The 208,213-nt window shown below is 44.7% G+C and overlaps 3 protein-coding genes and 1 long non-coding RNA gene across 11 annotated transcripts; 1 reads left to right on the top strand and 3 right to left on the bottom strand.

Moving 5' to 3' along the window:
* Nucleotides 1–27,059: 27,059 nt before the first annotated feature.
* Nucleotides 27,060–33,747, bottom strand: TEX12 (testis expressed 12). 3 transcript variants are annotated; one of them, XM_079969659.1, is made up of 5 exons: nucleotides 33,610–33,747; nucleotides 28,650–28,715; nucleotides 28,330–28,441; nucleotides 28,185–28,236; nucleotides 27,060–27,658 (listed from the first exon to the last, which is right to left on the bottom strand). In XM_079969659.1, the coding sequence occupies exons 1-5, from the start codon at nucleotides 33,730–33,732 to the stop codon at nucleotides 27,493–27,495; spliced, it is 519 nt and encodes a 172-aa protein (XP_079825785.1). In that variant the 5' UTR covers nucleotides 33,733–33,747; the 3' UTR covers nucleotides 27,060–27,492. The 3 variants fall into 3 exon arrangements, with proteins under 3 accessions (XP_079825785.1, XP_079825787.1, XP_079825786.1); XM_079969661.1 differs by lacking the exon at nucleotides 33,610–33,747 and adding an exon at nucleotides 29,580–29,642; XM_079969660.1 differs by lacking the exon at nucleotides 33,610–33,747 and adding an exon at nucleotides 29,534–29,642.
* LOC307212437 lies at nucleotides 29,688–145,679 on the top strand. 2 transcript variants are annotated; one of them, XR_013836993.1, is made up of 3 exons: nucleotides 29,688–29,798; nucleotides 33,929–34,350; nucleotides 145,383–145,679. It is a non-coding gene; the product is annotated as an uncharacterized lncRNA (long non-coding RNA). The 2 variants fall into 2 exon arrangements; XR_013836994.1 differs by lacking the exon at nucleotides 145,383–145,679 and adding an exon at nucleotides 119,891–120,135.
* IHH (Indian hedgehog signaling molecule) lies at nucleotides 45,149–73,042 on the bottom strand. Of its 2 annotated transcripts, none has more exons than XM_079969130.1 (3): nucleotides 72,658–73,042; nucleotides 57,917–58,178; nucleotides 45,149–49,038 (listed from the first exon to the last, which is right to left on the bottom strand). In XM_079969130.1, exons 1-3 carry the CDS (start codon nucleotides 72,961–72,963, stop codon nucleotides 48,389–48,391), a joined length of 1,218 nt encoding a protein of 405 aa, XP_079825256.1. In that variant the 5' UTR covers nucleotides 72,964–73,042; the 3' UTR covers nucleotides 45,149–48,388. The 2 variants fall into 2 exon arrangements, with proteins under 2 accessions (XP_079825256.1, XP_079825257.1); XM_079969131.1 differs by lacking the exon at nucleotides 72,658–73,042 and adding an exon at nucleotides 59,461–59,806.
* Nucleotides 81,626–205,859, bottom strand: NHEJ1 (non-homologous end joining factor 1). Of its 4 annotated transcripts, none has more exons than XM_079969373.1 (9): nucleotides 205,412–205,852; nucleotides 203,199–203,297; nucleotides 202,532–202,721; nucleotides 200,175–200,384; nucleotides 196,940–197,078; nucleotides 194,156–194,214; nucleotides 89,690–89,807; nucleotides 86,516–86,640; nucleotides 81,626–84,583 (listed from the first exon to the last, which is right to left on the bottom strand). In XM_079969373.1, exons 3-9 carry the CDS (start codon nucleotides 202,718–202,720, stop codon nucleotides 84,503–84,505), a joined length of 921 nt encoding a protein of 306 aa, XP_079825499.1. In that variant the 5' UTR covers nucleotide 202,721; nucleotides 203,199–203,297; nucleotides 205,412–205,852; the 3' UTR covers nucleotides 81,626–84,502. The 4 variants fall into 4 exon arrangements, with proteins under 4 accessions (XP_079825499.1, XP_079825500.1, XP_079825501.1 ...); XM_079969374.1 differs by lacking the exon at nucleotides 205,412–205,852 and adding an exon at nucleotides 204,644–204,738; XM_079969375.1 differs by lacking the exon at nucleotides 203,199–203,297.
* Nucleotides 205,860–208,213: the final 2,354 nt, after the last annotated feature.

Here is a 208,213-nt window from a genome sequence, read left to right on the forward strand (position 1 = left end):
AAAAGGTTAACAACTTTGGTTGGTCCTTTGGTCGGCCCTCACGGTCCTTCACTTCATCAAATCTGGCCCTCTTTGAAAAAAGTTTGGACACCACTGTGCAAACTTACAGAAATAGCGGTGGCTGCTTTCAGAGGATACGGTCTTGAGAACCATCGCGGCCCCTTTCACAGGATAACATGGAGATCACCCTGGTTTTTCAGCTGTTCAGCTGGAAAATAGGGGCCAATCCTCCTCCACTGGTTGACAATACATGCTGAGGACTAGTAACTTGTGGTCTTATATTGCAAAGCTACAGTACCCCCCCCCCCGCCAGCTTTCTGCAAAGCCTTTTTAGGACACAGGCTAATTCTTTGACATGTGGCCACAGTATTATACTCAAGAACTGTTGTCCCGGTTGCTAGAACTAAACCGAGGGGCGCCCTTGTACCCCTGGGGAGGTCTGTAAATGTTCCTGTATAAGAGAAAGACACAATAATATCAGTCTCACGGGACCCTAATTCTGCGCATAAACCGGCCCTGTTCCTTCTGATGAAGAGCTCTGTTTGCCCCCCCCCAAAAAAAAAAACCCAACTACCAATTTAAACTGGTTTCACAACCACAGAGCAAAGCTTTTTACGTTTTTTGCTTAATTTGGTGGCAGATTAGAAACACGCAGATAACCAACTTGTGTTCTCCATTGCCTCTAGAAAACGCTCAGTGACACTCCCAAGATGAAGCAGCCGGTTCCCCAATGGTCTTGACTCTCTGCGGATGCGAACACCGGAGGAAGCAGGAAGGAGGCAGGTGTTGGGGGCAGGGCACAGCCCACTAGCCCAGTTCTGAAGTCCCAGCAGAAAAAAAGAAAGTGGATCCTTTTCCCCATTTCTGGGAGAAGAGATGTCAACTCAAATGCATTTCATACTATAAAACTAAAATGTGTCTTCTATTTGCCAAGATGATTGATTGATAGCTATTCCGCGCCCAGAGTCTTTCGGGTGCCTGATATTAAATAAAACTATTTATTTATGTACTGTATTACTCCGTTGGACTTGTACCCTTCCTAGAGCTCAGAACGGAAAGAAGCATTCTTCACAGCACATGCATTTTATATTGAAATGTTAAATTTACAACACATGACGCCCACAGAACCTCAATCACATAATAATGAATCAATATTAAGAAATAAATTTGTCCATGATGCCCAATGAGATTCCATTATCATTGGAATATTAATTATATAATCACCCCTAAATTCATATTGCCCCCCATATAGTTGCCACTGAAGCAGCAATGTCCTGTTCTCATTGGACACAATGGGACTTACTTCCGAGTAAGCAAGATCTTAATACAATAAATCGGTGGTGAATTCCAGTGCATTGCTTTATTTTATAACTATTACTATTGATTCAATCTGTTTGCAGTTTAACAAGGGCAGGGGTTACTTTCTTTCTAATTTTTCAGTTTCGCACAATCGCATTCTATCCTGTTTGCCGAAAGGACTTCTATTATTTGTCTTACATTTATAGAGAGCATCGAAGAGTGTATAAAATCAAGATTTTAATCGCGGTTGCCAGCTAAACACACCAACTAGCAATCGGTTAGCAATCATTAGTTCCTGGACTCTCCGCCCAGTTTGGGGTAATAATATAGTAAACACATTGAGATCATCGTTATATTAGGTCGTGAACAGTCATTTTTGCCTTCTTCAAAGCCTATACTTGCCTTTTCCCCACCTATCCCCCGTCTGAAATCCTGGAGCCGGTTGCGGGATGACCTATAGGTGTCCTCACCTGTTTTGTATATCAGACTTTGCAGGAAGCCCCGAACAATTCAGCTTTCTTTTGATATCCTTTCCCTTCCCTTTCTAAGTTTCTAGTCCTTATGTGAAGGATGCGTGGAATCTTTGGAAGAGCAATAAAGGACAGTTGAACACACTAAATTTCATGTAATATTCCTTTTAAGCTCCTATTTATTGGGAGTTAAAAATTAAATATGGTGCTGCTATTCAAAAGTGGAAGTTTAATTTTATATCAATGCGTTTCATGTTTCACTCATATTGCTTCTTATTTTAACCTTATTGGCATATTCATATCGGGTGACGGTAATGTCTGAACAGTTTAATACTTAGCATAATTTATTATCAATGTTCTATGTATTGGATGGTTTTAGATTTGTAGGATATTTTATTTATCCTTCCTCTTCTTACTTTTGTAAGAATGCAAATACCTATTTCAGCAGAGTAATTTCACTATCTGTGTGCAACTTATCTTTAGAAGCTTTTAGAGACAAAACGAGGGAGGGACTGAAATGAGATCAGTAACCCTCAGTGCATCAGTCTAGAACTTGAGGGAAAGTCAATGCAGGTTTGTTCCTAAAAAACATTTAGGAAACTTGGAAGTTCCTCTCACTATCTAATCTTTCCCACTGCAGACACATCAGCCTCCAGTGCAAAGCTGAATTCCATCCAAAAACTTCCAACATAAACTGTACACATGGCTGAAAAACCCAATTGCCACCTGCATATTAAAGTTTTATGGGTGCACCTAAATGCTTTGTGTATTCTCCCTAAAACCATAATGTGTGAAGTGACACTTAATGGATTGTCAGTCACTTTAGACCAACTGTATTTAGGCTTTAGATAAAGGTGGTGGATACACCTATGAATGAGTTCACAATTTCTTTAGAGATGGTGGTGGTCCATCCAATGAGCAAGGAAGTCTCACTGGTTCCATGCTGTCACTTCCCAGTCTGTCACTTTCTGTGAAGTGCAGAATGGAAACTAGCAGGAAAATGCTTGTTGAAAGGGAGCAGGGAGTCATTTGGTAGAATTCAACCTACATGGAGGTGCAAAATATTTTCTATGGCCCCTCACAGTGGGAAAAATCCAAGCTGGCTTTAAACCAACATTTCCCTCCCTGTCTCCTGCCACTGGCCAAGGCCATAAACATTTGGGGAAACAAGCTCTTCATAACAACAGGAATCAGACAAACAATTAATTTTGTCCTTATCTCTCCTGGGGGTAATTTAGCATTTCATATACACATTTTTTTCCTTCAAGGGAGAGAAGTGGTTGGATCAAAGGTTAATGATCCCCAGCGTCAATCTAAAGTCAACAGTTTGCTCTGCATGAAGGATCTCTTTAAACAGCAAAGGAAGGCCTTGCTGATTATGTCTCAGTGGGAAAACTGGAGAGAATGGAAAATAATGTGGAAAGCGATCAGCAGCGGAGGCTGGTCCGTTAGAGTGAATGGGGGAATACCCCACCAGCCTTCATCTGCCTTCAGCCAGCCCCTTCCTCAACAGATAAAGCCAGAGCTTTGAGTAAGGAGTTATGAGTTATGTGAGCCAGAAGTGGGAGGCAAAAGAAGCAAGAAGAAAAATAGCAGGCAGAGCATGATGGTTGATGTCTATTGAAATCCTGGGCTGTATTTATGGGAGAAGCAAGACCCTCTTGGGGTGATTATGCTGTGAAACCCCTCCATCGTAGGCTCAGGTTGTATATATGCACAAATAAACGATAAAGACAGTCTCTGCTGGGTCTCATTTCCAAAAGGAAACACAAACCCTGGGTAAGTGATCCTGGAAACCCTGTAATCTTGGAGCACTCTGAGATGGCAGTTTCATACAACCACAGTTTTTTCCAGCTGGAACTCAGTTCTGGCCCCTCTCAGGTGGGCGCTGTCGCCATTATAAGAGAAAAAGGGAGACATTCATGGTGAGTTCCAGCACCTCTTTTTCTAGAAATATAGCGCTGCATACAATAATATTAATTGGGAGGACAGTTTGGAAGCTGGAAGATCCCTAAGGGAATCATTCATAGAGCAACTCATTACAGTGGCCACCTGATTTCATAGCCAACATTTCTCTGCTTGACAATTAACTTTAACATGCTGTCTTTAAGAGTCCAGGGCAATGGGGAAGGGTGAGCGGCAGACACAGTCCTAAAAGGCAGAAGCTAAAGCTGTACAAGTTCATACTGTAAGGCTCCAAGCAACGATTAGGCAAACCTCCCAGAGAAAAAGAGTATGTCTACTCCTCCCATCATTCCTACTCTGCAATGCCAAACAGGGAACTCTGACAGGGTAGCCCACGTGGCGTGCTACACTTGTTATTGGACTCTGATTCCCAATAGCTACAGCCATCATGGCCACTGGTCAGGAATGATGAGAGATGTAGTCCAGCAATATTTGGATGGCACCACATTAGCTATCTCTGCAGGACATTCTTTGGTCACACACATGACTATAAATCCACTGGAGATTGGTTGATCTGCATTTGCTGAGGATTAAATCTACCGCCAATGTCTAATTGGCCAGGTGCTAGGATAAGCCATAGCACAGGTCTTCCTATTTAATGTTATCAGTAGATCTGAGTCCAGGAAACCCCAGCTGGGACCAGGTGCCCTGGAAATCCCACAATCTCCTCTTGCAGTGGAAGAGCTGGGCCTAAGACTAGGGCAAGGGGTCTAGGCAAGGCTCAAGACAGAATAGAAGAGCTGGCTGGAAGGGGCGGGCACCAGTCAGTGATAGATGCCAGCAGCACTGATGAGTTCAGAGTCTGCAGGGCATCAATCAGACCCAAATCAGATTAAGGTGTCCAGGCTCTGATTAGCTTCATTTCCCATTGAAGGAAGGTGCGAGTCCATTGCCATCCATCACAACTAGGCTGACAGCTCACTTGGCCAGCAGCAAGGATGCATGGGTGATTAAAGTCAGCAAAAGAGCAAGTGTGGTAGCATTTCCACCTGCACACCCAACTAAAAGGCAAGGAGAATTGGAAGAGGTTTCACCTGAATGTGAAGGCCCTGGTAATATGGAATAATTGGCAATTTGGGAAGGTTCAAAAAGAGAAGGGTGGGTGGGGAATGATCAAGGTAAAAGTGAGTTTCCAGCTAGATATCAAAGGTTAAATAGGACACCAAAATCAGATGGAGATAAGAGGTTCCTTCTTTTGTTCTCCCATTACTCAAGGCAATCAACAACAAAATATCCAGTAAATCTGTTAAAATAAAACTTTAAAGCCACTATAAGAGAAAACAGTTTGAGAGTAATCATATAAAAAACGTTTACTGCTTGGTCAAAGGGCACCAAATTTTATACACAAAAAGAAAGACTTTTTCCTAACCTCATCCACCTCATTGAATGGGAGAAAGAAATGCAAGAAACAACAAAATTTAAAAATGATGGGTGAAAAGGCATGTTGGATAGGAAATACCGTCCTGTCTCTTACCCACCCAGCACCTTTTAATATGCCACCTAGTATCTTGTAATGATCTCTCTCTTGAAGCTACGTACCTTTTAATGCCCTTGACCCCCGGGGCCATTAAAAAGGACTACCTTTTGCTATGCACTTGAGTAAGTTTTCTCAAAAGGAAAACTTTTTGAGCCAGGTCCTTGTGCTTGAATAGAAAACTGCATTTAGTGCAGAATACCTGCAGTACAATTGCTGACAGAAGTGAGACCTTGTCAGCATATAATACCTGTGCTCAGATGTCTGCACTGGTTACCAGTTCGCTACTACTGGGGCAGGTATATTAGTATATAAAGCCCGTAATAACTTGGGACCAAGTTTACCTGAGAGACCACCTTACCCATATGTGCCCACTCAACCATTTTAATCTGTAAAAATGGCACTGATACAGGTACCGCCTAATAGCTATTCTGCATACGTAAGAAAACAATCTTTTAATGTGGTAGCACCTATACTTTGGAACTCCCTGGTTATTGACATCAGGCAGGCACATTCACTGTTTTTGGTGTCTGCTGAAAACATTTTTGTTTAGACAAGACTACCTAGCTATGTAGAATGTTGATGTCTGTTTCCATCTGTTTTTAGTTTATCACTGATATTAATTTTTCTTGAAATGTTTTAAATTGTTGTTTAACTGATTTTACTGATGATTTTATTGTATTATTCTTTTTGTAAATCACTTTGAGGTTTTTTATTAAAAAAACCAGTGTATAAATATTACGAAATTTTTAAAAAATAAATGGGGGGGGGGGACTGATGCCATTTCCCCCTACTCTCTATCTTTGCTACGGACATGACCCCACACCCTTCTTCAGAGAAGCTTTTCATTAGCACACTTTTCCACTTGGCCTAGCAGTTCATTAAAGCTAGAGGGGTTTGTTTGAGGAGTAGCTTCATTAAATAAACAGTATCTTTGAAGAGTGGGCTGGTTGGGAGGAAACCTGCCTTGTTTACTTTCCCCATTAAGTCTGTGTGCTGGGAAGGGTAGTTCTTCTCCCTGCTTTGTCAAAATGGTTTGTGCTCCTCAACCACAGGCCTCCTTCCTCCTACTCCATCCTGTGCTTTAACTCCCCCATATCTTCACATCCAAGTGTCTCATACGGATTCCCTTCTATTCTTCCACTGCTTATTCCAGATAGAAGATCACAGTAGCAGAACTTAGGGTGGGGGCAGAACAGCCAAGTATGTAAACTCTTTTTCTTTTCTTTCAACACAGCATCTCTCATGGCCCTCCACAATGAGCTGTGGGCAGGAATCTGAGTCCATTGAAAACATTTTGCTTACCTGAGATAAGGTGCATAGTATCCATCAAGTTATTTTGGCATGTAAGGCAGAAAATCCCACAAATGCCTCTCCCCTTTCCTGGTAGCAAAAATACAATAATAATACATTAAATAACTAGCAACTTGCTGTCCTTTCATGGCACCCAAAATCAGCTGCCTGAGACAGCTGCCAGACTCTGCTATACTGTAAGGTCAGCCCTGCAAATAGGGAATAGGGAATTTCAGCATTTATGACTTATTCTTACATAGAAAGTTTCCTTTTCCTAAACTGTTCATGCAGCCCTGCTTCAAATAAAGACATGAGAAAAGGGGATATATGACGAACAGCCTGCACCCATATGGGCCTGCCTGAGCTTTAGGATCTGCATCAGAGGTCCTGTTCATTGATTTGCTATTAAGAGCTATTAGATGGATGCATACCAGGGACTGTAGGAAAATCTGCAGTCAAAGTGACAATCACGTTTGCTAAATAAGCATATGAAAGGGTTAAGGCTCACAGAGTTCCTGCATTCCTAGAGAAGACAGGTTGGTGTGACATCATATCTCTTACTTCCTGTGGCAGGAAATATGACAAAGGATCTTAATCTTTTCTCCTTGCCTCAGTCTCTCTCTTCTTTCATGCCAGCAATGTGAACACTCCATTTTGGAAACTAATTTTGTATTTTGTAACTAAGAAGCATTTTCACCTGCATACTGCTTTGATATATTTGCTGCCTGCATTGAAATGTAAGTAAACATTTTTTTGCTTTTATATCTGGTACATTCTAAAATGTCTTTTTTTTAAAAAAAGTTTTTATTGTTAAAATAATTCAGCATTAATACACACATATTGCGAATATACAAACATACAAACATACATTCCATACAATCCTTAAAAATGTTCAAACATACCTACACTCAATCCCACAGATTATTCCTTTTCCCATCACCATCCACCACCCCTCACCCCAGCTTTGTGTTAGACTTCCAATCTACTCAATTGCAATTTCTTTCCACTTCTATTACTTTCTTTCACACACTTTAACCTAATTTCATGCTTCTTTTTCTATTACACATTGTTATCCATCTTGTTTGGTATTCCAGTATTTAAAACGGAACTTGTTTATTCTAATAGGAGTTCTGATTTTTCAATATGGTTTTGCAAGTATCCTTTAAACACCTTCCAGTCCCTGACTATCTTCTCTTTTGAGGTCCTTCCAATTTCTCCCATTGTTTTGGATATATTGTAGCACTCCATTCTAAAATGTCTGGAACATTCTTAGCAACAGGGACAGAGAAGGGAAAGGTTAGCAGACCACAAGTAAACTGGAATAAGAAGTGTAATTGTCTAATCCATAGTTTCCAGCAAGTTGCAAAAGCACATGTGTTTTTATTCTGCTAAAAGGGTTTCATATTTCTCACACACACATGGGACAGGAGGTTTAAATTTAAATTTTCAGATTTAACCCTCAATTCATCCACATCAGGGACAAGGCTTTTTCAGTGGTGGTCCTGAACCTCTGAAATATATGTGATTTCATTGTTGTTGGTCTTCAAGCAGCCCTTTAAAACATTTCTTATCTCCCTCCTTTTAAAAACAAAAACTGATAACTTTTAGTAAGTTGTAATACAGTGGTACCTCGGGTTAAGAACTTAATTCGATCCGGAGGTCCATTCTTAACCTGAAACTGTTCTTAACCTGAGGTACCACTTTAGCTAATGGGGCCTCCTGAATCAAAGTTCTTAACCCGAGGTACTATTTCTGGGTTAGCGGAGTCTGTAACCTGAAGCGTCTGTAACCCAAGGTACCACGGTACAAGCTTTGCATGAATCTATAACATTCCATGTGAAATAAAGATGGAGGAGAAAAATATAGTAAATTCCATTTACAGAAGATGGAAGGAAGCAGAAGACAAGTAATAAGCATTTGTGATTCTTTGTGGTTGCACATTATTTTGCACTTGATTATTCCACTCCATTACAAACAATGACCATTTTTCAATAGAGTTTTTGCTTCCTTGCTGACATTCTTGATTTCTCTGTTTTTGATTATGTCTGTCAACTTTAGCATATCTCATGTCCTATTCAACCATTCTCTTAATGATGGGGAATCTTTCTCTTTCCACTTTTTGCAAATTGGCATTCTGGCAGCTGTAAGTAAATAAATAAGCATTTCTATTTTCTCCCCGTTTCCTTTATTTTTTCATGTTACCAAACAAAATGACTAATAGGTCCTGTGTTAAATTATAACCTGCCATTTCCCCAATATTCCCCAACAAAATTTCTTAATGAATGTACATTCTTATCCTCCTCACCCTATCGCCAACATTTGTCATCTGCTGCAGGACACATAAATACATATCAAAATAGATGGATATCAAGACAATTCAATTCCTTGATGCATTTGGTTAATTTTTTTTAAACAAGAAAATAACTTCAAAAAGTTTTTGAAAACTGAGTTTAACATACAAACATTAGATGACAATAATGTCTGTAACAGTACATTAATGAGAGAATTGAGAGGGTACTATGATGAGGCATCAAGGTTTCTGAGTAGAAACAAAAGTCCAGTCGAGGAAGGTCTTTCAAATGTTGTATTAACCAAGATCAGATCTCCATGGGTTCACGGTGGATTATGGTTACTTTCTGAAGTGGAAGCATATTCAATAAAGCAATACCACACCCCTGGAATGTGTGTGATTCTGCTCCTTTTCACCTGGCCACATCCTGATACCAAATTTCTATTACATTTGTGTGTGAAGTTTTCCATTTTTTAAAGCAACTGTTAATCCTGAAGTTATTGCTACTGTTGTTGTGTGTTTTAAATTACAGTGGTACTGTTATTCTAAAGCAGCAATGCTGCAGCAAGCAAAGGCTCCAGCAGCTCTGTCAGCTGCTTGTGGCTGCAAAGCCAGACAGGATGTTTGTGACTGTCACCTAGGAGATCTCGGCCACGAATTTCTGACATTGGCAGCAGAGCTGCTGGTTTCTACGATCCATGGAAGTCTGCAGAAATAGGAGCAGAGCTGCTATTTTCATCCCTCTCCATGGAAGCCTGAGATGGAGGCTGATTCTCTGCAGCTAGAAGCTGACCAGAAGAAGCTGAAAGCCAAGCTACGGAGCCCAGGTATGAGATTTTCGGGCTTAAGGGTGTGAATGCAGATGGATTAATTCTCTGCTTCATGGGAGCAACGTTTGGGAAAAACAGCTCCGAGAGAGAAGAGTCTGCATTCCAAACATTCCTGTGGTTTTTCCTGTCCAAGGAAAGGAATGTGGTTGCTTAGCAACGCAGGCCAGTTTCAAGATAAGGGCTGGAAGTCAGGCTATGCCCAGAGAGGCTAAAACAGCTCGTGTTTAGACTAGGCCCTTACAAAGGAACTGTTGGAAGGGGACTTTCCAAGCGGCCAGTGTTATTGCTGCCAGGTGCACAGAGTGTAAACAAGCCAGCTATTGGATTTTAGAGGCTTGTGTTTGAGAGTCAATGCAAGGACTCAAAATGGATGTCAAGAAGGGAAGTCTGCCTTCTCCACCCCTCTTGACCAGTGACAATTATGCATCTTGGTCTATTAAGATGAAGGCCTTGCTGCAGAATCAGAGACTGTTTGGGGTGATTGAGAACCCCATCCCTGCAGCACCAACGCGTCCTTGGGAGTCACAGGATGTGAAGGCCAGAACCGCTATAATTCTGTGCGTGTCAGACTCTCAGCTTATTCATATACAAGATTTAGAGCACGCGAAAGATGTTTGGGACACGCTGAGAAGGACACATCAGAGAGATGCAGGTTCTTCAGCGTTGCTGTATTTTGAAAAGCTGACTAACCTGAGGCTTGCGCCTGATGGAGATGTTCAAGCGCACCTGACGGAAATGAAATTTCTGCGTCAGCAGATGGTGGAACGCAATTTCCGTCTGGATGAGGAAGTGTTTTGCTTCATGGTGATCAACAGCCTGAATCGGACTTACAAAACCGTTGCCAGTCAGCTGGGGTCCCTCCCAGCGCAAGATCTAACGTCGGACAGGGTCTTTGCCGTGGTTCTGAACGAACATGACAGACTTGCCGCCCTGGAAGTCAAGGACAGGGGGAGGGAAGAACGGAGTTCAGACACCCCCACTGCTGTAGCTACTGGAGGAGACGCCGTAGCTTTGAACGTTGTCCGATGCCACAATTGTGGACAGACTGGGCATCTTCAGCGGAACTGCAGGAAGCCACGTCAGAACAAAGGAGCCAAGGGAAGCTCCACAAAGTCTGAGGCGTCAGGCAAAAGTCATGCCAAGTCACAGGCGAAGCCTGCAAAGGCTTTGATGTCCCTAAAAGCCACACCACAAGTGGGGAATTCCTTCGTTTTAGACACGGGAGCGACGGTTCACATGACCCATCGCAGGGATTTGTTTTCGTCGTTTAAGAAGCAAAGCTTCGTTGTACAACAAGCCAACGGTCAAGAGCTGGAAGCCACCGGAATTGGGACTGTGTATCTTAAAAGTCTGAACTTGACTATAAATGTTTATTTGGTTCCAGAGTTGAAGTACAATCTGCTCAGCGTTTCGCAGATTGCCAAGAAGGGACTAAAACTGTCCTATGATGATCAACACTGTGAGATCTACAAAGATGGAGAGTTGTATCTTTCTGCCAAAGAGAAAGATGGACTGTATTTGTTGACTTTTGATCAAAGTGATTACACGGAATGTAATTCTTGTGATTCTAACATGATTTCTTTTGCAGGTGTAGCCAAGAAGAACGCCAAGCAGGTCACCTCGAGGGTCGACAAGGCATTTCAGCGGGTGTATGCTGATGTGATTGGTCCTTTAGCACCATCTAGAGGCAATGCAAAGTATTACCTAATATGTGTTGATTCTGTTACAGGTTTTGTCTGGATTTATCTTTTGGAGAGACCGAAAGAAACCTTAGAAAGGTTTAAAGAGTTTTGTGACAAGGTTAAAAATATGCATGATGCTGACATAAATTGTCTTTGCACAGATGAGAAGCCAATTTTTCTCTTACAGGATTTCCAGAGGTTCCTGGAGAAGAAAGGGATAAGGCACAAAATTGCAGCTTCCGAAGAAGCTTGGAACAGATGTGTCTGTGTTAGAGTGAACAAAGAATTGCAAAAGGGAATGGAGGCGCAATTGCTTAGTTCACATCTGCCACATGAGTACTGGGCTGAGTCGCTAATGTCATTTTGTTACACGTGGTTGAGAAAGGTTTCAAAAGACTTGGGATGTTCTCCTTTTGAGAAACTGTTCCACAGAAAACCTTCTGTTGCCCATTTCAAGGTTTTTGGGTCTCATGTGAGGACAGAAGCTCCAGGTGGAGTAAAGAATGCCAGAGGCATTTTTGTGGGTTATGAAAAGGGTCTCTACAGAGTAATTTTGTCTGAATCTGGTCAGGTGATTCTCACAAAATTTCTAGAGAGTGCTCCTGAACAGGAGAGAGTGATTGTTCACACATTTCCCACAGGAGATGATGATGATTCTGATGATGATGATGATGAGTTTGATCTTATTGAGTTCAGTAGTACTGATGATGACAGCGATAGCTCAGACAGCTCAGTTGTCACAGTCATTGAGAGGAAATCTCACGTAATGACTAGACCCTCAGAAGAGGAGGATGAACCACTGATTAAGCTAAGTACTGGTTCTCCAGAGGGCTCAGAGGCTGAACCAGAAAGCAGAGAAGAGCAGCACCTCTTACGTAGGTCTGAGAGAGCAACGAAGGGTGTACCACCCAAGAGGTATTCAAAAGAGTTTGCCAACCAAGCTATTGCATATGTTGCTGTTGTAAACGACCAAGGTCAAATTGAAGCTGTGTCTGAGTCAGAGACAAAGGCACAACAGAGAGTTGCTAACCAAGGTAATGCAGAAGCACTCATTCCTTGGAAGTCACACAACCAGAGAGGTACATTGGTAAAACCAATGGCGTGTAGTTTTAAGGGTGGAACTGAAACAACAGGGGAGTGTTATAAGTATAACAACTGTTTGTTTTCTTCTCTGGATGACGCTTTGCTCGCGGCACGCATTTATGCTTTAGGGGGAGTATGTTATTCTAAAGCAGCAATGCTGCAGCAAGCAAAGGCTCCAGCAGCTCTGTCAGCTGCTTGTGGCTGCAAAGCCAGACAGGATGTTTGTGACTGTTGCCATGGAAACAAAGGGGCAGTCCATTCTGTACTGAGCACCGGATGTTAGCTCAGTGTGTGTGTCATATGACCTGTACAGGATGTACATGGGTGGAGTTTGGAGTTTCTCTCTGTTTGTTGAAGAGAGCGGACATCTTTTACTGTATGACTGCTGTAGACAGGAATAAAAGCAATGTAGATACATTTCTGTCTGAGTCTGATTCCCCTCCCTGGGGATATGCAGGGAGCAGGGAGGAGGAGGGAAGCAGTTGGTGTGTTTTTCTCACAGCCTGAGGAAAATCGCCGGAACGGACCTCGTGTGTTTTTCCTGCCGGGAGTCGCCGGAGGGAGGTCGAAAGAATTCAGCCGGTGCCTGGAGAGATAGGCACATACCTCTGACCGGCACTGAATTCCAACAGGTACCTCGGGTTAAGAACTTAATTCGTCCTGGAGGTGTGTTCTAAACCTGAAATTGTTCTTAATCTGAAGGACCACTTTAGCTAATGGGGCCTCCTGCTGCAGCCGTGCCGCCAGAGCACGATTTCTGTTCTTATCCTGAAGCAAAGTTCTTAACCCCAGGTAATATTTCTGGGTTAGCAGAATCTGTAACCTGAAGCGTATGTAACCTGAGGTACCACTGTATTGCAAACTATCTTGTGAGAGTAGTGTGCCCTGAAAGGGTTAGAAATCCTTTAAATATAGTAACTACCTACAGCCTCCTATGGAAATGGAGGTTATCATCATCACATTGCAGCACAGCCAAGAAAAGAGGGCAGAGGTGAAGCCCAGCAAGATGGATGGATGTATATAGAGACATAGTCAAGGCTTCTCCTACACAAAGCTTATTCCCACCACCACTCCAGCTGATAGCACACTCCCCTTCTTCATTCCATCTTAATGCTCTTTTCATTGAGTAGACCCTCCAGCATGGGCAGGAGGAGTTGAATAAATCAGCCCCCTTTCCCACGACCTTGAGCTCTAATTAATGTCAGCTCATTAAAAAGATAATGGGCATTTTTTACTGTTTCTCTGGCTTCTGATTAACCCACTTCTCCCTCCAACACTGCCAAAGGGAGGTGGGTAGCTGCTTCCTCTCAACCAGCTTAACCCTGAAGCAGGTGAGATTGACACCCATCAAGAAGCAGTGGGGAGTCTGGCAACGAAAAAGCAAGGGGGTGGAGGGAGCCCAGCTAGTGAAGTTGCCCCCCACCCTGTGCATGATAGGAATAAATTGCACCAAATCTCTTTTTGACAAAGGAATCTATTGTGAGCAAAACTTCACCTGCTCAATATTTGATTGTTTATTCCGTAGGTTGACAACATGGTGTCTGTGGGCACATCCACACCTACAGAGGCCTTCCCTGCCACCCCAGAATCCACCCTCTGCTGAAATTAGTCTTTAGATAGTCCTTCTATTGCACTCAACAAAAATTTCATTCCTAACAGGGGAAACCTACATGACCTGAAGGTGTTGCTGTGTAATGCCAGGTCAATGATGAATAAAACCACTGCCATCCACGACCTGATTGTGGATGGAGGATTTGACCTGGCATGTGTGACAGAGACCTGGTTGGAGGAAGCAGATGGGCCTGTCCTTGCCGCTGCTTGCCCACCAGGTTTCTCTTATGCACAGCAACCCAGGTCATGTGGGCGGGGAGGGGGGGTTGCAGTGATTTTTAGGAAGTCACTAGCTTGCACCAGGCGTCCTACTGGGAAGATCCAGTTTTCTGAGTGCATGTTCTGGAAGTTGGGCAATAGGGGCAGTACAGGATTCCTTTTGGTGTACCGACCTCCCCGCTGCACCAAGGATTCCCTGCCCGAGCTGCTTCAGGTCGTGGCGGATGTTCTCCTGGAGACACCTAGTTTGGTTGTCCTAGGGGATTTTAACATCCATGCCGACACGACCTTACAAGGGGCTGCTCGGGACTTCGTGGAAAGCATGGCCTCCATGGGGCTGTCCCTGAATAGGTTTGGCCCAACTCATAGTCATGGACATGCCTTAGACCTGGTGTTTACCTCTAGTGACATGGGTGATCTGACACTAAGTAAAAGTGAAACAAAAGAAGTGCTATGGTCAGATCACTTCCTGGTGCAACTGGACTTCTCTGCAACCCTTCCCCTCTGCAGGGAGGTGGGACCAATTCGGATGGTCTGCCCCCGCCACTTAATGTATCCAAATGGTTTCCAGAGAGTGGTAGGGGATGCTTTATCCCATGTTGATGGCCTTTCAGCTGATTCCCTGGTGGCCCGCTGGAATGCGGAATTAACCAGGGCTATCGACTGTCTGGCTCCAAAGCGCCCTCTCCGATTGCATGGAGCCCCGACAGCCCCGTGGTTTTCTTCGGAGCTGAGGGCGATGAAACAATCGCTGAGATGGCTAGAGCGTCGGTGGCAAAAAACTCACTCCGAATCTGACTGGACACAGGTTAGAGCTCAACGTCGAGCCTACCAAGTGGCAATAGCGACGGCGAAGAAGACTTTCTTCACCGCCTCTATTGCATCTGCAGAAAATAGTAGCAGGAGACTTTTTCAGGTGGTTCGCAATTTAACGGAACTACCTTTACCACCAGGGCCTTGTAAAGACCCCAAGATCTCCTGCAACAATTTTGCAAAGTTTTTTGCAGATAAAATCACTCATATTCGGAAGGAGCTAGACACCACTGTGGGAGCAGGGCTGGGGCGGGAGAGTGCTAGAGCTCTGTCTGGTCAAGTTGCATGGAATCAATTTCAATCCATTACCCCCGAGGATGTGGACAGGCTGCTTGGACGCGTGAAACCAACCACCTGTCTCCTTGATCCTTGCCCATCCTGGCTAATAAAAGCAAGCTGGGAAGGGCTGGGCGATGGGCTCTGCGGGGTGGTGAATGCTTCCCTCTGTGAGGGAACATTCCCAGATCCGCTGAAAGAGGCGGTCATTAAACCGCTTCTTTAAAAACCATCTTTAGACCCAGCCAGTATGGCCAACTATCGCCCAGTCTCAAATCTTCCATTCTTGGGCAAGGTGATTGAGCGCATGGTTGCTGAACAACTCCAGGCACGCCTGGAGGATGCGGACCATTTGGATCCCTTCCAATCGGGATTCAGGCCTCATCATGGGACTGAAGCTGCCTTGGTCGCGCTGGTTGATGATCTCCGGCGAGCTAGGGACAAAGGTGAGAGTTGTTTCCTAGTTCTGCTGGATTTCTCAGCGGCCTTTGATACAATAGACCATAACATCATTCTGGACCGTCTAGAGGGGCTGGGAGCTGGGGGCACTGTTATACACTGTCATACAGTGGTTCCGCTGCTTCCTCCTGGGCCATGTTCAGAAAGTGGTGGTGGGGTATGAGTGTTCAGACCCCTGGGCCCTCACTTGTGGGGTGCCTCAGGGTTCCGTCCTCTCCCCCATGCTTTTTAACATCTATATGAAGCCGCTGGGAGAGATCATCAGGGGGTTTGGACTGGGTGTCCATCAATATGCAGATGATACCCAGCTCTACCTCTCTTTCAAATCAGAACCAGTGAAGGCGGTGAAGGTCCTGTGTGAGTGTCTGGAGGCGGTTGAAGGATGGATGGAGGCTAATGGATTGAGGCTGAATCCTGACAAGACAGAAGTACTGTTTTTGGGGGACGGGGGCAGGCTGGTGTGGAGGACTCCCTGGTCCTGAATAGGGTAACTGTGCCCCTGAAGGACCAGGTGTGCAGCCTGGGAGTCATTTTGGACTCACAGCTGTCCATGGAGGTGCAAGGCAGCTGTCTACCAACTCCACCTGGTACACAGGCTGAGACCCTACCTGCCCGCGGACTGTCTCGCCAGAGTGGTGCATGCTCTAGTTATCTCCCGCTTGGACTACTGCAATGCGCTCCACGTGGGGCTACCTTTGAAGGTGACTCGGAAACTACAACTAATCCAGAATGCGGCAGCCAGACTGGTGACTGGGGGCGGCCGCCGAGACCACATAACACCGGTCTTGAAAGACCTACATTGGCTCCCAGTACGTTTCCGAGCACAATTCAAAGTGCTGGTGTCGACCTTTAAAGCCCTAAACGGCCTCGGCCCAGTATACCTGAAGGAGTGTCTCCACCCCCATCATTCTGCCCGGACGCTGAGGTCCAGCGCCGAGGGCCTTCTCGCGGTTCCCTCATTGCGAGAAGCAAAGCTACAGGGAACCAGGCAGAGGGCCTTCTCGGTAGTGGCGCCTGCCCTGTGGAACGCCCTCCCATCAGATGCCAAAGCGATAAATAACTACCTGACATTCAGAAGACATCTTAAGGCAGCCCTGTTCAGGGAAGTTTTTAATCTGTGATATTTTAGTGTATTTTTGGTTTCTATGGAAGCCGCCCAGAGTGGCTGGGGAAACCCAGCCAGATGGGCGGGGTACAAATAATAAATTATTATTATTATTATTATTATTATTATTATTATTATTATTATTAACTATCAGGCCCATGCAGAGCTTGTCTGAGGCCATCAGGAAGAGCTTGTCTGAAGCTTGTCAGGAGTCTAATTAGAATAAAATTATAAACTTAAACAACAAAGTAGCCAGTCCCTGGAGGGTGCCACCATCCAACTTAGCCCTCTGAGGCCAGGAGCAAGCATACCCAGCTCCCGCCACCCCTGCCACACAGGCCTGCTAATTGTGGTGGCATGTGTGTTAAACTTACTTCTGCATCTCTGTGCCCCCACAGAAAACACTCCTCACTACAATTAGAGCTGAGAGAAGCCTTATACTGGTGCCAACAGAAGGCTTTTTTTTTTACACAGCCCAATTGCAATGGAGGAGGGGTGGTTTTTGGAAATCAACTGGTGAAGGTAAGATTTAATCCCTTCCTTGCCCACAGTATTTATTATTATTTTTTCTATTTTTCAAGTCTAATTGTTGGAGGGAGGCATCTTCTTGGAGATTGCCGCTGGATAGGGAAATGTAACTCTTGCCTCCCCATACATATATTCTCTTCTTGCCCTCATTATGCTTGGAGAGGAAAACAAAAACATTTTTTCAAGCCTAATCGCTGTCACAGTTACCTGTTTGTGGTGTGTGCCTGGTGCAGTGTATATATGCTTGTGTGGTTGCAATATGTTTGTGGCGTGTGTACAGTTTGTGAGAATTTTTCACTTCAGCCACCAAATAATTTGATGCTCCTGGCATACTCTGCACTTTGCCATTTGCTGCTCTGCCTCAGGTAGCAAAATGGCTTGAGCTCTATAAAAGGTAAAGGTAAAGGGACCCCTGACCATTAGGTCCAGTCGCAGACGACTCGGGGGTTCCGGCACTCATCTCGCTTTATTGGCCGAGGGAGCCAGTGTACAGCTTCCAGGTCATGTGGCCAGCAGGACTAAACCACTTCTGGCAAACCAGAGCAGCACATGGAAATGCCGTTTACCTTCCCAGACAGAGGCAAATCAGGAGCCAAAAGCCCTGAGGCTGACACCATCTCTCTTTTTTTACGAGTTTATTTTCTGTAGCTTAACAACAGCTGGATGTGGCTGCTAGACATGATGGCTGCATTCTTCATCCACTGTTGGAAGACAGTGTGCTTCTGAATACCAGTTGCTGGCAAGTGCCAGGCTTCCCACAGGCACCTGGTGGACGGCTGTGAGAACAGGATGCGGGACTAGCTGGGCCTTTGACCCCATCCAGCAAGGCTCTTCCGATGTTCTTATCATGATAATCTCCATTAAATGAAAAGCTGAGGCTTTTGATTTCTGCATACCAAGTGGAAGGGAGCTTATTTGTGTTTCTGGCCAGTTGGCAACCCTCACTTGTGGTCCAGGCAAGAGCAAGGCGTCCCTTCTGTTCCTTACCCTGATGAAGCGAGACCCTCAAACGACCTTCCCTTCCAATCCAGGTGCCATCGTGTGGGTGTGAACGCCATAAATAAAGCGCCGGCTCGCTTCTCCCCCGGCAGCCTTTAAGGCTAATGAGCCCCATTATATCAATCACTCCGCTTAGCGCGGCTCTATTAGCCGGAGCGGTGGCGGATCAATCAGGCTGAGGACTTCACCTCGTCGCGCTGACACCTCAGAGGCGAGGGCCACGTCGGGCGCTGCTCGCTTATTGACTCCTTGCCTAGGGAATAGATTAAACAAATTAAATTTCTGGGGCGTTTCGGATCGCCGCCGGAGGGGGCTGCCTGCCTGCCTGCGGGGGAAAGGAGCGAGGCGCACGGCTGAGGCGCACCATTCTCGCCCCGTTTCGTTCTCTAGCACTTCTCCCGGCTGCGTGACAAGCAGAAATTCAACAGGTGAAGCCCCATATTGGCACGGAGGGGTGGGTGTTAACGATTGGCTTTCAGCACTGGAATCATCGTGTGTGCGCCTTGGTCATGTCAGGTCACCTAAATGAGACAGGGATAGGCTAATCTGAAAACTGGGAAACTCAGGATAGGGTTACATATTGATGGGTGCTTAGATGTGGAGGGGAAGCTGAAGTTCAGCCCCCCACATAAAACTTGGGAGTCGATATGACTGGAATGGCATCCCAACCCCTCGGAGTTAAGGCCTCTGTATACTATTAGGAAGCTGCATGATTGCTTCTGCCTTGTTCTGTTCATGGACCATCAGGCTCTATTTCCATTTCCTGAAGAAGCGTCAATGGGCAGAAGACAGAGCTGTACTTGAGAATGAAGGTGGCCTGGGTAAACATAGGTAAAGGTACCCCTGTCCTTACGGGCCAGTCGTGACCGACTCTAGGGTTGTGCGCTCATCTCGCTCAAGAGGCTGGGAGCCGGCGCCGTCCGAAGACATTTCCGGGTCACGTGGCCAGCATGACGAAGCTGCAACTGGCGAGCCAGCACCAGCGCCGCACACGGAAACGGCGTTTACCTTCCCGCTATAAAGCGGTACCTATTTATCTACTTGCACTTAGGGGTGCTTTCGAACTGCTAGGTGGGCAGGAGCTGGGACCAAATGACGGGAGCTCACCCCGCCGCGGGGATTCGAACCGCCGACCTTACGATCAGCAAGTCCTAGGCACTGAGGTTTTACCCACAGCGCCACCCGCGTCCCTAACTCTGGATTAAAATTGAGATGCGGAATTTCCTCTAATGATCCTTCAGTACTTTTCTGTGCCGGACAGTTCTTTGCTTCTTAAAAGGCAATGGAACCGGTTAATCTAGCCCAGAAGCCTGGAAAGAGGTGGAGTTCACCGTCAGCGCTCTAGATAATTTGTCTGTCTGTACAGTATAGAGAAGCCAGAGTGGACAATAAATGCAGCATGTACTCCACACAAGTTGAAGAAAAGACTTGGGGTTGGTCACTACCAACCTCAGTTGTTGTTTTTAAAGAACTCTATAAATGCCATTGGAATAACACTAATCTAATTTGCTAGGCTGCTGCAAAAATGAAAGGGAAGGGTTTTAAGGCACAGAGATGTGAGCTGCAATCCCACTCTGCAATGAGGGTTTTCTGGGTGGCCTTTGGCCAAGCCGCAACCTCTCTGTCAAATTGATGTGAGGAGTCAAGTGGGAGGGTCCTGCAAATGCCACTCTGTGTTCATTGGAAGGAGAGCAGTTCAGAAGTATTGTTTATTCATAACAATGGGTGCAACAAGGAAGTGAGAGCAGGAGGCCTCTGTACAAAGCAGTTCTGGATGTGGAATGTGAAGGAAGATCCTGCTAGTCTTTGGAAACCCAACAGAAAGTTGTGAGGTTAAAGATGAGGGACTATGAATCCCAGATACAGGGTGGAAGAGGTTGGTGTTTCAATGTAAATTGTTTTTAATATTGTATTTTTATATTGTGGTGGTGCTGTGGGTTAAACCACAGAGCCTAGGACTTGCCGATCAGAAGGTCGGCGGTTCGAATCCCCGCGACGGGGTGAGCTCCCATTACTCGGTCCCTGCTCCTGCCAACCTAGCAGTTTGAAAGCACGTCAAAGTGCAAGTAGATAAACAGGTACTGCTCCGGCGGGAAGGTAAACGGCGTTTCCATGCGCTGCTCTGGTTCGCCAGAAGCGGCTTAGTCATGCTGGCCACATGACCCGGAAGCTGTACGCCGGCTCCCTCGGCCAATAAAGTGAGATGAGCGCCGCAACCCCAGAGTTGGTCATGACTGGACCTAATGGTCAGGGGTCCCTTTACCTTTACCTTTTAACCAGCGCCAACACCTTATGGTAGAAAGTGGATAAGAAATAGATAGGTAGGTCATCTGGAGCAGCAAAATGCTTAAAACTGGCTCAAGGGAAGAATCTTTTGTGGTCTTCATAGTTTTCTGGCCACCTCTGTTATTCCTGTCCTTTTTCCTAACCCTTTCACCACCACTATGGCTTCCTAATCCATGCCTTCCCCTATTTCTTGTGTTCTTCTTCCCCAGTCTTTAACAACATATTCATAGCTGTTCAGTGTGTTTGTTAGGGTTTTATTCTTTTTTTGGGGGAGGGGTTAATTCAATACACCCAAATGTCTGTTTTTCTGCACCCACATATTTCTTTTATTTCACAGCTCAGAACAGATGTATTTAGTTCATTCACTTTCCCTGCCAATGCCCCCACTCTCTGCTAAGTCCTCATTCTTAGCATTTGCCAAAGGAAAACACAGGAGATTTTAATACACTCATGCATTGCCATTACCCCCTGTCTGCAAATGTCAACGCATTCCTGTTCAGTCCTTCAATTGCCTGTTTATTTAAAGGAATGGTCCCACCTTTTCCCAGTGGAATAGTGACTCCCGCGAGGTTAGTGAGGAATTAGAAATAATTTAATTTCCGTCTCTTGACAGGTGCTTTGAGCAGAAAAGCCTCTTGTCAGGAAGCAAATCCATCTTGCTGTGGACTTACATCAAATTTCATTCACTAATTAGAAAGTCTTGCTCCCCCTCACCTCCCCAAGCCCATACAACCCTGCCTGCCGCCTGCCCCTTTTCCTTGCTCACAGCAAACCCGGCACCATTATGAAAATAAATTGTTCCATTAGCCGCATTGTTGCTGCAGTTGGGTCCCTGATGCCGTGAGTTATTAGCTGGGGAGGGTGGGCATTTGATTAAGACAAATGATTTATTAAGGGAAAGGGCACTGATTAGATTTGACTGCCCCCCCCCCCCCGCTCCACTGTGTAGGCTGTCAGCCAATTCCAATTGTGTTTCTCTCTCTCTCTGTCACACACACACACACACTCCCCAAGGAGTCATCCACTCGAAGGTCACCAGGAGATGGCTGTTGTCGGCACCGCAAGCACATTCATTGCATATCATACATCGGAAGAAAGAACTACTTGTTGATTCAGCCAGGTAGGCTTCAAATCAGGAACCGTAGGCCTCTGAATGTATTTATTAAACATAGATTTTCTACTTCAGTAGGGATGGTGATTTTGGCCCACACAGGGCCAAAAGAACACCAGGCTACTGATTCCCTTGGTTTTGCTGCAACCAGAGGAAAATGCTATGCTTATCTCCAGCTCACAGGTGAGCAACTTGCAACCCTAGGGCTGCATGTAACTTTTAGACTAATTTCATGGACTGGCAAGAGGTTAACCAAAGAAGAGGGGGGGAGGGTGGCAGAGAGATAGGAGCAGCAAGCTAGTGGCAGAAAGAGAGAGTAAAGGGGGGCTTTGTCTCTAGCCCCACCTACTTTGGGATCCAGCCCTGCCCACTGCTAGTACGCAGCTCTGAGAACAAAAAAAATATTACTGTTGCACTGAGATCCTGCCTATAGTCCTCTCATAGGGATCTAGCTGGCCACTGGACTAGATGGACCATTGGCCTGATCCAGCAAGGATCTTCTTATGTTATTGAGGTTGCCTACCCAGTCCCCATCTTGCTCTAAATCAGGGATAGTCAACCTTTTTATACCTACCACCCACTAATGCTCCTTTCTTGATGGTAAAATTTCCTTCTCGATGGAAGGAGGATTCAACTTGTGCCATAGAACAATCTACCGCCCACATAGAATCCTGAAACACCCACTAGTGGGTGGTAGGGACCAGGTTGACAACCCCTGTAATAACAAGCTTACAACTAAGCAGTAGAAGATGTGATTATAGAGACAGAACTTTTCCCACAAGGGACTGTCATACTTACTCTAGGTGCCCCCACCTAGAGTAAAGGAGATTTGGGGTTAGAAGTAGTTTCCCCAAGAAATCATTATTTTCTGCCACTTGAGCCAAACTCAAAAGAGCTGGTCTCTGAAGGTCTGCAAGGCCCATACTGTAGGCCCTTAGAAAATAAAAACTTTGTGTTGTTCCGAGGAAATAGGGAGCTTATTTATTTGAGAGAGGTTTAATGTGGACAGTATCCTGTTTATAAGGGACTGTCCATGGTACTGAATATTTAAGAAAAAGAAAGGTCTCTGCTGTGACCAGACTTGGATAAGCAATAGATAAAGCTGAAAGTGGTAACTAGTTCTCAATTCCTATTTCAAAATAGAACTGTATTAACAGCCTGAATAAGGTACTGAACTTCATATGTGCCTGTCCCCCAAAATAAGCTTTGGGTCGCCTCATATCATACATCTCATTGATCAGAAGAATATCCCCTTCAGAACTCACAAGTAATAGCTCTGATCAAAAGTGCTATAACCAGCTAGGAAACAACTTTAGCCTTGTAATACATGGCTGGGGGAACTTCTGCAGATGTTGGTCTGTAGGTGTTGTTGGACTCCAGCTCCCACCCGCCCCAGCCAGCATAGCCAAAGGTCCAAGACAATAGTATTGTAGCCCAGCAACATCTACAGGCTACAGGTGACACATTCCTATTGTGAGGCATCAGAATTCAGAATCCAAAATACAGGGTTTCTTGGAAGGAGTGACATAGGAAGCCCATTATGTTTAGCAACAGACTCCAAGCCAAGTATTGATCCTTCTTTGTTTTGGCTTTAAGCTACTTGGATTTAGTGCTTTCTCTTCTATTTTTCATTTAACCTAATTGAAAGCTCAGAATTGTGGATGGCTCTACCAAAATGCCATCTTTGCTCAGGGTGGGGAACCTCTGGTTCTTCTGATGTTGCTGGACTCTCCTAATCTCTGACCATAAGCCATGCTGACTGGAGCTGATTGGATTGGAATCCTGCAGCATCCAGAGTGCCACAGGATCCTCACCCATGCACTATATTACACTGATCATGTACATTAATCCTTTACTTAAGTAATTTCAAAATGAAGCTGAACCCAGTCATGTTCCCTTCCTTTCTCAGCTCCTCTACTAAATCCAGTAGCACCCAATTTAGGGTGGTGTGGGTGGATCTCTTGTACAGGGTGCCAAGGGGCATAAATAATAATAATATCTATATTTTAATATGGGTGAGGGGGCACACCAATTTTTGTCCTTGCTCAGGGTGCCATATTACCAAAGCCCACCCCCGTACCCAGCAAAGCATTGCTTGCTTGTAGCTGATACAGAAGTCTCACTGTTCCTGCCCCCAGCTCTCTTTCCAAATCCTGGTAGACCCCACACAAACATCAATATCAATTAGACTGATTGAATCATTAGTGTGTGACAGGAAGCAATAGTGGCAACAGATCCCTCTCCCAGCAACCTCAAATCCATTTCATGGAGCTCAGAGTGAGCCAGTCTGAGTGGATTCAAAGCTGGCAAAACCCTTTTCTCTCTTCTGCCCTCCCTCAAGCACTGCATATTGCCACACTGAAACAGCCAAGTTCAGCCAGAATTTAGGAGAAGTGCTGTCCCTTGCCTATTCTTTCTCAGAGAATTGTGAGGAGATGGTGATATCATCAGAATAGGTTACATCATCACAGGGAGCAGATTGCTTTGTCAGGCACTCTGGACAGAACAATGGAAAAGGAGGCTAAAGGGGGCAGTCATTGATGTTCAAGTAATAGCTCTTATCGTTTTGGTCATAATGAAGAACCCCATGAGAGAAGTAGTAGTGGCTGGTGCCATTGGAAATGGTAGGGCAGAAGGTAAAGAGCCCAACAGTTGATGGATCCAGCACTAATGATTTGCAGAACCATCTAATTCTAGTTTTGTCCCCATTCTCTTTGCTGAGTTCTATAAGGGCAAGATTGGCATGAAGGAGGAGAGAGCTGGCAAGTAGTGCCATCCGGTGGTCTATAAGAAGGCCGGCTGGTGGGGGCTAGCTTCAGACAGTGGTCAGTGCCCCATTCTTCCTACTGGGCCTAATTGGTTGGCATTAACACAGGGACAAATTCAAATGACCCCCCCAAAAGAAGTTTAATGCATGATGACCATTAAGAACCAAGTCAACAGACTATAAAGATTTTTTTTTAAAATGTATAATAAAGAAACCATCTCAATCCAGTATGCAGGTCAAACTTCTGCAATGGCCACTTTATGTGTTTTAATTAGCTGATGAGGGCTGTAGCTTTAAACAATAAAATGCCAGGGGTGCTTAGACATGCCAGATCAAAAGACAAAAATGGAAAGACAAAAAAGGGGGGTAGGGTTGTGCATAAGTTGAATCATAGAGAAAATATTTCCAATAGATATGGGAAGGACTTGTTGAGACAGTGTTTGTGCACACATATACACAATATTGACTTCAGAAGTCTTCACAAGCATTTGCAGTCTCTGAAAGATTGCATATACACTCAAGTTTTTGGGCATCCTCATCCTCTTAATCAGGCGATCAGTGAACTGAGATGAGTCACAGACAAACGGTGGAGCTATCCAGCACCTATTGGGGGCCATGTCATATGACTGGTTGGACCATAAGCAACCTTCAGGGATGATGGGAACTGTGGTTTAGCAACTTCTGGAGGGCCACAAGTTCATCAACCACGGTCTAAAGAGTTGTGATGGGGCCACTCTCTTAAATGTCTAAAACTACCTAACTGCATCATGAAGGATCCAGAATAGAGTGTTTTCAATAGTCATAGCTTGGTTGTAGAAAGTCTGTCCCTAAAGAGACCCATCAAAGTTCAATGTTGTGGAACTTCTCAGGATCAGTGCAGACCCTTTTGATCAAGTATAAGCCAAATGTCTGTCCCACTGAATGAATATTTAATTGTTAGTACATTGTGAAGCTGAGGCTCCAGTACTTTGGCCACCTCATGAGAAGAGAAGACTCCCTGGAGAAGACCCTGATGTTGGGAAAGATGGAGGGCACAAGGAGAAGGGGGCGACAGAGGACGAGATGGTTGGATAGTGTTTTCGAGGTTACCAGCATGAGTCTGACCAAGCTGCGGGGGGCAGTGGAGGACAGGAGTGCCTGGCGTTCTCTGGTCCATGGGGTCACGAAGAGTCGGACACGACTAAACGACTAAACAACAACATGTTAGATGTGGACCTTTCCAGTTCATGTCCAAGATTTGTTGTTCTGTGGCCCTACTTGGAGGTGCACAAGTTCCTTGATTCAATACTGTCTTTGACCTGTCAATATCTCAGACAGGGGATATTCCCAGCCCAACCTGAAGATGCCTGGGATTGCACCTGGGACCCTTTTCAGGCACAGCAGATGCTCTAACCACTGAGCCACGACCCTTCCCCTAAATGAAAGATCAACAGGAAAATGTGTAAACACTGCACAAGGAAATCAGGATGAATGTTCATTGTCATATAACTGCCTGTCAATGAATTCAAATGAATGCTCAACAGATACCATAGGTCTAACCTCTGCATAAAGCTTGTGCAAGTAAATTGAGATGAGTGCTGAATAAACAAGTCTTATCTGGAGGAGCCCCCATCAGTTTGTGTTCCTGCTGCTACTGCTGCTGGGCCTGAGTTCCCAGCGCTGCCCCTCTCCACATCAACACCTCTCTCGAAAATAAGGAAAAAAGGAAATGGTTCTCTTGTTTCCTCTTGACTTTGCATGACTAACTCAGCATGCAGTGATGACTTTGGGGGTTACAATGAAGGGTTAAGCCATACTTGATCAAACAGCAGGGCTGACATGACAGCAGGACAGAAGGGAAGACACCTCCTTGTTAACAACCCAGAGCTAATGAACCTTTTCCTCATTGCCTAAATGGGCATAAATAAATATACATACTCTGGGGGGGGGGGGCAGGGGGAATACTGGTTTTGAAAAAAAGGAGTCCCAAAAGAGCACCATGACCCAATGAAGGGAGTGGTGACTATCCCAGATGGGACCAGAAGGTCCTGCCCCCACAGCTGCCCATTCTTACCCATGCCATTGACATGGAAATGAGGACAAATTGATGGGAGACATTTCCATTGTAATGGATCTGTGGCAGGCAGGCCCACCCAGCCAGCCACCCACTGCCAGAATTATCCATCCTCCTCCTGCTGCCTGGAGGAAATGCTTGCAATGGATCACAGCACCAGGCCCTGGCTAATAAGATTAAACGGGCCATAAATAGCCCTTAATAGAGTGGAACAGCTCCCACATTCCCCTCCTTGTCCTGAGGCTTGCTTTACCTTTTTCAGAAAAAAAACTTATGAAAGTGGCAGGATATCTGAACATAGCCTATAGTTCAGATATTATTAATTAATTAACCTGTCCTTCCCCATAAGACCCCAGGGTGGATTACAGCAAAAAAGTATAATACAACAAAACAAATGAAATAATCCCATGTTTTCAGTCTGACTGGATTTCTCCTGCAACTTGAGATTTGTTGTTCAGTGAATATCTATTTAATAAGCATGTGAGTTCACAAATGTTAAACATTAAAAAGCAGGGTTGCTCATATTAAGTCCTCAGAGGAAAATATCCACAGTGCCAATGCCACATACATTTGAATTTACAGAATTCATTGTGAGGAACAATGCAGTTGCAGAAAGATATGAGCAAGTGATGTGTAGTAAGGGCTGGAGGTCATGAATAGAGGTCACAAAGAACAGACAGGTAGACATGCATGGCAGAGATTCTATCCTCATGACAGAGATATTTTTTACAGGCAGTGAAATCATAACTTGCATGAAGACAGTATACAATACAAGTGTGTACATCAAGCATCCAGCCAGATAAAAGGGTATTTCAATTATACATTAGTGTTCAGCAGATATAGAACTCTAAACATGCAGCCAGTGCCTTTGAATAAAGATCATTTGCTAGATAATCCATTTTCACATTGTAGAGGGCCTGTCATTGCAGCAAACCTGTGCTTTAGATTCTCCCATTTCAATCTCAAGTGATATTCTATAGAACCAGCTTCTTTCAGAATTCCTCCAAGCTCCTCTACATATGAGGCATCCATTGCTGCTCTCTCACTTTATTTACAAAAAATAAAAATCTGTAGTTAATATAAAGCTACAAATTAACTTTAATGTTTACTGATGTCTGCTGGTACCTACTCATTCTGAAAACATTTCTGCAATAATAATGTAAACATGCAACTGGAGCTATATATATACCGGTATGTGTCTCATTTTTTAGGTATAATTTTGTATTTAAAATATTCCTAACTCACAGAATAAATAATTGTAGACCCTATATAAAAGACAGTTACTTGTAATGTCAATATGTAGGGAGATCAGAACAAAATAATTATTTTAATTTCAAAGTAATTATATTATGAAATGTCACTAACAGAGGATAGGTCTACGCATAAAGTGAAGAGCAAATGTCAAACACTGAAGTTGTTCCAGATAAGGAACAATAGTTTGTTGGTTTAATGTTTTAATTAATAAAAATTTCACAAATACCACTTTGAAATTATCAAAAATTTAGCTGAATATTTGTTACACTAGCTGGATAAATACTATGAAAAATAAATTAATAAAACAGTATACTTGCCTTAAAATATGAACATATTTTGATAATAGAATATTTATTTCTTTGCTTGTATCTGTTAATATAAATATTTGTTTTAGTAAAAAGTAGGTGTAAAAGTTAATTAAGTGATATTTATTACGAGTTGATATAATTTTATATACGTCACCATTCAAAACTTTTTCTAGGGCTTCAGTTTTGAGAATTGCCTGGGAGCTTTCAGAAAGAGACAAATCCATTTTCTCAAAAGAAGACATTTGTGGATTTTCTGAAGATTCATTCTGTCAACAGAAAACAAACAATGGAAAGCTGGAATAACCTTTCAGCCTTGCAGAACTGTGCACATACTTTTTTTCACACCACACTTATCACATAATATGTGACTGTATGTGTCATAGAAAGGCATTTTTGGAAAAGAAAAAGAACCAAAACAGAAACTGCAATCATTTTACATTTAAAAAATAAAAATAGCTATTTAAAACTGCTCACCTTTTCTTCCTTTTTACGTTTTTTTCTATTTTCATCAGACTTTACTGGGTTACTTGTCATTGTTACCTGATAAAAAATGTAATGTCATATTTGATAAACAATATTTTTTTCCTGTGAAGGTATTGCAAGATGTAACTGCAAAATAATATCACAGTGCTGTCCTTACTCTAACAAAACTAGACAGAAACTTTAAAAAACAGGGACAAAATAATTTGCATAGCGACCAGTCCCAAGGTCTGTATTCAGGCAACAATTTTTACTTTACATGAATGGCACTGTTAACAGTTGTACAATTGTTTCCTAGAACCTATCACCCATCACTCACTGGAAACATTACAGTTTGAAACATGGAATAGATCAAAAGCAAGGAAAAACAAGAACTGCTGTTTAGGAAAAGAGTGAAATGGTATTTATTTGGAAATGAGGTTGGGCAGCTCTACTTAAACATATTGGCCCATCAATACTGAGAGGTTGAGCAGATCTAATCGGTTTATTTCACTGTGATGACCACCGCATGTTTCATATTTTCATTTGAATGTGCAGTCAAAGGAGTATAGCAGAGCTTTCCAAACTGTGTTGCGACACGTGTGTCGAATGCAGCGTGTCATTTTGTCATGCGAAAGCTCCCCGTGCTCCTTCCAGGGCTTGAAAAGGGTTACTTTAAACTCTGGTTTGCTAGTAAAACTAATCATGAGGGGGAAATGAATCCCTCATCAACATGGACAAACGCGCGCTCTTCTCCTTATTAAATGTAAACATCCTTCAATGGACACCCTTCAACTTTTATCATCTTCATATGCGTGCGTGTATTTCCACACGCTCCCTCCGCCCCTCGTGTGAATGCACCCCATGGGAGTTTTCCCGCATTTTCGCCCCCTCATCACCTCACACCTCCCTTAAATGCGGTGGTGGCGAAAGAAGGAAGAAGACCTCTCCGCGGATCCCCGCTTCCGAGCATGCGCATTCCCTGCAGCGCGCGGAATAGGCGGAGCGAGGGGGGCACGCGCCGCAGGGCTCAGCTACCCCTCCCTCCTCAAAATTTTTCTAGTGACCGTTAACGATCGGCTCGTGCTCAGGGAGTTTTGGCGGGAAGCGCGTGTCGTGTTTGCTGTCCTCAGCTAGGGAGAGAGAAGTCGAAGCGGAATAACGGTACAAATTGTCTTTAAGAGAGTTTATTTTGTTTGCAGCAAGCACGTTTGAGGCAGGTTTCCTGTATAGGAACTATGAAAAAAAGTTGTGAACCCTCCCTCAGAGCCAACTCAGGTCTCCTTTTATCCTGGAAGTTTATATATAATGACCTTGTTTACAAAATCTTATTTAAAGCCTTACTCATACTCAAAGTCAGCCCGTTGAAGTGAATGGAGATGACTAACTTTTCCAATTCTGTGAAGAATTTAGTGGGATGCAACCCAAAAACAGGTAGCCATGTTGACTCATTTGAGAAAGGAGAAGGCACAACAATAAAGTAATAGTGAGGACCAACTTTTATCAGGACAGCTTATGGGTTATTTATCCTTCAGCGACTTTTGAAGGTGTATTTATCTAATATGAAACTCCCAGTTTGTTTGGCTGTCATTTAAAAGCACAGAAGCAACATGCTGTCCGTTCAATTTGTTGCACCACATCAAACACCTAAGGTAAAGGTAAAGGTACCCCTGCCCGTACGGGCCAGTCTTGACAGACTCTGGGGTTGTGCGCCCATCTCACTTAAGAGGCCAGGGGCCAGCGCTGTCCGGAGACACTTCCGGGTCACGTGGCCAGCGTGACATCGCTGCTCTGGCCAGAGCCAGAGCCAGAGCCGCACACGGAAACGCCGTTTACCTTCCCGCTGGTAAGCGGTCCCTATTTATCTACTTGCACCCGGAGGTGCTTTCGAACTGCTAGGTTGGCAGGCGCTGGGACCGAGCAGCGGGAGCACACCCCGCCGCAGGGATTCGAACCACCGACCTTTCGATCGGCAAGCCCTAGGCACTGAGGCTTTAACCCACAGCGCCACCTGCGTCCCGACACCTATTTTCTCATAATTGCCCCATACACAAAATTGCACATTGCTCCATATTCTTAATCGAGGATCACTCCTTGCAGATTATGTTTTCAGAATTACAAGAAGAACAAATTACTACTGTGTGGGCAAGAAACCCATAAAATTACTACTGTGGGCAAGAAACCCATAAAAGAAATGGAGTGGCCCTCATAGTCAACAAAAGAGTGGCGAAAGCTGTACTGGGATGCAATCTCAAAAATGATAGAATGATCTCGATACGAATCCAAGGCAGACTTTTTAACATCACAGTAATCCAAGTTTATGCACCAACTACTGGTGCTGAAGAAACTGAAATTGACCAATCTTATGAAGACTTACAAGACCTTATAGAAGTGACACCAAAGAAGGATGTTCTTCTCATTATAGGGGACTGGAATGCTAAAGTAGGGAATCAAGAGATAAAAGGAACAACTGGCAAGTTTGGCCTTGGAGATCAAAACGAAGCAGGGCAAAGGCTAATAGAGTTCTGTCAAGAGAACAAGCTGGTCATCACAAACACTCTTTTCCAACAACACAGGAGACGACTCTACACATGGACATCAGCAGATGGGCAGCATCGAAATCAGATTGATTATATTCTCTGCAGCCAAAGATGGAGAAGCTCTATACAGTCAGCAAAAACAAGACCTGGAGCTGACTGTGGCTCAGATCATCAGCTTCTTATAGCAAAATTCAAGCTTAAACTGAAGAAAGTAGGAAAAACCACTGGGCCGGTAAGATACAATCTAAACCAAATCCCTTATGAATACACAGTGGAAGTGAGGAACAGATTTAAGGATTTAGATTTGCTGGACAGAGTGCCTGAAGAACTATGGGTGGAGGCTCGCAACATTATATAGGAGGCAGCAACGAAAACCATCCCAATGAAAAGGAAATGCAAGAAAGCAAAGTGGCTGTCCAATGAGGCCTTACAAATAGCGGGGGAGAGAAGGCAAGCAAAATGCGAGGGAGATAGTGAAAGATACAGAAAATTGAATGCAGATTTCCAAAAAATAGCAAGGAGAGACAAGAAGGCCTTCTTAAACGAGCAATGCAAAGAAATAGAGGAAAACAACAGAATGGGAAGAACCAGAGATCTGTTCAAGAAAATTGGAGATATGAAAGGAACATTTCGTACAAAGATTGCCATAATAAAGGACAGAAGTGGTAAGGACCTAACAGAAGCAGAAGACATCAAGAAGAGGTGGCAAGAATACACAGAGGAATTATACCAGAAAGAAACGGATGTCTCATATACCCCAGGTAGTGTGGTTGCTGACCTTGAGCCAGACATCCTGGAGAGTGAAGTCAAATGGGCCTTAGAAAGCACTGCAAATAACAAGGCCAGTGGAAGTGATGGTATTCCAGCTGAACTATTTAAAATTTTAAAAGATGATGCTGTTAAGGTGCTACACTCAATATGCCAGCAAGTTTGGAAAACTCAGCAGTGGCCAGAAGATTGGAGAAGATCAGTCTACATCCCAATCCCAAAGAAGGGCAGTGCCAAAGAATGCTCCAACTATCGCACAATTGCACTAATTTCTCACGCTAGCAAGGTTATGCTTAAAATTCTACAAGGAAGGCTCAAGCAGTATGTGGACCGAGAACTCCCAGAAGTGCAAGCTGGATTTAGAAGAGGCAGAGGAACCAGAGACCAAATTGCAAACATGCGCTGGATTATGGAGAAAGCTAGAGAGTTCCAGAAAGACATTTACTTCTGCTTCATTGACTATGCAAAAGCCTTTGACTGTGTCGACCATGGCAAACTATGGCAAGTTCTTAAAGAAATGGGAGTGCCTGATCACCTCATCTGTCTCCTGAGAAATCTCTATGTGGGACAAGAAGCTACAGTTAGAACTGGATAAGGAACAACTGACTGGTTCAAAATTGGGAAAGGAGTACGACAAGGCTGCATTTTGTCTCCCTGCTTATTTAACTTATATGCAGAATTCATCATGCGAAAGGCTGGGCTGGATGAATCCCTAGCCGGAATTAAGATTGCCGGAAGAAATATCAACAACCTCAGATATGCAGATGACACAACCTTGATGGCAGAAAGTGAGGAGGAATTAAAGAACCTTTTATTGAGGGTGAAAGAGGAGAGCGCAAAATATGGTCTGAAGCTCAACATAAAAAAAACAAAGATCATGGCCACTGGTCCCATCACCTCCTGGCAAATAGAAGGCGAAGAAATGGAGGCAGTGAGAGATTTTACTTTCTTGGGCTCCATGATCACTGCAGATGGTGACAGCAGCCACGAAATTAAAAGACGCCTGCTCCTTGGGAGGAAGGCGATGGCAAACCTAGACAGCATCTTAAAAAGCAGGGACATCACCTTGCCAACAAAGGTCCGTATAGTAAAAGCTATGGTTTTCCCAGTAGTGATGTATGGAAGTGAAAGCTGGACCATAAAGAAGGCTGATCGTCGAAGAATTGATGCTTTTGAATTATGGTGCTGGAGGAGACTCTTGAGAGTCCCATGGACTGCAATAAGATCAAACCTATCCATTCCTAAGGAAATCAGCCCTGAGTGCTCACTGGAAGGACAGATCCTGAAGCTGAGGCTCCAATACTTTGGCCACCTCATGAGAAGAGAAGACTCCCTGGAAAAGACCCTGATGTTGGGAAAGATGGAGGGCACAAGGAGAAGGGGATGACAGAGGACGAGATGGTTGGACAGTGTTCTCGAAGCTACCAGCATGAGTTTGACCAAACTGCGGGAGGCAGTGGAAGACAGAAGTGCCTGGCGTTCTCTGGTCCATGGGGTCACGAAGAGTCGGACATGACTAAACGACTAAACAACAACAAAACTGAGATACAGTGACTGGCCCAAAATCACTCAGTGAGTATCATGACTGAGTGCAAATTTGAACCCTTGGCCTCCCAGGTCCTAGTCTAACAAACTGCTACACCCTGCAACAACCCATTTGTGCTTACAAGTTTATTGTCAGTGCTGTAACAAGAACATGTGTTGATGGTGTAGAATTCATCAAGTTTATGTATGCTTATTGTGTGGGGAATCTTATCTGTGTTATTAGATTTTGCAAGCTGGGAATTCATGTGCCTGTTATTCCAGATTAATCCACACACAGATTGAAAGTGTGTTTGTGGCATGTTCCTCAGCTTCTAAATCTTTTCAGAAACAAATGAATCAGAAGAAGAGGAAATTGCAGAAGACAGAAGTATTGTATAAGAGACTACTACAGAAGTATTTCTTAGTTTTAAATGTTGCATAATAATTACTTTTTCCTACCAGCAGGTGGCTTCTTCACTGAAAGTTCTGTGTACTGACACCTCAGTTGTTGAGGGATACCCTTGAGGTGACTGCAGCTCCATTTCCGGAAAATGAGTTAAGATAGATGCAAGACAGTTTTCAGAAACCTGTGAGTGGAGAAATAAATCATGCATTAAACAATCGGAAAAGGTTTCCGACACAGAGCTAGGACTGCCAGCTTCTGAAGTGAAACATTTGGAGTCAATGCTCAATCCCCGGCATTTCCATCCACAACCTCTTTTCAATGTCAGAATGCAGCTCATGGGCAAGTAAAAAGCATTATTGAGCAGGGTCAGAGTGCACAGACTTTCCTGATCAAGGAATGTGACTAGCAAGCAACCATCAGCTCCATCACCACCCTTGAGAAATAAGCTACTCGTGAAAAAATGAGACGTGGCTACTGAGTGAGTATTTTAAGGAATTTGGTTCTCAAGTTTAGGAACAATGAGAAAAGATTAAGGATGGAGGCATATGCTACAATCCTAAATCATGTTTATGTAGCCCTTCCATCTTGTGCAGTCATTAGATTATTAAATGTTTAAATTTATTTCCCCTCTTTCATTAAAGTTCAGCAAAATAGGAAGGAACATAAGGCACTGCATTACATGAGTCGTCATACCATTGAGCTATCTAGCTCAGGACTGTCTGTGGGTGGTGGACTTCATGCTAGCAGGATCACCTTCGTTTTTGGAGACGCACCAACTACATTTAGAATTATAGAATTTGGAGGCCAGGGATTTGATATGAGTGGCAGAAATGAACTGACATGACAGTCGTTCCATACACAAACCCACGTCTGGTTACCTCCTCCACTTTCAGTTTTCTTCTTTTCAGTAGCAATAATGTTTGTTGTCGTTGTTTTGGGGTTTTTTGGGGGGGAGGGGGTCATTTTGTTGTTACTGTTATTCAACAATTGGAAGTCAGAAATCCTTCCCTATCTATGATCTCTTTTGTCCATCCTGGTCTACTGCAATGCCTAACAGCAGCTCTCCAATGTTTCATTGGAGATACAATAATCTTTCCCAACCCTGCCTGGAAATGCCAGTGAGTGACATAGTATATCCCCAAGTGCCATTCTGCTCCAATACCATCGGGCTCCTGCAAATTCCTTCCCAGGTGCATTCTGTCAGTATTGGTCAGTGAGTGGTAAAGAATGAGCTTTTGGATCCAGGTACCAGAATTGTATCATAAGGCACTTGAAGGACAACCCTGACCTAAATGTTACATTCCATTTTCTATGTTGGATCAGGATTTTCTGGCAACAAACCACTACTGCTTCATTACAGAACATGTAAACAAAATCATTCTAGGTTGGGACATTCTTGTATTCTCTGGTACTCAGGACCAAGTATTTCACATTAGTTTCAAAACATTTTACTTCTGGGCAGATGGGACATGCTTCTGATGTGAGTTTACTGGTGTCTGCTGTGGCCAGCCATGTGAAGAGAGAACACATCTCTTCTTCAAACTCAGTAGCATTCTGCAGACCTGAGGGCAACGTTGGCTTGAAGGGACAAATACAATTTCCATGGAAGGATCTTCTGACATGCAGCACCCCCTGCTGACCCTTTGGGGAATGTTCAAGAGTAAAGAAATTAATTAAAGTACAGCCACTAAAAATGCAGAAGGTTGGAGGGGACACAATTCTTTCAGTCCCGTATATGGAATGTAGGGAAATTGCTCATTTACATATCCAGCCAGCACAATCATGGCATTCTTTTACCTCCTCTAAAGACACTGAATCTTTTCCTTCAGTGCTTTCCTATCAGAGTGTTCCCTTTCTGTCACTATTGCACAACCTTCACAGTTCTGCTTCCTGCTGTTACCTTTGTTTAATCATTTGTTCAATGTTTCTTCAAGACCTTTAGTGAGATATATTTGCAGTTTTAAAGCATTTGGATTTATACCCCATTCTGTCAACAATGATCCTGGGCAGTCGGCACTAGTCATGGTCTTGGGAAGCTAGCAATGAGTGTAGTGTAGTGTAGTGTAGTGTAGTGTAGTGTAGTGTAGTGTAGTGTACAGGTTAAGAAAATGAACCAAAATTTGGGAAAGTTGAAGTTCAAATTTTTATTCCGCCAGAGGCAAGCCATTATCTCTAAGCCCCTGCCCCCATATGTAGCATGGAGGGGGGAATAATATATACATAATTTATAGTACTGTTTTCATTATTACTAAGGTAGTAATAAATACTGAACATTGTTAGGATTATAGGATGCTATCTTATACCAAATAAGACCATTGGTCCATCTAGCTCAGTATTGTCTATATTGGCTGGCAGTCAGTCTCCAGAGTTTTAGACAGCAATCTTTTTCTAAGTCCTACCAGGAGTTGCTGGAGATTGAAGTCTCAGGTGATAAATTTATTAGTCTTTAAGAAACCAGGAGACTTTTACAGTAGTTGTTCTTACTGAATGTGTTAAATGTTTGATTAAACTACCACTGTTTAATAAGGACACAAAAATGTATTCTACGAGTGATTTAATCTCTAGTTTAAGCATTTCCTTTCATAACCACTAGGTGGCGTGCTTGTGCTTCCAACAGTTAATTACCTGGTTGTGGCAGTCCCCATACAACAGTCACTGAGAAAAGCAAAACTGCCTTGGATGCATGTCCATTAGTTAGTGGTGAACCTCAGGCAGGGCCATCTTGCACATGAGACAAGGTAAGGAAGTTGTCTCAGGCTGCAGATTTGGTCTCTGAGGAGTGTACCTCATCTTTGCCACCTCCCCCAGGCCCACCTATTGCCTCTTCTCCCGGGCTCTCCTGCAGCTGCCCTCGGCCTGCTCCAGGGAGCGCTGCAGAGGAGGAGGAGGCGGGGGGGGGGCAGTGGAAGGGGAAGCAGCAGCAGGTGTGGGGAGGCATTTTCTGTTTTGCCTGAAGTGAGAAACATCCTAGGCTGACCCTGGCCTTGGGACAAGTTTGTCTGAAAGACTGCTTTCAGTACAAACATGTTTGACCACTTAGGTCAGTAGTGGGGAACCTCAGACCCAGTGCTTCAATTTGACTCTAGGCCAGGGGTCAGCAAACTTTTTCAGCAGGGGGCTGGTCCACTGTCCCTCAGACCTTGTGGGGGGCCAGACTATTTGGGGGGGGGAATGAACAAATTCCTATGCCCCACAAATAACCCAGAGATGCATTTTAAATAAAAGGGCACATTCTACTCATGTAAAAACACGCTGATTCCCAGACTATCCACAGGCTGGATTGAGAAGGCAATTGGGCCGGATCCAGCCCCCAGGCCTTAGTTTGCCTACCCATGCTCTAGGCTCTATCTGGCCCACAGACATTTATATTAATTGTTTTGTCCATTTTTGCTTCTGATCATGCCTAGTTTGTCTGTCCATTGGCATGTGCACCCTCCCAAAAGATTGCCCAGAATAAAATACAGTTTTCTATCTGAAAATGTTCTTTTCTCCTGATTCAGTAAAGGTTCTTTACTCTTAATGGTGGCATCATGCTCTACAGATCACTGGAATGGGCGTTTTCCATGTTTGCCATCAGTTGTTTTACATTTGTCCAGGCATTTCCTGACCTCCAAGATCAAATTTTTCACTTCTGTATTTCTGCCACTACATTTTACTATGTTTTTATGATGTGTTTAACACTTTTGTACCTTGTTATGTTTTATTATGTATTGTGAACCCTTAGGTTTTAATACTAAAGGGTCGAGAAATTTTCTAAACAAATAAATAATATTCTAATCATGCTAAACTTAGGTTGACTCAATTGCTGAATTGGAGACTGTCTATTGCTGTATATATGAGTCAGTTAACGTGGTTGGATTTATTGTGGCATAAGCTTTTTCGGGGACAGAGCCCACCTCAGGATGCTCTCCTAGTTTGTAGGTATCAAACTATGAGGACATAGAGAAAAGTTTTGTTTCCTGTCTCCCAAATGAGAAAAAACTGCCAATGTATGTGTGGTGGGATAATGAGCTGCTTGTGCGTTGAAGCTGGATCCCTCAGAGCTCACTCAGTGTAGTGAAACCCTGCCTTGAGCGGAGCCCTTCAGCATGGCTCCGTCAGTCGCTGGTAGAATCTGACAGTGGGCGTTTGCGGAAACGTTTCCAACATAAAAGCTGTTTCACGGACATGCGCCTCCTGGATTCCCTGCGTGACAGTTTCCGGCGGGGGGTGGGGGTCCTTAAAGGCTGTTCTGATACCTCCTCACTGTTCTCACTGGAAGTATCCCAGAGCCTCCCCTCCGACTCCCTTTCCTTTGGAGCTCCCGCACTCCCCCTACTGGTTCCCTCTTCTGCTGAAGAAGTGTCTCTCCTATTCTCCTGAAGCCTTCTCACCACCTGTCCTTCCGATGGCAGTTCCCTGACATCCACCTCCCCCCCAGGGCCCCCTTCACCCCCTCCCGCCTCTTCTCTTACTGGCGGCGAGGACGGAAATCCCTGGAAGGAACTCCCCTCATCCTCCGAGGATTCAAACACTTCTAACCACGGCCTTCCGCCTCTTTCCCCCTCTTCCTCTCCTTCGTCGGAATCTGTTTCCACCTCCACTCCCGACTCTGGGAACCCTTCAAACTCCCCTTCCTCATCTGTAGTCCCGAAGTGTTCCCTCCTAAACCTTGCCACTGGTTGTGGTTTCCTTGGGAAACGCCGATGAAACGTTTCTATTAAAATCTCGTCTTTGACTTCCTCTGCCGGTACCCATGTGTTTTCTGACTCTTCCTCCCCCTCCCATTCTACCAAGTATTCCACCTGATTCCCCTTCCACCTGGAATCAATGATCCCTGCCACATCCATGTTGCGTTCTCTCTCTTCTATGACGGGTGTCCGGGTGACCTCCCTCTCATGTTCCCCCCACTCACATCCCTCTCTGTATGGCGACAGTAATGACCTGTGAAATACTGGGTGCAATTTCATGTGACTGGGCAATCGGAGTTTGAATGCTACTGGGTTGACCTGCTGTATGACCTCAAAGGGTCCCAACCGTTTGGGTCTCAATTTCTTACACCCTCCCTTGAACGGCAGTCCTTGGGTGGATAGCCACACCCGGTTACCCACCCTTATGGTTTCGCCTTCCCTCCTATTTCTGTCTGCTTGCTTCTTATATTCTTCTTTGGCTTTCTCTAAGTTGAGTTGGAGCTGACGGTGGATCGCTTCCATCTCTTCAACAAAATTTTCCGCTGCAGGTACACTCCACCTTCCCCCGCCCTCTCCTGGAAACGCCCGAGGATGACACCCATAATTGGCTAGAAAGGGACTCATCCCTGTGGACACGTTCTCCGCGTTGTTGTAGGCAAATTCTGCCAGAGGTAACCAGTCTACCCAATCAGTTTCTCTGTCCTTTACATAACACCTCAGATATTGTTGCAAAACCCCGTTTGCCCTTTCTGCTTGCCCATTTGTTTCTGGGTGCCTGGCGGTGGAAAAACTTACCTCCACATGCAACATGCTCATTAGTTTCCTCCAGAACCTAGAAGTAAATTGTTTTCCTCTGTCGCTCAAAACCCTCAAGGGGGCGCCATGCAACCTAAAAATGTGCTCCACAAACAACCTTGCGGTTTCTTCCGCTGTCACTGCATGTGAACAAGCTATAAAGTGGCACATCTTAGTTAGTAGATCTACCACCACCATGACCGCGGTTTTCCCTTTGGATCTCGGTAGATCGGTCATGAAGTCTATGGATACCATCTCCCATGGCCTTTCTGGGGTGGGTAAGGGTTCTAATAACCCTGCTGGCGCCAACCTCTCTCCCTTTGCTCTTTGGCACCTGTCGCATCCCCTGACATACTCCCGCACGTCTTCCCGCACCTTGGGCCACCAAAACTCCCTGGTAACCAACCACATGGTCTTGTGCTGCCCGAAGTGCCCCGCCGTGGGGCTGTCATGCAACTGTTTAAGCACCCGCCCTCTTAGTTCCCCACCTGGTATGTAGAGCGCCCCTTTGTAATATAGTTTTCCGTTCTTTTCCTCAAACCCCCCTGCGTTCTCACCTGTCTCCCTGAGTTCCCTAAGTTTCTCTTGGGCATATTCATCGTTTTCAATACCCTCTACCAGTTCTCTTTGCCCCACCAATGCCGCCCCACAAACCCAGTGGTCCTCTGAGATGATATGTCTTTCTTCCGCCCCTCCTTCCCCCTCCAAGTACTCAGGTTTTCTGGAGAGAGCGTCCGCCCTGACATTCTCAGCCCCTGGCACGTAGCGAATTTCAAAATTGAACTTGGAGAACTCTTGCGCTCATCTTACTTGTCTCTGGTTCAATACTCGGGCTGTTCTCCAGTATTCTAGATTTTTGTGGTCTGTCCGCACTTGAACCTTGTGTTGCGCCCCAATCAACAGGTGTCTCCATCTCTTGAACGCTTCGTGGACAGCGAGTAATTCTCTGTCGTACACTGTATAATTCCTCTCAGACTTGTTCAATTTCCTCGAGAAGAAGGCACACGGCCTCCATTCCGACGTATTCGCTCCTGGCTGCAGGAGCACGGCGCCCACCGCTCTGTCAGACGCGTCGGTTTCCACCCTCATCGGCTGCTGCAGATCCACGTGTAAGAGTTGTTCTTCCGAAGCAAACGCCCTCTTTAAACTTTCGAAAGCTCGCTGCGCTTCTTCCGTCCAGACAAATTTCTTCTTACTGCTGAGACAATCCGTGATGGGGGCTGTTAAATGGGCGAAGTTCTTGATGAACTTCCGATAGAAGTTTCCGAACCCCAAAAACCTCTGCACATCTTTCTTAGTTTTCGGTGGCCTCCATTCCAGCACCGCTTGCACCTTGCTAGGATCCATGGCCAGCCCCTTGTCCGACAACCGGTACCCAAGGAATTCCACCTCCCTGGTGTGAAACTGACACTTCTCCAGTTTCACCCACAGCTGGTTTTCTTGCAGTTTGCTCAGTACTTCTCGTACATCTCGCACATGCTGCTCTTCATCCTCTGAGTACACCAGTACATCGTCCAAGAACGCAGCGCAGTTCTTGTACAGCAATGGTCCTAGTACGTGATTCATGAATGATTGAAATACTGCTGAACCCGCCTGGAGGCCGAAAGGCATAACGCAGTACTCAAATGCCCCCAAGGGGGTGAACATAGTGGTTTTCCACTCATCTCCCTTTCTCATACGTATCAGGTTATACGCCCCCCTCAGGTCCAGCTTGGTAAAAATCTTCCCTTTTCTCACCCGGGTCAGAATGTCATCGATTCTGGGCATAGGGAAGGTCACGGGTTCGGACACTGCGTTTAGGGCCCTGAAATCCACAATTAATCTCGGTTTGTCCGAGTTTTTTTTGTCTACAAAGAACACTGGGCTACCCCCCACCGCTCGTGACTCCCTGATGAACCCACGCTTGAGGTTTTTGTCAATAAACTCCCTTAGCTCCTGCATCTCTCTGTCAGACATTGCATACACCTTGCCCACTGGCAATTGCGCTCCTGGAAGTAAGTTGATTTGGCAGTCAAAGGGTCTGTGCGGGGGTAGTTTATCTGCTTCCCTTTCGCTGAAGACGTCGGCAAAATCTGCATATTGTCGTGGTACCCTACCTTGATCCATTGCTTCTATCTTTGCTAACGTGGCCTGAGTGCCTACTTGGCCCCCTTTTTCTGTGCAGTGTCCCATACAATGTGCTGACCCAAAGGAAACCACTCTCTGATGCCATCCCACAAGCGGATCATGCAGCGCTAGCCAGCTCATCCCCAAAATGATGGGCGCTCCTCCCAACGTGGCTATATTAAACGCTATCCGTTCCGTGTGTCTTGCCACCCTCATTGTCATGGGGACAGTCTGCTGGTCTACTTCTCCCCCCAACAGTGCCCTCCCATCAATCGTGGTCACCTGCAGGGGATTTTTTAAAGGAATGGTCTGTATCTGATGGGCGGCTGCAAACTCCTTACTCATAAAGTTGCAGGAGCTGCCTGAGTCTAATAGCGCCTTCACTTTTAGTGGGTGTCCGTTTGCCAGCTCCAGCAATACCTCTATTACAAGAGCTGGTCTTGGGGGTTCTGGCGTGGGCACATTTACTGTTCCTTGGCCTGGCTGCTGTGCCCCGTCGGTGGCAGCCAGGCGTTGGCTTTTACTTGCTCCTTAGCTCCTTCTCCCTCCTCCCCAACAGCTCCCGCCATTCCTTGCCATTCCTTTCTTTGCGGACAAACTCTGGCAAAATGACCTGGCTGTTGGCAGAGAAAACATTTCTTGGCGCCTTTTCCCTCCTTCTTCCGCCCTTCACTGGGGTTTGAAATTGCGCGCGCGCGCGCTGTTCCGATTTCCATCGGCTCTGCTGGCAGAGAAGGCTGCTCTGGCATCTCTGGAATGCGGAAATCCCTCCAACGCTCCCCTTTCCCTTCCCGCTTCTCCAAGGCTCTGGCCTCCTGGCGTGATCCTATGGCCAGCGCTGATTTAGTCAGATGGTCCATAGACTCCGCCCTGGGCCCCCGGGAAAGTTCGTCTTTCACTGCCGAAGATAGTCCTTCTTCGAACAGCATTTGTATCGGTTCCGCTGACAAATCCCATCCTAATTTATGGATCAACATGGTGAACTCAGTCCAGTACTCACGGACAGATCGGTTCCCTTGTTTACACGCCATTAACTGCCTGCGCGCCACTCCCTGCTCAATCTCGCTGGAAAACATCAGATCCATGGCGCGAAAAAACTTCCTTGTGTCCCTTAGGGCTTCATTATTGGCTGCCATTAGTGGCCTCACCCAATCTTTGGCCCCGCCTTCGAGATGCCCAATCACATAAGCAACCCTCGAATCCTCATCAGGAAAATCATCAAACTGCAGATTGAGGGCATATTGCATCTCTGTCCTGAAGGCTTGATAATTCCTGGGATCACCCCCAAACTTCTGCACCAGTCCTGGCACTTTCCTCGAGAGCTGGGCGGCTTTCCCCTTTTCTGCATCATGAGCCCTCCTCTCCTCCAGCCTCGCCGTTTGCAGAGCTAACTGTACCTCCAACATCCTGTACCTTTCTTCCAGGCTAGGACCGGCTGCAGCTGCTCCCCCATCTCCGGCTCCGGCTGGGTTGCTCATGATGCCTCTCTTTGCACAAGCTGCTTTCAGGGACTGTCAGATTGCTGTGGTGGGATAATGAGCTGCTTGTGCGTTGAAGCTGGATCCCTCAGAGCTCACTCAGTGTAGTGAAACCCTGCCTTGAGCGGAGCCCTTCAGCATGGCTCCGTCAGTCGCTGGTAGAATCTGACAGTGGGCGTTTGCGGAAACGTTTCCAACATAAAAGCTGTTTCACGGACATGCGCCTCCTGGATTCTCTGCGTGACAGTTTCCGGCGGGGGGTGGGGGTCCTTAAAGGCTGTTCTGATACCTCCTCACTGTTCTCACTGGAAGTATCCCAGAGCCTCCCCTCCGACTCCCTTTCCTTTGGAGCTCCCGCACTCCCCCTACTGGTTCCCTCTTCTGCTGAAGAAGTGTCTCTCCTATTCTCCTGAAGCCTTCTCACCACCTGTCCTTCCGATGGCAGTTCCCTGACAGTATGATATATCAGTGGTATGTAGTGTACTAATGAAGATCAGATCTGACCATATTAGGTGTGATATACTTCATATAGGTGGCCCCTGATGATAAATTGGCATAGCAAGTTGAATAGTGTAAATTAAATGGTCCTAAAGAGGGACAATTGCTTTCTCAGGTAGGCAAGCTGCTCCCAGACTTGGTGTGAAATTTGCTGGCAAGTTATAATTCAGCAGCTGTAGGCTGGAGTCTCTCTTTGAAGGAGAACAAATAATTGTTGAAGAATGATACATAATGTCTCCCAATTTACATCACAATAATATTGTGATACTCCACACACCTTCTCAAATAAGATAAAGATTGCAGTCTAAAATAGTTTAAAATCATAAATGCATATTTTAAAAACTATCCAAAAGCCACAGCAGAGCAAGACCTTTATTAGTAGCAACTGAAATGTCATAAAGTATGGTTTGTATGGTTTTATATACTATTGTAAACCAATTTGATACTTTGCTATGAAATAGCAGTAGTATATAAATATTTTTTATAAGTAAATAAAATAAAAGTATGTAATCTTCTCCAGTGCTTTTCTTCAGGCTGGATGTCAAGTAAACCTACAAAAAGGTTAGGAAAGAGGTAGCTGGGCATGATGGAGAAGGCCCAAAGACTGCAGCCTGTAAACATCTTAAGATGGAGTACAGAACATGTCATGCAGACTTAATTTGCTTAGCTCACACCAATTTGCTTCAATGGCAACTGGGACAAAAAAAACCCACAACAGTGAATAACAAATAATGCATTATTATCATCAGGATAAACACTATTTTTAAATGTCTTGTCCTTTAAGGTTCTTCAAGCTTGTGTTTCTGCTGTAATAATAGATATAAAAACTCAGTCTAGAATCTGGCTGAATACGTTTTTTTTACTGTAGCACTTAACTGAAATTAGTTCAGGATGCTGCAGGGATTGTCCATCTTAGATGCTTGTTGGTTCAGTGAGAAAATTTTAGACACTATATTCAGTGCTCTTACAGCTACTTCCTTTTATATGGTGATACGTGTATCTTTACGTTCTTCAAAATATGGGTAAATGTGCTGCATTTGGGGCCCGTCTGGCTGATTCTGAGGCCCTCGACTTCTTTCCCAAGAACTTGTCTGATGGCAACAGTGCTTTTAAGCTCCTCCCCTCATAACTAAGCCATGGAAACCCTCTTTCATGCCTACATGGAATACTCCATTGGGGTCTGTTCAATCTTGATTAGCTCTGCTCCAGAAATGGCTGAATTTCACAGTCTATTTAGAATTTTTGTGTTTGCAAGTGCACATGCACAAAGTGCTGCACCAGTTCCATTTGAAGTGTGGGGCAGAGATCCCAGGCATCCTAGAAGCAATGGATGGGGTACAGCTGCTAGCATCCTAGTTATCTTAAGAGAGGTGTCACCAGTGTGGCATAAGTGCCCACATAGGCTTCTCTGGTTCCCACAGGTTCCCCTCCCTCTATTGAAATTAGGCTTGAAAGAAGCATTCTAGTGTCGCCTGTAGGGTGTTGCAGGGTGTGCTGGCTTGCAGAGGTGGTGACAGTTTCTCTGGTTTGCAAACATACTCACAAAAAGGTTGGCAACCTCTGTGTTAAGAAATAACATACTTTTTCTTCAGAACACTTGAACTCTCCTGATCAATTCCATAATGTCTGTTAAAGTAGAGATTGTATGCTGGGAGCCAGACCTCTGTGTGTGTGTGTGTGTGTGTGTGTTTGGTCTTTTGACTCAGAGAAAAAAGACACAGACACCAAGTGTGGGTCAAGAGATTTATTAGACTTCTTGCCTGTTTAGGAAATCTACATCCAGTGAAGAGACAAAAAGCTTTGCAATTCCCAATGGTCCCATTAAAGTATCACTTCTGAAATAATTCTTAAATACTTTTATCCTTAGAAAAAAAATGTCCCATCCCACCCCATTTGGTGTCATTCAGCAAAAGGGTTTCCTCACCAGGGAAATCTTTTGAGCACCCTGCAAATGCAAGCAAATAAATAAAAGTCATGGGGTAGGAGATGATGCCTTCCCAGATGCTACCACCCCAGTCACAATATTGGGACTGTGGGGGCCTTTTGAGCTACGCTGCTAGCAAGGGACATGCTTATTCCTTGTTGTCTTGATGACTTAACTGGTACCAGACAAGGAAGAAGTAAGAGCATGGGGAAGGGGCAGATTCTGGTTCTGACTAGTGCACAAAGTGCTATGGGATTTCTTTAAGGAGATGGATGAAATTAGGGCATCTGGAACCCAGCTAAGGGCTGCTTCACATGTGACTATTTTCAGAATGGATATTACTTGCTTGCAGGAAAAGACTGTATACAACAGCTTTACAACTAAATTTTCAAAGATTAATAGCCTGAGAAAAATATAACCAATTTGCCCACAAAAAAATCTATTAGTCATCTTTGGCACATGGATGGTCCCAGGGAGAAGGGGGCGGGGGAGAGAATAAATGAACTCTTTTCATTAGAAGACTTAACTGCCAAATCACCTGAAAGTTGTTATTACACACAATTGCACAAGCAGCTATTTGTAAGTCTTGTGTACACTGCCACCTGGGGTGAGCATGAGGGTCTACTGTTCTGCATGTACACACAGCACAAAGCCACATTTTCCAACACACATGTGCACATGCGGAAAACTAATGTGAGTGCTCATCAGACACTGTTGTGTGCATGATATGTATTTTTCCTACACAAAATTTATTTCCTTGGAACAAAATTTCTGACACATGAAGAGGCTCCAAGAATGGACCTGTGCATCTCCTTGGCAAATGCATCTTCCCAAACCCATGCTTACCAAGGGAATCTGATTGTTGTGTGCATGCATGTGTACAAGGATGAATCAGTAGATGGGAGTGTTTAACACTCCCCCTGCCTACTGCTTCTCCTTGGCAAGTGCTCTCCCAGATAATCTTTGTCGTCATCGTTCCCCCCCCCAAAAAAAATATGGGTTTCTTTCCTTTCTTGAAATGTGGCTGAGCTTTTTTTAAAAAGGCCAGGGAAGGGATTGCATCAGAGAATTGGTTGGTTGGGAAATTGTTACATAACGCCCCGCCAAAAAACAAACAATCAAACTGATTCTCTCCCACAAATGTTACCCCCACGATGCTGTATAAGTGTGGTCTTATAGGAACAAGTAGTTCCACCATCCTGAGATACCATGTTATTTCTGAGAATATCCAGGACAGAACAGCTAAAATTGAGCATGTAGTAGACAGTGCATTCCTTCCCTCACATAAGCACAGGCATCAGAACCTCTGCCGGGTTAATAGAATGGGGACTGTTAGAGTGCTGTGATAATGGAGGAAGATTATCTACTCAGTAATTACAACCCAATAATATATATCCTTCTCCAGTACTTTCAGGGAGCAAGGGATAGTTTTACAAAAGGAATCCGTCTCTCCTGTACCTCCATTTCTCCTCCCCATGTCCCAGTTTGCTCTAACAGAAACTAGGTATTCCAAGTCCTGCTCTCCCGCAGGACAGTCAATATGTCCTACTTTGCAGAGGACAACCTTCTGTTTGGAGGGGTGGCAAAGGACAGTTCTTTATTTCAAGAGCTGCCTACTGGGAATCTGGATTAAAAAGAAAGAATCCTAAGAAAGGAGAGCAGTAGGGGAGTGGGGAGGCTTGAAGTTGCCCATCTACAGTTATCACCTGGAAACAGCACACAACACTCACTAGGTCACTGTCTTCCCTGCTATGAAGAGATGTGTGTTTCTATTTAAATAACAAGTCATTATTTCTAAATTTGCAACTACATATAAATTAGTATATGTAAATCAATGGTTTTGATGTTGCATTTCCTGGGGGGTGGGGGGATTGTCTAAATGTCCATCCTACCCTTTAGGTGATTTCCTTTCAAGATTACTTAACATGGGTTAACATCCTTAGTTAAACTGTTTTAGCCTCCGTTTGATGAGCGTTCCATACTTAAAGCACATTGATAAGGCACATTTCTCTCCCCTATACAAACCCCTGTTCTTTCAGTGCATGGTTATTGGTAGTAGCAGATGGCATGGTGGGGTGGCGGTGTTCACCTGACCTCCCGTCAGTCGGATCTACTGGTTACTGTGAGGTAGAGGGGTGAAGTGACAACACTGATGCAAATGCACTGGGAGAAACACAAATTTGTCTGGCTCAACCTCACCACTGCCTTGCCCCTGAGCTGCCTCCTGGGAAGTAGCCGCAATGCAACCAACTGGAGGTCAGGTGCAAGCTGCCAGTGTCCACTACTGATTATAGGTGGAGTGATTCTTTACTGAATCTGAGAATGAAATGAGGCATTATAAGTATTCCAGGCTTAAATTCACCTGATCCAGAGAAGATGGTGTGATTTTATAAACAACCTTCACTTTCTACTGCCTCTTCCCTCATCATAACTGGTGCCCACCTCTCCACTTCAGGGTTGGTGCACTACCTCTTGTCCCACTCACTGCTCACAAGCCCAGTTGACTGGCAGCTGGAAAGAGCAACGGAAGAGTCCCATACATCTTCCTTACAGCTACTTTGCCTGCCACAGTGCTAGGAGGAGCACCACATGGATGTCTGCCAAGAGAAAGTGTCCTGCAGGCCCCCCATACTCAGCCCTCCCAGATACCTTCTTGTAGCAGCCCACCCCCTCCTACTTCCCCAGTCTGCAAATTGAGATGCAGGATTTCCTTCCCCTCATTCATTCACCCCAGGCTTCCAGGCCTCCACTCACTACCCGCATCCACCTGGTTAACTCCCCCTCTATCAGAGGCTCCTGAACCAAAATAGCAGCATACAACCCTGTCATTGGGCATTCCCTTCTGCAACCTGCCAAAAAGCGGGCAACTCAGAGATAGAGGTCAAAACCTCTCTTTGGCCCTTATGCCTGGGAAAGGGTATAGGGAGCCAGTGGCCTCACCTTTTCCCCACATTCAGGATTCTGGCTACCATGCAGTCCCTCCCTATAACCACAGGAGGTGACACCTGGTTTCTCCCTCTTTAAGGGGCACCTGATGACGTCGTCTCATCTCTCAAACTGTGCTGTGGCCAATGGGTGGAAGCTGTTCGAAGCCAGGAGCATTCGGCCTAGGCGATAGAGAAGTGCAGGGTACCAATGAACGCCTTCTGGTTGAGTCTGCTCACCCCCTGCCAGGCTGCGAAAGAGTCGAAGGGGCCAAAAGGCCAGCTGGGCCAGGTGCTGCTCCTGCACCAAAGCAAAACAAGATGCTACCACTCCGTCCACCACCACCGTCCCATGGCGAGTGAGGGGGGCATAGGCCCCAATATCCATCTGCACTGAGGCTGCTGCTACCCTGGCTGGTCTTAGCTCACTCCCATCTGTCACCAGCACATATTGGCCTGGGTGTACCAGGCTGGCAAAAATAGCCTTCATGGGTGCAGTGGCATTCTCCCCCACAAAAAGGAGGTGTGCTGCAGTGAGGGCAAGGCGGCGGGGTGGATCCCGCGTCTCAATGACGTGGAAAGCAGTCCGTGCCGATGATGCCTTGTCCAGAAATGCCAGGAATTCACTGTATATGGGACGGCCTTGCTCATCCATGGCTTGGACCCGCTGCCCAGGCCTCAGTGCCCACACTGGAATCTTGGTCCCGCTTTCTAGAGTTGCCAGTGCCTGGGCTGGGAAACAGCCTCCTGTCTTTGCCGCTGCTGAATGCTCTAGACAAAGAGAGGGAGAGGGAGAAACAAATAGAGAGACCAGCCCAGTTACTAGAGGGAGGGAGATTCGATTAAGGTGCAAAGAAGTAAACATAAATGAAATTTGGTAAGATTTAGATGGGCTATGGGTGGTTGTGATGAGGGTAAGTTTTGTTATGGAAGCCTTTCAACTGGAATCAAGTGGCCTCTGTTTTGTAGGTTGGTGGAGAGTACAGTTCATATAGACTACTGATTAATTCATCTAGCAGGGGAGTTGGGAAACTTTGCAGTCCAAGGACTACATTCCTTTCTAAGAAACCCTTTGGGGGGGCCACATGCCAGTGGTGAGTGGGGCCAAAGACAATGAATGTAAATTTCACCTTTGTACAGCAGGTTAGCTTCTACACATACCCCTTCCCACCCTCCATCCAGGGCAGAAGTTTAATTGGAGTTCAGTGACACATTTCAGCCATTCAGGAACACTCAAGGAGGAGTGCAAAGCAGGGGCAGTAGGGGCAGGATTAAGAAAGGGGTGTGCTGAGGAGAGTTTCTAGTACCAGATAGAGAGAATGGAGGGCCTGATATATGATGTCACATGCACAACAGCACATTAATCATTCATCTGAAATAGCCTTTCCCATCTGATTGCCCTCCAGAGGTTTTGGACTGCAACACCCATCAGCACCAGCCAGCATGGCCAATGGTCAGGGATGATAGAAGTTGTAGTCAATCAACATCTGGAGAGCTACAGGTTGGGAAAGGCTGATCTTGATTAACCAACACCTAGGATCCAATGGTCTTATTGAGTATATCCACACAACTAATTTACACCAGCTAAATAAAAAACATTGGTTAACGGTCATGTCTTCCTCAAATATGCTGGGAATTGTGTGGTAAGGGTGCTAGCAGGCAACCCCTATTTCTGTTTTCTCCTTCCAATTATAGTTTGAATGAATAAATAAATAATGCACACTCTCAAACATCAACAACAAATATTCTACCACTGATCTTTTACACAGTATAACAAAGATAGCAAAGACTATCTTTGTTATACTTGGGAGGAAGTGATCATGCTCTCCTGGGTTTCAGGATACAGAGGCAAGGGAAAACTGAGTTTAGTCAGACACACACTCTGGACTTTAAGAAGGCCAATTTTGAAAAGCTGAAGGAGCTACTGGGTGTGATTCCATGGTCAGAAATACTCAATGAGAAGGGAGTCCAATAAGGATGGGAGTTTCTCCTTTTAGAAAGCCCAAATGCAGACAATACCAACAAGAATGAAAAGTGGGAGGCATCTAAGGAAACCGGTGTGGCTGCATAAGGAGCTTACAGATGAACTGAGAGTTAAGAAGGGCATGTATAGGAAATGGAAGAAAGGGGAAATCACAAAGGAGGAGTATACATGAGTCGCCAACAGTTGCAGATGGAAAGTCAGGCTGGCTAAAGCTCAGAATGAGCTTAGGCTTGCAAGAGAGGTTAAAAATAAGGTAAAGGTAAAGGTACCCCTGCCCGTATGGGCCAGTCTTGACAGACTCTGGGGTTGTGCGCCCATCTCACTTAAGAAGCCAGGGGCCAGCGCTGTCCAGAGACACTTCCGGGTCACGTGGCCAGCGTGACATCGCTGCTCTGGCGAGCCAGAGCCGCACACGGAAACGCCGTTTACCTTCCCGCTGGTAAGCGGTCCCTATTTATCTACTTGCACCCGGAGGTGCTTTCGAACTGCTAGGTTGGCAGGCGCTGGGACCGAGCAGCGGGAGCGCACCCCGCCGCAGGGATTCGAACCGCCGACCTTTCGATCGGCAAGTCCTAGGCGCTGAGGCTTTAACCCACAGCGCCACCTGCGTCCCAAGGTTAAAAATACTAAAAGGTTTATTCGGCTATGTCCAAAGTAAGAGGAATAACAAGCAAGTGTTGGGTCCTCTGCATGGGAAACACAGAGAAATGCTATTGGGTGACAGAGAAAAGGTGGAACTACTCAACACCTACTTTGCCTCTGTCTTTACTCAAAAGGAAAGTGATGCCCAACCTGGTGATAACAGAATAAATGATGTAAGGAGGGAGCTGCAGTCCAAGATATGAAAAGAGGTAGTAAGGGAACACCTAGCTACTTTAAATGAATTAAAATTTCCAGGGCCTGATGAACTGCAACCAAGGGTACTAAAGGAGCTTGTGGATGTAATTTCAGAGCCTTTGTCTATTATCTTTGAGATTTCTTGGAGAACAGGTGAGGTCCCTACAGACTAGAGGTCGGCAAATATTATCCCCATCTTCAAAAAGTGGGGAAAGGAATAGCCAGGCAACTACCGACCAGTAAGCTTGACATCGATACCAGGAAAGGTCCTAGAACAGATAATTCAACAGTTGATCTGAGAGCATTTAGAAAAGGATGCTGTGGTGGATCAGGGAAATGCTATGGACATAGTGTATTTTGATTTCAGTAAGGCTTTTGACAATGTCCCCCAAGATATTCTTGTGAGGAAACTGGTAAAATGTGGGTTGAAAGAGGTAACTCTTAGATGGATTTGTAGCTGGTTGATGACCAAACTCAAAGAGTACTCATTAATAGTTCCTTGTCATCCTGGAAAAATGTGACAAGTGGGGTGCCGCAGGGTTCTGTCCCGGGCCCATTGTTGTTCAACATCTTTATAAATTACTTGATTGAATGAATTGAGGGGATGCTCATCAAATTTGCATATGACACCAAACTGAGAGGGGTAGCTAATGGCGCAGAAGACAGAATCAGAATTAAAAATGACCATAACAGATTGGAGAACTGGGCGCAAGCTAACAAAATGAATTTCAATGGGACAAATGTATGGTTCTGCACTTAGGCAGGAAGAACCAGATGCACAAATATAGGATGGGGGTCATCTGGCTTACTAGCAGTACATGTGAAAAGCATCTATGGGTCTTGGTGGACCACAAGCTTAACATGAGTCAACAGTATGATGCATCAGCAAAAAAGCTAATACTATTCTAGGCTGTATCAACAGAAGTATAGTGTCCAGATCAAGGGAAGTAATAGTACCACTCTATTCTGCCTTACATCCCTGCTCACTGTGTCTGAAGCAATAATTTGCTCTCCACTTGCAAATGCAGACACTCAAAACTGGCTTGCACTGACTGTAATTCCAAGTGCACACACTTGGAAACTGTGTCCAATTCTGGGCACCACAATTTAAGAAGGATGTTGACAAGCTGGAACATGTGCAGAGGAGGGCAACCAAGATGATCAAGGGTCTGGAAACTAAGCCTTATGAGGAGCGCTTGAAGGAGTTGGGTATGTTTAGCCTGGAAAAGAGGAGACTGGGAAATGAAGAACAAGATCAGCAGAAGACAAAGTAAAGTGCATGTATAAATATGAAGAAGACATGCAGAAGGGACTTGGAAAAGAGTTAAGAGCCTCGGACAGAAGATCACCAGGTTGATGGACTATATGGAATTGACGGAAATGACTGGCAGAATCCGAGACCAAGGAGAAGAGACGGTGGAAGAAGATTGGAAAAAGTTTAAAGTTTATTTATAGAAATATTGTAAAATTAATGAGTGTTAGAAAAATGTTGGAATGAAATTATATGGCTTTAGTAGAAATGTCATAAGGAGTTAAGCATAAATAAGTATTATAGTATTAATGGAAAATAAGGTTAAAATAAGTCAAGATAATTATAAGACAGAAAATAGAGAAAGATGGAAAGGAATTGCTGAAACAATTAATAGAATTGGAATACAAAAAGGGAGGTGAGAGGAGGTCGAGGAAACAAGGGAATGAAGGATAAGACATTGAAATGGTATGATGTATGTTTTTAAACTGTTTTTGTTCTGTTTTGTTTAGTTTAATGTGTTAATGTTGTGTTATGTATATTGTAATGTATTGTTTTTTCTTTCTTTTGCTTTTTCTTTTTTTCTTTTCTTTTTCTTCTTTCTTTTGTAAGGTTTAAAAGTAATAAATATTTTTTTAAAAAAGAAAAGAAAAGAAAAGAGGAGACTGAAAGGAGATATGATAGCCATCTTCAAATATCTTAAGGGCTGTCACATGGAAAAGAGAGAGTGCTTGTTTCTCCTGCTCTGGAGGGTAGGACTCAAACCAATAGCTTCAAGTTGCAAGAAAGGCGATTCTGACTAAACATTCGGAAAAACTTTCCGACAGTAAGAGCTGTTCAGCAGTGGAACAGACTCCCAAAAGAGGTGGTGGGACTCTCCTTCCATGGAGGTTTTTAAACAGAGGTTGGATGGCCATCTGCCATGGATGCTTTAGCTGCTGCATTGCAGGGGTTTGGACTTGATGACCCTTGGGGTCCCCTCCAGCTCTAAGATTCTGTGATTCTATGATTCTGCTTTATAGGTTTGGCAAATACAGTTTTACTGCCCTTCAGTAAATCTGCCTCAGTCTACTTGTAGTGCTTCTTTGGTTAAGATCTGTATTTACTATTTGGCTTCTGCTTGGAAGTAGAAAAGGTGGGAAATTAATGACATGTAAAGCAATAATCCATTCTTTAGCCATCAGCCTTCAGTGAAAGGGAAGGAAAAGCCACCCTCTAAAAATGGGTGGGCTCAACAGCCAATTAAGAGCATCAGAATAGATCTGCTCAGCAAGTAGCCTAAGAAACAAGGACCACAATAAGAAGAAATACTTACTTTTCAAGAAGGCAGCTATGGCTTCTGAAGCTTACATAACCCAGCAAACAATCAGAAAGCTGGTAAAGCACACATAGTTTCTAAATAGTACTGATTTAAATTTCTTTAAAACTTAACAGAAGCCCTGCTGGATGAGGCCAAGGGCCCATCTAATTCAGTATCCTGCTCTCACAGTATCCCATGGAAAACAAATAATAATAATAATAATAAATAATACAGCCTCGGTCCTGTATACCTGAAGGAGCGTCTCCACCCTCATAGTTCAGTCTGGACACTGAGATCCAGCGCTGAGGGCCTTCTGGCGGTTCCCTCATTGCGAGAAGTGAGGTTACAGGGAACCAGACAGAGGGCCTTCTCGGTAGTGGCGTCTGCCCTGTGGAACACCCTCCCTTCAGATGTGAAGGAAATAAGCCGCTATCTTATCTTTAAAAGACATCTGAAGGCAGCCCTATTTAGGGAAGTTTTTAATATTTAATGCTGTATTGTTTTTAACACTCGATTGGAAGCTGCCCAGAGTGGCTGGGGAAACTCAGCCAGATGGGCAGGGTATATTATTATTATTATTATTATTATTATTATTATTATTATTATTACCTGCTAGCAGGACCTCCATACAACAGTGCGATGATGGCAATATAAAGCATATTGTATCATGTGTGATTTATGCAGCATTGACTTCCCTCTAGATAGTTCTTCAGATCCCTAAGATAAAAGGAGAGGCTCCCCAAGGTAGCAGAGAATATGTCCCACTCTCTCTAGGCACTTTTCATGTCCAACTTCCTTGCACTTAACAAAAACAGTACTCTTTTCCTCCAATTCTCAGTTGGTTGTTTTTCAGTAATGATTCTAAACAGTTCTTTTTTCAGGGAGCACTCAAGGGTAAGCAGTATCAGTAGCCCCCATCCACCCCTGTTAAAAGTATAGCGCTTACTGTAACAACTTCAGGGTGAGCACTGGCATCTTTTTTCCCCTTAAAAAAAGCACTGATTCTAAAATGAACAAACAGCCATCCACAGCCTTGCAGAAGAGGGCCAAGAGGGCAGTGCCTTTCTTTCTCCTATTCACTTCACCATTTGCAAGAATGGGGCTCCCTGTCTACAGGGAGCAGCCAACACAGCCCCAAGCTCACCTTTGGATCTGGCATGCAACTGATTTGTGAGATAACCTCAGTCTTGTGCAACATCTGCTACTACTGTTGGTCAGATTTAGCCACATGCAAACAGATGTTGGCATGTAGAGAACAATGGAGCTGGTACAGCAGAGCAACTCAGAGAGTAAGCTGCTATAGGCACGTTCTTCCTTTCGTTCTTTCTCTCTCTTAGTCCCATGTGTGCAATAAGTAAATAATAAAAACGGTCTGCCGTACTCATATAATTCATTTGAAACCAATTGCAATGTCTATATGAAATGCTAAAAATTGTCACCATGTGGAAAGAAGACACTTAAAAACGGAGAATTTAGCAGATGCCATGCCATAGTCATGCATCTGCATATCTCCATTGTTCAGTCTTGCCTCACAGATGATATAGTCATGGCCAAGTGACCAAGGGTGCCCTTTTGAGCATACCATATGTCAATTGAAACGGTAAAAATCAATACGCAGTGTATCTTCATCGTTTGGGAAGGGTCACAGCGCAGTGAAAGAGCACATGCTTAGGTCCCAGGTTCAATCTCCAGCATTTCCAGGTAGAACTGGAAAATACTCCTGTCTGAAACCCTGAAGAGCTGCTGCCAGTTAGTTTAGATAATACTGAGTGGTCTGACATTGAAAAAGGCAGCTTCCTCTGTTATTATGACCTGCTTGCTACATGGATGATACAGTCAAGAAGGTGCTCCTGGTACCATGAGCAAGACTGTGCCATCTCTGTGCCAAGTCAAACAATGAAGATACATAGAGGTGCAATGAAAGAATCCGCTTCCAGAGTCTGATAAGTGCTTTACAGGAGACATTTTTTGTGAATGTTCAGTTAATTGACATTCATCCATGGAACAGAAATAAAACGAACATTTGAGCCTGTGTAGGACGTATGTTCATTAAAAAAAATATCATTTTAAGCCTTCTAGGTAAAAATACACCGAGCCTGTTCTAAAAGAGGGTTTTGTGGTTTTTTTGCTATGGGATCAGGTTCAGTGGCTATGGCCAAGCTAGTGTGCAACCTGGAGGGATTGTAGTGGTAGTTATTGTTAGTTTGGTTTCAGCCCAGCTTCTCCAGGAAAAGGGCAAGTTCAAATATAAAAAGTTAGTATAGCTCATTTTTTAAAAAGGAGATAAGACTTACAGAAGCCAAGTGGATGAAGAGATTGGGGGAGGGCAGAGGACAGACAGACCAGGCCACACAAATGGTACAAAAATAAAGGCCATTTATTAAGGTACTTATGGCAGGCCAGCTGCCCTGAATACACACCATTTCCAGACACTTAAAAGTCCTCCATTAAACCAGTGTTTGCTTCTCTCAGTGTTCACACTTCATCTTACACAGGCCAGGACATTCCTTCTGTACCGAGTATGTTCCACTGCATCAGGAGTAACAAACCCAAAGCCCTCCAGATGCAGCTGAACTACAACTCCCATCAATGTTCATTATTGATCTTGCTGGCTGGGGCTGATGAGTGCTGGAGTCCAAATACCTGGCAGGCCACAGGTTAGCCACCCTGGCACTATATATTTGCCCTACCCACCATCCATCAGCCTGAAATACTGAAGCAATGCCTCCCTTCCAGAATAGCCTGTACTCAAGTGCTTGTCTCCACCTGTAGTAAAACCTGCACCCAGGATAAACTCTTCAGTGTTGGTTCACACTCATCCTTTTTGCCCCACCCAGTCTCCATCAAAGCTGTTGCCAACCCTCCAGCATCCAGTGCTTTCCCTGCAAGATTGAGCTGCTCCTCTAGTCATTTACTACCAAGAGAGTTTCCCAGTCTTTGGCACTTTGTACGGTTGCAACATCCTTTTGGAAGCATGGGCACCTAGAAGCAGACACAGCATCCCAGGAATGTGGCAGCATCAAAGAGACAAATGAAAAGTGTTTTCCTACTCCTGCTAGTGGAGCTCAGAGGAAATGGACAGTCTGTAGAGCTCCACAGTCAAGGTACCCAGCTTGGAGGTGGCAGGCCACAGTACCCAGTGCAACCATTTGAAGATTTATGCATAATTTTTTATATCCACCGCACTTAGACCTAACTTGCAGCTTTGTAGATATCAAGGCTTTGGGGACCCAAAGTCCAAAGGGACAAAAAGTGCTTGTTTCTTAGCCACTTGGCTGGCACAGCTACTTCCTGGAGAGTATAAAGTGGCACAGTCCATATTGGTGCCAGAGGGGAGAAGGTTGTGCTCCACTCTGGCTGAGCCAGTCTCTTTCTCCAGCGCTGATCTCTCCTGGTGTGCTGCAGTCAGGTAGGTGGAGACTCGGCTGTTGGGTCTGGCAGTATAAGCTCAAGGCAGGGCAAAGGCACTTCCTTCCCATCAACCAGAGACCCTGTGGGTCTGGAAAGGGCCGGAACACCAGCAGCTCATGCTAATGGTCAAAGGATAGGAACAAGATGCCACAGTCAAAGTGTGGTACTCTGGCCAACAGGGGGAGAACCTCAGCACCTAATCCCAACAAACAACTCAGGCCCCTACTGTCCTTAATATACCTAGGGCTGGACCAAACCTTTTGCTGCCCGCTGCTTGCAGAAATCTACATTTTTTTTTCTGGATGAGAGGATGTGCAGCTCAGATGAAAAATATTAGCCAGGTGTTCAACTGGGAGAGTATTTGCAGGGAAATATTTCCTATGGCTTTAACAACCAGATCTTAGAACAGGTGTGCTTGGTCCTAGCCCAGTGAGGGAGACACTAGGGGGAACTAAGCCAAACCAAGATTAGCTAACACTAACATAAGGTATTTAACTGCATGCAGGGATGGAAGAATATCTGTGGTTCACCAGCTATTGCTGGACTACAACTCCCATTATCCCTGATCATTGGCCATGCTGGTTGTGGCTGGAGGGAGTTTGAGTTCAACAATACTGGTAGGTCCACAGGTTCCCCAGTTCTGATGAACAGTAAGAATGGAGTACAGCATTGCTACTGTTATCCCACGGTGACCCACACAAGCAAAAATGTGCTCTTCAACCTTATAACTTACCCACTCCACCTTCCATTACCCCAAACCTTTCTTCAATTGTGCCTATCTCCCTTATTCATGATTCACAGATACTCTCCCACTACCTCCCCCATTCCTGCCAATCTCCCTCAATCCCATCTCAAAACTGGTGCTTACCAGATTTGACAGAGCAGTGAATGTGAGCCTTAGATTCATAGTAGACCCAGTCGAAGCCAGCCTCAACAGCTAAACGTGCCAGCATCCCATACTTGTTGCGGTCACGGTCAGAGGTGGTGATGTCAACAGCACGGCCTTCATAGTGCAGCGATTCCTCTGAGTGGTGCCCATCTTCATCCCAGCCCTCTGTCACACGCAGCTTTACCCCTGGCCACTGGTTCATTACCGAGATGGCCAGAGAGTTTAGGCGATCCTTGCAGCGCTATGGGAAGTGGGTGAAAAGTGACAGAATAGAAATAGATTAGCATCATGCACCTACACATAGAGGAGAGCATTACCTGGAAGTACAAAACTTGGATTAGATTGGGGTGGCCATGTGTCGTTCTTGACAAAGGACAATCCTTTCCTTGAAAGGGTGGCAGAGAATAGTAATAGTAATACTGTAATAATAGTAATAGCAGTACTAGTAGTAAATAATAATAATAAATAATAATACTTTTATTATTATACGCCGCCCATCTGGCTGGGTTTCCCCAGCCACTCTGGGTGGCTTACAGAATATATAAAACATCAAACATTAAAAACTTCCCAATACAGGGCTGCCTTCAGATGTCTTCTAAAAGTTATGTAGTTCTTAATCTCCTGAACATCTGAAGAAAGGGCATTCCACAGGGAGGGCACCACAGTGAGGGAACCACCAGAAGACCCTTGGAGGAGGACCTTAGTGTCCGGGCTGGATGATGGGGGTGGAGACGCTCCTTCAGGTATACTGAAAATCTGTTTTTGTTTTGTTTTGCAATGTGTAAATGGGTAGCCTAGATTAAATTCCCCACCATATCAAGCATTGCTTAGCCACAGTCCAGAACATTTACCACCTGGGCAACAAAGAGCCACACCTGGGTCAACACACATGCAGCCAAATGATGTGATAACATCCTGACATGGTAGCAATTCAGTCCACTACTAGATGTTAAAGTCACTTTGCTTTTCAAAATGTATTCTACATTCTTGTTAAACCCCTCTCTAATTTTAATAATAATAATAATAATAATAATAATAATAATAATAATAATAATAATTTTATATACAACCCTTTATCAAAAGATCCTAGGGTGGTGTACAACATTAAGAACACATTTTATAGAGCATAACAATAAAAACCTAATAAAAAGCACAATAATAGACAGCATAATAATAAAATAATCATAATAACAGCCACTCCCCCAGCTTTAACAGACCACAGATTATTTAATGGACAAAGGCCATATAATGATGATGCCAGGCAAGCCTCTCTGGGGAGAGCATTCCACAGATTGGGGGCCACCACAGAAAAAAGACTCATTCTTGTGTTGCCACCCTCTGAACCTCTCAGGGAGTGAGGACATAGAGCCTTGGATGACAAGTGCAGGGTCCAGGTTGGTTTGTATGGGGAGAGGCTGTCCTTAGGTATTGAGGTCTTGAGCTGTGTAAGGCTTTATAGATCAAAACCAGCACTTTGATTGGGTTCAGAAGCTAATTGGGGATAATAATAAAAACCACCTTACATCAAGGGCACTGGCTCCTGGGGGCCAAGGCACTGTGGGCCCCACAATCTCTTTCTTAGGGGTCCAGACCCCTTCAATGTTCAGAGGGCCCCACGTGTGATGTCCTGACATAGCATGGGATTGTGTGTGTGTGTGTCATCAGGACATAAAGACATCATGTCATAAAGATGTGACATAAAGACGTTGTGTTGGGTCCCTTCAGTCCTCCAGAGAAGGTGGTACCTCTCCCTTACATAGAGACACAATGGTCCCTCTAGATTGTCAGGATTTTGCAGGAGGGATTCAAGCACATACTGGGACTTTAGGTGTGTGCAGTTAAGGTGGATTAAAAGTCTCCAGTGCACAACAAATCTGTCACGGCTAAAATGGCCGCTGTTTCTTTAATGCGAATAAAGCTGGGTCAGCATGACTCAGCAGCTTGCAGCAGGTTGTGTATACAGTGGTGCCCCGCAAGACGAACGCCTCGCAAGACGGAAAACCCGCTAGACGAAAGGGTTTTCCGTTTTGGAGGCGCTTCGCAAAACGAATTTCCCTATGGGCTTGCTTCGCAAGACGAAAATGTCTTGCAAGTTCCTGCGGGTTTTCCCCCCCTTCCCCCCCCTTTTCCTAAGCCGTTAAGCCACTTATCAGCTGATCCGCTGATAAGCCGCTTAACAGCTGATCGCTAAAAGCCGCTAAACCGCTAATAGCGCTAATCCGCTAAGCTGTCAATGGGCTTGCTTCGCAAGACGAAAAAACCGCTATACGAAGAGCCTCACGGAACGGATTAATTTCGTCTTGCAAGGCACCACTGTATATATAGTGAGAAATGTTAGTTTGGTGCTGAGGCTGGTGTTTGGGTTGGTTGGTTGGTTGGTGCTGGTGTGTATAGTTGTTCAGTCATGTTTTGCACAAAGACTTTTAAGAATAAAACTCTGCAAGGATATTCTCGTGGACTCTTTTATGCAGACAAGGGTCCGAGGACCAGGCTGAAGAGACAAAGGGAGGTCAGAACCCTTTCCTTTTTTTTTTTTTTTTTTTTTTGCTTTTTACAAACACTGACAAAATCCTCCTTAAAAAAAGACTTTCTGCAATTTGGAAAATGATTGGAGAATGCATTGAAAAGTGTGGGATAAACTAATGACTAACAAGATGTGTAAACACTCCAAAGTAGATCAGGATGGGTACAAGATGGGAGATGATTACCATATAACTGCCCTGTAAACAAATCAGAATGAAAGCTCATTAAAGACTAGTCATACTGTAGTCTAATCTCTGTGTAAAGCAAGTCAGGGTGAAAGTTCAAGAAACAGGTAATCTGGAGGGGCCCAGTTTCTCAGATCAGCTCTTGTTCCTGCACAAGTAACATGGGTTCACCCACACCACTTTTTAAAATGCATAAGAGAACTTTTGGCAAAGTTAGAGAGATGTTGTATGCGTGTGCACAGAGTTGCAGGATTTGTAGATAGACCTCAATTATTTTTGTAGCATCCCCACGCCATTAAGTTTTTTCTAGGTATCAGGAACTCATTATTAATATATAGATATACACACCATATGGGCATGTCATGCTCTATTGCTTCTGTCCATACTGAACAATATTAAATTCATTGCTTTACTGTCCTATTTTCCCTCCATGCCCTATTCCTGAACCTCACTGATTTGGCTTACAAGTAAATGAGTCACGAAATATGTCACTTGTGACTAAAGTCCTGCACAGACCTAAAAGCTTACATTAACCCTGGGATACCTGCACAGGCCATTCTGAGAGCAGCCAAACTGAGTTTCTTGCAGGATGCTGATTGATTGGTAATGACCCAGGTGATCACATGTACATTGTTGCTGTCAGGGCGGGACTTTGAGGCAGAGGTCCAGTGCCCCTTTCATCAGAACAAGCGGAAGTCCCCCCATCCTGAATACAGCAGTGCTGGTTTCCCACAACTGAAATAAAATGAAATATGACACATTTCTATCTAATGAGGGTGTGTGCGTGTGCTAAGTTCAGAGTCAGAAATGTCCTAAAACACCACTTCACTCATGCTGCAATATTCACACATACAGTGGTACCTCGAATTACATACGCTTCAGGTTACAGACTCCACTAACCCAGAAATATTACCTTGGGTTAAGAACTTTGCTTCAGGATGAGAACAGAAATCATGCAGCAGCAGTGCAGCAGCAGCAGGAGGAGGCCCCATTAGCTAAAGTGGTGCTTCAGCTTAAGAACAGTTTCAGGTTAAGAACAGACTTCCAGAACGAATTACCGTATTATTTTTCGCTCTATAAGACGCACCAGACCAGAAGACGCACCTAATTTTTGGAGGAGGAAAACAAGAAAAGAAATATTCTGAATCTCAGAAGCCAGAACAGCAAGAGGGATCGCTGCACAGTGAAAGCAGCAATCCCTCTTGCTGTTCTGGCTTCTGGGATAGCTGCGCAGCCTGCATTCACTCCACAAGACACACACACATTTCCCCTTACTTTTTAGGAGGGAAAAAGTGAGTCTTATAGAGCAAAAAATACGGTAAGTTCTTAACCTGGGGTACCACTGTATTTCATGAAATCCTGGGACATCACAACAGAGAAGCAGCCCCACATTGGAATGTGTGGTTTTGTGTGTGGAAAAAGAGGGGAGAATCATCCCAAACTGCAAAAAGACAGCAAAGCCCTTCCATGTGTGACCTTGGAATGTGGCCAACAATCTGCAAGGATGAAAGGCCTGACCCTCCCACTCCTTAGGTCACGTTTCACTCAGCCTTGAGAAGAGGGCAAAGAGCAATGCAGCAGCAGCACAAGGGTGAGGCAAAAAACCCGCCCCTGCATTCAGAGGAAAGGTCATATATGGCCAGGGCTGGCCTTTGTCCCTAGTAAAACAGGGCAGGCACAAAGGGCTATCCCAGTTTCTACAACCACACACACCACTGTTTGTTCTGGACCTCAAGAGATAAGGTGCTACAGGAGGCAACAAGCAGTGTTTTATATATGAGAGAGATTTATTTATTTCCTTAAAATACCATAGGAAAGGTGAGGGTTACATAGTTTGGGGTTACATAGTTGGGTTCCCATCCCCATCTCTGGCTCACTTTTCCTTGTAACAACAGTTAACAAACCACTCCAAATCATCTTAACTTTGCATACTGTAGAAACAAACAAGCTGATGAGTCCCTTGGGTAAATCTGGCTGCATCAGGTTTTGTGGGATTATTATTATTTATTTTATTTTATTCAATTTCTTACCCACCCTTCACCATATGGTTCCTGGGTGGAGTACAGCAATGCTTTTTTAAAAAAATAAAGTACAATATTAAAACCAGTTTAAAACAAATGTTAAACTGCAGACCAAGAATAAGGACTAGCTCTAGACAGAACACCATGTTAAAATGCTAACTCCTGAGTTAGTGAATCCAAATACATGGGCTGTTCCTCTCATCAAAATAACTCCTCTTAATACAGCCTTCAGACAAGACTTTGTTTGTTATTCCTCACAGTCAGCTGCACAGGGCATAGCCATTGTACCCATCACCTTCACCTCACATTCATACTCTTCCAGGCTATATCATTTACCCAGAGCAATGGGAGAGCTCATGGGAGAATTACATAGGGAATCACAGGGTACATATTCTTCTGCATTGGGAATAAATTCAGAACTGATTCACATATATGCTAATTCCAGCTGTAGCCAGAAGGTGTCAGCGTAGAGCTGCAACAGGAAAGCCGATTGGCACAAGGCACGTGCTTTAATTCATTGACCACAAGGCAAGTTCTAAAGAAACACCTCTGATGCCCAGATATAGGAACAGATACTCTCAGAAAGAATCCCCAACATTTGGTGCTGAGGCTGCTGTACCATGGTGCAATATGAGCTGCAATGAAGGGTTTGGAGAAAGCAGCAGAAGAGGAAAGGGTCAAACTATAGTACAGTAGCTATGTAAGCCTCAGTGCCCAATCAATTCTCCCAAGGCTAACAGCATAGGGGCTACATGTTGAGCAGTAAAAAAGTGGGATTTTGTTAACAAGGTGCTAGATATTTGGTGAAGCACATAACACGTCTGCCCTTCCCACCATCCAAGGGGATAATCATAAATTGTAAATATAAATACAGGGCACATTTTCAGACTGCTGCTATTTTCTGGTGGAATTCAACCACATATTGACAAATTCAGGCAGCACAATTATACCTGATTGGCAGCTCTTGTGTAACAAGCCCATTTTCTCCAAAGACTGCACTTTTTGCAATAAGGGAAGTTACACTGGAGGGTGTGAGATAACACTTGCTTTGATGCAACATCATTCAGCCTCATTAATGTTGTCTAATTTCTCTGCAAACAAATCAGGCTGAATGCTCAGAAAACAGCACATGGAGCGGTACATGCTCACATATGAAAGGGATAAGGTTCTCCTCATTTCTTGCCTCAGTTATTGAGTCCAATTCATCAGTAAAAGGACAAAATTCAGCAAGCCCTGCTTCCAGCACTATACCCACATATATTCAGCCACAAATATTCTCCAGGGTTCCCTCTCCACACCCTTAGAATGGAAGCCACATTCCAGCGCATGCAGTCAGTGATGCTATGAAGAAGTTGTCCATGGTGAAAGGTGGGGATAGGAACTATATTTACTAATCATTTGGCAATACCAGCACTGTCCATTTGCTCCTTGTCCAGAAAATGTAACCTACAGGAGTGGCTAACCTGAGGCCTTGCAAACATTGTTGGATTCTAACATCTATTAGCCCCAGCCAACAATCCCAATGGTCAGGGGTAATGGGGTTCACAGTCCAGCTGCTGCAGGTTAGCCTTCTCTGATTTATATTATAGTGGACAGATCTACAGTACACTTTAGAGAAGGGCTGGTAAGTGTTAGTGTGGTATAGAGCCTAGAAAACAAGGAATACCTGGGGTTCAAATTCCCATTCAGTAATGAAACTCACTGGATGACTAGTCATTATCTCTCAGTCTAACCTACTTCTCAGGGTTATTGTGAGGATAACAGGGATGAGGGAGAGAACTACATATACCACTTTGAGATCCTTGGAGGAAGAGTTGGGTTTTAAAAATTAGCAAATAAGCCTTAATGGCAAGGTAAAGAAATGGCAAGTGGCAAGCAAGGGCAGGAACTACATTGTTTCTGTTTTATACAGCACTGTACACATTGCTTGTGCTAAATAAAGGTTAAATACAACCCACAGTATTAAGTAGGCAGAGCTGGAAGTTTCTGCAGCTCAACTTCTTGGAGAGGACCAGGGCTCTGCTAACAGGCCTTGGATAGACAGGGGGAATTTACCCAGCCTGCATATTTCTGTGCTGCTCAGAAAAGTATCCACTGTTGTACAAATTGATACCAGCTCCCCTAAGTTGCTGGCAACTTTTGGTCTGGAAAGCAAAGAATGGCACTTATTCCTGCAGGAGCACTGAGCAGTGAATAGACATCATGGGGACCATGAAAGCCACCTCCAGGAGGGACAGTTGCTTGAGGTGCTTGGAAGATGAATTGTCTTGGTAGAGTCAGAGGACGATGGCTGGAGCTGAGCCCTAGACCCTAGAACTAGTACTCTTTCCCCTATCAGTTTGAGAGGGGGAAAGACCAGCAGCAGCTCACAAACGAATACCAGCAGCCTGTTCATAAGCATTCATGATGCTTTGTGCTAATGATGGTATTGGGGCTGTTGTCCCACTTTCAATAATGTATGCACTTGCAAAGGTTTTGGGGTGGACGTACTACTTTGTTTCCAGCCAATCTATATCCTGTAACCTTTTGATGGAATTCTATAACTTTCTATACCATTGGTGTTCTGGGTTTGGTGGCTTCTTCTTCTTTTTCTGCCTGCTTTTCTTGTGCTACTGTGCAACAGTACCCTGCCCAGATGGCAATAATGCAATCATGTTGAGGGAGCATCACAGAACATCTAATAAAGCAGAATGATGTGTGAACAGTTCAATATAAATCCACCACTAATGCAATATTATTGCATCAATCACATGTTGCAGAATACACCCACAAACCTCCCTACCTCCACCCATGCATACATGCATGCACGCTCCAATCTGGAGGAGCCCAGAGGATGTTGGCCTGGCCTAACTTAAGCTCCCTGCAGATCATGGAGAGGGAGCTTTGGTTCAGAGAGCAAGGAGAAGGAAGCTGGGGCTGGGGGGCGGTGATGGGTGGAGAAGAGGTGAGGCAACTATTCCTGGGCCTTATCTCCACCTCTGAGCTCAGGCACCAGAAGCAAACAGAGACTGACATTCTTGAGAAAGATGGAGTGATAAGGACATGTGGGCGGGATCCTGTTGCCCAGGGATATGCAGACCCTTGGACTTGATGAAACTCAAGTCAAGAGCAATAAGAAACCAGCAATGGGGGTGGGGGTGGAGAGGTAAGGAGGGGCTGAACAAGAGCACCCCTCATGCTCAGGTGATACATTTAGAACCTCGCATCATGCCTCAGAAGCTATGCCTTCAGCATGCCTGCCTGCTCTGGAGAGAAGGTGGGGATGCTGACAAAAGTCCAAGTATTATCAGGTTAGCTTGTTGCTGTAAACATACACAAACATCATTCGGTTTCAGGTTCCCTCATCCCTAACCACTGATCATGCTGCCTGGGACAGATGGGAGATGGAATCCATCTTCTGACGGGCCAAAGGTGGTTCTTCCCTGAACTATAACATGCTAAGTGATACTTCTAGCAGAGTCTCTTGAATGGGGAGCCCTTGTTGAAAGCCACATAGATCCCAAGCCCTGTTAATAGAGGCAATGCATGATTTTATGTTATGATTGTTCAGCCAGATAATCCATCCCTATGCCTAGTCAAGCTGCCATGTGCAACACCAGTGAACCTCTTCGGTTTTGCCTACTCTGTCACACTCTCTGTATTTTAACCAGTGACAGACCCCACCCCCATGCCCCTAGGGTGGGTGAGTGCACTGACCCAGCAGACCTCCAGCTGCATCCCAGAGGCTTTAGGAGACTCACCTGCACCATAACCCTGACTTGTGGCAGGCAGGGTGGCAGACCAGGAGGGGAAAATAGCTCTTTATCTGCATTCCTGGAGCCCACAGGCATTTCTCCGGTGATACCGAAAGAGTCCTACATAACTTCCGGCTCCACAGTACCCATCCCCCAACTATCACCATCCCAGGTTCCAGCTCCAACGGGCAAGACTTGTGGAATTTACAAGAGGGAATAGTCCCCTGTGTAAGCATCTCAGTCATGCTTGTGTCAACATCTTCACAATGCTCAGCACTCACCTTGCTCAAATATCCTTCCAGCAACCCTGGCCAGCAGGGGAAACTGAGGCATGGGGGAGGGGGAAAATAAGCCCCATTCAGCATCTTGGTGTCAGAACCGAAACCTGCAGGTTCTTGCAACTATGTCATTTAGGGAGGTGTTAGGAGCACCCCCTCCCTGTTTCCCCTGTCTTTCAGAACACAGGGCTCTGTACAGAGCAGTAGCCACATCTCATTGAGTCTATACTCCAAGAGGCAGTTCTAAAACATTCAGTGGGCCTAGATCTTTCTGACATCCCCTGTCACTCCAGAGGTCTAATCTACTACAACCAGTCTATTGTACTTCTTCCCCTACCCCACCACAAAAAAGAATAGCTGGCCAAAAGTAGCTGGACCCTAGCAATTCACCTCACAGGCCTCCCTCCCAGCCTTTCTTCCCACTATGCATTGGTTATCTCAGACTATTGTCAAAACTGAGGCTTTAATCAAGGGTTGAGGAACCTGTGGCCCTCCAAATGTTGCTGGTCTACAACAACATCTGCAGGGGGCATAGGTTCCCCATCCCTGCTTTAAACGTTAGGAGTTTGTTTGTTTTTCATTTACCACATCTGTAATGTAAAACTTCCACTTGGCTAAAATGGACATCCATACATGCACACAAACAAACAAACAAACAAACAAACAAACAAACAAACACTACAGGGCTTTTTTTAAGGGTCCAATATGAAAACGCTCCCAGACCTGGGGACAGAAGGCAGATTGTTTTCCCCAGTCCTTCCTATTCTAGATTTAGTATATAACCCTATTTGGGGCCACCATCTCCTCAAAACAGGCTAAATAGAGAATCCGGATGGTTTTTAAAACAAAGATTAGACTCTCAATAGTTTGCTTTTTAAGAATTAGCTTTGATGTTACAGTATGCTTAGAAGGTGGCCTAGTGAACTCTAGGCTGCCTATAGACAGTCAGATTCTTTGCTTCCAACTTAATAAGCAGGATCACTTTGCTATAACAACCCCCCAAGACAGATTCTATCCCAGTTATGTTAACTGGAAAGCTAGGGCATCCTTTTCAAAATGTCCCAGACATAAGGATCAGCCTACCAATTTCCCCCACAACTACTTCCCGCAGGTCAATTCCCCGCAGACGTTAGCCAGAGGTAAAGCAGTGGGTAGGCAATGAGGTAAAGCTAAACACCTCCCTCCTGCCTACTAATTCTCCCCTGCAAAACCTCCTTCCCCTTCACATGTGAAGCGGAGGCTCTTGGGAAGGGAAGGGTGTGATGTTTCTGAACAGGTATCACTTGCGTATTAATTCTACTGGCACTTTCAAGGAAGGAAATCCCACTGAAGTTACTGAAACTTATTTCCAAGTAAATACATTTCAAATTGGACTCCAAAGACTAAAATGGATCTCCATATTTTTTATTTTTAAATAATTTTAATTAATAAATTCTTAGTTTTCAAAAATACGTGCATTGTGTCTTTTTTCAAATTGTGTTTTCTACAAATCAGTTTAATTTGCTGCGAGACATTAGTGTTGCATGCAGTATTAGGTTGGGAAGAAAAGAGGTGGAAAGAGGGGAAGGGTGGGCATGGTGCATGGGGTGGGGTGGGGATGCTTCTATTCTTCCATGTAGTGTATGTGTGGGATTTTGTGTCAGCATCACTTGTGTGGGTTCTCTTTCTATTCACTTGTAATATTTCTTTGGTAGTGAGAGAGGTTGGGGGTAGCCTAGGGTGTGGTTAGTTGTCTTTGGTTGGCTGTAGTGAAATTTGTTTGTGTGTGTGAGGGGGTGGATTTTTGGGTCAGGTTAGCCATCTTGATTTGTATGCTGTCAGTGGATTCTTGTTGTTGTCTTGTTCGACTATGTATGTGGTAAAGGGGAACCATACTCTTCTATTCCATGCATCTTCTTCTATTTGTCCCCATGTCAGTAATGGATCCCCATATTTAGCTTGGAAAGGGATTTTCCCTTCCCATAGTCAGAGACTGGCTGGGGACTAAAAGAGTCCGGTTTCAGCTTTTGCTGTAGCTGCATGTGACATGCTGAGCCTGCTAGGCATGTTTTACAGGGCTCTAGCTCAGTGGTGGAGTATCTGCTTTGCATTCAGAAGGTCCCAGATTAAATCCCCAGCATCTCCAAGTAGGAGTGAGCCTCTCCCATTTGAAAATCTGGAGAGCCACTGCCAGCTGGTGTGAACAATACTGAGCTAGATGCACCAATGGTCTGATTTGATGTAAGGCAGCTTCCTATGTCCCATAGGCTTTTCTGGCATGGCATACTTGAATCCCTCCTGCTCTATGGCTATAACAGCATAGGAGCCAACTCCTAGGGGATGTAGGGGCTTCAGCTTTCACAATAAAATATTTGTGGGGGTTGGGGCCCCACAAAGTTTATAAGCATTCCCATTCAAATGGTGTGTGTGCAGTGTGTCATGTGACTGATTATGTGGGGCGGGCTTACCTGGGCCCCACTATATTTTATTCAAGTTGGCACCGCTGTATCACAGTAATTGCCAATGTGGTGCCCTGCAGATTTTTCAGACTACGACTCCCATCATGTTATGCTGGCTGGGTTTGAGGAGAGTTGCAGTCCAAAATATCTGGAGGGTAACAGGCTGACGAAGACTGCTCTGCCATGTCATCTGATATTGAACTGCATTTTTCTTATATTGTTGGGTTTAACTGAGTGTCAATAGCATCTGAAGAGCATAATAAATAACCCACTACCCTCTAGCCTGGCATTCTGTTTTCTGACATGACGAAACCAGCACAATATTCCTAGGTGGTTCACAAGCAGAGCATGTCCTCAGAGCTTTCACTATCCCTTGTTAATCTCTATCATTTGATATGCAAAGTGGGCAGCAGCCTCTGAAAATGAATGTTTAAACTTTTGACTGTTGGAGCTAACAGCTGTCAACCACCACCTTTGATGTTTTCATCTAAGCCAGGAGTGGACAGAAGGCTGATCATGATTAACCAGTGCAATGGCACAGGTAATTGGACTTAACAGCCTAACAGCCCATCCACTCATTAGATGGTAATGTGCATTGTTTCACTTGCTTCAGAATGTGATAAATCAACCCCAACATATTTGGAGCCATCCTGCTTATTCTCCCAAGTGGGGCCCCAGACTTCTGCCCCCAAGTCCTGCCCCTGTTAACAGAGCTGCACCAGTTTCTGGTGATCCACCCAGTACATGCTGGCTGCAAGGATTCTTACAAAGGATGTTGGACAAGATGGACTTTGGTCAAAGCCAGCAAGGCATTTTTTATGTTTGTTTGTTTGTTTGTTTACATATTTAAATATTTATATCCTGCCCATCACACCACAAGTTATGTGAAGGGAGCCTGAGTACAGTATGCAACTTAGATCACATTTGTAGAATACAAGAATTATGTTCTTTCTTTTTTAAGTAGACCACTCAAGACTGATCTATTTTTTTAAAAGTTTGGGACATGGTGGCGTCTGCCTGCTGCAGAGTAGATCGAATTAGATCACAATTAAAGATACATTGATTGTTCTTTTTATTTATTTAAATAATGCTATTAAAACCAAGTGGCAAAGGTCATCTTCTATATATGGCATTCCTGTCAGTTGAGACATCCAGAATATAGCCTCCCTATCCTAAAATCCAGTTTCTGGGGTCGATTGTACCCACAAAGCACTTACCCATGCCTAACCACTTGCCCAAGTGCCAATATTGGGTACTGCTTCCCTACCTATCACACTTTGGGTGTAATCCTATGCATACTTACATGGGAGCAAGCTGTACTGAACTTAGTGGGATGTAGTTATGGCAAGATGAGCGCTGCAACCCTAGAGTTGTCTGCAACTGGACCTAATGGACAGGGATCCCTTTACCTTTACCTTTCCACACTAAAGCTGCAGCCCTTAACACACTTTCTAGGATGTAAATCCCATTGAACACAGTGGAATTTACTTTTGGGCAAAGCAACATAGAATGGAACTGTGGGGCTACAATCATCAGTCTACTTGAATAGCTGCCAGGTCCCCTTTGTGGAGAATGAGCCAAAACAGATCTCTTGGTAAACCCAGTCTTAGGGGAGAAACCATAGTAAAGGGGCATTGGAGAGAAGCCAAAATACAGTAGTTTCCAATAGGGAATGTGCTGCTTGAATGAGATGCTAGGGAAATGCTTTCTGCAGTGATGGGGAGGACAAACAGCAGGTCAGGGGGCACATATGCCCACCCTTGCTGCCTTGTAAGGTCAAATATGTGCAACCACTGGAGGTAGGTATCAAAGTATTGCCCCCCCCCACAGGTTGTTTTTGCTAACAGGCAGGTGCCTTGCTATCACAGCCTACTCTCTATGCAAACAAGCTATAATTAGACAGTGGCTATAGAGCTGGACCTATATCAGAAATCGGGATCCAGTGGCTCTCCAGATGTTGTTGGACTCCTACATACAGCAGTCCCAGTCTGCATGACCAATGCCTAGGGATATTGGGAATTATGGTCCCCCAACCATACATGAACAGATCCCTGTATGAAATCCTCTGAGCCACAAAGCTCCACTGGGTAACCTTGCTTGCACTGTATTTTTCAGCCTAGACTATCTCACAGAATTGCTCAGTCTATAATAAGAAATATATTGCAAATCTGTGCTGTGGTGATCACCTCTATGGAAAAGGGTGTGGGGAAGAATAAAGTTCATAATAATAATGATTCTTAATGCACTTCAACTATCATTTTCCTCCACATTACAATATGTGTTTCCATATTTCAATTTATGCTGGTGCCTGATGAGACATCTCATTTCTTGAAAGAAATTGAGAGCAGGGATGAGAGAGGGAGGGAGAGAAATGAAAGGATTTAATGCTGTCTGTGAAACTAAGCAGGCAGGCAATCAATCAATCAATCAATCAATCAATCAATCAATCAATCCCCAAACACCTCAATTTCTCCCCATCACCTTCCTACCAACCCTTCAAAGTCCTGGGTGCCTCTGCCGAATTGGGACCATGCACACATAGAACTTCATTTGTGGCAATCCTTTGTGTATCCTCTCCAAGGGAAATGCAAAGGGTAATGACACAAGAACTGGCCTTCACAGTGGTGGCTCCTTGATTGTGGAATGTTTTTCCCAGGGAGCCTGAGGGAGGCAAACCTGACATCTTCACTAGCTGTTTTGGGCACCAGGTAAAAATCATGTTTATTCACCCAGGCCATGGGAGTTTAATTTCCTGAACATGTTTTTAAGTGGGGTGGGATGGAGTTGGATTTGCTCATCTATGCATGTTATTTTATGTTTTTATTCTTGTTTTATATTTATTTTGTTTTTTAAAGTTGCTTTGAGTTCATTTCCCCCCCGAAAAACGCAACCAATATATATAATCAATAATAACAAGAAGTTGTCGCGGAAGGCATCCGCCCTCACAACACCTAAAGAAGGGTGATTTTTCCCGTGCTACTGCTACCGATGCCAAGCGGATAAAAGGATCTGGCATTGATTATGCATCATCGCCCCTAAACTTTCATCAGGGTTTCCACCGGCAATGAGAGTCTAATAACTTTCCAGGTCTGGATTGGGGAGCAGGAAAGTGATCCGAACCCGGAGCTGACTTCCAAAAAGTCATTCCAAAGGTCCCGCTAATCTCTCCATGCTTCCACGGTCATGGTGCCCGTAGCTACGCTTTCCTTTCCTCGAAAGCCGGCGAAACCCACAGGACTGGATATGGAGGTGGCAGCAAACAGGTGGCCAGAGGCCACACGGAGTGAGCAGGTGCCCTGGAGAAGGGAAGAGGAGTCGCGAAGGATTCCTTCCCTTTTTCCGAAGGGCTCGCCGGCCACTTGGCACAGAGCAGCTCAGCGGAGCGCGGAGCGCGGCGCCGTGTTTAGCTTAGCCAGGCAGAGGGCACGTGGGTTCGGGTTCTAGCGGGCCGCTCAGGTAGACTCGAATGGAGAAGGCAAGGCAGCGAAAGCGAGCGAAGGCGAGAGAGGCGGCTGGAGCAGGGGCTGGGGTTGGTGCCTACCTGGGTCATGAGGCGATCGGCGCCCGTGTTCTCCTCGTCCTTGAAAATGATGTCCGGGTTGTAGTTGGGCGTGAGCTCCTTGAAGCGCTCGGAGTTGCGGGCGATCTTGCCTTCGTACCTGCCGCTGGCGCCCAGCGTCTTCTCGGGCACATTGGGGCTGAACTGCTTGTAGGCGAGCGGGATGAGCTTCCTGGGCGGGCGGCGGCGGCTGCCTACCACTCGGCCCGGCCCGCAGCCGCGCACCGGCGGCGCTAGCAAGAGCAGAGCGCAGCCGCTCAGCAGGAGCAGGAGCCGCGCCGCCTTCATGGCTCCGACGACGACCAGCGGGCGCTCAGCAGCAGGAGGAAGTGCAGCAGCAGCAGCGGCGGCGGCGGCGGCGGCGGCAGCAGCAGCCGGGCAGCCCCGGGCAGCGAGCAGCGGCCGCGTCCATGCGGCGAGCGGGGCAGGTGCGCTGATGGGCCGCTCTGAGCCGGCCCGCTCCGGCCGCCGCCAATAAATAGCGCGGGCCCCGTTTGTTTTGGCTGCCGCGGTTAAATCGCCGCCGCGCTCTAGCGGTCAGCGCCGCCGCCGGAGCTGCTGCTCTCGCTGCCGCTGCCTCTGCTCGCGGCGCACGAGTGAGCGACAGAGAGGGGAAATTGAAGAGATCCGGGATCGGGGACCGCCAGGACCGCACCCAACCCGTGGCCGGCCCTCTCTCTCCCTCTTTCCTTCGCCTCCTCCCCGCGGAACCTGCCTGCCTGCCACTACCAGGGCCCGACGACGGGGAGGGGGGGCAGGAGCCCGACCCACCCCCGCGCCTCGCTCACCTGCTGTCATCGGGGGAGGCATGCGCCACGGCAAAGAGGGCCGTCCCTTCTCCCCCTCCCGCCTGGCGCCCAGTCCCAACTCCACGTGCGCCACGAAGAGGGGCCAAAAGGCTGCCAGCCGAGGCACACGCTTACTTGGGAGTAAAGCCCACTTCTGCTAGTGTCAGTTCGGTCGCCGGAAACCCGTCCCCCCCCCCCACCAAGTGCAGGATCGGTCTGCAAATGCCATTCTCCACCCCACCACAGTCCCAGGCTGCCACAATTGGCGCCAGTTCTAGCTGGGGGAGTTAAAACGAGTGCCCAACCCGCTCTCATATCCCTGGCTGGGATTACAAAAAAATAAAGAGGACAGAGAGTTGGGTGCGGGTGCCCTCAGCTCCTCAAAGCTGCTTCCCCTGCTGATCTCTTAATGCCCCCCCCCCCGCCAATTTACCCCCATCTCCGCCGCCCCGTGTTGTGTTTGCCTTGGGATGTCCCCGCCTGGCTCGCGTGCCCGACTCCCTGGGTTCCAACGGGGAGGGGGGGAAGTTAAGCTGGTTGAAGTTTAACCACCACCTCCTGGGGCCCTATTGTTCGGCAGGAGGCCCGATATTTCCACAGCGACTCGTAGGATCTGATTAACCGGCTGAGACAACAATGCCGCCTGGGCCGGGCTTCCCCTTGCAGCTGCCAGCGGGCAAAGTCAACACAACGCCCGGGAGCGCAGCCTGGAGACATAGGAGCCAACTCCTAGGGGTCGACGGGCGGGGCTTACCTGCCCCCCATATTTAATTCACCTCTGTCTGGAGAAGAGCGAGGGCTTTCTTATTCAGTCCCGGGGCCGTGTGCCTAGCTTCAGAGCGCATGCAAAGTGATAGGGAGGAAGGGAGGAAGAGAGCGTGAACCCGAGCATGTGAAAAGTTCTTTTCGGATTCTCTCTCATAATCGAGAAGTCAGGGGCAGACTTGTGCTTCAGGGCTTGGGGAGAAGAGAGTTCTCAAAACATGCTGAAGAGCTTCGGCTTGATCTGTTTTCTTTTATATAATAAATGGACTTCCCGGAGGTCTGCCCTCCTCTGGACTCTGTTGCTCCTCTCCTTTAATTCATCCATCCAGCCATGGGCGTAGCCAGGGTTTTCTTTGGGGGGGGCAGGACTTTGTTAACGGGGGGAGCAGGACCGACGTGATTGGTCAGTTAATTAAGTATTTCTATTGTTTTACTTGATCTGGGGCTGCTGCTGCCCCCCTGCCCCCCCCCTGGCTATGCCCATGCATCCAGCTCTCTGCCACTTCTCTGCACTACCCAGTTTTCCCTTTCCTTACCAACCTGAGATTGCACTGGTCAGGGGTCATTCCAGTTGTAGTCCAACTGGATCTAGAGGGTGCCCGTCTTAACTACCAATGCAAAAGAGTGTATCTGAAGGACCCCTCAGACGTACCTTGATGGGACCCCGAATGGGCTACCCATAACCTCTAGTGACGCCCGCTCCCTCCTTTCACAATCAGAACATCTGCCGATTATCCATCTGCCACCTACTTACTGCTTTCTGTCCTACCTACCACTGATGCATTTAGGTCCATTTTAGTCTCTGGACCAATAGATTTCGCCTTTTCAACCCATAGTAAGACATCCCTTCCTGGTCCTTTTGCTGAGTGGGGTCCTGGATTTGCTCTGATGGCACCATCTCGACCTACACCCACCTGGGTTACATTCTATCACCAGGCTCCCTATATGAGAGAGAGAGAGAGAGAGAGAGAGAGAGAGAGAGAGAGAGAGAGAGAGAACCAGCTACAGCCATACTGAGCTGTACGGGAAGCTTTTCCTGGGGATGCCTTTTCCTGGGCTGGGCCTTCTTACCAGTGTTTGCAACCTATCCGGTGACCCTAAACCAAGATCTGATCCAATATTACCCTAGAAGGGTGCAGGAAGAGGTCGCTTTTTGAATATGGCAACCTATTACTGCAAATATAAGCATATCGTAGCTATTGGTGCCCGCACAGCCATTCTGCAGGCAATGTGGAATTTGCTCTAAAAAAAGAAAATTGCAGGGTGAGCTTATGACTCGCCTTAGGTCACTCACTGAATCAATGGCAGAAGCGGAGTGGTGGTGGAGAGATTTGAATCCAAATCCTCAGAGCCAGCTCCAACTATCTAGGCACCAGGAACACACTGGCTTCCTGGGTTTGGCTGAACACACGTGCACGTCCATGCTGGGGCTGTGAAATAATCATGTCTCCTGCAAGTTCAGTGGATACTGGATGGGATGCAGCATGGAGGGCACTACTGAGGCTGCAACTCTATCCACTCACTGGATACTCTCCATGAGGCATTTGTTGCGAAGAGGACATCAGCAGCCAGCTTGCCCCCGCCCCCCTTGTTGCGGCTGCTGTGGCAGACAGCTAAGGTAGGGTGGAAGCAAGAACAAGGCAAAAGGATGGAAAGGAAGGAGCCACAGAAAGGCATATGGGGCAGTCAGTGGTTCTGGCTATTAGGACGGGCAAGAGATCTGTGGACTTAGGGGGGGGGGGCTTCAAAACTGGCACGATTCATCTCTAGGGGAGGGCAGCTGCTTTGCATGCAGAAGGTTCCAGATTCCAGACATTAATACGTATCTTTAGGTAAGGTTGGCAATATCCCCTGTCTGAAATCACGGAGAGCTGCTGACAGTCAGTGGGGACAGTAAGGAGCTAAAGTGGACCAAGTGGATGGTCTGATTCTGTATAAACCAACTCCCTAACTTCCTGTCCCTTGAGCCGGCACCCAGAGGCCAGCAATCCAGTTAACCTGTCAGGGGAGGATCGGCAGAGGAAGCAGTAACAACCACTTGATTTTAGTATTGAGCACCTTCAAGCACGGGCTGGTACAAACTTTCAGGGCAACAGAGCGCCAACCATGAGGAAACAGGTCCTGGCTCTTCGTTCGCTGTTCCCATGAGATCAGGCATAATCCTTGCGATTTAGGGATTATTATCCCGTCTAGGTTGTAGTCCCCTCCCCGGACTGTATCAACTCTATCAAAGCGTGAGGTGGGTAGTGGGAGTGAAGAATAGCAGATAGGCTGAAAACCACCCTGCGTCCTAGCCAATTCTGCCAATCCAACTTTCCCTTTCTCTCCCCCCGCCTCGCAAGAGGGGGGTCAGTTTGTCTCCACACTGTAGGGGGAATCGACAAAGAGCCTACACAGCCAAGAGTTCCCGCCCTGAAACGCTTCCTCTTTACTCCCAAACGGCCCCTGATCAACTTCTTCGGGCTTAACACAGCACGGCCCACAGGGTTACCATGCCTGGGAACCAATGTCCCCACTGTGGAAGGACGTGTGGGTCCAGAACTGGCCTCCACAGTCACTTACGGACTCATTGTTAAAACCGTGTTTATGGAAGACAATCTTACTCGACTACGAGTGATCGCCAAAGAAAGAAGCTGTGCTTCCCAAGTAGTTTGAGAGTTGGGTTCTTCAGCCTCTGCCTTGGATGCAGGGGGCCTCTCTGGTTCTGACGTGAGGGAGTGGGTGGTGGCGTTGACTGACTCGAAAAGAGACGTGTAGCAGTACTGAATGGATCCCTCCCTCCTCAGGCTGGCACACGAAAAGGGCAGCCGGAAAAATCTCCATAATCACAACTGGCATTGCAGTCCAGGGGGCACTATTTCCTTATTTTTTAAAACCGAGGCGCACTTCTGTGACAGGAGAGGGGGAATTTTCCTTGCATTACTGACCATCCAGATTGAATTTTTGCAAAGCGAGGCTGCCTACTTGGACGCTGTCCGGGTCCCACGTGCGCGTTGGGTTCAGCACAAGTTCTCGGTATAGTCACTGCAAATCTAATGCGCGGGAGATTATCTGCTCCAGGTTTATGAGTTTCCATTGGCTTCCACTGAATAGCTCTGCCCACAGATAAAAGAAGCAGGTATCCAGAGGTAAACAGAATTGCTGCTATCTCGTGGTATCTCCAGGTAAAGATGGAGGGCGTGCTATTTTCTTTTTCTTTTTAATAGACGCTGAGTGCCAATACTTTTAAAGACCTGTTTACAGTGTGTAAAACTAATATTACTAAAAATGTGTCAGATAAAACTATCACTGTAAAATGAACCATTCTATGCAGATTTGCACCAATCAGCTCATACTAGATTATATGAGGGAGATATGCTATGCTGGGCAATTAAGATCCATACCAGAAAATTTAGCTCAGTGCACCCTTCCCTTTCTCCTGGGCTTCTGAGACATCATTACACACCATACATAGTCCCATTGTCAGTCTTAAGGGACAGAAATGCATTAGAAAAGAAAGTTTAGACTCCTGAAACTGCTGCAGATCACAAGTGGAGAGAGCTCTGTTGCACTCAAGTCCTGCTTGTGCACTTCCCATAGGCATCTGGCTGGTCATTATGAGAGCAGAATGTTGGACTAGATGGGCCTTTGGCCTGATTATGATGGGACTCTTATGTTCTTATGTGTGGTGTTCACTTTGAATACACACACCCCAAGTAAATAACAAGGTATATGCCCTGCACTAGGTGGAAGACTGGGGGCTAGAACTTAAGAGGAAGAAGTGGAGAGAGAAGAGTTAAGGCTGATGGGAGTTTGGGACATCAACCCAAGAAGGGGCGTGGATGGTACGAAGTGCATTAGAATACTCTTCTCTACCCTCTTCTCAGGGCCTTCACGCTCAGGTTACTGTCTCACTAGAAGACTGTAGCATTATAAAATTTTATAATACAAGCAGGAGCTAATGGAGATCACTCACAAAAATATATAGGCAGTTTTGCAGACTCCCTACAAGTTAGTTAAACACTAGAAGGCAATTCTTGCATCTGTAAACTAAGAGAACAAGTGTAGATTAGGAAAGCATGTGTATAACTTTGCTCTGCAGCTTAACTAATTTTACCCTCCCCAACTGTTTCCCTTATCTTTCATTAATGTTTTCCTTGGTTCACCGTAATAGTGTAAGTGGCCATGAAGAGCTGTATAGTTATTGGGTGGGACACTGAAGGAAGTTTTTCAATATGGGGTACTATTTCTATGGAGACAGAAATCTATTTTTGTATTCTTTAATGAATCTTTGTATTCAGGCACTGATGTGGACCAGAGGTAGGGATTTTTCTCAGCCTGAGGGCTGAATTTCCCTTCTGGGCATCTTTCTGGGGGCCATATGCTAGTGGTGGACAGAGATAGAAGCAAAAGTGGGCAGAGCAGTGAATGTAAACTTTGCCTTTGTACAGCAGGCTAGTTTCTGCATGCACTCACACACCCCTCTCTATCCTCCATCCAGGGAAATCAATGACACATTCCAGCCAGGCAGTAACATTCATGGGGTGAAGCAGGATGAGTGAGGGTCCTGGGTAGAGTTCAGTGGGCCATACTAAGAGGGCTGGAGGGTCTCTATTTGACACCCCATAAACCTGAGGTTCCCCACCCATGCTGTGGAGACTAGAAGGCAAGGGTGGTGACTGAATTTGGTTCCTGGGTTTGCAGTTCCTCATTCAAGATAGGTGCTTCTACTACCTGAAGAAATCGGGGCAGGGGAGATTTCTTCCATAAAGTAAGTTTTCCCCCTGCAAGGTGCCCTAGTATTGCATTAAACCAAAAGCTTCACCTTTCTGCAAATAATGTCCCTCCATGCAATTTGTCACTCATAAACATATGAATAAACTAAGAAACATAAGAAACAGCAGGATTTACATTTGGGAATAAACCCTGGACCATCCCAAGCTATGCCAACTGTTTCTGATTTGAGTGTGGACTTATTTTAGGGGACAAATATTGCAGTAGGGAGTCCTATAGTTCCTTCACTTGCGGGTACATTTCCACCAGCTGGTTCAAAACACATTGACTATACTATGGCCAGCACATAATTCAGGTGTTTAAACACTTGCACTGGCTGCCCATACACTACACTATCAGGCCAGGTTCTTGTATTAATTTACAAGGCCCTTAACAACTTAGGTCCAGGATACCTCAAGGACTACTGAATCCCTTATATCCCTGCCCAGTCACAGAGGTATTTGGGGGAATCACTGTTAATGGTCTCCATGGTTCAGCTGCACGACTCCTACCCACCAGAAGCAGTGCATTCAGTGTTGTGCGCCCAATTTTATGGAACTCCCAGTTGAGATCAGGTAGGCCCCCACTCTGCTGAACTCCAAGCACCTCTTTTATCCCAGCAGGAATTTTAATAGAAATTTGAATTTATCATGTTGACAATTTTTAAATATTTTCTGTACTGTATTTATTGTACATGGGACACGGGTGGTGTTGTGGTCTAAACCACAGAGGGCTTGCCGATCAGAAGATCGGCAGTTCAAATCCCCGCAACAAGGTGAGCTCCCATTGTTTGGTCCCTGCTCCTGACAACCTAGCAGTTCGAAAGCACATTCAAGTGCAAGTACATAAATAAATAGGTACTGCTCTAGCGGGAAGGTAAACGGCATTTCCGTGCACTGCTCTGGTTCACCAGAAGTGGCTTAGTCATGCTGGCCACATGACCCGGAAGCTGTCTGTGGACAAACGCCGGCTCCCTCGGCCAGTAAAGTGAGATAAGCGCCACAACCCCAGAGTTGTCTGTGACTGGACCTAACGGTTAGGAGTCCTTTACCTTTACCTTTTTATTTATTGTACACCACTTAGAGACAATTGTAGTTAAGTTGTAAAATAATTGTTTCAAGAAGTAAAAATAAATAAGTGGCAATAAATATATATATAAAAGATACACACTAGAAAACACCTTGTACAAACATGCAATTTTGGCAGAAGACAGTGGACCCTAAGGCTACTATCCTATATACAAATTCTACAGGGCTTTCATTTGAGTAGTAAAAACAACTATTTAAAAATAATTAAAATCAATGATAAGCTGAAAAACTGAATAAAACATTTGTCTACATATCTGGATAGGCTTGCCTAAACAAAAATATTTTTAGCAGGCACCAAAGAGAGTACAGTGAAGGCACCTGCCTGATGCCAACAGGCTGGGAGTGTGGGTGCTGCCACAGTAAAATATCTATTTCTTACACTGTGAGATGAGTATCATGCGACACCTGTAACAGTGCCAGTTCTGCAGATTGGTCAAGTGCCATATATGGATAAGGTGATGTTTTACCATAAAGTGGCTTCCACTGCTAATAGTAAAACCAGCTAATATAATATTTTAACATGAAACTAGAGTGACTGGCACAGACACAGTAGTTGAGTATTACTTTGTGTCATGGTAGTAGCTGTCATTAAACTCGTCAAACAAATTAATAATGTCATAGTCTTGTCAGCATACTCTGTGTCATTTCTCTCTGCTACTTAGCCTGATGAGCAAGAACACTCCTTCTTAACGATACACCAAGTCCTAATTGCAATGGCTGCTTTTGGACCCTTCCCAGTGTCACTTGCCGCCTGATTTCCTAGCAGGAAATGTCTAATGCAAAGGAGAAAGTAGCTCAGCCAGGAGTAGTCTCTGAACAGGAACACCACTACTTACATTTTTTATTTTATTTTTACAAAAAAACTCTTTCACTTCTCCTTATGCTGATGATGTCTCTTTAATGACAAATGCAGATGCTTGTCTGGGCTGCACCACTTGGGCAGGGCCGCGTGGTGGTCAGGGACTGTGTTCTGCAGACAGAGCTCACACCCATTCTGCTTGTTGCCTGTAGCGTGTTTGCTTGGAATGACAGCCTCTAGGACATCCTCAGACAGGAGCCAGATGATTGTTTTAAAGAGAGTTGAAAGTGGCTTGAAAGAGGCTTTGCTTCTTGTGGTGTACAAACATGTCCCTTTTGTCACTTTGTTGCTTATGTTCAAACAGGTTGTGCAGGTTTTTTTCAAAAATGAAAAGCCTGCCAAACTTATTGGATCAAAGATAAGAGTGGAATGAGTATACACACCCAAGCAGTGTTCACTCTTTCAATCTGCCCCCAACTTCTTGGGAAGGGGGAGAAAGTTGTTTGTTTGCCTCCTCAGTTTGTATCAGGAGATGTGCAGTTTTGTCCCTTACTGTCTCAGTACAAATCTTTGCACACTTCCCCTACAGGCATGTTTCCTTTGCCTGAAATTGTAGGCTTCGGGCTTCGGGTTTTGTTTGTTATGTTTGGAGTTTTATGTGCTGTGTCTTACCCATGTGGATGAAGACAGGAAGTTGGTACTTTCGTAGTACAAGAAGTTACAGAACTGTTATCAAGAAAGCGCAGGACAAGCATCAATTGCAACTAATCTAGTTTAATCACTCTGGAACATTCACAGGCACATTATTGAAAGTGCAATCATGTACAACTTCACCATTAACACATTGGGGGCAAATCATGATGAATGTGCAATAAAAAAGACATCTGGAGGGGCTCTATGTTTCAACAATTTCCCCCCTCCCCCCAATATATATTCAGATGTAATAAACATAATCATATTAATTACTTTAAAAAGACAGATATGTCAACAATAGAAATGGAGGGGTATGAAGTTTGAGTATAAAATTAGTGTTAGATAAACTAGGAAGCTAAGACTGACTGCAAGTACATTGTACACTGACAGGCAGTGGCTGACTATCTAGGGTTCCAGACAGGTGCATTTCCCAAATCTATCTGGAGGTACCAGGGATTGAACACGGGATCTTTTGCATGCAAAGCATGTGCCCTCCCAGAACATTAAGTTATATATTATGTAATGACTCATTCTATATGGTTCAAAATATGAATTTAAGACTCCAGATTTCAAGATTTCATAAACTCCAGATTTCATTTTAAAAACATTCAGTAATGTAAAACTGTACGGTTCTGGTTAATCAATCTAAGACTCTACAATCAGTTCACTGAACCTTTTGGTCCTTCTGTTTCTGCAGTGGGAACCATAGCACAATGTGTCGCACTATGTCAGTGGACAAACCCCAATATGTTGGGATGAATCTTTAGATAATTCCAGAACTCTGCATCTACTATTTCTTCATTTTTCATATCAGTATCTTGTTAACAGGCAGCAGAGTTGAACTATTCTGGCTTTACTGGGGAGGAAAAGGAAGAGACTTTTTAGCTTAATTCCCTCTAAGGTCAGAGGAGTTAATTTCATTGTGAATGATTCTGTGGCTATTGGGTGTGGCCCAGCAGGACAGCATGAGCACTACTTGACTGACAGCCAAAGTGGGCAGGACAGCATTTGGGGGAAGGTAATTCTTTAGCATCACTTGCTATAGCAGAAGCCTCTTCCCCTTCTGGCCTCTAGGATGTGGTTTTCCAGCTTGCTTGCAATGATAGCCTGTAATTCCTTTGGCCAAGAGCAATCTGTTTTTATTCGCCTTTTGATCCTGGAAGCAGGTATGAGGGGGTAGTATGTTAGAAACCTGCTTTGCAGCTACAGTAAACTGCTTCCTTTCACAACACTAGGACTTCATGGGCATCAAATGACACAACGTTTGCTATAAAAATCTGGAGGTTTGGTATAGTGAAGTTCTGCAGGTTGAAGGATAGAAGAAGGGCATAAGAATGGAGTAAAAGTCAGTGCAAGAAGAGAACTGTACTCCAGTGAAGACAGGACTATGTAGTAATGAACTGTATGAGTAAGAAGGGTTTACAGCACAGTCCTGTACAACTCATGACTGCACAAGCCAAACAGAGCCCAGAAGCCTAATGCTATCATTGCCAGGAGCTATACAACCCCACTGTTCTTGTGGTCTCAAATAGCAAAAGCAATAGATGTACTGAGATCTCAGTGAGCCCTTATACTCGTATGGGGCAGAAAGGTGATTTTTAAATATACTGCCCTGTGATCCTCAGATGAAAGATGTCATTCAGCTTGGCAAGTCTTAAGTTGTGTAGATCTATGTTGCAGAAAATGTTTCAGGATGTGTGGAACTTCAGCTTACAAACATGGTGATATTAAACAAAAAGTCCAAGAGAACCCCATATGCGCTCCGAGTTCTGGGTGCTGCAGTTCTAAACTTGTTGTCAGACATGGTATATGGCAAGTTTTGGAATATTGATAGGCAGCAAAAGATTTAAATAATTATTATTATTATTATTATCATTACTACTACTACTAGGGAAGGTGTCATTTTTTTTACCTCAGGCACCAGCATCCCTTGGACTGCCTCTGTGCAAAAATAAAGAAGGTTATGGAAGGTTATGTCCTATCTCTAGCTATAATGGCAGGAAAAGTCTGATCAGTCAAAGGGCTAAGGTTTCACAGACTTAACATTAGATACAGTATTTAGGGAAGAGAATATTCTGTGCCTTAAAAAAAACAAATGTTTGCATCAAGGAAAGTGGAGCCCAGGCTAAAATTATGTTTGTGTGAATTTGCTTGAATCAGTATAATGTACCTTCATTTCATCAAAATTTAATCCTCTGCAGTATATTTTGTGAAAAATAGAGTAGAACTAAACAAAGGATGAGAGGAAGCAAGTGATGAGTGGAAGAGAAGGAAGACACAGATTAAGAGACATAGATTCTGTGCAGAGACAGAAGAAAGACCATGCAAATCACACAGACCAACACAACCCCAACCCATGCCCTGCTTTGGGTTTTGCACCTTTGTTAGACGATGTCCACATCCTTCTTAAACATTTATCTACCACCAAGAAGGCTGTAAGCGTGTAGAAAAAAGAAGATGTGGTTCAGCTGATTGATGCTGGCAATGCTGCATTGTATAGTGCATGTGTAAAAGACACTGCATCAGTAAGCCCAACTTTTTTATCCAAGGTCTTCATTACACACACATTAACAAAGTGGGGTATAGATTTTATGGACAGAATAGGTGTAGTAGGAGCCCAGATAACTATCAATCTTGGATTCCTATCACTGTCCACTTTCCTTTCCCTGCTTTTTACTTTGAATGCATCATCTCCAAGTTTCAAGGCTTGTATCTGTACTCCAGAAAATAAGAAAAAAATAAGCAATAGACAGCTGTAGTGTGGAAGGGGATACTGCCCACTATGGTGCCCAACATGGCAAGAAAGAGGGGAGAGGGAAGGAACAGAGTGGCATAGCTGTATTCTGGAGGAGAAAAGTCCATCTCTCTTCCAGTTGTTCCAGGAAGAGGGAGAGGTTCAATACAACAAAAGCATTTCTGTCTCTGTGGAAGAGTCATTTGCATCAGCCAAATAGCCCTTTTGCCTTCTTCCTTTTGCTCTTGGCAATGGGCAAATGAACCTTCTGCGTCTGGGAGGAAGGTACCTGGAAAGAAGAGGCAATAGTTAGAACCAATCAGTTAACAAATCAATTCATCAGTAGGAACAAACAAAAACAATTACAGCCACACAGGATCTCTCTGGTATATTCACTTCGAGCATTTGGCTATCCAGACACAGAGCTTACAGTTGTTGCATGGGTTGTGAACAGCAGCAAGTAGCTGGCAGTAGCACTTGGTAATGTTGGTTGGTCATGGGATAAATGTGTCTTTTGTATATCTAACTTATGAAGGTTACATCTGTGGGACAAAAAGAAGCTGGAGGAGTCCACAGGACATCCATGAGTTAATCAATCTCACAGTGAACAAGGGAAGTCCCTACTCCAGACACCAGCTAGTCCTCTTGATGCAGGGCACTCAGTAAGGGGATGGTGAAGCATGGTTTGGATTGACCAAGACCCCCTTGCCTATGCCATTTCCCCTTTGTTTATATGAAAACTACATTCCTAAGGACTCTCTAGTTACTCTTTTTCATGCAGTAAATCAAATCTTGATTTTGCTTTGCACTGACATTTTAGTACTATTGTTTTTCCACATGGCCAAACTTATATTCACTTATTTATACAACACGTGCAATTTTTACTAATTTGTAACAGGGATGGACACCTTTTCATTAGGAAGCTCCGCTGTGATAGAACATCTTATTTTTCTAGCACTCAAAATGCAATATATAATCACTGGGGAAATGTAATTCTCTCTCCCAGTCACTGCAATCTGGAATGCTGCCTGGAATGCAGTTATATGAATGTCACATACACTTATTGCCTAGTGCCTATAACAACACTACTGGCAAACGACTTAAGTCCTCGCACACACAAATGCCATCCTCATTTTATGAGCTTTCAAAAATTTGTATGCGCTGGCAGGGTCAGTACATGATCTTCTCTTCCCATGTGACTTTGCTACTTCACATATCACTGGAGCACTGCGGGATAGAATAATATGAAAGTGGCAACCATACTGCTTCAACAAACTAGGCCTTAGGTCTGCTTTCAATTCCTGTTTTCTCCCCTTCTCATTAGTTTCTCCTTATTCTGTAAAACCCATCTACCCTTTTAAGTCTTTCTTCTACCAACAGCATGTTACTCCACTTGCCTGGAAGAGCCTCCTCCTTCTAATCTATTAAGCTACCTCCCAACACTTTTCCTATTTCATTTCTCCCCCAGCATAACATGTTTCCACTGCCATCCTTGGTCACATCCTCGATGGGTGACTGCACAGCTCCTGTGGCTCCCAGTATGAATCCCTATGAAACTGCTGCCAGAAGGATGAAGGCAGATGTACATTTTAAAATGTCTAAGTGAAGGGACCATAGCTTAGGGGTAGAGCACATGCTCTGCATGCAAATGATACCCAGATTTAAACCCTGGCATCAGGTAGCAGTAATGGGGAAAACCTTTGGTCAAGAACCCTGGAGAATCATTGCCAGTCATAGTAGAGAGCACTGGACTTGGTGGACCACTGGTGAGTCAGAAAAAGACACCACTTTTCCCATGCCTTCTGCTGCTAGGGAGCTCTCCTCCTCTCCTATTTACATTACAAATATACCTTGACAAGCCTTTTGCCACGCACCCCCAATCCACAGCTGGTATTCAGTAAGCGGTGAGCAACAGCACCTCACACTCTCTTGTGTTTGTTGCCAAACTGTAGACATTCACCTGCCCCTTTCTATTCCGAGATTGCAGGACATACATGGGCTGGCAACCTATGGTTTGCTTACTCCGCCACACCTCTGTGGAGCTGGCAGACGACTATATAACATAACAGAGCTGCAAAATCCAGTAGATGCATCAGGATCTCTGGGAAAGTTCCTGTGTCTCTCCATCCACATTCACGGCATGGTTACCCCGAATCATATCCTCATACATCTATCCCTTCCCTGGCCCATTCCCACATGTACGCTGAGGGGCTCCTCTCACCACTGTGTCTTGTGTACACTGTGCAGCTGCTGACTGCGATTCAGTCTTCTTCTCCTCAGTTGGCAAATCTGCAGCCTTCTGGGCAAGGTCCTGGAAGCTGGCATGTTCAGGACTCTCACAGTCTCCTGATAGTGTCAAATAAAAACAACATACATGGGAGCGAGGAATTCAGTAGGCCAATGTACATAAGAAAGAGCAGGGGCAAGGGATAGAAATCAAATAAATATATTTTTGTAAACTGACATCTCCTATCTACCTAGGTACCTACCTATACAGAAATATAAATCCTTCCCCCTAAGATCACAGAGCTGTAGAGTAACAACAGTAGCGTCCCGGGAAAGGATAATTTTAGTTTAACAAGAGGCCATCTCTTCTGGCTTCATGTGATTCTGGGGGTAGCAGCAGCAACTAACCCACAAGTCTATCCTCCCTCCAACATCTAAGGAAGATAATTCACATCCTCACTCTATACCACTTACATAAGTTTAAAACTTGTAAATGGAAACAGCTGGAAGGGGTTGGGCCATACTGAAATGTGCAGGGGAACACTAACAGTAGGGAAGGCAAATATGACCACATTTTATTTAGTTATCCAAATGTATAGCTTTGCTCATTAAATTTCGTAGTATTTTACAAAATTAAAAGTATCAACAATAAAAGAATAAAGAATAAAAAGTCAGCAAGAGTACATACAGTAGCAGTTATAGAAGAAATCAGTCCTTGAAGATTTTTTGAAACGTAATTTTTATTGGCTTCCATAAAGGACAGAAGGGGAAAATATGTGTGTCTCTTTTTTGGAATAATTCCAAAGAATTAGGAGTGCCACTGAAAAGGCACTGATCCTTGTAAAGACCTCAACTGCCAGGAGAGAGAGCATAGGGAAGGAGACTTTCCCTAAGATAATCAGCACCCGAGCATTTGAGGGCTTTAAAGGGTTAAAATGCAGCACTTTGAACAGGAGCTTGAATCAAATAAGCAGGTAGCTCGTACATGGGCATAGCCAGGATTTATGTTAGAAGGAATAGGATTGGGGGGGGGGGGCAGAACTGAGCTATCTGCAATGTGATAGGTCAGTTAGTTAAGTATTTTTATTATTTACTTGATTTAAGCGGGAGGCAGCTTCACACACATAAACCCCGCCCCCTGGCTACTCCCATGAGCACAGATGCCTCAAAACAGGTGATATAGGACCATACTGATAGGCACCAATCAACAGGCAAGTAGCTGCATTATGTACTAGCTGAAGCTTCTGAATAGACTTTGAAGGCAGCATCATATGGAGTGCATTATGGCAATCCAACCTTGGAATAACTAAAGCAGGGATGGGGAACCCCATGTCTAACGCCAAATGCAGCTCTCCAGGCTTCTCTCCAGACCACACTCCCTCCCCAGGCTACAACCCTTGCTGGCCTTCCTTCAGAAAATCAAGTCTTTTTGCCTGGCCTTAATGTCTCTTTGTACACTGATTGACTCTTCCTTGCCTACATGGAGTATACAGAAGGGTATGCAAGTGTGTATAAATTAGGGGTCTTTACCATGGTGTCTGTGAAGGTTTCCAATGGTGTGCCTGGGCAGGTGCAACAGACTCTGAGCTTTCACTTCTTCTTTCTTTTTAAAGTAAGTCTCTAGCTCTTCTAGAAAGGAGGTTATGGGGCAGAATGTGCAAATTCCTTTTTAAAAATTTAGTTTTTATGAAGGAGTTTTTGTTTTAGAAAGCAAACAGATAAACAGGGAAAGGTACAGCTATTGTCTCCACGTTCAATTCATAGTCTTTTTTATAGTTCGTTTATGTTTGGTGAGAGACCCTTTTGTCATAGACATATTGCAGTTTGGGGGGAAGGAGTGGGGGAGAGAGATGGGGGGTATTGTTCTTTTATTCTATTGCCTATTACTGTATTAGTTTAGGTGGGCTGTGTCAGCATCACATGGGTAGGTCCTTTGTTTATGTATTATTCATTATTGATAATGCGAGAGGTTAGGGCAGGCTTCCTCAACCTCGGCCCTCCAATGTTTTCGGCCTACAACTCGCATAATCCCTTGCTAGCAGGACCAATGGTCAGGGATGATGGGAATTGTAGTCTCAAAACATCTGGAGGGCCAAGGTTGAGGAAGCCTGGGTTAGGGGTTCCCAAGCTTGGTTGATTTCATTCAGCTGAATGCAGTGTGGCTTGTTTTTTGGAGGGAGGGCTAGGTTGTTGGGTCAGGCAAGCCATATTGATTTTTATGCTGTTGTGGGGGGATAGGTCATTGTCCCGTTGTGCTGTGTTTGTGATAAAGGGGAACCACACCGGGGCATAGCTGTCAACTTTTCCCTTTTCTTGTAAGGAATCCTATTCGGAATAAGGGAATTTCCCTTTAAAAAAGAGAAACGTTGACAGCTATGCACCGAGGTGAAGGCGTCCTCCTTTGCTTGTCCCTGTGTTAGTTTGAGTTTGTTGGTTAACTTCTCTAGTAGCGTGGGTTCCAACACATTTCGGTACCCATGGTCTATGTTCACTCCCAATAGGTTCTTCCAGTGTTTAGTTACGATATTGTGTAAGCATCAGGTTGTTGGGGGTGGTTGGCTCTCTAATTTTGTGTTATGTCATGTCCTCCAGCAGCAGTCATTTTGTGACTGGCTCTCCCAGTATTTCTTCAAAATTCAAAATGTGCTCACAAGTCCAAAAAGGTTGGCAGCCCCTGGTATAGATTCTAGCCTATTGTACAAAGATATGTGCCAGTGGTGGGCAGGAGCCAAAGGCAAAAGTAAACAGAGCAATACATGTGAACGTGGCCCTTGAAAGACTGCCCAGAAAGGAATGTGATTTGGGGGCTGGAAAAAGTTCCTCATCCCTGTACTAAAGCATGAATGATAATGGCCAAAGTGGCCAGTGCTTAAGACAGATGAGCAAGGAGAAATGGCAAGGGTGTACAAGAGAATAATACACATAAAAATGGCACATCAAGAGGTTGTTTCACTCTCTTGTGGGTAAGATTAGCTTTCTTTCTTTTTTTGAGCTAGAAGCAACCCAGCTGGAGATGCATCAGGAAAATTGCATGGCTATTTTGTGGCAGTTCAAAAACATCAAAGTTAAGATTATTCCTGTTTATGGCCATTGCCAGATGTATTCGTATCTCCACAAGAGTAGTGTTGTAGTAGACACATCCTTCCCATTGCATGATTCATTTACTCACCTTCCCAATGCCGTTTGCAAGCTGCCCTAGCCTGCTTTTGGGACACTGACACATAGAGCTCTTTCAGGTTAGAAGTGAATTGGTGCCCATCTCCCAGGCAGCAAGCCTGGGGCAAAATCTGTGAAGCAAAAGGGGAGCATGTCAAGTTAGCTATGAAGCATGTCAGAGATGGGAATACAAGAAACTAGACTACACAACACAAGACAGCCTCATTTCAACTACAGTGGTACCTTGGTACTCAAATGACTTGGCTTCTGAACAAATCGGCTCCCGAACGCTGCAAACCGGGAAGTAAATGTTCTGGTTTGCGAATGTTTTTTGGAAGCCGAACGTCCAACACGGCTTCCTTTTGAGTGCAGGAAGCTCCTTCATCCAATCAGAAGCCGTGCCTTGGTTTTCGAATGTTTTTGGGCAGTGCTTTTTTCTCAAAAATTGTTTAGGGGTACTCTCATTTTCCTACTGATATTGAAATACTGCCCCTCAATGAGGCCAAACTTAGATTCACAAAATGTTTAGGGGTATGCGTACCCCTGCATCCCCCCAGAAAAAAGCACTGGTTTCGGGAGTCAAACCGACTCCCGAAATGGACCAAGGCATCACTGTGCAGCTCACCAGATAGGCACTTAGAAGGATGCTGATTCTGTACTACAGTGTTACCAATAATGCTTGTAATAGGAAAGGCATCTCAGTAGTTGTACTGCATACTAAACAGCCGTAATTGGGGAGAGATAATATTTTAGTGGTAGAGCACATGCTTTGCATACAGATGGTCCAGGTTCAATCCTTGGTACCTCCCGTTAAATGGTTGATGTAGCAGGGGAGGGGAGGGATCTCTGCCTGATATTCAGGAGAGCAGGCAATACTGGGCTAGATGGACAAAAACACTGACCTGATATAAGGAGCCTCATAGATTAATTCTTGCAATGGCTCTCACTGCGAAACAATCAGTGCTTCGAGTATCACTTCCTGGGGAAATTCTCACTATACATTAAAGGATTTCCAATTTTCAATCTGGAAGCTAGAATGAAATGGGAAAGATACCCAGTTTCACCAGATCCAAAAGGGGGTAGCTACAGTGTTTGGAGAAGGAGATCCCAGCTGCTGCTGCTGCTGCTACCTACACCAGGCATGTGCAAAGTCCATTTTGGGGGCCTAATCCAGCCCGCTGATCAATTTAATCCAGCCCCCGTGGGAGTATATGTCCTTTAAAAAAAGTAAAATCCTTTTTAAAAAAGCCCAGCAACTTCAAGGTAAACTTCAATCCTAAGAAAGCTGAACAACTTTGGGGGGAAATTGTAAAAAGCTCAACAACTTTGGCTGGTCCTCACACATGTTCACTTTGAAAAAAGTTTGGGCACCCAGATACACACACTGATGAGGAAGAGCTGTGAAACAGTCCTCCCCGCTCTCTTTTATGACAAAATGGTGAGGAGAGCTATCATCACAGGGTGAGGGGCACAAGGCCTACACCCACCCCTGAACACAGTGAGCCCAGCCTGCTGCCTGCATTTCAAAGGCTTCCAGAGATAACTTCTCTGTGCACTGTGCCTGCTCCACACCCAAACAGTCGGGAGAACAAAGTGTAACAGATAACAGGGCAGTTCCTCTCCAGGCACTCACCCACTGAGCTGCTCAAGGCCAGAGTCCAAAGGCAGTGCCTGTCACCCACTCCTCCCACTCCAGGCCATAGGAGTGGCACAAGGCTCCCAGCTAATAGTAGAGGGGACAGTAGGCTGACAGAAAGGGATGGGGAGTGAGAGAGCAATGTCACACAGGTCTTGATACAACTCCCAAACCACCCTAAACTCTTTCAGGACCATTTGAGCATCAAGTAGGGCTCCAGCTTCCCTCTGGCAACTGGTCATTTGCATATATTAGATTAAACATGTTAAGCTGCCTTATACTGGGTTGCACCATTGCTCCAGTATAGCCTAGTGTTGTCTGCTCTGACTAGCAACCACTCTTCAAGGCTTCATGCAGTGGTCTTCCCCACCTCTGCAAGATGAGATATTAGGAACTGAACCCAGAACCTTCCTGTAAAGCAGGAGATATTCCGCTACATGTGGCGGGGTGAGGGGAGCTTATTCTTCAGATGTGGAGATCTTCCTATTCTATCCAAATGCCAACATCCTAAAAAATATTAATGTGAGGTCCAAGGAACTAAAGGAGGCTGGGATCACTAATTTGGGAGATATCCTACTGAGTGGCAGAAGTCATGTAAAATAATCTGGGGATAATCTGACGTCATCAATTTCTGTTGTGTACAGAAGTCTGAATGGAAGCTTCAGCTTCACGATGCAGAGAAGTGGGACTCTGCCTATCAAATCCCTTCCCTACAATATGAGGTTTGTGACATGAAGCTGGGTCCATATGAATCACTCTCACTGCAATGCAAGTGTGTGTTTCTCCTTCACCAAAATGAGCAGACATTTGCCTGGTACAAGTTCAGACAAAAGGCTCTGCCATTGCATTGTGACTAGAGCACATTCTGCAAATGATATAAATAATGCACCTGCTCTTTGATCTATCACTTTGGGTTCAATGGAAGTACATCAACAGAAGAGGCAACTACACAGTTGGGAGACGACCACACACACCAAATTAAGCTGTCCTGATGGCAAAAGTACTGTTAAAGAAAGCAAGGAGGTTAGGATGCAGAGGATATAATCACCAAGGGTAGGCAGTTAAGGAGTATTGGAAATGAACCTATAGGCTATGACAGGGAATAACAGGATGAAAAGACTTATTCTTGCAGTTGCTAATGAAAGGCACTTCCAGTGTAACCAAAGCCTTCACAGAAAATGCTTTTATTTGTTTGTGCTTATGTTACTTGGTTCTTCTGAGGAATCCAGACACTTTCCTTCAAAGTGCTTCTGCTGCAGGAAAATCACATATTCCCAGTACTGAAAGGATAATATTATGCCACACAGCAAATGCAACCACTCGTCTCCCCTAATCATACACACATTTGGATTGCAAATGCTGCAGGATTGTGGGCACCTACTGACTATGGCCCATAACATGACTGGAGATGAGTGACAACCCTTTGCCATGCCGATGTTATCATATTTTTTGTTTCTCCTTACCACTTGGAAGTTTTGAGTACTCATTTGCTGTTCCATGAAGCCCTTTAACAACTGTGCCTGCAGCACAGCCTCTCACCATTTTATTACACTTTATGATTTTGTTTCTCTTTTCTTTGGAGGCTATGCAAAGGAGGACACAAATATCTCATTTTACCAATACGAGCATAATGAAAAGCTGCTCCTTTGAAATAAAGCTGCCCCACCCCACACATTATGTTGTACATTATGGAACCGAGTTGACAAGCATCCAGAATAATATGTGCAACCACTGGAAAGGCCCACAGAGTCTTTGGCAAATGCTGCCTTCACCTTTTACAGCCATGAAGGCTAGAAGGAGGTGCTTTTTCAAATGAAACCTAGTGTTATGACGTATTCATAGTGACAGTGTGATTATATGCACCCAGTATATTTCAGTACCTCAGATTATGATCTGTGAAAGTGATCAAGGCACGGACTGAATGTCCATCTTGATATAGGTAGTCTATACTGTCTATGTCGGTTGCTTTAACTGCCCCAGGTAGAATGTTGTTTATAATAGTCAGCAGGTGCCTGACGCGGTCTGTCCCTGTGCAAGGACCCAGTGGTTTTGGATAGTTCGTGAATACCATCTTTTCCAGGCTTAGGACCAGGATCCATTCTTTCTTTCTACTGGGGGCTTGGAGTTCCCAAGGGCTCCCGTCTATATTGGAGATCCCCGACTTACTTCTGTTTGCAGTTGCTACAGGGGTCCTAGGTGAGTTCAAGACAGGAGCATCCAGCTGTAGTTTGGTTGCTTTTGTCAGGCTGGGCGAACACAGGGGGAGAACAGCCGTGGGGGGGCTTATTTCTTTGAATGTACTTGGGGAATTATTTTCACATATGGGGAGGGGTTTGGTCTTTGGCAAGTCTCCCTTGTCCATCTTTTTAGTGCCTTGAGCTTTGATTTTTTTTTTTTTTATATATATATAGGGGGTGATGATAATAAGTTGAAGAGTTTCTGCCACTGTTTTTTACTGATGTGTTGGGTTTTTCTAGACGGCTTAAAATTTTTGATGTTTTTAGTTTTCTTCGTCTTGGGTTCCGGTTTTCTTTTGCGTGAGTTCTTTTTGGGTGGTATGTGAATTCTAGCATCTGAGTCCAGGGACTGATCTGTGGCCCTTTTTACTTGTTTGAAATTATCCACAAGCGTCAGGAGTAGGCTATTTGTTACTGCTAGGAAGTTTTTTATATTGTAGAGGTCTGTGCGTATCTGATCTATTTGATTGTGTAACTGGTCACCCCTCTCTTCTATACCATTGGCATTCGCTGTGGGGTGAGGGTCTTGCTGGTTTTCCCTGAGATTCTGAGGGTCTTGCTGGTTTTCCCTGAGGTTCTGAGTTGATTTTTGGTGCTCGAGGTCATTGGGGTTGGGGGAATTGGTCATCAAGGCGTTCTCAGCTAGATCCAGTTCCTGCGCCCAGCTCATGGAATAATTTGGTCTTTCATGCTCAGTTTGTAAGTCTTTGCATTGTATTGACCAATCCAGCACTGTAGGGGTGATTTCTTTTGGAGTGCTCTTGTGCTGTGGGTTCTTAATCCCTTCTTTATGGGGGAAGTAATTGATAATTTTACTTTGTTTCCTTCAGGGCTCCCACTCCCCCTGGGGTGATATTGGTGTAATTCTCAGGTCCATCTTTTTTTAAAGAAAGGAATAGATTTATTAAGAATCTTTGAAAACAGAGCCCCGCTAACCTCCCTACTGGCGGTCAAGGGGGAAGGGAGACCAGGAACAGAGGAACAAAACGATAGAGTGCACATGCAATAAAACCAGCAAAACCAGAGCCTAGTGCACCAGCAGGAAAACATAGCCCCTATTGAGAATCAACCTCATTTGAACAACAGAGAGGACTCTTTCTCCATAGAAGAACATGCCCTAATAAATCGGTTCTGGTCACTGCAGATGCCAGCCCAAAAGGAAATCTTGGTTAGACTGGACACCCTGAGAAGCAGACTGACCAAAAAGGAGGCCCATGTTGAGACTACGGAAGGCTCACACACACGGCCTATATCCCCCAAGTGCCTAGTGGACAAGAGGACAGTGGGAGGCACCTTTAAATGTGTAGATTCGGAAGACCAATCGCAGCCCCCGCTGGTGTATGGTAAGGCAAAATTAAAACAGACTGTCACATCTCCGAGTACCTGGTTTAACTATCTAAAACTCTCCCCAAATGAAATAGCTACTCCCCCAAGTCCAAACCACCCCCTTAAGTCCCCAAGAGCTATGGATAATCATTCCCTTTTGCAGCAGATGCCTATTGACAAACTTAATGGGAGTGTTTTTTTTAGATGTAAAGGGGTCACTGGACACCGTGGACCCAACAAATCTACACCATGGAGGGACAGAGAATTAAAGCTGTTGTCCTGGAACATTGCAGGATGGCGCGCTAAGAAAAACAATCAACAACTTGCAATGTTTCTTAAGCGATTCGATATCATCCTCCTGCAGGAGACTTGGCACAGCGACCCCATTCTGTTCAATGGGTATTCTTGTCACTCCCTATTTGCTACTCCATCTGTGAGGGGAGGTAGGCCTAGTGGAGGTTTAGCTAGCCTTATCTCCACAGATCTTGAACATTCCTTAAAAGCCCTCCAAACTGCAATTCACTAGCCACGGCAGTCCTACTCAAATTTAAAAGAGATGCACTGGTAGTGGTCAATGTCTATCTGCCCCCCTGCCAAAAAAATCTATAGTGAAAGCTAACTGGGCAGAGTTAGAGGCATACCTAGAGTCCATAGAATCTTCTCACTCTTCTACACCGATTATAATCGGGGGGGATTTCAACGTCCGTATGGGAATTGATGATAACAATCTTTACAGCCAATATAATCAGATTCAGGACCCTGAAAGTCCAACCGAAGCAGGCGTTTCACGACCTTCTAAAGATAATAAATGCAACTTCTCGGGGCTATGTCTAGCCCAGGTTGCAAAAAGAAGGGAACTGATGATATTAAACAGTAGTAAGGAAGAAGATCACCCATGGGAGTATACCCATTTTTCAAAGATGGGAGGAAGTGTGATAGACTATATTCTGATATCAAGATTCGCCTATAACTCTGTGTTGAAGTTTCAAGTGGGACATAACACCGAAAGCGACCACCTCCCACTAATTTTAGCGCTCAATGGCCCATCGTTTAACAAACCCACGGCTAACCTTTACTACACCCCCATCGTTAATCTGGGATCACTGGCCCCCAGAAGAATTAAATGGACCCCCATGCTCAATACTGAGCTAACTCATCTCCTCCATTCGGAAGACGTGAAGACCATCTACTCAGCCACTGTATCAGCTAATACCGGGGGAAAGGCCATGGACTCGTTCAACGAGTTATTAGCAAGACTAAAGACCTTCCTAACAACTGAGATACTTAATTCTGTTGCAAAGAGGGCACAGAATCAAGAGAGATGGTTTGATTCGGAGTGTAGACAAGCAAGGAAACGTCTGAGATCAACCTATCGGAATTACAGAAACACCAGAGCACCATCGCTATTTATGGCTTACATCTATTTAAGACGAAACTATAAACAGCTATTAAAGGTAAAAAAACAAAAAACTGAGAGATTAGCCTGGTGTAATTTAGTGAAGGCCTCAAATGAGAAAGACTCAACCTCCTTCTGGCGTACCATTATGGGCCTCCTGGGCCAGGAGCAGACTGGTCCCACATGTACTGTAGAACCTCAGGAGTGCATGAAATATTTTCAAACCCTCTTCTATGACGACAAAGCTCAGCACAATGATCCAAGTGCCTACCCCGAGAATTTACCATATTGGCCTCCTGTCTCCATAGAGGAGGTGGGGAAACTAATTGCCCAACTGAAAAACAACAAAGCCCTGGGCATAGACCACATTCCAGCAGAGCTCATGAAGAACAATATCAGTTGGTGGGCTCCTATAATGGCGTCAATATTTACATACAGTGGTGCCTCGCAAGACGAAATTAATCCGTTCCGTGAGGCTCTTCGTATAGCGTTTTTTTCGTCTTGCGAAGCAAGCCCATTGACAGGTTAGTGGATTAGCGCTATTAGCGGTTTAGCGGCTTTTAACGGATCAGCTGATAAGCGGCTTAGGGCTTAGGAAAAGGGGGGGAGGAGGGAAAAAACCCCACAGGAACTCGCAAGACATTTTCGTCTTGCGAAGCAAGCCCATAGGGAAATTCGTTTTGCAAAGCGCCTCCAAAACGGAAAACCCTTGCGAGGCGTTCGTCTTGCGGGGCACCACTGTACATCGATTCAACAGGCATAATCCCTGGTTGCTGGTCAGAGGCAGTAATCATCCCAATCTATAAAAAGGGTCCTATGGCAGATCCAGCGAGCTATAGACCCATTAGCCTCCTTACTATCCCCAGCAAATTGTATGCCAAACACCTCCACATCAAACTAATTGACTGGATGGAAACTGAGGCAGTTCTGGCAGAGGAGCAAGCCGGCTTCAGACAGGGCAGAACAACAATAGACCATTGCTTCGTATTAGCACACCTCATTGACAAATACGTCAATAAAACACGTGGGATTCTATATGCAGCATTTATTGACCTGAAGGCGGCCTTTGACTCGATCTCACGAGTCAAACTTTGGGCTAAACTCAATGCTACCAACATTGACAAAAGATTACTATTCTTGATAAAAAGCCTATATAAAGACTCCAAGTTATATGTAAGAACCTCAGTAAATGGGCAACTAATTGGCCCTGTACCAGCCACCAAAGGAGTCAAGCAGGGCTGTATTTTAGCCCCGGCCTTATTCAACTTATATATAAACGACATGGTCAAATACCTAACATCCCCGGAGTTTCATGCCCCCAAACTGGCCGAAAAAATCAGTTTCAGCGCTCCTCTATGTGGACGACACGGTTCTCTTATCACAAACTAAAGTAGGCCTCAAAAGGCTACTAAGAGAATTCTCAGCCTACTGCAGGAGAGATCAACTGGTGGTTAATGACCCAAAAAACCAAAGTCATGGTCTTCGCTAGGAGACACAGACATCACAGATGGGAGATGGACAACCAGCCAATAGAACAGGTCAAAATTTTCAAATACCTCGGAGTAGTTTTCCAGTCAACAGGGGCCTGGGAGTCCCATCATAAATATGCTAGGGGAAAAGCATCTCAAAGCGCCAAAATACTGTCTCGCTTTTACTTCAGGAAGGGGGGCAGACATATCCCAGCAGCTCTGGAGGTCTTTCAAGCAAAACCCTTGGCGCAATTACTCTACGGGACCCAAATCTGGACGGGAAATCATTGTCGCACACTTGAAACAGTCCAGTCTAAATTCTTAAGACAGATTTTAGCCGTTCCACCATGCGCACCAAATGCGGCCCTACGGCTGGAGACTGGCCTCCTCTCCATCGAAACCCGAACCTGGTTAAGAACATTCAACTATTGGCTCCGCTTAAATTTAAACCCATCCGGACTACTACCTCTAGTAGCACGAGATGCTCACAGAAGTCAGTGGTCCAAAGTAGTGCATCAAAAACTACTTACATGTGGCCTCCAAGCACAGCATCTCCTGAAAATGGGTCTCCCCAAGGCAAAAATCATTATTGACCAGCGCATGAAGGATACTGAGCAGCAGAATAATCTGGCCTATATCAAGAAATTTAGTGCTTGGTACGCTTATCTGCCCCCCTCCCACTTTGATTTTCGGGCACCTTATTTGTCTACCTTAACCATTCCAAAACTCAGACGGGCCTTTACACTGGCCAGACTAAATATGTTACCCTCAGCTGTTCTAGAAGGTAGATATCAAAAAATTTCATTCGAGAACCGGCTCTGCCCCTGTGGAGCTGGCTATGTAGAGACTGTGTCACACGTTCTCTTGTCTTGCTCCCTTTATAAAGATCTCAGGGACGTGACCATCACGCCGCTCCTATCTGCCATCCCGGGCCGCTCTTGTGAAGCCAAATTGTTCTCACTCCTAGCCGACCAGAACAGCTCGACAACAGAGAAGGTTGCCAAATTTATCGAGAGAGCAATGAGATTGAGAGTTGCTATCTGAATGACATCAGTGTCGTCACCCGGATTCCTCACCTAGGATATTATTATTATTATTATTATTATCATCATCATCATCATCATCATCATTATCATTAACATTATCATTATGTTTTATTATTATTATTTTATTACTTCTGCCAAGTTTTAAGTACTGAGATTATTAATTTATCTGTATCTGGTTATTATTATCTTTCTCCCTGTCCTGACCATCCCTCCGAGGTTATATTTATATTTATAATCTTTCAATTTGGCTGGTCTATTTACTTAACTGACCTGGAACAATCTACCAGAGAAAAGGCCGCCGCCCATGGGACAGAGGGTCATTGATGAATGATAATCCAGCTTCTACCTAGGGTTTTAATGGGTCATAAGATTTTATGGTAACTATATTTGTAATGTATTTTTGTCGGTGTTTGTACTTTGATGCTATGGCCTGTCGGCTACGCAAATAAAGTCTATTGATTGATTGATTCAGTACCTCAGCAATTTTAGGGAGCATTCACCCTGTTCACTGATACAATATGGTCCAGAATACCATATTCAAAACAGAAACAGAACAGAACTACTGTGTGTTTTCCTGCATGTCTCTAAAAGGAGAAGGCAAACACATTGGCCAGAGGTATACCACTAAGGAAAATGAAAGGAAGGGATTGCCAGGGACTTGAGCAATTGTTAATGGTCACTGCATCTACAAACTGTGCTTTTCTCTATAGCACATGGTTTGGCTTGCTTGCTTGAGCCATCTTGTTCAATCTGTTCCTCTGTAGATGCTTTTTGCTGCAGTACCCCTGCTCTTTTCCTGAGGAACAGTGGACTTGTTTGCAGGGAGGGAGTAGTGGGTGGACTTGCTTTTGAGAGGAGCCTAGGTTTAGATAAACCTTTGTCCCCTTCATACCCCACAAGAGGGACCGCAAACAAAAGGTTTTGCTTATAACCATTGAGATCAGAATTTTCATCGAGTCCAGCCTGTGGTGAGTTGTAAAACTGGCAGGTGAATGAACCCCAAAGGTAGGGCAAGAATAGCCAATAGGCAGTTGGAGGTGCCAGATCAAAGGCAAAGACATAGTCATAACTCAAGGAAAAGTAAACAGCAGGGGACCGGCACAGAACAAAAACAGTGTACCCAGGGCAGGCACCGTGGCAGGTCATTGCCACCCTTCCTTGCTTTCCCCATCCATTCACTCCCCCCTACAATGGTAATACTGGCAGAAATCAAGGTGGTAGTAAATCCCAGGGCATGGTGACCCCCACTGCTTTCTCTAAGCCACTGCCAGAAATTGTGCTCTGTGTATCTCAAAGCCTATGGTCTCTCACTAAGACAAGCACTGATTCTTTGCACAAAGCTAAGGCTCAAGTGCCCCATGTTACTCTGGACTGTAAGCCCCATGATGACAGAGGAAATTATGGCAATGACTGCAGAGGATGAGCAAAATCTCTGCACTTGTCATTCTAGAAAGGGATTCTCCACATATTCATAGGAGAGCCATTAGACCCTTTTTGGCATGTAAGTGGTATATAAATAAATAACAGGAACATAGGAAACTTATACAGTGCTGCACCATTATCCCATTTAGCTCAGTATTGCCTACACTGAGTGGCAGTGGGTCTTCAGAGCTTTAGACAGGGGTCTTTCCTGGACCTATGTGGAGATGCTGGGGACGGAACCTGGAACCTTCTGTATGCAAAGCATGTGTTCTACCACTGAGCTGTAGCCCTGTCCATGAGATCAGAAGGTATATATTACACTGTGATGCCCTTGGGGCTATTAAGGCAGCAAAGATGAGTTGGGGTTATTAGCATGTCTCTGTAGAGCAGAAACTTGCCTATGTAACACAAAATAAGGTCATCTTGCCTAAGGAAGCTCTTGTGCCATCTGGTGTTGACAGTGCTCCAGATTTGTTTTTTAAAAGAAGTGTCTCAAGGCTCAATCCTCATTAGGTAACAGACCACTATGAACCAAGCACGGCAGAGACTGAACAACACACCAAAATCTCAGAAACTGATGTTCCCTCTGTTAAAACTGCCCACCCAGTGGATTCATAGCACCTGTGCACTCACTGTTTCCATAGGAAGCCCATCCTTATAGTGCATTTTAACCCATTTGGAGGGAAAGGGAGAGCAGGAGAGCACAAAATACCTTCTTTCCTCTTTGTAACGTAATGGAACACAACATAACATCTGCTTTTGCTGTCCAGTATCTGAGCCCTGTTCAGATGGCTAGCCACTCTTTGCACCCAAGTGGCATCTACACAGTTTGGGTAATCACCCCAGTGGGGGTTACATCAAGCTGCTAGATGTGTTAATCATCACACATCATTCTAGTCTTGCATTTAGTTTAATTCCTGCAATAGCCCAGGATGGCAGCAGACTGTTGGTGGCAGCTGGTTAACTGTAAGACATCTCAATCTCAATTTGCTGCAATCCTAATTGTATCTACCCAGAAGACAAGTACTTTTGAATTCAGTGGGACTTACTCCCAGGTAAGTGGGAATAGGAATGCAGCCTCAGTTCTTAAAGCAAGTTGGATTCTCATAGCAAAAGACCAAATATGTAACACCAGGTTAAAATGTGTCCAGTACAGCATATTCGAATGTCACGAATTCCTAAGCAAAACTTTTGGAGTAAAGTTATTATATAAAATAGTCAAGCTAGTAAACAAACAAGCTAACTCTCAACAAACAGAACCATTCCAAGACACAAATACTAATTGGCTAACAAGGCACATTATACTTCCTCACATGATGTCATCATGTCTTCCTCCTCAAGGCAAAACAAAACAAGGAGACATTTTTCAAGGCTGTCAGAATTCAAAACTGAATGTGTTGTTCAGATTTTCAGAAATCTGCATTGTTTACAAATGAACAACATAGGTCCACAGCCCCATTCAACTCAGGATTTCCACAGCAATCATTGTCTAAAAGAGAGGTTATAACTACTCCACAATGCTATGATTTATGAAACCTTAGGCCACCTACAAATGTCACCTTGTTCATTACTAATAGGTTACTTAAACAGTCCAGAAACTGCCCCAAGCATCCTAAACTGTCTCCTCAGTATTCTGCTCATTCTCCCCCTCCCCCCCCCAACAGATAATTTATTATGGACTCCATGTGCCTGAATCCAATGCACCAGCTCCTTCACAAGATAACCAAAGCTTTCTAGGACACTGCAGTAAAAAATGTCCCAAAGATAGCAAAATCGCTACCAAGCAATGTCCAGAAGGGAGTCACTGGGGAAGATGCCAAAAAGTGCACATGCCATTCCCTTGCCTGGGAGCTGTTGCTGAGGTGGGCGGGTGGTTTGGATTGTCCCTGTACAAAATCAGCAAAAAAAGTTGCGTCTCAGCCGAGCATGACGGATGCAGAGTGCTCGCCAGAATGAGTTAAATGGGGGTATGCTGCAGCCTGTGTTATGACTACCTGACAAGGCCAAGTATGTATCAGATGCCAGCAGCTCAAGGCTAAGGTTGGGAGGAACACTACAGGATTTACACAGTATGCCATCTAGGAACTCAGTGATCTGCAGGGCACTGGGGCAGAGATTCTGAGCCTTCAACTCTTAGGCCAAGAGGGCAGAACTAAGGTTTGCCAGGGAACAGGGGAGCCACAGCACAATCCATTCTGCAGCTGTGAGATACGCAACACTTTATGAAGGACATGTCAGAATTCCTTTCTGTGGGACAAAGGTGTAGAATAGTCATGAGACCCCCCCCCACCCTGGGGGATGGACAGGCTGATGTTAGATCTCATGAGGGGTTGGGTGGAAGGCTGATCTGTAGCAACATTCCTCAACCTGGTGCCCTCCAGATGTTAGGGACTATACCTCCCATTGTCCATTACTAGTGTCCACGCTGGCTGGCCTGATGGGTCCCATAGGCCAAAACATCTTGAAGGCACCTCCTCTATTATTTGTCCCTAGCATCCGGTATTCCAAGGCATCTTTTAATAACAGCTTCTATGGGCAAGACATGGTGTGGCAGATAGAAGGATTTTTAGGGAGCCAATGAATGAGTGGTAGAATTATTTTAGCTAGGAAGCATCCCCACTTTTTTTTTTAATGATACAAATTTAGAAGGCAGGCACTCAGGCCTGGTTACCTGTAAAGTCTGTAAGTCCAGACAGCTTCTATCTAAGCCAGGGGTCAGGCAAACATTTCCATACTTTCTTCCAGGTATAGCATGAGTTTCAAAGATTTGAGACAATTGATAGTCAAGCAAATAACGAAACAAGGTTGGGACCAAACAGCAATGAGAGCAAAAACAGCAGTTGTCTGGGTCTCCAGCACCACAGAATCAAGGGCGTGTGGATGATCAGAGAGCACATTACCTATAGGCCATATGTGCAGCAAACTTCCATTTCCTTCTGAAGTCAGCAACTTAATTAATGCATGCAGATAGGGTAGCAAAGGCCACCAGACAATATACATTTGCTCTGCAGGAAATGATCTAGGAGGGACCACATCCTACCTTGCAGGGATTATTTATGATGGTGAATTAAAGCCATTTATCTGGCCAGGAAGGAATATTTAGAGGTACAGCAAAGACATTAACGTGTTGAACAGAAGCGATGATCAAAGAAAGGTAATCATATCTACATTTGCATCTCAGCTGACACAGTGTTGCCCTGTTAGGGGCAGATAAGTCAGAAGAAGAAAAAATACTTTTTGGAGACAGCAAATATGGATATCTTTTTGGATTCAGGGGAGCAACATACTGCCCTCCAAATAATGTTGGACTGAAATTTCCATCAGCACTGACCATTGAACATGCTGCCTGGGACTGATAGGAGACCAACATCACCTGGAGGGCAGTGCATTGGGTACTCCTGGATTAGAGCAGTACTTTTCCAACTGCGTTTCAGGAAGCCTTGGGTTCCTCGCAAGTTCTATAAAGATTATTCAATGAGAAAACCAGCAAAGAAAGAAAGCTTGACCACCATTAGCAATACTCTCCATTCAATGTACAGGAGTGAGCGGGGATAAGGGCCTGGTCTGACCCAAGCTAAATTCATCGAGGGGAATTGCAAAGGTGATTAGAGTTGGCCTGTGTCCCACAGGAAGTGAATGTACAGCCTTGAACATGTCCCCAGCATCCAAGGGTTCACTGGAAGGCAAGTTGGTGTGGAAGAAATCCCCTCAACAGATAGAAAACTGGATTAGAGAAATATGAGAGAAAATGCAGAGCAACCTTATCTGTAATAAGTTCACAACATAACTGTTAATTTAGGCTTGTCTTAAGCTGCATCTGCCTGGGTATAATTTAATGAAACTTACTTTGCATAGGATTGTGCTGCACATTCTACTAAAGTTTAGCCTCAAAAAGTGTTTTGGTTGACTTTGGCAAATTAATCAAGCACACCTAAAGAGAAAGGTTTTAGATGTGCAGGGAGACTAGGATTCTGAGCAACATGGTATACTAGCATGGTATACCAGCACAGACATGTCAGAGGAACAGGCAGGAGAAACTGGTAACCTGAGTTTGGCAAACAGATGACCACTTGCTTACCTCAGATAAATAACAGAAACTCTCATATCTAACCTCCTTGCAATACTTATGGATGGAGTTTCTTATTGTGCCTATATAGCTGTTTTCTGACTCCCTTGAACACAACAGGCACTGATACTTTACACAGCCTGCAGCACCAGAAGGTGACTAGGCTGTGATGACCACTGCCTGGTAAGTCCCAAGGCAAAAGCCCATTCCTAACCCTTTCCCCTCCATGATTTGTGTTCTTTTCTCCCCTCCTCTATATGTTCAAATAGGAAACAAGCTGCTAGCAGCACTGTGCAGTGGTTTCAGAGTGCTGTGTATATATTTGGGGGTGGGAAGGGGGAGTATATTGGCTAAGGTTGCAGTGCCCAATGACCAAGTCCCTATGTGAGCGCAGTCTCTAAATCGGTCATTCCCCAGGAGCAGTCTGGACCCTTTCATTATCACACCAGAGCTTGCCAAGTGGTTACAAACATTTTCCCTGGCAAAGCCCATATTCCAATTTTTTAATATATTTTTAACTGATTGGGGCTGGCTTTGAAATTATAGCCTGGGCTGTGGCGGTGCGACTGTCAGATCTGCCCACATTCCCGTGGGCAACCTCAGCACATGTTCCATTGAGGGAGGGCATGCTTAATAAATCACCCTGTGGCCAGGGGAGCATAGGGGTTTGGGCAGAGAGGGGGGAGGGGTGTGGGGAGGAAGGAAGAAAGGGAAACAAGGCATAAGGCATTGAGCACTGGTTCGTGGCAGAGCAGTGTGGAACCCAGGACCCAAGACTGGTGTCACCCATGACAAACCATAGGGAGTGAACTGGAGGTATCCTCAACTTTGGCATGACAGAAGAGACTCAATATAAAGCTTCTTCTCAACCACTATGTGACAATAAGGCACTCTGGGACCACTGAAGAGGGCTACTGCTCCCTGGAGTGTTTTGCCTTAACTTAATCCTACTGAAACACAGATTTGCCACTTAAGCCACTGTATTGTAAAGAAGATTGGGCATGAATTTGCCAGCCGTGCTAGAAGGGGATGGCACAGCTGAACTTGAGTCCATGTATCTTAAGAAGGCAAAGTACTGGGCTCCTGCTCTTTGCATGCAGCTATCAGACTACATGTTGCACACACCCCTGTAAGACAACTCATTGAGAGCTGGGAGTGTTTGGGAAAAGCTGCTGATTGCAGGACTTTCAGTTAACAAAGCAGCACAGAGCCCCGACTCTAGATTTCCCTCTGCCTTTGGTGCAGAGGATAAACATAAGCTAACTGACACATTCAGGAGAGGTCCTACATGCACAGCTAGAGTCAAAAAGCCTTACAGGTCTGGCCTCCATAAAGGAAGGAAATGGATGTTTCTAAAGAGAGAGAGATTACGGTAAGTAAAATTTTGAGAAGCAGGTTTGAAAGAGCTAGAAGTGATCCAGGCTTGAGGTAACGAACAGGAATAGGAAAGAAGCTCTGATTTCATCCTGGCCTAGTGCCCCATATGCATATGGGTCAGAAGGGGGCAGCAAAAGCAAATGAGGGGTGGTAGAAGTGTTGGCTGAGCTGCTAGGCATCTAAACGTGTCCATGAGAGCCAGGGACTGATTTGCTCAGAAGCCAATGTACAGGCAACTCTCAGCTTCCAGGTCATCCCAGGGACCCCTCCAGGCAGGAAAGCTCTAGGAGGGTCAAGCAATGGCTGAGGGGGACTGAGGGGTCGTAGGCAGGGCGGCCAGTGGGGCAAACAGGAAGAAGCCAGCAGGGCGGAAGTGGGGAGCGTGACAGGCCAGCGTGGCTGAGCGCTGCACACAATGTTTTCCTTTCCCCCCTGTAGCCCCGACGCTTAGAGAGTAAATGTCAGGCACATAAAGGCCGGCACTGTGGAACGGGGAATGCAGGGCCGCTGTCCCTGTGTAACTGCCGCATAACACATAATCAAGGCAGTCTTTCCCCGCTGAGGCACCCACCTAACAACTGACAGTCTATGCTCGCTCTGAGACCACAGCAGCCCGGCCTGCTGCTCAATAACCTTTTCTTTCCCGGTTTGCTGCTGTTTTCCTGGCTTGGGTTACAGGCCTTTTCTCACAGCTCTCCATTTTGAGGTGTGCATGTGGGGGTGGGGGAGAGAAACATTGTGAAAGCCCTATGTGGAATCATCTCCACTCACAGACCCCTCCCCTTTGTGCAATTTTGGACAGTCAACAGGAGAGGTGGAAATATTTCTACCCCAGGAATAAGGCCAAAGGAAATGGGACAGAGTTGCAGGAACTTGGGAGAAAATGTATCAAGGGGAAGGGGATAGCCCTCTAGGTCAGACACTGACCCAGAGTTTAGAGGAAATGAGTTAAGTTTGCTGCTCTGCCACAGAGACCCTGTGTCACCTTAGATGTGGCACTTAACAGCAAGGCTTTTGAAAAGAAATACTCCAGTTTTGACTAAACAGTGCCAAGAAGAGCATAATAATTATACCAAAGCTCTTCAATAAAGAATGGCAAGTGTTACCGTAAAGCAGGAGTGGGGAACCTTTAGTCCTGCAGATGTTGCTGCACAACAACTACAAAAGCAGGACCTGAACACAATAACACTCTCCCCTCTCTTCTTAGCAACTGGTATTCAGAGGCATACTGCCTCCAACCGTGGAGACAGATCATAGTTATTGTAGTTAGTAGCCACTGATAGCCGTATCTTCCATGTATTTGTCTAATGGTTGGTGGCCATCACTATGGGAGCTAATTCCACATTATAACTATATGTTGTGTGAATGAGTGTCTCCTCTTATCTGTTCTGATTGTTCCAACGTTCAGCTTTGTTGGATAGTCTTGAGTTTTATTATGAGGAGCAAGGCAGAAAAAAACGCTTCTCTATTCATTTCTCCACATAATGCATTATCTTATACACCTCTACATCCCTACCCCCTCATTTCATTTCTACACTAAAAAGCCCCAAATGTTGTAACCTTTCCTCATAGCAAAGTTGCTTTAGCCCCTTGTTCGTTTTAAGTGCCCGTTTCTGAATCCTTTCTAGCTCTACAATATCCTTTTTGAGGTGAGGCAACCAGAACTGAACACAATATTTCAAATGTGGTCTCACCAGATTTGTATAACAACATTATGATACTGGCAGTTTTATTTTCAACTGCTTTCCTAACGATCCCTAACATGGAATTCATCTTTTGTGCTTTGTACTTAAAAACCACTATGAGCACAATGTTTTTGTGGAAAATGTAGTATATAAATAAACTGACTTGGGATGTGTGTGAGAGAGATTGTCATTAGTGCCCCTTTCACCCTTGAGCTGAAATACCTCACATTCATCTTAACTCTTTCCTGTGCAGTGCAATACTAGCTTTGGACAATACTTCCTTGTTGCCTTTTAAGACTATGAAAGATGCCAGGGGTCTGACATCCATAAAGATGCATAGTTTTAATAGTTATTTGGTTCTGAAAGTTGTACAAATTGGCAAAGCAGACTGACATGGTCATCTGAGCAATTGTTCTGTTGCTATTTGCACATGAGGTCAGAAGCACCTCTGGGGTCAGGTCTGCTATGTGGAGTGTGGGATTGCCATTAGTGTGCATTCCATCCTTGAGTTGGAGGCCAGGAGTTGCCAATGGGTGCACATGTGCCCACTGTGCCCTGGTGCCCACAGCAACCCCCTATTGACTGAAGTTCAGAACTCCAAAATCAGAATAAAACTAAGTCAATTTGCATGGTTTTAGCTAATTTTCCTACTTGGTTTATTGATTTTAGACATTTCAAAGCTGTATTTCTGGACCATATGCACCCAAGGTGGCGAGCAGCAATAGAGTAATGAAACTCAATAAAAACAAAACAGCATTAACAAAATTTTCAAAATTAAGAAAGATAAACCCATCAAAATGCATTAAAACATGCCAGTATAAAACCATTCCGAAGGCACAGCAGTAAAATAAAAATGTCAAAAAAAGAAAAGCAACAAAAAAGTTAAGAGCCTTTTAAAAGAAAGACCTTTAAAAGTCTTTTTAAAAAAATATAAACCCTGTTTTGGCTGCCAGTTTGTTTCCAGGCCCAATTCAAGGTGTTTAAAGACCTAAATGACTTACGCCCCAATGGTAGAATCCAATGTAGAAATTCACCACAAGGATTTCTGCTTGCCCAATGGAGTGTTATGCCCCTTACCTTATCCCGTGCACCCCCTAAATCTGTCCTAGGGGTCCCTCCAATCCTCTGAAGCAGATTTGGTGAGGGTGTAGGGGGAGGGGAGGGGGAAAGTCCCATTGTGCAAACAGAAATCCCAGCACTGACAGGATATGGTAGCCAAATGCTGCTTTAAATATCTGAAAAACCGTATTCTGCCCTATAGAACCTCTCAGATGTTTTTATCAGCAGAGGAGGCCCTCTTGGTAGTTCCACTGCCTTCAGAAGTTTTTTTTTTTTTGGGGGGTGGCCCATCAGAGGGCAGTCTCTGCGTCAGCCCTAAAGTTGTGGAATTCCCTTCCCACAGAGGTATGGCATCTTAATTATACAACTTCCATCATATGCTGAAGACACACTTTTTTTTACTGTGGGCTTTGACACCCAAGATAAAGATTGTTAGGACACACCCTATTCTTGTGGCTGTAATTTGTTTTAAAGTATTTTAATATTAGATTTTTAAGCTACTATAATCTGTCCTAGGACCTTATGGTGAAGGGTGGGTAAGAAATCAAAATACTACTACTACTGCTGCTGCTGCTGCTGCTGCTACTAAATAATAATAAATAATTATACTAACATCACCACTATACCTGAAGGGGCCAACCCTATTTCCTGTAGGAAGAGTTCTATAAGGTAGGTGCCACTGCTGAAAAGGCCCTGTTATGGTGACCTCCAGTTAAAAGTATGATGGAGAGGAGTGAGTGGAGGCTTAAGAGAGTATTGGATAAAAGTGCACAGCACAAACCCTGTTCCGATTATCTCTCTCATAAAGAAAGTGGAGTTTTCATTACAAGTTAAACAGGGGAGTTTGGGTTTCCTTTTACAACAAGGGAGGAAAAAGGCAGAACTGCATCATAAGCGCGCCAAAAACAAACAAATACCTGAGGTCCAAAACTGTAGGAAGCTGCAGAACCTTTAACGTACAGCTTTCTGGGCAGGCCAGTATGTACCAGTCAATGGCCTATGGGAGGCTAGGGTTGTGTCAGTTAGGGCATAGGAGAGAAGATTCCAAGCCTTCACACAATTAAAGATCTAAGCAGCTTTGCAGGAAGTGCTGTGACCAAAGTGACTGCCCAGAGCCAGTTAAATCTGCACAACTCAACATGTGCCATTTTGTCACTGCAAGATCTGCTCCATATTCTGAAAACATATGTATAGCTTACCTTCAGGTAACTCAGTGTAGGATTTTTGCTATGCGATATGATATGCCATGCTACACTTTCTGGATTCTCCATGTGCATCCCTATCATCCTCAAACATTATTAACTGCTCAAGAATCCAGCTCAGCTAAGTGGTCGTTATTAAAAAGTGGCCCTCTCTGATCTGATGTTAGAAAAAATTCAGCGTGCCTTTGGAATGGGCCATGTAGAAGAGGATGCTGGACTAACTGGTTTGGGGAAAGATGGATGGTACAGTTTTCCAAGAAAAGAGAAAGCCACACTCATTAGCAAAGTCTGGAAATTTGGGCATAAAAGTATGAAGATTTTGGACTAGCTATTCACACATCTAGGATGGAAACTTCAGGGGGAGTTTTCACCATGACAGGAAGACCACAACCCATCTCAAGTTGGCATATTGGGTAACCTTTATGCTTTTACCCTAGGAAGTAGGCTAGAGGTTTGCATTTATATTCATTTTGTTTTATAGCGTTGCATATCCTATTTGTCCCATACAAGTACCTTCCCTATCCTCCCTATACAGGAGGATAGGTGAGTGGTAGAGCATCTGCTTTGCATGCAGAAGTTCCCTGGTTCAATCTCTTGCATTTATAGGTAGGACTTAAGAGAGACTACTATCTGAAACCCTGAAGAGCTGCTGTCAGACAGTGAAGACAATACTGAGCAAGATAAATAACTGACCTGATTTGCTATAAGGCAGCTTCTTAAGTTTCATCTTCAGCTGGCTCTTGTTCCTAAAGAGTAAATCAAAGTACTATGACATCAGAGTGAAATGCTGAAGTGAACTAGTAAACTTGTTGGGGTTCTAACTCTTCAGAGCTAACAATCCTTCTGATTCTTCTTTTACATTCTTCTTTTACACTCTTAAGGGCTCTTGGCTCAGGGAAAGCACTACCAGAGCCCCCTTCTCCTGCCCAAGAGGAACACTGTAGTATTTCAGAGCAATTCTACCCATGATAGAGCAAACTGAGTCACAGATCATTAGCAAAGTGTGCACTTTGCATGCAGAAGGTCCCAGGTTCCATTCCTGGCATTTCAAGCTAACGAGATCTCATTGGAAAGCTACCATTAGCAACAGTATGAACCATATGAGCCAATGGTCTGACTGACTATAAGGCAGCATCATATGTTCAAGTGGAAACTCGCTTGTGCCAGTTGGCTCCTGGTGGGGCTGGCCAGATCCTTAAGCACAGGAGAGGCACAAAACACATCTAGTGACGAATTGACAGCGGAGAGGAATGGTGTTGTTTTGCTCTTCACCCCTAATCTAGAAGAAGCCTTGTAAAGAAAGAGCCATTCATGCACAGTGCTATGCCATACAGTGCTATGCCATACAGTGAAAAGCCACTAGCAATGGAGGGGATTGCACATGCACAGTAGGGAAGACAGAGAGTGGGTTATTCCATGCTGCACAAGGAGAGAAAGCAAAAGGTAAATAAGTGGCTGGCGAGGGGGCAGTGGAAAGAAAACACATTGCAGAGCAGCCGGTGGAATCCGTCCCACCCGAGCCAGGAGAGAAACCTTTGATCCTGCTGCCCGCCCTGAGTCACTCTGCAAACCACATAGCGTCAATAGCATCCAAAGGCAGCTCCCAGCAAGCAGTGAGAAGTGAGAACCGTAGCATTACTCTCTATCACCAGGGACAGCACAGGAAAGAGGGTACCAGCATCTCTAAGCATAGAGAGTTCTCATGAAACACACTGATATTTGCCAGAGACTGTATGGATTTATTGATCACTGCTCCGCATCCTGTTTGCAGTAGGCAATGCCCAAGTTCTGATATCAGCTACAGTGCCAAGCTGTACCAACCTTCACTGGACATGGCTTCAGTCTCACTTGGGTTTTCTTGCTCTTTCTCTGGTAGTTGTGTGACCCAAGTATATTATTCAAGACACTTTAGACTATTTATAAATGATCCAAGGGTTACCAAAACATAAGAGTTTATGGAAGACACAAGATTTACCCACCCGAGAAGAATGGCAGATGAAGGTGATGGACTACATGGAACTGGCGGAAATGACTGGCAGAATCCGAGACCAGGGAGAAGAGTCGGTGGAGGAAGATTGGAAGAAATTTAAAGACTATTTAAAGAAACATTGTAAAATTAATAACTGTTAGAAGGATGTTGGAATAATATTATATGATTTTAGCAGGAATGATATAAAAGATTTGGGAATAACTGACTGTTAATTGGTGAAAGGAGGAAAAGTAAAGTTACATTATATTAAGATAATTTACAGGACTAAAATTTTAAAAGAGGGAAAGGATTTGCTGAAATGGATAATTGACCTAGAATACAAAAAAGGGAGGTGTGAGGAAATAAGCTAATGAAAGTTTAGTAATGAGGAGATTTGATGTATTTTTCTTTGCGTTTTTGTTTTTGTTTAATGGATTTTATTTCTCTGTTTTTTCATATTGTGATGTGTTGTTTTGTTTTTGTTTAATGTGGTATTTTTACTTTTTCTTTTTGTAATCTTTAAAATTTTAATAAATATTATTTTAAAAAAAACCCCACAAAACATAAGAGTTTAGATGATTACTATGGAATCTGCAAGACAGGAAGAACCTACACATAAAGAGGGAAGATCCTAGAAGGGACGTTCTCTGTCCATTTCAGTTGTGGATCCACACACAGGTTGTAATGCCACACAAAGCTAATGACATCTTTGTTTTAGATGTCATTTTGTCTTATAAGCGTTCAATAAGGAGGCTGCAGCTTTCCTTTCAAAGCACCAACATCCATATTTCTTTGACTTAATTTTCATGTTATGAATGTGACACTGTGGTCACTCTTTTTCTGCATTCAAATGAGCCTTATGCTTCCCAGATTGCAGCTCTCATTTGTAGTCATAGGCTTTATTTGGTGGCTGTCTTTTATACATCTGATTGAGGTGAAAGGTATTCTATAGATGTTTTTTAATTTCCCAGACCCAGAAGTGACCACAAACCCTAATATTCAATGGAGAAATATGGGTGGAATTCAATGTCTCGCTCTTCCAACCGTTCTGTCTGCACAAGCATTGCAGCTTGCCAGCTGGGACAATTCCCCTTCTTCTCCCCTTGTGCACTGTTCTGGGGGTTCTCCTGACTGCCCCAAGGCAATTTTTTTGGGGGGGGTATGGGGGCAGGCGGAGAGAAGACCTGTTCCACAAGTGGTAGTCCCTATACTGGGTTAGGTGAATCCCATCCCTATTTTTAAAAATAAAAAGTTGAACTTACTTAAAAAATAATAATTGGAGTGTAATTTTCAACAGGCAATGTCTGAAACAGCACAGAAACTTAACACGGAGGCCTGGGCTGATGCATGGCTTCCAGCATTGCTAATGCTACATGTGCGGCCAGGCACACTGCACCTCAGATGCTGCTCCTGAAGCAGCTTTTCATTCAGCCATTGTTTTTCTTCTTCTGGGCAAGCCAGGAGGCAAGTTTAGACACAGTAAGGAGGAGACTTTGCAGTGACAACCAAATATCACTCCTAGTGCTTGCGTCTTCCTTCCAGGATCAAAGCAGCAACAGAGACAACCTCCCTGCTCCTTCCTCTTCCTCTATCCCTCATCAACAACAGGAGGCATAGGGAGGCAGGCTGAGGAGAAGACACTACAACAGCAGAAATGTACACCAAGGCATCAGCTAGACTGCATCAGAAAGGAAGCTGAGGCTTCACTTTAAAAATAAAGGGCCAGATTCAACTAAGTTGTTATGCTAGCAGAAGCCAGTGCAAAGAGTTGCGCTAGCACAATGGGACTGTTCACCTCCTCTTCATTCCTGCACCCTCCCCAAATTTTCTCAGAAGTGTCAGAAGAATCCCTGGAACAACACATGGGAGGAAAAGAGAGGAGATCCTTCTGTCTGGCAAGCAGAAATGCTTGCACTGCTGAAACAATCACCTTGAATTCCACCCTTTAAAAAAAAAAGGAAAGAAAGTGGCAATAGTGCTGCTGTTGTGCCTTAGGACAAAAACCATCCCAGTTGTGAACTGAGCCCTTTCAACTGAAGACCAGTGTTCAACTATGGAGGGAGAGTTGTGGCAACCTACGACACTGACCACCAATGTTTCTATATAGTGCTACAATTTTCCATTCTTCTCAAGTCCAGGTACCTTTCATATTTCCTGCAATACAAAGGCTGGTAAGGCACAACCCATTACTTTTGTTAACTGGTTTAAGCAACGATGGGCTGAAGACCACAGCATGGCATCAACCCCTTCTGTAAACAAGGAGCATAATAGTAGCATTGCGTCATCTTGCAACTTCTTGAAGATGTGGAATGCTGGCAAGAGACTGGATTGGCGAGACAGGAGCCTAAGAGGCAGAGAGCAATCAAAGGCCATGGGGATGGGCTAAGCAACAGCCAGTACACCTCCTATTAGGATTAGGCAAGACAACACAGATGGAGAATGCAGACGCTTCCAATGGAATCAACCCAGATTATGGGCTTAGGGAGGGAATTTGGGTGCGTTTGAGAATGAAGTGGGCACAGCTGATTACCAACCATGTAGGCCGGTTTGAAGGATTTGTGGTTTTTGGGTAAACTCAGAGCACCCATTTCCCCTTTATCAGTGACTTGGCCTGAAACATCACAGGAAGTAGAAAGCATGCGGGAACACTGTCCCATCCTGACCTAAAACTTCAGCAGGAAGTAGTGGATACACCAATGAGTCTACCACTGAGTCAAGTGTCTCAGTCACAACAAAAACAGGAGGGAGAGAAGGGATTAACCATAGAAACATATATCTGCCTGCAACTTCCTTGTTCCCATATACATCTTCCACGGCACCTTCTGTTCTCCAAGAACATGAACACCCAGGACTCTGGCACACCAGACATTAGTCTACATTGGAGTTTCTAAGTGAATACCTGTCCTAGCATCTGGAAGGAAGGCACAGCCTAAACATTTCTCCAAAGAGACACATATCCAGCCAGTGCAGGATTGGCTGTCCTTGAAGTGCCCTCTGCTCTCAGCTATCAAAATGTGAGAAGACAGTACAACCTGACCAACTGGCTTCCAATCTTCAGAAAAGGAGCACTACCCAAAGCACCTTGCAGCTAATGTTTGGGAGAGGGTTGCTGTCCAGTTACCTGGATGTCTGCATTGAGAATGGAATGGAATGGAATCTGCACAGGCATTTGGCTCCTAGTTGCTGGAGAGGGGACCTCATCCAGGCAGTACTTGGCCATCTGCCTGGTCCCTTGCACTGAATGTTAGTTCAGTGCTTTTGGTACAAAGGAGAAAGGTAGGCCTACGAGTGCACAGCTGTCTCATTCATAGCCCACAGAGCCAATGGTCTTTGGCCCAGCTCCCTCCCTCTCCCCATTTATTCAGGCTCTGGGACACCTGCCCCCACATCTCCTCTAGCCTGGATTCTCTCAGGCAGAATGGCCCTTTCTGTTGCGTAGGTTGCAGTGGGATTCTCCTCTGGCCAAAACACACATAACACAGGACGAGAAAGGTGATGTAAAAATTCTGAATGGCCCGTGAGTTGGGCAGGTCCTGGGGATGCCAACAAAAGCTTGCAAGCAGCCACATGAAAAAGCAGGCTTCTCTCCCTGCTCAAGACCCGGCCAAACATTTGGCACAAGTGCAAATACCTTAGATTGTTTCCTAACGGGATCTCCCCAACAACAAGGGTTCCACCCTAAAGGAACACTCCTTACCCTGCATCCTAACAAAGGTTTCTCCTGTTTCCCATGCACAGCTCTCCCCTCTACACAAAGTTCAGGACTATATTGCTAGAAGATAGTATAGTGCTCTGAAACTAATGCCCAGAGGCACTGCCCAGAATCAGAAGGGACTGTTATAAAGCAGGAGTAGCCAAGGTGGTACCGTCAAATGATGTTAGACTCCTATCTCCTCTCAGGTCCAGCCAACATGATCAGTGATGATGGGAGCTGCAGTAGAGCATCAGGAGGGCACCAGGTTGTCTACCCTTGTTAAAATACATTTCTGCTGACCTCACGACCCCACCAAGCCAACCCTTGCAATCATGGTAAAGCCAACTTACAGATATGCCACTGGGAAAGTGCAAATCCGGAATTTACACAGAATGCACTTTGGATGCTGACAGTGCTATCCAAGTACAGAATCTACAGATGTAATGGAAAAGGGCAGGTGTAAACTGGTTAAACTGCAATCTCTACATGGTGAAGTATTCTTCCAGGAAGCACTCTATTCCGGGGAATAGCCCCTTGAACTTTGAAAACAATTTGCTCCCAAATGAATAGGAACCTCCCATCAACAAAGATGGTATATGATACTAGGAAGTGCTAAGTCAGCACTTGCAGAGGGAGGGATCTCCTAGCAAAGTTCAGGCTACACTAGAGGGAGTAATGGTGAAGAGTCCACTGGTGGACAGGCAGTGTCAGGTTTGATTCAGGCACCATTATGTTCTGGGTAGGCCTAAGACGGAAGAATGGGGCCTTCTAATTTTAGTTCCACCATACCCATACTGTCCTCAGAATCTTGGCTTCGCATGTTGTGACTAATGATTCAGATGCCCAACCCCAAAGATGGTGGTATGATGGGTTCAAGATTACTTCACTCCCAAGACCCTGTTTCCTGCCCCCAAATAAGACAGATAGCTATGTGAAGCTAAAAACTGTAATTGTTGTAGTCTTGACAGAGGCATGCTTCAAACTTCATACACCTTCCTGAGCAGCCAAGAAGGGCCTGACTAGCCTGGTCTCCATCAAATACTAGAAACCTGAGGCCAAAGAAAAGGCTGTTGGCTCCCCCTGGTGGGAGCCACCACACTGTGAAGGAATCACCCTGATCAAGATACCTCCATCAAGCTTCCATGGGTAGTTTCCTCCAGTCACACTCAGCACAGAAGCTAAGACAATGTCAAAAATCACCCTGTTAGGAACTTCGAAAGGGGTTCAGATGTGAGAGTAGGGGAGGGATATCAGACTTGGAAAGGATGGCTATATGTGCTCTTATGAGGTGGTGCTTCTGAGATGGGAGCAACTATCTGAATCCCAGGATTCTGGAATCAATTAAAAAAGGAGAGTAATCACAGTAGAGATGAAATTGCTTGCATCCCTCACTGCCTCTGCCAGCTTTGATACAGACATCCCATGGAAGGATGTGGGTACAGCAGGCAAGCAAAGGGTTATTGTAGCTACCAAAATGACTGAATGGGCCATGGAGACAGGGTGGGTGGCATGTGGAAACCGTTACCTGCCTGGCGATAAATAGAGGATTCAGTCTCTGAGCTTGTCAGTCAGGGGCACCTTTCACTGCCTGAGCTAAAAATTCCTTTTAAAAGGGAAAAGAAACAAAACAAACTGAAAACACAAAAACAAAAAACAGAAGGTGAAAAATTCCTTGACATTTGGAGCCTAAAAATATCCGTGGCCTGGCTGGCTGGCTGGCAGGCAGGCAGGGAGGCGACAGCACTCTGAGTTTGTCAAGCAAAGGCTTTCACACCCTCTGCGTGCTGCAGCTGGAATGCCAAATATATAGTCAAGCCCCTACCCATCAAAGCAGTCTGCTTGTAGTCGGTCTCGGGCATGAGGCACTGTGGGTTTGGCCCACAGAGACGCTGAGAACATTTCATAGGGATGCTAAAGGAAAAGAAACACACACACACACACACACACACACACACACACACACGATTAACGATGGCCTCTAAGGTCATGTGGTAGGAGGGTTATGGGCTGGGCATAAGATACTTGCCCCTCCGTGAGGGATCCCAGCCCACTCAGAGCACTCATTCTTATCACCTTGTGTCGTGCACTAGGGTGGGGATGTTTGGGCTGGCAGGGGGCCAACATGGCCCTGCATTCCAGTCAAGGCTAAATGTCTCAGCCAACAAAGCCGGCAGTGCTGGATCTAGAGAAACAGCGAGGAAGTGACACTTTAGGAAAAGCCTGGCAGCGGAAGAGGGAGGGCAAGCTCTAAGGCTGAGTTGTACTTGGAAGAGTAAGTACTGTTACACTGTCACACACAATGCCTCAGAGCACATAATGTCAGGCTTGACATGGTGGAGAGAACAACAATGACATTGTTTTACAGTGGCCACAGAGTGCACTAACATGGGACAGGACAGCCTGCAGATCAGGACTGTATGGGGGCAGTTATGAAATTAAAAGACACACAGCTGATATAGCACACTGCACACATTATTCAGCAAATATGCTTCAGTGAGATGTTGCTTCCCTAAATATACTTGGTCGGACAGGATTTCCCAATGACAGCGCAGCGCATGGCAAACAGCTGAATAATTCAGAGGACACCATAATCTGCAACTCAGGTAGCCTCAACAATCTCAATAGTCTCTCATTTGTCTCCAAAACAATCCTCTTGTCTTGCAAAGTCAAAGCAACTGAGAATCCCCAAGGAATTCCTTCTTGTCCTGTTCCCTCTCTGCCTATTATCTCACTATTCTAAACAGACTAGGAACATTTCCAGGAGATTGGGAAAAATGTGGAGAACACTGGCTCTCCATTCTAGAAAGAGAGGCCTGAATCTAATAGCCTTTGCCTAGATTCTCAGACAATGTCAATAGCCCATCTCTCTATTTTACCATGTACTGATAAGAGTGCTTTTCACCACATTTATTATGGGTGGAGCCTCCAGTGGCTAATGCCCAAGTCCAGTTACTTCTCATAGGACTGCTGAATTAACCTTAAGCGCTAGAGAATTAATGTCACTAGGTAGGGTCTGTTTTCTGCAGATTTACTCCTGCTCTTAGGAGGATCACCCTCACCTCTCACACTGGGTAGGCCTCTCTGTCTGCAGTGGCAATTTCACTTGAATTCCAAGGGTGGTTTTCCCTTTCGCTTCCTGCCAGACAGTGATCCAGTCCCTGAAGAGGTATTAGTGGCAGCCACTAAATCATGGTCCTAATCCCAAACTGACAGCACCCAGGGCTACAGGATGGGGAGGGCCACGATAGATCAGTGCACCAAGCAAACAGAACGCCATGCCACTGAGAAATTGCACATTATACGCCTGTCCCTACCAATAGGATGATGCTGTCAGGTTATGGGCAGCAATAATCTCTGGCACCGGGCAGGGATGCCCTGGTCCTGAGTTCATTGTCAGGTGAGGGGACAGAGAGAGCTCAGGTTTCAAGGGATACTCAGACACCTGCTACTAATAAAACACTCACTGTCATGGGATCACCCTTACAGGCTCTAGGCAAAGGAACCTTCCACAGGGCACAGAGGGGCAAAAAGAGTATGTTGGTGATTTTAAAGAGCTTCCAGATGATCCCTGGGTTTTATATATATGGCACAGTTTCCTGACGGAAACAGCATGGCGCCATCACCATCATTCTGGTTCCAGCCTCTAGAGAGATAGAAATAAGAGATAGAAGATAGAAATAATAATAGAAATAACCATAGCACTGAGCAGGAGCAGCCACATAAGTAGCATTCCTTAAAGGGGTCGTCATTTCTGTAGGACTTGTGAAGAACTATGTGTTTCACAAACTTTATGTCATTCACATCAACACCAAACCTGTTGAGACAAGTCATTATCATGTTTAATTTACAAAAGGTGGTAATTTACCCATGGCCTGCAACAGAGCTGGCACTTGAACTCAAGACCCCCAAGGTCAAATCCAGAAGTGACCCATATATAAAGGTTTGCTATGGGGTTCACATAATACAGACCCCTGAATGAACATGAAGCCAAATCCTATCATCATCATCAGGGCTACCTTCACATGTAACACCCTGAGGGGTAGTCTATTGTAGCAAAAACAATAAAAAGAGTCCTAAAGCACCTTAAAGATGAACATGGACTAGAGGCTACTTCGTGAGAGGCAGAAAATATTGTCCTCACCTGGACACCTTCAGGTACACACAGAGGAACCATGGTGTAAAAGGAGCTCTTTCCTACAAAGAACTACCTTAATGCATGTATTTCATTTCACAGTAATACATCTCTGAGAGAAAACCACAAGTGGCTGTGGGAATCTTGCCATCCCTTAGCTTAGCTCAGCTTCATCAGTAGAAGGTGACCCCAGGACCCATACCGGCTCCAACTAGACACTATGGAAAACTGTTTGGTATTCCTCTCTGCATTCCATTCTCAGGCTCAGTGGAGACTGCTTAGTAATCAAGGTGGCAAAAGAACACGGAACACCTTGCTTATAACCCATCTCTGCCGCTAATGCACACCCCGCCAGCTAGTCCTTCAAGGGAATTCCCCCCCCCCAGAATAAATCCAACAAAACTGCATTAGCACAGGAAATTCCCTTGTGAACCCCTAAAGCACAGTTTTGCCACTCCAATAACACTATTACTTCTTTTATTTATTGTTTATTGGTAGGCATATTGCCAACACAGCAAAGGTCAAGGATCTGTGCTCCAAAAGAACAATAGAGACATAAAAATGCACTTGTGTGTAGTTATAGCTTGTTTGCACTACCAACAATCCTCCTGCTGCTTCTAACATCAAAGGGAGATGGAACGATGACCACACCTCCAGTACTGAACATAGGACAACCACCACTCGCTTAACTTAGATCATACTTTAAAATACGATACAATATCTTTATTGTCATTGTCCTATACAGAACAATGAAAATGAAAATCTACATAAAACATTCAAAAACCCCTAAAAACTCTGAAACCCCATTTTAAAATACAATATACTAAAAAGCTAAGAAATGTCTGAATAATGTTTCCATTGCATGAAATCAGCTCTACTGAAGTACCAATAGGATAAAAGAGCTGCTCTTGGAGCTCAATCCATTCTCCTGTATTTCTTATTTGTCTCCATTCAGTACAACAAACAGAAAAGGTTAGTTCTATGTAAAAGAATATGGTTCCCATAACTATTTCTTCTGCGGCTACTTTACGCCACATCAGTTGGCCATCTAGCCTAATATTCTAGTATTCTCTGCATTCATGGAACACAAGGCTATCAAGGGTGACTAGCCACAATGGCTATGTTCTACCTTCACTGTCTGAAGCAGTGTACCTCTGAATGCAGTTGCTGGGAGTCACAAGTAGGGGGAATGCTGTTGCACTCAGTCTCACCATTTATCTGGTTGGCCACTGTGAGAACATGCTGGATTAAATGGGCCATTGGCCTGATTCAGCAGGCTCTTCTCATGTTCTTATTGCTTTGACTGGAAAGAAGCTATCCAGGGTACTAGGCATAAAAGGTAAAGGTAAAGGGACCCCTGACCATTAGGTCGAGTCATGACCGACTCTGGGGTTGCGGCACCCATCTTGCTTTATTGGCCAAGGGAGCCGGCGTACAGCTTCTGGGTCATGTGGCCAGCATGACTAAGCCGCTTCTGGCGAACCAGAGCAGCGCATGGAAACGCCGTTTACCTTTATCTACTTGCACTTTGGTTTTTTTGGTGTTTTTTTTAATAATTTTTATTAAAGTTTCAACAAATTTTATATTAACACAAAAAACAAAGCATCACAACAACAAACAATACAAAACAAAAATCAAACAAAATTAAAAGGTTCAATTCTTAGTTTCATATAGCTTTCTTTCCGGACTTCCTCACATCTCCCTTTTCTGTTTTCAAATTTCCAATTTAGTTTCAGCAGATTTTTCCTCTATTTTAACCAATTTAATATGTCTTAATTTCTTTTAAAGTTAACCATTCCTGCTGCTATCAGCTCATCTTTTTACTTTCCATCCTTTGGTTAACTAAACTGTGATTCTCTTATTTGTTACTAATGAAACATCTTTGCACATTCCTTTCAGCTTTGTCACTAATGCCACATTGTCTCAATATCCTGCATCATATTAACATTCATATAGTTTACAATGTTTTTGCAGATAATCTTTGAATTTCTTCCATTCTTCTTCTATTTGTTCTTCTCCCGTGTCTCGGATTCTGCCAGTCATTTCTGCTAGGTCCATATAGTCCATCAATTGCATCTGCCATTCTTCCAGAGTGGGCAAATCTTGTGTCTTCCAGTACTTTGCGATGAGTATTCTTGCTGCTGTTGTTGCGTACATAAAAAAGGTTCTATCCTTCTTTAACACCTTCTGATCGACAATGCCCAAAAGGAAGGCCTCTGGTTTCTTCAAGAAGGTATACCTAAATACCTTTTTCAACTCATTATAGATCATTTCCCAGAATGCCTTTACCCTTGGGCACGTCCACCAGAGGTGAAAGAATGTTCCCTCAGTTTCCTTACATTTCCAACATTTATTATCGGGCAAATGATATATCTTTGCAAGCTTGACTGGTGTCATGTACCACCTGTAAATCATTTTCATAATATTTTCTTTCAAGGCATTACATGCCGTAAATTTCATATCAGTGGTCCATAACCGTTCCCAGTCAGCAAACAAAATATTATAACCAATGTCTTGTGCCCACTTAATCATAGCTGATTTAACCATTTCATCCTGAGTATTCCATTTTAACAGCAAGTTGTACATTCTTGACAAATTCTACTTGCACTTTGAGGTGCTTTTGAACTGCTAGGTTGGCAGGAGCAGGGACCGAGCAACGGGAGCTCACCCCGTTGCGGGGATTCAAACCGCCGACCTTCTGATCGGCAAGTCCTAGACTCTGTGGTTTAACCCACAGCACCACCCGCATCCCGGTACTAGGCATAAGCCTTTCCTATTACCTACTCCATATTAACTGGAGATATCAGGGATTGAACTTGGGACCTTTTTCTATGCAAAGCATTTGCTCTACCACTGAATAATGGTCCCTCCTCACCTATCAATCTAGGGACAAAAGGGTGTTGAGGGAATGTTAAGCATGACAACAGCACTTGCCACAGCTAGGTTGGGCCACTTTGGGAGGTAAGAGTCAGTGCCTCGCCTGAGTCATTCACAGAGCTGATCTCCAGGGAATCTAATTGATGAGTGGAGCACCAAAAGGTGTGACATGCAGACTTTATTAAACTAAGGACTAGACGGGGGCGGGGAGAGAGAAAATATAGCACAACCTTTGTGAGTCAACATGAAGAAAGGGTACTGAAATATGTGTTATGCAGCCAATTCATATATTGCCTTCAAACCCCTACATGAATACATACATAAGTAGGGAGGAATGAAAGAAATCTCTTCCAGAGTAACAGTGCTTTGAAAGATTAACAAAGCACACATTACTACAACACAGATTTTTGAAATCCGCATGGCTGTGATCACACCCTTGGACATTGAAACTGTTCTTCCTTTTCATTCTGATGCCTTCTCATCTTCTTTCATTAGTAAATCCTCTCCTTGTTGGGTGTTTCAATGACAAGCATGGGCCCAAACAGGTGACTCCATAGCCAGTGGAGTACTCATTTGCAGCAAGCAGCCTATGAAAATCTCCCCCATCCCCATGATCCTCCATGTTTGGAGATGGAAAGGACACCATGCTTTACTATTTTGATGTGTTGTTCCTGGACAACATTTGAAGATCGAGATTTTCAAAACCTGACAAGGCCTCCTTACCATAACAAACCCTGCACCCACCTCACAAGGTTGTGCCGAGAATTAAAAAAATAAAGGGGGGGGTAATGATGTTGTTCTGAGCTTCTTGAGGGAAGGGTAAGTTTATTATTTTTTAACTTACCCTGTATACAGCAATTTATTCCAGTTTATTCTATATGCTGTGTACCTAAACAGAAAATAACACTAGAACTAATAATTTCCATAATGTCTAAGAAACATTCTGTGGCTATGGATACAGGCAATATCCAAAGATGTCAGCCCACTTGTGCAATGGAAATCTGCTTGCACAACAGGACTTTTGGCTTCTCTTCTCCTGCTCCATTCCCCAACGTACCCACCAAAACTACTCTAGAGGAACTCTCCAAAGCAAGATTTAGGGGCACCCAGTGGCTGCAAGAGGGAAACAAGAAAACAGAATCCCCACTACCTAAGCAAATGCCCACTTGCACTATGTTGGATCTCACCCAGAGGCACGAGAGCTCATTTTCATGTGCATAAATGCTGACACTTATGCAACAGGATTTTTAATCCTTTTTTTGTAGTAACAGTAGCGAACCCTGGTTCTCTGTGCCATGTCACTAACAGCTTTGGAAATTACCTCAGCTTTCCAAAGAAGCTTGCCACACAGCAAGTTGCAAATGGCTATTACCAAGTCAAAAGTCCCACTTGGCCATGTAGCATTAGTTGTGCAGGCAATCCTTGTTTTGCGCAGGGGTTCTGTTCCACCCAGACCCTTTTCACAATGTCTTTATAACTTTTGGGGCTACTTCCAGGTTCAATGCCATGCATGTGTGTGTGACTGCATGTCATTCTGACGTGCCTAAGTCAGGAGTTCCTTGTACAGTTATTTGGATTACATCCTATATCCAGGATCTGGATAAATCTGTGTATCTCCCCAGAGGTCACTGGAAAAAAAGGAATGGGTAATTTGGCATCTGATTATTATGGCGATTATGTATGCCTCTCTGCAGAATTTTTATTTTTCATAGAAAGCTTAGGTGGCTCAAAAGGGTAAATACATGTTTTATATCAGTTTCCAGTGACAGTCATGTTAGTCTGTTGAAGAAAAGGCAACATAAAGTCTTGTGGTATCTTAAAGACTAATAACTTTTGTAACTTTTTAAATTTTATAGATTATAAGTGTACTTCAGGAAAAGATCCTGTAGGACAATGGTTCCCAATTAGCTAATCTCTGAGGATCCTCTTTTTTCCAAAAGCCAAGCCACGGACCCCTACTTTTGAAAATTTTGATAACTCTATGGTAGCTACCTCTGCAAAGCAATTTTTTGAACAAAATATGGGGTAGCCTCTAAAAAGCAAATGATTTTAGGTATACAAAAAGAATAGACTAGGGCTGAGTGAAATCTGGTTTTCAACACTGTGATATATCAGCAGCTAAACATCACGATATTCCGATATAATGTCTGAAATTGGAGATCAGGCATGGGGATCAACTGTGGAGATGGGATGAGTGAGGGTAGGAGAGAAAGCGGAGTAACCTCCACCACATGGTTTGGGTGGGAGGGGACCGGGATGGGGGGGTGCATCAAGGCACCATTAGCAGGGCAGCCAGTGAAGATGCACATCCACTGTGGCTGCTGCTGCTTTCCTGCTGACTAAGAAAAGGTGCTCCAGCTCAGTGCCCGGGGAAGGTAGTGCCACGGTGCCTTGAAATGAGGACAGTCAGCTGCCCTATTCTCCATCAGCGTGAGGGAAAGGCAGCACCAATGGGGGATTGCATCTCCTTCTGGGCAACCTTCCATAAGTACATGCCAGTGGTAGAAGAATGGATATGACTCTTAGCTTTGCAGAGCAGGGCAGCTATATTTGCAGGTAGCAAAGATGGGGGGGGGGAGAGAGATCTGAGTTTTGCAGCTTTTACCAGTTTCAATTCTGCTATTTGCAAAGGTGGCACATATCTCTCAACAAGATCTTCAATTGAATGTCCAGACTTGCAAATGGATCCTGATTTGAGTGTGTGTGTAAATGGTGTGTACGTGTGCTAGCCGCGGCCACTATGGGCACATACCTCCTCCTCCAGCCATGTTTTGTCAAGGGAGTTTGACCCTTGAGAGGAAAAATATACCCAACCCTGACTTACAGCATCAAATGCAGATATTTAAGCTGGGTGAATAAGTGACTAGCAGTAAGTAGCATTGCCAGTAAGGATTTAGGGGTTATGGTGGATTATCAACTAGACATGAGTCAGCAATGAAATGCAGTGGTTCCAAAAGCAACACTGCATCCAAGACTTCAAGAGCAATAGTATCACTCTTCTAATCACAGGAACTGCAAGCACTGCATTCAGTTCTGGGAACCAGAATTCAAGAAGGATGTTGACAAATTAAAAGGGATTTGCAGTGCAAAAGGAGGAGTCATACGAGCAAGCAGTGAATAAATTAGATACATCAAGCATATGAAAAAGAAAAAATATGTTGAAGGGATAGAGAACAGAGAACAGAGAACACATCGACAGTTTTTCAAATATTTTAAATGACTTTGAAAAGAAAGAGATGCCCAGCCATGCCCATGGGTACATTTTCAGAGAGGTACAATCAAGATAATCATAAAGGGTGGACAAAATCCAATTATAACAGCATATCAGCAGTGAAGCAGACTACCTAGAGAAGCCGCAGAATCCTCTTCCTTAGTCTGCCCCCCCCTTCAAAAGTCCTGGACAGGCCTATGCCTTATGACAGTGGTTGCCAAACTTTTTGGGTCCTGGGGAGAATGTGGGCCCAGATTCAACTAACCCAATGTGCTAGTTGAAGTCAGTGTAAGGGCTCCTTCCTCTCATCCCCTCCCTGATGCCCCCATGCCTCTCCCAAATCTACTCTGGTTGATCAGGAGACTCCTCAGAATAGCACTGGTTGGTTGGCAGATGGGGCTCATTCTGTCTGGCAAGCAGAAGAAATGTTTGCACTGATAAAACTGATGAACTGATTTTCGGAAGGTGCCATGGGTACCGGTTAGCTGCCAGGGGTGTGTCCTATCACAAAATGGTTGCTGCATAAAAAGAAAAGAAGCAGGAACATAAAATAATAATGTTCTGCTTTTGCACTGATCTCTCCTCTCCGCAAACTACTTGGGAGCAATCCCTGATGTGGGCCAGGGAGAAGGAAAGGTAATAGTAATAATGATATGTCTTATTGCCCCTCCCCAAATAATACAACTTTGGAACAAAGTTTCCCATTTACTGACAGAAGCAGCTGCCTGCTCTACCTGCCAGGTGGCAAAATAAACAAAGTAGTGACAGGAGGATTCCCATGTTTCTTCTTGCACATTTAAAAAAAGTTTCCAAAGCAGCTATCTGCTGACTGTTCCACATCCCTGGCAGGCAACAAAACGAGTGGCAGGCAATGCTCACACTTCTTCAAACCTCTACAAACATGTTTTTAAAAGTCTCTCTGGTAGTTGCCTGCTGCCTGCTTTATGTGGCTGGCAGTAAGAAAACAGAACAGAGTAACAAACAAATGGATCCAATAACTAGAAAATAAGACAGAGGCAGGAAAATTGCACAGGAAGGTGGGAACAGTAGCTTTAGGACACCAGGGATTTGTACTGCCTGGTGTCCAAACAACTCACTTATCACTCAAAGCTCTGACTTTACTCATTGGCTAAAAATACTGGTAGGCAGGAGCAGCCAGGTTGGTTCATTTCACAGTAATTGCTTAGAAGGTTACCTGTACAGCTTACTTCATTTTTTAAAAAAGGAAGGTTATAGACTTGACTTTTTTTTTATGAATGTTCAGATCCTGAGCCCCCTACCAGGGGGTGCTAATAAAGGCCTTCACAGGCAACATAGCTCCCACAGGTACCAAATTTGCAGCCTCTGCCATACAAAGTGTACTTTATTTATTATAGTATCCCACTCCCTCAGGAATGAACATTGGCTTACATGGTCCATGAAATTCCTTCAGATCCTCTAATTCTATGAAGATTCTACATCACTGCCTAAAGGACAAATAGTGAAAACAACTACATCTGCCCTCGAAAGCCAAACCCGGGGGGGGGGGGAGAGTTTCCATTCCACTTCATGGAAAGGGTTAGGTGCAGACACCTTTGGTTTGCTCAGCCCAATAGATTTGACTGCCATTTATTGCCAGAAGCACTGGAGGCAGTCATCAAAGGTCTTTAAGCAGAGGCTTGACAACCATATGTCAGGAGTGCTCTGATGGTGTTTCCTGCTTGGCAGGGGGTTGGACTCGATGGCCCTTGTGGTCTCTTCCAACTCTATGATTCTATGATTCTATGAAAGGCAAGGCCCAGCAAGGGATTGCTGGCAGAGTCCGCACCTAGAGATTGACTTCAAGTACAATGTAAACATATGGACAAAATGTGTTTATATAACAAATCCAGGCAAACTTCCTTCCAGGAACTTCACTGCAGCTGCCACACAACAGGCTAGCAATCATGACTTGAGCTAGGAGAACGTTGACAGGATTGGGAACTCAGGCTCAAGTACATCAGATTATGGAATTGGCCTGGTTCACACATAATGTAAACTATGGCTTATTAAACCATGTCTTATAAAATCATAGCTTAGTGTTTTGTGTGAACCCAAACCAGCAGCCTAACTACATGTCTTAACTACATGTCATTCATCAGCCATGGTCTATAACTGCTTTACAAAGCAGAGGGAGAGCTCAATACACCAAGGCTTAAAGGATGTGTGCCAGATGCCTTAGATTTAACTTTGGTTTACTAACTGTGATTAAAATTAACATTAAACTTGGTTTAGTATTATGTGCAAACTAAGCTACTGGCATCTGACAAGATCAGGATGCGGAGGTAGTCCAACAGAAAGTAGTCCAAGATTGGCAAAGAAACAGAGACCAAACTTGGATCTTAGGACCAGATACAAGAACATACAAGACAGGGCCCAAACCTAGGCCTTCAGGAGCAGAATACAATGTCAGGCGACCCAAGATGAGGGGGAAGTAGTCAGCACAGCAGACACAGAAGTTTTTTCTAGATACTGCAATTCTAACAAAACTCTAAGCTTCAAGCCTGCAAAGCACAGATGTGGCAGGTCACAGAGCCTTAAAACATAAGAACAACCCTGCTGGATCACACCAAAGCCCCATCTAGTTCAGCATCCTATTTGCATAGTGGTCAACTTGATGCCTATGGGCAGCCTGCAAGCAGGACATGACAACAGCACTCTTCTCCCTTGTGCTCCCTTGTGCCAAAGCTTGAGTATCAGCAACTCAAAGTGTTGCAACAGACACTGCTACTTGGAAGAAATTTGCTATCTCCCAGAAAGCCTCTTTCCCTACACCATCCCACAATATGAGGACGGATAGTTGAAAGACCCACACCTGCTCCCACACAAGCCTGCCCAGCCTTTAAAATCATCTTCAGAGGACATGCTTAGATGATACCCACCTTCTGAAGTGGGGTGAGTGTTAATGAAGAACAAAGCCTTTGATGTTTGTTTTTTAAAGGTAAAGGTACCCCTGACTGTTAGGTCCAGTCGTGGACGATTCTGGCGTTCTGCACTCATCTCGCTCTATAGGCCGAGGGAGCCGGTGTTTGTCCGCAGACAGCTTCTGGGTCATGTGGCCAGCATGACCAAGCTGCTTCTGGTGAACCAGAGCAGCACATGGAAATGCCGTTTACCTTCCTGCTGGAGCGGTACCTATTTATCTACTTGCACTTGATGTGCTTTTGAACTGCTAGGTGGGCAGCAGCTTGGACTGAACAACGAACTGTCAACCTTCCGATCGGCAAGCCCTAGGCTCTGTAGTTTAGACCACAGTGCCACCCGTATCCTTTGTTTGTTTTTTAGGAAGAGCTTAAAACATATTGGCGGATTTCTGCTTCTTCTAATATGAGTTGCTGTTGCTGCTTATTTTATCTGCATTTGCTGTTTATTCCTTTTTGATTACGGTTTTAGTGGCTGACTGTGGTTTTTATTACTTAGATGAAGATGTGGGATTGAAATTTGATAAATAAAAACTTACGTGCATCTTAAGTGTTAAATATTCCTAATACTTGGAATATATGAAGATTGGCACAGTCTTACAGAGATGAATTAGCCAAAGCTTGTTATAACATGAATCCTGACTAAATAAGGTTCAGCCATGCAACCTTTAGAAATGCAGAAAAACCTTTAGTCACTTCGCCACATTGCCTCACTGCTGAATCACCAATCAGCTGTGAATGCAACACTTATTTACCACTGCCATTCCCCCAATCCACACCCCTTCCCCACAATTGGAAGACGAAGAGCAGACTCCATTTGAGGATCTCTCCCTCATTACAGTCGATCAGGTATATGAAGACGAGCAGCAAAGTCAGTCCTCAGGGAATGTGCAGGCGACCTTGGAACGGACAGCTCACGGAAGAACCCCGACCAGACCTAAGAGGAGGCGTGTAGTGGTGATAGGGGATTCCCTACTGAGGGGAACAGAAGCAGTGATCTGTGGGCCTGACAAGATGTCTCGGGAAGTGTGCTGTCTCCCCGGGGCTAAGATCCAAGATGTAACTGAACGACTGCAAGGAATCATAAAACCCACTGACAAATACCCCTTCCTCTTGGTTCATGTGGGAACCAATGACACTGCAAGCAATAGCCTCCAGAAGATCAAAAGAGACTACGAGGCTCTGGGCAGGAAATTGAAGCAATTAAATGCACAAATTGTCATCTCATCTGTCCTCCCAGTTGAACGACGTGGCCCAGGGAGAGAGGGGAAAATAGTGGAAGTGAACAGCTGGCTTCGCAAATGGTGTAAACAGGAATGGTTTGGATTCTTAGATCACGGACTGCAGTTTCTTGAAGATGGACTTCTGGCAAGCGATGGGCTGCACCTCACAACGGTTTGGAGGAATGTTTTTGCCAAAAATCTCAGAAACCTCATCAGGAGGGCTTTAAACTGACTAATGTGGGGGAGGGAGACAGTGCTCCTGAAGGTAGGAGTCTATCAATTGATGAAGATGATCATCCAAATGTCAAAGACCAAATGGAGCAAACAGCACACAGACCTAGTGGTGGGAGGAAAAAATCCTTAAATAAGAGACACGGGGGAATGATTAATGGACTTCAATGTCTGTATACTAATGTGCAAAGCATGGGAAATAAACAAGATGAGCTTGAGCTCTTGGTACAGCAAACTAAATATGACATAATAGGCATCACTGAAACCTGGTGGGATAAGTCCCACGATTGGAATGTAATAATGGAGGGATACAATCTATTTCAGAGAAACAGACCAGACAAGAAAGGAGGAGGAGTGGCGTTATATGTCAGGGATGTGTATACCTGTGAAGACATCCAAGATTTAGAACCTCAAAGCCAAAGTGAGAGCATTTGGGTCAAAATTAAGGGAGAGAAGAATAACAGTGACCTCATTGTGGGAGTTTACTATAGATCCCCAAGCCAAATGGAGGACATAGATGATGCCTTCCTGGAACAGATGGCCAAGCATGCAAAAGGAAGGGAGATAGTAGTAATAGGGGACTTCAATTACCCGGATATTTGTTGGATGTCAAACTCAGCCAAGAGCATAAGGTCAAACAGATTCCTCACTGGCCTTGCAGACAACTTCATTGTCCAGAAAGTGGGAGAAACAACAAAAGGAACAGCCATTTTAGATCTGGTCCTAACCAATGTTGATGACCTGGTTAGTGGGGTAGAAGTGGAAGGATCATTAGGCGCGAGTGATCATGCTCTTCTGAAGTTTACTATACTGCGGAAAGGAGCAGCCAAGCATACTAGGACTCAATTTCTTGACTTTAAGAAAGCCAACTTCATAAATCTTAGGGAAGTGCTGGGTGAGATCCCATGGACAGTAATACTAAAAGGAAAGGAAGTTCATGATGGCTGGGAGTTTGTTAAGAGGGAGATAGTAAAAGCACAACTTCAGGCAATACCAATGAGACGGAAACATGGAAGGTGCCTAAAGAAGCCAGGGTGGCTATTTAAAGAACTTTTAACTGAGTTAAGATTAAAAAAGGATGTGTACAAAAAATGGAAAAGGGGGGAAACTACCAAAGAGGAATTCAAACAAATAGCCAGCACGTGTAGACACAAAGTCAGAAAAGCTAAAGCACAGAATGAATTCAGGCTTGCTAGAGAGGTTAAAAACAACAAAAAAGGCTTTTATGGGTATGTTTGTAGCAAAAGGAAGAACAAAGAAACAGTGGGGTCACTCAGAGGAGAAGATGGTGAAATGCAAACAGGGGACACACAAAGGGCTGAACTCCTCAATGCCTTCTTTGCCTCAGTCTTCTCCGATAAAGAAAACAATGCCCGACCTGAAGAATTTGGAGCAAATGATTCGGCAGAGGAAACACAGCCCAGAATAACTAAGGAGATGGTACAAGAATACTTGGCTAGTTTAGATGTATTCAAGTCTCCAGGGCCAGATGAACTGCATCCAAGAGTATTAAAAGAACTGGCAGATGTGATCTCAGAACCACTGGCAGTCATCTTTGAGAATTCCTGGAGAACAGGCGAAGTCCCGGCAGACTGGAGGAGGGCAAATGTTGTCCCTATTTTCAAAAAGGGGAAAAGAGAGGACCCAAATAATTACCGCCCAGTCAGTCTGACATCAATACCAGGGAAGATTCTGGAGCAGATCATTAAGCAAACAGTCTGTGAGCACCAAGAAAGGAATGCTGTGATCACCAATAGTCAGCATAGATTTCTGAAAAATAAGTCATGTCAGACTAACCTGATCTCGTTTTTTGACAGAATTACAACCCTGGTAGATGAAGGGAACGCAGTGGATGTAGCCTACCTTGATTTCAGCAAGGCATTTGACAAGGTGCCCCATGATATTCTTGTAAAGAAGCTGGTAAAATGCGGTCTTGACTATGCTACCACTCAGTGGATTTGTAACTGGCTGACTGACCGAAGCCAAAGGGTGCTCATCAATGGTTCCTCTTCATCCTGGAGAAGAGTGACTAGTGGGGTGCCACAGGGTTCTGTCTTGGGCCCGGTCTTATTCAACATCTTTATCAACGACTTGGATGATGGACTCAAGGGCATCCTGACACCAAACTGGGAGGGGTGGCTAACACCCCAGAGGACAGGATCACACTTCAAAACGACCTTGACAGATTAGAGAACTGGGCCAAAACAAACAAGATGAATTTTAACAGGGAGAAATGTAAAGTATTGCACTTGGGCAAAAAAAATGAGAGGCACAAATACAAGATGGGTGACACCTGGCTTGAGAGCAGTACATGTGAAAAGGATCTAGGAGTCTTGGTTGACCACAAACTTGACATGAGCCAACAGTGTGACGCGGCAGCTAAAAAAGCCAATGCAATTCTGGGCTGCATCAATAGGAGTATAGCATCTAGATCAAGGGAAGTAATAGTGCCACTGTATTCTGCTCTGGTCAGACCTCACCTGGAGTACTGTGTCCAGTTCTGGGCACCACAGTTCAAGAAGGACACTGACAAACTGGAACGTGTCCAGAGGAGGGCAACCAAAATGGTCAAAGGCCTGGAAACGATGCCTTATGAGGAACGGCTGAGGGAGCTGGGCATGTTTAGCCTGGAGAAGAGGAGGTTAAGGGGTGATATGATAGCCATGTTCAAATATATAAAAGGATGTCACATAGAGGAGGGAGAAAGGTTGTTTTCTGCTGCTCCAGAGAAGCAGACACGGAGCAATGGATCCAAACTACAAGAAAGAAGATTCCACCTAAACATTAGGAAGAACTTCCTGACAGTAAGAGCTGTTCAACAGTGGAATTTGCTGCCAAGGAGTGTGGTGGAGTCTCCTTCTTTGGAGGTCTTTAAGCAGAGGCTTGACAACCATATGTCAGGAGTGTTCTGATGGTGTTTCCTGCTTGGCAGGGGGTTGGACTCGATGGCCCTTGTGGTCTCTTCCAACTCTATGATTCTATGATTCTATAATTCTATGAACTACCCACAAGGCACAGCAACACTTGACTCCTCTGCTTGTGCTGAGGACTTTGAAGAGAATTATAGGCAGTCTTATTTTATCTATTAAATTTGCATACCGCCCTTCATCTGTAGATCTCAGGACGGTTCACAACATAATTCACAACAATATTCACATATTGATGTCCATAGGCAGACTATACAAAATTGTGCTGCAAATCCACTTTCTTAATCTTAACTCCACAGCGAGACACGTAGCAGTTATTATTATCTGCACAAACATATTTGGACTCCGGCTTGTAAAAGTGTCTGTATTTTTGGGGATTGATCTCCTAAGCACCTTACTAGTGTACTGGGGACAAGCTGCTCAACAGAGGCAGCAATTTTCCCAAGCCTGATGCACCTTGAAAGGTTGTGGTTTGGGGATAAGCACTTCTGTAATCCCCTAGAGAACAGATGCAAGGTTGTTAACTGTCCAGAGGAACTAGCTTTCAGCTAGGTGCAGTTAGGGTCTGAGAGCTGGTTTACAGTTGTGTGTGGGAGCAGTGGGGTTCCAAAAGGTTCACACCAGTTGAACTTGTAGCTATTATACTAAGCATTTCACCCCTACACCTCATTGCATCTAAGAATACTTCATTCCCATCAAGAACATGGCAGAACATTACACAATTACAGTTTATTTGTGGTCTCAAATTAAGTGAAGCTTTCTCAGTTTTTCTAGCAGCTTTAGCAAAATTCATGCTGGGTGTGTGTGTGTACCACAGGAGGATACAGCCTCATGCTACTGTGTGCCAGTGAAATGCCGACAGCTCAGAGAAAGCATCCAATTCTCTCCATCCCTAAGAATGGCTAAGAACAGAACCATTTTCCCTTCCAGCCACACCCCACTCCATCCCCCCTTCCCCCAAGGGAAGCAGCTGTACAAATGGTTGATGTGGAAGGAACATGCCAACCACTTGAAAGGAGCATGGTATGAAAGCATGGCCACTCCTCTGCCTCTCAAGATGGGAGCTCTATAAATAGAGATCCTGGTGCCCACCCTGGGTTTTCCCTCAACCATTGTGGCACAGCCTTCTGCCAAATAATCTCCCCCACCCCTTGGCAGTTTATCCCACCATAGACAGCTGCTGCTGGACAAGCCTAGGATACTGAAAGGGAGTGACATGAACCCACAGCTGGTTCAGAACTTGGGGATTTTTAGGAAGAATCTAAAGAGGTTAAATGCCTACCTGTATGCACACCTGATATTTCATCCAAAGTGTTCTCATAATCCATCAAACTGATTTGTGCAGAAGTGTAATTGAGGAAGGCAGGGAAGTATTGCTTCCCTGTGTCCCACCCAACATGGATCCATATCCATCTACCCCCATGCAGCTCACGGGTTCCTCCTGACTCAGTTCAACTATAAAATGCTTCTGGGTCAGATATGGGTCTTTGCCTTGGGAACATCCAGACTCTGTGTGACTCTGGTCTTCTATGTGTAATTCCTTGGGTACTAATTAGGTATCTGTGCATGCTGCTATTTCAGTCTGCTGGTTTCCTATATCTGGCCACCAGCTCTCCTGTTTGCTGCTTCCTTCTCCCATTGTTCTAGTCCCCCTCAGCAACACTCCTCAATTTAGATTTTTGCCTCTACAATGACCTCTTGGGCTGTCTTGATATGAAACTTTTTCCAAGGCTCTGCTTCAAATCGCTGGGACATTTCCCCAACCCAACCCTGGTAGAAGTCACACCTCCTTCTCTTCCCATGCCCAACTACCTACACCATAGCACTATCACTATCACAAACACATCAGACACCAACACATCATAACCCTGTTCCTCCTTTCACACTCACACATTAAATGAACACATGGGATGGATTATGCTTGATGGTCCTGCCCACAACTTCATTGTGTGGCCATAAGGTGAGAACTCAACTAATATGTGCACAGTGAGTATAGCCTTGAGCCAACCTGGAAAGGAGTAAGTGATATATGGCTCAGGGCGAAACAAGCTTCCACCACATAAGTAGCAAACTCAGGCTCATGGGAATAGGAGTGAGAAGCTCCTGAAACATGCAGAAGCGAACAAAACAGAATAGCAAATATAAACCAACTTATTTTGGGGGTATCCTTTTTGTGGTGGAGCAACTCAGCCTTGAGTGAAGGAGTATTTTTTAACAGAACCAGACCAGAACTAGCAAATTTTCACTTTGTGCACCAATGATGTAGATGAGGGGAAATGGAAGGGAAATGCAACTACAACTTTTTGTCAGAGCAGGAATAATGACATCATCTCCTAGAGCACTATGGTAATTGGCAAACCTTCCTTGCTCTGACAAGGGAATGTACTAATAATAAGACTTTCAAGTTTGCTTGTGACAGATTAGCATGGAGGAAGTCAGAGAATAAGGAAAATAACAAAGCAGAGGCTAGCTACTTCTTTCCTTTAATTTGATGGAGTTCCTACTTTATGCCAGCAGTTGAAGTGGCAACACCTCTTTGCAAGATTGGTCACATTTATAATTAAAAGCTAAAGGTTGCATTTCTGCTAGCTGAAGATCTGTTGTATTAAAGCTCTTTAAAAAAATAAATAATCTGAACTATGCAGTCACAAATAAGCATCAATTAGTTCCATGAAGCTTACTCCCAGGATGCATAGGATTGCTGGTATCCTGATCCTAATAAAACAAGTATTATGTTATATACTGCTTCTCCCTCCCCTTCTCCCTCCCTCTCCCTCTCCCTCTCCCTCTCTCTCTCTAGAACAACACAGCTGCCTGTGTTTTAGGACTCCCCTAGGGGTGGGGGTGTCTATACACTCTACTTGGGAACATACTATGGAGACTGATGAGTACCTACATTTATGAATGTACCACTACATCACTGATGTGAGCAAAACAGAGACATGGCAGAAATAAGAGGTTAGTCCCCACATTCTGCAGATTCCCAGAGGGGAGCCTTCCTTAAAGAGACTAGAGGATCGAATGAGAACAGTATGCACAAGCCACAGCTCATGATGTCCAAATTAAGTTAATTGCATGTGAATATGAAAATTAATTGTGGAATTGGGTTATTACTGGTTGCCACTGTAGATTTTTGATCGAAAAGGTTACTGTCCTCTAGTCTTGAAAGGAGTAATTTGTTTCTTTGCCTCAAGTGAAGACTGAAAGCTGCTGAAGACATCTGGGTCTGTTTTACTGAAGTTATTTCTTGCCATGTAAAAGCTTTTGGCATGGCATACCTTGTTCACTCATACCATCTTCCTGAACTACCGTTAAATATGAATGATCTTAGCCAAATGTAATAGGGGTATGGGCGTATTTTTGCTTATGGAACATCCAGCTTCTATGCATGGGGTTTGGACTAAACTCCTTACCATTTCGACAGTTCTATAATTTCAGGTATCCAAAATAGGGATGAGGATGTCCAGTACCCTCTCAGCTGTAAGAAAATGTGGTCCATCAACACAGACAATAATGGTTTAAGATATATGTGTCCACATACACATAAATACATACACTGAAAGTTATAGCTGAGACAAAATAGCCCAGATGATTCATGTGTGACAATGCAGGGCTCCCCTGCGAGGCTCTCCACCCAAATGATGCAGTGGGAGGTGGACACCCTCAATATGTACAGGAGTAGAGGGTAGGGGTGGGGAATGACAATGATCAAGAATTTCCTGGCCTGGCTCTTGCTCCAACCCAGCCACCCCATCCAACGTCATAAGCAGCCGGAGGTGCTATCTCCTCAGCACCCACAAATCCTCATGACTGGCCCCAAGCAGCCTAAGACCTTTTCCTCCGCATGACCACAAAGGGAGAAAGTTTCCAAATTAAAACACTAAATCTGGCACCAAAGTGCCCATGGCAGGAACCATTTAAACTGGCCATTAAAGTTTATACGTTAGACGGGCACTGAGAGCAAACCATCAACAGCAGGAAAACAGAGCCGCTCCTCTGGGAATGGCTAACCACTGCTTTTCCCTGGAGCAGCCACAGGCCGGCTGTCATGGGATGAGTTCACTGGCCATCAAGAAGCCTCTGTTTACTCACCCAAGCTGCCCACCCCCAGCATGCTGTCATTGACCAAAGCAGCTTCACTGGGGCTGGCAGTCTAGCACTTGGCACAGAGAGAAAAACAAGCAACAAAGAATACTAGAGTTGAACACAAACCCACAAACCACAGCACCCACAGGTCAACCTCAGAGCACTGGAGGAGGGGGAGAAATGCAACGAGTAGCCTCAAGCAGAGGACACAGCCTCCCCCACACTTGCATTTCTTATATTCCGTCTTTCTACCTGCCTCATTCTCTCTCTTGCCTTATCTTTGCATGAAAAATGAATGAAGCAACACAGAGATATCATAGGTTACTGGGAGGTGTCAAGATTAAGTCTGCATTCCCACACAATATACAGTATGTTAGAGAAACACACACACAAAGTGAGTGACCTTCAGACAAAACAGACAAGGGCGGCAGAGCTCATGAAGGACAGGATAAATGAGAAATAAGAACTCAGTTTATTTGGGGGGAGGAGGAGAGAAAGTGATGTCGGTTTTTGGGAAATTATGAATTTGCTTATTTGCAAATTAGGCAAATTCAAATAAGGGAATTTGCATCAGGAATTTTTCTCATGCCCTAGAACAAAGATGAGCAACCAGATGTTGCTGGACTGCAACTCCCATAGTTCCTGACAATTGCCCCTGCTGGCTGGAGTTGATGGGAGCTGGAGTCCAACAACAGCCAGAGGACCATAGGTTCCCCAGTTTTACTTGTATTTAGTCAGGCAACGGCAAAGGACTCCTGGACGGTTAAGTCCAGTCAAAGGTGACTATGGGGTGCGGCGCTCATCTTGCTTCAGGCTGAGAGAGCTGGTGTTTGTCCACAGACAGCTTTCTGGGTCATGTGGCCAGCATGACTAAACCGCTACTGGTGCACGGAGGACTGTGACGAGTGCCAGAGTGCACAGAAACACCATTTACCTTTCTGCCGCAGCAGTACCTATTTATTTACTTGCACTGGTATGTTTTCAAACGGCTAGGTTGACAGAAGTTGGGACAGAGCAACTGGAGCTGCTCACCCCAGTGGGCGGATTCGAACTGCCGACCTTCTGATCAGCAAGCCCAAGAAGCTCAGTGGTTTAGACCACAGCACCACCCGTGTCCATTTTACCTATTTTACCTTTTGTATTCAGTAAACTAAGCTAAACACTTTGAAAGTGCCAAGCTTACCTAATAATGTAATTGTGATTGGTACCCATTCACTGTTACAAAACTAGTCTGTAGATGCAAAGTTGATTCTCAGCAATGGGAAGCTTCCAGCCAGTTAACAGCAGCAGGCAGGTGTTAACGGAGAACTGCAAAATAACCAAAGGAACTAGACAAGGCTGCCCACTGTCACCTTTATTGTTTATATTAGTTTTAGAAGTTTTGGCGCAAAGAATAAAATGTAACTTTGTTGACCATAAAAATGAATGTATTACCAAGGATGGTATTTTTGTTTCAAACAATAGTGGTGATCGGCAAGACAGATTGTTTCAATAAATAGCAAAAATATATTTCTAAATATATCTGGCAAGGGAAAAAACCAAGAATAAAATATAAAATATTGATAGATGTGAAAGAGAGAGGAGGTTTTCCCCTGCCGTATATGAGATTATATTACGAAGCTTCCTGTCTGTGGTGGTTGAAGGAATGTTTGTCCCTGAAGAATCCACATATTTTAGACTTGGAAGGGCATGATAATATATTTGGCTGGCACATATATTTGTGGTATGAAAAGGTGAAACCACATAAAAAAATTACAAATCATATACAGTTGTACCTTGGTTTTTGAATGCCCTGTGACTTGAACGTTTTGGCTTCCAAACGCCGCAAACCTGAAAGTGAGTGTTCTGGTTTGCAAACGTTTTTTGGAACTCAAATGTCTGATGTGGCTTCTGACTGAGTGCAGGAAGCACCTGCAGCCAATTGGAAGCCACGCCTTGGTTTTCGAACATATTCTGAAGTCGAATGGACTTCCGGAATGGATTTCGTTCGAGAACCAAAGTACAACTGTAATTAGGAAACATTTATATAGAGTATGGGACAAATAGGGACGCAGGTGGCGCTGTGGGTTAAAGCCTCAGCACCTTGGGCTTGCCGCTCGAAAGGTCGGCGGTTCGAATCCCTGCGGCGGGGTGCGCTCCCGCTGCTCGGTCCCAGCGCCTGCCAACCTAGCAGTTCTAAAACACCTCCAGGTGCAAGTAGATAAATAGGGACCGCTTACCAGCGGGAAGGTAAACGGCGTTTCCGTGTGCGGCTCTGGCTCTGGCTCTGGCTCTGGCCAGAGCAGCGATGTCACGCTGGCCACGTGACCTGGAAGTGTCTCCGGACAGCGCTGGCCCCTGGCCTCTTAAGTGAGATGGGCGCACAACCCCAGAGTCTGTCAAGACTGGCCCGTACGGGCAGGGGTACCTTTACCTTTACCTATGGGACAAATAACAAATTTATTGGAGCCAAAAACACCACTTTGACTTTCACCACTGGAAGCCATAGAGGTGAAGAAGAAGAATATGGTGGAAAATGTAGTAAATTATAAAGAAAATTAAAGAAAGGAAGATGGAGAATTCAAATTAAATGGATTTAAGGATTTATCAGAAATGTTAACAACATGGATACAATATCATCATTTGAATGAAGTATTTTTAAAAGATATGAAAGGGTGGTTTGCGGGACAAATATGTCAATTAGAGAGAGACCTACTAGACTGCAATGCTAAAGCAGTGTCTAAACTGTATAAGATGTTATTGGTATGGGAGACAAAAGACGACCAAGTGAAATCCTCAATGATACACTGGGTAATAGATATTGGTCATAACAAAGAAATGGAGGCATGGGACCGATTGTGAAATATAGATATAAAATTTACAGCATTTTATGGTTTAAGAGAAAATTATATGAAAATATTATACAGCTGGTATTTAACACCTAGTAGATTGGCAAAAATGTATAATTCAAAATCAAATAAGTGTTGGAAATGTAAGGAGAAAGAAGGTGCCTTTTTCCATATGTGGTAGTCATGCAATAATGTTAAAGCTTACTGGGAAATGATATATAATGAATCGAAAAATATATTTAAGATAACATTTGTTTAAAAAATGCAGAAGCTTTCCTTTCAGGGATTATGGGATCAGAGTTACCTAAACAATATAGAAATGTATTTATGTATGCAACAACAGCTGCAAGAACAACATTTGCCCAAAAATGGAAAGTAGAAGTAGTCCTGACGAGAGAAAAATGGCTACAGAAAGTAATGGACTATGTAGAAATGGTGAAACTTACCGTATTTTTCGCCCCATAGGATGCACCGCCCCATAGGACACACCTAGTTTTTTTTGGGGGGGGGGGGAATAAAGGAAAAAAATTATTTCCCCCCCCACGCCCGGGGGCTGGCGCGGGGGAAGCCTGAGCTTCCCCCGACCCCAGCCCCCAGAACAGGCTGCCGCCCCAAGCCTTGCGCGCCCGGCGGAACGCACCGCCGGGCGCGCGAGGCTTGCGGACATCTACCCGAAGCAGGGGGCGGGCTCCGCAGCTCACTCCCTGCTTCGGGCTGCAGGCTGCCGCCCCAAGCTTTGCGCGCCTGGCGGGACCTCCCGCCGGGCGCGCAAGGCTTAAGGACATCTGCCCGAAGCAGGGGGCGGGCTCCGCAGCTCGCCCCCTGCTTCGGGCTGCCGCCCCAAGCCTCGCGCGCCTGGCGGGACCTCCTGCCGGGCATGCGAGGCTTGCGGATAGCTTCCTGAAGCCTGGAGAGCGAGAGGGGTCGGTGCGCACCGACGCCTCTCGCTCTCCAGGCTTCAGCGAAAGCCTGTATTTGCCCCATAGGACGCACACACATTTCCCCTTCATTTTTGGAGTGGAAAAAGTGCATCCTATAGGGCGAAAAATACGGTACTGGAAGAATAAGAAATGAAGACAACAAACTTTTTACTAAGGAATGGAAATGGTTTATTGGATTTTACAAACAAATTGTAAACATATTAAGACATTAGCAGGATTACTGTAAAAACTTGCTGTTTCTAAAGCACATATGAAAATAGATGAAGAAACGAATAACTAGAGATAATTGGGATGTACAGGTAAATATGAAAATAAATTTTTGGAACCGCAGGAAGAGGGGAAGGGAAGTTGAGGTTTGAAATGTTAAATTATTGTTGAAATGTTTATTTGTTATAAAATAACAACAACATGCAGGTGGGATGCTGAAAAACTTTTCACATACTCACTGTGATATTCCAGAAGGGTGGCAGAGTTGGACTGATGCAGCAAATGCAACACAGAATTTCGTGGCACATTAACAACTGACTGTAACTTGAACTTTTGTGGACTATCCATAGTTGGCATAGGAAGAAGCAAAGATCACCAATGTTGAAGCAATGATTCTTCAACATCAACTTAGTTGGACTGGTCATGTTGTTTGGATGCCTGATAATCATCTTCCAAAGCAACTACTTTATTCTGAACTTTAGGTGGTCAACAAAAGAGGTTTAAAGACTCACTCAAGGCAAATCTTTAAAAATGTAGGATAAACACCAACAATCGGGAAACACTGGCCTGTGAATGCTCCAACTGTAGAACAGCCTTTACCAAAGGTGTCATGGACTTTGGATGAAAGGGAGAAATGTGCTAAGAGGAAGGCACATTTGGCAAACCCTCACCATGATCAACTCTCACCTGGAAACCTATGTCCCCACTGTGGAAGGATATGTCGATCCAGAATTGGCCTCCACAGTCACCTACGGACTCATTGTTAAGACCGTGTTCATGGAAGACAATCTTACTCGGCTACGAGTGATTGCCAAAGATGAAGGATATGCAAAAAGCAGCAGAAATGTAAAGGCTATGAAATGCAAAAGGGCCAGAAGGCCTATGACATTCATGTGCAAAGCTCAAGTGCAGTGCTATAGTGGGCAAGAAATCCATGGTTCCTATTAAGATCTAAAAATATCAGATTTGATGACAAATTCTAATCTACCAATCCACAGGGGAGCCTTTGATTTGATTTGATTTTTTATGGAATGACTTTTTAGGAAAGTAGAAGGATATTCTCCAGGTGGTTTCTGAATGTTGCCAATTTTGATGTCAGATTTGTGTCTTTCTATTCTTTAGAGCAGGGACTGAGTTGTCTGCCCTATGCAGACAATAAAAAAAAAAGGTAGGATAGGCGATTAGAGGATGAGCAAGTGAAGCGAGCCTGAAATTATGTGGTCAATAGTATTAGCATTGCCTTCTTTCAAGGAGTAGGTAAAAGTAAAGGGACCCCTGACCATTAGGTCCAGTCGTGACCGACTCTGGGGTTGTGGCGCTCATCTCGCTTTATTGGCCGAGGGAGCCGGCGTACAGCTTCCGGGTCATGTGGCCAGCATGACTAAGCCGCTTCTGGCGAACCAGAGCAGCACACAGAAATGCTGTTTACCTTCCCGCTGGAGCGGTACCTATTTATCTACTTGCACTTTGACGTGCTTTTGAACTGCTAGGTTGGCAGGAGCAGGGACCGAGCAACAGGAGCTCACCCCGTCACGGGGATTCGAACCATCGAACTTCTGATCGGCAAGTCTTAGGCTTAACCCACAGTGCCACCGGGGTAAATAGTACTGGCACCTCTTTTTTGTTGTTAAAAAATGTGGCACTTACTCTAACAACTTCATGGTGAGTACCGGCACCTATTTTTCTAGAAAAAAAGCAATGACAACCTGAAATTGTACTGCCTGGGTAGATACAGTGACAAACATAACATAAAGCAGACTTTTTGGGGGTAGAAATTTGTAGGTCAGACAGACCAGTCTCTATACCAGGGGTCAGCAAACTTTTTCAGCAGGGGGCCGGTCCACTGTCCTTCAGACCTTGTGGGGGGCCGGACTATATTTTGAAAAAATATATATGAACAAATTTCTATGCCTGACAAATAACCCAGAGATGCATTTTAAATAAAAGCACACATTCTACTCATGTAAAAACAAACAATAGGCAGGCCCCACAAATACAGTGGTGCCCCGCAAGACGAATGCCTCGCAAGACAGAAAACTCGCTAGACGAAAGAGTTTTCCATTTTGGATGTGCTTCGCAAAACAAATTTCCTATGGGCTTGCTTCGCAAGACAAAAATGTCTTGCGAGTTCCTGCGGGTTTTTTCCCCTCCCCCCCTTTTTCTAAGCTGCTAAGCCGCTTATCCGCTTATCCGATTAGCCGCTAAAAGCCGCTAAACCGCTAATAGCGCTAATCCGCTAATCCGTCAATGGGCTTGCTTCGCAAGACGAAAAAACCGCTAGACGAAGAGACTCGCGGAACGGATTCTTTTCGTCTTGCGAGGCACCACTGTAACCCAGAGATGCATTTTAAATAAAAGGACACATTCTACTCTTGTAAAAACACGCTGATTCCCGGACCGTCCATGGGCCGGATTTAGAAGGCGATTGGGCCGGATCCAACCCCCGAGCCTTAGTTTGCCTACCCATGCTCTATACCATGGGAGGAGAATCTTTTCCAGGCTGAGAGTCACATTTCCTCATGGACAATCTTCTGGGGGCCACATGCCAGTGGTGGATAGGGCCAGAGGCAAAGTGGGAGGAGAAATAGGTGTCCCTTTTACCTATGTACAGAAGGCCACATTCCAGTCATGCAAAAGTCAGTGCTTTTGATCCCCCTGCTCCAATCCCTCCATCCTCCAGGCAAGCAAGAGGCATTATCACAGTTGACGGACATATTTCAGCCAGCAAAAGTATTTGATGGGGGCAGGGAGCAGGATCAGCGAAGAGGGCAAGGTCTGGGCAGAGGCAGATCTAGGGGAGCATGACTGGTTCGGTCACACTGGGTGTGAGACCTCAGGGGCCCTGTAGGGGACACCGTAACTATGATGTAGAATAGAAGGTGAGAAGGGGGAAGTGACGGATTTTGGCATCACACAGCGCACCAATGAAATTTGAGGCCCCTAGGATCACCCCTGGTCTAGGAGGCCAAATATGTTCCCTGGACAAAAGGTTCCCTGCCTCTACTCTACACAAAAGAATAAATGGACAAAATCTGATATCAGAAAGGCAACAGTCTTCAGCAACAACAAAACTCATTTAAAAGAAGGCACCTTTTGCTGAACTACAATTCATTAACAAAGCTGTCGCTGTTCATTTACTGCTGCTATAAATGGTCACTGTCCTTATCTTTTATGTATCTGTGCTTTGCACAGAAGTGTCACAGATCTGCATTTCCCAACTTCTTCGCTCTGCTGTTTACAGCTGTTGTTTTCTCTGTAGCCATGCATCCATGCCAGCCAAGAAGAACAATTTACGCTTCTCCATGTTCCTAATGAAGTGGGCTCTAGTTCAAAAGCGCTTCTGCTGCATTAACTCTGTTAGTTTTTAAGGTGCCACAAGACACTTTGTTGTTTTTCCCTGTGGTATGCGGATATGATAGTGGCTCCTGCTGCTCAACTGGTTGCCAAGACCAACCTTCAAGCCAATACCCTGCAATTCCATCCTATATAGATGGTGAATGATGACAGGGCAACACTGGAAATAGCAAGGAGAACAATCCCCAAGCAGAACCTTCCTCATTGCCCCAACCATTTTCTCCCCAACCTGCTATGAAGGGTTTGGTGTGGAGAGTGAGAACGGAGCCTTCAACCTCACAGAAACTCCCCACGAAATAACTTTTACAATATGGACATGGGACAGCAGAGAAAAGACTTTCCTCCTCTTCCATTAGAGCTTATTGTTCATCTGCTAGCTAGAAAGCCAAGCAACGAACAGCAATCAGTAACTAAGTGGGACAATTTCCTCCCCCAAATGGATCTCCCAGTGTATGTCACTGGTGCATGGTGCCGAGTCTTGTATGGATATGGAGACTGAAGTGGGAAGGGTTTGCTCCATATGGTGTGTGCAGCATGGCATCAGTCAATAAATACTACCTGCAAAATTTCACTACGATACTGTGCATACTTTCAGTGAATTTGCTCCCTGATGCACAAGACAAGTAATTCAGAGCCTGTGTTAATAAAGGGCACTAACCTCCTAACAAAAACATACAAGTGAAAACAATCCCATGCTACAACTTACTAGTATTTATACATCACATCTAGCTTCTACATCAAAATTAACATGCTCAGCTTTGTTGCAAGCAAAATATTGTTACGGGCCACCTGAATCTCTGCTGAGCAGTGTGCGAGATTCTAAGGGTCTTGGCACTTAACAAGAGTTTGTCTTTCTTTCAGAAAATTAGGCACACCGGAGGCTACAGTATCTTTATGATATATGGTTTATTTATACATATATATAACCTGAAGCTTTCAGTGGAGGAGCTCACAGCAGCAGCACCCCAAAACATGCCAGCTTATTTCACAGTAGCAGCGCCAGTATCCTCTACCTTGCAGGGCACATCCCAGCTCAACTGCTCCTATTTGCTTCCTGGTTACATCACTTCCAACCCCCCTTCCCTAAACTAAGACCCATTATCTACAGAGGGAGGGAGGACTTCATTCATTTGCATTCTAACACCTTTTCCCTTTGATCCTCACAGGCTGTCATCTCACAAAGAAGTGTGCCTGACTTCATAAACACTTGTCGATTTGGCAGGATTACAAAGACCAATACACAACCCAGGAAGTGTGCCTACTTAACTAGCTTTTACATGCACTAATAACAGAGGCTTATCAGTGGGTCTACTACCTCTTAGTATGGTACTATCTTTTAGTACCTCTAATATACACTTGGGTCTGGCTATTTCTTGGTTCTAACATGCCAGTTCTAATTAAATTCCAACATTTATTAAACCCAAGCATTTAGCACCCACAGATCGATAACAAGATTTTAACACCAGAGACTGCCAAAAATGACTGCCAAAAAAGGAAGACCACTACATAAGGCAATCTTCATGAGAAAAGGGGGCTTTCTTCAGTTTCTGCACACTTTCCCCAAAAGCACATTTACTTATAAGCAAGCATCCCAAATTGGTGACTAAGGCAGATTAGACAGTTTTCATAAGAAACTATTTGAAAGAATGCCACTGCAATGCAATGCAAGCACAGTAAATGTACTTGGGGGGGGTGTTTGGATGCCCATGCACCTTCCTAGCCATTGGTTGAGCTCCTGTGGTATTACAGAATATTCAGCAACATTCCAAGTGCTAAGGCAGAGCTTTCCAAACTTTTCATGTTGGTGACACACTTTTTAGACATGCATCATTTCAGTTTTACATCTTTTGGAGACACAGTAATTCAGTTTTACTAGCAAACCAGGGATTAAACTAACCACTTTCCAGTCCTGGAAGGAGCGGGGGGAGTGTTTGCGCGACACACCTACACACTGCAGGTGTGTCACAACACATAGTCTGGAAAGCTCTGTGCTAAGGGGTAAACATATCAGCACAAAGGGCTAGAGAACAAAAGTATAGTGTGTTGGTGGGAAGAGGTGAAGAAAGCAAGGGAGCAGCACTTTCTCAATAGTGATCAACTGTTAAGCTGAATGTGTCAATGAATAGTAAGTAGTCTCTGTGTAAATGGGGAAGATGCATTTTATTGATTTTCACTTTATTACTTTCTGTGCCACTTTTCATTATGAATACTTCCAGGGTTTACAATAATTGTTAATTGGCAATGGACAAGTAAAATACATGCCTGCAAATGTTCACTTTTTAAAGTACTTTATTGAATTAATAGTATAACATTAAAACAAAATGCATCACACTTGACCCCATGGTACACCTATGCTCACACCATTAAGAGTCTGCATCAAAAACTTTGGGCACACACTAGAGTGCGTAAGAAACTAAAACAAGAGAGCAGCTCAGCAAACAGCTGCTTGTTAAGTTAAAATTAAACTCTGCACAAATATTGACCTTTGGAGGGGAAACAAACTGGTTGCAATATATTTACTAGCTTTATAAATGGGGATGACCATATCTGCCTTATGTGCCTCGTCAGTTGGTTGGGCAAAGGCTGAAGTGCCACCAGCACATGGTGAGAGTGTGAGGGACTGTGAGGTGCAGGAGGACAGCAGCAGCCTACTCGGTTGCAGGTCAGTGTATCCTTCCTTTGGGCAATGAGAAGTTGCAACCCTTTGGATAAACATGAAGCAGAACCTCCAACTTTTGTTACAAGCTGCAGAAGGGCTGAGCCAGCAAGAAAAATTACTGTGTATTCTGTGGAAGGCTCAGTGACATTACAGCCCTAGGGTTGTTTCATCATATTCCTCACCCCACATGTCAGATGTGGGGAACCTTTTTTAAACTCAAGGACCACATGGGGACTGCATATCGGAAGTGGGAATGGCAAAAGTGGGTGTGGCCACACACACCACTCTTCATCCTCCATGCAGGCAAGAGGAGTGCATAGGTGTGGACAGAGAGGCCAAGGAGGGGGTACATTTGGCTCCTGGGCACAAGGTTCCCCACCCCTGCCACACCTAAAGATCAGGAAAAGATTTTCCTATAGATCAGTGGTTCCCAATTAGGGGTCCAGGGACCCCTGGGGTCCACAGAATGCACGAAAGGGGGCTGTGACATCATTCCTTTCCTCCCCCCCAACCAATCAGAAGTCGCGCCTTGGTTGTCAAACATTTCGGAACCCGAATGGTCTTCTGGAATGGATTACAGTACATTTGACAACCGAGGTTTGACTGTATTGGCCAAAACCGGTTTTGAATTCACAGCGTGATAACAATTTTGACCCAGCAATACACAGCACTATATTGCTCCTCACGCAAGGGAAAGCAGGGCAGCTGATTTCAAGGCACCACTGATATCGCATGATGATCTCAGCCGATAACGCTGTTGATCTGAGCTGCCTACCCTTACGCTGAGGGAGACCAGGGCAGCCAATTGCAAAGTGCTGCCTTTCCCTCACACTGACAGAGAACAGGGCAGCTGACTGCCCTCACTTCAAGGTACCATGGCACTACCTTCCGCTGGCACTGAGGCAGACCACCTTTTCTTAGGTAGCAGGAAAGCAGCCTCCGCCACAGTGGATGTTCATCTTCGCTGGTGTGCCACTGAGGGCTGCCCCGCTGATGGTGGCTTGATGCACCCTCTATCCCCATCCCCACCCACTCAAACCATGCGGTGGAGGTTACTCTGCTTCCTCTCCTCCCCCCACCCATCCAATCTCCGTAGCTGCTCCTCCCCTCCTCCCCATGCCTGATCTTCAATTTCAGACATCATGATATATTTGAATATCACCATGTTTAGCTGCTGAAATATCATGATGTTGAAAACCAGATATCGTTCAGCCCTCATCTGTTTTTTAGTATACGTAAAATCCTTTGCTTTTTAGGGGCTACCCCACATTTTGTTCAAAAAAATGCTTTACAGAGGTAATCACCATAGAGTTATTAAAATTTCCAAAAGCAGGGGGTCCATGGTTTGGCTTTGAAAAATAGGGGATCCTAATTGGGAACCACTGCCATAGATGACAAAATTATCTCAACACCTTATGAGTAGCTCTCTGCAAATGTACCATTTTGCCCCAAGAGTGGTACTAGCCTGATCACAGAGCTCTACTGTAGTTTATCAATATATCATAACTGCATACTGAACAAATGAGCCTCGTTTTGTAAGTTGCTGTAGAGAAAAAGCTTTTGAGCTAAGTATGACAGGATATATAAAAATGCATTTTTAAAAAATGTAAATTGCCTTCTGCATATCTGCCCAGTCGCAGCAGAACTTCAGAAACAAAGGACTCTCTGGGTTGAATAAAGTTTAATAAGCAAACCACGCTCAGCTTTTGAATAACATTGAACATGTACGAAAATCACTACCACCCGTTTTTATATTGCATCCTTCCAGCTCTAATTTGAACTTTAGTCACTGACATAGAGAGACAGTTCTAGGGTTACTGCCCCCCTAACTGACTGAAGAAAGTGAGGCTTTCACAGTTTCTTCTTCTGATTCCTGCCCCCTAGTGCAGAGGCATCTCATGGGCATCAGAATATGCTGGATCCAACCTCCCCAAAGCACCTGGGGTCTGAGGTTTGATTCACACAATCACTTTGGACACATTTTCATTTTGCGCCAATTCTCTTGGGTGAGGGAGGGGTCAGGCTATTATTTGTTTATTACATTTATAGGTGTAGTGGTGGTGTTGTGGCTAGAGCCTCAGATTTGAACTGAGGAGGCCTGGGTTCAAATTCCTACCCTTCCATGAAGTTCATGAAGTGACCTTGGGCAAATTTCTATCTCAGTTTGATCCACCTCACAGGTTTGTTGCAAGGAGGAGGGGAAATAACCACATTTGTTGCCTTACGCTCCTTAGAGGTAAGGCAAGACATAAATTCAGTCTATCAGTCAATCAATAACGCTGCTTTTTCCCAAGGAACCCACAGAGATGTACACAGTTCTCCACCAAGACACATACATTTTATTTTCATAAAGACCCTGTGAAGTAGGTTAGCCTGAGAAAGATAAAGAATATGACTGACCCAAGGTCACCCAGTAAGCTTTAAACATGAAACTTCCCAATCATAGTCAGACACTCTGACCACTATGCTGCATGTTGTTGTTTAGTCGTTTAGTTGTGTCCGACTCTTCGTGACCCCATGGACCAGAGCACGCCAGGCACTCCTGTCTTCCACTGCCTCCCGCAGTTTGGTCAAACTCATGTTGATAGATTCGAGAACACTGTCTAACCATCTCGTCCTCTGTCTTCCCCTTCTCCTTATGCCCTTAATCTTTCCCATCATCAGGGTCTTTTCCAGGGAGTCTTCTCTTTTCATGAGGTGGCCAAAGTACTGGAGCCTCAGCTTCCAGATCTGTCCTTCCAGTGAGCACTCAGGGCTGATTTCCTTAAGAAGCAATAAAGGTAAAGGTAAAGGTACCCCTGCCCATACGGGCCAGTCTTGACAGACTCTGGGGTTGTGCGCCCATCTCACTTAAGAGGCCAGGGGCCAGCGCTGTCCGGAGACACTTCCGGGTCACGTGGCCAGCGTGACATCACTGCTCTGGCGAGCCAGAGCCACACACGGAAACGCCGTTTACCTTCCCGCTGGTAAGCGGTCCCTATTTATCTACTTGCACCCGGAGGTGCTTTCGAACTGCTAGGTTGGCAGACGCTGGGACCGAGCAGCGGGAGCGCACCCCGCCGCAGGGATTCGAACCGCCGACCTTTCGATCGGCAAGTCCTAGGCGCTGAGGCTTTAACCCACAGCGCCACCTGCGTCCCTTTTAAGAAGCAATAGGTAAAGGTAAAGGGACTCCTGACCATTAGGTCCAGTCGTGGCCGACTCTGGGGTTGCGGCGCTCATCTCGCTTTATTGGCCGAGGGAGCCAGCGTACAGCTTCCGGGTCATGTGGCCAGCATGACGAAGCTGCTTCTGGCGAACCAGAGCAGCGCACGGAAACGCCGTTTACCTTCCTGCTAGAGCTGTACCTATTTATCTACTTGCACTTTGACGTGCTTTCGAACTGCTAGGTTGGCAGGAGCAGGGACCGAGCAACGGGAGCTCACCCCGTCACGGGGATTCGAACCGCTGACCTTCTGATCGGCAAGTCCTAGTCTCTGTGGTTTAACCCACAGTGCCACCCGCGTCCCATAGTAAGAAGGAATAGGCTATGCTAAAAGCACACTCAACGAAGTGCTCTTTTAAAAAATAATAATTATAAAGTCATCACAGCTTTCAGAAGAAGTGCCAAACATGTGAGCTGGTCCAAATTTCATCTTTCTTGGCAGACAAGACTGAGTTCTGACAGAAAATGCACATCTCAGAGTGGTATTGGGGGGCTATGGAGGCAGGAAGAGGATGCTGGGGGTAAAAGATTCACAAAGGGCAAGCGGGACTGTGTGTTGCAGGGGGCTGCACAGCCAGGAAGAAGGAGGATAAAAAGCTCACATAGATTTGGGACAGGAGGGAGTTGTATGCTATTTTCCGGATGAGAAGATTGGAGAAGAGGGCTGCATTTCACATATTGATTCTAAAGACCCAGCCAAAATGTAGGGCTACAGATCTCTAGTTCTACTTAACTCCCTAACTGACAGCTTTCTTCTTTAGGTATTTGCTTTATGCCTGGCTATTTTATTTCTAATTGTAGCTACCCACTTCCCCTCTGTACCAGGATGGGATTTTGACCAAAGCAACCATCTTTTGCAATTGTGGCTTTCTGGTTGTCTAGTAAACCCTCCCAATTATTGTTCACATTTCCCTAGTGAAAATCTGCCTTTCCAGCGCATTTGGCTGGTGATGTTTCCAAACCCATCTCCAGGAAATCTGCCCTTTCAAAGCCCCAAATAGTTGCTAGCTGGCTTGAAACCAGCATCAGGTAATGACTGGAAGCTACATGCTACAACCAAGTCACTGTTACTTGCTAAGACAAGGCAAGAAATGGAGCTAACATAAATGGGTTGTCAGCCTTCATATGTACAGCTTGCTGTTATCCATGTATCAGAGGATGCTTTGCACCACCTATATGTTGATCCCCATGAAAACATAAATTGGATAGGACTTGGCAAGGATATTTCTTGAAAAGAAATGTGAAGAATTCCATAGATTAGACCAGTTAGAACTGGACTACAGAACATCTCAAATAAATTGCTGCCTCCAAGAAGCAGAGACCTGAAATGTGAGTAGGTAGCAATCTGTTCTTTACTCTTTCAAAACATTTAACTCTGTTTTGGATTTTTAAGATGGGGCAATTTGGAGAGACTTAATCTTTTTCCAGTGTTTCTTTGGGTTTCTCCATGTGCTCTCCCAACTCGTAAAAAAGCAAACCCCAAAACCTCAGTTCCTGATTCCATAAAATACAATAAATAGGCATACAATATATTTTGGCCGATGTAAAACTTATGGAGAAAGACCGGAGAGGCAAAGTGGAAGGCTCCAATCCAAGTAGCACTAGTCATGATTAAGGCCCAGTGAAAGCAATGCAACTCAACTGGGAGAAACTCAGTATGAAAACTCAGTATGAAACTCAGACAGAGTATTGGACTAGGAGTGTGGAGATCTAGGTTTATATCCCCACTTGGCCATGAAACATACTGGGTAACTTTGGGCTAGTCATATATTCTCCTCTATGACCTGCCTCACAAGGTTGTTATAGGGACTGAAGGGATCAGAGGAAAGAACCTTGCAAACAATCCTAAGATCCTTGGAGGAAGAGAGAGATAAAAATGCGATAAATGAGCAACATAAAATGAGTCACAACTTGTTCCATTGCTTTCAATGGAATTTCACTGAAGCTCAATTCAACTCAAATCCCTAAGTTATGCTAGTGAAGTTATAGAAATTTTAAATGGTGTACATGCTAATGAAAGTCCCCAATCCAGTTAATGTTTGTCACAACAAAGGTCCATTGATAATGGAAGTTTATTTAGTCTAGAAAGAAAGATATCGAGGTTAATCCAGTTTCTAGGTTCTCTTACGGTTTCTCTCATCAGCACAAAGTTAAACTAACAAAATGGTCATTACAAGCAAAAACAAAAACAATTGATGCAATTCTGGGCTGCATCAATAGGAGTATAGCATCTAGATCAAGGGAAGTAATAGTGCCACTGTATTCTGCTCTGGTCAGACCTCACCTGGAGTACTGTGTCCAGTTCTGGGCACCACAGTTCAAGAAGGACACTGACAAACTGGAACGTGTCCAGAGGAGGGCAACCAAAATGGTCAAAGGCCTGGAAACAATGCCTTATGAGGAACGGCTAAGGGAGCTGGGCATGTTTAGCCTGGAGAAGAGGAGGTTAAGGGGTGATATGATAGCCATGTTCAAATATATAAAAGGATGTCACATAGAGGAGGGAGAAAGGTTGTTTTCTGCTGCTCCAGAGAAGCGGACACGGAGCAATGGATTCAAACTACAAGAAAGAAGATTCCACCTAAACATTAGGAAGAACTTCCTGACAGTAAGAGCTGTTCGACAGTGGAATTTGCTGCCAAGGAGTGTGGTGGAGTCTCCTTCTTTGAAGGTCTTTAAGCAGAGGCTTGACAACCATATGTCAGGAGTGCTCTGATGGTGTTTCCTGCTTGGCAGGGGGTTGGACTCGATGGCCCTTGTGGTATCTTCCAACTCTATGATTCTAATTCTATTGGAGATAATGGAAAGCTCCGGATACTACCCTCCCCAGCTCCATTTCCACCCTAGCCACATTGGGAAACAGGATTCAACTAACTCAGTAGCCAGAGTATATAGTTTATCAGATTTTTCACAGATATATTCTGCCTACTCATGACATAAACATATCGTACCAAGAACCACAACTCTACTGGCACCCCTACATAAGAAAGGAAAAGGACACAGGTAGCTTATCTGAAACTGATACAGTATTCTTTTAGTAGTCATCTCTGCAGTGTCACATGTGGATTCTGCACCTGCACCCTAGGAACATTTTTATGGAACATATTTATGGTCTCTGCGTAGTTCCACATAAGGCTGACTGTTCAGCAATGCAGGGCCACCTCAAGACATTTTGGCACCCAAGGTGAACCACAAAATGCCGCTCCCCTCTTCACTAGGGAAGAAGGGGTGAATGATCTACAACAAGAACAAGGGAGGAATAAAGATCTACATCAGGATCTGCTGCCCCTGTGGATCCTGCCGCCTGAGGCAGACGCTTAATCTTGCCTCATGGGTGGGCCAGCCTTGCAGCTCTGTACCCAGTGGAGGGTGCAGGGAAACTCAGGAAAGTAGTTTATGAAAAGCATCTCTACTAAACATTGCATCTGCTCTGGCATGTACATGTTTAGTGAGCATAGTGCTTCACAGAGGTGAAGTGCTTCACGAAAGTGGAAGGTGTGAACCATATAGCAGCTTTACCCAAGTCAGTTATGAAAATACCCCAGCAACTTAATTTATTCCCAATGCACTCCATTACTATTGATCCTGGTGAGATATACCATGCTACTGCCTGAGATAGGGTGGGAAACAATAACAAGACCTGCAGACAAAACATTAACCAGGGGGAGGAGAAACTGGAGGGGGCTAGGTCAGGGGCCAGCAAACTTTTTCAGCAGGGGTGCGGTCCACTGTCCCTCAGACCTTGTGGGGGGCTGAACTAGATTGTAAAATAAAAATAAAAATAAAAATGAACGAATTCCTATGCCCTACAAATAACCCAGAGATGCATTTTAAATAAAAGGGCACATTCTACTCATGTAAAAACATGCTGATTCCCAGACTGTCCACGGGCCGGATTTAGAAGGCGATTGGGCTGGATCCGGCCCCCAGGCCTTAGTTTGCCTACCCATGGGCTAGGTAAACTGAAAGGTCCTTGGGGCCTGACAAAGGCAGACTGTTGTCAATGTGAGACCAAGGAGCATAGCTTGGTACTTAAAAGATTTGCGGCAAGGGCGCATAAGCACAATTTTGTGTATGTCAGTTTCCATGTATAGATGAAAATCTAGACTTTAAATGTCACAGAAGGCATGCCAACTAATTTTCCATCCAAATCACCCCAGATAAGTTATTCTACTAATTTGCACCCCACCACATATCATCCCAAGTCAGTTCTTCTTCCCCAGTTTCCCAACAGATCCGATGCTAAATCAATTCAGTTCCCTCTATTCACTATCCTCCACAGCATCTCTAGATAAATAATCTCAAATTCATTTATTTCCCAAAATTCATTACCCAGCCAGAAATACCCAGGCACTAAGGAAAATATTCAGTCCCACCCCTGGCAACGCCAGTGGTAAAGTCACTAGTCCATATGCTAATCAATCTTATTAGCTATAGAGGTTAGAAGAGAAAGCAGAAGGGGAGAAGAAATCAAAGGAGATAAGTAAAAATAATGGGAGAAATGGCAATATATCTGAGGTGCACCATAGCTGATTTCTAATGGGCAAATGATTCTGTGTGCTTTACCTGCTGGATTTCCTGGTTTTCCCCCCATCGCAACCTTTAGGCTTGCCAGAGATCTGAAAACCCCCAGCTAGACATGCTCCTGCACATTTAGCAAACATACAATATAGAAATAAACAGAGGGGATTGTATGGCATGGGGAGTACACTAGATGACCTTCAAGGCCCTTCTAACTTTTATCATTCTATGGGGATGGTACTGGTTGCTTGTTGGATTCTTGCAATGTGGAACAGTAGATCCAACTGCATGATAGCTTCAGTTGCACAGATTTCATGTCTATTCAAGCAAATAGGCAAATCTGGGAGCTAGGTCCACTCCTCTCCCATTGACAGCCATCTGGCTTCAAGGTAGTAGTGAAGCTGGAACCACAGCACAGAACTCCATGCCATATCAATATTGCCTAAATAATGTGTCTGTTGAGGGTGTTGTCCTTAGCAGCTGTAATTTTCTGGCATTTTGGAGCTGAGTGAACCTTAATATAACATATTAAACGGAAATGATTTTTTGTAAATTGAATTTATTAGTAGAAGGAACTCAAGGTGGCATAGGTGATTGTCTTCCTCTCCATTTTATTATCATAACAACCCCGTGAGGTAGGTTAGACCAGTGACAAGGGGGGCGAAGCTGCTCCCCTATAAATACAAATCAATACAAATCTGAGGTTCTGCCCCCCACAACAAAAATCCTGGATATGCCCATTCCCCCATCCTACCAGTAGAAAGGTAGGTATTTAAATGTTTGGTTTGTAAATAGAACATGTTTTATTTATTATTTATATAATTTATACAAAATACAATTACATAAAATGATAAAAACATAATGAAATATTGTTGAAGCAGAAAAACATAGAATCGTGGAGTTGGAAGGGACCCCCAAGTGCAATCTTTCTAGATTTCACCCCATGTCTTGCAGAGCCAGGCTAACACTGCCAACAGGCCCTATGCCCCGTGGCAACATCCGAAGGCCCTGATCCACTAGTCGCTGGGGTGAACTGTACCCTGAGCCTTGCAGAGTTAGGCCCACTGGGCCCAGCATTGGCAGCAGCAACAAGCAGCTCCTGTTTACCCAGCCCTACCCATTGCCACTCCACCACTGTACTTACCTGACCTGGTTCCGGATTGCGGGCTCTACTGGTCAAAATGGGAGCCTTAACAATTGCCCTCCCCCACCAGAAACGAACCAGGACTGCTCCAAGAAAACACATGTGGCAAAAAGGAGGGCTAGTCCCTGGTGGGCCACTCCCTTACCCACTTGTGATTAGCCAAGCAGATAGCCAGCCAATCAGGATTTTAAAAGTGTGCGTGTGTTTCCCCCCTTCACTTCTCACTTCCCTCTGTGGCCCCCTAGCCTTGTGCTGTGGCCCCCCATTTATGCATTTTTCACCTATGGCCCCGTTAGAATATTCTGGGGGCTCCAGGGGGCCATATGGCCCCTGGTTGGGAAACATTGGGTTAGACTAAGAGACATTAAATGGCCATGTCACCAGCAAATTTCATGGCTGAATGAGGATTTGAACTGTGATCCTAGTCCAGCACTCTAACCACTACACCACACTGACTCTTTATCAGACACACCCTGCAACAAAGACAATTTCCTCTTTAATATAATTTAGCTGCGTAACTCACATATATATTAAAAAAATTACTGCCCATTATCTTTCAATGCCTTAACCCAGGGGTAGCCAATGGTGTGCCCTCCAGATGCTGTTGGATTCCAAGTCCTACCAGCCCCAGCCAGCATGGTCAATAATTGGAGGTTATCACCACTGGCTACCCCTGCCCTAACCATAAACCTATTTACCCAGGAGCAAGCCCTACTGATTTCAATAGAAATAGTTTCCTAATGAGTATATGAATGACAAGCGCATGAATCTCTTTTGCAAACAGAGTGGCCATTAAACCATGACCGAGTGAGACAAAAAAAAGAGACAGCAGTAGGTGTCAAAGGACAGCAGAAGAAGCCCACCTCTTGTAGTACACTAGTCTTCCCCAAGACCAAGCTCTGGTTATGCCTCTGGAGAAAGTTTCTATCCATAGGGAGTAAATGTGCTCCCCCACCTCATTAGCAAAGCTCCTGTACACCACCACTCCTCTAATCCAGCGGGTAGGTCCTGACCTCTATTAGTAATATGGCCTACAAAAAGGTGTGTACATGTATGTGTGCATATGTAACACATGCACAAAGGTTTGCACAAAAGGCATGTGCATGTATGTGTAACCAGGAGGAGTTCCTCCCATTAAGCATGCCCCAGGCCTTGTGCCATTCAAGAGCCAGTGGGGGTGGCAGTGCAGGAAGATACAGCCTGCATGAAGCGAGGAGATGCTTTGCTATCCCAGGCCTCGGAAATCCTGAATAGAGTCTTATTCAGGCTGAAGCAAAACTCTGTGAAACACACAAGAATCCTTTGAGTAATGGGCGTGCGGGAAAGAGGCTTCTATAATTACCAGCAACTGTTTGAGACGCATGCTGCCCAGAGACATGTACTGTGCAAAACCACATGAAAAGGGGCCTCGTAGGAAAGGCAAAGCCTGGGGATTTTTTTTTTCAAGGAGTCCATCATGTAAGGATCCCGGCCGTTCCAAAATAATTCTGCCATATTAAAAAAACCCTCCAAAACCTCAACTTAATCGTTTTGTCCCGCTGGGACTGGTGAGCCTTGTGAAGGGGAAAAGGGAAACAAAATCGGCTTCCAATTAGAGGCTAATCCCAAAGTAAAGCCCGGGAGCTATTACAGAGCCAAAAGGCAGGCATACAAGCAGCGCAGGCAGGGGAAAAGGAAAAGAGAGAGTCAGGTCTATTTGCATTAGGCATAGCCTTAGCCACTCTGCTCATGAGGGTTGAGAACAGGGCCTACTCCAGCTCCCTGCGCCTCTGCCCCTCCAAATTGGACCTGGTACCAAATAGCTGTTTACAGTCAAGGCAGCCAGCAGGTCCAGAGACTCCAGACTAACTCAATGGAGAAACTTCCAGGGATCTCAAATCAAGACTAGAAGTGAGCAAAAGCTTTACAAAAGTAGTACAGTTAGAAGCACAATCTCTGCAGTCCTCAAAATCTGTTTTGTGGACTGCTGTGGGTTCAGAAACTGTTTTGTGTACTGCTGTGGGTTCAGAATGGCAGCATGGGAGACACATGACTGGAGGGTGCAAGAATGAGCCCCAAACCACTTTGTGAGAGTGTGCACTGAGAGAGCAGACAATGTTAACTTTGGATGTTGGAGAGAAGCCTGCAACAAGGTACTTATAGCAGCTTAGGATTCCTTGTCACTTTTGGCAACTGAAGAATCCAGTGAAGAATCAATAAAGTAGAAGCTTCCCCCCCCCATCCCCTCTCTGTGTGAAAACCAGAAAATAGAGCAACATCCTTCCACAGTAACACATCAAGCCTGAAGCAATTCCCAGCCTGATGTTAGGTTTAGAGGGCAGAAAGGTCACAGCAGATAGAAGAGGGAGAGCACGTTCAGATCCCTGTCACCCATGAACCTCACTGAATATTCTTGGCTCCATTATAACAGACCTCACAAGTTTGTTGTGAAAATTGGAGGTAATCATGTACGTACATCACCCTGAACTTCTAGGAGAATGGGCAGGATAAAAATGTAACAATGAGACAACAAAAGGCAATGATCTGAACAGAGGAGCATGTTGTGAAGTGGGTAGGAATCCACCTCTCCAAAGTGACCAAAGGAGTTCCTAAACTGACACAACACAATACAACTACAGCAGTGAAACTAGGTTTTATGAGAAGAAAAGTCCCCAGGCTAATCATCCTTCTGGCTCAGGAGTTCCTGCTTTAGTGTGACAGGCCCAACCACAAACGATCAAGTCACCACACCTTTTAGTCACTCCTATCTGTGCGGAGCTGTGTTCTATTATCAAACAGAAAAACACAGCCAGAGCAGTAAAGGAGAAGACAGGGTTAGAGTCAGAGGGGAGTTACCCTTTCTACTGCACAAACCTTCTAACGATTTGTGCATTCTTGGTGTGTGTGGATGCCATGTCAGCAAAATATCATGGAAGTTTTATGGTACCCCATCCATGCTCAAATGCATGTCACAGTCCCTTTTTTGAAGTCTTGCCTTTCAAGGATGTGCCTCCAAGTCTACTTGCCAGCAATTCAATCTGTAAATGCTTCCTATCACCAGCAGGAGGCTTCACCTCCCAGGCACAGTAAATGGGAGTTGAGGTTAAACCTGAAAGCAACTGTTTTTGCTGCTCTTGGTTTGCTCTCTCTGCATCAAGGGGCCAGCCCAAAGCCTTAGAATCATGGGGCACAGCCTTGAGGGGCAAGATCAGATTTGGAAGAGAGACAATCAACAAGGCAGGGAGAACGGAAAGTAGGGAGAAAAGGCTGTCTGAGGTTGCACAGTCTTTCCGCTCTCTCGCAGCTCATGGTCTGGGGCCCGTCCAATGCAAAGCCAGCATCTCACCGTGGGTAACCACCAATGCCAGCACCCAAATGATTTATCCCCCTCTCTGTCCGGGGGCTGCTTTATGAGCTGTGCAGCCATGCAGTTCTATAAAGGATAGGCTTGTGTTGCTTGGTCTCCTGACCCCCATGTGGCCATATACCTCCCCCTCTTCTCTCACAGCACCCTATGCTATAATGGAAACCCCTTAGCCCACAAAAGAACAGTAAACAGTGCAGGGAATAGCACGTGGTGGGACATGACAGGCTGAGGCATGCTCACCTTGAGAGCCGAAAGGCAAAGCCATGCAGTGGCGTCTTGACCCAGGCGAATAGCTTGGATGGAGGGTGGGTAGCCATAGAAGAAATGGGTGGTAATTCCTGAGCAAGCAAGGGCCCCGAACCTGGTAAGAAGAGGAAGCTGAGGTGGTAGTGAGACTGGAAATTGGAGAGGGAGCCATAGTCAGATAAGGTTCACTGAGAGCGATCCAAATACTGAAATTTTGTGGTAAGGCACAGCTGGACTCCTATCTTTCCTCACAACAAAGCAGAGTTTGGGGTCCTGCAAGAGACAATGCTGTGCCTGGTCTGCACTGTGAATTCAAGAAGGCCTTACCTCCCATCCTGACATTCCTCCAGCCAAGAAAGAAAGCCACCCTCACTTTCTCAGTTCTTTGTTCAGGGCCCCTGTATTTCCCTCCCCAAAGCACATTGCATTCAGAAATGGCTGGTTTTTTCTACACAGAGCAAAATATGTGTCAGTGCAGCCTCCTGCTGGCTGCTCATCACAGGTTGCAGAATTCGACCATCTCTTCTACCATCCATATTCTCTAGACATCTCTTGTTCATACTATCAATATACACCTGGCCTGTTTATAATTAGCTAGAGGGAGGAGGGCATGACAGAAGAAAGCACCTTAAAGATCACATAAGAAGTCAAATTCCGTACCAAGGAAAATCCTTGGAGGGAAACCTGTAAAGAGGCCATTCTTCTGTATTATTTACACAGCGACAAGGGTGATCAACTCTAAACCATTCTTTGGACAAAATAAAGAGCTGCAAGAAATCTTGAAGGAAACTAACAAGAAGAAAAAAGAGACAGTGGAGGAACCATAGCTTTGCACACAGAACATCCCAGTTTCATTCCATGGCATTACAGCATGAGGCTAAGAGCAGATGAAGGGAATGACCCCTGCCCGAGATCCTGGCAAAGTATTGCCAGTACTGGGCTAGATGGGTAAATAGTTTAACTTAGTATAATGCCTATGTTCATAAGGCATTGCCCCAAAATTGTATTGATATTGTCATGTTAAATTTATTACCCATCCTTCACTAGCAGATCCCAGGATGGGTTACTACAATCTCAAATTCAACATTGAAAACAGGTAAAACAAATCACAATCACAGTAATAAGGTGGGTCTCAAAACACATATCTCAGTTGTCAAAAGCCAGGGCAAATAGGTGTGTCTTCAGGATATGATAAAGTGCCAGATGCACCACTGTGGGGAGGAAATTCCATAACCTAGCAACTGTTACTAAAGGTGCCCTCCCAGGCCACCACAACCCAAGCTTCAGAGGGCAATGGAGCCACCAAAAGGGCCCCCTCTGTTGACAATAACACCCAAGAGAGTCTGTAAACAAGAGACGGTATCTCAGAAATTGGGGGTCTAAGTCATCTAAGGCTTTAAACACTAACAAAAGCATCTTCAACTGGGCCTGGAAACAAACTGGTAACCAATGCAGATAAAGCTGGGGTTTTTAAAACAAACTAAATCACCAAGAAGTTTGAAACCTGTCACACTCCCAACACTCTGTTTCTGACTGGCATCAGACAGGCAGGAGACAATATATGTGGGTGTCTGCACTAGAGATGGTCCAGCAGAAACCTCTAGGCATTGGCATACAAGTGGCAAATATTCCATCAGGACAGAGGAAAACAAAAGCATCTCACGACTGCCACGTGGCAGCAAGACAGCTCCCCTGAGGCCTGGCCTAGCCAGCCAGTGTGTCGTCCCCAAGCGCGTTCTGACACTGATAGAGAGGGAGAGAGAAGAGAGCCTTGTTCTTGGGCCAAGACTGAGCCGATTCAGGCACCATCTCCCCCGGGCTTTCTTGGGAGAAACGTGTCTCTGTAACAGCTGTGTCTGTAAAATGTATGGAAATGCCAATAAAACCTGTATCAAAAAGTATATGGATATGGATGGAGATATATATATATATATATATATATATATATATATATATATATGAAATTAAGAGTACACAGGGAATTCAGCAAGGCTGCTTCCCTCGGAGCCGTAAACACCCCAAACAAGAGGCCAAGCAAAGTCACTGCGTCCAGTAGCTAAAAGGAGCAGCTCAGACAGCCAGGCGCTCCCAGGGATTGGGAGGAGGCGGGGGGGGTAGGCATATATTCAGTAGGTTGATGGGAGAAGTCTGTGGGTTGGATATGGCTGAAGTATAGAAGCAGACAGGCAAAGGGGAATTGAAGGTGATATCCTCTGCCTACCTTGTCACCACTTTGCTCCAAGAGGATTCCTATAATCATTTTGCACTCACCTCTTGCCCCAGCATTACTAAGGCAAACAATAAAACAGAGGGGGGGGACATTATTCAGCCCAGGGGCCACATTCCCTTCTAGGCAACCTTCTAGGGGCCATATGCCAGTGGTGGGCAGGGCCACAGACAAAAGTAGGCAGAGTATGAAATATTAATTTTAACTTTGCATAGCTGATTTACACACACACACACACACACACACACACACACGCGGCTCGCTCTCTATCCTCTACCCAGGCAAGCAAGGAGCATGATCAGAGTTCAAGGACACGTTCCAGCCAGGCAAAAAAATTAAGGGAGACTACAAAGCAGGGCTGGTTAGGGGTGGTGCTTTGGAGGGTGTGTGGCCTGAAGAGTCTCAAGAACCAGATAAAGAAGACTGAGGTTCCCCCATTCCTGCTATAAAAGTTCTGAGAAGCATGGTTATCAGGGAAAACCCACAGATGCAATATGGTGTCGCTTGCCCAAGGAGAATATAAAGCTGCAGTTGTTAAAGTTGCCCAGTTGTAAGGAGAAAAAGACAAAGCCTATAGCCTCAGGGCCAAAACAAAATATCAAAGTGTAAGGATGGGAGTAGTATGTAGCTGTAAAATAGGAGCAAGCCAACTTAACTCTCTTACAACAGCAGATACCAGAAATGTTTACAAGCGACTTGGGGTCTGGGCTAGATGGACTGCAAATTTCTCCCAGCAGGACAGCAAAAGAGTGAGGGACAGAGGTGGTTGTGGTTGTGGTTAATCACTATGGCAGTTATGAAGTTTGGGGTGAGCCAAAGGAAATTGGGGAAGCTGATTTAACAAAAAGATTAACTCTTCCCTAACTATGGTCAAGCCAGGTGTGTTTGTGTATTATCCAGGAAACGCTGCAAGCCTAAACTTTTGCAATCAGTGTAACGTGAGTGACTGTATGAACTCCACTCATATTGATTGGCAGTTCTTAGAGTCAGTGGGACAGCCATCTACCTGCCATGGGCTTTTTGTTTGCAGAATACTCTTCCACAACACCATTAAAGCACAAGGCAACAACATACAGTACTCTGTGCACTCACTCTCATCTACATAGAACTAATGGACAGAGCAGCATTATTGCCCAGCTTTAGTTTCTCTCTTGGCTCCAGAGGAAATGACAGTATCAGCTTACTTCTTGGACAAAACTAACAGTTCATATTGGTATTGAGAAATCAGCTCCCCTGATCAAATCTAGCTGGATCCTTGTCTCTCTTATTACAGGAAAGCCAAGATCCATGCTGTCCAAAGATTGTCAGAGAGTTGACACTTGAGTTCCCTATTTCATAGAAACTCACAAAAGAACTTCATTTTACCCACCATCCTATCTCCTAATAGAGTCAAGTCCTCTCGGCAACCTCCTGTGGGAACCCCCAGTCCTGGAGGGAGAGTACATCATTGCTACAAGTTGCTCTACTCTTTGGGAGAGGCCAAGGGATTCTGTCTAGATCAGTTCTTTGTAGGGGGATCACATTCACCCCTGAGCAAAGAGGCCTCTCCTATTACAGCTAAATTCTCAGCAGTAAAAAGGATTCTCACAGTCAAACTTTCAAGATGATTCAGTAAGATCTGAAGAGACAGCTCAGAACAAGCCTTAAACCTCAGAACTCAACAGGAAGGCTTCTGTCCCACCAGAAAACCTAGTCATGGAAGATTAAGTTTTGTGGTAATAGTAGGGGCCATGGAGAAGCAGCCAGAACTATTTCCAAATTCCTATTTCAGAGCTAGGGGTCATTTTCTTCCTAAACACCTGCTGTTCACAGATTCAGCATTAGAAAAAGATCTGTTCCTCTTTCAGTGTGACTAACAGCAGAAAACCAACAACCAGTGTGGTGCAATGGTTAGAATGTTGGACTAGGACCTGGGAAAGCAGGGTTTGAATCCCAACTCAGCCATAAAGCTCACTGGGTGACCTTGGGCCTGTCACCATCTCTTAGCCTAACCTACCTCCCAGGGTTGTTGTGATGATGAAATGGGGAGAAGAACCATGTACACCACCTTGAGATCCTTGGAAGATAAAGCTGGTATATAAATGTAATAAAAAAAAAATATAATAAACTGCTAACAAAGTTACAGAGGACCCAGCCTCGCAATGCTACCAGCCTGCAAAACGTGTTATTAGCCTACAGTGAGCAGGGAGGCAGGGAGACTAGGAGCTCCATCCCTCCATCCCTCCTGCAGCAGCACACTATATTTCTATGCTGGGTACAGGCACTGACTCGCCTGAATGCAATTCCTTCTCATGTATGGCGACCAAGAGAGATGGAGGAATTCTTGCCTTCAATAGGTCACCCTCCTGCTTCCATGTCAGTCTCTAAAACAATTGCCTCTCAACATATTTCTGTATCTCAATGTTTTGTGTCCTCCATGCTGTCCTTACTAATACCCAGAGAACACCACTCCGCTGAGTGTTGAGTTCGAGTAGTAGTCTGTTGACTTCTGCATACTGGCAAGGGGTAATGGAGGAGATTTCTAGGAAGGAAAGCTGCAGGGTAAACTATTTGGGGCTGTGAATGAAAGGTGAGGAGAAGAGGGAGTTAAGAGACAGAATGCAGACGTTCTATCCCATTCATCTTCAAAGCTTATCCTTGAAGTAAGAGCTGAGGTTGCTACTAAGGGGAAAAGCTTTTCACAAAATCTACTCTCACAGAGCAGCAAAGGGATCTGCATTTTCACTCACTCCTGTGTAACAATTCCTGCTCCTGCCTTTGGTCCCACTCTGACAGAGTCACTTTGTGGGCTGGTATGTGCCTCACAGGTGAGAAGGGTGAGCGCACACACCGCCACACACTTGTGTACGCGCTCATAGATATATGAAGGCTTATGAATATGGATGAGACTCTGTGGATTCATTAATATGGATGAGATGCTGTAGGCAGCAGAAACATCAACAAGACTAGTAAGAAGTCCTAATATTACTCTTGGCGAGGGAGCATATCAATATCCACTCCAGGGAAACTGAGAAAGCTCCATAACACAGCCAGGGTTAACAGGGAAGTCCCAACAACCCCTCCTCCCCACTTTCCCTTCCTACCCTCCCCCCCACAGCACCATAAAGAACTGACCCAAAGCCTGAACAAGGCCACTACACTGATTACCTCTCCATGAGGTGGCACCAAAATGATCAGTGTCTATTGCACAGATGGGATTATTTGCATCAGACCTAAAGAAGATGTGTCTGGAAGTCATGCCAGACTATGCCAGCTGCACAGCTGTCTTGCAGGTGAGAACAGCCCCAGTGGGACCGATATGGGATAGAGCAAATAGTATCGCTCATACTCAATGGTGGGAGCAATAGTGTAGCTTACTTGGGGGGAATAAAGCACAGCTCATCAGCTACATCTGCTGAAGAGGACTTGGGAGTTAAACAGCTGGACCAAGGATGAGGAATGCCCTCCTAATGTTGCTGGGCTACAACCCCCACAATCCCTGACTATTGGCCATACTGGCTGAAGCTGATAAGAGACAAACAACAGCTGGAGGGCTACAGGTTCCCCATGCTTCCATTAAATCAAGAATGCCTAAAAAGTATCCAAGAATGTTTTTTACTCTAAATCTCATATTCAGCAACACAGTCTTCAAGCCAAACAACATAGAACTGCTAGCACATTTGCAAAGCTAAGCAGAGTCCAGTACGGTTTCAAATTGGATGGAGGATTGTGTGTTAAGATGCCTGCATTGCTGGGGGTTGGACTAGATGACCCTCAGGATCCCTTCCAACTCTACAATTCTAACATTTAAAGCATTTGAAAGGTTGGAGGAACCTCTTGCACATGTACATTTATTTTGCAGTCAAGGCCTAAATCATCCTGATTTCTGCTACAGGACCAGAACCAGCAGAATCTGAGTCACTATAAGCCTGGTGGTTAACTTTTTGTTCTTTGCATATAAAAGCATGAGATCAGGGTAGTCCCACAGTCAACCAGATGCTGATGCAGAAAAAAGAACAGTGCGGGACAAATGCAAGGATATACAGGATATTTGGAGAAATTGTGTGTGTGTGAAATGATAATCGGGCTCCATGTGAAAGAACATAGCAAGGAGAGAATGCAAATGGAATATTTAAGATAAACTAAATGAGGAGAACAGTGTAGTTGGCTTGGGATTTTAAGGTTGCTCTCACAAGAGTAGTATAGAAGATTGGTACTGTGGACACCAAACTTACAGAGACACCCCCCAACCCCGCAACACTTGATCATACTTTCCCCAAATGCCCTGAAGCTCCCATTTCCAACACTCTACTATCGCCTTCCCCCTGTAGCTTTCCTCTGTCAATCATCAGGGCACAGGGTCACACCCAGGAACATGAACCCCAGACAAGGCTCAGGAATCACACTTAAGCCACACACAATTACTACACTATATGCAGCACTAATAAAAAGGCTTGAAGTTTTCCTAGTGCCACACAGTAAAAGTATTTATAGAATTCCAGGCGTGAATGGGCTGCTCAGAGTCACACTCCTCCTCGGCGTCAGTATCTCCAGGAATTATTTGGCCTTTTCACATTGTTGCTTTCACCGAGAGATTGCACTCGACCTACAGGCACCCGGGCAAACAGGCCAGCAGTGTTCCAGCCTTCAGACACTTAGAGGGGGAAGGGTAGCCCAGCACGGGTTAATGAAGCTAGTTAATGTTCAATGTTTTTAGAAGGAATAATAGGGTATATGGAGCTGCAAGTCAGGAATGAAGCATAATCAAGAGAGTCAGGATTTAAAGATAGTGGTAGAAATGGGGGTAGGAGACAAAAAATAAGGAAATATGAGAAATACTAAAAAAGGGGGGTGCTTCATACAATAAGGATATTGTGGGCAATAGAACTTTGAGCAATATAATAAGTGATAGATCTATTAGTTGCATTGATGTCAACAATGAGGCTGGAAACTACAAGGTACCTGCAGGTCAGCATTAGAACATATTTGTGATCCAAACACAGATCATCACCCTTCAAAATGCAGTGGAGCCCTCATGGCTTGCAAAGTAAGTGCATGGCTTGCAAAGTAACAAGTTGACTCCCTATGGAAAGTGCTTCTGCATAGAAAACAAAGCACAACCCCTGTGCAGATCACCACATAGAATAATAGAAATGTAGAGTTGGAAGGTACCTCTGAGGGTGATCTAGTCCAACCCCAAGCAATGCTGGAATCTCAACTAAAGCATCCATGATAGGTGGCCATCTAACCTCTGCTTAAAAACCTCCAATGAAGGAGAGTCCACCACCATCTGAGGGAGTCCATTCCACTGTTGAACAGCTTTCCTGGCAGAAAGTTCTTCCTATGTTTAGTTGGAATCTCCTTTCTTGTAACTTAAAGCCACTGGTTCAGGTCCTACCCTCCAGAGCAGGAGAAAACAAGCTTGCTCCATCTTCCATATGACAGCCCTTTAGATATCTGCAGATGGCTGTATTATCTCCTCTCAGCCTCCTCTTATTCCTCAACAGTTCCCCATAAAGCTTGGTTTCCAGACCCTTGGTAATCTTGGTCGCCCTCCACTACACACGTTCCAGCTTGTCAATAGCCTTCTCATATCATGGTGCCCAGAAATGAGCATATTACTCCAAGTGGGGTCTGACCAAGGTAGAATAGAGTGGGACTATTACTTCTCTTGATCGGAACACTTTACTCCTCTTGATGCAGCCTAGAATAGTGTCAGGGAACTGCCATCGGAGCCAGAGGGAGAGGGAGGGCTCCAGAGGGATTCCAGAGAGCGTACCGGGAGGGAGAGAAGCAGCCCATCTTCTAGGGAAGGAAATCAGCGTAACACTAGTGGAGAAGGGGGACAGATGGGGGAATCGGCAAGGTGGCTCCATGACTCCTTGCCGGAGACCAGCGGGGAGAGCACGGGTCCTCCACTGCCCACACCCTCCCTGCGCAGAAGGGAGAGTAGGTGGAGACTAGGCGTCAAAGAGCTTCTTTGCTGGAAGAAGTTCAAGAAACACCCACTGACGGATTCTGCCAGCGATTGAGACAGCCACGGGTGAGTGGTTGTCCAGACAGAAAGGGTTCACCCAGGTAACTCAGCCAAGCGTGGCGCCGATTTACGCACGAGCAACCCCTAGAACCATTACAAATAGCGTTAGCCTTTTTTTGCTGCTGTATCACACTGTTGTTTCCGCTGCAGAATCCAAACTGATGTGACCAGAAAACACCATCACTTACAACAAAATTTAACCATGCTGAAAGGAGGGCCATAGACAATCTCAGGAACAACCTGGACATTATAATTAAAGAGGCAAACAAGGGTGGAGCTGTTGTCATCATGAACAAAACTGATTACATCCAGGAGGCTCACAGACAACTCTCCAATACCATCTTTTGCAAAGAAAAGAAAGCAACCCCCCCCCAAAAAAAACCAACAACAACTGGACTCAGACCCCACACAGGAATACAAAAAAGAACTGAACAAGATTGTTAAGGAGCTACCCCCACACATCCAAGAACAGATCCTCTCAAACACACCAGCAGAACCTCAACCAGAAACCTTCTATCTTCTACCCAAAATACCCAAACCAGGAAATCCAGGATGCCCCATCATCTCAGGTATCAGCACTATCACAGTGTGTGTTTCTGGATATATGGACTCTGTTCTGAAACCGTATGCCATCAGTGCTCCTAGCTACATACATGACACCACAGACTTTCTGAGGAAAATACAATCTTTGAACAATCTACCTAACAATACTATACTAGCCACTATGGATGTGAATCCCTGTACACCAACATCCCACACAACGATGGATTACAAGGTATAAGGAACACCATTTCAGATAAAATCACAGTGGACTTTGCTACCAAACTCTGCTATTTTGTCCTCACCTACAATCACTTCAAATTTGGAGGTGACCTGTTCCTCCAGATCAGTGGCACAGCAATGGGCACCCACAGTATGCCAACATCTTCATGGCAGATTTGGAACAATGCTTCCTAAACTCCTACCCACTCAAACCTCTCTTGTACCTGCAATACACTGACAATATTTTTATTATCTGGACACATGGTCAGCAGACCCTGGACACCTTTCACCAGACATTCAATGACTTTATTTATTTATTTCAACTGTATCAGACCAACATGGCTACCTACCTGACTGTTGACTCATGTTAAGCTTGTGGTCTGCTAAGACCCCTAGAGCCTTTTCACATATACTACTGGCAAGCCAGGTGTCCCCCATATTACATTTGTGCAGCTGGTTCTATCTGCTTAAGTGTAGAACCTGACATTTGTCCCTACTGAAATTCACTTTGTTAGTTTCGGCCCAGTTCTCCAATCTGTTAAGGTAATCTTGAATCCCGATTCTGTATTTTGTAGCATTAGCATCCCCTCAATTCCTTCATCCAAGCCATTTAAAAAGACGCTGAACAACAATGGGCTCAGGATAGAACCCTGTAACACCTCACTTGTCACTTTTTTCCAGTATGAGGAACTATTAGTGAGAACTCTGGGTTTGATCAGTCAACCAGCTACAAATCCCCCCAACAATGATCTTGTCCATCCTGTATTTTATCAGCTTCCCCACAAGAATATCATAGGCAACTTTATCAAAAGCTTTACTGAAATCAAGATGCACTAACTGAAATCAAGAATCTGATGTGCTAATTTGCCACACAAGTACGCCTTAATGACTGCAGTTTATATTCACTGGGAAGCTATAGCATATACACAGTACATCATGAATCGAAAACATGACATGATGTTATCTATTTGTCGCTTGCATGTTATTTCTTAAATGCTTTCTATTAAAGAGAAGGAATCAGATAAAACAGCCTTCAGGCTATTCCTTTCCTGCTTGTTTGCTCTATTCATTCTCTAAGGTAAACCAACATAAGTATTTTCCATCCTAGAAACAAAATGTTGTTTCAGATCCCATTTTAAGGCATCATTTATAGCAATCAATGTAGGAAATTCTAGGGCTTCTAGGGCTAGAACATAACTACTTTATACAACTCAGTCATGGTTTACATAGCAGACAAGTTTTGCCCTGGCATGAAGGGAAGGTGTGCATCACAAAACACTCATGAATGTGCATTGCAGATCTGTGACTGATGTGTCTTCCAAGCACATAGGTGCTGCAAGTTTGGAGATGAACATCTTCCATTCTCACACTATCCAACTGCTATCTATGCATATGCAGTTTGAATTGGCTCCAAGAGCATGCTCATACACAAGCCTCCTAGTCCCTCCATTTGGTACTTTGATGCAGTCAGAAGCATAGAAAGCAGCTTCCAAAACCAGCAAATGCAATAATGCACAGGTTTGTTTACATCCATTCCCTATAACCTTAGCTATCTCTTGCTATTTCCCCAGCCTAACACATGAACTGGCTATATAGTCCACGTGCAGGCTTTGTATGGATGTCATGCTACCTGTGAAATTTATTATTTATTACATTTATAACCAGCCCTTGGAAGGAGGAGCTCTGGGCAGCATACACTGCTTCTTCCCACACACAGACACGTTATCACCACAAACTCCCTGTGAGATAGCTCAGGCTGAAAGATAGTGACTAGCCTAAGATCACCCTGCAAATTTTATGGGTGAGTCAGGATTTGAACCTAGGCCTCTCCATTCCTGGTTTGACACTCTAACCGCTATACCACAGAGATCCTGGGGGCTTAGCTGGAATCTTCCAGTCACATAATGCATATTAGGATAAACACTGAAATGCCTGTTTAAATCTGTGATTCATGGAAGCATAGAATATTCCCTGAAAGGAAAAGGTTTTAGAGAAAAACCTGTATAGAAGGGTAAAAACAAACAAACAAACAACAACCTTTATAAGGTTGTAGGGTACAAGAAAGTAAAAAAAAGTTTTGCACAGGGCCTTTTGCTCTGGATCCCTCCCAAAGGCAGGTTTAAGGCAGAAGGACCTCCCATTCTTTTCCTCCAGATTCAGAGATGGGATCTGTCTCTCAGCTGCACATGTTTAAAAGAGAGCAAGCACACATGGTCCTTGGAATATCCACAAATTCCTTGCTGCCTTCCAATCCCCCTCCAGCCCAAAATGGGGAAAGGCCGTTTGAAAGGCTCCCTGCACTATTACAGGGCAAAGGATAAACAGATGGAATAAATATAGAATTGCTTTATTACAAGGACGGCCCACGCTGGTGGCTGGCTCATTCCAGGGCACATCCCTCTTGTGCCACACCAGGCCAGACCTCAATAAAGGCCAGATTGGAGATGCCTTGTGCTCATTTACCACTCCAGCACGCATCCCCACTCTCCTTTATGTGCATGTGTGGGATGGAGGCTTAAACTAATAGCAACAACGCACCAAGCATGATATTTCAACAGAGAGTAGCTAAAAATACTTTTTGTTTTCAGTTCCTAAAACTAGAGATTTTGAGGGGGAGGGGAAAGTCATAAAACAAATTACAGATCTAGAGCAGTGTGGGGGTGGGGAGGGGAGACCCAAGAGAAGGGAAAGAAAAACACCCACAATGAGTAAGAAGTGATGATGAGCAAATAAATAGACAGACGCAAGCTTCCTTTACACTGGCACACGTGCAGATTGTGGTAAAGAGGACATACTGGCCGTCTTTTCCTTTTCCTGGGCGTGCCATAGGGTTGGGGTAATCCTCCTTTCTGTGCTATTCTTTTCTAACAGTTCTTGGAGGATTTTTTTTTTTAAGTCTTAAAAATAATTTGATCAGAACACCAAAATCCATGGTAAGGATCCAGAGTGTGCATCAAATTCCCTAGGCCATTATGTTGTAGATAACTATTTGTAGGAGATCCGAAAATAGGCAAGTTCCTCACACAAATCTTAGTGGCAGGCACAAGGCATGAGTGAGCTTGGTCCAACTATAGCTAAAAAGCAACAGACTAGACTGGCAGGGTTGCACACACATGCTGTGGCTCTCGTTTGCCTTGATCCCCAGGTGGGAGGTCATCAAGAAGACCCTCCTCTCTCAGAGACCCTGGAGAGCCATGGCCAGCCAAAAGAAAGAGGGCAAGATTAGACAGACTAACTGTCTGGCTTGGTATAAGGTAGCTTCAAAGATTCATAAAAAGGTAGAGTTGGATAGGCCCACAAGGGTCACCTAGTCCAACCCCTTGCAACGCAGGAATCTTTTTGCCCAACTTGAGGTTCAAGCCCACGGGCCTGAGCTGAAAAGTCTCAGGCTCTGGAAACATCTATTCTGTACAGAAATCATGTTGTGCAAGGTGTGCATAAAATCCTCAAATACCGTATTGGCCTGAATAGAAGCCTCACTTTCCCCCCAAATTCTGACCGTGAAAAGTGCGGGTTATATTCGCAACCTTACAGTATGCAGCCAGGAGCATGGGGCAAACAGGGCCAGGAGCACGGCAAAGCGGCGCCCGCCTTGCGAGTAGTCCCCTGTCCTCTTCCCTAAGACCAGGAAGAGAGAGAGCACGGAAGGGGAAAGGCCACCAGCAATGCAGCACAGCTCCCCCCCCCTCCATATGTTTATATTCGGGCCAATATGGTAATTTAAATTTTCTTTTCCCAACAGAAAGAGTAAGAACTTTGCACATTTGGAAGGACTTTTCTGTGTAAAGACAGAGGTTTAGAAATATTTTTAAAATATTAAAAGCTGAGATTATAAGAACAAAGAACTGCAGATTTCACCCTATGAATACAGAGGAAGCGGAAAAAATTGGTCTTGCTCCTCAGCCTGGGAAATGGGGGTACTAATAATGTCACCAAAATTAAGCTTATCTGAGAATACAGTGCTAAATTTGGGCATCCACCCAGACAGGTCTTCCGCCATCAAAAAAGCATTGGAATTTTAATGTTGAGGCCTCTGTTCATGTGCAGCAAGGGTTGGCAGTAGAGCCCAGAAAGAGCAAGAAGTTCTAGAATCCAGCAGGAAATTTCAGCAAGTTCTGAATACAGAAACTCATCAAAATCTTTGCAGAGCAAATCTGAAGGGCCCTGTCCATCTTGAACTGAGTTTTTTAAAAAAATTATTTCTTTTACTTACTACACACTGTATTCTCTCTTTTTTTCATAGCCTATGTAAAAGCACACATTCCTACTGGTGGCAGGACTGTGTGAAATCTGTGAAGGTGCTCCAGAAGGGCCCTTAGTACCACAGTTTTTATCTTTAATAAGGCAAAGTTCCCATAACTCAAGGCTTGTGAATATTGGCTTGAAAGTGTGAGCAATATCTGCTCTAAAGTCCACAAGCCACAGCTTGTATTTTTAGATATTCCCTGCTGAAAAGTGGGAAGCTGAGCAGGGGTAAAACTTCAGTGTTCTAACTACAGGATGAGGAAAAAAGCTTTGGAGATGCAGAATAAATTATGTATAATAAATATATGTACATTTTATTAATTTGTATAATTTATGCAGGGTGCGTACTGCAGCTATTCTTTGTACATTTTTTATATAAAAAACCCCACACAGCTTTCACATACTACATTCGAGCTATAAAGCTAAACAATCTCCTCCTCATATCCCTCATTCAACAAGATCTGTGGCTGAGTCAGATCAACAGCCCACAGCCCACAGCCCAAATATGCTTTCTCCAGTCAATGGAGACTGCATCATTAGCAACCTATCAATGGATGATTTAACAGGGCAAGAGACATCATATTTAACTGCCTTGTATATATGATTTTATTGTTGTGTTTTGAATGTTAACTCTGTACACTGCTTTGAGATTTTATAAAATGCGGTATAAAATATTTCTAATAAATAAATGAATTGTGCCATTATGACTGACTTTCAGACGTCTTTGGGACATTCCAAGTGTGAAATTAGAACATCATTCTTAGTATAGCTACCCACAATTTTATAAAATCCTTTCAGAAATTGCAAGTGTAAAATGGCCATTTGATGATGTTTGATGCATGATGGGAAATCTACCCTTCCATGGTAGCCTGTCCACAGAATTACATCACCACAGGGCTGAGGAAAGCGAAGATAGAGAAGGTTCAGAGACACCTCTCCTTAATGCTATCCCTGCATGCGTAACGCACACACCATGCTATGCTATGCACTGAAAGGAAGGTGAATCTGTGCACAAGGGCAAGTGTGCGGAAGCTGTTCACATCCCCTAGCCCGAGGCTGCCGGGTGAGGAGCAGGGCAGCGCCAGGGTCACCAGGTTATCGGATGATAACAAGGCAGCACAACCAAAGCACGCGACTTCCAGCAATGCAAGGCTGCTTCCTTTGTTTTGGGAAAACAAGCCCAAGAATGAGACCTTTCCTGGAATGTCGTTGCCCAGCCTAAAAGTGTCCCCCAATTGCACCAGTGCAAGCACAAGTCATTCCCCTCTGAACCCCTTCCCCCCTCCTTGTCTTTTTTTCCCCAAGGAGGCTCATAGAGACTGGCCATGGGGAAGGTGGAAAGCATAAAAGCTATTTTTCTTTCTGAATTCAGAAGTCGCAAGAGAGTGCTGCTGAAACAAGTTTGGTCTGGCATCCTGCTGGACAGAAAGAAAGACAAAAATCACCAGCTAGCAAGGGTTCCCACTCATGAAGCTTTGCAAATACTACACGAGACCAGATTAAAAGCTCCGCAGAGACATGATAAATCAGAATATGGGTCCAAAACATAGGTCTGAGTAAAAGACCATTTAATAAAGATAATACACGGGATCACAGCGCATATTTAAGAAAACGAAGAAAAAGAGGTAAATGCCATTTTTAGGGTGCATTAACAGAATACAGTGGTACTTCCAGTTATGAACTTAATCTGTTCCGGAGGTCTGTTTGTAACCCAAAACCGCTCATAACAGGAGGCGCGCTTTTGCTAATGGCACCTCCCACTGCTGCTGTGCTGCTGGCGTGCGACTTCCGCTCACATCCCGGGACAAAGTTCGCAACAAGGGGCATCTACTTCCGGGTTAGCGGAGCTTGTAACCCATCGTTCCCAAAGAGGACAGTACGTAACATGAGGTTCCACTGTATTTGCATGCATGCATACAAAGACAGAACTGCTTAACTCAGAAATGGCTTCCATGTCCAGCTTGGGTCACAGATGCACTGTAGTGGGAACTGTGATGTCTTTGTGAACTCATGAAGCTGCCTTAGGGTCTCTCCAGGCTGGCAGTATGTCCACCCCAGAACTATTGCAGGTGCAAACATTACTGAGAACAGCATCATGTATCAACCCGATACCATCATGAACACAAATAAACGTGACCATACAATTAAAAGGACATCTGGAAGGGCCCTTATCATTATTTAACTCATTATTGTCTACACTGATTAGCAGTAGCTGTCCAAGATTTTAGTTTTTTCCCTGCCCTTTATGGAGATGTCAGGGATTAAACCTATCATGCAAGACAAACATGGGAACATTGTTAGACAACAACTGGTGAGTGGCAGTGGTGCTGCCCTGCTGTGGTCTTTTGCATTTGGATGTAGCCTACCTTGATTTCAGCAAGGCATTTGACAAGGTGCCCCATGATATTCTTGTAAAGTGGTCTTGACTATGCTACCACTCAGTGGATTTGTAACTGGCTGACTGACCGAAGCCAAAGGGTGCTCATCAATGGTTCCTCTTCATCCTGGAGAAAAGTGACTAGTGGGGTGCCACAGGGTTCTGTCTTGGGCCCGGTCTTATTCAACATCTTTATCAACGACTTGGATGATGGACTCAAGGGCATCCTGATCAAATTTGCAGATGACACCAAACTGGGAGAGGTGGCTAACACCCCAGAGGACAGGATCACACTTCAAAACGACCTTGACAGATTAGAGAACTGGGCCAAAACAAACAAGATGAATTTTAACAGGGAGAAATGTAAAGTATTGCACTTGGGCAAAAAAAATGAGAGGCACAAATACAAGATGGGTGACACCTGGCTTGAGAGCAGTACATGTGAAAAGGATCTAGGAGTCTTGGTTGACCACAAACTTGACATGAGCCAACAGTGTGACGCGGCAGCTAAAAAAGCCAATGCAATTCTGGGCTGCATCAATAGGAGTATAGCATCTAGATCAAGGGAAGTAATAGTGCCATTGTATTCTGCTCTGGTCAGACCTCACCTGGAGTACTGTGTCCAGTTCTGGGCACCACAGTTCAAGAAGGACACTGACAAACTGGAACGTGTCCAGAGGAGGGCAACCAAAATGGTCAAAGGCCTGGAAACAATGCCTTATGAGGAACGGCTAAGGGAGCTGGGCATGTTTAGCCTGGAGAAGAGGAGATTAAGGGGTGATATGATAGCCATGTTCAAATATATAAAAGGATGTCACATAGAGGAGGGAGAAAGGTTGTTTTCTGCTGCTCCAGAGAAGCGGACACGGAGCAATGGATCCAAACTACAAGAAAGAAGATTACACCTAAACATTAGGAAGAACTTCCTGACAGTAAGAGCTGTTCGACAGTGGAATTTGCTGCCAAGGAGTGTGGTGGAGTTTCCTTCTTTGGAGGTCTTTAAGCAGAGGCTTGACAACCATATGTCAGGAGTGCTCTGATGGTGTTTCCTGCTTGGCTTGGGGTTGGACCCGATGGCCCTTGTGGTCTCTTCCAACTCTATGATTCTATGATTTGACCAAGTTATCTCTTGGTTAAAATTAAAGCAGAAATGCTTTCCTAGCACCTCTGCAGAAAATTCATTAGCTCTCAACCACGTTGTGCCAATGCTAGTAGGACCATGGGTTTATTCTCCAAGTGAATTAATCAGAAACTAGCTTTCACAGAGATGGATTATCAACCAGCAGAAAAAACAGAACTAAAGGTGTCTGCTGATACATCCCTTGCCTCATTCTCTTAGAATGGTAGGGGTCTGCACCAAGCTGAAAGCCATACATTTAAGCTCACTTGCTGTGGAGCAGTGGCCACAGAACAGCTGTATGACCAGCCTGCAAAATTAAGGAAGTTGGGTAGTAAAGATAGCATTCCAAGTGATTACTTTAGTTTCAGCTGATTTCCCAGCTACCAAACTGAAATTAATTGCAATGGAACTGCTCTGAGTAGAGCAAAAATTGGATACAAGTCATGATACATATATTTCAGATAGATAAAAAATAAGATAGGGTTTCTAGTACTTTTATGTTTCAACTATATATTATTTAAGAGAGAAGGCATAACCTGGTTTAAAATTAAATCTAAGTTCTATTTTTAAAAGTATGTTGAAGTATCTGAGCAGAATTCAATGTAAAGCTAAGGAGATTGCTCTGTGAGCACAAGCATTTCCACTTGCCTGATGGAATGATCTCCTCTCTCCTCCACCTGTGCACTGCTCTGGGGTTCTTCCAACCACCCCAGAGCCACTTTGAGCAGGCCACAGAGGGGTGAAAGCCACATTGCACTAGTGAAAGTCTTTGCATGGGCTTTTGCTAACAGAAACCATTAGTGAATCTGTCCCTATGCATCAAATCTCTTAAACTGAACCCATGCTCCTCTTTCAAAGACACCAAGATAAATGGCAAAAATATTTGTAATGTTTGACCTCAAAGGTCAAATAATAGATAAAATATTAAATGCATTTTGCAAGGTTCATACTGGGTCCAAGAAGTGGCGTGTAAGCACAGGTGGCAAGATCCAGGAGACACAATTCGGATTCCCATCAGGATCATCTGCTAACCCCTTTATAGGATTATTTACTTTTATTTTATGCTCTCTGAGTTTTGCAGAGTATTCATTTCTCAAATTATGAATGGTTATAACTATCAAAACAAATGGGATAGGTATTTACTTGCATGGAGAAACACAGATCTGCCCCATTAACTTTTCAGAAGTTCTGGACATGATGCGTTGGATACAAGGAACTGAGAGAAAGGAAGGTAGGGTTAAGCCATTAAACACTGCTCAGCAAATGCTGCTGTAAAAAGTGTGTACAAGTGTTCACAGAGTGCTGCAGCAAATTTGATAGCCGTTTTTGTGGTTCACCAAGTCCATGCACATATAGAAATAACATATCAGAATCTTCCCCTTGTATCTTGCCACAGCTCTAGTGCTGGGATAGGGAAACAGGGGCCTTCCAGATGTTGTTGGATTACAACTGCAATTACCCCTACCCACTGGCCATGCTGCAGGTGGAGTTGAACAACACCTGGAAGGCTACTAATGGTGCTCTAGTGAGAAATTGTTCTAATTGGAAGGCACCTTCCGCATTGGATTCACCCCTTTCAGTCTAGTCCTATGTGTGCTTATTTTATTTATTGAAACAGTTATATCCTGCCTTTATGCCCCACTCCCCAAAGTGTTTATCCACGAGTCAGTTCTACTATGTTCAGTGAGGCTTACTCCCAGGTATGTGTGTATGGGACTAAGAAACCTATTAAGTTCACAACTAGCTGCTTGTCTCTGAGGGTAGCACAAAAGGTGTGTCAGCTGCACGATCAAAGATTTTGAAATATGCCCCTAGTAGTACAGTATAAAGGCTCTATTTAATGCAAGCAAATGTGTTTTAATTATAGCAGCAACCAAAGAGTGTGCTCATTTATTCAAGAAACACGTGAAATACAAAATGAAGAAACTTGATTTAAATAACTGATTTAACTCAGGTTTTTGGGTAGTGATTTAAATCCATCCATGCTGCTGCCAGTTCTTATGGATTCCAGATTCCTTGTTTCAAGGATATGGGCTTGCAGGCCAAAGTAGACTGGGAGTGCTTTGAACTCTCATCCAGTGCTGTGACCCACCATCCCTCAAAGTAACAACGCTAACCCACTGCCTCAAAATGTATGCTCCCCCCAGCCCCGCCCCAGGGAGATCCCTGCACTGCCCTTGGGTTCTGCCCAAACTTTCACTAAAGCTGCAGTCTTGGTGGAGGCACACAGCAGATCACTGCCCTTGGGCAATTCTTGCACCATTTGGGGAGAGGAGGCAACGTAATAAGAAAAATAAAATGCATAAGGGAAGCAGTAATTACTGCGTGGCCGACAAGAGGCTGCTTCCTCAGGGCCGTCATTATGTGGCTAAATTTAACGCCCCACTTGGAGGGGGGAGTGAAGCACCCGCCCGCCGGCTCCTGCTACCTTCCCCCGGTGCCTGCTGAATGGCAGCCAAGAAAGCCATAAAGCAGGTCAGCAGGGTTTTTAATAGTCTATTTACCAAGATGCTGTTTTTACTGCCGAGGTTTTGCTCTTTTTATCTCTCCATTTTTACTCCTTTGCTCTTGAACAGACTAGGCTGTATTTTCTGGTTTGGTCTCTCTCTTTCTCTCTCAATCTCTATTTTCAGGACTCTAAATTTATATGGTATGTCCCTTTTTTGGTAAATATTTGCCATGACTATGCCAAAGCCCATCCAGTTGAAAAGGCCCCTCGGCCCACAAAACATCAGCCTGGGAAAGACACGAATCTCATTAGCACCAGCCATGAAAAGGGGCCATAGAGACAGAGCATCTCATAGACCCTCTGAACTCTCCACATGTGGATATATATTTAGCCATGTGTGCTGTACAGTCACAGAATGGGACAGTCTGGGCACACTGGCAGAATAATGGGCATTTCATCTGGCCAAAGGGGCTGAGGGGAGGGCCTCTGAGGGATGGGGTCTGTGGCTAGTGCTTCTCCAATATCCTCCTGTCTGGGATTGGGTTTTGGAAGAGCTCACTCCCCACTGGGCCCATCCTTGTCCCAGAAAGCACAGAGGAGCCTCAGAAATTCTGGCTTAGTCAGGTCTGAATCTCCACATCTCCCATCTCACCCAATCCCAGGGGCAGCCCAAAAGACCACATCATGGTCCTGTGATGGAGGCTAGCTGTCAGGGATTACAGTATAAGCCATAGATAGGAGATCAGATGGAGAAATGACATACGTCACTAAGTCTGGAGAGGTGGGGTTGGGTGTAACATGTGGGTCTGGTCTTGGATGGCTTGAAGTCCCCAAAATATCACTGGGTAGCTAGCAAGTTGGTTATCCCTTAAGTCTAGCAATTGCAATAGCAAACACAGATTTGAAAACATTAAGAAAAATAAACAAATAAAGCCCACACTGTTTTAAAAATAGGCACATTAAGGATTTTTAAGGCAAGCCGATTTCCTGATTTTATAGCAACTATTTAACAATGATATCAAAATATCAATTCAGATCAGAAAGTAATTGTGATAAGAACATTGACTGAGGCTTGGCATTTATAACATCAACATGCTGAACTTCATGTCACAATGCTGAAAAACCAAAACGATTAGACTATAGATCATTTGTGGAACTAGCTAACCTGCTATAGCTCCCTAATAAATCACAGTTGCCTGACAAAACCCAGCAGTTCTGAGTTTCCTACCAGGTGTACTACTACCTTTGCTTCTGAGGTCCAGGATGGATATCAGGTTGTCTTGAGATGACTGTAGGTTTCTCTAGGTCCTCATTTATCCTGAGGTACTCCCCAATGTTCCTCAGAAGAAGTCTCTCCAGGGTCTGGGTCAGTAACCTCTTACTGCTACCTGGAAATGCCAAGTTCTAACATGGACATCAGCCTGCCTCTTTGTTACCACTGATGAGATACTACCACAACTATGCATTCAACACCCAATCCAGGCAGCAGGTGTGATTATGTATAGCACTGGAAGATGAAACTTACAATGACTGTAAAGCTACTTCTGCAATGCAACTGGCTAAGCATTCCCTGTGTCCTCCTAGGGCAACATACCAAAGAGCCATAAAAGCACCACAGCTCCCATATACAGCCTGCCCTGATCTCCCGGCTGTCCACACAGTCAATATTGTCAGATACTGGGTTGTGAACAGGACATAAGTGAAGTAAGATTTTGGTGCAAGGAATCTCTTATCACCTCAGACCTCTGCTTCTCTGGAGCTGCTTCTAACACCGCTCATTATGTGTAGCTGCATCAGCTGGGAGCCTGGGAAGCTTCCAGTGCAGGCATGTCCTAGAGCTAATAATCAGTTCAGAGGCCTGATCTGGACCTCCATGATCCCACAGATTTTGGCAGAAGTGGTAGCAAAAAGGAGACCAATTTAGACACAGCACTGGGGAAGACAAATCCCAGCACCCTGATGAGGATGCAAATTGCTCCCTCCCTAGTTACCTGATCAACCATTTGATGAGCAACTTCATTCCTCAGTTGTTCTGCGCTGGTAGGGTGTGGGTGGGTGTGCTGCCTGTTAGTATGTGAGTGTGTTCAGAATGGCCACACCCACTAGTGGCATGTGGTCCAGTTTGTTGTTGTTGTTTAGTCGTTTAGTCGTGTCTGACTCTTCGTGACCCCATGGACCAGAGAACGCCAGGCACTCCTGTCCTCCACTGCCCCCCGCAGCTTGGTCAGACTCATGCTGGTAACCTCGAAAACACTATCCAACCATCTCGTCCTCTGTCGCCCCCTTCTCCTTGTGCCCTCCATCTTTCCCAACATCAGGGTCTTCTCCAGGGAGTCTTCTCTTCTCATGAGGTGGCCAAAGTACTGGAGCCTCAGCTTCACAATCTGTCCTTCCAGTGAGCACTCAGGGCTGATTTCCTTCAGAATGGTTTGATCTTCTTGCAGTCCATGGGACTCTCAAGAGTCTCCTCCAGCACCATAATTCAAAAGCATCAATTCTTCGGCGATCAGCCTTCTTTATGGTCCAGCTCTCACTTCCATACATCACTACTGGGAAAACCATAGCTTTAACTATACGGACCTTTGTTGGTCCAGTTAGCTATGGGCAAGTGTGAAACTCTAGCTAAAATAAAAAAGTTAGCCACCTCTGCCATACAGGAGAGAGAAACCTTTTAGCTTGATGCCTCTCCCAACTTTAAGTGCCCTCTTGTACTTTCTCTTCTCCCATCTCCTAAACAGCCAAATAATATTCATAATTGCAAATATGAAATATATGAAAATAGGCTTCGTATTGCCTCATTGTTTTCAAATGACAGGGGGCAGGGTTTGTCAAATGCTCAGATCGGATCCTCAGAAATGTGCTGGTCACCTTACTGTGAAGCCAGGAGAATTGGGAATGGCCAAATTTTTCTCTCCCTCTCTCACAATGCTAGAACTTGGGCATCATCCAAGGAAGCATAATAGTAGGAGATTCAGGACAAACAAAAGGAAGTACTTCTTCACAGAAGGTATATTTGTAACGCAAGGTGTGGTGATAGCCACTAACGTAAACGTAAAGGTATCCCTGACCGTTGGGTCCAGTCGCAGATGACTCTGGGGTTGCAGCGCTCATCTCACTTTATTGGCCAAGGGAGTCGGCATACAGCTTCCGCATCATGTGGCCAGCATGACTAAGCCGCTTCTGGCAAACCAGAGCAGCACATGGAAACGCCATTTACCTTCGCGCCGGAGCAGTACCTATTTATCTACTTGCACTGAGTGCTTTCGAACTGCTAGGTTGGCAGGAGCAGGGACCAAGCAACGGGAGCTCACACCGTCACGGGGATTTGAACCATCGACCCTCTGACTGCCAAGCCCTAGGCTCTGTGGTTAGGTGTCCCTAACTTAGATGGCTTTAAAGGTGGATTGGGCAAATTCATAGAGGACAAGGTTATCAATAGCTACTAGCTATGATGGTGAAATATTAGCTCCAGTGTGCCTCTGAATATCATTGGTTAAGAAACATTACACTCATGTCTTGCTTGTGGGCTTCTGAGAGGCCTCTGGTTGGCCACTAGGAGAAACATAGTGCTAGACAAGATAGCTCTTTGGTTTGATCCGGTATGGCTCTTTTTAAGTTCTTAATATGTCACTAAGCAATCTATAAGAAACTGTGGGCTACCAAGTCATACAAGAGGCTTCTGTTGATTCTCTTAAGACCAGGCAGCTTGTCTGAGGGGTACAAGTAATGCCCTACAACACCCTTCCTGTCCAAAAGCAAAGTCAGGTGAGTCAGTATCCTTGGGCAATCAACGAAAGGAGACATGTTCTCATCCCCCAGAGGAGTTCCAAGGGAGTGGAAGGCCAATTTGTCTCCAGTGGTAGCTTGGTCAGCCACAACACCCTTTGATATGGAGGTGTTAGGCTAACTACAGCACCCACCTCTTGACCATATTTACATCTACACATCAGAGCAGTAAAAGTATATAAACACTACAGATGTACATGCATGCAGGTCTGTCTCCCTTTAAATAAATATTGGCACGCTGTAAAAATAATAATGCATTGTACACATGTGTACACTGCCAGACTAATATTCCTTGTCTGGGTGGCTACAACATATATATTCCAGGGATGGGGTAGGGGAGTCACACAACCGCACAGGCAAGACCATCAGTGAAGCAGCTCACACGCATTTGGAAAAGTAGAGGTACAAATAGAGGAACCCACAAATGGTCCAGTATCCTGCCACTGAGGACATCTATGGAGGACAGCACACTACAGATAGGCCTAATCCACTGACAACTTGACAGTATCTCTTTAATATGGAGAGCATCTTCTTTGCAGTGTTTCCTTCAACCCACAGAGGTACATATATAGTCTCAGGAGGTAGATACAAATGAACACAGATGGGGAAATGGAATGACAAAAAGCAGGGTAGAACAACATGGAGGGGTCCTTGTTTCAAACACTAGCAAGAAGTCCAGTTTCCTGTTATGCCTTGATTCAGACCTTGTCCTATTTCATGGAAGAGCTATGAAAATCAAACATGAGCACAGAACTCACTTATGACAGCAAATGTGGACAAATAACTTTTTCCAAACAGTGCAATTAACTTCAACAGATATGCCTGCCACCAATTGATAAAATTAAACCAATATTATATTTGTTTTGCTGCAAAACGATTTTAAAGACCTGTATCCATTTCCCCCTAGGGCAGGCAATAGACAATGAGCCTGAAATTATTGAAGTCATATTTGCTAGATCTTTACACTTTGGAAATTTGGTCCTTTCCAGTCAAGTTCACCCAGCACACATCCCTGCAAAGTCCCACTAGCATTCAACCAACCTTCTGCTTCAAAATGTGTTCACTAGTTTTCCTGCTGCAGGAATCCAAAGCTGTACCATTACATTAAGATAAAGAACACAAGAAGCATCATTACAAACACAGAGAAGGTGGCAGCAAGTAGCTATTACTGGCAGAAAGATCAGTACAAAGTGTTATTAAATGTTGTATGGCTCTGATTTGTCACATGCCATGGATACCTCTTTACAAATTAATCCACCCCAGGCAGAACTTGGCACATTCTGCCCCTTCCACCAGATCCAAATTCTATACATAATTTATACATCTGGGTTTTTACCTAGACATTTGCAAAAAGGTGAGGAAAGTTATAATCAATGACAAGGAAAGGAAAGGCAGAGAGCTAATAGAAGGGTGCTCTACCTCTCTCTCCCTTTTGACAGCTGCTGGAAGTCATATGCAAGGACCCCTTTGATTTCTGAGCCTTACAGAAAACACTGACTGCTCATTTTCATACTACCCACTGAAGCATAGCCTGTATATCACACTGCAGAGAACACAAATAAGATCTGTCCGTGGATGCTTACACACAAAAGATCAGGATCTTCTTGTTCCTCTTGCCTGCATTTTCTTCTTCTGCACTGGAATAAGATTGTCAGCTTATTCTAATCCCAGAAAGGCCAGCTATTGCTTATTGGAGTGGGGGAATATGTACAGGCCTGCAATCTAATCCACTATGCTTCTTTCCTTTATCTAACAACAACAACAACAACAACAACAACAACAACAAGAAAGTCAACACACTTTCATGCTCTGGTATTGAGAGGAAAGGAGAGAGATTTAAGAGTTCATCAGCTGTCCTTGCATCAGAGAGAATGTTTGTGCCTTAAGAGTAGGAGGACTGGATTCTATTCATGGTATGCCTTGGAAAGAAAGGCAACAAGGCCTTTCCTGGCCAGCACTAGCAGCTGGGGCATGGCCAGAAGCCCTCAAATATTAAATGACGTAAGTGCTGAACACATGGGGAATAGCCACTGCCCCAGCTCCAGAATTGGCCAGCCCGCACATCCTCCACCCTGCAAGGAACACAAGCAGAGTACCCCATTCAGATGCTCACTATGGTGATTCACTCCACATTTCAAGAATGGATCCCATAGAAAGGAACCCAGGTTTGGCAGAAGTACACCCCAGGACAGCAGCCAACAGCAGCCTTGCTGCTCCTGCCACTGGGGTTTGTTCTCAAGCTTGTGGTCTGGCCTCTATTTCAGGGGCTGCTGTGCCCAGTCTGGTTTCAGCAGCATGCAGCCCAGCTGACTCACAAGCCAGGGTAAACGGTCTGTGGTTCCTGCTCCACGCCAACTCCCTCCTCACCTGATTATGGCTAAATCAATAAATAAATACAGCGGCTCACCCTCTGAAAGACGCCTGGATGGCAAACAAATGGGGTAGGAGAGCCATAAGAACATGCCAAGTGGGAGCATGAATACATACACAACCCCGTACATAACTAGCTTGGGCAACTCTATACTGAGTCACTGATGCAGGTAATAATTACCCTTCCACAATATTGACAATATTATGCATTGACAGAACCTTTCTGTTCCATTTCATGGGCTCACCTGCACCTTTCCATGTCAGTCTACCTTTCACCAAGGTTGTTTTTCTAGTTGCCCTATATATAGGACCAGCTGTAGGATCTTTTCATTTGTGGAAAAAGTGTAAGGAGGGCTAAGTGTGCTTTGTGCTTTTTTTAAAACAAGAAAAAAGAAAATATGGCTTCTGCAGCCTAATAGTGCAAATTAAAATATGCTAGCTGTGTGGGACAATGACATAGGCAAGACACTGAAATCCTACTCCCTGGCCACTGGAAACCCTTAATTGCTTAATGCTCCGCTTCTGAGATTTCACCAGGTGTTGACCACACACTTCCAGGCTGGTTTGAAGTTCAGTGCCAGAGCACTTGTTGTGAAAGCAGAAGGTCCCTTTCAATCCCTAATATCTCAAGGGAGGACTGGGAATGATTCCTGTCAGAATCCCTGGAAATTCATTCCCAGTAGATAAAACTGAGCTAGATGGACCAATTGGTACAAGGCAGCTTCCCAAGGTCTGATTTGCAACAGTTTAACTACAATTTAACACACACAAGCATTTTGCTACTTCCCTTGCGCCTGATTATGCTGTGCAGGGGAGAAACAAGGCAGATTCCAGCTTCTCAAAGTGCAAACATGAGCTCGTGGTGTCTTTCTCCTCAAACAAGCCATAAGCAGAAGCCAATGTGTATTCAATGGCTTACTGCTCACGGTTTACACATCACGACAAGCAAACTCATAGAACATGGGAAGCTGCCTTGCATTGTCAGACCACTGGGTCCATCTAGCTCAGTACTGCCAGCAAAGATAGGCAGCATCTCTCCAGGGTTTCAGATAGGGAGCCCCTCTCAGCCTTACCTGGAGATGCTGAGAGTTGAACCAGGGATCTTCTGCTTGCAAAGTGGATGCTCTACCTTTGCCCAACTCCAACCTGTTTCCTCCCCCTTGCATATTAAACCATACAGTTTAATGTAGCATGCAAAATGGGCTGGTCTTCCTGTGTTCCCACGTCTGCATGTTTTCACAGTCATAGGATCTAGAAACTTCAAAAAACAAACCAACGAACCATGATGATCAGGTTAGTATCAAAGATTTTGTACTTGTGTGGGATCGCAGAACACACACAGTCCTAAATGTTAGAGCCAATTTAAAGGTGTAGAAGTAGCATCTGGTACTATGCATTTTAGACTATACTTCTTCTGAATATACTACTACTATACTACTCTAACACCTCTTTTCCTATATTGAGCTGCAGATCCTTCCTTGCATCGTTTATTCTTTCATCATCAGATTGGGCATTGCTTTCCTTTTGGTGTTGAGGTTTTTCTCAAAAGGCAAAGTAGGGGTTGGGCAGTTCCGCCTTCTCTCTGTCACCCAATACTGTATAATTTTTCCATCTTCTCCACACAGAAGACCAACTATTTGCTTATTATTCTTATTCTGAACACAGCCAATGAATTTTTTAAAAAATTATTTTTAACCTCTCTTGCAAGTTTGAGCTCATTCTGAGCTTAAGAAAACTTGACCTTATCCCTGCCAACTGTTGGCTACTCGAGTATATTCTTCCTTCATGGTTTCCCGATTCTTACATTTCTTATATATGCTCTTCTTAAATCTCAGCTCACCTGCAAGCCCCTTATGCAGCCACACTAGTTTCTTTAGGTGCCTCACACTTTTCTTTCTTGCTGGAATTGTCTGCAGTTGTATCTTCAATAGTTCACCTTTAAGAAACTCCCATCCATCTTGGACTCTTCTCTTTGAGTATTTGTTGGACCTTATACTCTTGGCAGAGTTTGAGTTCCAACAGATATTGGGGTAGTTGAAGTCTCTTACCACTACTATATTTCTTCTTTTTTGAATATTTGGTAATCTGCTGTAGGAAGGCATCATCCAAATATTCAGTCTAGCTTGGAGGTCTATAGCTTACAACCTCAGTGCCACTGTTGTTTCCCTCTCCTACAATTTTTACCCATATCCTCTCAATCTGTATTCCATTTTCCAAATGGATGTCTTCATAAGTGTACACATCCTTTACATATAATGCTGCTACTCCTCCCCTCTTGACTCCTGTATTCCTTTTGAATAGGTCATTCACCTCAATTTCTACATTCCAGTCATGATTCTCATCCTACCAAGTTTCAGTAATGCCTATTAGCTCATGTTTGCCATCCTGTACTGAGAGCTCATATTTATCTTGCTTATTTCTCTGTTAGTATAGAGAAAACTACAGTCTACGGTCTGAATAATTTGTATCTTTCCCTCCTGTTAGGAGTTCAAAGCAGCATACAAGGGTTTTTCTCCATTTTTATTCTCACAAGGTCTCTGTGAGGAAGGTTAGTAGGCTGAGAGACAGAATTTGGCCCAAAGTCACTCAGGAAGCTTTAGAGTTAAGTACCACTATTTTTGAAAGTTGCTTTGAGTTGCTTTTAAAAGTAATTAATAAATTCAATAAATAATAATAGTTCACAGAGAAGGATGCATCAAAATATTTATTGAATACTCAGCTTGTGGATAATTTCCTAGCAAGGATAATTTCCTAGCAAAGGTTGCTAATAACTCTTTTTTTAAGAAAAAGGGGGGGTAGGTAGAATCATAATTTTAAAAAGCTAGTCCCTTCCCCCCCTTTATCCCAAACTCACAGCCAAGTGATACAGGAGATGGCCAAGAGAAATTCTACAAGACATTTGCTTGCCAACTGTTGCAGGTGGTGCCCCTCAGCCATGGAAATTGCCATGTTTTCCCAGCAAACCCAGCTCCCATGCTTCTCTAGGCTGCAAACCACAGCCACCTTTTGCTAATGAAAACCATTCCCCAGAAGGAAGGAGGTGACAGGAACAGTAGCTTCCTCTCCCTCCCTCTGCAAATGGAGCTGGCAAACGGAGTGAAGGTCACTGCCACGGCCATCTGTAATGCAGGAGGATCACTGCTGCCTGCCAAACAATAGCTGCTTCTCTCAAGGAGAATATTTTTAGCACCAATAAAAATGACAGTGTGGTGAGCTGGGCAACAAGCAGGCAGGTGCTAGGTGAGGCCAGGCTGAGCATTTCAGCGACCTGGGAAATCCAGGGAAGCAGGGCTTTTCCCAGAACTGTCCTACCCAGAGTTTTCTACTTATGTGCCATCTAAGCCAGTATGAGACAGCCCCAAACTAAAAAGGAAGAACCCTCACCCTGCTGTCCCAAGCCTACTTCCCAACACAAAATAATTTAGGCCACTCTCAGAGGAATCCCATATTGATCCTTCTAGTTCAGTATTATCTAACTCACCAGGGTTTCTGACAACAGCCTTTCCTAGCCCTACCTGAAGATACCAGGGATTGAAACGGGGGCCTTCAGCATCCAAAACATACAGGTCTACATTACTTATTATTGTTATCACCACCAACATTTCTAGGTTAGATTACTGCAACACACTATATGTAAGGCCGCCTCTAAAATTCAGCTGGTGCAGAATTTAGTGGCCAGGTTGCTCACTTGGACAAGACAATTTGAGCATATTACACCAATCCTGACCTGACTACACTGGCTGCCAATTAGTTTCTGGGCCCAATTCAAAGTGCTGGTTTTGATCTATATAGTTCTAAATGGTGCAGGACTGCAATACTTCAAGGACTGCCTCTCCCAATATGAACCAAACCAGACCCTGTGACCATCATCTGAGGCCCTTCATGAGAGGTCTGGAGGGGGTAACACAAGAACGGGCCTTTTCTGCAGTGGCTCCTCATTTGTGGAAAACTCTCCCCATGGAGGCTCACCTGATGCCTTCATTACATATCTTTAGCTGCCAGGCAAAAACATTTCTCTTCAATCACGCATTCTGCTGATTAACATTCTATGGCTTTTAAAATGTGTTTGTGGGAGGGGGTTATCAGTTTGTTTTTGTTTTATTCTGTATTATGTATTCTCATTTTGTATTTTTCTGTTGTGAACCACCCTGGGATCTTCAGCTGAAGGGCGGTATACAAATGTAATAAATCATCATCATCATCATCTATCCACTATATAGTATAAAACCAACATATAAGTGTTATGGATTCCCCCAAATAACTGTAATTTGCAAAGGTGTTGAGGATGTTAGAAATCCTTAGTATCTCTCACAAAATTATAGTTCACAGAGTCCTCTGGGAATGATCATTCAATCATTTTAACAGCACAGTTGTAATTGTGTGTATTCAGAAGGAAGTCCTATTGAAATCAATGGAGCTTATTTCCAAGCAAGTGGTGTTAAGATTGCAGCTGAAGTCTAAGAATTAAAAGTCATATGTACATAGATATGTATATGCCACTAACATTCCTTCCACACTCTTTCTAGCCCCTACAACAAGCATGGCAGTGCCAAAGTGACTTCCCAGATCAGGTCTCCCAATTCCTCCCTCCACAATCCCCAGGAGACTTTCAAGACACTGACGTGCACCCCTTGTCTAGCCCTCTTAACCCTAATCCAGGGGAGGGAACCCCCTCCTCCTCCTCCCTCCGTTGTGCTAACAGCAGCTTTGACCCAGTGCTTACTGACGTCAGTGGGAGGGTGCTCTTCTGCAGATGTCCACACTCCCTGCTCTATCACTCACTTAGCCTGCCCAGCTACAGCAGTGACGGACACACTGGGGAGCCGCCTGTTTGTTTATCTTCCTCTTCAGCATTGCTTATTTTGATGGCACATCCTTCTGGTCCAGCCCAGGTTGACCCATGAGCCCTCCACATCCTGTTTGCTGGAGCTAACTGCGCAGAGACGGACAAAGGTGCAGCACAAAAGTCAGGACCATGGTACACAAAAATATTCTGGGGAAATATTCTTGGGGACAGGCTATATTTGAATCAACAGTTACTTGCAAATGAGCAGCTAAGACAAATGTGGTTCCGGACCAAGGTCCAGGCTTGCTGTGCAGCTTGAAGAATTATAGGTACAATAGCTCTTTGCTGCCCAGACTTGTGTCTACCAGTAAGCAGGCTGCAGCACAAAATGCCCAGAAAAAAAGCCTCCTACAGAGCAGCATAAGAAAAGTAGAATAGGGAACAGCAGCTGCCCTTACCTGGCATGAAAACCCTTAAGGACTGCACAGAAGTAGAGGTCTTCAGACAGTATTCATGCACTGAAGAAAGATTAGCATGCATTGCTGAGTACTGCCTACCCTTCCTCCATCAACACATTCTCCAATAACCCAACAACTCATCTAAGTCTCAAAAGGAACTCCTAAAACCCTGTCTGCAAATAGCCTCAAGACATATTATTAGAATCTCTGTCAAAATAAAAAAATTAAAGCCACCTAGAATAGCCTCCCTTTTCTCTTCTGGACTCTTACTAGGGCCAGGAAAGAACAGGTGCTCTTTTTCATTACCTTTCATAAAAAGGAAAACACATTTATTATTATCCATCCCTCTTCTGAAGGGAAACTGCCCTTCCAGTCTCTTGACATCTTTCATTCTATGCTCAGCACCCTCTTCAACTTGTCTTCAATTTCTCAATGCACCAGGCCCACAGCAGCTGGTCTCACCTACCAAATTGGGCACTGAACCACCAATCCTTGTTTTCTCAGCTCAGCTTTCCACTCAGTTGTATACACTATGGGTGTGATTGTGCAATGGAGTTTCCACTTCTCTATAACTGAGTCCCTTCCTCAAAAAAAAAAAGGAAAAAAAGATGGCCCAGAAGGATCAGAAGAACCCCTGTAACAGCATGTGGGGGGAGGAGAGGGAGAAATTGCTATTTTTGGCAAGCCAAAAAGTTTCCCTGATGTAATGATAGCCTTAGTGTGACACTAAATTCCTCCCTTCGTATAGTAGCCCTTCATAAGCTATTAAGTTTCATACAGGGCAGACACACTGAAATTAATGGACCTAACTTAGTCATATTCATTAATTTCAGTGGGTCTACTCCAAGGAAAACCTAGCTGAAAACCACCCCAATTTTACTTTTGGAAGTGTCCCAGACAATTGTGTCAAAAACTTAAGTCGATAATTTAAAAAGGTCTGCAACTTCATCCTCTGAATTTGAACAAAGGAAACTGCTTTATACTAAAAAAGTCAGGCCATTGGTTCATTTAGCTCAGCATTGTTTACAACACTGACTGGAAATGGCTCTCCAGAGTCTCAGGCAGGGAGAGATCTTCCCCAGCCCTACTTGGGAGGTTCCAGTGATGGAACCTGGGACCTTTTGCATGGAAAGCATGCATTCTACCACTGAAATATTGGAAGTAGGCTACCCTGATGTCCACTAACTAGCATCATACATTCACAGGAGTATAGCTGTCAGCTACACCCTAGACAGGTCTGCACAATGTATGACCCACCAAACCAAATGCTGTCCAGAAGGAAGACAGGAAAACCAGAAGATACAAAGGTCCTGGTAGGATGCCATACATGGCTGGTGGCCTACTTTTAGTCTGGTGGGTGACTAGTTGCACAGGCCTAATTTAAAGGAAGTGGCAATATTATCATAGAATAATGAAGTTGAATGGGATCTTAGAGATCATCCAATCCAGCCTTCTGCTTGGTGTTGGATTCTTACAGCATCTGACAGATGGCAGTCCAGTTTGTGTCTTAAATATCTCCAGGGAAGGAAAGCCCATTATCTCCAGAGGCAATCTGGAAATTTCCCCTAATATTTAGCCAAAATCTGCTTCCCTGCAATATCCATCCATTGGTTCTAGTGCTGCACTCTGGAATCCTGTCCCTATTATCATAAAACAATTACTGTATTTTTCGCCCTATAGGACGCACTTTTCCCCCTCCAAAAACGAAGGGGAAATGTGTGTGTGTCCTATGAGGCGAATGCAGGCTACGTGCAGCTCTCCGCAAGCCGTGGGAGCCTGGCGCTGGGCTCCCACGGCTTGTGGAGAGTTGCCTGCATGCCGAAGCCTGGGCACGCTGAGCTCAGCGCACCCGGGCTTCGAACCTCCCGCAGCTCTCCGCAAGCCATGGGAGCCCGGGGCTGGGCTCCCATGGCTTGTGGAGAGCTGCCTGTTCTGGGGGCTGGGGTCGGGGGAAGCTCGGGCTTTCCCTGCCCCAGCCCCGCGCCTGGGGGAAAAATAATTTTTCCCCCTTTATCCCCCCCCCAAAAAAAAAATTAGGTGCGCCTTATGGGCCGGTGCGTTCTATGGGGCGAAAAATACGGTACTACTGAAACATACACACACCAGTCATTTGACCGACCTTGGATAGACAAGTGTGGAAAAAATGGAAGGACTGTCCAGAGCTTGCCAATTGGCAACTTTCACAGAAAGCCAAAGACCATGTTTACTGCTCTTCACATCATGGTTTGGCTGATAAATGTCTTCTGTAGGATTTGACTTTTGCCCTTATTACTCCTTTATTCATTCTAAAATCAAGATGTCTCAGTCCCTAGGTAATTCTCATGGGCTGTTGCGTTTCCCCTGGAAGCTCCAACCAATTACACATAAGAGCCCTACTACTGATTACATAGTCTTGCAACTGACCCTCTTTAAGCTTGCCTTAAATTCCAATTCACACTTGAACATATAAACAAATCCCAACTTTAGGCTTTGTGATCCCACATTTGCTTAGCATGACCCTTAAAACAGTCCTTCCAATACAGGCTCTTTCTCAAGGCCACTTTGCACATAGTTCTTTTGACACAGAGATTAACCTTGACCAGTGTGAACAGCACAGCAGTTTGAGCCCTGGCACGTGCCAATATAACCAACACACAGAGAGAGAACCCCAACTTTCCATCTCTTTCAAGTGCATGCCAACAGACCTTACTCTATAACCCTCCACTCCTCAGCCTTCAGGGAATAAGAAACTTTCAGTCACGGCACGTGGCATTGGAAAGAGAGCATGAAATCACTGCAGCCGGTAAGAGTAGGAGCGTGGGAAAATTCCACAAGCCACTTCCTATGACATGAATTACAAGCTTGTACATTGTTAAGAGCGGTGAAACTCTGGGGGCTCTGATACATAATCAGCAAGCTCCTATGCTGAAACCCCGACAGACAGGTGTGCATATTGCTTAGGCGTAACCTCTCCTTGAGCTCAAACCAGCAGCCATGTTCTGGAGCAAATAAGTAAAAAAGGGCTGCTAAGGGACCTGCTCCAAACAGAACAAGCTCATAAACACTAACATCAATACCCTGGTGGTTGGGTATCAGCAGATAATGATACACACAAAATGTAGACAATCCACATGGGCCAAGATGGCCTAAGAGCAAGAGCCAACCACTTCAGACACCACTAAATGCATAGCACTCTATAAATGTTGGCATTAGCATAGGACTTCATTTGCTGCTTATTTTAACTAGAATATGGAAGAGGCAGAAAACCAACCAACATGGAGATAAGATGGCAAGGGGGAGGAGAGTAGTTACTGCCCAGAAGAAAAATGGCAAAATGGGAAGAATGGAGTTGGAAAGGGGTACACTCCATAAAAGCAATAAGGAATGTTCAGGATTCTCAACTCTGACTGCTGGAAAACAGTCTTAACACCTGCTTTATCAAGAACAGCAGAAAAGCTAATAAGGGTAAATGGGATTTGCTTGCATAGGGGAAATGGGAAGCTTCAGTGCTAGCACTGGTGGGAAGGGCGTAAAAAAATTACTTGACAAATGTACAGATGCCATCATTTTGTCCAAATGTATAGTACAAACTAAGTGCCACAGTTCCCCAGAGATTATTGGGAATGGTAACTGGTGAGGTTAGAGGGATTTCCAATAGAGATCCCTAGCTTCATCTCATAAAATTACAGTCCCTGGGATTCCCTGAGACACAGTATGTCTAATAAATCAGTTTTACATTTGCAGGAGAGATATGCCCTAAATAAATTCTCACTTAGATTCCATATTAATCCAAGCTCTGTGACACAATCACATATTATGCTAACTGCAGCTTAACCTAGCACAACACAACAATGGCTCATTTACTCTGGCACTTCACAACATGACTGTACAACAGATTGGAAAGACAGCATTACACAAACCTATGCTAAACTAATCATACCTGCCTACAGTTAACCAAAACCAAAGCACACCTACATGGCACAGTCATGCTCATGCATGTATAGCTGCAGTTCATGATGCCTATTAGTATAACTTTACAGGGAGAAGAAGAACCAACCAGAGGCAAGGGAAGAAGGAAACCAGTGAAGAATTGGAGAATCAAAATATCCCACTGGCAGACCACCACAACCAGAAGCTCTGAGTACATGTCACTACTGCCTACAATACTACCATTTACCAAATTAATTAGGAGAAGCAATTTATCCTATACAAGAACTTAATGAAAACATGAAGATTCTTGTACCTTAGTCTCAAATGTCTGTAGGAAAGATTCTTCATTGAAAGGTTCTGTCTTTAAACGTTCTGCAAGAGAAGTACCAACAATAGAAGAGTGAGTGGTGCTCCAATCTGGCCAGGTATACAAGCTCTCTTTATTCTTCAGATGCTACATTACCTTGGAAATAGCTATATATCACCTATTGAAAGATAACTCAAGCAATCTTATCCCATTCCCACCTGAGAACACACAAAGATTAGTCAACACCCTTTTCCTGTGTCAAGCCCACAGCTAGGCACTGAGTGATTCAACTGGTATATACCTGGGTACAACTGCATCTAACTATGTCAACATGATGTAATATGTATGGCCTGATGCATAGTGTTAAACCCAAGAGACTGAAGTTCAAACCCCAGTTCAAACAAAGGCTCCACAAGGGAGTCTGGAAAACTCTCTCTCAGCCCACTCCTCTGCTAATAGGGACAACCTACCTCACAGGGTTGGTGTAAAGAAAAATGAAAAGGGTGAATAAGAGGACCATGCTACATAGGTAATGACTAGTAAACCTCCAAGAAGAGAGCGCTTTACACCTCGCTCCCAGGAAGGGGCCTGAGGTCAGTGGTCTATCTAGGGCAACTGAGGACAAATGTAACACATCTGTGTTACATCCTATTTCCTAGCTCTGAGAACAGAGAGCTCTCCCCTGTGGGGATAGAACATATCTCCGGTTCTCTGTGCCTCAGGAAATCCCTGGCCCAACTCAGCCTGTCATTTTAGACTAATATAGAAGTGGGGTATGACAAGTCACATGTATGGAGTTCAGTCTTTGTAAAAGATCCAACTGTGCAAAATACCACCTCTACCTAAATAAATGCAAGAAAGCACAGCTGCGTGCATGTGTACATGCACATATATAGGAACCATGTCAGACCCCTTGTTCTTTGAGCCAATGATGTAAGATCTTGCACTACCTGATAATTAAAAAAGGAAATTGGAATCTAAGACCAACTTTCCCTGTCCAAAATGAGGTTCAAGCAGATACCCAGAGATGGCAACTTGTCCAGGAAGGTGTAACCCTGGTAATGTATGACCTGCAGAGAGCCTTATTCTTGTCCTAGGTTTCCAAGGTAACTTGCCATTTCTTCTCCCTTATAGCACTGGATGGTCTCAGACTGAAGCAGTGGTTTTTGATGGACTAAAATGTTGTCTGCTGTTAGCTGTGCTGTCAAAACTTGTAGATGCTGTTACTGGTGGCTGTTTTGTATATTTTTAAAGATTTGTGTGTGGCTTTGTGTAAATGTGTTTTATTATAATGTGTTTTTTCTATGCTTGGTATTCTACTCATTTGTCTGTAATGCAAGGATTACTGCTAGCGCAATGGGACTTCCCCCTTCCCCTCCTGTTTTCCCCAGATCTGATACAGAGGGTTGGGAACCCCAAAAACAGATTTTGAGGCACACAGGGGGAAGGGAGGGAAGTTCTATTGTGCAAGCAGAAATTCTTGCCCAGACAGAACTACTTCTTAGCACAGTTGAATAAAACCCCATGCTCTTATATATGTTGTACATCACTTGAATACCTTTTTGTGTAATGCGTTCAATTAATAAAAATAAGAATAATTGTGAAGGCCCATTTCACAAGTGGCAGATATCTGCAAGCTGTATAAACAATCAGTGAGAACAGTGGTTGGCATCTGCTCAAAGAGACTGTGCAAAGAACAAGCCATACCAAATTAGAAGTTCTGATCCACTTTCCCCAGCAATTACCAAGTGGGGTGGGGAAAAGGGGACACTTAAGATGATATGACAATCAATCACACTACATGGTTGTACAGAGGAAGAGCAGGGCAACACAAGGCCTCCTCTGCTGTCCCAGAGTACATACTAAACCTTGAACACACATCACTGGCACAACCCAATCCCTGACTGGCTAATCTGAATCTTTCCATTCTCTGGGGTTTAACAGCCAGCAATGGAATCCCTCCCTACCCCCAAAAGTATCTGAACAGAACACCTGTAGGCTTATCTGCAACTTTGCAGGGGGTAAGAAGAACCAGGCCTTATGAGGAATGGTTGAAGGAGCTGCGTATGTTTATCTTGGAAAAGAGGAGACTGAGAAGAGATATGATAGCTATCTTCAAATATCTTAAGGACTGCTACACAGAAGATGGAGCAAGATTGTTTTCCCCTGCTCGGAGGGTAGGACATGAACCAATGGCTTCAAGTTACAAGAAAGGATATTCCAACTAAACATCAAGAACTGATGGTAAGAGCTGTTTGATAGTGGAACAGACTCCCTTGGGAGGTTGTAGACTCTCCTTCATTGGAGGTTTTTAAAGCAAAGGTTGGATGCTTTAGTTGAGATTCCTGCATTATAGGGGGTTGGACTAGATGACCCTTTGTGGTCCCTTCTGATCTTTGATTCAGGGAGCCCCCATTTGCTCCAAATGCTTGCAGAGCTTCTACAGAGCAGAAAGAACAGCCTGACTCCACTCAAGCTCCTTTACAAGCTGGCACTGGCCCCAGCCTCCTGGGTTGCAGCCAGATGCTCAAAGGAAAGGAAAGAGCCCTTTGGCTAGCCCCCAAGCATTTCAGCTACTGGTCAGTGTCCAGCTCTTTCCACCTTCAGGGCACTGACCCCAAAGCTTCTGGTTAATAGTCTGGAGCAGCTGTGTGTGAAATCCAGGTCAGGATGGCTAATGGCCAAAGACTGCATGCTCGGTGCCAGCCATGAGGAAGGAAGGAAGGAAGGAAGGAAGGAAGCTTGTGTCCCAAAGTGGAGCAGAGTGCAGGCAGCACCCTCCCTCCTTACCTCGACTGAGAGTAGCCCCACTCTCCCGGTAGTCTTCGATCTCGGCATCCTTTCGGAGCAACAAAGATGCCAGCTCCTGCACTTGACTCTGCAACACCAAGCTCATCGCCATCAGGGGCTGCACAAGGTGGTGGAACACCTGTCATAGGGCACAGAAAAGAAGGGCAAGGGTCAACAAGCAGCAATGAGAGTAAAGGGCCTGGTGCCAGCCATGGTCATTTAAACCAAGCACAGGGATGACAAAAGTGCCAATGAAGCCACACACTATCTTCCGCTCCATCCCCTTCAGAGAGGGACACTATAAGAACCAGCAAATGTATATTTGCAAATGAGAAGGAAAAGCTCTGCCATGTGCCATAAACTCTATTTGGGACACTGCCATGATCAATAATGGTCCTCAGACTACAGTAGCAGAGTTCTCTGCCTTTTTTGTTGTTTGCCACAAGAGGGCTCTGCAACAAGGTTTTCAACCTGGTCATTTAAAAATAAAAGCTCGTGCTGGACTTTGAGTGAGAAAGGTGCAATTCAGACCTAGAGCTCATCCAGACTTGCCTGTGCCCTGTCACTTTCCCCCTGAGTGAATCTGATGTTTACTGCTGAATCAGAGCAAACGTCTTTCAAGTTTTCTCTGGATGATGTTTACTCTGATTTACTGCAAAAGAATGGATTTTCCGGGAGAAAGCAGTAGGACAAGGGCAAAACTGTTTGGATCCATGACTAGAAAGCTTGGGACAAGCAGAAAACTACCTGAACCCATGCTTTCTAGGCATGGGGCAAGCGCAAGTCTGTATGAGCCCCTAGTCTCTGCTGTTCCAGCACCTCCCAGAAAGCTGCATGAGAAAAAGCAAGGCTCATGAAACATATATTTCACACTGTAGCTGAAAAGAGAGATGTTAAAATCAAGGTGCAGAATAAATATTTACCCTCAAAGCATTATGGCATCAAGGTCTGAAATACTCTATGGATTCTTGAGCTGTACTTGCCATCATGGAATATGGACTTTGGAACAATATGCTTGCTCCCTAAAAAGTCCTAATTAGCTCTGTTTTAATCGGAATAAAAGAAAATCCGCCCACCTTGGGAAACAAGAAAAACCTCAACTGTCAGCCAAAATACTGGTTGCATACACCATCCGAGACATAAAGTAAGTGGTGAAAAAGCTAAAATTAGATGTGGAAGAGCTATGGCATGCAGCTGGGCAGCCCTGGAACACTCAGTTCTCAACTGATTCTAACATTTAGGGACCAATGCCTGCCAGACAGGGAAGAAAGAAGAGATATGCCACATTGGGGAACTCAATCAACCTGCCCAGGCAGCTTTCCCCAGACAGAGCTGTTACATTTCACAGCATAAAAGTGCAAAAAACAAATACCTGAGTTAGTAACCCAGTAGCATAACTCAGTAGAATATCTAAAAGTGCAAGGTCCATCAAACACTTGACAGCTGACAAGAGATGCAGAATGATGCATAAGCAATACATAAAATAGCTATTAACTCCCAAGTGCTAGTGCTCTTCTGAAATAGCACCAGCCTAGAAAGCTACATTATCTCAAAAAGGTGTTTAGGTTCTATACAGCTGTCTGTTATTTTACTTTTTAAAAAAGCATGTCTCTCATGCTCTCTGAGATGCAAGTAATAACAAATCTCAAGTGAAATAACACAACTAAATTCTGTATCTCTAGGCCAGTCAGAAGAGAATGTTACCTGGGTATGCAGTGCCCCCTGGTGCACACATGGCAAAACTGTAACCAGTCAGCTAAAAACTATATGAGAGCAGAGCATTTAGGCATTTATCTGAGCAAAGCTGGTCCTAAGACGACATCTGCTTCCACATCCTAAGTAGTATTATGTAAACAGACAGACAAAACATACAGAGCAGGAAAGCAGCACTCTGCAACTGAGCAGAGGATGGCATAGGATGAGATGCCATCCAGAGACACTAAAGCAAACATTAAAAAAACAGAATGCAATTTTCTAGTTTCCAGGCAGCCTAAAAAACAGTAGTCTAATATTTTCAAACCTGGGGCCCACTTTCAGCCAAATATTCATTATGGACTCATTTGTTAATGTTTTACCATTTAAATGCTTGGTGGTAGTGTCACCAGCATAACACCTTAAGTGAGGCATGGATAGCCAACATGGTGTCCTCCAGATATTTACTGGCTTACAATTCCCATCATCTCTGGCCATTGGCCATGCTGACCTGGGCTGATGGGAGTAGAGCCCAACAACATCTGGAGGGCACCACATTGGCTACCCCTGCATTAAGGTGTTCAAGAAATTGGCTCCAATTCTCACATTGTATTAGGTCTCACACTCTACTACAAGGATCTGCTTTTTGGCAGGTGATGGCTGATGCAAGTACAGTGATACCTCAGTGTAATAGTTCTAGGGGTTGCTCGTGCGTAAACTGGCGCCACACCTGGCTGGGTTGCCTGAGTGAACCTTTTCCGTCCGGACAGCCACTCGCCCGTGGCTGTCTCAATCGCTGGCAGAATCCGTCAGTGGGCGTTTCTTGAACTTCTTCCAGCAAAGAAGCTCTTTGACGCCTAGTCTCCGCCTACTCTCCCTGCGCGGAAGCCTTCTGCGCAAGGAGGGTGTGGGCAGCGGGGGACCTGTGCTCTCCCCGCTGGTCCCCGGCGAGGAGTCATGGGACCGCCTCGCCGATTCCCCCATCTGCCCCCCTTCTCCACTGGTGCTACGCTGATTTCCTTCCCCAGAAGATGGGCTGCTTCTCCCCATCCCGGGACGCTCTCCAGAATCCCTCTGGAGCCCTCTCCCTCTGGCTCCAATGGCAGTTCCCTGACACTCAGGTTAAGAACTTAATTCGTTCTGGAGGTCCATTCTTAACCTGAAACTGTTCTTAACCTTAATCTGTAACCTGAAGCATCTGTAACCTGAAGTGTCTGTAACCCGAGGTACCACTGTACACAATCCTACACTTTAATAACAAGCAGATCCAGAGCATTTGCCAATTAACTGATAAGCAGGGCTGAAACCAAAACCATGACTATGAAGGGGAAGCTATATCCTCAGAACATCTCAGCTAATAGCTAAGAATTATTCCATTAATCCATTTGCTGGTCTGTGCCTAGAATCCTCTTAGATCTAGGCAAACATATCTGAGTTTCTTATCGTCACTCAAATATCTTTATCCCTTCCCTGGAAGATCCAGAAACCAAGAAGTACTCCACTAAAGCACTGACCTTCCTTCTCAATCCAAGAGCCAACTCACCATCTTAACAGGTGCTGCTGAACAACGGAAATCCCAGTAGAAGGGTAGCCCTGAGAGCTCACTCTTCACACGAAGAGTCAGTGTGCTGCAGCTGAGCTGGCAGGAGAAGATGGTAGAACTGCTCTTTTCTCCTTCCAGAAGGGGACATATCAGACTGCGCAGGCGGCTCAGGAAGGAGGATACATGAGCTGTCAAACGCTTATTTAGCTCCTGGATGAGATTTCAAAAAATACAATGAGACTGTATTATTCAATAAAGTTATATTTTTTAAAAAAAGAGATGGGGGCAAAATTACTAATGCCCACAGAAGACTGGGCAGGAGTTTCCCCACTTTCTCCTCCCTCTTCCCCACCCCCACCCTGCCAGTGGATAACATTGAAAGGTGTGTGCACACACCTGCTGTCCAGAAGATCCCAGAAACCACGCTAAAGGCATTTCTGCAAAATATGTGTGCATCTGAGGCTTATTTGTTTCCTGTTTATTTCTATTGTGCTCCATCTCTAGAGATATGGAATGAGTAAGAACATTTTTTAAAAAATACATAATAAAAACGAAAGACCTAATATTGCAAAAATTGCTTTCCTAATAGTTTTGTCAGGAACCTAGGAAGCTGCCTTCTATTGAGTTAGACCACTGGGTCTAGTTACTCAGTATTGTGTACACTGACTGGAAGCAGTCCTCCAGGTTTTCAGACAGGTAATATTCCCATCTCTACAGGGAGCCATTGGGGATTGAACCTGGCAGCTTCTGCATGCTTTGCCACTGAGCTGCAGCACTTTCCCTTGTTGCAAGGATATTGCATCTTCTAAGCATTCAATGTACAATAACCTGTACTTGAGAAAACTCTACTCTACTCATTGGCAACTTGGAATATGGAAGTATGAGTGCTAACAGACACCTACTGGATATGGGTTGTGGTGAAGTCATTAAGAGTATTGAACTTGAATCCAGAAGATTAAGGTTCAAATTAACACTCAGTCATAAAGCTCATTGGATAACCTTGGGCCAGTCACTCTCTTTCAGCCCAACCTACATAATAGGGTTGTTTTGTAGATAAAATGGGAATAGAAAGAACCATAAACATCACTTTGAGCTCCTTGGAGATAAGGTGGAATATAAATAAATAATAATAATAATAATAATAATAATAATAATAATAATAAATTTTATTTATATCCCGCCCTCCCCAGCCGAAGCCGGGCTCAGGGCGGCTAACAATAATCAAATAATCAACAATCAAATAATCACACATTCTAAAAATATTTCATTATAAAAATTAATTAAAATCAAATTAATGGCAACCGATTAAGCAAAATTCTGTGCAGGTTGCCAGAGGAGGGAGTCAGGCTGCGCCCTGACCAAAGGCCTGGTGGAACAACTCTGTCTTGCAGACCCTGCGGAAAGATGTCAGGTCCCGCAGGGCCCTAGTCTCTAGTGACAGAGCGTTCCACCAGATTGGAGCCGCAGCCGAGAAGGCCCTGGCTCTAGTTGAGGCCAGCCTAACCTCTCTGAGGCCTGGGACCTTGAGGATGTTATTATTTGCAGACCGTAGGTTTCTCTGTGGGGCATACCAGGAGAGGCGGTCCCGTAGGTACGAGGGTCCTAGGCCGTATAGGGCTTTAAAGGTTAAAACCAGCACCTTAAACCTGATCCTGTACTCCACCGGGAGCCAGTGCAGCTGGTATAGTACCGGATGAATGTGATCTCGCAGCGAAGACCCTATAAGGAGTCTCGCCGCGGCATTCTGCACCCGCTGGAGTTTCTGGGTCAGTTAGATGAATGTTAGATGAAAAATAAAATTTCTGAGAAGTGATGATTCCACACAAAATCCCCAGTCACACTCTGGGCTCATCTGCACTTCCTTTTGTCCCATGATTTCACCTACAGTATTAGTCCTGTGATTTCCAGTCATGGGTCCAAGAGGTTCTTTTTTCGTCCTGCCACTTTCCCCAGGAATGAAAGTTAACTCACATAAAATCCAACTGATGTTTGTTCCAATTCAGAAGTAAACAGCAGGTTCTCCCACGGAAAGCTGTGGGACAAATAAAAAGAACCTCTCAGGCCCACGACTAGAAATCACGTGACAAACAGAAGTGTGGATGAGCCCTCTATGCCACTTTGAGATTCTTTTTAGTTTTAGTGAAGGCTTCTACTGATTTGGAGGCTGTGCCTACTGATAGGATAGCAGTCGCAGTGTAAGAATGCAGAACATTTACAAAACAGGGCTAGTGACAAACAAGAATGTATTGTCTGTGCAGAATTGCCTTGTTAAGGTTTCTTTTAAGCCTGAGCTGATAGAATAGCTGCTGAGGTGGATATACCATGTGCACATTTCACAACCCTAATTCTTTACTTACCTTTGATCTCTGTTGTATCACCTCAGTATCTACCTTTTCGTACCACATACTGCTGAGGTCAGAAAGGAGCAAGGCATAGCCAGCATCTCCAAACCAAACCTTAATCATCAGTTTTGTGGACTCATCAAAGCAGACTGAAGTCCAGGGCTGCAGGAGGAGTCTGTTTTCTGGGTCCTCAGTCCCCTCCATCCTATAACAATAATGAAATACACTTTTATACACTTAATCACATTATTTCTACATGGTAAACAAATTGAAGCCCTTCTGTGATGCCTAATCCTCATTTTTTAAGAAAGAAAAAAATGAGGGACATCTGAGTCATGGAACTCCCACATAAGATCAAGTTTGGCCCTTCATCAGCTGGCATATGCAACATTCCTAGTGTGGCAGAGGAACCTCAATCATAAGGACAGACTGCTAGATCAGGCGGCCAAAGCCATCTAGTCAAGCATCCTGTCCTCATAGTAGCCAACCAGATGCATGGGAACCTCCAAGCAAAGCCTGAACACAACAGCATTCCCCAACCTGTGATTTCAATATACGAGTATTCAGAGGCATACTGCTTCCGACAGTGCAGCACTGGCAGGAGAACCTGCTGGATGGCTGGAAAAAGAGCATGTGAACCAGGAGTGATTTGCTATGAAAAGAATTCCAGGTGTGTACCCACCTACACCACAGCAGCCAAATGTGGAAGAGTTTCTTTTCCTCTCTCTCTCTCTTTCTTCTCAGGTGGGTTGTAAGCTACTTCTCCCTTCTTATAATGCCACTGGGAAAGCAGAAAAGGCATTTTGTTTATCTGTTGTTGACATTTTGCACAAAAGATTAACAAGAGGAGATAAGAGAATAGAAGAACCAACACTTTCTTTAACTAACTTAGGCAAACGGGGCAGTGATGCGCCTGGGTTCTCTACTGCCCAAGGTGAGGAGGGGTACTAGGTGAAGAATGTGGCAGCCTTTCTGCTTACAGTTACTCTCCTGAGATGAGGGGGATTAAAGTGTTGCTGAATGGTGTTGGAAAAGTTGAGGATGGGGAAAAGGAAGTACTTTTTCACACAGTTCATAGATGAATTATAGAATTTGCTACCACAAGATGTAGTGATAGTCACCAGTCGTTTTAAAGGGGATCAGACAAATTTGTGGAGGATAAGACTATCCATTGCTAGCAACCATTATGGCTATATACTACTTCCACGGTCATAGGCAGTATGCCTCTGAATACTGGTTGCTGGGAATCACAAGTGGGAGGAATGCTGTTGCACTCAAATCCTGTTTGCAGGCTTCCCATACTGCTTCAGTGGCTTTCTGTTCTTCTTTCTTGTTCATATAGGTGATGGAATTATACCAGACTGGCATACATCTATCCAGTTTTGACCTTTAACCTGCTTCAGTTTGTAAGCCAGGTTTTTGACAAAGTCCCATTTACCAAACTTTTCCAAGCCAATTGTACATCATGGCTCCCTTCAGGCTTCACAAACACCCGGCCACTGTTTAAAAAGCTGCCATCAACAAATGTCCTTTAAGTTCTTGACTTTTTGGTCTAATTATATCCAATATATATATTCAGTAAGGCAAGCTTCGGGGCGATATCTATGGTCTGTCTTGTCATTCCCTCTATTTCCTTAAAAACTATAAACCAATATTCTTTTGCCAGCAGGGCTTTTCTTACGTGGGAGAAAACAGAGGGAGAGTGAAGTCAGTGCTTTGCTGCCCTTTCGCTCCCCTCTTCCTGCATCTAGTTCTTCAGGAGTGACTCATCAATTAGCCCCAAATAATTGTATAAGGTTGTAGTTATGATGACTGTACTTGTCTTGAGAGGGCAGAGGGGTGGCTCAAAACCTCTTTCTTACTTCTGCATAAATCTGAAGAGGCTCAAGCTGCAAGCATCCTGTTATTAAACATTTTAAAGCATACAAGGAAAAAAGGAGTGTGTTTGTTGATTTACTGATAGGCTTGTTGCTTAATACCCCATGAATACAAAAAGAGAAAGCATTGTCCCATTTGGTATCCTCCTTCCAGAGCCTCAAAATTCTGGGGTCCTCCTCGGAATTTTCCGCGGGTAAGGATTCCAACCTGAATCAGGGGAGTAATAATTGAATCCGGGCTACGAAATACCTTAACATACTGTGACTGGAAGCTGTGGAGGCGAGAAATGTTCTGAGGAAAGCCCAGCGCTACACCTTGGAACCAACCCTGACTAAATCCCACTGTCAAAACAAAATAAAAAAATTCCTTCCAGTAGCACTTTAAAGACCAACTAAGTTAGTTCTATTTAGAAGGGTCTGGTGACTTCTGTTTCAGTGTATCTGAAGAAGTGTGCATGCACACGAAAGCTCATACCTAGAACTAACTTAGTTGGTCTTTAAGGTGCTACTGGAAGGAATTTTTTTATTTTGTTTTGACTATGGCAGACCAACACGGCTACCTATCTATAACTGTAAATCCCACTGAACTGAAAATTGGGGTCGGTTCTCCCGCAAAGGCAAAATAGGGGCGGGCATTTAGCAACAACAACAGCCCTGCTGCTCCGACTCCACTCCCACAACCAGTTTTGCTCGGCCCGGGAGAGAAAGGGCCGCCTTTGGCGCTTCAAAATTCTAAGCTCCTTTCCAAGCCCAACCCTCGTCCCACATAAACACATAAACACGACATAGCCTCGCAGACCAGTACAGCACATGTAAACTACAATTCCCAGCGTGCCATTCTCGTCTCTAAAGGCATGCCGGATGATGTAGTCATGGAGATGCCTGCCTGCAGCCGGCCGGAATTAGGCCAAGACGGGAATTCCCGTCTTTCATCCCTCAAGTAACTGGGGCAGCGGTAGGAAACAGGCTGGGGGAAAACCTTATTATATTTTCTGTCTCCATTTACTTCCCGCCTTACCGTGACCTTCGGCTCCCACAGCAAGGAAAGTGAGGCCGCGCCGAGGAAGGGGGAGGAGATTCAGACGGCGCCGGAAACTCTCCTGTGGCTGCTGTTCCTCAGAAGCAGTTTCCCACCTATTTAATTTACGTTAAATCCGTCGGCGACCGTTGAAAGCGGGGGAGTTTCCCTCGTGTGGGTGCGCGCGCGTCATCCGCTCCTGAAGTATCGCAGTAAAAACAGAGCGAAGCTTCAAGAGCCAAATATCCTTGGCAATATAAAACGCAGTGCTGTTTATCATGTGAATATAAATAACACTATTGACAGATTATTATTATATTTGCCACTTTCAGTGAACATGGCGTTTCAAAAGAGTGTCCAAACGAAAACGAAAAGCTCCCTGCCTCAGGGTGCTTACAATCTAACCTTGCGATCCTAACAGTGTCTACCTATTTATTCTATCTTAATTGTGTCTGTCTATTTATTTATTTCGTAAAAATCACACAGCGCTTGATTGTAAAAAAATACAAAAGAAAAAAACAAATAGTTTACATGTTGACTCAGTCCTATTGAATTCAGTAGGGCTTGCAGGTAAAAGTGAGGCTAGAACTGCAGCCTACATTGCTGTTTGAGAGGTGTGAAACCTATGAGCAACTGAAGCCTGGCTATCCCTGTCTGGTAGGGTTAAAATATCAGCTTAAGTTTAAAAGGCGAGCTGAGGCTTAGAGTCCACTTCCACCTTGTGACAACCATAAGTTTGGTCCTTGAGGGAGAACTTCTCCCTCAAAACAGGTTGAACACCACTCCCCATGAATAGACTGCCTTTCAATAAGATGTTCCCAAAATGACATACAGCAAAACAAAAACAACAGTCAACTACGTTATCTGAGAAACAACAATAAAACTAACAGGTGATTCTTAAAACACCTAGCAAAATTTAAGTTTTCACTGCCCTTCTAAATGATGTTGCCAATGGGGTTGCTTTACATAGTAGGAGATTGGTATTTCATATGATGCCTCTGTTAGGGTTGCCATGTGTCCTCTTTTTGCAGGATACATCCTCTTTTTCCAGGGGAAAATTAGAGACAAATTGCATTTATTTGATTTGAATGGCTATCATAGCATTCTCTCTTTTGCTCTTCAAAATATGCCCACCCTGTTATCTTCTATGGTGTTGCATATATCTTAGGGTCAACCCTTTACTCCAGTTATGCTAGCTGAGTGGCCTTTGGAAGCAGTTTAAATGCCACTCTCTGCTAGTGGAGCAGGAACTAAGTCAACAGAATGATGGTTATGTCCAGTGCTGTTTTTCTAGAAAAAGATGTGTTGGAACTCACCATGAACCTTGTTCTCTTGTAATGGCAATGGTGCCCACCTGAGAGGTATCGGAACTGGGTTCTGGTGAATTCCAGCTGACAAAAAGCCCTGGTTATGTCAATGGAGCATAGGGCTGCCAATACATCTGGAATTTCCCAGACATTGCCGGGATTCATCCTTCTAAGATGGCGTCCAGGCAGAATTTTCAAAAAGCGCTTGAAACGTCTGGGGAAACCCAGGCGTATGGCAGTCCATATCGGAAGCTGTGTTTTTTTCCCAGCAATTTTTTATAAATACCTAAAAAACCCCACAATTTTGGGTGGAGATTTTGCAAAAAAAATACTCAACTTTTCTGTCCGGATTTTCACTTTTTGAAATATGCCAACCCTAATGGAGCACCTCCTACAAAACTGGTGTATCTGTGACACAGAGAACCTGTTGTGTAGTACTGCTCTGCCCTCTAATTCTTTGCTTGCATTTATTAACTTTATTCAGGTGGCGTAGTATTCAAGCCTTTGATGTTTCAGCTGAAGGTGTTTCTTACCAAGCCAGTGTTTTATCTGCCTTTGCTACCTTACCACAGATCAAGGAAGCCTGGTGGTAGACCACATGATTTTCTGGTTTGGGAAAATAGGTTATCTTCTGAGCACCATCCCCATTCCCAGTTATAGAATGTGGTACTAAAATTAACTTTGTGGGCGACTTCCGGGTTGGCGCCATCGCCGAATGGCGGACTCCCTCCGAGCTCCGGAGGGAGCCTGCTCGGCAGGGGCTGGGTTCTACCGCACCGGCGACGCGGGGACCCTCAAAAACCATGGGCACTGAAACCCATGGGCATGGTGACTCGGCGGGCACCGTTTGCCCCCCCGACCCGCGAAGGAGCCTTTTTAAAGGCTGCGGAGCGGGTGACGGGGGTGGTGGTGCTATGAGTCCTCCGCTTCCCCTGCCGAGCGAAGCCGCATGCCATTCGACGGAGAGCGCTGACTTCTTCCATTGAAAATTTGGACTTAAAAGAATAACCCGTGAGTAATTGGAACTCGGATTAGAAAGGGGAAAAATTTTTTTTTTTAAATTCGGAGCGAGCGGGGGAGGCGCAAAAAGGAAGTCAATGTTGGTTTCTGCTCTCTTCACTGTGCAGCGAAATGCTTGTCACAAGACAATGTTTACATTCCAGTCAGAGTTGCTGTTGGAGTTTCTCACGGGAAAGGAGACTGGATGTGACGTACACTGGTTTCCTGTTTTTCACTGTTCTCTGTCAGTGCTTCTCTACGTGCTTTAGAGGAGAGAGGATGCTTTCTCTGCTCCGGCAGAGGCAAGATGTTTTTCTGTAATCTACCAGCTTTGAAACGTAAATAAAGCAATATAGAGTATGTGCACGTATTCCTCATCATTCCGCTGTGCACGGACACTGCAAACACAACAGTCAGCCCCCCCCTGTTGTAGAGGAGTTAAAGCAAAGGATTTGACAACTAAGATCGAGTGCAACCTTATTTTGATAAAGTTATT

Source organism: Podarcis cretensis, assembly GCF_951804945.1.
Source record: "Podarcis cretensis genome assembly, chromosome: 1".
NCBI lineage: Eukaryota > Metazoa > Chordata > Lepidosauria > Squamata > Lacertidae > Podarcis > Podarcis cretensis.

Bases quoted from the DNA above. Each gene is read 5' to 3' on its own strand.
- NHEJ1 (XM_079969375.1), bottom strand. From the start codon at position 202,720: ATGGAGGGGACTGAGGACCCAGAAAACAGACTCCTCCTGCAGCCCTGG. The intron at 89,808-194,155 runs GTACAAGAATCT...TTTGCTTCACAG, and splicing joins TACAGACATTTGAGACTAAG to ATTTTGCCCCAGGCTTGCTG. The intron at 84,584-86,515 runs GTGAGAGGAGCC...TCTTCTTTCCAG, and splicing joins AGTGTACACAAGACACAGTG to GTACCTTCCTCCCAGACGCA.
- IHH (XM_079969130.1), bottom strand. From the start codon at position 72,963: ATGAAGGCGGCGCGGCTCCTGCTCCTGCTGAGCGGCTGCGCTCTGCTC. The intron at 58,179-72,657 runs GTAGGCACCAAC...CACTTCCCATAG, and splicing joins CCGATCGCCTCATGACCCAG to CGCTGCAAGGATCGCCTAAA. The intron at 49,039-57,916 runs GTAAGCACCAGT...CTCTTTGTCTAG, and splicing joins TCACTGCTCTGTCAAATCTG to AGCATTCAGCAGCGGCAAAG.
- TEX12 (XM_079969659.1), bottom strand. From the start codon at position 33,732: ATGAATTCCCAGCTTGCAAAATCTAATAACACAGATAAGATTCCCCAC. The intron at 28,237-28,329 runs GTGACGTATATA...TTATATTAACAG, and splicing joins CCTAGAAAAAGTTTTGAATG to ATACAAGCAAAGAAATAAAT. The intron at 27,659-28,184 runs GCAAGTATACTG...TTGTAAATAAAG, and splicing joins AAATATGTTCATATTTTAAG to TGAGAGAGCAGCAATGGATG.